The sequence below is a fragment of the Uloborus diversus genome, chromosome 1, assembly GCF_026930045.1.
Source record: "Uloborus diversus isolate 005 chromosome 1, Udiv.v.3.1, whole genome shotgun sequence".
NCBI lineage: Eukaryota > Metazoa > Arthropoda > Arachnida > Araneae > Uloboridae > Uloborus > Uloborus diversus.
In genome coordinates, this window is record NC_072731.1 from 197,818,737 (window position 1) to 198,107,094 (window position 288,358).

General features: G+C 32.3%; 6 protein-coding genes across 7 annotated transcripts in view; 4 read left to right on the forward strand and 2 right to left on the reverse strand.

Moving 5' to 3' along the window:
- The window catches only part of LOC129234109 (uncharacterized), an 8,942-nt gene extending 7,765 nt beyond the window's left edge, over positions 1 to 1,177 (forward strand). The window contains exon 5 of the mRNA XM_054868001.1: positions 269 to 1,177. Within this exon, the coding sequence (XP_054723976.1) occupies positions 269 to 518 (250 nt within the window). The 3' untranslated portion in view covers positions 519 to 1,177. The remainder of the gene's footprint in view (positions 1 to 268) is intronic.
- Positions 1,178 to 21,439: 20,262 nt separating this feature from the next.
- Positions 21,440 to 37,240, forward strand: LOC129234110 (uncharacterized). Its single transcript, XM_054868002.1, has 5 exons — positions 21,440 to 21,595; positions 31,117 to 31,255; positions 31,787 to 31,932; positions 35,771 to 35,906; positions 36,937 to 37,240. The coding sequence occupies exons 1-5, from the start codon at positions 21,559 to 21,561 to the stop codon at positions 37,184 to 37,186; spliced, it is 708 nt and encodes a 235-aa protein (XP_054723977.1). The 5' UTR covers positions 21,440 to 21,558; the 3' UTR covers positions 37,187 to 37,240.
- A 7,195-nt stretch (positions 37,241 to 44,435) lies between these two features.
- Positions 44,436 to 53,456, forward strand: LOC129224178 (uncharacterized). Its single transcript, XM_054858598.1, has 5 exons — positions 44,436 to 44,619; positions 47,693 to 47,834; positions 48,887 to 49,032; positions 51,377 to 51,512; positions 53,030 to 53,456. The coding sequence occupies exons 1-5, from the start codon at positions 44,592 to 44,594 to the stop codon at positions 53,280 to 53,282; spliced, it is 705 nt and encodes a 234-aa protein (XP_054714573.1). The 5' UTR covers positions 44,436 to 44,591; the 3' UTR covers positions 53,283 to 53,456.
- Positions 53,457 to 60,616: 7,160 nt separating this feature from the next.
- Positions 60,617 to 74,359, forward strand: LOC129224188 (uncharacterized). The gene is made up of 5 exons (XM_054858609.1): positions 60,617 to 60,776; positions 64,444 to 64,585; positions 66,463 to 66,608; positions 72,745 to 72,880; positions 74,014 to 74,359. The coding sequence occupies exons 1-5, from the start codon at positions 60,743 to 60,745 to the stop codon at positions 74,267 to 74,269; spliced, it is 714 nt and encodes a 237-aa protein (XP_054714584.1). The 5' UTR covers positions 60,617 to 60,742; the 3' UTR covers positions 74,270 to 74,359.
- Positions 74,360 to 107,343: 32,984 nt separating this feature from the next.
- Positions 107,344 to 187,788, reverse strand: LOC129224199 (cell death-inducing p53-target protein 1-like). Of its 2 annotated transcripts, none has more exons than XM_054858627.1 (3): positions 187,772 to 187,788; positions 112,300 to 112,450; positions 107,344 to 107,482 (listed from the first exon to the last, which is right to left on the reverse strand). In XM_054858627.1, the coding sequence occupies exons 1-3, from the start codon at positions 187,779 to 187,781 to the stop codon at positions 107,377 to 107,379; spliced, it is 267 nt and encodes an 88-aa protein (XP_054714602.1). In that variant the 5' UTR covers positions 187,782 to 187,788; the 3' UTR covers positions 107,344 to 107,376. The 2 variants fall into 2 exon arrangements, with proteins under 2 accessions (XP_054714602.1, XP_054714595.1); XM_054858620.1 differs by lacking the exon at positions 187,772 to 187,788 and adding an exon at positions 116,810 to 116,881.
- Positions 187,789 to 197,507: 9,719 nt separating this feature from the next.
- On the reverse strand, positions 197,508 to 228,955 carry LOC129224214 (tolloid-like protein 2). Its single transcript, XM_054858639.1, has 14 exons — positions 228,783 to 228,955; positions 224,893 to 225,101; positions 222,953 to 223,160; positions 220,597 to 220,805; positions 217,528 to 217,569; positions 215,549 to 215,732; positions 212,939 to 213,132; positions 211,709 to 211,928; positions 207,046 to 207,263; positions 205,491 to 205,658; positions 204,696 to 204,825; positions 204,485 to 204,552; positions 203,764 to 203,877; positions 197,508 to 197,704 (listed from the first exon to the last, which is right to left on the reverse strand). The coding sequence occupies exons 1-14, from the start codon at positions 228,947 to 228,949 to the stop codon at positions 197,508 to 197,510; spliced, it is 2,328 nt and encodes a 775-aa protein (XP_054714614.1). The 5' UTR covers positions 228,950 to 228,955.
- Between the last annotated feature and the right edge of the window lie 59,403 nt (positions 228,956 to 288,358).

The following is a 288,358-nucleotide window of genomic DNA, read 5'->3' on the forward strand; positions in this document are numbered from 1 at the left end:
ATTCTTGTGAAATCCAAGTTCATGTAGAAGCATTCTTATGCAAGAAGCTAAACTCTAATTTTTATTTGCTATTACATTTATTTGCTTAAAAAATAGTTCAATGCAGTTTATTTTATGGCGAAAAATAAGGCGTCAATAGTTCACTTTAAAACAACAATTTCTTTTTATTCCCTTCAAAAAAAGACTCTTCTTTTGACTGATTGGATTATCTAACATCATAATTTGGAGAAAATAATTGGATTTATTTAGAGTGATATTTTTTTTCTAGTGGTTTCCGTCGATTCCATGTTGCCATGGACGACATGACACGCAGACGATGTGGAGATGACGCAATCGAAATGACAAGGAGCATAATGAACATGATTACCACTGATTTGCCTACTACAATGTGCCAACGATATGACCCAGAAAGCGAAGAGTGTGCTGCAGTTCTACCTCCTGTTGGTACTCCCTCGAAGGGGGCTGAGAATAAGTCTCAACTTGGAAAACTTCTGGACACAGTATTTGGAAACATGTAGACAAAAAAGAAAAAGAAAGAATCTGTGATCAAGAAACCAGCCATTTTATAACTTATTTTAATTTAATTATTAGAGCTTTTATCGATTTTAGTTGGATCAGATGTAGCTGGTTAAATGCTTTATGCTAAAAATCAACAAAGTCAGGATGATATTTACTTCATTTTAAAAATATTTTTGTGACTCCTAACGTGTTAGTACATTAAAAATATTTTTGTGGCTCCTAACGTGTTAGTACATTAAAAATATTTTTTTTACGTAACTGCCATGGAGTCGAGCTATTTTTACCATAACTTATTTGAAATCCTGCATAGAATTTTTCCGTGTCTTTTTTTAACAATCGAAAAGGAAAATAGTTTTTTTTTTATAGTAAATATGTTTTAGATTTTCTCCTGTCAAAAATATTTTGCTTGTTTTAAAAACTGATAATGAAGAAATTTTAAATAGTTTAATGAAATTCAAATAGTAGAGTTAAAATACGTCAATGTTTTTTTTCTCTTTTTTGCGAAAAAAAACTTTAAAAAAAAAATTAGTCTTAGACGTTGCAAAGACGCTGTGACTCATTCACTGTTCATAAAACCAACTGTATATACACAACATAACTCATTTGAAGAAAAATCATGTAAGTTTTCCTGTGCACGAAAATAAAATTTTTGATAATATTTTGTTTGTTTTCTTATGAGACATCACAGTTATATCATCTCAAATTCATATCGTAAGAGCACGAAACTATTGCGATATGATTACCACAGAAGATTGTATTACGTAAAGACAAAGTGTTTCGGATTTAAAAAAAGTTTAGTAAATTACTGATTTGAACAATCTGTGTTTTCAAATTACGTAGACAGCAAAGGAACAAGATAAGGATCTTCACGTTTTTGATACTCGTAAGAGGTTTACAACAATCATATCTCAAAGAAGTCTTGGAAAATTGACAATAATCTTCGTTCTCTTGAATTAGAAAATTATGTTAGAATTTCCTTATTAAAGATCGAAACGGTAGACCTAAACCGCAGTGTGAATTTTGTAAAACTAACCTATAATGAAAGGTTTTACTAAGAAAAACTTTCTCTTTAGATAAAAGAAAATAATTATTATAGTAGCTTAATTTACTTTTTAAAACCTCATATCAAATCTTTAAAAAGTACGCAAAGTTTTTCCATCGGTATCAGTATTTTTTCCCATGTTGTCACACATTTGTCTGGAATGTTTACCAGTTTTCTCAGTTTAATTTGCTATTTTTAATACATACTCTATACACTACTATAAAAACAACAAGTCACTTCTAGAGCTAAATGAGTCTATATTTGCGTATACCAACATCGTTTTCTAGCATCAGAATCGTAATTCTCAATTATCTAAGATGCAAAATTTGGCACAGATAATCTTTTAAAATTTGAATCTGGTTTTAAATAACAAAATATTTCTCTTAGCATGAGAAAAATGAAGACGTAGAACTTATCAAATAGTTTTTTTTAAATTAGTTGGTATATTTATTTATTATTTTTATTTTTATTTTTATACATTTAAATCGCTAATGGATTTTGTATTTGACACACCTTTTTTTAAACAAATTTTATCGAACATTAACAAGCATAATTTTTTAGAGGATACTTGAAGAACAGAAAAGGGAAATATTTTTCTCGAAGCATAATTTCGAATTTGACTATACAAAAAATAGCAGTTAAAGAAATGAAGACACATCATCTTTTATACAATATAAAGACAAATAATGTATTATATCACTATTCGTTTTGTAAAATAAAAAAAAATCTATTTAAAAGTGCATAAAAATAAGGCGTTTTTCTTTTATCAAAAACGAAATCGTTTTCAGCCCTTTCTATTAAGTAAAAAAGTGTGTCATCTCTGGTTTCTTCGTGCCACAACTTTAATTAAAAAAAACAATGAGGAAAGAAAAGAAAAATTAATTAATTGTATTAATAAAAACACACCTAAATAAACAATTTGAACCCAAAAGAAATCCTCCGAAACTCTTTCTTTCAGGTAAAAAGTAAAGCACTAGAAACATATTCTTTCATTTTCCGATGCCAAATATTAAACAACTTTAAAATGGAGAAGAATATTTACAATCAGTTTTTTCCACTACATTTCCTATCATTTGTGTTTTGAATTCACTTGATTTTGATTAAATTACTCAATATTTAACTGTGGTCAATGTTAGATCCAGAGGATATGGTGCTTCAATTTTTATTAATAGCTTTTTTTTCCTATTTTGGAAACCAAAACTTAAGAACCTATTCAGAATCTGCACACATTTTTTTTTGGTACTCTTCTTTTAAATATTATTTTTTATCTTTTAATATATCGATGTCCTAGATCTTCTGCAGCTGTTAAATACTATTTTTTTTTATTGTTCATTTTCAACGTTTGCGTTCTAGCGTTTGTGCTTCAACGTAATATTTTTCACAGAAGGTTTCCAATTAATTTGCAAGCTAATCCGATTAAGGTCGCTATTATTTTGGGTATTAAATTAAAACGTTGGCGTTACTATTATCATTTTTGAATTGATTCACTTCGAACAATTGTTTTTAGGGTTAGTTTGAATCAAATATGTCACCAATGTGTCCACAGGCAATAAGGTTTTCTTTTTAAAATGTTTGAAATTGAACAAAACATTGTTCTTCAGTGAACAAAAAAAAGGGAAAGAAAAGGAAAGAAAAATAAACGTGATAATGAGGTGTCCTCGCCGAGACCATAAAAAAAAAGTTTGCTTGAATTGGACAAACTCGCTCAAAAGTTACTCGGGGTGAAAGACCGAATAACCAACCAAGGCGACCGAAAGACATATTTTTCTACTCTCAAAACCCTCCTCCCCAATTTTTCAATTTTCAGTACTTATTATTTTTTTAAAGTTCATTTTGCTTCTTTAAGCGATATTTTAAAAGTTAAGCCTTCTTTGGTGTTTTTTTATTATTTTAAGCCTACTCTTCTGTAATATTAAAAGGAAAGAAGAAGAAGAAGAAGAAGCGTGAAAGAAGGCTTATTGTATTGTGAAAATATCGCTAAATCAAAACAAAGTCAAAAGTTAACATAAAAGTAAAATTAAGAAAATAAATAAATATTTATAATTAGAAATATATATAAAGAAGGGTTTTAATGTGAGAAAAATGTGCTCTTCCCCCCTCTCCTCTTTAAACCTTTTGAGGGAATTGTAAGAATCGAAGAAACTTTTTTTTTTATTGAAAGGTCTTTGTGAGGACACCTTATTCCCATATTTCACGTTTTATTAGAACATATTTTTGTTCACATTTGAACAGCTCAAGACAAAAAATTACCAGTAGTGACTACGGGAAAATTTTAGGCAAACAATGGTCCCAATTAAAATTAGATTTGCTTCACACTAACTTTGTTGGAAAAGCTCTTGAGTAAGAGCTGGTACAAAAAATGTTTTTTTTTTTTTCAATTTAGTTTAGCTTAAGGAATTTCTTGAAAATCTCAAAAATTTTTAGCATTTAACGCCTACCGAAGAATGCTATGCCTTTTTGTTTAAGAATACAAATGCACAAACTAATTTTTCAGTTCAAAAAGTAGTACCGAATTGAAAAAATTGAAGACATTGTACAAATTTTGAATATATTCTGAACTTTTGGCTACAAGAAATAGTAACAGAAAAATTATTAATAGAAATCTAAGCCCCATTTCTTTACTATTACTTCGCACTGGTGAAAGTCATTGTTCAACTGAATCAAAAGGAAATTATTAACTTAATCAAAGTGAAACGCAAATGATTTTATTCAAAAACAATGATGGTTGAGGTTTTTTTTTTTTTTTTAATTTTCTTTCTGTAGTTATAATTTATATTTTGTAATTTTTTTAATGGAAACTAAAAGAAAAGTCAGATTGTTTATTTTTTACCGTAAAGAAAGATTTTTGATGAGAGTTATTTAATGAGGGGGATTTTTTATTACCTTTTTCTTTACGATGTTTATTTAATTATTTCAATATTTTATTTTTATTTTTTGTCAAATGGGGGGGGGTCTGATGAGCTTTCCTTTTTATTTAGAAGAAATAGCTTAAAAAAATACTTTGCTTTTTTTTTCAATATTCGGTTTAGCACTTTGCATACTTAACTGTAAATTTAAAAACAGTGAATTAATACATAATTAGTACCTAATGCACTGTAAACAAATCACTTATAACAAAAATAAGAGTGAGTTTTAAAAGTTTTTCATAGTATAAATGCCCAGAAAGGTTCGCTATTATTTAAGCTGAGTACCGCTGACTTTGGCAGAAAGCAGCTAGCAAAAATTACTTCAAAAACTAAATCATTCCATATCATGTGACCTCGTTGTCCCCACCCGACCATCTCCGATTTGAACGAAATTTTACAGAGGTTCACACAGACAGGCTTTTGAAACTCACCTATACAAATTTTCAGCTCCCAGACCCAAATATTGAGGATCTACGATCGATAAAAAAAATGGTTCCAAAATGGCGGATCAGCTCTGCAAAACGAAATGTCATGTTAAGCACGGTTCCTCCATTGGAGGCCTTTTTGGAGCCCACTTTTTTTTTTTCCTTTTGAGGTATCCCAAATCCCCATGATTTGCGCCTTGGAAGCTGAGAATTTGCATAGAATAGTTTCAAATGCCTGTCTGCACCTCTCTAGGAGGTCTTTTAAATCAGAGATGGTTGTATGGGGACAACCAGGTCACGTGACATGGAATGAATCTATGATGTTTAGTTTTTGTAGCTATTTTACGAACCTTTGCTACCTGCTTGCCAAAGCCAATGCGACAAGCTTAAATAATAGCGAACCTTTCTTACCTGCTGTGTTGTCCTTTCGTAAAAAAATGTTGGGCCTTTTTACTATGACGTAGGATTGGCCCTCATGGGGTCTTGGACTATAACGGGGGGATTGCTTTTTACATTTTTAAAATAGTATCTTGAGGGTGTTTCTGAAGAATTGAACAAATATTAACATTAGTGCCAAGGAGATAATTTTGAAACATTTTGTTTATAAAACAAACAAAACTAAACTCTACGTTTAAATATTTAAAAGATTGATGCGTGCTGATTCTGAATTTACTTAATTTTTGGTTTAGAAAAAAAAGAAAAAAGTTTTTAAAAAATTCAAAATGCCATTTCCTGTTGACTTAATATTGAGGAGATTTAAAGATTGAGTAAATGAAAATTAAGTGAATTTAAAGCGCAGATGATATTATAATCCTGATAATCGTGAAAAAATATTATTGGGTTTATTTATTAATTTATTTATCAATAATTCAAAAGTTTTAACTTAACAATTATTTTTGGCATAGGAAAATAAAAGGAAACTTGGAGTGATTTTTTTTTTTTTAATCCGAAAGAAAAAGCTCTAAACAATTCCTGCTTTTGATAAAAGACATTTCTTTCGATGAAATTTAAACTATGATTTTTTAAAAAAATATTATTATTATTATTATTATTACTATTGCAAGCAACTAAATAAAGGGGAAAATATAGAAAAGTTTTTGGTGACTTTATATTGCGTAAAACAATCATTTTTTGAATTTCTGTTGTGAGATTTATGAAATAGATTGCAATTACGGACTGGGATACATCGGACAGACTTGTCATTCTTTGAAATTTCGCTTAAAAGAGCAACAAAGCTATGTGAAAAAATAACAGCTGAATCACTCTTTTGATTTTAACTTTTATCAAATTGCCCAAAAATGCCCCAATTCGTTGGATCCTGATTTTGGGGAATCTTTCCAGATCCTGAGGAACCGGTTTAATTTAGTTAACGATCTTACTGCAATTCCGTACTTTTCTTCTGTGTGAACTCCATTTTTATAATTGTTTTTTTTTTTAATGCAAACGTTTGTCCATTTGTTTCTTTTATTATTTTTTTTTTCATTTTTTTTTTAATTTCGTTTTGTGATCAACTTCTTCCAATTTGTCTATTCTTCACTCTGTTTTTTCTTCCTGCTTCCGTGCATAATTTTTCCCGTCGGTAAATTTATTGCTAATTTATTCGGAGTGGTTTCATTTTCGGACAATTCCTTTTGTTATTGGGATTTCTCCAAAAGTTATTACTTAACGGTTTTCTCCTGATAGAACTATAATTAATTTCAGCTCCAAGAGCCATTTTGTCTTTTTTGGTTCTGTTGAATTCCTTTTTTTCGTATTTATACTGTCTCCTGTTCCACCAGGTTGCTTTCCTCGGATGACTTTTCATCCAAAAGCTCACACTTCTTTGTATGAAAAAAGGTGTTCCTTGTAAAACTAAAACACGTGTCTGCAATAATTTGCAAATTTTGTTCTTCAAAACGTTATTGAGTTACTTGATTGAAACTGGTTCTTTATTTGTTAATTTATTTATTTTTGCAATTTTGATCTTTAATTTGCTTCTTGTTAAGTTGTACTTAAGTGTGTGAAAAAATAACTAAATTAAAAGTATACTCGGTAGATATTATTAACGGTTGAAAATCACCAAAAAATAAGACTTAATATATTACGAAATTGTGTTTGATAGAAATTTTATAACATCAAATACAGTCTAACTCGCTTATAAGGGACCGTGATACATGCTCGTTACAACCGAGTGCTCGTAAAACACGGATTCGTGAAAAAAATCATGAAAAATTATACAGGCTTGCTTTGATGGTTTGGCATTCCTGTTCCTTCCAAAGAAGTTGGTTATTTGATTTGAACTGTCTTATTTTATCTTTGTTGTTATTGTTTTTGAGGAACGTGGAGTACGAATAACATGGTCACTTGCATCCGTGGCATCCTTTTTTCTGCACTTTAGGAGCCAAGTATGTCGAGGGCTATTTAACTTCAAATTCTTAACATTTGTTGTTATGGTGGTCGCTTTAATTTTTATTCTTTCTCTTGGCTTTTAGCTAATATATCTGGGATATGATAACATTTTCTTCAACAAAAATCTTATATAATTAAAAAATGAACGTATGTACCTATGTATCTATGTCCAAGTTTCTTTACCCGACCGACAGTAAATTGACCATCGAACCAGGTATCGTTGGATTCGTAATCTTCCCGTTTTCATGTTTGGCTATTTAACATAATCCTTGGATGATAATCAGCGGAGATATCAATTAAAAACTATTAATTAGGACACTTAGATTTCAACACAAAATACCTATTTTTCGAAGGCTTTCCTCCATTCAAATTATTATTTACATTTCAACTTTCCGCAACAATGCTTTTATTAAAAGTTATAGCGGTGAAGTAAATCATTGAGATGAAAGAACTGTTGCCATTTTTTTCTCGAATATGAACAAGTAAAATTTCTTCTTTTGCTTTAAAGGCTTTTCCTGTAATCGGGGGATTTAGAATGTTTACTTTTTGGGAATTTTTCCGCAATCTACCGTAAAATTTTATTGTTTTTTTTTTCTTTTTTGTTCAAGCCTAAGTGTTGAACACACGTCATTAGACATTACTTTTATTTTTGAGATAGACCGAGCAAAGCCGGGCGACGCAGCTAGTATAATTTTAAATGCTCCACCCATTAAAAAAAAGGCCGTGTCATCACTTGTTCTCGTAATTTATGCCTTATCTCTATCTTTCAGCTGAATTCAAAATGTGAACGGAATTCTTCCAAAAATAAATAATCTTTTTTGAAGAGGAAATCAGCAGACATTTTATAAATTACAAAAATATTGCTTGCATTAAGCGGGGTTTGCTCGTTAAAAACGAGTTTTGTTCTTATAGACTTAACATTTGTACCAACCAAACCTTTTTGATTTTCTCGCTAAATCCCAGTTATCGTTAAAACAGGGTTCGCTATAAGTGAGTTCGACTTCAGTTTGATCTTTTACATCTGCGAGGATGATTTTTCTTTTCAAAAATCAGTTTTAAAAGTTTGAAAGTTTTGTTTTACATAATCTAATACTGGGGAAAAGGTGTTAATATACGAAAATGCAGGCGAGTTTAGTTTTAAATGGGAACATTTTAATTACTTACTTATATAATCTTTGTTTTGATAATAAACTGACCCTGTAAAGGAGACGTTTTTAAACCTCAAAAGAGATGCCCCCCCCCTACGGGGGCGTAGAAGAATTTGGAGGGAGGAAAAAAAAAGAACAATGAACAGTATTGCTCAACATTGTTGGGATTCGAATCACTCTTTTGACTTTAACTCTTATCAGATTATCCAAAAATGCCCCAATTCATCAGATCTTGACTTTTGGGAATCCTTTCATATTTTGAGGAACAGTTCTAACTTAATTAACGATCTTAGTGCAGTTCCATATTTTTCCAACATTTGGCTCCCATATCTTTAATACTGTCCTTTCCCCATCCCTCCCTTTTTTCCCATTCATTTTTATCTATCTTCCTTTGTTTATTTTTACCTTTTTGTCTTGATTGACACCCCCCCCCCCCAATTTTCTTCTATTTATCTTTATTTTACCTTTTTTCGAATATTTTTTGGTTTCTGTTTATTTTATTTCATGGTTTTCCATTCAGCTTTTCCTTTCTTGCGGTTCACGGTTACTGACAATTTCTTTTCTCTTTGTTTAAGCTTCGGCTTAATCTTTGTCCAATTGAATTCTTTCTTTCTGGGTTCGTACCTAAAAGAAAGCTCTTGGCCTTTGCTTGCATTCCCATTTGTTCCTGATCGGTTTATAACTTTGTCATTGGTGTTTGGCTAATCCGCTGTTTTTATCTTTTAAGCTGCATGCTTATCTGCTCTTGGCTTTTGTCGGATGTCTTTTCATCCATAAGCTCATTATTTTTTGCATTGAAAAAGGCGTTCCCTGTAACGCCGAAACACGTGTCTGCTGTGAATTGCAAATTTGTGCTACTTCTAACGTTGTTTTGTCTTACTTATCTTACTTTAATGAACAGTGAATTGAAAATAAAAAGTGAAAAACACGTGTATGCTGTGATTTTCAAATTTTTGCTTTTTTTAACGTTTTTTTTCTTACTTTAAACAGAAATGTATTCAATTTTGTGGTCACATGTAAATATTAAAAACCGGAGTCAGCCCTCTCACAAATGTTGTGAAAGTGACCGGGTGACGGGTGAGGGGGGGGGGGTTGTACGCCAACTTCATCAAGATTAAAGACTTCCTCAAAAAAAAGTGTATTTATCCCTTTGCTTTTTGGATTTTATATGCTCAAAATGTTTAAAATGTAGTTTTTATAGTTTTGTGTAGTAATATTAATTTTTGTGCGAAACATTATGTTAATTTTTAATTTATTTAACCAGCTTTGGTTATCCTAATCACCTTAAGTTTTCTATTGCACTACTTGTATTACCACACACGGGGAGCATTCAGTGATGTAGGTTTTTCAAAAGCGGTTGTAGAGCTTGAACGGTAGAGAAACCCTGCTATAAAGGTTACTTGACTTTAAAATAATAGCTTTTACTGTCCTAGTGCTGCCATCGTTGGGACAAAATGTGAAGTAATTATTTTATCAGTTTGAATTTTTTTCCAAAATTTCATTCTTGTTCACTTAGTTTTTAAATCAGAACTTAAAAATTTTCTCTATTTCTACAGGCCAATAACATCTTGAAAATATGGCTTGAAAAGATTGGTTTGGTAAAATTTTGCTTCTCATTAGATATTCTTTCCCCGTCATTTTTTAATCCTTTCTCTTAAAACAAACTATAAGGTTTTACTCCGTGTAAACAATTGAAAAAACTTTTTTTTTTAATATAAACATGAAATTTACATATTGCGTTAAAGAAATATCGTAACTTCTATAACAATTCACTTTTCGCTTCTAACGTGTATTAAAAAAAAAAATCTCTGAAGCTTGTTTGACTTGCGGAAGGCTTTGAAGTCACAACAATAGATAAATTCAAATTTTTCCTCAAAAGACTTAACCATCTGATTCTTTGCAACAGTCAACACAAACTGGTGTTTTCCTCGTATGACTAAACCGTTTTAGAGGTCATGCAAAATTTAGAGAAACCCAACACGACAAGGTCATCAGAAGGAAAGTTTTTCTCTTGACCGGTAAGAGCTTTGTCCTAAGATCTTGTGATTTAAAACGTTATTTGCTGAGTGCTGACTCTCCACTGTTGCTAAGAAGCGCTACAACAGTTTTCCTGTTTCTTGAGACACTCAATACACCCCTGTCCTTTTGTTTCTTGTGGAGGCTTGAGTAATTGATCATTTTCCTTGTTCCTTGGTGCGGTTTTTGTTCTAGAATCGTCTCGTGATGAGTACAGAAACTGGTTCCAAACACTTGCTTTTCAAGGTTGTCTTCGTTACGTCGAGCCTGTTTTGGTCAATTCATTAGGTCCCGTGTATTTACCATGATATTTTTTGAACTTTCTCCATTGTTTTTCAAATTCTTCGTAATGAATTCGCGTGACGCATGCACGGCTGCTATTGAAATACATTAATGTACGAAAATAACTTTTTAATTATAAATTTAAAACACTTTGCGTCCATATTTTGTGACAGTATGAATGCAATAAATTGTCTTACTAGATATTACATTAAATGTGTCATAAAAATAAAATTATATTTATATATTTCATTAATTTTTAAACCTAAGAAAATGCAACTAATTTGTGATTGCACAAGTAGTTTCAAACAGTTATGGACTTTCAATCACAACGTCTGCTTAAATGTGATATTTACATTGCATTTTGCAAAATGGCTGTAAGAATACTATTTTTTGGACCCATTTAGGAATAACTTTGTTTTTATTTTAAATAAAACAAAATTTTGAAATGTTTAAAATTTTAAAAGTATTTTGTTAATTTATTTTAAAACTGCTACACCAAACAGAGCTAATCTTTGACTTAAACTTAGCGCCATTGTTGAGTATTGCAAAAATTATAGAACGAAACAGTATGGTCATAACTAATGTTGTCCTGTTTGGACCTACGTAGAGCCCCTTCGGGCATATCTCACGCACAGAACTACTGGGTACAAAAATATTCAAGATGATGTTCATGCTTAGCACATTGAACGAATTGGGACTTTGAAGATGCAAGGAACATTTGAACGTCTCAATTTTTTTTCTTAATTTATTGTTTCTTTAACATAAACAATCAAATAATTCAAATATTTAAAAGCTAACTACTACACATCTCTTCTTTCCTTGCCACCTTAAATTTCATTTGTAGGAAGTTAGTTTTTTCTGGTATTAGTCCATGTTCGAACCTTTACTGTTTACAAATATTTCACTCCTTTAAATTTAATTTTCTTCCTTTAAAACAATTCGTAAGGAGCATTTTCATGACTTGAAAGAAGTGTCATCTATATCTACTTTTGATGATATTTTCAACTGAATTAGGGAAGAAGTTTTTTTTTCTTACGCAAGAAAAAAACATAGTTCAACTACAAAACTTCTGACTTGTCCGTCTGGTAAAGTTACGAAACTTAAGTTGCACGTTTGCTTTTTTTTCCTATTCGGATTTTAATATATATATATATATATATATATATTGAAAAAAAAATCTTGTCGTAATTCATTTTGACATTTATTTTACGTTCGTACTCTCAAATATGTGAAAAAAATTGTTTGAATTTGCATTACTACTAAACAAAAATGATTTTTTTTTTAAACAGAAAGCAAAACAGTTTAAAAGATGTTTTAGATTAACTAATAGCTTTCGTTTTACGTAAAAGAGATATGTATAGTGTACTCTCGGGGGGAAAAATTAAATGACTGAAGGATAAATTGGAATATTTGCAGTCTAGGCTAAATGTGAGAAAAAGGTATCTATGGTTAGAAAATCAATTTTTTCGATATACATAAAAGTTAAGTCGTTTATCTTTAAATGAGCATCTTGCTATCATTTACAAATCTATTTTTATCTTAAAGAAATTAAAGAGCAAAGAATCTTTAACCACACAAGCAACGTAAATGGATTACCTTGGGTTTTTCCTTCCATGTTTAGATATAATTTGAAATGATCGCTTCTAAAAACAATATGTTTTTCATTAATGAAATTTCTAGAGGAGTTCTACGTCACCAGTAATTTTATTCCATTTTGTTTTTAAAAGCGTAAACAGATGGCAAAACAGGTTCTACATTTGGCTGCTGTGATTTTTTTTAAATTGAAATTCAACTGTGACTCAATTGAAGTGCAATATTTCATTTAGCAAGTGAATTAAGTAATAAGTAGAATCTTAATTATTGTTATCAGGATACATCAAGTAGTGATTTGAATTATAATTATTTTCATTGGTGGGGAACACATTCACCGCGCACTAAAAATGAAACATTTGAAAAGCAGAGAAATGAGATAAGCTGTTAAAAAAAGTAAATCTAAATTGATCCAAAATAAAGAAAGATTCCTTTTTTTCCTCTCAGAGCTTTTTTTTTATTGTGCATAGTGTTTAAAAAAATGAAGAAATTTAAGTAACTAGTCATGTATTAATAGGAAGCAAATATTTAAAATAAAATAAAATTAAAATCAAAATCTGAAGTTAGGAGTTATTTTATGCGTAGTAATTTCCAAAAGTTCGCAGAAAACATTCACGAACACATGACGAAGCATGTAGTTAAAGTACATTTATTTTACATGCCTTCTATTACTTCTAACCTCAATGTTTGGATCGTTTCACATACGGCGACTCTCAAAAGTGTCCGTGCACTTACCATTTTAAATGATACAGGCCTCTATCCATCTGTTACAATTAAAATTTCGGATTACTTACTTAATTATGAGATCTATGTTCAATTTTAACAGAAATAGATGAAAATGTTAAAAATATAATAAACTTTTATTTTCAAGAAATCAGAAATCAAAAGTGCCAGAAATTTCAATTCACAAAAGTATTCGTACCCATTAAAAAATATCTATACATTAGTAAAAAAAAGTAACTTTTCATTAAGTTAGTAATTAGTAGAGTATCATTCACATAACATCCACAACAGCTTTTAAATGTCTTTTTTTTTTGTGTGTGTGTGTGTGTGTGTGTGTGTAATTTCTGAGTAAGTGTTTAACCACACTCTGAGTCTAAATGTTTCTACATCGCTTTTCCTTTCAATGCCGTATTTTAGTATTATTACGTCCAAATATCTCAAAATATGTTGAATTAAGTTTAAATTTGGCGGTTGAGGATAAATTTTTAACGCTTTAGAACAATTTTTGAGGCACCAGACGCAGACGTTGAAAACAATGAGCTTATTATCGTTATGTTGATAAAAAACAAAGTTAACAATTTTTGAGGCACCAGACGCAGACGTTGAAAACCATGAGCTTATTATCGTTATGTTGATAAAAAAACAAAGTTGTTTCCAATAACCAAATTTTGGACCAATAGTTAAAAATGTCCTTTAAAATATTTAAATTAACAGCATGATTCAATATTTCACCAATTAAGTCCAAACTACTAAGTCCTGATACTGATAGCCATGATGCCCGCACACGAAGTTATCTTCACCGTCCTGATCAACTGTTCAAACAAAGTTCTTAAGATTAAATTCATCATTTTTTCGCCTTCTTACAATTGTACAGCATCCAAAACCAAAAATGTTTAATTTCTTTTACTCTGTAAATAAGACGTTATTCTAAAGCGTTTTGAGCTTATTTATCTTTGATTTTACCACGGAAAACGTGAGCTTTCTGCTTTTTGCACAAACAAAAAAATTTCTGAGGGAGGAGCTCCTTAAATAACTCGGGGAACATTTTTAAGTAAACTTTTAAAGGCAAAATTTTTCATTAAATTCTGCAAAAACTTTTATAGCATTCAAATGTGTATTTTTCATAAATTTTAACCGTAAATCTGAGATTACGGTTTGTTAACTTTGCCGGTGGACCTTTTTTTTTGCCTTGTTTCCGATTTGATTCTTTTCTTACAGCATTTTATCACGCACTTCCCTATAAAATGTATACATTAACTAATACAGAGATATTTCGAACCAATTTAACACTACTGTGATGAAAAAAATGAAATTTTAAGTGGTATTTGATGTTTTTTAAGAATACCTTGAAATAAGACACAAAATATATCTAGGAGTAAAAAAAAATTAATTTGAATTTTTGGCATCTTGAATTCAAATTATGTTTTTCGCAATCACGAGCGTGTTTGTGTATGAATCAGTGGTTGGAAAAACTACATTTTTTTTGTAGCGAACTACAACTACAACTACTTTATGAAAAATGTAGTTAACTACAACTGCAACTACTTTTTTCAAAATGTAGCAACTACAAACTACTTTTGAAATGTAGTCGCTACTTCGCTACTTTTTAAAAAATAAATAAATAAAAACATACACATACACACCGTTTGAGGATTGAACGAAAAGAATTCAAAACGTGGTTTAGACTAATAAATTGGCTTATCTGAACATGGAATTTTGCTAAGAATTATTTATTCTTTCTTTCCTTTAATTAGCCAATTTGTCCTTTGAAGCATTTTTTACGATTTTTACGAATACAGTGAACCCTGTGTAAGGTGGCCACTCGCGGTGCACTACTTTAGTGGTCAACTTAAACAGGTGGCCAACTTACAAAGGTGGTCAACTTCAGGTTTTACTCTATTTTCTTCAGGAAAGGATTAAAAGTTGAAAGAATTCAACCTTGAAATTTTTAATCCATTCCTAACAGTGAATATTCAATTCAAGAAGTGCAACTTGGCTACTTGAAAATGTAAATAGATGCAGTCATGATTTAATTTAAATTTTACTCATACATACACATTCATAAAATTGATTTGAGATGATGAAAAACATTTTTTAAACAAAATTTAACTATTATTATAGGAGTTAATCTTATAGAGAACTTATATTTTTTGAACTAATTAATTGGTTTTGATCATCAAGTTAGTGGTCCGAACCTGGACACTATCTCCCACCTTATGCCACTGATAAAATGAAATAAAAGCATTTTTCAATTTTACCGAAAGCCTCAAAAACTAAAATGTTTAATAACTGACTTTTATTAGGTTAATGTATCAACACACTCAATCAGTTTTTTAAAAAAAAAGAAATAGAAAAATATTTAAAAACGGTACTAGTATTTATAACCGAACATTGATAAATATCCGAAATATGAAATAAAAGCTTACTTCTCTTCAATGTACAATTTCAAACTACAGTGAACTCACGCGGCAACGCGATTCGGTTTATGCGGAGTTTTCCTCGAGTAACGAATTTCGGAACGAACGCGAATTCCTCACCCGCAACGCGGAATATTAGTTTCGTGAATAAACTTTCCCTTTAGCAATCACTGAAAGTGGAAGTTCCCCACACCGTACTAGTCGAAACATCGCTTTGTCAGTGTACAAGTCGCTCCGCTTCTTTTTCATTCTAAATATGAAGTTGATGATACATCATTTCCCATAAGTTGATCTGAAGTTCAAAAATTTAGGGAAAAATAGAAAGTTTCTGACAACTTAACAAATGTAAAGATTTTCGATATGCTAGAACAACTAAAGAGTGTGTAGAATATAATTACTGTATACACTGTACAGTACTATTGTAATGTTGCATTTCATTATAGATACATACTATATGTACCGTACTGTTTCAATTTATGTCATTCTCCTCCATTGAGTTTGTGCATCCTAATAGTGCTTTTATTCAATAACACAGCTCATTATTATTATTTATTTATATTTAATACAGTAAGATTTCAGTTCTCTATATTTAAATTCGGTAATATGAAGTTAAGAAATGGGTTGAAACAGTTTGAGGGATGTTTTTAAATGTCAAAAATTACAGGTATGTTCATGGAAAATCGTATAGATACTTTTTTGAGCCTCCTCCCCCACCCCTCTCTCAGAAAACGCAAACGCAGTACTAAATTGGCAGTTATCGCTTTTTGTTTTCTTTCTAAGCCGTGCTGTATTCAAGGCGAATATTTGGGAAATGTGAAAATTTCGATGCCAAACAAACTTACGGCGTCATAGATGGAACGAATGGCACCAAAATAATATGTCTGAGGTTAGCTCGAATTTTTCAGAGTCTTACAAATTTGATTGGTGCAAGATACTTGCGTAAAACTTGCACCCGTCAGATTCGCTTGAAACCTCTTTTTTTTTTTCCTTTTCTTTCTTTCTTTTTTTTTTTTTTTTTGAAAATTTATTTAAAAGTAGTTTCTAGAAATCGCTACAAACTACTTTTTTTTGTATCGAACTACTCGCTACTCTACTTTTTTAAGAAAGTAGTGCTCTACACTACAAACTACTAAAAAATGTAGCTACTACAGTAGCGTCGCTACTTGTAGCGCGCTACTTCCAACCACTGGTATGAATGCGCCTAAGTGTTTGTGTAGGCGCATGTGTGTGTGTTTGTGATAACTAGAGATCATGAAACTAGAATATCATTACTAGTAGATATGATGACTTTTAAAGGCTGAGGTTTTTTTTTTTTGGTTTAGGATGAAGGCTTTCTTTTTTGTGGGGAAGAGTTAAAGGTTTTCTTGGCGGGAAATTTTTACAACAGGGTTGTTTTTGCTGAGATATCACATCTTTTTGCATTGATATTATTTCTTTGTCTGTATTTTTAGGGTTGAGAATTTCAAGTCATAAATATTCAATTGAAACAATGTTGTTTTGTGTTTTTAAGGAACAATAAGGCCAAGCTTATTTTTACGTCATGTTATTTTCTCACCAGTAAGATTCTATGTTCGTTTGGTGAGAATTGGGTCGTTTAAATTTTATTGCAGTCCTTGTATCCTCTCTGTTGCAAAGAAAACTGCTTGGGTAATAAAATACTATATTTTAAATTATATTGTTTTCAAGTATTTTACAAGTTCGCAATAAATTCCATTAGAGTTTCTTTACTTGATGGATTTATTCAACATTTTTTTTATGAAGATTTTTTTAAAAAATGTTTTACAACTTGCGGTTTATATCAATCTAGCTTTTATTTAATGACCTCTTTTCTTAAATCGCGGATTATACGTTTTTGTTTTGGGGGATAATTTTAATTCTTGGGTGATTTATCTTTCTTTTGATGGAACGCTTTGTCTTGTTTATTCACTAAAAAGACAAAATAACGTATGTTATGACCAAGCAAGAAAAAAAAAAAAAAAAAAAAAAAAAAAACAGGACTAAATATATTAAATTTGAATGAGTCAGAAGATGTATGCAACTGTACTGTACGTTTAATCGTGGATATCATAAATTTGCCACAGCGACTGCGTATGCGCGTGGACTTAGCTCGTTTGAAAAGTCTTGCTTACATTAATTGCAAAAATTTTGTCTGTTAACAAATTACTGCAAAACACGGACAATCACACACATATATCATCTATTTCAATTCATAATGTGTTATGTTTGTGAAAAATGCATTAATGTAGAAAATAAGCAAACCAATAAATAATCGCTATTTTCCGCTTTCATTTATAAAGTTAGATGTATCATATACATATGCGTACATTTACATATAATGTGTCACGCAAAATATTTTCATGGTTTAACCCCAGTTACGCCGACATTTAAAATTTCTTCCCCCTTAAATATATCAAAACTGAAAAACAGGAAGAAAAGAAATTTCGTAATGGCGAAACTGGGGGGGGGGGGGGGCTGCATCTAATCTTATTCATTAATGTTTTTCTGCTTAAATATAAGCAAACTACATAGAATCTTAAAGCAGAAAGGGCAATGAGCACACGCATGCTCAGTCGTTATGGAAAATTTGTGATATCCGCTATTTAACGTCTAGTTGCAACTGTTGGATCTGTTTTATTAGTCTTGATTAAATTTCATTTCCAAAGACTTTGAATAATCGTTAGATCTTAGCTCTGTTCTAGCCTTGCAAGTGCAGTCAGAGATTAACAAACCATAAAGTTAAGAGTAAGTATATATGAATTTAGGGAAAATTAGGGGAATTGATTTTCAAACTTTAATTACTCCGGCCCATGATGTCCCTGGGGTTTGAATTTTTGTATATGTTCTCAATGCCCCCCCCCAAGAATATATATACAAAAACTCATTACCACAGCTCCCCGGGAGGCTGCTGCAGAAACCCAAGAAGGTACGATTTGTGGGGTAAAAACGAGGAGGGAAGGGGTCAAATGGCACATAAGTAGGGCACAAGGAATAGGAGTGCGAAATTTCAGCTTGATTCCTTTTTTCGTCTGGGCTGTAGCCCTGTCAAAGAAAGCGAAAACTTTTTTTGAACAGAGATTTTATAACTTAAATTCCTCCTCCCCCTGATGTTGCAGGAGTTTTTTTTTTTTTTTTTTTTACGTCCTCAGGGTTCATTAGAGATTGAGTGTACCAAAAATCAACTCCGGGGGTCTTCATGGGGCTGAGATACAGAGGGGTGAAAAATCCAGAAAACCCCAACCTGTTCTGTCGTGTAAACTGTTCTTGGTCGCTTTTATTTTCTTTCGTCTTTGGAACGGTGGATTTGCTTTACTTGGCTGCTGATGTTTGGTTTCCTTGGCGGCGGGACACTCCGGCGTCCCGTGATTTTCTTTCTTTGTCCGGAGGTATTATTAGACTTAGCAAGTTTTTCTTCTTTGAGCTCAAAGGTTTTATATGTTTTATCCTTTTTTTCATTTCATTTCAAGACTATCCAATCATCATAAGGAAAAAGTGGTATTTTGAATCTTAATTTATGCATTGATTATCACAGTATTTCAAATTACAAAATACTAATAAACAAAGAGAGTTCGTGTATTTAAACTTTAAAAACGTTCAAATTTTATTTCTTGGAATCTCTGTTATGTTTTTTCAGTCAGCAGACTGTAGTTTAGAAATAAAAATAGCATCATTTTTCTTTTTAACAGTTTTCATTTATCATGTAACGAATGTTCTTCACGAAAAAAAGTTGCACAGACAATGTTAGTGGTGGATTTAAGTTTTTGTCAAAGCATAAAAAAAAATTCTATTCCGCTAGTTTTAGTTGCGCTTAACGTAAAATATTGTATATAAATATAAATACTGTCTGTCGGCCAGTCTCTCATAGAGTTGTAAACATTCTCCATTTTTTAACGTAAAATTGAGTTTTCCTGCTATTACTACTACTAGTAATAAAAAGATCATAATTGATTTGTTATTATACTTGATTAGACTTAAAATAAAAAAGTAATGTCCAATGAAAATTAGTTAAAGCAAATTACTTCAGATCATAGAGCATATAAATGCTTGCGAATACTTTTCACCCATTAATTATATCTGATGAAGGAAAGATGCAATCAGTGTAAACCTATTAACACACTTCATGAATTGTCATTCGACCCCTTTCACTGACGTTAAAAATTTTCGAAAATCATGATTTTACAAAACTTAATAACTCAGTCAATTTTGACCGTAGGAGATTGTTTTTTTTTCGTTTAACATGTTAGGGGTTGAAGAATATTTTCCTAAGTATGTTTTCTAGCACCGAGGGGGCTATGTAAAAAAGTTTTTTTGTAAATTTTACAAAATTGGAAATGTTGGTTCAAATTTCAAAAATAGTGATTCCTCACCTAGTTTAAAATTTTCTTCGAAACGTAATTTTTTTTTCCATATCTTTAGCGATTTAGAATTTAACTGTTTCACATTAATATGGGTGGACACACTCTTTTTTTTTCTCTATATATATTTTTTTGCTTGCACTCCTTTTAGAAAACTCTCTAGGTAGCTCTCCACCGCCAAGGGGGACTGAGAAGCAGCGGACTGAGAACCGTTGGCCTAAGCTCCTAAACCCTAACCGAGCTCATTGCTGTTAACTCAAAAATTAGTACAACGGTACTGAAAAATTAGTAAACTCATCCCTGGTTAAATTATCCCTTAAAAAGCTGCTCAAGATAAAAACTTTCCGAAGTTTTTAAATGAATAAAAACAAGTTTAGTATGTTGTTCAGGTACTTTTTGAAATCTAAAACAAGGCCAGTTTAGATGTTTGGCTGCTAAAATTATAACAAGTTTAATGTGAGAAGAAAAATATTCTCTTAAAACGGCAGTACCTGAACTCGCTTTCAGTGCGTTCCAGCAACAATGCAAGCCTGGCTTTAATATGTTGAAAAGGTCGAAAGGGGATGGCTTTCTTTTGATGAGATAAACTTTGGTTTATACTTTTTTTTTTTTTTTGAAATTTCTATAAAAGGAAAAATAATTTCAATTTTCAAAAGGGACTGAATCGTTAGATTTTTGTTTGACAATTGAATTTCGACCCAGTTTTCACGCAAATCAGTAAAGCAGTGTACCTTTTAATAGGGAACGCATACAGAGAGGTTGAAACGTTAGTTTAAAACTCGTTTGTGCTGGATAAATGAAAAACAGGCATTATTGGTCTCCGTGATATACTCTTTCTGAGAGTTCGTCAATTATAGTTGCCTTTAAGTCGAGTTTGAACCTCCCAGAACAAACCAGCTTTTTTATATAGGTATGGAAGAAATGTTTTTCTGACTTTGGAACTGTTTAAACGTGCTTTCTAGTTTTTTCCCTTCATTTAGACAGTATACGACAAAAAGAAAAAAAAATGACAATTTAAGGAAAGTTAAGATTTATGACTTCAAGAAAATATTCAATATTTTTGCATCATGTGAATATTATTTCTCTTTGTAAATAAATTTCTCCGAACTATTGTTTTATTTATTTTTTTCTTTTCATAAAAGTAAAAATATTCTGATTCATGGTAGGAAACTTAAAATTGTGCATGCAATCAACAGGATACTTCATTGCACAAGGAAACCAAAACACATAACATATTAATAATTCATTCAAGAAAACAAGAGAATCCACAGTGTTTTCTTTACTTAATGTGAACCTGCAATATTTATGACGTACTTAGCGACGTAATAAACTTGGGAAAGATATGTTTACCTCAACAAGTGGCAATAGCCGTTTTGCACCAAAAACTTTTATTTAATTGGTGCTTTGGGCTGGGGTGATTACCCATTACGCGGCAAAATTTTAACAAGTTGGTCATTAACAAAAAAATATTGCGCAAGAAATTACGAAGCAGTGAGAAAAAGCCACGTGAAACAGTCGTTGGAAGGGAAAGTTTTCCGAGTAAATGGCCTGAGGGCTTTTCTCGCTTTGTATGGTCATCTGAGGATAAAAAAGAAAAATCGTCTTCCTCTTAATGAATGGGAATAATGCTTTTCTATCGCTATTTTTTATTTCTTTTTAGCTTTTAAGGCAAGTATATGTTATATAAATTTCGTTCCACTTGAACTTCGACTAGTTTTAATAAGTGTCTCTGTGATCTTACAACTGAAAGATGATATTAGTCACAGAATTATTATTTTTGGCTTTGGGTGAGTAAATAGACCGATTATTTTACATTTAACCATCTTTATCCAATGTCTTTAGATTCAATAATTGACCCCACATTTTGATGAATCAACTCTTTAATTTAACAATTTAATTTAAAGTATAATTGTTTGTTGAACCTACACAATTTAAAAACTCTAAATTACCCGTGACACCTACGTACAAGGTGTCATGTTGCATGAAATCTTTTATTCAGTTAGTGTGACAGATAAATAAACTCTGGTTTTCACGTTTTTGTAGTTTTTACAAACAAAATATGCCAAATGTTTAGCTTTGTGTTACTATTAATTGTAGCAAACTACTTATAAATTGTGATATTTAGTATATCCAAACACGCATATTGTTACGATCTTTAGAACGTTTATTCCTTTGTTTAAGGTAAAAGTCAAAAAAAAAAAAAAAAAAAAGCTAGTATTTACTTTTCTAATTGTTTTTTTAAATATTCGGATTAATTTTCATTAGTGAAGGTTTATCTGTTCCATCTCATAAAGTCATGCAGCCATTTGTTAAAATTTTGATATCATTGACATCTTGCACTATAGTACATTGTGAGCATGTACATTCTACGTTTTATTACTCCAAAAATTTTATGTAACTAGTCTATTTCTGAAGGAAAAAAAATGATTTTATGACGAAATAGGGGAGGTTAGCCAAAAGCGGGTAGGCCTTCGTATCCCCCCCCTCCATGGTGTGTAAGCGGCGATGCATACATATGTCCTGTTTACATGAACACAACCGAGTTTTAATAAGTCCCAGCGAAGCAGCAGTGAAGCAACATTTCGCAACTAGGCTTAAAATAAAAAAATAGTACATTTCTTTTAAAAAAATGAAGTTTTGTAAATTGTGGTTAGTCGAAGACCAGTTTTTTCTTTTTTTTCTTTTTTTTTAATTGTCAATAGTATTACATTATTCTGACACCATGCCTACAAACTGCGTTAGTCATTTTGTTTGTTCCTTTTTTTTAAAATTTAAGGTTATAATTATTGAAAAAAAAAAACGTGCTTTGGGCAAAGCGGGTATAGGATTTAATCATATATTTATTTATAATTTCTTGATTCATGTGCTGACTTAGATTTTCTATTTCAATCGCCTCCAACTACTTGATTCAGATTAAAAAAAAGTTTTATTTGGTTTTTAATATTTTCCATTAATAAAGGAATACAAAGTACAGTATAAAGAACCACCTGCTCATATTAACCCAATTTTGCAACAAATCACAAGTACAACTTTTGTGCTTAGCACTCAGGGGAACAAAAGAAAACGATTTTAAACATAATTAGTAAGCAAACATAACTTCACATTTTTATGACACTAACTTTTTACCCGACTGCGCGTGCGCGACGCAAAGGAGGGTACAGTCGGATCCCAACTTACGCGAGGGATGCGTTCCAAGACTCCTCGCGTAAGTCGAAATTTCGCGTTATAGGAAATTGTTGTGTGCATGTTTTCTTAATTAACATACCCAATCACTTTTGACACTTTTAAACTGTTTTAGATCATTTTTTAAGTATATATTACTATTTCTTACATTAACAGCTAATTTATTGATGTAATTTTTTAAAAAGCTGCATTATTCAACATAAAATACTGTTACGATGCACAAAACCAATGATCAATGAGAGGGAGAGAGAAATACAAAGAAAACAGTACGGTACGTACAGTAACAATAAAACACTGCACTGCAAGAGTAAATGCAATGAGTTACATTTATAACTTAAAAATAGAAGATGATGATTTTTGCTGTGCAATCAGATCATTATTCTAATATATTTTTAAATACCGTAGCTTCGCATTAACTTTTATAACATTTACATCTATGGTAACACCCCTCTTTCAGGGACTCTATAATCTACAATTCAAGAGCAGATTCCAATTTCATATTGTTTGCATTTAGCTTAAACACTGCTCTACGAGCTTCATATTAAAACTAAGGTCAGGACTTATACGGATTGCCTTCTCTTGATTTTTAATTATACGTATGAAAGATTCAATCATACATAATTGTCGTGCCACCTTCGACCCACTTTCTAGTTTTTTAAGTGTATCAAGAATTTTTTTCACTTTTTGTTTCCATCGTTAAACTTTAGATGAAACAGCATACCTGGTGCCACAATTTTTCATCACCTTTCATATTTAGAATAAATAAATGAAAAATATGAGGTGCGTGGTAACTTGCGTAGTCAATGATGCTGAAAGGATAAAAGTACATTCACGAAGTCAATGTTTAGTAGTCAATAACAAAGCCGAAACGCTTTGTTACTGGCTACTAAATATTGCATCACGACTCCTTTCCAAAAACTTTCGTGTTGAGAGCGAGAAATTAGGTTTAGCTCCAAAATTCCTTGCTCCGGAAAAACTCGCGTTATAGCCATTTCGCGTAAGTCGGATCGCGTTGTAGCGGGAGTCGACTGTAATGTGTTTATCAGTCTATGTATGTATGTCTGTTCCTATGTGGCGTTCTACAGGCTAAAAGCCTTCGCATATTTTGGTAATTCTTACGTCAATCGATTTGTCTTAACCTTTTGAGTGTCACTAAACACATGACAGTAATCAAAAGTACCATTTCAAAAACCGGCGCAAAATGGGTGTTGCACACTGTGTCGCATGCTACCTGCGTGCGACAAATGCAGGTAGTTTTCGCTGCCTGAATTTTTTTTTTTACTAAGTCTACTAATTGAAATCTCAATGGCCGAGTGGGCTAAGCGATTGCTTCTCCAACTTGAGGCGGTGGGTTAAGACACCCTTGCTCCAGATGTACTTTTCCCTCTTTCTGATGTAAATTCTTTCATGTGTTCTTCATATGTATTATGTACTGTAATAAAAAATATATATCATGCGTAACGAAGGCAAGACACTCAGATTGTAGTCCTCATCAAAATAAACCCTAGCAATAAGCACCAAAAGAAAGAAAGTCTACTAATTCGATTTTTATCTCTAATATGTTGCATTTGTTTTTGCTTTGATTCAAGGGGCTTTTTTGAGAGGCTTTTTTAGTTTTGCGAGAAAGATTTGCCTGCGGGGGGGACGTTTCCGATTTCGCGTCTTCGTGAGTTATCCAGGCTGTTTATATAGCTGTATTGTGGTTGACTTAAGTTCGCGCATTTTTGCCGAAGGTCAAGCGCATGTAGCTTTACGCCGAGTTAGGTCCCTAGAGGGACTAATTATCAGAAGTTTAGACCACCGCAAGTTACTTAATAAACCTCACGATACAAACAAACTCTCTCAATGAAATTAAAAGGTTGCGAAATGTACCGTCTTATAATCATAATAACCGAGTCAATGAAAGTTAACTAAAAAACGTAAAATAAAAAATTATTAAATAAAAACAAAAAACCCGACTGCGTGAAAACCAAAAAAACTAAAAAAGAAAATGTATAAGCACAGTAGTTTAGAACGTATTAAGTACTACTGAATAACTACCCCGTTGAAATAGTTTTATAACCGTACACAGATAAAACAAATCATGAATTCAAAAGCAGAATAGAAGGATCAACAGTCAAATTTTACGGGATTCCTTGAATCAGAAAGGAATGGACCCCAAATGTTGATCTTTCTATTCTGCTTTTGTTATTTCTACTTATCTTTTTTTTTTTTTTTTTTTAACTTTTCGTCTCATACAAAACGTTACAAAACTCATAAGAGATATTAAGGAATGTCAAAAACTGGCAGATAATTTCATTTTCATTGCCCGTATCTCTAAAAGTCTTTGCAATGCAACGCTTTCAGAAAAAGAGAAGAAAAAGGAAAAATAAATAGTTTGGTAAATTTCGTTGAACTCACTTAATTCAGGGATGGAAAGAAAGGTGCAATGAAACTTAACTTCTCAGAAACCTTGGTTATAGTAGTCATACTGTCAACGATCAACGAAAGGACTGTTATGACCAAAAGCTCCCTTGCAAGAGATTTTTCTGTGTGCTGGTGATAAAAGTTAATCATTTACTAATAAAATTTTAAGTTAGATAAACTACAATATTTTTCTTCCTAAAAAATGAGAGAATCTTTGTCTTTAATTCCTCCTTCTAATGAGTGAATTCATGAAAAAACGGTTATTAATGTTTAACGAATAAAAGAAGAAAATCGAATTTCATAGAAAATGCTTTGACATGTAAAATGACAAGTTCGAAACATACGCATGCCATATTTATTTTATGCAAAAAAATGGTATTTATATCCATAGAGTGTCAACTTCTGCAAGGACATTGGTTTGTAACTCGTATAAATAAATAAATGTGTATAGTTTAAAGCAGAAGAAAAATTACCGACATACTAACAAAGACGAAATAAAATTTTCAGTAAGGTATACTGTTTTCAGAAACATCCAAGGACATACAAATTTTCAAATTCATTTTTACTTTCTTGTAGGAAATGAAAGAAGTGTAAAGTAATCAAAAAACAATTTTCGATCAAATTGATGCCTGAATGTCCATTTTTATCTCCCTTAATAAGTTTAAACTAAGAAATAAATAAATACCTTTGTGGCGAAAATCAAAAGATGAAATCACAACGTTAATATGCGATTAAAAAAAACTGCAGAAATATGTTTTGGGATCGTAAAAAATATTTTCATTCTAAGAACTTTTTTTAATGCTTAGAAGTGTGTTTTGGAACGGTCCGCGAAGCTGTGGCTCGTTGTTTTGTTCGATGTTACAAATCGAAAAGCACGTATCTTATTGAAAACGTCAGGAATTTGGAGCCAAAGATTGGTTTCTAAAAAAACAGATGTTTTTAATAAAATAAGCATCAAGTAATGATTGCATCAAGTATTGCTTTGTAACTTTCTTTCCTTTCTCATATTTTCCCACGTTTTGCAGGAGGAACAAAATACTTTAAAATTTCTTTGGTGTTATGACCCGCAGAAATGATTTTAATATGAAATGAGGGCCCCGGAAAACATGGTAGAGCACCACTGTTCTAGAGTGTACTTCACAAACTACGCCAAATACTAACCCAATTTTTTATTCTAACCCAATAAAACAAATAGCAATTTCAAAGTAATATAATTTGCAGATGCAAGTAAATCATGACAAAGAATGTTAAACATTTATTATGGCGTGGAAAATGTTTTGTAAACAGGGTAATGGATATTTTAATGGCATTGGCAAAATTTCAAACAAGGAATTAATTTTAATGGGGTTCCCCATTTCAAAAAGATAATGGGTAGAATATTTTTCATAGAATATACTAAGGAAATGCTTACCTCTTTAACTCTGCTCATTTTTTTTTCATAAACATATGGTCACAATTAAAAATTTAAAGATAAGCAAAACTATATAACAGAGCGAAGTTTTTCAATTCGGTTAGTCGCTTAAGCGAATTCATTGAACCAAGGTATTACCTTAGAAGCGAAGATACAAAACCAGAGTAAATGATGCTTTTAAGATTATTTCCCTTATTTCTTACAGCATTTTCAGGTAAGTGGTTTTGCAGTTATTACATACAAGTGTATGTAAATAAATAAATAAATAAATAAATGAATATATATATATATATATATATATATATATATATATATATATATATATATATATATATATATATATATATATATATATATATATATATATATATATATATATATGTATATATATATATATATATATATGTATATATATATATATATATATATATATATATATATATATATATATATATATATATATATATATATATATATATATATATATATATATATATATATATATATATATATATATATATAACCTGACCTGTAAAAACACACAGGTTTTTTCAGGTCAGTTTTTATTATTTAATGCTGTTTTGTTCAATTTGTTCTTCAAGGCTTCTCGGGGAAGGTAGTATGTTTTTGGGACCTTCCTCTTGATAAATGGAAAGGACTTTGTGAACTAAGGGACTGGTCTTCTCCTTCATAACGTATCAATCCCTGGTTCACGTTTTTCATTTTGGTGTTGTCTCCATGTTCCTCCTCTTTGTTTTTTTTTTTTATATTGCTTGTTTTTTCATGAATATGTTTGCTTTGTTTTTGTTTCTAAAAGCTTTGCGCTGACATTACATTACAATTTTGTGTTTATTCTTTCAATTCTGTTTGAATTTGTATTTGGGGTTTATAAGTTTTTCGTCATTGCACTTAAAGCAGTTTTCACCATTAAGAGTAAAAATTTCTTAAATAAAAGGTAAAAATCCTCAATGTTCAAAAATGAATTTCAATTGAACTAAGGATGCGCCAATAAGCAAATTGACCGATTACCGATTAATCGGCTGTTGATAATCGGCCTATTGACGAATTAGCCGATTAATGATCACAATGCATTTTTTTGAATACTACTTTTTCTTCATCACTTTCTTTTTTCTTTCTTATTTCAATTTCAACAGTTTATTTCTGAGAGATAATTTATTTTTCTCTTCTTTCCTAATTTTCCAAAAATAATTTCAAAATGTCTTCTAATTTCCCGGAGTCAATTTTTTTTTATTATAGTTGATAAAATTTCAAATTTTAACTATGCAGGAAAATTTTAAAATATTAGGGGGGCACCGTGTGGTAAACAAGCTTTTTTAGGAGAACTTTTAATATAAAATTTATTTTTTAATTATTAACGCCATTTAATCCAATACTTTTATTCTTTATGAAAAAACATAACATTATCTAAAAGAACTATTCTAATGGGGGAAAGAAAAAGTATAAACACTGGGAAAATGTTGCAATACTGTATATATGTAATTTTTTCTAAATAGAAAATTTTAATAAGCAAAATATTGCTGAGGGACCATATACACATTTGTTTATTTCTGCTATCTAAGAAAGGTAGCAGAAATAAACAAGCAGGATCAATAGAAATAACATTAAAATCATGAAATCCAATAGTTCCCGCAAAGAAACAATGCGAAAAGAGAGTGGTGGAGGGGGGCGTTGAGCGGGTTTACGCATTCCAATTTACGCATTCCAATTTTAAGTCCTTTAATTAAATCATTGATAAAATAACCATGTGAATATCAGCTGTTAGAGTTCAGATTCTTTAATATTTCATTCAATTTTAAGCACTTTTTAAACCCTTAATTTTATTTTTACTCTGTACACTTTTATATTAATTTCTATAGTAATATTTACAGAAAAGTATTTATTTATTGCCAAAAGATGTATTCATCATAGCTTCTTGTTAAAGATAGGCTCTAAAATTTGTTTTTTAAAATTTCCGATTATGGCCAACTAATCAGTACTGCCGATCAATTTGCACATCCCAAGTTTGAACTAAAAGTAATTATCTATGCTTTGTTTTTCCAAGTTTGGTTTGTAGATACTTTACGAGTCAATATAAATTCATTAAAAAAATTAAAGATCTATTTAAAATGAAATTAGAAAAGACTAGTTGTACTTCCGCACCTTAAGAACGGTAACTTGTTCGTATCTTGAGACCGACGCTTAGGTCTCAAAATTTTTGTTTATGCCTGTTACTTTGTAACAAACTATAGTTGGGGCAAACTTAAGCTAGCAGCATTGTGAAGGCTACGTCGCTGCCAGGTTAAGTTTTTCCCAACTAAAGTTGTTCACCTTTCGTTAATGTTGCAAAAATGTTTCTCGAAATCATTAGACACGTAATTTCAAGTAACACTTTTAATACTACGCAAGATCATATCCAAACTTTTAAATTAACTTAATTGGTTTTAAACCATAGACGTCCATACGGGTGCAGAGGGGTTATCAAGCTCCCCTCCAGACATTTGTGTTTCCATTTTTATAGTAAATTTTGTGAATGAATACCAAAGCATTTAGACTAAAATCATTGCTGAATAACTCTGATATTAAAATTTTCTTCACTAAATTTTTAATTTAAGTTTATTATGCACTGAAATCACTTTCAGAGAGGTTATCGAGCTCCCCTCCAGACGTTTGTAGTTCCATTTTTATAGTAAATTTCATGAATAAATACCAAAGTATTTAGACAAAAGTCAATGTTGAATAACTCTGATATTAAAATTTTCTATACTAAATTTTTGATTTAAGTTTATTCTGCTCCGACATTACTTTCAGAATTGTATCGTATTTGTCAATATACTTTAGATTATTTGTCTTCTAATGAAACAATGAATAACCTTTACATCGAAGTTAGAAGTATCATGATCCTAAGTAACACTAGATATTATAAAAGATTACTCATATCATAATAAGGGCAGAAATGATTTAAAACTCCAGTTAGAATAAGGGTAAAATTTCAAAGGAAAAACAATAGTTAATACGCTTTCAATTTTTTATACGCATTCTACTTCAACCAGATTCGAAAAATTCAAATGCTAAAAATTTAAAACAATTATAAAAAATCTCTTAAATTTTACCTTAACTTAAAACCTTAAAGTTAGCTTATGAGCGCCCATGTTTTGCGTGCCCGTAATAACTCGTTTAAGGTCATTAAATACCATTTCAAAGGTGAAGGTGTGAAGTAAGTAAAAACCTACTCCAAAAACATAAAAAAAATCGTATCAAAAACTGAAACTATTGAAGTAAAACTTTTTATGCGTAGCTTTGAAGTTCTGATCCACTACTTTATTTTATTTTATTTTATTTTTTTGCGACGAAAATGACGCAGTTGGTTTTGCGGGCGAAAAGTTGCACATGCACCCTTCTTGCTTTCTTCTTTTTCGTTGTCCGAGCATTTTGGCGGCGTGGCGATCCATGAGTACAACAGTTGGTTATCAACAGAACATATGTTGAAACTCGTGTGTATAACTAACGCATTTCGTGTATATTTCTCGTTCTTTATAATCTATTTTCCTCATTAAAACATGTAGTTGTGTTGTGCATATGCCTGAAACATCTTGGAAAAGACCTGACTCGGAGATCGATGGATTCAAAGCTTAGCGCTTTGTCGATTTGAGCCACTGTGATTATCAACCAGATTGCACTGTGCGGCGATATTAGTGTGTCTACGAAAATTGCGTTGAAAAAATTGGTGTCTTAACTTTAGACAAGTAGTTTGAATGATGTTTGACTGTTTAAGTTTAAAAAAAGGGAAGATTTCATTCGTTTATAGTTCAAACAAGTTGCGTATGTGAAAATTGGGTTCTCAACGCAAACATTTTCCCGAGAAGCTTTTTTTTATTTTAAGAAATTAATTACCTTGTTAGATTTACTGAAAGTGCTTTTACTCAGCTTTTTTTTTACGACGTAACTTTCAGCGGCGGTTGTAAAGTGCATTTATATGTACTTGAAACAAGTCTGGATCTAAAGTGCTCTTGGAACTAAAACGTATGATAGGTCGGCCTGTGGTGGACTCTGGAGTAGTTCTAGAACGAGTCACTAGTTCATCGGTTTAGTTAAACTGAAAGCTTTCCTCCCAAAAGTCTCATTTTTATCGTGTGTATTTAAGACACACAAATAATTTGTAATACTTGTAATTGCTGAATTATTTTCAAATATTTCTTGACACTTTTTATTGTAAAATATTTGAATTTGAATAGTTGTTTTGCATTTTGATTTTAAAACATACGAACTTTTGGTTACTTCAAAAAATATTAAACTGCTGTCATTTTTCAGCCAGTGGAGCTTTAGGTGCAGCAGTAGAAAATTGCCACATGGACAGGCTAACCAAATGTGGCGATCCTCTGGCAGCGTTTAGGAAGGAAATGGGACAAAGTTTTCCCACAACTGAGGAACAAGTAAAGAAATTATGCGAGTAAGTACCAAGAACAAGTTGCATATAGCTTAAAAGTGTTCCACGAAGAGAAATACCAAGATAGTGAAGATATAAGTAGAATAAATTAACTAATCCATTCTGTTGTACTTAAACAGTAAATTTGTTAAAACTCGTTCAATTTTGGAGTAGTTTCAATGTTTTCGACGAAAGTTGAAAACCCTGTTTTTACAAACTTGCTGTTATCTAGTTGTACTCAGCTGAGATTATGTTGTATGAAAAATATTTTCCATTTTCAGCATTGAAGAAAAAATAAATTTTTTCCCTTTATCTTATCATTATTATTTTAGAATGAATCATTAGAAACATAATTTTGTTAACGTCCTTTTTCTAGTAATACAGGACAACGATTCTATTTAATACTATGATTATTTTATAGTTATTATTATTATTATTATTATTATTATAACAGTAATAATAATAATAATTATTATTATTATTGTTTTTATTATTACTATTATTGTTATTGTTGTTGTTGTTGTTGTTAATATTTTATTACTATTATTATTACAGTAACTTAAAGGAAGCTCATGATTGCGCAGAGAACTTTCAAAATAAATGTATGACTCCTCTTCAACTGGAGACATTAGGTTTCTTGGCTGAAGGATCGTTCCGTGTATTTGAAGAATTCTGCCAAGAAGGATCAGAAATGAGAAAAGGTAAGTTGGGAATATTATTATTCTTTTCATTACACATCTAGCCGTTTTGCTGCAAAATGAAACGAAAATGTTTGTGTAAAGTTTTCCGGGGTGATTTAAAAGTTTTGCAATAAATTGCAGCCTCTTTACTTTACCTATTATTTATTTAGTAACATTAGTACTGTTAATTTTACAAGTCTACCATTGTAAAATAACATTATTCCATACTACTATTGTATTCCCATTGTATGCCATGTTCTAACCAATTCTTCGATAACACAGCGATAATAATATTTTACTATGGTTTACTATGACGCTAATCGCAATCATCATAATAATTGATATTACCGAGCCATCACCTTTAGCATAATACATGTTTCCAAATGTCTTGGCTGTTTTATGGTAGTTTGGTATCTTATGGGAAGAACATATCTGAACGCTGTTCTGTAGTAAGCTAGTCTAAATATACATGTTTTTTTAAGTGTTATATCCGGTTGTTTACGCACATGTTAACACGTTAACAGTATGTTGCGAAAATTGTCTTGCGTCAAATATTGCGAAATTTATAAAGCACTATAATATAGCTAGGCACATAATGTACCGCATAAGTGATAAAAATGTATTTATTTTCAGGGATAGCGAGTAAAATATATTTGTTATTCAATTTTGCGTTGCTATTAAAATACATGAAACATTTTGAGCAGATGCTTTTTATAGTATATATTTAAAGCATAAAAACTGTTTTTAGACCTTTCAAGAAACATTTCATCATTTTTAAAATAATAACGTTCTGCACTAGAACGTGCAAATCACACGAGCAGATATTAGTTGCCTAATATATTACCAAACCTTTGTACAATGATTAAAATTATGACAGCTAACCTGCCCAGAATATGTACGCAGACGTTTGGATCTAATTGGACAGTTTTACTTTGGATAGTTACAATAAATTCGATAAAATATTTTTGTTCTTGTTCGTAATATTTCCAAAACTTATAACTTAGCTGCATTGGGAATAAAACAGAAGTTTTATTTCCAACAAAGCAAAATTTGTTAGAACTACGTAACTACGCAAATGCATGTAGTAAAGCTGCAAAATAATCGATAAAAAATCATCTACCATTGACAATCAGAAATAAAGTTTTACAAAATGCTTTTACAAATTATTGCTCAACATGAAAACCATAATGTTGTCGGATGAGTTTCCTCTAAATGCCGTTTTGTGGGAAGTACCTAAAGGTTATTCTCGTGACATAATTTGCACTTTACTAGTCGATTGAAAAACGGTAAAGGAAAATTGAGATAATTTTTAAATTAAGGAAAACAGCGTTATTCATTATACAACACTGTAAACGAAGAAAAACACGGAATATAATGATGGGTTAGTAGAAATTTATTTGACATTGATTTAAAAATAGCTGTAAAAAATCATTTGACTTGAGTTCTAGATTCAACCAGAACTTTCTGAACTGCGTCAATAATGAAAGTCAACCAAGGAAATCGATCGAATGTAACTGCAGCACTTATGTAGTCTCGAAGAAACAAACGTGTATCCACGTGTACCAAATGTAATTAAAATTACCTTTAGCAACTTTCTAAAAATTATGTTTAAATATTTTAAGGTACATATTGTGAATTTCCATTTATTTTTGGCTGACACCATTCCCGAAAGCGCTCGGTTTTTTTTCCTAATTTAGCCGGTTCGTCAATGCAAATGGTCGAGAATTGTTGATTTAAAAATATAGTACAATTTCATTACAGCGAATACTGATATGACGAAATAACGTTTTAAGTGGCATTTCATTTCTTTTAATTTCCATTGCAACAAAACTCCCCTTACAACAAAATTTGAGGTTCTTTGCAGTTTATAGTAATTGGATTTCACAGTTAGACTTTCAGTTAAGTAAATTTTTATAGCAATGATGTATATTAAAACGAGCTAATGTGTGCATCACATGACTTCCTTTTGCTCAGATTTAGTGATGATAGTGTCTCGAAGTAAGCAATGAAACACTTTAAATATTTTCACCCCAAGTTTGTTACGAACCGAAGCAAAGAAAACGTTTTATACAGATAAACGTTCCCAATATTGACAGTTTTAATGTAATTAATTATGGTCAAATTGAAACCAGATTAAAAAAAATAAATAAAACCGCCAAACTTTGTCACCAAGTTGGTAACAAAACTTAGTGACCAAAAGCTTGGCGATATGTTGCCAAATGTTTGCCAAATTATAACGACACTTGAGTATTCATTAAAATTAACAATGATTTTACCCCCAAAAAGGTGTAAAAGACCGTCTTTGGAACATCCGAGTGCAACCAAATGGGGATATGCACAATTAGACCCCACTACGTTTGGTCTACGTACCAAATTTCAACTTTCAAGAACATACCGTTTTTGATCTATGCGAGATACATACGCACATACATACATACACACATACGCACATACATACGTACGTACGGACGTCACGAGAAAACTCGTCGTAATTAACTCGGGTATCGTCAAAATGGATACTTCGGTTGTCTATACGTTCTTAGTCATACATCCACGTGTGGTCGGATTGAAAAAAAAAAAAAAAAAACCTCAATATTCCTTTGGGGGCGAGCAAAATGGAAATTAAGGCCGATTTTTGAGTCAAATTTTTTCGCGAATACAATACTTCCTTTTTTTGGAGAAAAGGAAGTAAAAAAAAAAAAAACTCAAGGAGACCAAATTTGCTGTCAGTTGCTATACGAATTCTAAGAGTTTGGATAGGATTTAGGTGAATTAAAACCTAGATTTACTTCGTAATAGCATTAAATTATAGTCGTTGCTCAAAATTTTCTTTTTAGTAGTCATATTCGTTAGTCAGTTTCTACTTGACAGCTGTTTTAAATATTAAAAAATAAAAAAAGAACTTAGCGTGGTTCCTTGAGATGCACTACGTATAGTAAAAATAAATATAGGACGATATTAAGGTTGATGTTTTAACTAGTGGTTCTTTATTGAAAAAAAAGTAATTGAAAAAGAACGCAGGTAAAAATCTCTCGTGAGAATTCATAGTTTAGCCAGAGCTAAATGATGATTTTAAAACTAAAACGCTTCAGTTGAATTTGTAGGTAGCGAGTGTAATTGTAGTATTTATTGTACAATCATCTAAAATCTTGGGACAGTATTTAACCGTAAATCTCGTGACATTATTAAAATATCCATCCATTCACAATATAAAATAACTGTTTTGTTTTAAAGGATGCATGTGGAAAAGTTGACTTAAAAGTTTCAGATAAATTTTATATTAAAGTTAGCTTTATTAGATAATAAAGTGCAGTTTATTTTCTAATTAAGTATATTCTATCTCAAACTTCTTAGTCAGTTTTTCCTCATGCTTCCTTTGGAAAAATCAGTTATAGTCTAACGTTTAATCAACTCGATTTCAGAAGAGATTATGTCAGAGAACTGCATTTATAAACGAGTAGAACATGCGATTTAGATTTCCAATTGAGAAGCTTAGATGGTAAAGCATGAACTTGGAAGTAAAATAGGAGACTTCTTTAAATGGTTATTTCCGTACTTAAAATAACTACTGGTAATGAAAGAATAGATTATTTTTATGATGTTTTTCAGCTATTTTTCAGCATTTTAGATAATTTATTTCTCTATAGTTTAGAAAATGTGATTTTCCGCGGCCTTATAAGAAATAAGAATTAATAGATCGTTGTCAAATTCGGAAGATTTTAAACATGCTTTTATTTATATACGCATGTCACTCGAAATTTCAAGTTCTGTTTTGTTCAACGTGCACTAAGTTTAATGCACTTTGCACCACATGTCTATTCATATAAAAATAAGATAAAATAATTGCTGCTTTTTTTAGAATACCTGAAACACGCTAAGTGTCTGGATGAGGCAACTAAAACTGATGAAGCTAAAGCACACTACAAATACGTTGAAGCTTCATTAGAAGATCTCGCTGAAAAAGCACCCAATAAAAGATTGCCAACTGCTTGTTGGTAAGTAAAATCATGTAAAATAATAAAATAGAAGAATAACAAGATTCATTGTTTTCTTTTCTTATGGAAACTTATTTTCTTAAAAATTTCAAATTGTTTTGTGATTATATATAAATTTTAAAAAGATAATACAGTAAAGTCTCGATAACTTAGTCATATTCTAGCAGGATGAAATATTTGCACGGGAAAATACTTGCGAACATTTTTGCCACATTTTGGTCCACACCAGGCCGAGTTTTCGGGATTCCACTGTAAAGAGAGAAATCACTACGGGCGGTATTCTACTGTAGAATGTTTATTGATAAATGTCTGTTTATACAGAAAAAGGCAATCGAAGCAAATATCAAATTGCTTGATATTTATGTCAAATAAAAGCTCTGTTTAAATTACTCAATACTGGAATTGTAACTCAAACTCTGTTATTTTCTACATTATTATTAATCTATTAAGTTTAAGTTTGTTAAATATCTATGTTAGTCCGAAATTTTGTTGCTGTTGCGAAGTTTTTTTACTGAAAGTCACTCTATCAGGATGTGTTGGATTTCTCCCCAATCATCATACGTCATCCCTCATTTTATATTACTGCGTTACTTTTGTTTTGTTTTTTCCTTTATTTATTTACTTACTCTTTTATTTATTTTTCATCTTTAGCATGCAAAACATTTTTTTTTTTTTTTTGAATATTAACCAAAATAAATTCAACAACTTTAACGGTTGCACCCTTCCTTTTTATCCTTCGAGCTGGAATTTTAACTAAACATATATTTCCTTTTACTTTACGCTAAAATAAGGAAAAATGTATTTAACATTTTAATAAGTTTATGGTTATGAAATACAGCGTATAGTATTGCGTTATGTTCTTTCCTACTTTAATGGTAAAATCTTCATGGTCTAACTGGTGTCTCTTTCTGCTAAACACCAATTTTGAAATTTTTGCACAGAGCACAATGTTTTTTTCTTTATAAAATCTTTGTAAATACCTTTAATAAAATACAGTTTTTTAACCTTCTTTTTTCTCAACAATCTTTAGTGGATACCAGTGGTTGGCTGACAAAACTGACAAAATGGGTGCAGAAAGATGCGGAGAGGACGCAATTGAATCATTCCACAAGGTTGTCGATATGGCCGTCTCATCTCTCCCCAGTGTTCTGTGCTCCGGGTTCCAGCCTGATTCCAAGGAGTGTAAGGAAGTTTTGCCTCCACTTGGTACAGAACCAAAAGGAACTCTGAAGAATTCTCATATTGCACAAGCTTTTGCTTCGATCTACCTCAAGGATTAAAGGATTGTGGTTGTCTGATGTTGTGTTTTGGAAATAAAACTGTTATTGTTTTCATTGAACTAAATAACTTATTTTGACTTTTTACATAACGCGTCGTAGACATTGTTAACAATTAGCTGACTCGTGTGAAGCATTCGCACGTGACAGAAGAAATCCCAACACCAATTTTTAAGATGTTAAAAAAAAATCCCTGATTTCAGAGGTTTTTTTTTTTTTAATCACGTCTTACTTTTGAAGAGTTTGATGAAGTTTTAAGGAAGTTAGAGCGTACCCACAAAAACAACTACGATAAATAATATATATGATGCTGCGATTTGTCATGGTTTTTTTCCCGATATCAAAGTAGCAATACAATTGTGTTTTGGAGTCCTTCCCTCAATGAGGTAACAAAATAAATTCAAGAAAATAAAATCAAGTTCAGAAATTCAGTTAATCAGAATTCAGGTAACGAAAATTTGTCATTCAAAAACAATTTTACGACTCATTGGGGATAATCGATCCTTTCACATATGTATTATAGCAGGATGCTCTTACTACCAACTGAGTTGCTCTGCTCGTATAGTGTCTGTATGTTATACGCTAAGACTATGGGTAATAAAGCGACAAAACAAAATGAAACTGATTCTTCTACTTTGTTAAAATGTTAATAAATGCTGTACTACAATTTAAAGTGTTAAAATTTAAATCTTGCTGCTGCTTGATTTTGGCAACATAAAAACTGTACCTCCAAATCCTGGAATAATTTAATTTACATATCCGTGGAAGTTTGGATTAGAGTTCTGCTGAAGAAAATAAATCATTAACACGATTTTCAGTAAGTTACCGCCCTATAGCCAGGGCTAAGGTCAGAAATACATGAAATACACCGCCAGCTCACTCATTCTAGCCGAGGACTGCAGTTTCGTGCTTATTAGAACTCATCAGCCTGTCATAGAAAGTGACTGAGCTGGAGGTGGAAAACCTCTTAAGGAAGCCAAGAATGCCAAACAAACTGGTAGCTAATATAGCATAAGCACTGACAGACGAGTGACCGAAGCAATGGTTCGGACAAGTTTGTTTGGCACTCTTGGCTTCATTAAGAGGTTAATTTTAAAACATGGTTTATTAAAGCTTTTTTATTTTATTTAGTATTTATTGTATGTTTGAAAGGTTTCGATTAATTTCAAATATTGCGATCAGACAACGCCAGAGACGGTTAAATTAACAATGACGGAGTTCGGTAAATTTATTCAGTCGATAAAAACTAGCTTAAACAATAAACTGCACGATAGATGACATTGTAACCAAAATTACATTTAGCTTGTTTTTACATTTCTATATGCAACATAAGTTCAATGCAAGCAAAATAGTTTTAATGTGGTAATAGAAACAAATATTTAAATATTTCAAACAGAACGAACTGAAAACACATACCAATTACAAAAAAAAAAAAAAAAAAAAAAAAACGAAGATCCGAAAAACATAATAAAAAACACATCTTTGTTGAAAAGTTGCAACTCAACCCAAAACTTTATTTGCATTTTCCAGCATTTACATTGAAAGTTTGCCAATTTGCATACCTTTAATTGCTATACTAGGATATTGCTTTAAAAAATTTATGCGTATTTTAATAAAAGCAATGTAACACAATAGACCAGTGCCAATAGCTTTGAAAATGGTAAAAAGTCGAAAAAATTTAGAACAGGATAAAACCAGTTAGAAAGGTAAGAAAATCTAATAACATTAATAGGAAAAATAAATTACGGGCGAGTTGAGTTCGGGAAGGGGGGTGTAGGGGGGTTTAAGGGGGGGGGGGGGAAACGGTTTATCACGATTTCCGGAAAAACTAAGAGTTCTATCGAAAAAGACTAAATTACAAAGTTGTTGGTAATAAAAAGATCTACAACTTTTGTATTTGCACTTTTTTTCTATAACCTCAAAATATATGCGACAAATTCAAAAAAACCGACTTTTTGGTTTTTTATTTTTATCTCCCACAAAAAAAAATTTTTCACTAAATTTAATGAAAAGTTACCTTATTATATCCCAAATACACTGTAATTTTTTGGATTTAAAATATTTATATTTTCTCCTTATTTTGATTCAGTAGTAAAAGCATCAGAATTTTCAATCAAAAAATCTCACGTCAAAATATTTGATTTTTTTTAAAAATCGGAGCAAGTTTTTTTCGTTGGAATCTCTGCTTTTTGATGGTATAAAAAACAATATACAATACTATAGAAATTTTTTGCAAAAAATGAAGAAAATCAAAAAACTCGAATTTGAAGAAAAAAAAAAGTCATAACTATGTAAAAATTTTAAGCTCCTTATTAAAATGTACACTTTAATTACTCGAAAAATGAAATTTTCCATGTTACATTGACACAAATTGAAAATAAAAATATACTAAAATAATTAAAAATCAAGCTACAGCATGCATTTGTTTTATACCCTTCTCATCCACCATTAGACGGTGACTGCAGTGCCCCCTATAGTTTTTTGGAATTACGAATAGCAAGCTACACTGTAGGATGGGATAAATGAGTAATTTCCGCAATTTCCAACTGTGTTACCTTGAATATTATGAAAAATAATCACTTTTCCAATTGTGTTTGCTGTTAATTATTGTGTTTGCTGTTAATTTAATAAATAGCTTAAAATTTTACATAGTGATGATTTTTTTTTTTCAAATTCGAGTTTTATTGATTTTCTACATTTTTTGCGAAAAATTTCCTTAGTATTGTATATTGTTTTTTATACCATCAAAAAGTAGAGATTCCAACGAAAAAAACTTGCTCTGATTTTTTAAAAAAATCAGATATTTTGACGTGAGAATTTTTGATTGAAAATTCTGATGCTTTTTTACTACTGAACCAAAATAAGGAGAAAAAATAAATATTTTAAATTCAAAAAATTACAGTGTATTTGGGACATAATAAGGTAACTTTTCATTAAATTTAGTGAAAAAAAATTTTTTTTGTGGGAGATAAAAATAAAAAACCAAAAAGTCGGTTTTTTGAATTTTTCGCATATATTTTGAGGTTATAGAAAAAAAGTGCAAATACAAAAGTTGTAGATCTTTTTATTACTAACAACTTTGTAATTTAGTTTTTTTCGATAGGACTCTTAGTTTTTCCGGAAATCGTGATAAACCGTTTCCCCCTTTAAACCCCCTACACCCCCCTTCCCGAACTCAGCTTGCCCGTAATTTATTTTTCCTATTAATGTTATTAGATTTTCTTACCTTTCGAGCTGGTTTTATCCTGCTCTAAATTATTTTGGTCTCAAACATTATTGGCACTGGCCTACAATGACTAAGATCAACAATGGATTTTCAATCGAAGGCTCGCCTACATTTTAGCATGAAATAAGTTGAAACAATTGTAATTTTCTCGTTCTAATTACTCGGAATATTGAAAAAAAAGATATGATGCAAAAGTAATTAAGGGTTTCTATGAATGTATGACTTAAATTTGCGAGATTATTTTATCGTCTTCATATTAGAGGAATTATGCAAAAAGGTTGATTCAAATTAGAATGAACTATTGTAAATGGTTGATTATTTAATTTGATCATAGAATTTGGTAGAAGGGGGATAGTGCGGACAAGAGTTTACAATGGACGTCTGGAATTATTTTCTTATTTTTTTTTTTTCAAAATTTCTCTGCTAATTTATGCATAATGACAACACCAACATGCACCTCCATGTACACTTGATAGTTCAGTCGCAATTTACAAAAGAACGTTTTAAAAGGGTTAAAAGAAAAAAAATGCTGCATGGGATTAGAGTGGACACATGATGATGGGCTACTGTGGACACATGCATATTGCATACACTAATCCCTTGCAGCTTTGAGTGGGAAAATAAACCGTGCTTGTGAAAATATTTTTTATGTTGTTTGCCTAATTAGAATAATTTTGAAAAGTATGCATTCAATTTCAAAGGATTATATGTCCTGTATTTTCAAATTTTAGGTTTCATTTAAAATTACTTTTAAATAAAAAAACGCCTTCAAAAAACACCTAGGAACTAAAAAGTAAAAAATAACCGATTACACTTACATACTATTTCCTACCCAAACCTAGAAATGAAATTTATTTTACAATTCCAGTAAAAAAACCAACTAAACTAAACACCCAATTATAAAATAAACACTGATTTTAATTACTGTACGATGAATAACCTTTTGAAGTCGGGGCCTCCTATAATTATTGCCTAACGTACTTGACAACCCACCGAATCATGAATTAAATACTAATTTATCTAAACACGAAATTAGTCTACGTGAACTCTGACGTATTCCGCCCGGTGACGTAAGCTGCAAAATGTATCCACAACGTGTGAAATTTCTTGGATTTCTCCGGGACCCCTTATCCAAACCAGACCAAATTACCGTGGGACTATCTGGGAAGTATACCCTTCCAAACAAAAAGAATTTTTCAAATCGGTCCAGTAGTCTTGGAATAATACGAAAACATACATAAAAAGCCGCAAGACGAAATCATAACCTAGTTTTTTGAAGTCGGTTAGTAAAATAAGATTGCTTCTTGAAAAGTAATGAATTATTTTACAAATGATTAATAAAGGTGATGATGAAGAATTTGATAATGAAGATAATAAAGGATTTGGTTTTACTGTTTACAATTGCTTCATAAAATAATGGACACATTTGGAAAGGATTCTGTGTGTTTTTGCAAAGTTTTTAGTTATATTTTCTTTTTTACTGAATAAGCTTGCTTATTGAAAGGTGATTTTCAATTTACAAGAAATTCTATCATTTTCACATATAAGTATGATTTTTTCGATTCAAATTACCAATGACATAAGCCCTAATAACTTTGTGTTGGTGAAGTTTATGGGAATGCATTGACTAAGGAACCTGATATTTAGGTTAAAATTTATTTATTTATGTTTTTAAATCCACTGTTTACTTTGATTAATTAGTAATATAGCTTGTCCATACTTGCACCATGTCATGGGGCTAGTGTGGAAAAAAAACAACCTTTTTTTCAAAAAAAAATTTTTCTAAATGACTATTATGCCAAACGTTGTAATATGTCAATTAAAACAAGTGCAAATTACAGTAAAAAAAATACCAGTGGTTAAAAAACAGTATTTAGCATATGTTTTTTCCAAAAATGTAAAATTTGTCCACACTAACTCCCTTTTCTCCCATTGCATTGTCATCGGATTTGCATATAACTTTCAAAAGTATCAAATATCAGAAAGAGGGTGAAACTTGAGTTTCCTGATTTTAAACGAACCGACATACACCAAACCAAGTTAATAAAAACATGGCAGAAAGTAGGATGCCCACACGTAAATCAGAATCATGAGCACCACTTTTAACTGATCTTAAAGTGCTCGTTGTTTAAAAAACATAATCACGAATTTATTTGCAAACGCGCTATGCTCACTATGCCACTCTTTGCGGATAATGAAAATGCCACTTACACTGATGTCGATCAAGTCATTTCTATTCTCTCACACCTTTTTCCGAATATTGTAGTTCATATTTCCAAACCCTGTATTTATTGGAAGCTAATATTATTTTTGATTTTACAAAGAAAAAGAAATCTAATATAGAGACATTTAATTTTTCTGCCACAGTTTAAAAAGATTCAGCCTAAACCTATATTTAAATGATGTTGGAAAATCGATATTTGTTAAAGATAAATAAATGCATTCGATTATTTTTATATTAAACGTCATATTTTCAATAAATATATACTTAGACTTCAATGAAAGTCTATTTTATGTTTCTTGTTAATTGTTTACTGACACAAATATATAATATTCAATGCGGTTGATATGAATTATAGAAAATACAAAAAATATTTTATGGAAAGTATTTTAAAATGTTGCTCATAAGCAAGATACAAAAACTGCGTTTCAATTCCATTTTCAGTTGAATTTGGACTACCATGAAATTCTGTAAATTGAAAAAAAAAAGTTGTTGAGAATGTAGAATTGACTCAATAAAAAGGAACTATAATTTTTAAATTAAACGTAAGGTAGATGCGGGTAATAAGGTCTGTCGGCTAATGCCTAAACAACAAAAATACAATTTAATATGTTCGTTTCTGCTCTAGGACGCACTCGTAGGTAGCTAACGCTCACACTTGTGAGAATATAAGAGATGAATAACATGAGATTAAATCTAAAATTCGGCAAGTGGTATCATAAGAAATGAGTTGGTGTGACAATCAATGTCAAAGATAATTTTGAGTTTCCTGACGGTTGTTAAACAACCATTTTTTTTTTGTTATTTTGAAGACTTGAAGCATTATTAATCCTTATAATATATATTACATTTGATATCACTAATCAGTGTTAGGAGCTTATTTTGATCATTAAAGAGTGTTAAAGTTCATTAGCTTTATTATCCTACCATAGTATAATAAGGCCTAATGACAAGGTTTAAAAAGAAATTAACTTCGTGCTTGTTTTCCAAAAAACTGGTGATTTTTTGTTAGTTTCTTGTAGTAATTGATCTGTATGGTTAATTAATATTACAATTTTTTGATCCGGATGCATAGTTTTATTTTATTTCACGTCTCCCTTAGGTAGACCATGTTTCCCACACCTACCTTAGTCATAATCAAACGAAATTTTGAACAATATCAAACTTTATGCTGTATGGGAGCATGCGTAATGTGGCAAATGCTTTGGGAAAAATAAATAAACGTGCTTTCTACCTCTTAAAAAATAGGTTGACGTAAACGAAAACTTAATCTGTGACTCAATGACATCATTAGTATTATTGCTGTTTTCAACCAATAGCAATGCAATAGAGAAATAAATATCTTTTGCTTGTTCTTTAAAAATACCCGATGCATCTTCCTACTTGGTTTGTTGCTGATGGGAAGAACTAAGTTAAAATTGGTCAAACAATTTTAACTGCAGAAAAACGGATTCTCTTTTTCGAAACAAAGAAACGCCTTAGGGAAAAAATGTTGACAAAGTGTTTTCAAGTTGAACCAAAGAAGATGTTCTCAGTACAAAGATACAGCTTCAGTAAAAATAAATTGTAAAGTATTTTTTTTTTCTTAGAGTGAGTTTCACGCAATATTTTATACGCAATTCTTACATAAGCGGAAGTAAGATTCTGAAAACATGTTACTTATTTTGTTGCGTGTAACTGATTTCTTTTTCCTCACATTCCGAACACACAATAAAATATTTCGGGACTCTTAAAGCTCAATCATTGCAAGCACAATTAATAAAAACAAATGAGCAATTTTTATGATTTGTCGTGATTTAAATAAGCAACGTACGTGAATAGGAGGAAAGAAATATTCACTGCATTTATTTCAGTTTTAAGAGTTCTCAAACATCTATAAAAAGGAGTAGAAGTTATATTAGCCGTTTAGATGACAAAGGGAATTTAAGTGAAAAGGAAAACAGCTTTATCAGTTCGTGAATATGATTTATATAATTGTGGTTGCGTCAAGTAAGTTATAGTTTTATTTTTAAAGAGTTATTTAATTTATTTTTATAAGTAGAAAATTTCTGCCATTAGACTAAAACAAGTGAAATTAATTTTTAAAGAATCATATTGTAGGTTAAAAACGTATTTTTTATTATTTAAAATATTACACCTGCATCTCCAATTTAAAGTGCTAAACTAATAAACTAGTAGACACGTGTTTCGGAGATAAGATGTATTTTTTAGACTATTCCGATTGTTACTATTGATTTTAGTTCTGTAGTTAAGATATATTTTGATGCTGTAAAAAGAAGAGCGATTTTTTTTAAGTTTTTAAAATTGTTTCCAAATAAAAATTAATAAGTGTTTAAACACTTTTTATAAAAAAAAATTATTTTTAACTTTTCTTTTGAAAAAAAAAGGATTTTTACACTGGTTTTCGATAAACTTCAAACTATATGCTTTAACGCAGGTTGATAAACTTACCTTGAGCAGAAACTGATACTGGATTTCTTAAAAACGTACTAGTTAAGTGCTTTCGGGACTTTATTAAGGCTGCTTTAATTAAATAGGGATTAAATTTCTAATTTATACGTTATCTCAAAATGGTCAAGATTGTGCAAATATAAACAGTAAACAGTATTGTAAATAGCTCAACATGTCTTCAAAGAAAATTAGAGGAATTTCGTAATAAAGTTATAATATTATAACTATTTTTTGAACTTTATCAAAAAAGAAAATGCTTTTCAAGCAATACATAAGATATTTTTACTTAGATATATGTTAGTTTTCGTTTTTACAGTTATAAAAATGGCAAATGTAATGAGAATATTTTAGATATTTCTCATCACCATAACTTTCCTTTTCGTTACTTCCTTTTTCGCTTAAAACGATACATTTTTATTACTTACATAACAAAAATATAATAACAAAAGATTTAATTACAATAGTAAAAAATTAGAATATTGTTTTTTGAAACCTTTTGTAATCAAAGATTTTTTTTCTAATGATTCCTAGTTTCCACCAATTATGTTTATCCATTTAGTACAGTTTCATGATAATATATTGTTTCGTCAACTTTTGTGCGAGTTACCTAAACCTCTTTTCATAGCATCAAAATAATTCTATATTCAGGGAAATTCAACAATAACTAATTCGGTTTGTAGATAGAAGTGTGATTTATTGAAATTAAATTTGAAAACAACGCATATGAAAAGCAATACAAAATCGGCTAGTGTAAGTTCGTGCGTGCTGCAAATATTAAGATCCACTTGGGTGAAAAAATCTTGGGCTCTCTCTCAGTCAAAATCCCAAAGGACCGACTAAAATCTTCGAGTTTTTGGTAGTCCGAGTAATGGAAACTTCCCACAGCCTTTTCAAGACTTCGGGACCCACTGAAAACTTCGAGATAAATGAGTATTCGAGTTGTAAGGCTTCGAATTACAGGTAGTTGACGTAGATACATTTTTTCTTGTGAAAAAGGTTGCGAATGAAAAATACGGAGATTGTCAAATACGATAAATTCTCCCTAAAGCGGTCTCTTTAGGCCGAATAGTAATATTTACTAGTGTAAATCTCAGTACAGATTACAGCACAAATGGGAAACTACTTTATGATAGAACTACTTTTTTCTCGTGTTTTTCGACTTTTCGAATACAATATATAGTTGTTTGAGTTAAAAGAAAAACTGACAATTAAATGCGTATCATACAAGATAATTACTTTCAATGTTAAGGATTAGATTTTTTTTTTTTTTTTTTTTGAATGAGACAGTATGCGAATGGGTATACTAATTCTTCTCGTTATAAAAAAGTAGTCAATTGAAGTGGAGACCTGAGGCTGATAAAGGTCTCAGGCCTCAATTGAATACATTTGTAATACCAATAAAGCCTTCTTAAAGGCCTTAATTGAATACTATTTGTAATCCCGGTAGCAGAAACTAAGCGACGCTGCAACCTATGTCATAGATTCTTTAGAATGGCCGCAGACTATTTCTTAGTTGAGGCGACAAAACTTAAATTTTTAAAGGAAAAATAATCTTGAATTTCGGTAAATGAAGATTTGAACTGTATTTCCTGGATCCTTGGATAAAATCCACAGATAGCAAGTGCTTTTATTCTTTTGTTTAGAATTAAATCTGTTTTGAATACTGATGAAAAAAATTCTGTTCCCGGGTTTCTAATTTTACTTACAGTTCATTGCCGTATTTTGTTATCTAGTGTTGTATTTTCGTACTTTAAACATATCGCTTCAGAACATTATTTTTTGTATCACCCGGGGCAAGTTTTGGAAAATTTTTGGCTAGCTAACGATCTTCATGATTTACTTCTTCTTTAATTCAAAATAATGATTTTGCGACTAGAATTTTATTTAGTTACATTTCTTAAAAGTTTGAAAAAAGTCGCAGATTTTTTTTTTCCTTTCTTGGGGAGGGAGAATTTATATGTGTAACTATTTCTTCAAAGATGTAAAAATTATGTCTCAGTTGTCATGAAGCAAATTTTAAAATTTGCTTCCTGACAACTGAAACCGTATTATTTCTAATCTAACTGGCACGTGTCAGCTAAAGTGCGTAAGAAATGATTTTACATAAAGGAAGTATGCCTATGAAAACAACTCGTGAGATAAATACTAGAGCTAGGTAACTAGAAGTTAGTTATTTATTTTCATGCTGCTATGAAAAAAAATACCGGAGTTTCTGGTTTTTCGTGATTTTTGGAGAATGAAACTTTTATGCAAATGTTATTAAACTATCATTTATTATTTTCACTAAATTCAAATTATTAATGTTATGTTTAAAAAATAATTTTCAACAAAAGTGAAACAGCCTCTTTTTCCGAATTCAGTGTTATCTAGTTAAAGTACTTAAACCACTAATTGATATTAGCACGACCAGCAACAGTAAGTCAATAACAGTGAATACTTTTTAAAAATAAGAGTAAAATAAAATATTAATTAAAAATTTCAATAAATCATCTATGCACATTAGGTTATAGTTATTTTGATCATTAAAAAATATTTTTATAAATGAAAAATAAACTTTTCATGCTTTTAAAACTTATTTGCTTTTCAAAGTCTCAATTTTACCTTTTTGAAGCGCTGATGACGACAGCATGGTCTGAACCCCAGTGCCATACTACAGAAATGTGGCAATGCAGTAACATAGCCATTGATTGGTTTCACACGCTGCCACCAAAATCTATTCCGGAATCCGAAGCAGAGATTGAAACTATGTGTCAGTGAGTATTGTATACGTACATATTTTTTCAATAAACAGGCACACAAAATAATGTATACTTTTCAATTTCTTACGTTTTTATTACCTTGTTGAAGTTAGTTATAATTAAAATAACACATATACTTCTAGTAAGATTTTTTTTTTTTTTCATTTATGTGTATACATTTTCAACATCATTGTCCATTAAGCAGTTAGTTATTCCCCTTTAACCAGGGCTAAGGTAGAACTTTCAATCTACCGACAACCTGGTTATCACATCCACACTGCAGTTTCGTCCTAAAAATTCTTAAAAGGACTTAATAATCCCTATAAAGACGAAATTGCAGTCTCTGAATGTGATATCCAGGCTGTCGGTATATTGCATGTAGTTCTGTCTTAACCGTGACCTAAGGACGATAACTTACTGCTAATATACAAGTTTTGCCTTCATTTTGAGAGTTGAAATGAAGACTTTCACATGTGAGAACTTTTTTTTTATTCAAAGCTTCGTCAGCAGTTTCAGCTTCAATGAGATGACATCTGGCTCCAGCGCAGTTATTTACTGTTCCAGACTGATGAGTCAACAAGGACTAAATTGCTATCTCTGGATGTAACAACAGTGGGCTGTCAGTATATTGCATATCGGTAAATTGCAACTTACTACTGGAGAAATATTTTCTGCAGGTCTTAACCAATATGAAAAATCAATTGAAAAACGTATTATTTCTTTTATCCAAATTAACTCTTAACACTCCAATCTACACTCTGAGAAGACATTGTAAATGTAATTCTAGATTCAGATGTCCTCTCTGCGGAGGTATTTGAGTTTTTAAGATATTTACCTCTTAAAAACATATTCTGTAGTTCTAACAATTATGATTTGTCAATAACAACACAAAAAATTAGAATTTCTTTAAGCAATATATCCCTTTGTACTCCAGAGACATTTAAAGTTTTATTTATTTCACCATCATTTATCTTATTATTTATATTAGTCCCTTTTTATTACTTTGAGTGAATTTTCTTGACATAACTTTGCAATATTTTTGAGGCAAATTTTAAATTTCTTTTCAGAGAAGGTAGAAATACGATCAACTGTTTTAACGGTTATGGTAAAAGGTGCATGAGTCCTCTTCAAAAAGAACTGGCAGCTTTAATCTTTGAAGGAGCTATAGAGTTGTACAACGAACTATGTACTAAAGGTTCACCTAGTCAAGATAGTAAGTGTAGAAAATATCTGCTTTATTTATTGCTGAAATCTTAATTAAACGTATGATGTATACCGAATAATTTCAAAACGACTATGTTTTGAAGTTTATTTGAAAACGAAGATTCAAAATTTTGAGCACTAGTACTTTCAGCTTGCTATGCTTCGTGTTATTATTTTTTTCTTTGCACTGCAATGCGTGTATTTACTGCATATCATTTTGCTCGTGTTGTGTTTGAATTGTATTTTAAATGCAAAAAAAAAAAAAAAAAAACAAAAAAACAAAAAAAAAGTTTGTTTTATAAATAATACTCTGTAAATAGACGCAGGAACATTAAAGAAAAGATGCTGCTAATGGGTTGATGGGGGCAAATTTCTTGCAGTTACGTATTACGTCAAAAACAGGAACATGTCTTGCTAAAAATCAGCTGCCTCCCTCAAAAGTAACGTAGAATTTGTCTGAGTAATTAGAAAAACGTTTGCAATAAAACCCAGTAACCGTTTCTAGATTTTTTTTAATATTATAATAGCCTAGTACCATTCTGTCATACCATAAAGTTTCAAATTAAAAAAAAAAAAAAACATAGAAAGAAGCAAAATGTCAAACAAATGCTAAACAGCCACTTCTTGGAAAGTTACTGCACCCAGATAGTAGGGGAGAATGTTGTACTTTGGGACATTGCTAATGTCTAAGAATCTATTTTTAGCAGCCATGTTTTTGTAATCTCCAATAGTAACCTTCACAAAAAAATAGTGCCATAGTAAAAACCAGCATCAAATGAGTAAACTTGACGATTTTGTGAGAGAAAGAAAATTTTATGACTACAAAGTAAATATTTTCTTTGTTTTTAACTCTTTTTCTGTCTTTGTATTTGTAAATTTAATCAACCGAATTTTATTTTGTTACAAAAGAGTAGTACTTTAAATATTTTGCTTATGATAAAATAATGATCTTGAAAAGTGGTCCCTGAGAAAATAGTGCATTCTGATTGACCATCATTTTGGTTTTTCTTAAACAACGCGGTGATTGTACCTTGGGACAGCCAAACAATTTGTACTTTAGGACACGTTTCAAAGTACAACATATGCATGGCTCTTAATAGAATAATAAAGATATGCTTAGGAACATAGAACACTTGTTCTATTCTTATGTAGTCTTTTAAACACATTTAATGTTAAATAATAATTCATAATTCATTATTCATAATTCATAATTAATTATTCATGATTTAATTTACTACCATGGAAAAATTGCTTTTTTTTTTTGGTGCAATTTGATTTAAAAATATGGCTGTTTCTTGAATAATAAAGACTTTCCCATACTACAACAGGATGTGTCCCAAGGTACAATAGGATGTTGTACCTTCGGACAACTAAGAAATTTTACTTTAAATGGCTGGCAATATTTTTTTTCACACTATCTGAATTTTAAAAAAAATATATTGCATAGAAGTATGTTGGGGTATTTGTGACTTTTAGATTTTAAATTTGATTCAAATATTTGACTTTAAAACTTAAAATATGAAAAGTGTCCCAAAGTACAATAATCTCGCCAACATATCTTTACACTGATATCTAAAAATATTTAGTCAACGCAGGAAGAATTTCACTTCTTTAGTACTACTCCACTTCAAAAATGAAGGTGAAACCTATGTGGTGGTAACTTGTGGTTTTTTAGAGTATTTTGATCACTGAATTTCATTTTAAAGAACCTATAAAATTGTTAATTAGTATTTTGTGTGTTACAATATTCTTGTGTAAGATAAACGCCTAAATATGCCCTCACCTAAAGCCAAGTTAATTTGTCATTTGTAATTACTGTAAGGCAGACTACATCATTAAAGTGATATTTTCAAACTTAAACTTACCGATAATAACAAATACAGTGAAATCCCGTCACAAAGACCTTCAACGTACCGCTAATTTCGTTCGTTATAACATAAAGTTTCTTTGTAAAGGAATTCAAGCTTTGTAATAGATATTAGGTCGTTACTAAAAATTATTTTCGTTGAAACGGATATTTCGTTTTATTGGTATTCGCTGTAATGGGTTTTCACTGTTACTGCAAAGAAAAACTTAATATAAAATTTTCTATGGAGTTTTGGATTAATAAAAAGTATTATTTATATTTGTCAATACTGAAGAGCCCGCTTATTGGAATATCGGTTGAAAGATAAAAGAAAGTTTCAATGTATCTAACTTCTTTAATTTTTCATTTGGATTTTTCGAAGAAAAGAATATCCCACTCACTAGAACACATTTTCTCGAAAAACCTGGCAATTCCATTAGGCGGGCTTAAATGTATAATTTAAATTGTATTCTTATTTCAAACGACATTATTACTTTTTTTTTGCTAGAGCTTCTGAAGCATGCTCCCTGCCTGAATGAGGTATTTAAAACAGAGGAAATTAAAACGCTTTTGGATCATATTTTAGTTACTTTCAAAAAGTCCCATATTGTACCATTGCAGGATGTATTGCCATTTACATGTTGGTAAGTGTATATATATTTAACATAATTATTTTATTCAACCATTAATTAAATTTTTTCACCCTCTACCGTCACAATTGGGCCGAGCAAAACTTGTAAAGTAGTACTGAGCAGTAGTATTATTGGTAGATATTCAGCAATTAAATGCGTATCGATTTGGCAAACAAATTCATATGTTGGTTACTTATAAATTTGTTAGAAATATTTTTTCCTTGAAATGTCTTTTTATGGTCATTTTCAATGTTTCAAAACCAAAATTTCCTCATACTTGAAAAACAATAAACTTTTTTTTTTTTGATAGGACAAGTAGATTTTTATAGAAGACGCCGCGCCGCGCCGTAGGGGTCCAAATATTTCATTTTTTACCGTAAATATAATACTGAAAAATTAAAATTAGTAGTAAAAATTAAAGGTGAATAAAAAAAATAAGGATTTATAAAAAAAAATGTTAAGCATTAATGGATAAACATAATAGATCTGTTACATTCTGCCTAATGTTATAAAATCAGAAAAAGTTCTGGATTTTAAAAATTTTCAAATTTTGAACTTCACGTTCTTACACATTTTGAGGAGTGATGAATCAATTTTGACCATTTTTGAAAATTTTCTGTGTGTGACCAAACATGGGATGGGAACTTAACGAGACTGAGATTTATCCTAGTGTTAAATCTTATACGAAGCCATTTTTTTGGGGGGGGGGCTTTTGAAATGCTAATTTCTGTACCTCAGAGCCAGAAAGGCGTAAGTCACATTATGGTAATTTTACAACATAGAGGAAAAATACTTTTCTTGCACATGCAAAGGACGGGACGTGCGCTCTTTTAACCCTGGTAAAAAATTTAAAAGAATTTCTTTTAAAAAAAATGTGTGCACATGGCTTGATGCTGAATAGGCTTCTTCATACAATGCACTAATAAACGGAAAATCACAATTTTTGGACTTACGTTAGTCTTTCTCTAAGGTACAGATTTATGCTTTGTAGCCAAGAGACGTGAAAGCATAAAAATGTTCGAGTACTCCATTAAATAAAAGCACACATGAAAGATAGTATTAGTAAGACTAAATACTCGTTTTGTTTTTGTTCTCTTAAGATTTAATTTTGCTCCTCTAAGTTAATGACATTATGATCACCAGAAAATTAAATGATAGAATAATGAAATTATTTGCTGTCCAAATATAAGGTTATAAAATTTAAGGTTATGAAATAAACGTGTATCACCAGAAATTGAAAATCTTTCTCCATTGTTATAAAATGTGTTAAGCAGCTAAATTAGTAATTTTCAACGTAAAGTTCACAATACATATTATCAATACAGTAAAACCTGTCTACAACGATACAATTGGGACCTAAAAAAATATAGTAATAGGTTATCATTTTAGAGTTTGATTATTTATGCTGACATTTTGCTGGGGCCAAAAAAAAAATTGTTATAGACAGGTTATCGTTATAAACCGGTTTCACTGTATAGTGCAAATTCAACATACAATAATTTATATTTTTCTCCCCCATTTTTTAACAGTGGAATCAATAAAAGCTGCCATAAGTTCTTAGGCCTTATTCGTAAAACCTGTGATGATGAAGCAGCCGATTTAGTAAAAGACCTGAAACTATTGGCTGTCGGACAGTTACCGGAGGCTCTTTGTAAGGAAGGAGATGGATCGGAGGAAATTTGTCAACAGTTGTTGCCACCGGATGATGCAAAATTGTCAGCAACCGAGGATTCACCATTTCTTAAAACTCTTAAAGACGTTCTAAAAAACTGGATGGATTAAAAATCGTTGTAACATCCGCATGTTTACCCTGATGCACGGAACAATGTTCAAGTTTTTGCAAAGATCTGTTTTTTACACCACTTAAGTCACACGTGTTTCAGTGAAAGTGATACTTAACTAACTTAAATAGATATTCACTGTATTCCAAAGAATGAACTAAAGAGAGTTAATCAATTTTGCTTTATGCGTTTCATTTGCTTTATTATTATTATCGTTTATTTGTAAACGCAAAGGCAAACGCGACAGCGGTCGACCTATAAAGCGGTGAACAGACCAGGAAGCCGGAACAGGCTGAAAGCCTAATCCATGAAGAAGAAGAAGATGATGATGATGATTTGTTTACATATCCGTTTCAGCGGTTTTGTTTTGTTTTGTTTTTGTTTCCCCTTTTTAGGTGTTTCTTTTTTTTTTTTTTTAGTTTACGCTTAACAAATTAAATATCTGTAAAAATAACATTCAAAACCAAAAAATTTTTTTCATTTTCCATGTATCTTTCTTTTTCATAACCATTTGCAGTTTTTTAACAAAATCAAAGCAGTGTCTGGAATAAAAAGGCATTGAATTGTATTTTTTTAATTTCTTTCACTATATATACATTCCAAAAACTTCTCCAATTTTTTACAATTCGGAAAAAATTGTTACAATTCGAAACTGTGACCTTGACCTACTGCTTCGGGAACTGATTTTGCATTCCATACAAAAGCATTACCTTTATAATCTTTCCATTAGCACTGTTTTGGTTTTAAAGTTGTTAAATCGTAACATTCCGCAAGCTTAAAGTAAGAAATAACAACGTGGAATAATACAAATTCCATATTACTGCAGACACGTGTGTCTGCGTTACATGGAACACCTTTCGCAACGCAAAAGAAATAAGCTGATGGATTAAAAGATATCCGACAAAAGTACAGTTCTTGTAACGCCGAAACACATGTTTGCAGTAATCTGCAATTTGTGCTTTTAAAGTTGCTATTTCTTATTTTACTTTTATGAACAAAGGTATTTGTTTAACTTATTCCGAAATATGTTTGCAACAAACTGACTGACTTTTCTTTTTTTTTTCACATTGTAAAAAACGTGGTGTGGTAGCAATTTCAAAGTGTGGTTTGTTATTATGTGTGGGTGGTATCCATTTTAAAATTAAGTGTGTTGTAAGTTTTGGTTAATTTGTTTGAAAAAGATAGAAGGTGTTGGAAATTGTTATCTACCGTATAACGGGGTTACTTTTGACTGACGAGGTAACTTTATAAAAACCTGTTTTTTATTTTTGAACCGTTCTGGCGGGCTTAATTTTACAATTGGCGACCCCCTGGTGGTCTCAGGGTTTCAAGAATAACTTTTCAGACCGCGCTGACATCGCCAATTGATTGAAACAGTAAAATGATTTTGGCAACACTGATTTATGTGTTATCCGTGATATCAGCTGTTTTCAGTTTGTTGTCCTAACCTCTTCTGGTGCCACCAACTGAGCAACCTTTTGAATTTGGGTGAGTTATTTTCTGATTACACAACTATTTAAGATGATTTTGTCTTTTTTTATTTCTGTAACTCAATTCTACGACTTACTATGAATTAAAACATAAAACAACACAAGTTGAAGGGGTAACTTGGATACATGGGGAATTCTGAACATGGCCATGGGGTTACACTGAAAATGCACTGCTTTCAGTTGACTTGAAGCCATAGATCAAAGACTGCTGTGAGTGCACCTTGGATAATGTTCACGATATGAGAAAGATCTCATGTGCTTCATTAATTTTAAAAAGTTTGTGATTTCTGTGCCTTATTCTTAATTTCTTTTCGAGCGTTTATAATTTTTGAATCTATTCTTTTCAAGTTCTTGTTCAAATTCTATTTTATTTTAATCAAGTGAAGTTACCTTGATATTTTTTTATTGTCGAAATGAAGAAAAACATTACGATGGCTGTGGTTTTACATTTAAAAAACACGCTTGAAGTGACTTCAAGCATTTTTCAACTGATTTTTATAATAAAAAAAGTTTCCTATGAATTTCTCTCTTTTTAGTTTGATTCAAATTTGATTCCTGCTAGATGAGCATGCTTAGAGTGGTAGGAACCACTCTACGTGACTTAAGAACCATTTTTTATTTAAAACCAGCTTTTTAAACCCAAAAAAATGGAAAAATTGAATTTTGTGATTAAAAAAAACTTAGGCTATCTTTTGGATGGGGTAACTTTATTAGAAACCACCGAAACAGTCGTTTTAGATGGAGAAAACACGTTGTTACAAAGTAACCCCGGATGATGGGGTAACATTAATTTAAAAAAGAAATGACCCCCCCCCCTCCCTCCCTATTCAATATATCGAAGAATTTCAAATGGCAATTTAAAGCTGAGATGTTAAGCTATCGTTTGGTTCAAGAATTATTGAAATATCTTGAAAAATGAGGGTGCTACAATACAAAATATGCGAAACCTGTATCAAAGTAACCCCGGTCTACGGTACCTATTTCTTTACATCAACTACAAATTCTAATACCCGCAAACGACTTTTACACTATAGGCAATTAGGGAAACGAGATCCTCGTGTGATTTATATCTGCAGTTGCGCTATTTACATTCAAATAATTTAAAAACACATTTTAAATTAAAAATACAACGTTCTACAGCTAAAAAGCTGATTTTTGAATTAAGTATTATTCGTAGACCTTGGAGTCAGTAGCCTAAGTAAATGCTAACCAATGAACTCTACAGTACTAATTATTTAAAAAGAGTAAACAAATGAAAAAAAATATTTCGGTTGTAATTACCGAAGTTATATATATATATATATATATATATATATATATATATATATATATATATATATATATATATATTCAGGAGAAAAGAAATAGTTACACTATCAGAATTTGAAGAGGTTAAAACTTTCTCACCTAACCCTTTTTTTCAATCTTTTTTTTTCGGTGCGTATGTGTGTGAATGTCTGTATATACATGTACATTTACAGTGGCTTCGCTACGGGGTGGGGTGGGAGGGGGGGTAAGGTCCTTATAGTGGAGGAGCCGACGCATCCGCCATTTTGGAGCAAACTTGATCCAGTGCTTCGTAGCGATGGCATTGCTGCTGATGTTTACATTTCTTTAGCATGTTTTAAATTGAGTCAAATAGGTGGTTGTTCGGCTGTTATTTGTGTAAACAGCTCCAAAAAAGGATTTCAGCTCTTCAGATAACCAGCAGATGCAGAAAGAAAAAGAAATGGATAAATAATAGCCCGCGAAGTGACTGACAGCGTGGAAACGACGCCAACTGTTTCCAAAATTCCGACAATGTTCACCTTCGCTCTCCGACTCTCTCGTTTCCTGTTTGGCGAATGATTGCCAATAAAGATAGCTTTCCCTGTTGAACGCTTGCTCCAAAATGGCGGATGCGTCGGCCTCTCCACTTATAGGGGCTCTAGGGGGTGGAGGGAGAGGTCAACCCGAGTGTCACCCGTCTGGGGGAATGACACTTAACTCCATCGTCTATGTCACAGCAGTAGTCATTAGCACATAACGATGGGCAATATTAGAGTCAAGGACGATAATTGGGCCCCACCTTACTTTTAGCCTTATCGCGGTTTTCAAAGGAGCATCATTTTAAAAAGATATATTTAAACAAATTCGGTTCCTTATTTGACTTTCTTTTTTCCCGACTGTACACTATAATTGGAGCAAACCTAACCTGACATCGTCGTAATGCTGTTATTAGGATCTGCGTTGCCTTCATAATGCTGCTAGGTTAGGTTTGACTCAAATATAGTTGCTATAATCAGTTGTTCCTTTCTCCCGGCAATTACTTAGTACTTTCGCACTTACACCATTATAGAAAAATAAATACTTATAAACATCACTAGCAAACAAATACATTAAAATATGAAGTTCAACTATCCGCTTTGTTTTGAAACAGTAAGGTTTAGAATTCTTCAAACAGAATACTATATTTTACTTTGTAAACAAATTAAAAGAGAGAAGCTGTAGTTGTATTCTAAAAATGGACGTTAATTTAGAAAAAGAGAAAAAAATGAACTGTGTGATAAAATAAATAAATTAATTAATAATTTTAAAAACCTAGTCATTTTTTTTAACAAATTAGAACTTTCACTATCAAGAGCTGATAATATCAGTTTGTGATTTCAATAGTTCGTGTATACAATTTTATTTAATGTATTTACTTACTGCTTTTTTTCTTTTAAACATTTGTTTTTTCTCTTTTCGGCTTTCCATGATATATCTCCGCTTACCCTTTGTTCCAAAAGCGTTAAGTTTTGCTTATATTTCAGGTCTACTTTGTCAGATTTTGTATCAAGAATAAATGAGACAGGAAGAAGCAAAGGGATATAAGTGGCAAAATTAAAAATTTGGAGATAACCAGCACACATGGTAGGTGAACCTCTCCTCTGTCTTGAGGCAAGAGATGGTACTAGTAACCCTGGTAGTTGCTGCTATACAGCATGATTTAGAAAAAAATTTCAATGAAAGCCTACCTAGGATGTTATCTTTAAACGCATTTTACTCAAAACTTGAAAATGCCCCCTTTTATCCCTTTGCTTCTTACTACCTCAAATTCCATGCGAAAACAATACTGACGAAACAAAACGCCTTAAAAGTTATGCCAAATAAGTATATATGATAGTTACACAATGGGTACGACAAAGTTCGGTCACCAGGTCTCCCAGAAGACTAAGAAAAGTACATTGGCGACTAATTCTTTCAGAACGTCCAGACGACGAATACAAACGAAAAAAAAATCCACGACGAGTGTTGATTTTAATTTACAGTATTTTCACTTCTTCTTTTATCTTCAAAATTCTAAGTGAAGTGATGTTTTCAAGCAAAGCAACATTAGCATACGGGAGAATGGCCCAAAGCGGGTAGGTTTTTAAAGAACGCTTGAAAATTGTAGTTTTTGGATTTTTATCGCAACAATATCGGCTTTATTTTCTCTAGCAGGGTTCTCAAAATTCAAAATAAAAAGTGTGATTTTCGTATTATTTCAAATCCAAAAATTATTCATTACATTACAAACACTTGGAAAACCCGATTTGCCCTACCCGGGGGCTTAAATCCGGTAAGTTTAACTAATTAAAAATAATTGACTAGTTGCCTGCCATTATTAAAAAATATATAACAAAGTTGTACTTATCCAATTTAAAGTCATCACATTTGTTCATAAAACATAAAGATATAATTGATTAATCTAACAGATTAATTAATTGCCATTCAGATAAATAACTTTTTAAAGTTACACTTATCCTATTGAAATAGAAACTCTAAGTCATCACATGTGTCAAAAAATTATAAATAAATATATAATTAAATTCTATACCCGCTTTGCCCGACCCCCTTTACCCGAAAGCACGTTCTTTTATTTCAATAATTATAATCCTAAATTTAAAAAATAAACAAACGAAATGACCATTGTGCTTTGTAGGTAGATGGTGTCAAAATAACAAAATATTATTGGCAGTAAAAAAATAAGCTGGTCTTCGACTAATCATAAGATACAAAACTTCAGTTCTTTTTAGAAATGTATAATTTTTTTTTAATTTTAAGCCTGGTTACGCTTTCTCGCTTCACTGCTGCTTCGCTGGGACTTCTTAATACTCAGGAGAGTTCGGGTAAACACGACATAAATATGCATCGCCGCTTACACACCATGGGGGGGGGGGGGGCATACGAGTTGCCCTACCCGCTTTGGGCCACCCTTCCCTATGTGAAAAAAAAAGAAATTTTGGTTATCAGAAAATCAAATGTTTCTTCTTAAAGAATATATTATGATCGCCTGACGCATTTGTAAACTAATGTAAATAAAGTTTAAAAGTTTAAGTTTTAAATTTAATTTAAAATTGAAGAAAGTCATTTTGTTATTGTTTATAAAGGTGTCGACTTACAATAAAACAATGACCCCCATTTCTATTTACAGCTGTAATATGTCCAACATCGTTCATGCTATACTAAACTGTATAAAAAAAACCTTGTAAGTGTTGGGATACAATATTTTCCCTTTTTTTTCAACATTTTGCCCAGCCACCTAAGGTTTTGCGATTTTGTCGGACTTTTTGTCGGTATGTAAACATTAATATAAATTTCCTAAAACGTAAGAAATGTGTACATTGTAACATTAGATAAAATACAATAAAATAAATTTGAAATATTCAAAAAGAAATCTTTAAAAGAAATAAAATAAAAAGGAAAGAAACGTACTCTTAGTGAATTCAGTAACATATATATTGGGTAAAAAGAAATTCTTAAGTAAACCCTCATAATTTATTTTCCTTCGATTTTATTTCAAATACTTCTTGAAAAAATATACGGGAATAATACTAATCGCGAATTTGATTCAATCGGAAAGAAAGTTTCCCTCAAAAGAAGGATTGTTTTAAACCTTCATTTAAAAGTTTATTTGTCAACACATGAGCAAAATGCTAACATTTAAAATTTAAATCATTAAGTAGCATTAATTCTCTATGAAAACGTATTGGCAGCTAATGAAGTGAAAATTATTTCTACTAGTGATATAGCCTTCATTTGTGTGTTTTTTTAATTATCTTTGTTTAAAAAAATGTATTGCATACATGTACATGAAAAAAAAAAAAAAAAAAAACTTTTAGAAATAAGAATTGTTTCCATTGTGAATGGCTATTTATTTTTTCTGACTAAATAAAGTAACAGGATCTCCACTGCTACTAAAACAGCTACTAGTAACTAGCTCTTCAGTTTTTTTGACTAAGTAAAGTAACTGAATATAGCTCTTCATTTTTTTTAAAGTAAATAAATAGCAAAATGTGGCGCTTTAGCTTTTCTGACTAAATAAACTAGCAGAATATAACTCTTTCGTTTTACTGACTAAATAAAATAACAGAATATCGTAAAAATATGCAATCTTAAGCATCGCTGATGACATAACTGTACATATGTATCAACGCAGGCATATTGAAATGTAAAAAGAAAAACCTTTTTGTAAAATCAAATTCTATCCCTTCCTCCTTTCTTCAGCAGAAGACGAACTGTCCTCCTACATTCAAGGTTGGAAAAATTTCAAATGATTCGTAGTATTACGACACAAAAAATTTTGATATTGAAAAGAAGCGAAAAGTTGCCAATACAATTCATTACGTTTAAACTATCAAAATGAAAAAAAAAAAAAAAAAAACGAATTCGAGCAAATAATTGCGGTTTAAAAGAAAACCCTACGTGTGTACCAATACAAAAGAAAGTGGGAAAAGGCCATCTAGTCGCACACTGGACCGTTGACGAAATGACAGCAATGAAGAGAATGGTCAAGTCCAGGTCTTAAATGCTTCAGTGATTTTGGTGAGGAAAGCTTTGTGATTTTTCCTGCCTTTGATTCCAGGAGATCTGTCGTCATTCATATAAAAGAAGTAATGATACCTCTTTAAAATCATCGGAGTCGGGACACTCGTTGTTATTTTGTCACTGATAACTTCCGCCGTGAAAGATGAAGCTCCTTTTTTGTGCGGGATTTTTACTGGGTAAGGATTTTTCTTAATTGATATTGTTGAATTTATGCAAATATATTTCAAATGCAAAGCAGTTTGGATTGAAATCTAAACATTTATTTACCTATTTAAAAACTGAAATGTTGTTTGTTGTAATTTAAGATTTTTTTCAAAGTCAAGAATTCTTTATTGTATGGTAGGGGAAAATGGGGGTAAAATGAAAGGGTGTAATATTTTCCCTGCTTTTAATGTCCCCTATCCAGTAATATTTTAACTGTGTAGTAACACACGTTGTCCATTCCAGTCAAGAAAAAAAATATATCTCTGAAGTTCAAAGAATACGATAATGCGAGCATTTTTTTAAAAATGAAACTCATAGTGTAATATTTTGATGTAAGTCAATAATTATTCTTGTTATTTTCAAATGATAAAGTTTATGTTATTAACATTTTAAATATTAATTGAGACCTAATAATACTCGGTGTAGTATTTATTTGTTTAATATCAAGCCCATTTGTATTTTAAATGCCTTGTACAGTTAGTCAAATGCATACGGGGCAAAGAGAAACTGTTCATTTCATTTACTTACTCAATAGGAAAAGGTTGAAACCTCATTAGGTTTTAACATATATTACCAAATTAAATACGGACGTTTATATACCTGTACTGTTTATACCTGGTTATACCTGGACGTTTATAGAACTGTACGACCCCACCCTCCACCCGAAATTCCAACCCCTGCGCTAAGTGTACTTTAAACCTAATGCATGGTTATACAGTAAGAAATGTAATTGAGTGTTTTTGCAAGATACGGAATCCTAGTTAATCAATATTTTAGGCATTTCTTAAAAAAATTACCCGTGTTAAAAACCAGGGCTGCGGAGTCGGAAGGAAAATAGCCGACTCCGACCCTGACTCCGACTCTTGGATTTTGAAACGCCCGACTCCGACTCCTGTTTTTTTTTTTTCTTTTTTTTTTTTTACTGTACTTTTTTATTTCCCTCTCTCCCTTTAGGGGAAGGGGGAAAACCTCTAAACATAGATTAAAATATTAATTCTTTTTATGAAAATTTCGCATTTTGTTTTTTATTGTAAACCCAAGACGCATACCAACGTTATAAATTCAATTTAAAAATCAAATTTTCCAATAGTTACGAGTTTAAAAGTGAGGTGACTTAAAAATCCCTTTAAAAAATTGAAAAGGATTAGCTGTAATTTGCCCCCCCCCCCTTTTTAATGTTTAACAAATAGATATTGATCAAATCGTGTGCTTTCAATTTTCGAAAGCTGCAACTCTTCAAAGAGCTTTTTTTCAAAGTCCAAGTTCTTGAGAGGGGGTGGTTTGGCCCGGGTGACACCCATCTGGTAGGTGACACCCAAAGTTAATTTCAGAGTTTGAAAAAATTTAAATACTTTAATTCTGAAAATTTTCACGAATATATTTTGAATTATATTTCATCAATAAAATTTCAACAAAAATAGGACACATACGTCAGGAGCTAATTTTACACGAAATGCGGCGGTATACAAATTTGTACGAATAGCTTTTACTATACCTATCTTTCTTCTTCGCTAATTTTTTTAATTTAAATTTTATTGGCTGCTTTAGAAAGATTAATATGAAGATTTTAAGATTAACTGCAAGTATTGAGTGTTGTAATCAGGTAATTATTTACACTTATTTTGTTCTATACTTTTTATTGAGAACCAAGCTTATAGAAATAGAGACAATTTAACAAAGAAAAAAAAAAGATTATTTCATCGGATCTTTTGGATTCGTGCTTTCGCGCCAGACCTTATTTGAATTTGCCGATCACCCTCAAAAGTTTCCCCCTGAGCTACGGGTCTCGACTTACTAAATTGTTACGTTCCTTTTACTATTTTATAACTGAGATCGAACAAAACACTATATTTCTATTTTTATTTGAAAGTGATTACTTGAAAATGTTAGGCAACAAAACCGTTTGCTGACAGTTGCTAGTAGTTAATTAAAAAAGCAAGCAAACTGAGGGACGGCTACAGAAAGTTCGGTAAGCACTCAAGCTAGCTGATTGCCATAATGGCAGTTATTTTCTCCTTAGTAGCTATTTATACATGTTTTGCTGCCTAACATTTCAATTGTTAGTCAGTTTTTAAAAAATGCATGGAGGGTCAGTGAAAATGAAAGAAAAAAAAGAAGCTCGGAGTCGGAGTCGGCATGCTTTCTAACGACTCCGACTCCGACTCCTTTACCCCAAAACCAGTCCGAGTCCGACTCATCGACTCCGACTCCGACTCCACAGCCTTAATTAAAACAAATCAAGCTTGAGTCTATTTCTTCACCGCGAAATGGCATGATTGGTAAAAACCATGTACCCGTGTTCTCTTCAACACATTGAACTAACGAAAAATTAGTTATATGTAAGGGACCAAAAAAGTCAGTGTAAGTTATTAATTCATCTTCATATAGCCGATGATCGAGTAACGTGCGTGTTTCAACAATGAAACTTACACCACGGCATGATAATTTGATTGTTTTGGTAATGTTTAGCATACAAGGAAACGCTTTATTGTGACAATAATGAACATGATCCGGTAGCTTAACAGTTTTACTGATAAGACTGTGTCATTTCAGGGGAATGAAAAAAGGAAAAAATGGTCAACAATGAACGTTATCCACTGGTGTTTAGGGTTAATACACTGGAGTTAGGGTTACAATTTTAACTATCAAAATGTCGCCCAACAGGCAATTGACTTCGTTCAAATGTAGAAGCAATTTTCACGGGTCATACCTTGACGGGCGATTTTCTACTTTTTCAATAAATTAATAAATATTGAAACGCATCACAAGTAATGTCCATGATTATTAACATGGTTTTTTTGTATGAGTTTTGCATATACATTTAATCAGTAATTAAAAAGAAATTCTTCCTGGAAAAAAAAAAGACTGAAGTTGAACCACGCGGGAGAAAGGGAGGGAGGGCTTATAATCTAGATGCAGCAGGTCACTTGGTTGTCAGTCATAGTGCCTGTAGTAATACTCGAGTTTTCTAAATACTATAACGACTGTTATGGATCAACCCCAACCGCAACAGGAGAAAAACTTTGTTATGTGACTCAGCCGACGATAACGATAATGATACGCAAACGCGGTCCCAGGGGGTTGATCCAGTTCCAAATCGTCAATTTTTACGAGCCAGTGTAAAAACTTAAAACAGCTGCTGCCCTTACACATCTTCTTTCAAGATTTTTTATTAAAATTCGGAAATATATATAACCCAGAAGTTGTCGCCCGGAGCAATTGCCACTGCTCCGCCCCCCCCCCCCCGTTCCGGTACTGATTGTGGGTCATTACCTCTCATAGCACGTTAACTGCCGAACTACGAGATAATACTTAGTGTAGGAGCTCAACTACAAGTTAGTTCTTAGTTCTTCGTTTCTGGATTCGGCATTTTTGAGGCTGATTCGAGCACATATACCTAGTACATGGTCATAAATAGAGATATTTGGTGTAGAAATTTCATGTCTTTACACAAAATCATTTGTATAATAATGCACATAATATGTTATTGAAATAGGGGCAAAAAAAATCACATTTAGTTTTAGCCTAGTGAAGGTAATATAAAATATTTAATGAGCAAAATGTTGAACATGTGTTTTTATAACTGGCTTTCAAGTTCTTTGGGAAATACGTGAACATTAACTGAATGTATCATTTCAGCGATATCAGCTCCCATTCTTGCCGATCCACCGTGCCATATGTCTGAATTGATGGGATGTGTACAAATTGGAATCGATTGGTTGCATTCACTCCCACCTAAGTCTATTCCAGAAACAGAACAAGATGTGGATGCTATGTGCACGTAAGTAACTCGTTGAGTTTTTATGCATACATTGAAAATTTAAAGCAGTTAACATGAATGACTCAAAATAGGAAATCATGTACGCTTTTCATTTTATTTGACACATTTCCGCATCTTAGATCCGACGATTCTAAAAGCAAGTTTCATGTATTTATTTATTTATTTGTGTGTGCACCAATGACAGCTCATAGACTAAATAATAGCACAGTCCTGTTTTTATAATATTACCTGTTTTTAAGTACATATGTACTGAATGAATAGATAGTAACGAAATGTAATAGTAAATTCTCAAATATTAATTTCAGCATTGCAAAATCATTTATTTAGTACAATACAATGTTTCGTAAAAAAAGAAAACTGAGGAGGTTTACATATTGTATGTACTTGCACTAATCAAAAACGTTGCAGCTTGTTGACAAAAAAAAAAAAAAAAAACCCGCATACATTCAAAGACAAGTCACTTCGAATAGACCACGTTCAAAAAACGATTAATTTGCTAAGAATAGGACTAATAAGTTTAATTCTCAATATGTGTTTAATAATTTTAAACAGAAATAAATTCGTCTGGAGTCATATAGCTTCGAACTTGCAATATATTTTGCCTGTTTTATGACCTTATTATTATTTTATGTTTTTTGTTTTTGTTTTTTTTACTTTACTTCGAAAGTTTATTTTTAAATGTTTCTTGTTAAAGTGTTCAATTTTTGTACAACCAATTACATGGTGTCCTGAAAAGACTGATTGTTTTCAAAAATTTATAACAGGAAAATGGTTAATGATGAAAAAATATTTTTTGCAGAAAACTCATATGGTGGGCCGTAAGTTTCGTCCTCCAGAGTCCTAAAATTTGGTTCAAGAATTTTCTAATAGATGGCGGTGCGGATTGTAAGACCGTAAATCAAGAAAAAACAGAAAATTACATCATAGTTTTTCGAAAAATGTTTCAAATAAACAAAACTACGCACAAATATTTTCAAAATACCTGCCGCCGGATGCAACCACATGTTGCAATCGGAGGAAAATCGGTGAATTCCAATTATTATTTTTTGACTTAGAAACTTACTACCTACTGCGCCATCTGTTGAAAATATTTTGAACTAAAATTTGGAGCTCTGAGGGACGAAACTTACGGCCCACCACATGAATTTAATATTCTGCATGAATTTATTTATTTATTTTTTTTATCATTAACCATTTTCCCGTTATAAATTTTTGAAAACAGTCAGTCTTTTTCAGGACACCCTGTATAAAGTTTTCATATGTTTTCGCACAAAAGTCTTATTGACATCTAATTGAGCATACTGCAGTCGTAGTACAAAAATAAATCAAAAACTAAAAAAGCAGGAACGTAGATATTGTCTATAAAATACAGAATTCAAATGTTAAATTATGTTTAAATCAAACGTCCCCCCCCCTACCTCTATTTAGTCCCATCATTGTTATTCATTGCAACAGTACTTGCCTAATCACTGTACACGTACTTTATCAGAAATGATCTGAACAGTTAACTGTTTCGGTGTTTCCAAAATGCAACTCGGTTTTTAAACAGTAGAAACATTAATAAATGTGCAGAAGTAACGAAAAGCACAGGATCGAACTTTAAAAAAATCCTTTGTCCACTATTTTGAGCATAGATATGCCTTAAATGTTGTATGAACTCATGCATTAGTATCTTTAAAATGGTTAAGGAAATTAATGTTCTTTGATGTATATAGTTCGATTAAAATTTTTATTGTTCCCCAAACATTGTGTTATTTAATCTGACACTGTTAAAAGAACTTATAAATGTGCCTTTTTTATGCTTTAAATATACGTTGGAAGTTTATTCTTGTAAGTAACATAAACAATTAGACTTATTCTGAACTTTTTAAATTTAGAGAAATTACAAAAGCTTTTGATTGTGCAATAAAGTTTAGAGAAAGTTGTATGACTCCGTTGGAAAAAGAAGTCGTCCTGTTAGTTGTCGAAGGTGCATTGGATCTTCAGAAAGACTTCTGCACGAAAGGATCTGCTTCAAGAGGAAGTAAGTTACCTATTTAAAAATCTCTATTGATAAATTTCATGGATTAACTTTTAGTCTCTGGAGTAACTTGAACATTACTAAAGGAGTCGTATGACTTTTTTTTTTTTTTTTGAAAACAAAACAACGAGTAGAACCAGCAGGGGTAAAGGAAACATACTTTCAATGTTTCAACTTTATATACAGGCAATAACTTTAATTTTCTGGAGAAATGTGAAACATTGCTGTCTTATTACACTTTGTATACAGAAAAGAGTCGCATGATTTAAAATCTTAGTAAAAGCAAAACTACAAGTTGGCTCAGCAGGGGAAATGGAGACAGAATTTCAATTTTAAACTTTAAATACAGGCAATAACTTTGATTTTCTGGAGTAATTTGAAACATCGCTGACTTAGTACACTACATGTATAGAAAAGAATCGTATGATTTAAAATCTTAGTAAAAAGAAAACTATGAATAGGTTCAACTGGGGAAAAGGGAAACAGAATTTCAGTGCTTCAACTTTAGATTCAGGCATTAATTTTGATTATCTGCAGTAGTTTGAAACATTCTTGATTAAGTACACTTCGTATACGCGGAAAAGAGTCGTTTGCTTTGAAATCTTAGTAAGAACAAAACTATGAGTAGAGTCTGCAGGAGTGAAGGAAACAGAATTTCAATGTTTTAACTTTAGACCCGTCCCTTTCCTTTGAATGAGTTGAGACATAGATATGTGCATAGTGCTCGAGACTACACTATCTGAGAGCTACTGGGTATGAAAAATATGACTAATGTTAGAGAGTGAAATAACGTTGACTTTTACACCAGCTTGTTTCCTTTGGCATGAAGGAGCGCCGTTTATTTTTCCGTGAGATGCATTTAGGCATGTAAGGGGCCATTCCTTAATTACGTAAGATTGGTTTTGGTAATTTTTGACCCCACCTCCCCCATCTAAGGGTAAGTGAAATCCCCCCCCTCCCTATCTTACGTAAGATTCCATTTTGATTTTCAAAATAATAAAATAACAATTCTTACGTCGCTGGAATCGTTATTAAATTCGCAACCCCGGAGCTCGAATACGCTACCTTGCGGTGATTAACACTACTACCGAAAAAGGTAAAACATTCCATTCCACGCGTTTTCTTTGGGGTAAATTAAAGGCTTTAGACAGTTTGTGGTGTAATATGATTTCAGAAGAAAAGAAAATAAAGCTTCCTACAAACACGATAAAAAATTACTGTTATTCACTAAGCTTCAAAGCACGTTTTAAGTTTCGGCATTTGTTTGTTTTACCATTTTCATCCACCATTAGACAGTGGCTGCAGCATCCTCTATGGTTTACTGGAGTTGTGAATTCACTACAATTAAGTTTTTTTTAAAAAAAATCATCATTGTAAAGAAATATTTACGAAAAGGGATCTAGACTGAATGTTTTTTCGACAAATATTTTTTGTATATAATGCGATACTAATTAAAAATAAGACATGCCAGTGCGATTTTATGAAAAACAAGTAAAAATAGTTCATCCTAATACGTTTTTACCTTCCTGAAGCTAATAAAATATGATCCCTAGCAGACCTCTAAACCGCGCGATTTCTAATATAGAATACTGACTTAAATATTACATAGGAAAGGGTCTGACCCCCCCCTCCCCTTCCCAAGTAAGGGTATGGAGAGATTTTTTTAACCCCCTCCCCCTCAGGTCCCTTACGTAATTAATGAATGGCCCCCTAATCGCACTCCAAACTATCATTTTAAAAGCTTAAATAGTTCTTGAAATGTTATCTGTAGTCATTTAAAAAGAAAAATCATACAAAAAAAATTATGTGCTGACAGTGGCGTAGCTAGCCCCGACTTTCGGGGGGGGTTACTTCTTTTATATATATATATATATATATATATATATATATATATATATATATATATATATATATATATATATATATATATATATATATATATATATATATATATATATATATATATATATATATATATATATATATAATCGCTTGGAATTTTTTCCTTTTCTTCTTTTTTTTTCTTTCTCTTCTCTCTTCTTTTTCTCTTTTTTTTGAGACTAACTTTTCGGGGGGGGTTTTGTCCCCAAAACCCCCCCCTTAGCTACGCCCCTGTGTGCTGATTTTATGTAAACCACTCACAAAAAGAATGATTTTCATCAAAGTTTTTAAAATATAGGATGAATCAAACTTAGCTGTTTCCATTTATCCAAAGTACAGTACTTGTGGGGTATATCTGAACGCCTAAATTGCGCATAGAAAATTGCTGGGAAACAGAAGTTTATAAATATACGTTTATAGAAACCATTCGCATGAGAAGGAAAACAATTTGTAACTCGTATTTCTGGATCTGCTTGAGAGGAAAATGTAAGTTCACCAAACATTCAGAAGCACTTTTAATCGCATACAGGGCTGTATACAAGAAGTGGGTTTTTACGGTTCAAACAACCTCCGAAATATTTCAAAACTTTTACAAAAAAATGCTTCTCATTTTTTTTCTTTTTCATTTCCACCAAAAATACTTTTGCTACTTTATTTTTTATATATTTATTTTTCAACTTGGGTTGTTTATAAATGCTGTCACAATGATTAGCATTTATAACCCCCCTTCTCGCATTGTCACAAAGTGCGACACTTCACCTCCCCCCCTCTCTCCTCTCCCTTGTCACCCGTCATGCAATTTTTGGTCAGCATATCCTTATAAAAGTTATAAGAAGTCAGACTGCAAACTCCTTTCTCTTCTTATTGCAAACTTTCACAGTTTCACTACCTTCATCCCCCCTTTAAAGCGGCACATCATTTGTGAGCAGCTCCAAAGCCAAGTATCTGCCTAAACAGAACGAATTTCGGTAAAGTAATCCACTTTTATTACATCCCCATTCGAGTCGGGGATTATGTAAATTAAACGAAAAAATGGAAAAATATTGCTAAACATATAATAGTTTATCCCATTTACCAATTTTAAGCTGTGAATCCCAGGTGGTTGTGAATTACCATTTTCGAGGATTATTTGCATAATCATCGGATTCGTCACATTTACCGTAACATATACACATTTGCTAGATTAAAACAAATAACGTCCACATATCCCTCAGACACATGCTTGTCTGATTACAGTTGAGAAAGACTAATGGGAAGAAAAGGAAATATGTTAAAATTCTTTGACGATGTCTGGGGGGAAATTCTCAATGCCAGTAGATTAAGCAACACATATATAGATGCATTTCCTTTTTATTTGACGATTCAGCTTTTTTTTTTTGATCTTCCTTTACACTCCAGATATATAATTTTAAGTGAAATTTCTGTGAACTTTCTTATTCAAAAGCCATTTTAAGGAAACACTAAATTTATCCTTCATTGTTAAATATCTTTTAGAGGAAGAAATTATCCACTTAAACCAGCTAAATTTTTATTTTTGAATTTTGACAGGTTTTACTTTTTCCTTGTTCTTACATCATAATCCAATCTGTTATACATTGTTTTCACCTTGTCATTTGAACCAGACACAACTAATCATGTAAAAGACAAAGAAAACGGTTGGAATTATTGGTTTTATTGCACTCATATTTCTACACATTAAAAACTAGTGAACCATTATGAATATTAAGTACTCAGGATAGAAAGTGGTTCTTTACATTATTACTTTGCATACATTTTCCATTAAACAGCAGCAAAAAGATGTTATTCCATAATACTTTTCCATTGTCTTGAATTTAAATTAGTCATGGAGTGAGATGGAGAGATTTATGAAACAACATAGCACACACAGGATATGAGGGACTCAAATGGCATCTTTCTTTAATCCGCTGAATTTTTGAGATTTCTTCTTCAGCAGTTACTAATTTCCGTACATAGCTAATTCATAATTGCAAAGAGATATAAATAGATATAAATTATAGTAAAAAACATGTACAACATTTCAAAATCGTTCAATATATGTACTTTAGTAGCCATTCTAAATATATTTTACATAATAGTTCAATGAACATAAAACTTTAAGCCTTATGAAAGGTAAATCAGAATTTCTCTTTCGAAGCTACGATTTAAGCAAAGCTCTTGTCTATTTCCTTAGAGCAACAGTTATGGCATTTAAGCCTTAGAATAACGGTTTGATATATCATCCCATTGTTGTATGTGATTGTTTGATATATACTCCCATAGCGGAAGTTAAGGGGTACCTTGATCTTATTTTTTCTTGTAATTTTAACCCATTAAGTGTGTACTTATAGTTAATAAAATATTAAAAATTCCATATCGATATATAAGCCTTTCATAAAAAACATTTTTTTTAAAGAATTTCAACTGAAGTATGTCAGTTCACAATTATAAAAAATCAAAAAATTATCAATGGAACAAGGTACAATACGAGGGGTGTACCTTAGTTCCGTGGGTAGTGTACATTGGACCAAGTTTAGAACATCTTAAAGCCTGTCGATATTAGTTTTCCTTTAACGCTTAAATTGATATTTGTCATCTAAAGTATAGAAAATATCACATTGTAACTGCCGTGTGCAGGTAAAGGGCAGTAACTGCAACTTTTTCACTTTTCATTCTTTTGCATTTTTGTCATATATTGTACGTTATCTTTATTGTACAAGCTCGCTTATTTGGTTTCCGTTGAAAAGAAGGCGCGAAAAAAATCGTCTAATTCCACACATTTCGTCAAATATCTCGAAAATTCATTTCTGCAGATACTGCCGTTTACCTGCACGCGGCAGTATATGGATGGGTAATGTAGCTATAATCTAAGCTAGTGTGTAAATGGTGATCAACAATGTTTTGAAGCACAAAATTAGCTGATTACTGCTAATTTTGTGCGTCAAAACGTTGTTGATCACCATTTACTTTACCGCACAAAGGTATGTATTCATTCCTTAGTGTAAGGATGTTTGATACTTAAATATTACCCGCATGCCAGTGATTAAACACTAAAACTTTTACAGTCATTTAACTTATTTTTCGAGCAATCACGATTGCTTATTGTTCTCATTTGACTGTTTTTGATGTCCTTTGATTTTATTTTCCCACCGCCACCCTCCGCACCATCACCGTCGACCGGGTCCTCACGATGCTGCTCCTATAGCGAAACCCGTCTCCAGGTTGCATCCATGTCCTACACACACGCGCATACATACACAACTACACACACACACGCACACATACACACACTCACAAACACATGCACACACATACACACACTCACAAACACATGCACACACATACGCATACATACACAACTACACACACACACGTACACATAGACACACCCACAAACACATGCACACACATACACCTACACACATACACATGCATACATACAGACACCTACACATACACACAAAAACATACGCACATACATACACATAACTACTCACACATTCATGCATACATACAGACACCTACACATACACACACATACACACAACTACCCACACATTCATGCCTGCACACAGACACAAACAGATATGCCTACACACACATATCCCCCCCCACACACATTCATACACACAACTACCCACACACGTATGCCAGCACACAGACACAAACTAACATGCCTACACACACATACACATACCCTCTACACGCAAACACACATACCCCCACACACAAACACACACGCCTACATACACACACTCGTGATTGCGAAAAACATAATTTGAATTCAAGATGTCAAAATTCAAATTAATTTTTTTCTTATTATTCTTGTTTACTACTTTCAATTTAAGTAGTTCAAATCAATTTAAATACGTACATGAATTTGGATTGCAGACTAATATAAATTAAAATTTCTCGAAAAGGTTTTACCATGCCTGATTGTAAATAGACGTAAAATAGTTTTTTAAAAAAATAGAAAATTGGACTCTAGTACTATTATTCGCGTTTACAGTACTAAATTATTCTTCCAAAGAAAAAATGATTCTAAGCAGTTTTATCTCTTCGTCATCTGAACGTCGTTCGTCTCGAATGACCAATGATCAACACTCACCACATAACCAGACAATCATCTCGATACCTAATAAAGGAAAAATTGCTCAAAATACTAATCAATATAAGTTTTTAAATGTTAGTTTGAAGTGTACACAAAGAGTAAACATCTGTTAAAACAAGCTACAAATTGGTTTATTTTCTTTTCTTTCAGAATATATGACTCACTCTGTATGTTTAAATAAAGTCTCGCATATGGAGGAAATAAAAACTCAAATTGAGTATTTGTTAGCGGTTTTGGAAAACGCAAGAAATGTTAAAGCGACAGATGCTGTTAACTATGGATGCTGGTAAGTAAAATTATTAAAAATGAATGTTTGCCAATGTGAAATTCAAATAAAATTTTAGCTGTTACTATTAGTTCAGTCATTTTTAATAATGTCTAATCCCTATATAAGTCGTTTTCTAGAAGCACATGTCGTTTCAGAAATACTTGAAAAATCGTTTAAACTATGATTTATTCAATTTTCGTTTAATTTTTGAATTTCTAGACAAAGACCAAAATGTTCTGTTCTTACGAGATTTTACTAAGAAGTCATTTTTTTTACTAACCACAAGCATTTAATCTATTTTTTTTTCACGGCTAAAAAAGATTAATGTGGAAAATTGCACAAAAAATAATTTCTTTGTGCCCTACTAACATTATATTTTGTATTTTATTTTTTTCCCCCCGCATGAACAGTAATTGAATTGTTTGAAACAAAAGTCTTGTTTAAAAATTTTACCTTGTTTAGTAATTTATTTTTAACCATTTACTAACACTTATTTTTATTCTAAAAGTTTTTTTTTTTTTTTGTAATTCATTAGCATAATTTAATTCTTCCATTTCTGCCCCCATGCATCTTGAAAATAAAAGTTCCTGAATTCCAAACGCTGAATCGAATATTGACATAGTGTTTACATTGCCTTTTTTTTCTCTTGGCTTTAAGTTGAGTCATGGTGTGCTTAAGAAAAACGTTTGAACACTTAAAAAAGATATATTTGAGTTAGTATGAAGCCTAGAATACTATTGAGAAAGAGGGATACAGCTGCCGATAGAAGATCGATGTTGACGTACGTGAAAGTAAACTCGTTTAGTTCTGGAGAAACTTGCTGTTTATGTATATTTTTCTCTTCCGTCTCGTTTTCTATCTCCCCCCCCCCTCCCCCAATCTTATTCAAGTAAACTCTACTTTCGAAACGCGAGGAATGGAACAACCAAATTTGTATGCAAGAACATAATGAAGAAATATTTTTAGCTCGACTAGTACATGTAGAAACAAGGGTCTAAAGCTGTTACATCTACTGAACAAGCAAAAAATATTTTTAAGGTAAAATCTCGACACACATCGACGACATGCATCGTTTACCCATTCCTTGCGGTTTCCCTTTATACTATATATCTATCCTTTTCTAATTTAAAGGATTTTATTTTCTCTTCCAGCGGATACCGAAAATTCTACAACTCATTCCTCAAGCTGACCACAGACACTTGCGGAAAAGAAGCTGTAGACGCAACCCAAGAGCTTATCAGTGCTGCTGTCGCTCAACTGCCAGACGTTGCATGCAGTGGGTACACGGGAGAGGAGGATAAATGCAAGGCCATCTTGCCCCCAGAAGGATCTAAACCATCTAGTGATGCCAACGGAACACAGTTTTATAAGTTCATAAGAGATATTCTCAAAAACTGGCTCGACTAGAAGTCAAGATAAGGAAAATGTATTTCTCACGGATATGTAGCATGTTAAAATTGTTAAAGTTTAAATGAATAAAATGTTTATGTTTTTGTTTTCAAATGGTTTTCCCGCATTTAGTGTATAGAAAGTGCGAAAGACTTTTTGCAATTTATCCCAACAATTAAGAAAAAAAAGGGAAAAACTCTGCAGAAACACTTTGAGTTTAAACTAGTTCCAACAGTTTTATATGTATACTAAATATTTTTACTCGTTTTTGCAGGAATTTTTATTTCTTATAAAACCCTTAAGATAGAAATGTTGACTAGGCCTTTTATTAAGAAGCATAGATAAGCAAATAAAAAAAGTGACGGTTACAAGACAGCAGAGAACACAATTACTTTAAGATAAGGGACTTTCTTTATTATAGTAAAAATATGTGCTTTGACAAATTTTTCATATTATTGCTGATCTTATTATAGCCTGCAGGTGGCATTATAAAGCCCCTGTAACTGAGAAATAATATCGCGGTGATTTTTTTTCTTTTTCCTTCAAAGAAATGCATTTTTGTTAAATTTATATTTTAAATCCATGATGTAATATATTTGTTATTAACAATTTTTTGCTATCTAGACAATTTTGAATCGATAAAAATCATTTGGTTTAAATGAATATATCTGGACACAGCGTTATGGATATTATTCAATTATTTAAGTTATTTTTCACATAGCGATTAACTTTAAGGGAAATCAGATGGCGCCAGGTCGGGAGAGTACAGTGGGTGAAAATCAAATTTTCGATCTCACATTCCCGAACCTCATTCATATTTTTCAGGGTTCGTTTTCAGCAGTGAGGTCCTGCATAGACATGTTTCAAAAATATTGCTTTTTCTGCTTCAATCGCTGGAATGAACTCGACCGAAACTGCATCATTTGATTTCCCTTTATTCCGATCGCTATCGCAATGCGACAAATAACTTGAAAATTAGTCTAACATCTCAAATGGCAATTTTCAGATATTTTTCCCAAAATCAATTCATTTTTATCGATCTGGGGCTAAAAATTTGCTGTGACCAAATGGCGAAATACTGTTGAAAACAATATTTATTGCAATACTGAATAAATATGAAACTTTAAAGTATATGGGTTGAAAATTTATAGAGATTATTTTCCGGTTCCTCTAACATGATAGAGAAAGATTATAATGGTTATTATTATTATAATTTGTGAGAAGTTGACATTGATTAGGTATCTGAGGCAATTATATCTTTCGAAACATTTATATTTAAAATATGATCACCCAAAAATGTAAATAGAAATATTAATACAGAAATATCATTTGTAGGTTTGTAGCAAAGTATGCAGTCTATGATTACGTGTTATGTGACTAATTACTGTTACGATGACAAAATATGACACAGTGCACGTGTCGTTGAAAAAATGTACAGAAACAGAATTTTAAATAGACAGAAGACAAACTTGGAAATTATACATAGGAAGACAGAGCTTCCTCTCTTATAATGCAGTCTGCGATAGTTTAAGAAATATAGTAAATAGATTTTGCAATACATGAGAATATGACTCGAATAAGTTCAACTTTTTAACTAAAGTTTATTAACTTAAAATAGTCAAACATATGACTTGACAGGTTTAAAGTGTTTATTTTCAGCTTGAAATTCTTATGTCTAAGAAGCATCATTTCACTGCAGTGGCGCCTCGTGTCTTGAAAAAGTGAGGGAGCCAGATCATAGGTGCACCCCCTCCCGGTTTCTTCTAGGGAAACAAATATAATGTTTTTAATAAAATTTCAATATCTAAACTTTCTTAAAATGACTATTGGTGTTCTATAAATAAAATTAAATTCATTTAAAACATAGAACTAGCTACAAAACACTTAGTATACTAAGTAAATCACGAAAGACATTAATCTCATGTCAATGTCAATGGTTGCCGGCAGGGTGCTGCACTTTCACCCCCTAAGTTTCAAAAAGAAAATTTATTAATCAAATAGGGAAAAGCTACAAAATACAACACAAAAATTATTAATCTCACGTTTGCCCAGTACACTTTCCGGCGCTGCAGTACTGGTATGGGGCTGCAAGAAAGCACTTTTACCTGCTGAATTTTCAAAATAAATACAAAAACATTCCAAAAAGCAATATTAATTAAATAGTTCTAATAGTAACATTATTTTTATTCTTTTAATAACTAACTATTTTGAATGAGTGAAATTACTTTTATTTTAAGCAAGGTCAAATTACAAAAGTGCAAAAATATTGTGATTAGAGAAATATATAAAAAATATGCATTAGTTTAGTTTAACGAAGATGAGTATACAGATCAGTATTCGCTTTAAAATAAACAAAATAGAAATAGATAAACCAAATTTAAAAAAAAAAACTAAAGTCAAAAAAATTAAAAAAACTAGTTAAAACATCTCGTCAATTTGATTCATTTGATTTGCTCATTAAATCTCTCAATTTTGAAAATTGTAGTTTTGAAAACGCAATTTTATACTGTCTTTGGTGATGTTAGGGGGGAAAACGGTACAGGAGGCTCCGCGGTAATTTCTAGAAATTGAAGCCATAAAATGCGGTTATAGGCCCTATTTATTGAAGTTAGGGTAAGGGATGGAGCTCCGGGACTTTCCCCGATCGTTTTTCTTTTTTCTTTTCTTTTTTTTTTAATAAATAGAAATCAATTCCTTCTCCCCTCTACAATTTTTCGAAATTGCAGTTCCAAAAACGCAATTGTAGGCAAACTATGAAGATTTTTACGGGAAGGGCTTCTGGAGCTCTCCCCTGGAGTTTTTTCAAAATTGAAGTCCTAAAAGCTTAAGCACAATATTCTATGATATTATGGCTAGGGGTTCAGAGACTATTCCACTCCAAGTTTTCATAAGTGGCTGTTTAAAAAGACCTATTTTTCGATGATGACGCCGGTTCGGGAACTCTTGCCCGAATATTGTCTGAAAATGAAGTCTTGAAAACGTGATTGTAGGACCATATTTGTAACATTAGGGACAGCAATCTTTCGAAATTTAAGCTCCGAAAACGCAATTTTAAGCGATTTTCGAAAGCAATTTTAAGCGATGTTTTTAGGTATTCGGAGACTTTCCCTGGAAATTTTGCGGAATTCAAGATCTGGAAATGAAAGTTGAAATATTCTGAAAGGTTCTTGCCGGGAGGGGGGATGGAATTCGAAAGAGAGACTCTTTTATTTTCAGAAGAACTTGGAAAAAAATGAAAAAAAAAAAAATAAATAAATAAGAAAGAAACAGGACGGGGTGGGCAGGGGTGGGGGGTACTAGCTGGCCAATTAGCCGATTGAAAATTTTTAATTCAAAGATTTCTTTTTAAAAGAAATTAAGATTTACCCTAACATCATTATTTCTTTTTTCTTTTTCGTCTTTTTTTTTTTTTTTTTAATTAAGATCTCTTCTGCACCATTGTGTTTCTCAGACACGTTTTTAGAAGTTTCAAAGAGCAAAATGCTCTTTCGCTAGAAGCAGATGTTACAGAATGCATAAAAAGACCTCGAAATGCTCGGAAAGAAGAAACCTGCCGAATGTTCTTGTTGTTGAAATAAGACAAGACGATTTTCCAGACTAGGTTTTTTTTTTTTTTTTTTTTGACTCTTATCGAACTTCAAAGGTTCTTTTCCATGATTTGTTTGGAGTTTTAAAAGTGGATAGTTTTTTTTTAATCCACTTATATATACCGAGTAAAACTCCTTATACGCAAATGGAAAGAGTAGTTTTTAATCCGAGTTGAAAGGCTCAAACACGGCAACGAACAAGACTTTTTGCGTTAATCTTTATAACTGGAAAAAAAAAAAATAAGGAACGGAAAAAACACACACACTTTTTTTTTTCTTTTTCTTGGAGGAAGAAGTTCTAAAGAACCTAAAACAATACTGCTGTTGAAAACAATATCGTCTCCGCCCTACCAAGGAAGTTCTGTTGGATGAATAGTTCTTACTAATGCTGTGGAGAAAAAGGGGAAAACGGAAACGGACAGGCCCTGAGACAAATGTCTTGTGTTAGTGATCGGCAGGGTTCGCGCCGATCTTTCTTGAAGGAAAAGATGAGAAAATTAGGATACATATTTCGGGGGAAAAATGCAATAAAGTTTTTTTTTTTAATATTCCTGACCCCCCCCCCCATCCCCCAAGTTCGCACATATACAATCCGGTTTTTTTCCAATTTGAAGCAAGTACGCACAAAAAAAGGAAGATAAATGAAAAGTATTAATTTTTTTGGGGGGGAGGGGCCTCTCCCACGAGCCGTCACTGGATCACCGTAATGTAAGATAGATGCAGGTATTAAGGCATACCTATGGGAGATTTAAAATAAAATAAAAACTATGTAACCGAATCAACACATTGTAATATTAATTAAACATACAGATCAATTATTACAGGAAACTAACATAAAAATCACCAGTTTTGAAGAAAACTGGCATGAAATAAAGCATTTTTTTAAACCTTGGCACTAAGCCTTACAATACTATGGTAGGATAACAAGGCCTAAGAACTTTAACACTTTTAAATAATCAAAATAAGCTTCTAACATTGATAACTGAGATCAATCGTAATATATTTGCATTAATCATGCTTAAAGTCTTCAAAATAACAAAAAATAAAAACTCTTTGTTAAACATCCGTTAGGTTACTCAAAGTTGTCTTTGTCATAGACTGTCACACCGACGCATTTTAGATATTGTCTCGTGTCATTCATCTTATCATCTAACAAGTGTGTGACAGTAGAAAATAGCATCGTTTTCTTTAGTATCATTTCCTTCATTGAGGGTTTACGTCTTTTCTATTTTCTTCTCCTTCTTGTTTCTGTCAAACAAGTCTTTGATGACTGGAGTTCTCTGATAACACTGATAAACAAAAGAAAAGTTTCGGTGGATATCTTGGTATCTGACGATTGTTTTAAGTCAATTTAGACATGCTGATTGAAGATATGCAAACCGTTTGTCTCTATCACCCTCCATTTTGAGATATGTGACTTTAACCATTTACATTGTATCGAGTCAAACAATTCGCAGAGACGTTACAGTAAAGCACATACTGCTGACAATAGAGTACAAACTAACCTAAACTATGTAGCATCATCTAGTTTAAGGTGTAATACACATACAAAATACAAAGGTTTAACATAAATTCCCTTTAATTGAAGTTTCTTTTGTTTGATATTAATGGCTGTAGACTTGTGTTTGTGCTAAGTATTTGGCATATTGCTCTGAAGCATCCAGCAGTAGTCAGCCAACATTGCTGCCTTCCATCGACCCTGATAGCGTGACTCCATCACTTAGATGTCCTGATGAAACTTTTACAGGCCCGGATTTTTAAATTTTGGGTCTCCTGTAACAAAATCTGTAGGCCCTTCTCCAGAGGCTAGTAGTGCCTATTTGTAACGGTAATAAGTCTTGGAGCTAACTTTATTTTTAATTTCTTGGATCGTTGGGTCCCTTAAGGTCGGGCTCCCGCCCTGCACAGCAGGGTCTGCGGGCAGGCAGATGCGACCTGAAGTTTTGACACGTTCATCACTGACAAAACCTAGGTTCTCAGGAAAGAAGTCGAGATGTAAGTCGAGGAGATAAATCTTGAGCGACATGTTGCAATCCATCAAGCTGTATGCACTAATGCATTTTTGCACAATATTTACATATTCAGGAGATTTATTTTTTCCACCGAAATTGACTACAATAGACTTGAATGTCAACCATGCATCCTTTTTCAGTATTGCTAAGTCTTCAAAGTGATTGTCTGCAATGATTTTCCTTATTTGTGAACCTATGAACACACCTTCTTTTCCTCTGGCATAACTCATTTCTGGAAACTTGCTGGATAGGTGCCGAAAAACATCTGTGTTGTTGTATAGTGCTTTCACTTCCCGAGCCCCAGTTTTATATGAAGTGGATGCATAATAGTGGAAATGTGAAGGGGGACTGGGTATTTTTAAATAACATTGTAGCTTAGAGATTTCCATCGGGGTATTAAAATTTCAGGGGAGGGATGCCTGAACTACTCACAATCCAGGTAAAAATGAAAAAAAAATCAACCAAAGGGGATTAAAAAAATTATGTTTTTGTTGATATCTTGAAAACCTGACGTGATAGAGCAAAATAGTTTTCAGATTTGTAATCAGCATGAAAAACTGCCTTAGAAAAAGTAAACATCATGCGAAATATGTATGGCTCTTATATCAGTGTAATTAATGGCTTTTCTTCTAACACAATTGGTGTTTTTCTTTTTTTTTTTTTTCATAATTTTATCTAGTGTATGCATAAGCTTCTGAAATGCTGTACTTTTTTAATGGAGCGAGCCGCACATTGTCTTTTTCATCGTTCAAACTGGAACCGTAAACCGTGTGGTAAAACTTTTCAGAAGGTAGGCTTGGGGTACTACTATAAAACACTGAACTATTTAGTAAATAGTCGTAACTACTTATAAATGTCCATAATATATTAATAAAGATTTAAAATAATATGTAAAACTGACAATATTGTTGCAAAAACAGAGGAGTATAATAAGGCCTGCGATCAATTGGTAGGCCTTATTAACCGCTAACATCGTGTACAAAGAAGTACATAAAAGTACAATATTTGGTTTATGTGCATAATTCAAACATCAAAGATGGATAGAAGCATTGTTAACCAAAAACTGGTGCGCAAAACTATACCTCTAAAAGTGTAATATTTCAAAAATTAATTAACATTCAGTCGAACGATTTTTTTATTATTCGTGTTGCACAACCGCTCCGCTTAAACGCATCGCGTCGCACTGGTCGCAACAAGTGAGCAACATGTCGCGACCAGTATTAAGTGCCTACTATAAGTGTTTGCTACCTACGAGTGTGTCTTTGAGTGGATACGAACATTTTAAATTGCATTATTGCACTAATAGAAGTAGTAAATCTACAGTTATCTGAATTCCAACTAACGGTGCAGCACAATTATCCGAACAGCATTTACATAATTCTCTCTCTCTCTCTCGCTCTTTTACATTAATCACACGACATCGAAATCATTCCTGGAGTAAACAGCGTCATCGCACCTTTGTCCAAAGTCCCTTTGTGACTCCCTCGTCCTTTGATGAAATGTGAGATCCGTTTTCGTATAGAGTAGTTGGTAACGTTGACGAATGATATGAAGAGGAGTAAGTTTGGGGGCTCTGCGATGCTACTTTATTAAAAACCACCATGCATAAAAATCTGGGTAATGTTGGAACACATTTTGATGTAATGTTCTCTATTAAACGTTTCCAAAATGGGGTTTTGAAAAGAAGTGGAATCAAAGCGAAGACAAGCGAATTCTTATCAATAACCATTTAATAAATATCCCTCCATTTTACCCTTGTCGAAAACATCAGAGTAATTCCATACAGGAGTCCCGAAAATGCGGTATAAGCAAAAGCATTGGCTGAATTGCTACACAAATTATACATCAGTAAAAAATTTTACCAAAAAGTTGAACTGGAGTGGCATTTATGGGAAATGTATTGTAATATAGCTCAGTTTGATAAATAAAATTGTAACATGTTTCAGTATTACAGCTGCTTAATGTTTTCTATAACTGAAAATTACATACGATGAAAAACAACGTGCGCAGAGTTTAAAAGCACTTCAGAGGGTATAACTAACATATGATGGCGTATAGCTTCTTTAAACTGGGTTAAAGAAATAGGCGTGTCCTTATACTAGGCTTGCCAGACATCCCGGTTTTACCGGGACAATCCTGGTTTTCATGCAAAATCCCGATGTCCCGGCTGGTTTGCTTTACATCCAGGTAAAAGATAAATTTGATTACAGATGACCAAAAAAGTCCAATAATAGTTAACTGAAGGGTTAGTTAGGGAAACTACTGCGTCATTTGTACCAGTGACATGTAAAATTAATATCGGATTAGCTTGTGAAGATTTTTACAACAAGATTAAAACCCCAATAGACCTTCTACCATAAGTCCTAGCCTAGCCAATGAAAAGTACACACAAATACTGATCAAACTTAACTCGTCATTCAAAGTGCTTCTTCTTACTTAAGTACCTTATAAATATTCACATGTAGGAAATAAAATGTTCACATCTTTCTGCTTGTGTTATTTGTTGTTACTTTCGGTTTTGGTTCATAATAAGTACTAGTCATTCACAGCATTGAGAATGAGCTACTCTTTAAAACTCTTTAAAACCAGCAAAGAGTGTGTACCATTTTGAACATCCGCGACACGGGGGGGCGGGTGAATTCCGGTCTTCGGTTGAACATTTCAGAAATCTGGCAAGCCTCTTAAACACATGTGCCTTTATTAGCGTTCCTATCATAAGTCATAAAATGTAAGATCCAGAGATTTTTCAGAGACTTTCCCGTAGTTTTCTTCATTTTAGTAAAAGATTTATCATGCCTCTATAACATGTCTAAACACAGAATTTAAAAATTAAATTGCATCGAAATTCATTTAAAATTTATTTTTTTGAATCTTTAAAAATTGGTTGTTCAAAAGCTTTCCTCCTGAGAGTCTAGATAATATAAAATTAATTCGTTTGCTCTTTTCACGCATGATAACAACGTATTCTACTAAAAACCCTCTTTAGTCAGAAATGTACATGGCATAAAATATTTATTTATGTTTTACAACAAAAAAAAAGAAAAAAAAAATCCCCCGCGCTTGTGAGCATTCCTATGCATACCAATTATAAAGTTTCAGACCAATTATAAAGTAACGGACTACTGACTTTTGGATCCTCCTCATTGTGCAAAATTATTAAACAACTTTTAAAATAGTTAATTTTTTAAATTATCAAAAATATATTCCTGCTTTGTCTGTCCCACCATCAGCGAAACAAAGAGCAAAAACATTTCAATAGTCCGTCAACTTTCGATGATACTGTAAACAACAGCTCTTGGGACGAGTGCCGCCACACTGCCCGGGTAACCATGGAAACAGCCGGGTAAGAGGCAACCTCCTGCTCCCCTGACAAAAGAGAGAGACGGACTAAAAAGCGGGCCTGAGACACACAACTTCACCACCAATGATTCTTCCAAGTGGGGCACCGAAAAATCTTCCGCAACGAGACTGAATCTACAATGGATAAAGATCTATATAGTAAGTTGAATGTTTGCATGTTTTTCTTTATTGATATTCGTATCTAGTGATATAACAGCAGAGGTTGGCGCCTCGTTGGCGAAAGATCATTAGCCAATGACACAGCTACACTGTTATCGAGCGCGTTTCGTCACGGTATCATGCAGTTAACAGACTATTGTCACTAAATAAGAGCTTGGAAGTACAATTCTTTGAATAGAGATAACAAAAAATATAAATTTTCAGGAAAAGTAATGAATTATTTGAAATTTTTACAACTGTTGCTAAAATTCAGAAGTAAGCAACTGCATTTGCAATTAATGATATCATTTGGCATTAAAGATGATTATCAAATAAATGATGCAAAGCAATGTAAAAACTAAGTGTAGTTAATTTTAAACTCTTAAATTACCTAAAAACGCGATGCATGGCTTTTTTTTTCCTTTTTAACTAGATTACGATCATCAATGTCGGTTCAAAACTTCTTAAAATGTCAACCTTTCCGAAATAAGCGATACCTTGCTGTTTGAATAATAAATATCTTCCTTTGATTGGTTGATTTTTTACCAGGGAATAAATATGGTATAACCGCGATTTAACGATTCTCAAGGGATCTATTAAAAGTTATCGTTAAAAATAGGCTATCGTTAAATTGATGAGCATATACATTCAATGCAGTTAAATCCGGACCAGTGAAATGTAACAAATTGTGAAAATCTTTAAATCGGGTATCGTTAAATCCAGGTTATACTGTAGTTAAAAAATGAATATAAATGGTAAGAACAGTATTCCTCGGTTTAGCACTGGAAAAATGTATACTGGTTGAGTGTAATGTATACTTTCTCGAATGGTTCAGATAATTTACACAAATTGCATTACTACCATATTTGTCAAAAGTCCCGGATCTTAAGGGAGTGTCCTTTATTTTTAAAAACTGTCCCGCGTTCAGGGGAAACTTTGATATGGGACGGCAAAAGTCCCGTATTCTAACCATGAGCAATACTTAATAATACGAAACAGTGAATGATACTTTTAAGAAAAAAAATAAATAAATGAAAGTAAAGCATAAAATATGAAATTAAGAAGGATAAGAAAATCATGAGTGGTAACAAATTCAAAAACTATTTAAAGCATAGGGGAGACTGGGGATACTTAAATCCCCGTTTTAGTTTTCTTTTTTTTTTCTCTCTGCTGCAAAATATCAGTTTTTCAAAAAAAAAAAATAAAATTGAACAATGGTAACTTTTTCCTCTGTCCCACCGTATTTTTTAAGTTGAAATGAAGCAGATAACTTTGGTAAACTAATTTTATTCAATGTTTTTATAAAGGGATCATGTATCTCCACATCAAGTGAATGGAACGACCATATGTTGTTGTTTTTTTTTTTTTCCTTCCTTTCCTTTTTTTTTTTTTTTTTGTGCACAAAAATGTTTACACTTTTTGTCATTATCAGTTCTAAAATTTTAACCATCCCCTTTTTTTTCTTTTAGCAAAAAAAAAAAGAGGAAACTCTTTGTGCTTTAATTTTACACAAAAGAAAGCGCTATAAGTGATCAATTTAAAAGAAAATAATTTAGTATGTAGATGGACTATAATGTACTTTTTTATTTATTTGTTTTTAATATTTTCATTCTAAAGAAATAAGATTAACAAACAAAATTAAAAGAAAGAGACGAAATTCATAGAACATTAAATTATAAACGAAATAAAGAACGGGAAATGATTTTTTTTTTCATAAAATAAATAATAATAATGCTATTTTCCTCTACAAACGGTTCTAGACCTTTTTTTATACTAGGAAACCTGCTTGAAAAGCCTTAGCTTCCTTAACTTTGTATGAAACTCTTGCGTATTTTGTATTAATTCATTTTTGCATACTCCTATTTAAAATTTCATATTGGCCGAAAAGTTTTTTTTTTTATTAATGTTCTTTGATTTGTCTGTCTTGAAATGCCTAACAAATTGAAAAAAAATAATTTGATATAAATTTTGTATCATAAACCACGTTTTCCTTCATCCCTTGTGGGTATGAACTCATCAGTCTGGAATAGACAGTGACCGACTGGCAGAAAGACATCATTTCATTGAATCAGAGCGTATCAAAAAATTGGGAGCAAAAGTAAATTTAGCTCACCAAAATAGTGCAAAAATGAACTAAATTTACCTTCATGCAAAATATCAATACAGTTTTACCATCCAAAAACCTATATATAAACACTCTCAAGGAAGTCATCCATCCTTCTCATGGTTCAAGTAAGGAAGCGTATTTACTTTTAATTACCTTGTCAATAAATGAGTTTTTATCAAATGGAATGGAAAAATAGTCATCCAAGAAAATATTCAAATTTGAATAATTGGGTGTTAGGTTTTAAACTTTAAATTATTTCAAAACGTTTCATGACGTTTTTATCAGAATTTTAGTTCGGCAACACTCTTTGAGTTTTTGATGTGCCGTGTGTTGTTTTTACGTAATATGTATAACATGCTGTTTATTTGCCATTTTTACTTTTAGTCAAAATATAATTGTTTTTTTTTATGAGAATATTGCTGAACTCTGTTGAATAATTTATCAGTGAGAACTTGCAGTTTATGATTCTATCTTTGTGATTTGTATTTGCAACTCAACAACAACAGTAAAGCAAGCATGGCAAGCAATAAGTTTCCCACATTCTCGGCCGATTTATCATCAGCATTTAACAAGTTTCCAAGATTCACAGAAGGAGTGTTTAATTTCACATCCGTCATTAGATCACGAGCTCTCATTTTATCGGTTTAAGGATGCAATGGTCTAGCTTATTGCTTAAAAAACTTGAAAATGCAATTTTTATTTTTAGTTTTGAGCTTCCAATGTATATTTTGTGTTTTAGTTCCGAGTTACAGAAAAATACTTAAAAATTTACTGATGAACTACTGTTAATTGAAGAATCCCAACTAAACTATATTTAGGGCAAACCTCTGGCTGATATTAATATACAAATTGAGACATACGGGCTGAGTTTTCTTTTTTTTACATTCTGAGCTATTTTGGTTCTGTATAAATATCCACTGTTTATTTCAACAATAATAGAAATAATATATTTTTTAATCTAAATAACAACTATTATAATTTTTTGTCTCTTTTTAAAAAAATGATAAGCTTCATCAATTTCTATTTCAATATCAGTATCATCATGAAATTTCATGCTTTCTTTCAGAGAAACAGATCATTGCTGACTCAGGAATGGCCTTTTTACTTCGGGCATCTTACGTACGTCGCGTTCACTTCGGGCGAGACCCAGCACAATTGATATGTCGAAATTGTGGACAATTCATTGTCACCGAAACTTCCAGACACAATGGTGTCTGCTCATTCTTTACCGTCCTGGTAGCCCCTCTTCCTTTGGTAAGTATTGCTTACTATGCTCATTATATTACTTCAAATTTAATTCAATATATAGCATTGATAAAGTCTTCCCATATTACATTTAGTTTGACGTAAAGCAAATTGAACGTCATTAACTATTGTAAAATGTAACTTTTACCAAAAACTCGATTCGGCAAGTTATCTATTGTCTGAATCAGTTACGAATAATGTAAGAACGTCAAAAAAACACGAATTGCATATTACTGCAAGCAGGTGTTTCGGCGTTAAAAGGAACGACTCTTGCAATGTAAAACAAGCGAGCTTATGGGATTAAAAGACATTCGACAGAAACTTTGTCTGCAGTAATCTGAAATTTGTGTTTTTTTAAGTTATTTCATATTTTACTTTTTATGCACAAAGGTATTTATTTTACCAATATTTTACTTGTGTTGAATCCCCTCTTCTTGAACGCGCTAGCTTATTTAATAGGCTGTCGCTTTTGAACTGCGTTTTTAGTTTTGTAATGTTTAAAGAGAAATGAAAGTAATCAACAAATTTAACTTTTGCTAATTATTCATGTATATGAATAACATTGTAATAAAAATACAGTTCAAATACCCTTGTCAATACATACAAATTATTTCGTTAATCTTATTTTTATTGAGGCGAAAAAGCAATTATCAACAGAGAAATTTTTTTTTACAGTTTTAGTTAAAATTGCATTAAACATGTGTGTATGTAGGGAAAACCGGAGCAACGTGAATACCTTAAGCTTTTCTTGATTATTGTAGATTATTGCTAACTGGGGATATTGAAACAAATGTTTGTAATCAGTCTTCATTTAATGAACTTACGTAATGCAATACAGTTGTTCTTAATATTAATTAAACTATTAGATATAAGGCCAGTTTACAATAATGTCATGAATATCCACTTTGCCCAACACCCCGGGTAAAGTGAATTCGGTACTAGGGTAAAGCGAACAACAAACATTATTTGTCATGGAAACTAGACATTAAAAATAAAATAACCATCGAAAATTAAATGAACATATGCATGTTTTTTCTTTTTTTCTTTTTTTTGCTACAATGCTAATTATTGTAGCTATTACAAACAAATAAATTAAACTTAAAAATAAAAAAAGCATTGAAAATTAAAGGAACCTATTAAAAACATTTTTGCTACGATACTAATTATTGCAGTTACAGTTAACCCTCGTTTATCAAGTTTAATTCGTTCCAGACTTTACCGCGATAACTGAATTTCCGCGAAGTAGGATTCTGTATTTATAAACCGAATATTTTCCTAATTAAAGCGCGTAAAACTAACTTAGGACAAATCAGATTCTTCTCAGTCTTTGTATGATCTAAAAACTCAAACGTAACCTGAATATCTGTGGAAAATAGGGAAAGGAAGCTAAATTTCGTCGGTTAATGTTTTGCTTGATTTGGTTAATTCTAGCTAGAAAAGTTATAGTTATGGTTTTATTACTTTCTTTTATAAAAAAGGAAGTATTGCATTCGCGAAAAAAGTTTTACTCCAAAACCGACCTTAATTTCCATTTTACTCACCCCCGAATAAATGTTGAGTTTTTTTTTCGACTCGACCACACGTGGATAAGTGCCTAAGAACGTATAGGCACGCGAAATATCCATAATGATGATTCCCGAATTAATTATAACGAATTATCTCGTGACGTCTGTATGTATGTATGTATGTTCGTATGTGCGGATGTGCAGATGTGCATATGTGCGTATGTGCATATGTATGTCGCCTAACTCAAAAACGGTAAGTCCTAGAAAGTTGAAATTTGGTACGTAGACTCCGGGTGGGTTCTAGTTGTGCGCCTTCTCTTTTGGTTGCATTCGGGTGTTTTTAAAGGGGTCTTTTGGCCCCTTTTTTGGGGGGAAACCATTGTTAATTTCGGTGTAAACTCAAGTGGTGTTATAATTTGGCGGACACTTGGCGATATATCGCCAGTCTTTTGGTCGTCAAGTTTTGTCACCAACTTGGTGACACATTTGGCGATTTTTTTTTCTAAATCTGGTTTCAATTTGGCCACTGCTGGTGATATTTAGAGTGCAAACTATTGAATCACATTAAAATTGCAAGTAATGGGGAAATGGCATTAAAGGAAAGGAGTAAAAGAAAGTCATGTGATGCACACATCATATCGTTTTTTTTTAAATAAAAATCCACTTGAGTGTGCGAACGAATTAATAGATGATGTACTAAGAAATATCAGTGGTTCTTATAACTTGGGGACAGGAGCGGTAGACAGGGCCACTTTAAGAAAGCGTCTAAAACTAAGACAAATGATTATAGATCCGCAAGTGTAACTTCAGCAGTAAGTGAAATTTTTGAAGTTCTGATCAAAATAAAGATAATACATTTTTGAAGATTACAGGAAGCTGCCTATGCTACACTGTTATAACCAGGGGTTCCATACGAGTGAAAATATTCCCTCTAAGGTGAAAGCATAGTGCCTGAAGGTGCAATGCAAGCTAGAAAATAGAGCAGAGGAGCCGAAACAGCATGCAATCACAAAAAAGACTCATTGCGCATGCGCTTTTGCCTTAGACATGCATTCAACCACCTCAATATGGCGGACAAATGATAATTGCGTTTGTGTGTCTTTCACATTGAATGAAGTACACTATTGGATTGAAACACAATTTTTCTTGGATTAATTATCCGAAATTACAAGTAAGTACAGCTTTTGATCACTCTGTAGCTTTTAGGGCTTTCAAACATAGTTAAGTGGTTAAAAGCGCATTTATTACTTTTCAGTTACCGTTACTGTCTTTTAGTTTCCGTTAACTGTTACTATCGTGAAATTTCCATCATTCAAAACGCTACTAAAAATATCTGTCATTATTTTCGTGAGTACTCGAAAAGCAGCTTTTATTAATCACCAAAAAAAAAAAAAAAAAAAAAGCTATAAGATATCAATAATCAACAAGTGAGAATCTTAATAAAAATGATTCTTGTGCTACGTAGATTATAACAGAAAGCTAGCGGAAAAAAAAATCTCTCAGTCTAGCTTTTTTTTTTTTTTGGCTTTTTCATTCAAGTGTTAGAATCATTTCCTGTTAGCGGTTAATGTCTGGATAGCGTTATAAATTTCTTTTGGTTTTTTTAACTATCGAAAAACTTCATGTGCATTTTATTTTGTTACTCTTGATTAACGTTTATAAAACGATTTTGTTTTTCCGTAACTGTAATATCCCTGAATATTTTTGGTTCTTCATGTAAATAATCCATAAGTACAGTTATGCTTCATTTTCGGAATGCGTCAAGGTTTTAGTAAATGTATAATTTCTCACATTATTTAAATAATTACTCGTCTTTAAATTATAACTATTTGTGACAGATCTGTGATACCAAGTAAAGGGGTAGATATTTATTGTTTTATTAATTCTTAACATTACTTTTTGTAAAAAAACTCGTCAGTACTCTGAATTTTTCACATGTTTTTAACGGCCCCAGAGTTATTATTAATATTATTTATTTTATGAATTTTTAAGAAAACGATAGATAAAGATTTCACTGGTTCGCAAAGTTTTTCATTTGCTTTTACCGCGCCCGTGAGTCAAAAGAGGTTGAGAAACACTGAGTTAGAGCAATGAGCACTTCTTAACTATGTTGAAAACTCTGAAATATGATCAAATGCTGTAATTACATGTTTTAATCATTTCCAGTATCGAGTTCAATGTGAAAAATGTCCAAAACGAAGAATATCATAAATCAAAACAAAACTTTAAAAAAAAAAACCACAACTGTATTCAAAAACGCACACAATACGGGGGAGGGGGGGGGGGAGGAGGATCTATAGTAAGGGTGCCATTTCTCTCTCCAAAGGTTCCTTTTTTTCACTCCAGCTGTCTATTTTTTAAAAGGTGCCTGTTTTTCACCTTATTTAGAGGTGCGATTTCGGCTCCTTATTGGATGTCGCTGGTGAACAAGTGTTTCTCCCCTGAAAGGTGCCGAATGCATCCTGTAGTTTTAACAGTGTATAGAATAATGGTATTATGCCTGGTTTGCGGTATGTTTTCAGGAAGGGTGGACATGTGAAAGTTTTTTATTGCATTCGCATAATAAAGATAGAATTTTAGACTTATAAAATAAAACTTAGACCCATTTGCTTTTTACTGCTTCATATAACAACACAGGCGCTTTTCAAAAATTGATCCGTGTTATTGTAATATTTGTTGGAAGTCAAACATTATTTTGGTATTATAAAACTAGAAAGTTCTCGTTATTAACATTTTAAATACGAAATGAGACCTTTCAGTATTCGGTGAAGTATTTTTTTAGTTAATGTTACAAAATTAACTAAATTGCTTATTTGTATTTTAAATATTTTGTGCAATTAGTTTAGTACATCCGGTTCAAAGTGAAATAGTAGATCATTTCGTTTACTCACGCTATCATTTACTAAACCACGGACGTATTCATTTATTGATTAATTCATTTACATTCCTTCATTTAATAAGTCACTTATTCATTCATTCATTCGTTCATTCACTCATTTTCTTATCCATTCACTCTTTTGCTCACTCATTTGTTTTTCTTCCTACATAAACGAATTTATTTATTAAATTATTCACTTTTTGTTTCATTATCTTTTCATTTATTCATTCAAACCTTTTTTGCTGATTCATTTGATTTGAAAAATTTTTTATAATCGAATCGATAATATTTCATTGGAAAAACATTTTCCTCTTTCACTTTGCCCCATGCAAAAAAAAAAAAAAAAAAAAAATCCACTCACCTTTTTTTTAAGGTGCAAATTTACTGCCAAAAATAAAAAATAATGTTTCAGTATAAATTTTATTGTAAAATACAATTTTCTTTCTTTGTGCACTGTAATTTACAAAAAAAAAATCCGTTTTTCCCCCTCATTTTGAAAACGTTTTGCTATCTCAACTATTTCACTTTGTCCTCATTCCCCTATTTGAGGAAAATGCTAGGAATCCCATTGTTTATACAGGTGTCTCATAAATCTAAGGTAAGTGATGGTCAATATCAATTTAATAATAATTTTGAACATCATTTCTTTGCAAGAGTTGATCTACTATGAATCAGCAATGCTTATACGAGTTACTTTCTTAAAGATATGGATTACATACTTTTAAAATCTTTTGTAATGACCAACTCAACATCCAATTTAAGAGAAAAAAAAAGTTTTAAATACACGATTGTAAGAAAAATGATTGAATAATGATTGCATTAAATTAAAATGTCATTAATATTTCAGTACACCATGTGCCTGGCTTCCCCTTGTAACACCCACTTGCAAAGACACACTACACACCTGTCCCAACTGTGGAGCTGCCATCGGCATTCACAGGTACTTCAAGTGAGATACGATTACTAAGATGGATTAATAGCAAATTCTACTCGTGGATTCCTTTTATAAGATTTTCTTCCAGTATATGTCCAAACGCATAAATTTCTAATGGTGCAGTACAGTGTAAAAATTTGTTTGTATGTTTTTCAATCAATTCAAGTCTTCAACAATGTGCATTCTGAATAATTGCAAATCGAAATAAGACGTAGCATAATTTCAGGCCTATAATTCAAAGGTTATATGATTAAGCAAACGGGCAATTCCAATGAACTAGGGACATCACAGTAAGAAAAAAAAACTTCATTGTATCAGTGTTTTTTTTTTTTAATATATTAGATAAAAAAAAAACACTGCATTTTTATAAAACTATGTGAAAAAAGTTATAAACACATTTTTGGTAAGATTTATAGGAAAATTTTGACAACACTATTTAGTGTCCATTTGTCACTGTATTAGCGATGCTAAAAGATATTATTATTATTATTTTTCATTTAGGAAATTAATTGTTGTGTCTACAATCTTTTCGTTTATTGAAATTTAGTTTACATAGGAAAAGATTAGAAAAACAAAAAAACTTTAAACTGCTATAATTGTCTTGTAACATTTTTTAAAACTAATCCTCATACACATCATCGATACAGAAACATTTCTAAATATCACGACTTCATGCAAACTTCCGACTTATCACCACCCGATTTGCAGTCATGTTATAAAAAGTTATATTTAAGTAATACTTTTTTCTAATTCAGAAACTGTAGCAGGTGTTTAGCAGCAACACTTTTTTACAGTAAAGGAGGTAATCACTACCAACAGAAAATGTTCTAAAATTGTTGGCTGCAATTGGAGAAGGGATTCTTGAAGAATATGACAAATAATTGTATTACGAGAAGTTAGAGGCAATGAAATTCAAAACTAGGAGAATTTAGTAAGGGTCAAGATTCAAGCAGAAAAACATTGGAAGTAGCCTGACAATATGGATGAAATTTATTATTTACATGAGAAAGTAATAAAATATTTAGCGCACTAGATGTAGCAAATGCTAGAGAACTTTTTATTTCATGATAAACATTAGAAATATGTTTCCTTAAATTTTATAAATGTACTTGTCATGTAATTTAAATACATTTTAACAATTTTAAACAACACATATGCGAATTTTATTTTTAAAAAGAAATAATTTATAATTGCAGCAATTTTTTCTAAATGTAACGTTAGTCACAAAATCTTTATATCATCTCATCTCTAAGTCACGGACTTTTATACTTTCAATTTTTAAGTTTTTTCAATCAAACAGAGTGTTGTCATAAAGTCTAAAATCCTTATTTTAAGGGAAGATATTTGTTTAGATTTTACGTTATTAGTTTGAAGAGAATTTCAAATTATCTATAAGTCACTTTTTTCAATGCAACTTCTGCGTAACGTCAGTCACATTCTTTTATTTCCCTTAATTTCATACAAAAAAAAAAAAAAAAAAATCCTCGAGTCTGAAAACAAGTGTGGGGTAGTGCAATATAGGAGAGAGTGTTGCACCCTGGGACTCTGCTAATTTCTAAGAATCTATTTTTAGCAGGCATGTTTTTGTAATGTCCAATAATAACCATCACCACTAAATGATTCCATAGTGAAAATTAGCCTCAAATGAGTAAAATTTTCGATTCTGTGAGAGAAAGAAAATTGTATTACAAAGTAAATATTTTCTTCATGCTTATTGCATTTTCTGTCTTTGTATTTGCGAAACTAATCAAATGAATTTTATTTTGAAATAAAAAGAGAAGTACTTTAAATATTTTGTTTATGAGAAAATAATGATAGTGCATCTAGATTGATCACAATTTGGTTTTTCTTATACCACGTTGAGATTGTACCTTGGGACAGCCAAACATATTGCACCTTAGGACACGTTCCAAGGAACAACATATGAATGGTTCTTAATAATTAAGATATGTTTAGGAACAAGAAACAATGTTATAATCTTCCGTAATCTTTCAAACAGATTTAATGTTAGATAATTCATTATTCATAATTTAATTAATTACAATGAAAAAGATTTTTTTTTTTTTTTGGTTTTTTGGTGCAAAATATGTTCAATAATCTGGCTGTTTCTTCAATCATGAAGACTTTCCCATAGTAAAACAGGATGTTTCCCAATGTACAATAAGGTGTTGTACCTTGGGAGAGCTTGGAACTCTTGCTTTAAGTGGCTGGCAATATTTTATTTTCAAACTATCTAAATTTAATATATATATATATATATATATATATATATATATATATATATATATATATATATATATATATATATATATATATATATATATATATATATATATATATATATATATATATATATATATATATATTGATTTATGGTATTTCAATATGTCTTTTAGATTTTAAATTTGATTCAAATAATTGACGTTAAAAATTAAAATATGAAAAGTGTCCGAAGGTACAACACTCTCCCCTAATATGCAGTTTTGCATGTGAAATTCGATTGTGATATTAAAGAATTGGGTTTTGGGCTAGGAAGTTTTGCTACGTTACATTTAAATAGTTAGTGTTGATCTAAGTATTGTGTGATTAGTATTAGTTTTTTTTATAAAATCTCCGTCACAAAATGTATTTACTGAAATCCATATTTTTATCAAACAACTTTCTCGTGAAATGTTATAGCTGTGGCTGAAAGCATAGCATCTATTAGAACTTCTTTAAACTTATTTAACTAGAATGTGAAGCAACATTACCACATTTTTTTTCATGTAAATATTGTAAATAACGATTTGTGCGTAAATCTATTTTATACTCATTTATTTCCCCTCAGTATAGTTAAATAATTTATAATTCATGCATAAATCAATTCAGTGTGTTTTGTATAATATCAATGATGATGTTTAAATAATCCGTTTCAGTTACTTAATCACACATGTTTCTACATCATTCATCTCATACAAAGCAAATTCAAAATTTTATCACTTTACAGTTTTTACAAAGTATGATTTTATTTATTTTTTAATTTTTTAAACTACTTAACAATTAATGATCTTACGTACAACTGCAGCAAACAATAACACAATAATATAACTAAAATAAAGTTTAATTTTGACAGTAACAAACGACATACGTATTGTTAGCCTAAATATGTATTACAGTGGAACCTCAATAACTCGACACCCCAATAGAACATGAAAACATATCGACTTAAGCAGATGTCAACTCAATGAGTATCCATTATTTTAATTTCTAAAGAGTTTCTGTATCACTTTCTTACTAATCCTTAACATTCACATTGTAAAAATTCATTCCAGTACATAAATAAATCTTCTTATCGTTTTCTTATTCCGAAAAGTACATTATAAAATCACTAATATTATTTAAATGAATCATGAAGAATAAATCCATTATTTTTTAATAGAGATGTAAAAACTTCTAGTCTGTCAGGTTTATTAAAGATGAAAAGTCCTGCTTACACTTATTTGAAAAACATGTCATGGTGCCTTCTTTCCCTTGAGGAGTCCCGAGTATATTTATCCTATTATTTACTAGCCTTTTAGAGTTGCACTAACAGCACAGAGGCTGACTCCCCAGGTTAAAAGATAGAACTCTCTAAAAGAACTTTCCCTAAAAGGATTAGTTGACCAAGAAACCATAACGTACAATTTTGAGAAACGGTCAATATAAAAGAGTGTTGGTGGCAAAAATTGGACTAGAATAGCAATTGGATGTAGACTTAGAAGGCTTCCTACAAAGGTGTGCCAAGATAGAGAAGTTTTCTACCACTGAAATTAGCATTAGACCAAACATAAGAAATATAAATGTCGAGCTACCGGGGTAGTCGAGTTACCGAAGTTCCACTGTTGTAACAACGCTTTTCTTCAGCGCTTTTTATTCTTTACCAACTTAAAATAAATTCAAATTCTCTCACTGTGTTTTTTATTTTAAATTATTTTTTAAGTTAATCGGTGAATGTTAACTTGTAAAGCAACCACATGAAAATTTTAAATCTTCTTACTTGGAGGGTTCCTCAGGTGCATCACTGATGTAGCAGAGATTACGGTGGTACTCTTGCCTTCGGTAGAGAGAGAGTACTATGTAAACCACCCTCTCCATACTTGTTGCTAGCCACTTGAACTAGGTATAAAATGGGTTGCAAATTGTTCACCAACTGTACTAAATGCAACACCTACCACATGCAAGCTGAAAATCTCCCGACTAGGAGGATTCCTCCGGTACATTATTGGTTTAGTAGAGACTACCATGGTTGTGGTGATCTTACATTCGGTAGAGAAAGAATTCTCTGTTGTACTCTCCCAGCCATGTTCTGGTTTATCTATGTCTAGATGAGGAGTACCTTTTTAACAGTACTCAACTTGATTTTCTGAAGAATTCGGGGCTCATGGATGCGGAGCTCTGGTCTCAAACCTAGAGCTAGTCCAGATATGATTAGGAAGACAGCAACAACACGAATTTTAGCCGCAGAAAAACAGCTTGTGCTTTTTATCATCCAAATAAAGTTTTCAGAAAAAAAAAAACTACTGGGAATTCATTAATTTTGCTCCTTTTCGCTTTTCTAAACAAACTTTTTCTGTTTTTCATGAAACATCAAAGTAGTTTTTTTTTTTGTTCTCTATTTTGATGTTATATCTTAAATTTTCTTTAGAACTTATTATTGTTTCAATTAGAATGTAATCATCTAAATCGAAATGATGTTTTTTAAATTCACATAAAATATTAAATATCCATAAACTTGTTATTAAAAGAAAAGTCGAACATATAGAAAATACCAAAATTATACAACTACTTTTTAAATGCTATTCATAGCCAATTCAATGGGTAAAACATTTACGTATGAATTTATTACGCCATTGTATTATTATTGGACCAGTGCATCATTATTCTGTACATTTTTCATTCATGGATTGTCAAGCAGTTTAAATGCATCTGCTTTTATATTTCTAGAAACTTTAATTTTAAAAAATGAATTCATGACCACTACTTTATTTTTAAGTTTTAAAAGAGTAAGTTGCCATGGTCCTGTGTATATTGTACGTCCTTTTAAATAGTTTTCATGCACACGTTACAAAACTTTTGCTAAATATTTATTGCAATTTTCTTGTACTGGTCATTTATGGAAGTTGAATTTCCTCCATGCCTTATCTATATTTCAGTTATAAGTGTAAAATGCTGTAAATAAAAATTTTATTTCATTACACTGATGTTATTTATTTGAACACTTAAAACATTTTGTTTTCTTTTTCAGTACTCTGTAATTAATTGTATCATGAAACTGATGAATAATTTGTAATATATGTTAAGCCTCAAACTGTCAAGTAATTAGTAATAGCCCTCTTTCAAATTAGAAAATGGTGAGATATCGCTTCGTATTGACATCATAACGACTCCTTCAAACTAAGTCTTTTTATAGACTTTCTATGCAGATACGGTTTAAGAAAGAAGCTATGACGCCAAGCCGAAGGGAAGTGCTACCGGTTTTCTTTTCTTTTTTTTTTTTTTTTTTTTTTGGATAGGGCCAGTATTTGACCTTACTTTACGTAGCTAAAGCAACTTATACAGATTGATCATTTCAAGCAGTCAATTGGTTGATATTCTACAAAAATTCCTTAGTATTGTGGCATTAACTGTGAGTATTTCTTATTACAAAACAGTGCGCGCAGAAACTAGATTAATTTCAAACAACGTATAGCAAACAACACCATACGAGTACGTTTCTTTCTCGCATCAAGTATTTTAATGAAGGGAATAAGCATGAGCTTCTAGCATCTAGCCGTGCGGTGGATGTTTGATCAAGAGGCGAAATTGCACAAAAAAGTAAATAAAATCAAATTGTAAAAATTACTACAAAATTTCTTCTCACAGCAGTCAAAAATTATAAACAAAATCGGATATTTATCATTAAGATTAATTTTAAACCAGTAATAAGATTAATGGATGAAAAACAAATCTTTTCTTTTAAGAGGATTATTCGTTATGATTATTAGAAGCTCGGTGGAAATCTTTTATTTCCACCGGCAGAGTGTAGCAGAGAACTTTACTCTAGATTTTAGAACGCCCTCTCATTACTGCTACTCTTCCTTAATAGCGGCAGTCCTGTTTCTATTCCATAGCTGCAATGTTATTTTGACGTGCATCAGAATGTCCAAACTGAAAGTTTCCAGTATAACGTCGTTCATTTCAATTTAACGTCCAAAAACTAACTTTTAGCTATTTCTCAAGACTATTTGTTTGAAAATTAATATGTTGTTCAGAAAAACACGAAGAAGTGCAAAGATCCTACAGTGTGTAAAAAAAACTAATGTTTTCAAAAAAAAAAAAAATATATATATATATATATATATATATATATATATATATATATATATATATATATATATATATATATATATATATATATATATATATATATATATATATATATACACTTAAGCGAAGTAGAAATTAATTATTATCTTTAGTAAAAATTTAAAAAAAAATTAAAATATTTCTGCTAGTTGTTTTTAGCGGGTGTTATCGTAAAATGTATTATTTTAAAGTAAGGTGTAATTTATGTGATAACATTCATTATTTTGCACCTGAAAATATGTATTGCGTTACTAACTTCTCGATTAGTTTTTAAAATGAATCAGTGCCTGAGCTAGGGAGGAGCAAGTTGATCCCGTCACCTCGGGTGCAAGGGGACCAACTTCACCCTATTTTTGTGCTTTTTCGCTAAAACTCGATACAAAACTTGAAGAAAGATTGGCAAGGCACGGGTGGCTGTTTCAATAATGTACCCCGGTTCGGACACTTCATAAATCCGGCACTGAAATGAAGTACAATTTATGAAGATTTTTCCATTATTTTAAAGCACAACTAAGCAAAAAATCATGCAATATCTTGTATATATACATCATAGTGACCTCTAGTTTTAGGGTTTTAGTGGCTTTTTTTTTTTTTTTTGGACGACATGGGTCGTTATCACGAACGTCGATTTTTTACTTGAAAAGCAGCTCCCCTACCCCTCCCAAAAAAGGAAATACCGAGACTTTTCCAGTCGTATTAAAAACTGGAAAAATTTCAGTGTTTAAATGTTTGGGAGAGAGAGATTAAAGACCATCGAGAGAAATGAGGAAGCTGAAGGTCGGGAGTAAGATTAAAGAAGAATGTGTCTAGCAACTTCCTAATGTCTAGTCATCGCTTCTATTATTAACTGTTTTGTTAAGGAAATGTGAGTGGATTTTAAAATACGAACAAAAACGACTTTACATTGCTACTCGGTAAGTTAAAAATTCTTCCGCCGTTTTAAGCTAAAAAGGCATTGGGAAAAGAATCGTGAATAATTAAGCATTTCAACTTCCTTTGAAATAAATGAAAGGCGTCCTTCCTATCATTAATTCAGGAGGCCGACCATTTCTTATCAAGAGAATGTGTACACTTAAGCAATTTTTAACCAGACAGAATTATGCATTTTTTCCTCATAGATTGCGACATGGGGAAAAAGATATAATTTAACCTTTTCTTTTGTTGGTTTTCCATTTTAAATGTAGTTCATAAGGATTTTTTTTTGTTTTTGAATTCTGTTCTTCTCAAGATTCTTTTTATATTGAGCTACTTAAACAAAAGTGTAATTTAACTTTCTGTACTTTAGATTTAGATGCTCATTGTGAGTAGATTTTTTTCAGCTGAATCACGTTGATACTATTGTAGTAGTTATAGTAAAACCACATCGTCAAAAATTGGAAATATATTTCGAGAATAAAAATCTCTCTAATGCCATCAAATTGAAATTCAGTGCTATCACAATATGTGTGAGTTGGAATCCTCCATTGTAAGTAATAACTTCAGGGTTTTTTACCACCTCGTTTTGGAAGATAAACCTAGATTTATTAAAATTCCTTAAAATAAACTTTTTCTTTCTCTAAAATGAGCATTCAGGAATCTCAACGTGTTTGTTAAGTGCATTTGATGAAATAAATTTACAAGCAATGTATGTTTCAGAGGTTTTTTTTTTGGGGGGGGGGGAATTATTACACACATTTCACACTCCTTATTTTGTGAATGAACATTAAACTGTTAACACAATTATGATGTTAAAAATTATGCTCGTTAGATTTATTAAAAATTTTACATTGTAACTTTATTTAGAATGTAAAAACGAACATAGATATATCAAAATATTTTATCTTTTCAGTCTTGCTTTGTATAATTGAATCCTGAGCTTCAAGTAAGGTCTGATTTTTTTGAAACTAAATAATGATTGATCAAGTATTCGTTAGTTCAATAAGATTTTTGAACCATTTTTTTAAACAACTGAATAAATTAAATTTAACGGTTATCTGTGTTTAAAAACCATGCTGTTTGTTTTTGAAATGAATAAATAGTTAATCATGACAGAATAAATTTTAAGTTTAAAAAATTGGAATTCCGAATCTAGAAAAAAAATTAAAAGAACTTTACATTTCCAGTCAGTCAGCGGATCCAGAGGAGGGAAAGGAGGAGCTGTCCCCTCCCAAAAAGAGAACCTCTGACTCTCACGCTCTTTCCAAATGTCATCAAAGATAATTTAAAGAAGCATTTTTAGGACTTCAATTTCGAAAACTTTCCGGGGGAGAGTCACATGACCGCTTTTTTTTTGCCCTCATCTGACCAAAAGCATAAAATGTTTTTTTTTTTTTTTTTTTTTTGAGGAGAGGTGGACTATAGTTTCAAGCAATTTCTGAAGTCCGCAATAAGGGGGGGGGGGTTTAAAAACCCCTAACTTGTTCCGGCTATGCTTGCTCCTTCCTAACGGGAATCTTGGCTACGCCCATGGTTCCAGTACTACTACTATTAATCTTCCTGAGTACAAAAACATGAATAAATTAACTAAAATAAACCAAGAACAAATCATCATGACATAAATCTGAAGTAATACTAACACACAAAAATTCAGCCGAAATGTAGAAGAAAACATTTTTTTATTAGAAAAGAGTAAATAAGTTAATAGATCAGATTGAACATGTTGCTGTAAACCAACGTAATGATTAAGGTATTTATATTTACAAGATCCGTAATGCTTTCAGAACTTACAAGCAACCTGAATACCAAAAATGACAAAGATCCTTTAAAACACATAAAACATAACAAATTCAAATAGTGAGAGCATAGACAAATATGACGATTAAAACAAACAAAATTGTTATCTAAAACTATTTTTTTTTATAAAACGGACATATATACACAATATTTAAATTTCAACGTAACTTCATGCATCATATATTTTACCATTTACTACTGTTGAAAAACAAACGTTTTAAGACTAGCCAGTATATTTGTTTTTTAAAATTTTACTGGTTATTCTTAAAACTAGATCAACTCGATGAGGATATAGATAATAGCTAAAGAGGTTGTTTTTTTAGTTTTCCTTGAATAATTCTCCATTTGCAGGTATAGTGCTCAAGTTTTAGTAATTTCAATTCCGTCTTTCTTATGAACTAAATCTAAAATCTAGCTAATTGAAACAAACCTGAAAATAAATTTAAAAAATATCGAATCTGCAATAAAATGGCAGTCTTGAAAACGTTAACTAAAAACTAACAAACAATTTTACAGGACTTCAGTGCTAAGCACTTTTGCGCATGATTAGAAAATGTAAAATTGAAAAATGAAAAAATGTAATGTACCTTAAAAACTCATCCATAAGCAGAAATATTGCATGAATTAGAATAAATTACTACATTACATTTGTTAAACTTAAAATATATATATATATATATATATATATATATATATATATATATATATATATATATATATATATATATATATATATATATATATATATATTTGCTACTGCATTTCATCCTTTCAGTGGCTGAACCACGTCCACTCAATATCAAACTCCATAGACCAGCTCGAGTCTACTTGAGCTCGCTACCAGGAGAGTTAAAAATAGTGATACTCTGTGAGAAAAAACAACTCTCATCTATTCTCACGCAAAAAAAAAAAATCTCTTTCAAAATTCAATTTTATGGAAAATAAAGTTTTTTTGAGAACTCATTTCTGTTAGTGTGGCATTGATAATACTCTTTACAAAGTTTAACGTACGGTCCTAATATTAGAAATTTGCAAGTTTAACATACGGTTCTACTATTCGAAAAAAAATTGCTTCACGGGTACATCTAAGATCACAAAATTCATGAAGATAGCAAACCAATGCTTTTTATATAATATTTCTCATATTTTAAAGATGTTTTGAAGAACACACACATACAGTGTAGGTATTAAAATAGTTTATGTACACATTCAATAGGTGCTAGGAAAAATAGAAATATGAGAGAGAAAATACTTCAAGTGAGGCATCTGCGGTGAAAAACACGGCCATTTAGGGAAGACCGTCTGTGATAGATATATGTCGCAGGGAGATGATACAAACGGAGGGTTGATCAAACCTCAAAGATCAATTAGAAAAAAAATGAAAAAAAAAATATGTACTGTTAGAATTACAAATCGGTGGAGGGAAGGGGATCGCTGAATCCACATTTCTGCATTTTTTGGAGAACCCTAAATAAATCAAGTACCCTTAACTGTTTCGGTAAAAAGATGAAGCAAACGTCAAGGCTCTGTGTTTCAATTGTTACCACTCCACTTTATCACAACAGCGCCTACAAAGAAAGGTTTTACGATCACCATTGCTTTCCGAGCCAAATCTGTGAAAATTCTTTTCAATAAAACTACCCTTTTTGTTTTTGAAAATATAATTTTAAATACTTTTTTTTTATTTTTAATTAACATCAATGGAAAAACTGTGTGTTTCAATACAATTTCGTATTACTTACTGAACATTTAACATTGCTTAGTTTACTAAATAAATACTTTTAATATCCAAGCAATATCGTTTCATTTCTTTATTGACACAATTAAGAGATTTAATTAAATCAGTTAGTTTCTTGACGTAAATTGTCCCAATAGAGCAGTAATTTTAATATCGTGAATTGAGGGACCATAGGAATTTGATCAACTCTCCGTTTTTATCATTTTCCTACAACCTATATATAATCGAATGTACTGTACAAATACATACATAGTGACTAAGACAGGGCATTACATTGTTATAAAGCAGAATATCGATCTAAAACTGATATTGCCCATTCAATCTGTATAGGGATTGCAATACCGGACCAAAAATGCAATACCGGTATTCGATATTTTTAAAACGTGATACCGGAATACCGGTATTAATACCGGGATTAGTAATTACTTAAAAAATTATCATAAATATTTTGTTTCGTTGACCTATTTCATTATTTTGGGCTAAAATTGTATTACATACTTATAAAAGCAAATTACATTGTTATAAAGCAGAATATCGATCTAAAGCTAACATTGCCCATTCATTCTGTAAAGGGATTGCAATACCGGACCAAAAATGCAATGCCGGATTCGGTATTTTTAAAACGTGATACCGGAATAGTGGGATTAATACCGGGATTAGAAATTTCTTAAAAAGTTATCATAAACATTTTGTTTCGTTTACCTATTTCATTATTTTGTGCAAAAATTGTATTGCATACTTATGGAAACAAATTACGAACAATTGTAAAGTGAAGGAACAAATGCAATAAAAATCAATATTTGCAAGAAGCTTAATGCATCTATTGAATTGTCTCTAAGCCTAGAACTCAAATTAGTGCACAAAATTCCTGCAGTTGGAAAAACTCTCTGAATTCACGCAGGTCACACATACTGTTAACAATGCGATAGATCTCCTCTAATTACCTCGAAATCTTTCATCTTCAACTAATTCAGTTTCTTGCGCATTATTTTTGGATAAATCCTTTTTCGTGTGTGTGTGTTTCTTTTGTAATGTGTGCATTATTCTTATTATTGTTATTATTATTTGAATTTATAGCTAGTCGTACTTTCTCTTCAAAAAAAAAAAAAAAATACTTTTCCAATACTAACGTCATCTTCAGCAATTTCCTCTAGATTAGAATAAGTTTAGTGTTATCTTTTTATTAGCCCGGTTTCAAATGTATGATGAACTAAACTATATTTGATCTTGTTAGTTTCTTTAAATCCTTTTTGTTTTCCTTTCAAACATCTTTAAAATTATAATATGTAATTGTCTAAAAATATGTTCCAATTGATTATGCCTTACTTCTATGCAAATTTTCAAGGATAGATATAATTTCTAAGTGTTATCTTGCCAAGTATACAGCTAAGTAGCGAGACAGAGTTTTACACCAATACCGGGGACTTTAAACTATCTTTTGTGACAAGAAACAAGAAAAATAGTCAATATTTAGTACGGTTGCGAAAAATATTGAAAAAACATAAAGTATTACTGCAATGGATGGTTGAATTAAACTATTTTTAGGATAAATACATACCATTCTTAATTACACTTTTAAAATTAACTTTTACAAAAGAGAAAGTGAGTGATCAGGGAAAGAATAAAAACATGGTGAGCGAAATTTCGATTCATCTCACCATCTAGTAATGAAAATATCGTTTTGAAATATTTCCGATACTATTATTCAATGATATTCTATTAACTCGTGCTTTTGAAGCCAAATTTGTACACCACTAGATTGATTTTGGTACTGCATCATGGAAAAAGATAGTTATATAAAAGATAGTTTAATAAGTTAAATTGAAAACTGTTTAATTAAATCTTTTATTATTTTCAGTTAATCCGAAAATACCGGTATTTCACCTCAGCAAATACCGGTATTACGAAATCGCAAAATAGCTACAAATACCGATATTCGTTACCGGTATCCCGGTATTGCAATCACCAATTCTGTAATGAAACATTGAAATTTCAACAATGAAGTTTGCTATAATGAATCAGATTTAACGATCTGATTGAAAACGTAATCTTTAACCAGACATTTAAACATCAATCAGGGAGGGGCAAATGTTAAGGGGAAAGGAGCCAAAAATGGATCTCTTAAGGTTTGAAGAACTTTATAAAATCATGTTTTATTCTACATGCTACAAGCTATGTAGAGATGTTTTCATACACTGAGCTTGTACAAGCTGCATAAATTACAATATTTACTTTCATCAATGTTTAAATGTAAAATTAAACAATTACTGGACTTATTGTCTATAAGCTAAAGAAAACAAAATCGCAGAGTTTTATAAAAACTAATTAAAGACACAAGTGAAAATTGTGAGTACACTTAAGCATTGAAAAGGGCCTTCAAAGACAAAATTATGGATTTCAGATCTTAGTATTATAGACAGTGCTTGGTTTGCATGGGAGCTCATTGGAGCTCAGTTCCTACACTTCGTTTCAATTTCTCATAATTTTTAAATTTTACATTAAAAGAAGATCTCTAGAGTATAACACACTTATTTTGTTATTAACTAAACACTGTACAAAATATCGCAAGGCAATTTACTCATTTTTACTCGGACTGAGAAAAATTTAAGAATCGATCTGAATTTTCCGTCGATTTGCTTTTCCGAAGAAGCACAAAGGTTGAGAATCTCTGGTCAACATTGCAAGCATTCTTTATTGGCTGTCGCCATCTATTGTATTTTATTTGAACTAAATACACATTCAATAATTTTCGAAAGATTTCCTCGCTTAACTAATGTATCAAAATGTTCTTAAAATAAGGTAACGTATTAAAAAAAATTATCAGATTTTGTAAATATTTTTTTAAATATCAAACATTTGGATGTGTGATCATAAGCTGACATAATTCTAACAAACTATATGATTTTTATATGATTATGCAGACTATTTCTACTGCTAAATTCACGAAAATATCATTAAAACTTGAAATAGCTCTGTGACGCTTACGTACTTTTTTTCTTTTTTTAAAGAAGATTTTTAGTTGAGCAAAAGTGTGCTTGTTCAGTTGTAAAAAGTGCTTTGAGCAGAATCCAAAACTGTACACTTATTTACATCTCGTAAATTTCTGTATATACAAATTTAGTAATGCAGAATGAGAATATAAAATTCTTGCAATAAATAATGCTCTACCTTTAAAAAGAATTTGTTTTTTTTTTTAATTCACTGAGAAAGGATCCAAAATTCAAAGAGTACATTACCATTTTTTTTTTTTTTTTTTTTTTTTTTGTAATTTTTTGTAACATAATGTTCATCTGATAAAAATTTAACAGATGAATTAATATAATTTGGAATACAATGCATTCATATAAATTAAAAGTGTCCCCAGTTCAAATGTTAATCACATAGCATAATATGTCAAAGAAAATAACACATTGAAATGTAGGTACACTTTGAAAAAATAACGCATACATTCAAGTAATAATTTGTCCATCTTTATTAGCAAGATTTAAAAAATGAACCTTTTAGCTATATGACAGATGTAGAAACTTTTTAAAAAATTTATTACTTTAAAATATATATATAAATTTAATCCAAGAATTTTAACACATGCCTTTTAAGAAAATAAAATATGAAGCTAGTTTTAAATGATGTGATTCATTAGTCACTCTGGGAAACTTTGATCTGGAAACGTTTCGTTTAAGTGCGGGTCTAAAAGACTGACTTCCTTAAATGAACGGTGCGGTAGGATCTGCTAAAAAATGAACGGCCGTTCTTTTTATTGGAAACCGATCCGGAACATGATATTAAAGCTCACTAATAATAATACCTCTTGCCACACTTAACTCATTTGATTCATTTCAACGGTGAACGGTTCATAAAAGGGAGTTGGAAGTACACTTGTTTCAGATCATTCTTCTGTTCATTTTAGTTTTTAATAACCCTTAAGCTATAACACATAACTAAATATATATATATATATATACATATATATATATATATATATATATATATATATATATATATATATATTTTTTTTTTTTTTTTTTGCATGTAATAACAAAGCAATCGGCATCTCTTGCTGTTCAGCTTTACGCGTGCAAAAAAAAAAAAAAAAAAAAAAAAATGATTCATGGATTTTATATTAGAGCTTGTTTAACATTAATTTAATATTTCTCCTGTTTAATACCAAGCAAAATTAAAACGTGTAAGGTTTTTCCAATAGAGAAATTTCGGCTCAAAGTCACCCTGAACTTCTATTACTCAAAAATATATTTTGATTAAGGTATTTAAGGCTTCTAACTTTGTCATTTAACATTTTGTAAACATTTTTCTTTAAAAAAATAATTAGACACATAACCTAACGACGTTAATGATGAATTTATTTGATTCTTACCTGAATACATACGTTATCTTGTACACATATACTGTCAAATCACGTCAAAATAGTCATGAGAGCTGTAATGTGAACAATAAAGGTAAAAAGTAGCAAAACGGAATTTGCTGGTCAAGAGAGCATTCTCTTTGCTTTGTTCGTTTTAGAATGAAAGTTGATTAAAAGACTTTTTTGCTAGTTGAATCTGGAGTAAATGCCCATTGTTTCTTTGCAGTTCGGGCAGCTATGGATGGTGTCCATAAACCACGGGCAAACAAGCGGTATCCAAAAGCAAGGAAAGCTGCAAGAATATAAGCAATTAACGATATGGTATTCTACTGAGTAATTAGATAAAATAAATAAATAAAAAATCCCTAAATTTCTCAAGGTTTTTTTTTTTTTTTTTTTTTTTTTTTTTGAGCAATCATAAATGTTTATAGTTCTCCATTTGACTGTTTTGAATTCTTATCATTTTATTTTTTCACCAGCACCCTCTGCCAGCACCACCGTCGCGTCAACCGGCCTCACGATGCTGTTCTTCTCACAAAAATCGTCTCCAGGTTTCGTCCATATCTTACACACACACGCATACACACACACACATAGACACACACACACACACACACACACACACACACACAACACTCATGCCTCCACACAGACACAAACACATATGCCTATATATACACACACACACACACGAACGCCTACATACACACGCGCGCGCGTACACACACAAGACTGCATACACAACACGGCACACACATGCATACATACACACACGCACCCACACACATGCGCCTACACAAACACACACGCGCATTCATACACACACACGCTCGTGATTGAGAAAAACATAATTTGAATTCAAGATGCCAAAAATTAAAATTAATAATTTTTTTTCTTTTTTTTAAAGCAATATTACAAATTGTTTTTCATTTTACTAAATTTTACGGCTTATGGTCGAGCTGAAAACTAAAGGAATGTAACTAATTTGAGAGATGTATGACAAGAGTGTTAAATGGAAGCGTTTGAATGGTATTAGAAAAAAAATCAAAATACAGGGTATGCGAAAAGTCCTTGACACATTAAAAAAATTCATAAAAAATCAACAAATTGTCGTATGAATTTGCGGTTTGCACCATAATTATTCACAGGTTCAAAAGTTTTTATGACATCGTAAAAAAGAGGGGGGATGGAGAAGAAGAAAAAAAGGTATTTTGCAGTCCCTGTATCAGTATATGCTATGCTTGTAATTCTTCGTTTAGTAATTTTCATTCCTTTTTATGCGTTTTCCCATGTCAACATAAACGATAAAAAAGTAACTTTTAAATCGTTTTTGCTCGCCTTTTTTTTTCTTTTTTCCCCTTTATTTATTTATTTATTTATTTATTTTTTACGGTGTCATAAAAACTTTTGAACCTGTGAATTATTATGGTGCAAACCACAAATTCATACGACAATTTGTTGGTTTTCTATGAAATCTTTAAATGTGTCACGGACGTTTCGGACACCCTGTATTTGTATATTCAAAAAAAATTTTGCCGTTCATAAAAACTTTGACCATTTTTTACCTGTTTTTCTAACTTTGAAGCTCTTTGAAAATATCCTTTCATCGGCCCACCCCAATGGTTAAGGTTTTCTTTAAATTCGGATTGTTGTTAAGCTGTGATGTTACAGTTATATTTCATGGAAACATTTAGTGAAAGAACTTAGTGAAATTTCAGTTTTATAGCCGTGAAAATTTCCTTAATTTTCAATTAGGATTTACACATTTTTTTAAAATGAATTGGAATACACCGCTTTGATCAGTTATGGTTACACTCGCTTAGTTATGGGAATACTAAAAACTGAGACTGGTCATGCTAGTTAAATCTAATTATTTTCAGGAAATACATAAGAAAGTATTCAATAATATTAAAACATTTTTCTTTCTCACAATATATAACTAAATTTAAGGTATCTTTGCTAAGTCAAGGCACACTAAAATTAGAAAATAAAAAACCGACAAATTGCTTTCGAAAGGTTCATCTGCACAACAGCAGAAAAATAAATAAATAAATAAATATAATAAAATGAAACGGAACAATGCTACTGCTGGTTTTTAGCATGAAACCTAGATAACAATTTTGAGAAAGAATGGTCAGAAAATTAGTCACGGTCGTATGTGATCATAACTAAAATACTTATCTTTAACTGACTAGTTATGGGCACATTTGCTAGAGTTATCTTAAATATCTCCATCAATGGCAAACTTAAGATAGAAATTAAACTGCAATAAAACTGCAAATATTAAGATACCCGTCAATATTAGGTCCTTAAAAAAGAAACCCATTGAAAATTTAAGTGCGAAGAAAATTCACAATCGGAAAAACATTACAAAAACTTAAGTTTGGAAAAACGTGTGAGTGTGGATGTCTATATATATTTATATTTGTATGTTCCTGGAAAAGAAGCTATTTTGAGATTCTACTAATAGTGTTCCTGGAATATCGATATCAAACTTGATATTGCACATACAAGACCATTGCTCAGTACGTTTTGGGTACCCATAACGAGTCGTTTTCCCTATGTACATAGATTTGCCAACTACAGAGACAGATGGATACAGAAATAGATGGATTAGATAGATTTAAACAGATAGCTCAGTGCACAGAGACATAGATTATGGTTAAAAAAAAAATAGGGGAGGGTGGGGGCACAGTGAGACGTGAGGTACAGTGAGACAAAGCTATTTTTAAAACTTTTTAATTATTATCTGAAAATGATGCTAGGTATCCATAAATCTGCAGCAATCGACCTTGTGGATCCTGGGATATGGAGTTGTTGTTTGTGTTTGCAATCAAATGATCGTTATTTTCTGATTCCACGAAAGCAAAGTTTGTTTCTTGACTCTCGCCTGAATCGATTTATAACATTTTCTTTAATGAATAAAAATTAGCAATTTGGTCACTTTCAATGCAGCTAATTATCATTCAAAACATTTAGGAAAGGCCATGAACGAATAACTTAAAATGTTGAATTAAAAGAAAAAGGTGGAGTGGGGGTACAGTGAGACAGTCGTAGTTGGGGCAGAGTTAGACAGTCTCACTGGGTCCCATCCTGAATTCTAATCCGAAAGGCATGCTTTTTAAATTTAATTTATGATCTCAGAGTTTTCAACTTGCTGTTTATTTGCTTTAGAGGTAGTTTTACCTCATCAAGTAAGCGAATTAAATCACATAGGACGAAAATAGGGACATATTCTGAAGATTGCATGAGAAATTCATTTGTATCTTACCTTCTGATTCCGAGGAACATTTTAGATAAAGTAAGTCATAATAATCCGTAAATTATAAATGAAACTGATGCAAAAGAACCCTCTTGCTGTAATGTAACAATGAGTGATTTCTTAGATTCTTAGAGTTTCCGAAAGTATCCAAAAAACGAAGAGAGAAAAGGTTAAAGATTAAAGAAAGAGCATAAAAAGGATAAAAGTATCATTTCTAGTGATGAGCCTGAAAACAAATTTTAGAAGAAGAAAACACAGAAACAATAGAAATGAAAAAAAAATGCCAAAAAATAGAAAAATGTAGTTTTATTTGACACAACTGAGGAAGTAGAAAAATTAAAAGGCGGATCTGATATTTTATCAGACTATGTTAAAATGTGCGAAAATCTATCTTCTGAGTTTAAAGAGTTGGGATAGTGAGACATTTGATGCAGACTTTGAACTGATAGAATTTGCCGTCAAGCAGAAATACTTTTATGCTGGAAGAGTTCTAATGGCAGCTGATAACAATTGAGACTTGTGCAGTTGTTTTTGGCGCAAAAGTAAAACTATTTTGACTATTTTCATTTGACCATCTGTATCAGATGTTGCATTCGCACCGAATAACAGAATTAAATTGTTCATAACAGCTCCTATGAAAAGAAATAATGCAAAAGGAAATCATTATTTTTTGTGGTTTAAAAATTAAATATTTATTTGGATGTACTATGAAATTAATTTTTTTTTCCAGAATGATTTAATTTTGATTTTAAACGTTGATCATATTATGTGTAACCATATATGTTGACTCTCTGCCTTGTATGCTGTCTCACTGTGTCCCGTATGTTGGCTCACTGTACCCCGTGCGTCGTGCACAGTGAGACAAAATTTTCTGTTTCCTTTTTACTTTCTTTTACAAAAAAGGAAGTATTGTATTCGCGAACAAATTTTCACTAAAAAATCGACCTTATTCCATTTTGCTCACCCCCGATTGAATGTTGAGGGTTTTTTCGACTCGACCACACGTGGATAAGTGCCTAAGAACGTATAGACAAGCGACATATCAATATTGACGATTCCCGAGTTAATTACAACGAGTTTTCTCGTGACGTCTGTATGTACGTATGTATGTACGTATGTATGTCGCATAACTCAAGAACGGCATGTCCTAGAAAGTTGAAATTTGATACGTAGACTCCTAGTGGGGTCTAGGTGTGCACCTCCCTTTTTGGTTGCATTCAGGTGTTTCTAAAGGGGTCTTTTGCTCCTTTTTGAGGGGGAAATCATTGTTAATTTCGATGTAAACTCAAATAATGTTATAATTTGTCGGACACTTGGCGATATATCGCCAGTCTTCTAATTGCCAAGTTTTGTCGCCAACTTGGCGATTTTTTTTTTATTTTTAAATCTGTTTCAATTTGACCACTCTTGGTGATATTTAGAGAGTAAACTATTGAATCACAGTTAAATTGCCAGTAATGGGAAAATAACATTAAGTTGGAGTAAAAGGAAGTCATTTGATGCACACACATCAGCTCGTTTTATATTATCTCAAAAACTTTAAATAGTAGTGAAGTTTCTTGTGTCTCAAAATTTAGTGCACTTAAGCTCCATTACGAATCCACCTTTAAAATTTTCCGATTGACGCAAAGTTTCCAAATATCTGGAATTTTATAGTTTTCGTCTCACTGCGCCCCGCCCTCCCTTATATACTTCAGAGGAAATTATTTAAGCAGCCGAAGGCGGCCTTCAAGGCTTAGAAAATCTAAAGAAAATTTAAAAAAAAAAAAAAAAAAAAGAGAATGCCGGGAGCGATTCGTTGATAAATATAGAATTATTGTGGAGAGAAAAAAATGAATAAATGTTACCATACGAAGATGCTGAGAATGCATGATATGTATGAACAGGCTGAGGCGTGCCGGCTAATATCTGTCGTTACTTCTTTACTACAATTGCTGCATGTTGTCACTACTGGTTCTGGGCCAAATAGAGGGTGTTGCACCAGCGTCACTGGCCTCACTGAAATAACACAAAGATGTAAATGTTTGGTAAAAGCATTATGTGAAGAGTAAAAACGCTAAATATTAACAGGCCAAACGAATATTTTAGGAACCCCATGGATTTTTTTTTTTTTTTTTTTTTTTTTTTTTTTAATGTTGGTGTGATGTTTTTTGTTTTCATTTTGCGTCGAACAACTTACCTTTTCACTTTAAGAGAGAAAATGAAGTTAAAATTAAAAAAATAATAATAATAAATAAATATATTAAAATTAATTTAAAAAAAATAGTCCCGTAGGTTTTTTATTTACCCATTATCATGTATTTTTGAACTTCTTGAGTTTATATCTTGAATTCGTAGAAAAAGTGAATTTGAAACAAATGTTGTGCTGAAAAATATAGTTCTTATTTCACAATCTCAAAAACAAAAATCCGCATCTTTTTTTAAAGCACTAAATGATTTGTTTCTTAAAAACAATATGTAAAACCTGTGTAAAAACAATGCTGTCTATAAAAATAGACCTATCAATAATAAAGTTTTCCATGCTCCCGAAAAATTTCTCACTTATCAAATGTATTATCAGCCTGCCTATAGCGATAATTTCATTTCAGTTGCATTTGTAACGATAATTTATACCTTTTCTACAAAAAGCAAATCTAGTTTGTTTAGTTACTGCTCCTTTTTCCAGCTTAAGAACTACGTTCCGAACACGAGATAACGAAAAATGGAAGAATAGAGCTAAGAATAGATTTCAGGGCAATTGGAGGAAGAGCTAAACTGTACTAGCATTTAAGTGATAAAGGGTTAAATTAACGGAACATAGGGAATTTCATTTTCAGCCACAGCTGTTTTTATGCATTTATTTATTTATTTATTTCAATTTTATTTATTTTTTTACAAACGGAAAATATATTGAAAATGTTGTTAGAAAAATTAAAGAGACACAAAACAAAAACGACTGATAGGTTGCGCAACATTTTTACTGCATAAATATGTCCCAACGCTGATAATAACTAAAATGTCCTTTTGTAAAGGGTGTTTTTTTAGAGGTATGGAACTTTAGGTTCAAATAAAACACCGTTAAATGATATAAATCGCCATGAATTTGGCTTTATTCGAAAGATGATTCTTTGCCATTTTTATTTAAATGTTATTTCTGGTATATAGCCACTTCGGCTGGCTTGGAGAACTTGTAGTCCAATTTTCTATCACTTTTTGCAGCAATGGGGGCCGTGTGTGAGTAATATGTGGCGAATGTTCTTGTCCAAGGCGTCAATCGTCTGTGGCTTATCGGTGTAGATCTGAGACTTCACACAGCTCCACAAAAAATAGTCCAGCGTAGTTAAATGGTATGATCTCGCAGGCCAATTCACGGGTCCATTAAGCGAAATTATTCGTTCACCGAAAGTTTCTTTCAATAAATCAATTGTGACACGCGCTGTGTGGCGTGTTGCACCGTCCTGTTGTCTATTCATGATGAAATGGCAAACCAAACTAAACACAAAACAAGTAACAACTATCAAAATGGCACACAGATCAAACAGTGTTCCCGACTTAAAGTTCTATACCTCTAAAAAAAAAAAAAAAAAAAAAAAAAAAAAAAAAAAAAAAAAAAAAACACCCTTTAGTATGTTGCATGCTTTCAATTTTTATTTTTATTCACTCGAAATGCTTAAATACAGTTCAATTTTAAATTACAGGAATCAAGCTAGGTTTTTCTTAAAATTAAAACGCAATATGCATTATGCATAACAAACTGTAAGAGAAAAAGTGTCTGCATGAATGTGTTCAAACCCTCTATGTCGATAACCAGTCAAGTACAACAGTTTTTTAGGCCCCAGAAATATCGTTATAGACAGGTTTCACTGTTATTTGAGTTCTGGTTTGTAAGATGATTAACAGAGTTCAACACTAGGTTGAAAAAAAAAAAACTTTATCACAGAGAGTGCACTACTTTATTGACTTATCATTTTCACTGTTCTTCAGTTTGTTTTCAAAAAAATATTACCAGTTTTACCAATGTGATTTCTCATGTCTGTGTAATTCGTAGAAAAATAAATCAACCAGGGAGATAACGTATCCACAATTTTCAATTTGTCACTTTCTGTCTGAACTATATAGAAAATAATTGTTGCAATAAAAATGTCCCAAAATTGGTTTTTAGAAAAAATGCTTTACAGAATTTTAACTGCTTACAAATAAGGGTTATTGAGTTAAGCTGTAATAATGATAAAACTTGTAGCCATTCGAAGAAATATTCATAGAAATAGGAAGAAGATTTACAAAATTAGAATCTTTCTATCAACATCAGTCATTTCCTATTTGAATACTTCTGCTGAACACACACTGCATTTTTGTTTGCTTAGGCAAAAAAATTGGTTTATGGGAGGAAAATGATCTTAGTCTAGGACTTTGTTGTAAAAATAAAGAAAAAAAGAGCAGAGTAAATTTAAGGTGAAATAAAACAAACAAGCAAACTAAAACTAGCAGATCAAGTATTAAGAACTTACATAAAAATATAATAATACTTAGTTTAAAACGAAACTGGTATGTAAAGACGGGGGAAAATACGTCACTTAATCATCTTCCTGTCTTCTTAGTTTTAGAGAGAATAATTCGAATGGAAAATATATTTTTTTTCTTTAAGCACATATTTGTTTTATAATTTTGTAAAATTTTATTTTAGGACTTCAACGGTACAAAAATTCATATTCCGTTTTACGTCTTAATTTCATTGCTTAACGAAACTTATAACCAAGCAAAGGTCTGCTTTGAGCAGTGGTGCCCAACAATTTTTTCCCCTAGGGACGGACCTCATATTAAAGTCACTCTCTCGGGCAAGAACACATTTAGAATTTTAAAAAATTTCATTATTTTCTGAAAAACATGGGAAAATGCGGAAAATGATAGAAAATTGCAAATAAATAATTGTTGTTGTCAATTATTTGATGCTTATTTTATCAAATGCATGCCTTTCAGAATCCAATTTCTGCATATTTGGCTTCAAATTAGTGTCATTGTCACCAACCGAGGTTTTCGATTTATTAAATTGAACAAAACAACCGGCCATACGGGTAAGTTTCGCTAGCCGGATGTGGCCCGCTGTCCGTAGGTTGGGCACCACTGGCCTTATCTGTTTAAACTTTCGATCTTAAATGTGAAAATAAAAAGACGTCGTCAATCTGTGGTTGGTGTTTCAAATTTATCATCTGGTGGTGACCATGGTCGTGCACAGAAATTTTGGGGCCCGTCACAAATGACCTTCACTGCTCCCTCCAAATAGTTTTCCCATACGTCCCTATATATATTTCACCCCTCATTTTAAAAACCTCAGGCCCTCTTCAGGCTCGGACCCGGGCAAACAGGTGTCCCTTTTCGCCCTCCCCGTTCACGCCCCTGCTGGTGACCAGAGAATTTCATAAAATATATCATTACTATTTTTAATTTCTAATTTATTTAATTCTAGTGGTACCCGCACGGCTTTGCCCGTAGTAGAAAATTAAAAGGTCTTTAGGTTCGCCTGTATATTTACAAACAAATAATATATGGTGAATTTCTCGCCAATTAGCTAGCCCTTGTCACGGTACCACGTTATGATGATTTCGTAATTTACTCATCCATCTTATGATAATTTTGCTCGAGAAAATGTTCTTAAAATTGGAATTGAAAAAGAACAAAATCGAATTTTTGAAAAATCGCTTCGAGGTGCACACTTAGATGCTAAAAACTAACTTTGAGCCAAATTTCGTGAAAATCGGCTGAACGATCCAGGCGCTATGTGCGTCACAGAGATCCAGACAGAGAAACATCCAGACAGAGAGACTTTCCGCTTTATTATTAGTAAAGATGTACAACGTAGGAGAAAAAAATCATCATTGTTATCAATCAGAAAGAGTCTCGCAACAAGCTTTAGAATATTACCGACTTTAACGAAAACTGCTTATATAATTTCTTTTTATCCTTTCTCAACCATCTATGTCCAAATTATTACTTCCGGGAGAAAAAAAAAGCATTTTCACAGAATGTTAAAGAATAATGTATTTAACGCATGAAGGTGGATTATTATTTTTTTAATTTTCAAAATATATTTGTGACTCTCTGACTGAAATAATAAATTGTGTTAATACCAACAACCTAATTGTAAAACAGATTTAATGCACCACTCAAGCCACACAGAGCCACGTTTGGCAATAGTAAGCTCGAAAAGGGCGAAAATGACATAACGTTATGCAGTAATTCTTCCAGGTCTCACTCATAAAAAAATTAAAAGCAAACAAATCTACTCATGTAAACGGAGCTTTGTTCTTATTTCATTCTTTTGATTGACTTGAAATGTAGTGGTATATACAAGAAAAAAAAAATACAAGAAACGTAAATTACCTGACGTATCTTTCTCCATACCAGACAAAAATCGTCTGTGGTGGAACAGAACATTTTGTGACATCTCCAAAATTCTCAAAGCCTTAGCTGAACCCATCGTTGCTAAGGAGACACTCGCTTGGAAACGCAACCAAAACAATAAGTGCAAAAGCCGTTGCTTTGATGTTGACAAAATTTTTGGCGTTACTTTGTTGATATTGCATTTTTTCTTGAGTAACATGCATTGTTTGTGTAGTCTCGTTTCATTAAATTAATAGAAATGTCGGAGTTGTGCAAGACTGGTAGTTCTATGTAGGTAATGCAATGTTGTAGTTAGTGGGGGAAAATAAAACAGAAAAGTTGTGCTCAGTGACATAACTCAATTGTAAAATGATGAATGGTATTTTTGACAATGTTTTAACTCCGTTTTTTATTTGCTTTCTTTGCTTTTTCATTTTTGGAAAGGTGTGCGCGTATTAATGATTTTTGTTACATTTTAAGCACCTGCAGGTTTTTAGATCACAAAGTTTAACGAATAAAATTCTTGATTTTGGGTGTGTTTCTAATTTCTAATTTTCGAATGCCTGACTCGTACCAAATTTTGAACAACATTAAGGTATCACTGTCGTTACGAGTAGTGTTGAGAATCTTAAATCACTGAAGGTGGAGCAGTTCTTTTCCTTCAGAGTTCTAGAAAGAGGGGGGAGAGTGATTATAGAGGGGGAGAGCGATTATAGATTACTCGAAGTTGATAAGATTAATTGCTGTTTGGAAATTGTGTTTTTAACCCCTCACGTAACAAGGAAGATACTTATAAGTTTAAAGTGTCTGTGTTTATGTAAACGTATATTTGTCAGTGGGTCCTACGAGGACCTGCAAGTGACCTGCGGAGAACAGACCATTTAAGTGATTTTTTGTTTTTCATGTGGAGAAAGATTTTTTTTATTGTTCATTTGTGACAAAAAAAAGTATCTAATGCCCAGCAATGATTAAAATAAACAAACATATGCAGTTGCGTATGGACATATGCATTTGCATATAATTAGAGCTATAATTATCAATTGTACATATATAATATATTTATTAACAAATCATAAATTTAAACTTTAATTACGTCTCTACGATTTTCACTAGATTTTCGTCACGTACGAGGGTGCTTGTACACGTACGTGCCTTTGAAAGACTGAAAAATTTATCACCGATTCCATTTTAAAGAGTTTTGTTCTGATGTCGTAATCAAAATTTGCGTGCTGTGAAGGTAGTAATTCCGTCTATAGGGTATCAATATCGTATAGTTATGAAAATATATCTTAATTTGCAATCAAATCCTTTTGGGGGGATTGGGAGCTCAGCTGAAATTTTAAGAAACATCAGGACATTTCTCATCGGACATTTTCTTCGTATCAACGCGCAGTTCATCCCCATTCAGGCCCGACGAAAAGCCATGTCAGCTAGGTCGGAAACTAGGTTCTGGACCTCAAGGGGGCTGACACTGACGGGAAAAAAAAGGAGAGAAAAGAAGGGAAAAAATGATAGGAACAAAGAAAAAGGGGGGGGGGACTCCAAATAAGAGAAAACAAGATTAAGTATTTTTTTTTTTTTTTTGGTATTTGCTGTTGGGGTACTTAAAATAGAGCTAATTTAAGAGAGTATATATAATCTAGATATTCTTGCATAAATTATTATCAATGATTTCAATTAATCATACTACATACAGTTAAAAAACCCAAATAAAAGTTATAACTTTTTCTTAGAATGAGTCTGCAGTTCTTGAATGAATAGCTTCAGAAAAAAAAACCAACATATATATGTATTTACGTTTAAGGCCATTTTCTACGCCTTGACTGCATACATTAATCAGACTGTGCAAAATCATTTTTTTCTCTAAGTTTCACTATTTTTTTTTTGGAAGGTACATGAACCTTTTCTTTTGCCTCTAATTGTTATGCATCTCAACAAGAATTTCCCATTTCTTTATGAATTTTGTATTTAGTACTATGACAAATCATGATAAAACGGAACTCTTTCCTTGGTAATGCATGCATAATTTGTTGCTTTGGAAATTGCAGTACCTTAATTAGCCTTAAAACTCTTATTATAAAGTCAATGCTTTAAGATGATCTTTCTTATGTCAGTATCTTTTTGTTTGCGAGAAAAACCTCTTTCAACTGATGCTACATATTATGAAAGGTGCTAAACACTTTCACTGGAAAAAACCTAAGTATTTGCATCTAGAAAGCTGATCAATTTTTATCATTATGAAGTATTTTTCCAAAATAAATTAATTTACATCCAAGTAAAATCCAATCCCCATTCCTCAAAATTTTTAACAAGATGGTGACGTATCAATGGAAGGATCCTGTAAAAATTTATTTCTTTTTTTTTTTAAATTTCTCAAAGCTTTTTTTTCAATAACAAATGCTGCTAAAAATATAGTGTTCAAATAATGTAAAATTCTGATTTTTCAAGAAGTTCAAATTTTGAATCCAGGCTGGGTTAATTTATCTTTTTTTTTTTTTTTTTGCATTATTACCTACATTTAAATATTTCAAATAGAACTTTTTTTTTAAACATTAATAGCGGCTGAATCTTTCCACATTTTGTTAGTGAAAATTCACTGGCAAAGTGCTTCGTCAATAGTTTGAAGAGCTTGTCATAAAATATAGATCATTGAAGCTTTCTCTTAAGACAAATTGAAACTTTTGTCAAAAATACTCTACAAAATTTAAAGAGACAGGTGCTGGCAGAGATTCCAAAAAAAAAAAAAAAAATTTTTTTTTTTTATAAACAAGCATTTTGTTTTTAAGCAGTCTTGAATTGTCAAGTCGTGAAAGAAAGTGCGAATCAAGTGACTAAACGACTTTTCAATGGTAATTTTCTACAATTTTTTATAACAAACTATAAGAATATAGGAAATATAGGACACGTTTGAAGCTTTTTTTGAAAATATAGGAAATATAGGATATATAGGACTACTTCTACCCCTGTAAAAACTATAAAAAACATCATTTACTTTTTTTGTGGAGGGGGGTGGAGGGATTCTTTACGCTGTAGTTCAAAAGGGGTGCAATTTTGTACTTTGGCACAGCTTAAAAGCTAAAGCCGGCTCTGAAACTGAAACTAAACTACACATAACTCTTGATATCGTCACCAAAAATCTTTAATACTTGAATTGAAAATCTTAAGGCAAAAGCTCAAATTATGCTGGCGCCATCTCTTATCAGAAAAACACAAGAAAAAGGATTCTATCTAATTTGGGGCAGTTTTAACAGTGTTAACTGTGCATTAAAGCTTATTGTTACAATTTTTAATTAAAATGATGAATTGGATTAAAAAGTAATAGTGCTGTTAAAATAAATGTAAACGAGTTGATGTGTGCATCACATGGCTTCATTTTACTCCAATTCAATGTCATTTTCCCATTACTGGCAATTTTAATGTGATTCAATAGTGTACTCTCTAAATATCACCAACAGTGGTCAAATAAAAACATATTTAAAAAAAAAGCCAAATTTGTCGCCAAGTTGGCGACAAAACTTTGCGACCAAAGAAACCTTTGCGACCCAAATTGTAACACTATTTGAGCTTACATCGAAATTAACAATGATTTCCTCCCAAAAAAGGGGCAAAAGACCTCTTTAGAAACTTCCGAATGCAACCAGAGTGGTGCACAACTAGACCCCACTAGGAGTCTACGTACCAAATTTCAACTTTCTAGGACATGCCGTTTTTGAGTTATGCGACATACATACACATACACACATACGCACATACGCACATACATACGTACATACAGAAGTCACGAGGAAACTCGTTGTAATTAACATCGGGAATCATCATTATGTACATTTCGCGTGTCTATACGTTCTTAGGCACTTATCTACGTGGTCGAGTCGAAAAAAAATCTCAATATTCATTCGGGGTGAGTAAAATGGAAATGAAGGTCGATTTTTGAGTGAAAATTTTTTCGCGAATACAATACTTCCTTTTTTTGTAAAAGGAAGTAAAAATCTACATTTGGGCACCTAACACAGGCGTCGTATGAGTTTTTTTGAAAAATATAAACAACATTCATTTTTCTGTTTTTTATTATTCTATATAGAGATAAAACAGCTTATTTGTTTGTATGTGTTGTGAAGTAAATCTACAGATTACCCGTAATTTTTATTAAATTTTTACTTTTAATGTAACGCGAATTGAAAAGGGTTTTAGACGTTAATAGAGTCCCTAATTATTTGAGACTTAATACCAGCATCAAAGAAATTGTTTAAATTTATTCTTTGGAAAAAATACTGTAATGAAATTGCCATAAAAAATCTCCCATGATACAATATGCGCTTCTGGTTGAAGTTTGATCAGGAGTTTATATTTTTTTTTTTATGATTAGAACTTCATTTATTTAATAAACGCTTAGATCGGGTGTTTCTTTTTTTTTTTTTTTCATCACGTCATGAACACTAACGAAGGGAATGATGAATAAATTTGAAGAGTATCAACATTTGAAGTTTTCTCCTTCTCCCCTGCTCCCCCCAACCTCTATTTTTCATAGAATTACACATTTAGTAAATAATTTAAATATACTGCAACTGTTAAGCGTTATTGTATTTTGAGAATTTACTTTTTTCTTAGATCGCAATTCTTCTTTAATTTTAGAAATAATTTGAGATACTTATATTAAATTTTGGGAAAATGTTATTAAATGCGATTTATGTTCCTTATAATTTTCTTTTAGATGGGGGGGGACGCCCACTTGACCTTATTTGTCAAACTCAACGGTCCATCTCTTAATCACGTCAAATGACAACACTAAATGTTGACACTGATTGATGTAAAACTTCAGTATAGACCAGCTGCCCCCGTCATACTAGTTAGCATTACAGGGGCAGCAATTCAAAGCGATTTCAGTGCCCTATACACATTTGATATTTTTTCGAGCTTAGGTTTAATTTGATGCAGAATGTCGAGTGGCGCTCTTTTAACCAACAGTAAATGTTCTTATCTAATTAGTCCAGTCATTTAAGCTTAAATTAGGTAAGAATCTCGGAATTCGAGATACCCAGCTGTAAGTCTGTAAATACTTGTATATTGATACCCTAAAAGTTGTCTAAAAACCTACATATGGTAGGGTGTACGCAACTATTAAATTTCAAGGTCAAAGGTCGTAAAAATCGGTTTTTTTGCTTTTTTGTAAATATCTCATTCTTTTGGGTTTTTTGCTATTCCCATTTAGTATCGATATTGTAGAATACGAAATTCTCTAATTATTTTGTTTTAAAAAAATTTTCATACGGTGAACCGTTTTCGAGATAGAGGGCGGAGAGCGCGCGGTCACAGGATCACTTCAGGTCAACCGGTGCCACCGTCGAAAACGCGCCATATATAGTTGATGAACTATCGATAAATCAATGATTATAAATATTTGGCAATTTTTATTAACTGTTATATTATATTTTATAATTTTCTTCATGCATTAAATCTATATCTGTTCAATAATACTGATAATTTTCTTTAAAAAAGTTGGGAATGGAAATGTAAAAACGGAGATATACTCGCCTAAAAGTTTTGATAATTATAATCATTCCAAAGCACATAGTTTATTTCTGCACGCATTAAGTGGCTGTGACACAACTTCTGCGCTTTTTAAAAAGGGAAAAAATCATTTAAAAAAGTTTTTGAGAAACTGACAAATTATGATGAACTAGCTGCAGCATTTAAGGAGGAAAATTGTTCGGCCCAGAGATTATTAGAGAGTGGAACTCAAACTTTATTGGCAATCTATAATACTCCGAAATCTGTGAAGTCTCGATCATCTTTGTTATATGCATTACGTCAAGTCTACAAAACTTAATAAACCTGTGCAGCTTTCAAATTTTCCACCATCAAGTGCAGCTGCTCATCAACATTTCAAATGCGTGTATATTATCAAGTTCAAACTTCGTTAGGGTATGATTTGGAACCCCAGGTATGGGGTTGGGCAATGCGAAACGATTTTCTGGAGCCTATCATGAAAATTTTACCATCTGCTCCAGAAGATTTGCTAAATACAATTTTCTGTAACTGCAAGAGTGGTTGTGGTTCGCGATGCGAATACAGGAAAGCGGGCTTGCAATGCTCTTTAGCTTGTGGTCAATGTAATGGGCAAGCTTGTCTCAATGCTCTACCATATCAAAGCGACATTAACGAAGATGGAACCTTTGACCCCGAAATCATGGAAGAACTTGAGACAAATGTCGTTGAAGACGATAATGAAGACCAGTTTGAAATTTACCAGCAGCCGGAAGACGACGATGAAGAGGAAGAAGATGGTTAAAATTATAAATTGTAGTTTTTGTACCCTTTATTCCGGTTTATTACTTTTAATAAAAATAAATGTATTGAATGATATTTTTAATAAAAAGATTAATTCATAGTTTATTTGTTTTTTTTTCATCATGTAAGAAGTTATTAATATTAATTAGGTTAAAATTCAAATATAATTCCTATATTTTCATTAACAATTCTGCAATTACATGGGCAGGTAAGTGTTGTTAAATAAATTAATACTGAATAAAAAGTGGATAGGTTAGGAAAAAAATTTTAAAATATAATACAATAGTAAATGAAAATTGACAAATATTTTTAATCATTGATTTATCGATAGTTCATCAACTATGTATGGCGCGTTTTCGACCGGAGATACCGGTTGACCTGATGTGATCCTGTAACCGCGCGCTCTTCGCCCTCTATCTCGAAAACGGTTCACCGTATAATTTTTTTTTTTTTCAACAAAATTTGTAGAGAATTTTGTATTCTACAATATTGATAAGAAATACAAGTCCCAAAAAACCCATAGGAAATGAGATATTTACAAAAAAAAAAAAAAAACGCAAAAAAAAAAACATTTTTGTGACTTTTGACCTTGGAATTTAATAGTTGCGTACACCCTACCATATGTAGGTTTTGAGACAACTTTTAGGGTGTCAATATACAAGTATTTACAGACTTACAGCTGAGTATCTCGAATTCCGAGGTGAACTTACTATAATGACTGAACTAAATATATTTTGAAGCTTTTGACTATAGCGGGACTATATATTTGACTATATCACTCACTTGGAAAAAGAATGCCACAATACGAAAAAATGAAATTTTACAGGAAAATCGTTTGAACGCTTCAGGCAATTTGCATTAAAAAAATTAGATTGCTGAACTCTCCAGTGATTAATATTAGAAAAAAAATGTCAGTATTTTCCAAAGAAGATAACGTCCTTTGAAGGCCTTTAAGCGAGAAAAAAAAATAAATAAAATGAAAATTTCGTATTGTGGCACTCTTCTTCCAAGCGAGCGATGTATTGAATTGAGAACTCTTTATTTTGGCGAGTTAGTTACAAGGAAGATACAGTAAAACCTGTAAAATTGACCACCTGACTAAGTGAACCGCTATTTTCAGACACTTTATTAGATCTATAATTCAACCTCTGTATGTTGAGAACCTGTTTAAGTTCACCACTAAAGTAGGTCAACTAACTACAGTGCTTCTCAACCTTTTTTACTTTGCGGCACACTTAAGAAATTTCTTGATCAACAGGGCACACTGAACTTAATTTCGCAATGGTAATAAGAAATGTTTTTATCATGCACTGGTAAAAAGACTCGGGGGTGGGGGGAATGGATTTTTTCATATGAATAAAACAATCCTAACTAATGTAGTGTATTTAAATTTATTTAGAAAGTAGAAATATTTCGAATGTATTGAGGTTGATAATGAACAACAAAATGAAAAAGTAGGGATTGGTAATCTGCCCCCATTTCTTCACAAAGTACGGAGAAGAGGTGAGAATTAAGCGAATTCGATTTTAAGAAATTCATGGTTTTCTCGACTTTATCCAAAGCTGACTTCAGCTCATCTGGTAAGTTCTTTGCCATGAGAGCTTCACGATGGTGGAAACAGTGTATGTTTTGAACACTTGGGTTACGACTTTTCACATTCAACAGGAACCCTATGATAGGTCCTGTCATTGCAGCAGCTCGTCGGTGCAAACACTTGTGCAATTTTGCCACTGGATCCCGTTGCTTTTCAGATATCCATCTGTAGCGAAATATCTCATCACCGGTTGCGCTTTGAGGAAGTTCTTCACAGAAAAGATAATTATCTTTAATGCGTATCTCATCAACAATGCGCACAATGGATATGAGCTGTGCACAGCTTCCGATGTCTGTTGATTCATCAACTTGAAATGGGAATTTTCCAGCTACTCGTAATTTCTCTACCAATGTTGCTTCTATGTCACCCGAAATGTCATCAATTCGTCTCCTGATAGTGTCGTCACAAAGTGGCACTCGGACCACCTCCTTCTCTGCTCCAGGTCCTAGCTTTCCCCGTACAATTTCTTTGCACGCTGGTGAAATAAGTATTTCACCGACAATATGTGGATTTTTCGCTTTGGCAGTTAACCGTAAAACATTATAACTAACCTCTTGAGCCCATTCAGGAGCTTTTGTGTTGGCTTTCATGAGTGAACTTTGCTTCGAATTATCTTATTGCAATCGCTTGAACTAACCGATGTCTTTGCCTAGGTAAGAAAGGTGTTTAATAGACAGTTGAAATTTTAATTTGCTAGGGACCATCGCTTCATTTGAAAGTTTCTCCCTGCAAATGAGACACTCAGGTCTTGGTGATTTTACATCTCCGATCCACGAAAAACCGAACGCCATGTATCCTTCGCTGCACTGCTTTACTCATCGACTTACCCTTTTTACTTGAAGGTCTATCTGTATCAGTACATTCAGTCGCAGACTTAGCAGCTGATGAGCCTTCTCTAACCAAGAATTTTTCCATACCACATTCGTAATTAAAGCAGATGTTTTGCGGCAATCCAAATAATACACTGAGCGTATGCAGACAAGTCAGAATCTCATTTCTGGTGAATTCAGCGTGAATAATTTGTGTCTAAAATGAGGCCAATAAATAATAATTATAGTAAAGTCAATAGCAAAACCTAAGTCTGAAAAAAAAAACATTTTTTTTTTCTTTTTTTCCAAATTTGCTTTTTAACAAAAAAGCAATACATATCTGATCGTTGGCGTCAACGTATGCAACAGGTAAAAGTAAAGATAGCTGCAATCTTAATTACTCTCAGAACTGTTCAAACAGCAATAACCGAAAATATTCATTCGTTTTAGATTTTGTTTTTGCACTTTGATTTTTTTTTCTTTTAATTTCTACTTTGCTGAGTCTCAGAATCCAGCTTTGGGAAACTACGATGAAATAAAATTAGGATCGGAACTGGAAAAAAAGAAACCAAAAGTTAAAGCTAGGGCTAAAACTCTGGGAGGGAGTGCACGATCCCTGTCTGGGGGAGGAGGCAATGCTCCCGTTTGCAAAAGATTTAGAAAAAATTCTTTATAGTAAGCTGAATGTTCATATCGTGAAAATTATAACCCGTTTTCAAAAACTGAAAGTGATAGGATCACAAGAAGGTTTAAAAGGGGTGGGGTAGCAAATCCCACTTCTCTCCTTGTTGGGTATGTCTTATTGCACATGATCGACAGGGTGAATTGAGAAGTTACAGAACGATACAAACGCTATTCGATCGTAACTTTGAAATAAAATACATCAAGGCTCTTTCTTTTTGCAACTACGAAAATACCGCGGCACACCGGTTGCGAAGCCCTGATACTAACACATCTTTTCGGACGCTTGAAAGCGAAACACGTAGAGGCACATGTAAACATTGAGAAGGAATACTAATGGAGGGAGCCATAGCAAATGTCTCAGCGAAATAAGCTTGGGACCCAATGTTTCCCAGGTCAGGTGACTTGTTTGGCTGGGAAGTTGTCGCGTTTTGGCATGCAATCGCTCTTTTGGCATTAAATATTTTTCAGACGACGCGACGGCGCTTATTATGAAGTCGGGGCTACAAATCAGAGCAACTCTCGCTCCAATTCCTTTACCGCATAATAATAAATAAATAAGGGATACAAATACAGGCCTATCATTCAAATTCCCTCTCCCCACTTCTTTCCGGATTTTAAAATATAATGTAATTGCATTTTTCATGTATTTTGATGTTTATTCCCTAAAATGACGGGCAAGTACAAATAGTTTAAAGTGTTCTGTTATTGACTGAAAATTTATGGATTCATATGTATTGTAATCAATGTTTTGAAATGATTTCATACGCAGGCATACTAGTATTTAAATTGAAGCATAAAAATAGCAAATCTTTATTCTTGCGCATCTGCTGTTCACAGGAGCTTGACGAGAAGATACTCGCCAACAAACAAATGTACACAAAATTCTTAAGAGCCGTTAAAATAATTACTAGTTAAGTAAAAAGTGTTTTTATGGAACTAAAATGTTATTTGCACTCAGGATATACAATGTTTTATAACTTTTATAGGTAAAATAAGTACAAAAATTAAAAAATTATAAGCAAATGTGGAATATGTACTCGTTGAATGTCTATAAATGTTATTTTTTTCTTTATTTAGAAGTAAAAAAATTTTCGTACATGCACTGTAAAAAAAAATCCGGAAACGTTTCTGAGTATATCGTGCAGCTGCGGTTCATGAAATTTTCAAAAACGTTTCTGAGTATTTCTTAATTCTCTTTCTGTAATGTCCAGAAACGTGTCTGAGTATTTCGGAATCCTCTTTCTGTAATTTTCAGAAACGTTTCTGAGTATTCTGTGCAGCTGTGATTCATGAAAGTTTCGAAAACGTTTCCGAGTATTTCGGAACTCTCCAAACAATTTTCAAAAACGTTTCCGAGAATTTCAGAATCTTTTTTCCGTGATTGTTTCTAAAATATAATTCTTTACTATAGTATTGCATACCATATCAGTTTCAGTTCTTTCATATCTAACAACAATAAAACAAGCAATTTTAGAATCATTCGTGGTTTTTTTTTTTTTTTTTTTTTTTTCGGAATTTCTAATGACAAATAGCATGGTTAACAACATAACATATGCACAGTTTTAAATTTTTGAAAATTTATGAAATAATATACTAGTTTCATTCCTAATCACAAAATCGTCAGGGGAGGGGAGGGGGGGTACTTTCTCAAAAGTGGGATTGTTTGTTAAACAATCTTAGACTTCAGTTTTCTCTCAATATTTTCAAGACAAAATTATCAACATATTGTATTTTTAATGCAGAACTTAAAAACATATCTTGTATCAAACTTGATAGCTTTTATTTTCGGATAAAATTTGACAGAACTTACCTTCCCTTCGCGTCAAGTCTATTTCTCTGACGAACAAAGTGTACCGAAAAGTGCAACAGAGAAATTGGTGAATTTAAATATGACACCAAGTCGTCCTGTTGGAACCATTCGGGTTGATTCTTCTGTTCTTGCCCTTTTCCAGTTCATCACAAATATAAATACTTAATCAAAATAGGTTACTGATTTTATTTTTGCAATGTGCGCAAAATGCATTATATATTTTATTTATTAAAACATTGAATTCTATTGCATGATTACTCCATTTCATATATACGAGATTCCCCCTCCCACACCATAAGAGTGATGGTGAACCCATAAAATGCTATAAAGCGTCCCCCTTTAAAAAAAAAAAAAAAGCAATCCCTGAAAATGTCAATGGCAGTCTGCGTGGTGAACGCCCCTCTTTTTCTCCCCATATGTACATTGTATATTAATAACATAGTATTTAAAAAGTGATCACTTTTAAAACAATGACATGAAATAATATTTCTTTTTATTTTGGCTTGTAAATGTAACTGTTCCATTTTTGCCACTGACTCATTCTTCCTGACTATTAGGGCTCGACCGATGGCATTTTTTGGCCGATGGGCCGATGCTGATTGTTGGCCGATTGTTCAAAGATGGCCGATGGCCGATTGTTTTCCTTCAAATGGCCGATTGCCGATGGCCGATGGCCGATGCTGTTGGCCGATGGCAAAAAAAAAAAAATGAACAGAAATAAATTGATAAGATTGTCAGGGATTTAAAGGATCATTGATTCATTTCACTTTACTTCCTTTCTACAAATAAGGAATTGTAATCACAAAAAAAAAAAAAAAATCAGATTTCGACTTAAATTTCTATTTTACGATTATCCAATTTATACTTCAAGTTTTTTCGCCACATCTGTACATGCATATGTACCAAAGAACATATAGATGACCGAAATATCCATTTTGAACCCTCCTCAGCTAATTATCGCAAATTCTCTTGTGATGTCTTCATGCGCATAAAATTGCGTCACTCAAAAACGTTATGAAATAGTAAATTGAAAACTCATAATACGTATGATCTAAAAGTTCGAGGATAAGTTTTATAAATCCTTACCCTGAATAGTTCACATTACCGAAGCACATCTATCTACAAAATAGTCAGCTTGAACGACTATGCACTTCTGCCAACGTTCATTTAGCTTTTTTAAGCACTCCTGGAAGACATTTTTCGCAACCTCCTGTAAGGCCTCTTGCGCTGCTGCTTTAACTTCATCGTGGGAAAGAAGGCGATTTTCATGGTGAGAATGCACGGTTTGATTGGTCAATACTCTGATATGACAAACAAATGAAATAACGTTTCGTCGGAGTTAGCTCCATGTGACTTTTACCAGCAAAAAAACATTTGCATGGACGCCGCTTTCTTCCGCCAGGAGAAGATAAAGCTGCATCATAGAAGGTAGCAAAAAATGGCTTCCAGGCGTGTTCCCAAAAGTTATATGAACACTGGCAGAAGTACATAGTCTTTCAAGGTGACCTTTTGAAGGTGGATGTGCATCGGTAATGTAAACTATTCTGGGTAAGGTTTTATACAGCTTGTCCCTGAACTTTCGGATCGTACTACGTACAATTTGTATAGAGTGTAGTTATGCTTCTCCTTTTTTTTGACTGGTGTATGATGAAAGAGAAGGAACAACAGCCAAAAAAAAAAGAAAGAAAAAAGAAGGATGAAAAACAAAGAGACTGTTTAATAACCAATTGATTTGTTTTTTTTTGTTTTTTTAAATTGAACATTCAAGTAAGATTTCAGTAATATTGTAATAATGTATGGATTTAGGTACATTAAACATAGTTAAAAAACGTTAAATTATGTTGTTTAATCATTAAAAAAAACAATAAAACTTTGAAACCGTCAACAAATTACGCAATTAAAGTGGGAAAATTGAACGTAGAAATTTTTTAGTCATCAAATTAAAAAAAAAAAAAAATGTTACAGATAAATTACAATATTATATCAAAATAGGAATATTTTTATACTTATTTAAAATTTATGAATAGAAAAGTTTGCATTTTTCATGAAAGCTATAACTGTGGCATAAATTTTGCTGAAAAAAGAAATAGCCATGAAAAGAGCGAGGTTCTTTAAACGTCGCTACAATAAACAAACTCAATATTTACACCAAGTTAATAACTGAATACATATACTACTTGGTCTGATGTTTGCACACGTAATATTGAACAATTTGATTGTTTAATCTTTTATGAAGCTTTTCAAACAAGTTCAAATTAAATGTTTCTATAAAAAACGAAACTATCTTATTCATTGATTTTATATAAATACATAAAAATAGCTACTTACAACAGAAAAAAAATCGATCGCTATTATTGATGCAAAAAACATGGCGCATTAAGAAATATAGGCGAAACAAGTATGAGAAATACGGCAAAATGACATTTCTTGACTAAAATAAATAATCGCTAAATATTTAAGAAATGCTTGAAACGACGAGGGAGGGTTAGGGGGAGTCACCCTCTGATTTTGGAGTAACTCACACTTCGGCCTCATTTTTACTTCCTTTTACAAAAAAAGGAAGTATTTGCGAAAGAAATTTCACTCAAAAATCAGCCTTAATTTCCATTTTGCTCACCCCTAAATGAATGTTGACTGTTTTTTTTTTTTTTTTTTTTTTTTGAACCCGACCACCCGCGGATAAGTGCCTAAGAACGTATAGACCCCGAAATATCCATTTTGACAATCCCCTAGTTAATTACAACGAATTTTCTCATGACGTCCGTATGTATGTATATCGTATAACTCAAGAACAGTATGTCCTAGAAAGTTGAAATGTGGTACGTAGACTCCTGGTGGGGTCTAGTTGTGCACCTCCTCTTTTGGTTGCAATCGGGTGTTTTTAGAGGGGTCTTTTGCCTCTTTTTTGGGGGAGGGGAATCATTGTTAATTTCGATGCAAACTCAAGTGGTGTTATAATTTGGCGGACACTTGACGATAATTCGCCAGTCTTTTGGTCGCCAAGTTTTGTTACCAACTTGGCGACAAATTTGGCGATTTAAAAAATATATTTATTATTTTTTTTAATCTGGTTTCAATTTGGCCACTGTTGGTGATATTTAAAGAGTTTTAACTATTGAATCACATTAAAATTGCTAATAATGGGGAAATAACATTAAGTTGGGGTAAAAAGAATTCATGTGATGCACACTTTAGCTCGTTTTAGTACAGAACTGCTACCACCAACGCCTCGGAAGAGTTTCTGAATCTACTTCAGCACTTCCGAAAAAAAAATTCAAGTCCCTTTGATTTCCGAATTATGTCACTATTCAAAACGTCTTTAATCAATTTCTTACATTAATGCTCTAATGTCTTCCTAAACAATAGATGAAATTTGAAAAAAAAATCTATAGTTTTATGAATGGTATTAGTTTTAAACAACTCAGAAGTACAACTAGAGTTTAATTTCAGAAATTGAGGGAGTGGGAGGAGGGGCACGCAAGTGTTCTCGGAAATTAAAAAAATAGTCATAAAAAATAGAGTTCAAAATAATCATAAACATTGAGCAGAAAAACCCTTTCAAAACTTGCACCCGAGTTTGTTTTGACGTGTAGTGGCGGATTTAAAATATAGCAAATGTTGCAATTGCGCGAGAGGCCTCATAACCACAGGGACACCGTAGGAGTTACAAAAATTCTTCTGATAAATGTTTTACAACTTCTATGATAGAGAAATAGGGCCCCAAAATGTATTTCGACGGGCCTCAAACTTGTAACTCCGTCGAAGCGATACAGAAAAGATTGCATTACTATGATTCATATTACAAATATCGAAAAATTAAAAATTATCTTCGGTTCAACTGGAATCTAATAAAATGACACAAAAATCGGTTTTGCCATCTCATATTTGTTTCCATAGTCTCTAAATCGGCAATATATCACCAAATGATCGTCAGTCTGAGACGCCATATTAGTTTTGCATTGAAATAAGTAATTAATAGCCACAAAAAATGAGTAAACAGGCTTTTCAGAACACGCGATCGAAAACAAAAAGGGAAGTGCACAACTGGAACGTACGCACACCCCACATGCGAAAATTTATCCTTCTACAGCTTACCATTTTTGAGTTATAACATATGGGAGATACATACGTACATCCAGCTGCAAGAAACAAAGCAATAATTAACTTGTTTGGTACCTAAGAATGCAGTATTAAAAACTCTTTCAGGGGTGACTGATAGGGGTGTCATACTGAAATTTAAGTAAACAATTTTGTATGAAAACAGTAACTCCCTTTACTTTGCATTAAAAAGTAAAACAGCAAAGGTCATTTTTTTTTTCAAAAACATCGGCCAATTCCATCGGCTTTTCGATGTTTTTAAGGCCGATGGGCCGATGTTTCCTGCAAGTTAGCATCGGCCGCCGATGCAGATGCCGATGGCTAAATTGTTGAACCATCGGCGCCGATGCATCGGCCAGGCCGATGCATCGGTCGAGTCCTACTAACTATCCTATATTAAACTAGTATATCCACGAAGAAAATGTTATTTAACGAACAACTAATGTCAAGGAATTTTTTATTGTCAACCACATTTAGCAAAATGAATAAGCACATGAATTAATTGCATAACTATGTTGCTTACTAATAGATAACTGGGCCATTTTCTAATGGTATAAATATTTTAAAATAAATGAATAAATTATAATAAAAAAAGATAAATAATAGTGGCACATTTTTTGTGAAGCATATTGCAATACCAGAAAACATTTGCATTACCATATTTTTAATAAATTAAACAATTGATTTTTTTTTTTTTTTTTTTTTTTTTGAACCAATGTATGTATATCCAAGTATTTCGAAATAACTTTTCTGTGATTGCTTTTCAAATATAAATCTTATTTTTTTTTTGCGTAATTAATCAATTTTAATTGGTTACAACAAATAGTACACTGCGCTATAGTGCCTCTTTCTAGGCACTATAACTGCGCACATTGGTATGTAGGATAACTTTAAATTAATTCGATAAACCCAAAAACAGTTACAATTGGAGCCTCATCAAATGCAAATCAACAAAAATATAAATGTATATAACAACATGTTTTAAAATATTCATTAAAACTTACAAGTGAACATGAGCGGAAGAAAATCTAAGTACCTCCATTACAACTGGATAAGTAATCCAAAGGGTTTCGTTTCATTAAATATAAAAACGGGTGTTAAAACTATTCACGCTTGAACAAACAATATATATGTAATCATGGTCACACCGGAAATTGTAAAGAAGCTAATCGTTATTAACTAACTTAATAGCTGCATACATCGTCTAAAAAATCAAGGGCAGCTCAAAATGCAAAGGCATAAAATTAGTTTCGACACAATTTACTACTCTCTAGACATGAAATAACAAGTAATCCAATGCTAAACAATTGCTGACTGCAGCAACCATAGATAAGGAAAAAAATAAGCTCTCGTTATTTCCGACTCACTGGCGCCAGTGTTGGAGGGATAAAATACATTTCGAAGCATTGCGCCTCACTTCCGCTTCTAGATTTTTTGAAATAACGGAACGCTTTCTGAATAATGAGGAATTCGCTATTGGATGAAGGATTCTTATTATTTCGGAAACGTATCCGATATACCCAGAAACGTTTCCGAAATTTGTTACAGTGTGCTAGGGAAAAGTTACTATACCTCCTGGTGTGGCTTTTTCCTCACAGTTTACAATGCTAGAATACTGCATTATTACAATAAATCTAATTTTTCCCTTCTACAGTTAAAGGTTGCTATCATGCATGGCTTCAGCTAATGAAAACTTCTTCAGCGGTTATGGTCAACTCGAAATTGCTCCCCAGGTCACATGGTAACTGTTGCCGTATCGGGATAGTAGGGTTGCACTCTCTCCATCTATTCCTTCTCAATGCATGCAAACGAAATCTCAAATATTAAAATAAAAAAAATCGTGAAAACGCATTTTACACTTACCAATTGTTAAACAAACATTTCATTTTTTCAAAACTTTCAATGAAACATTATTTTTTATTTTTGGCAAAAGTTTTAAGCCATAAAAAATAGTGGAAATATTTTTCTAATGAAGTATTTTCATTTTGATTATAAAAAGTATTTTTGATCAAATAAATATGTACATAAAATTTTTAATGAATAAATTAAAATAAAATGGAACACTGAACGAGTAACTTAATTAATCCATTAATTAGAATAGGAAGAAAAATAAATGAGTGAGAATAGTGAATGAATAAAAAAATAAGTGAATAAATGAATAAATAAATGATTTACAAACTGAAGTAATGTAAATGAGTTCATTAATAAATGAATACGTAAGTGTTCTAGTAAATGATTGAGTGAGTAAACGAAACAAGCTATTTCACTGTTAACCATCCACTTTACCTTGCATGTACGACTACTTGAGCAAAATATTTAAAATACAAATAAGCTTGATATTAACTAAATATTAACTAAATAAATATTGCACGGCATATTGGAATGTCTCAATTAATATTTTTACTGTTAATAACAAGACTTTTATAATATTAAAAATAATTTTTGACTTCTAACAAATATTACAATAAGAGTATCAATTTTTGAAAATTTCCTGTATTATTAAATGCTTTTATCTTCGGCGGTTTTTTTTTCCTGACTTTGATAGACTACAATCTACATTACTAAACCATTACTAAACGCAGAGTAGATATTCCACCTTTTCACTTTGCCCCGCTATTCACTTTGCCCCACATTCCCCTACTTAAATTCCAAATGTCATGCAAAAGAAAAAAATAATAATATGCAACTGAATGAATTGCATTCGTTTATGCAAATACTTTCTAAATCCAACTTATATTTTATTTTTATTTATTTATTTATTTATTTTGTTGCTGTAAAACATTTAAAGCCATGTCACGCAAATCCAGGTGCATATTTTCTTTCGTTAACCAATGATTTTTAAAACGTAAAATATTAAGAACAGTTTCGTGACATCGTGGTTTTAACTTCAGCTTGCGGTGAAAACTGACTAATAAATACATTTCAGACAAAGACAATGGCTATGCATTTACAGGCCGTTAATTTTCGAGGGGGAGTCTATATCAACCATCATTAGCAGCACCTTTATCACACCATCCGTTAGCAACGGCGGCAGAAATCGATATAGCTTCTGACATCGATTACCGGAAAATCGCAACCTTTTCATTACACGAGCTGTTCCACACGTTTTTACGGCTCATCGACTACCTACCTATGTTTGATTTTTTTTTTTTTTTTTAAATAAACCCCGCCGGAAATGTTTCGGATTTCGTGACGAAATACACGCAACTTAAACATCAGCATATCGAGAAGTCGCGTTCCCACGCTATAATGTGAATTTTTGTAGCTTCCGAAGTGTTTTATTGTTTCTTTTTCCTGTTCGGTCGATCTTTAAAAAGGAAAATTCGAAGGTTTGAATGAGATATGTAGAATTCACATTCATTCACATAAAATTTTTTAGAAAATGGAATTAACATAGAGTGAATGAGGTGAGATGTATAAGGGGGAGAAAGGTGCAAACTATCCAGGTTTTCTGATTTTTTAACTGTCTTGAAATTGACTTAACGATAGTAAAATTACTTGTTATAACAGCTTTAACCATACATGCACATCGCTCACTTAGACTGAAACCAGCTAACGTTACATATTGACTCCCCCCCCCCTCCCTCGCTAATAGCTGAGCTTAAAACCCGCTAACTGCACAACGAGCTGTAAATGTAATAGTTAAAAAAAATCCAATTTAGGTTGATCTCCCTTTATCGAAATAAAACTAGAGTGAACTTAACAAAATGAATATTTAAAAATGTACAAGTGAAAATTAAACAAAACGTGTGCAAGGGTTTTCTTCCCGTACTCCTGAATAGCTACTATTAGTTTAAGGTTATGTAAGTCATTTCTTTTTCGATATTCTTATGCAGTTTACGAAAAATTGTATCTCAAATCAAGAGTAAAAGATGGAAATAAAACGCTTAAGTAAGGTTGTTTACCTTTAACCAAGCAATAATAAAGTTTGTCAAGTAATAAAAGAAGAGTATGTGTTAGTATATAATTTACCCTTAGTAAGTTTCTTCATAAGTTGTAGGAAACGAGCTCACATGACTTCCTTTTACTCCAATTTAATGTCATTTCCCCATTACTGGCAATTTTAATGTGATTCAATAGTTTACTCTCTAAATATCACCGACAGTGGCCGAATTGAAACAGATTAAAAGAAAAAAAAATCACCAAATTTGTCGCCAAGTTGGCGACAAAAGTTGGCGACCAAAAGACTGGTGATATATTACCAAGTGTCCGCCAATTTATAACACCACTTGAGTTTACATCGAAATTAACAATGATTTCCCCCCAATAAAGGGGAAAAGACCACTTTAGAAGTACCCGAATGCAACCAAAAAGGGAGGTGCACAACTAGACCCCACTAGGAATCTACGTACCAAATTTCAGTTTTCTAGGACTTACCGTTCTTGAGTTATGCAACATACATACGTACATACAGACGTCAAGAGAAAATTCGTTGTAATCAACTCGGGAATCATTATGGATATTTCGCGTGTCTATACGTTCTTAGGCACTTATCCACGTGTGGTCGAGTCAAAAGAAAATCTCAATATTCATTCGGGGGTGAGTAAAATTTAAATTAAGGTCGATTTTTGAGTGAAAATATTTTCGCAAATACAATACTTTTTTGTAAAAGGAAGTAAAAACGTAGATAAAATACTACAAACACGACAATATGCACTTGCTTTAGTAAAAGCAAGTAAATCATTTTCGCTACCTGAAACTTCGATGATTGAGTAATTCTTCAGAAATTCTGCTGATTTTTTACAAATATCTTTAAACAAAAGAATTAATTTGCGGATGTTTCTGCACAATTTTTGCAGATTTAACAAGACAAAAAGTTGAGTTTGAATCCCTACAAATGACACTTATCCGTTTGAAAACTCTACATTTTCGACTGAAAAAGATTTTGTGATGCTTTTACAAAATCGGTTCAAGTTTCGAAAAATAGGGATCTTATATAACCATTACGCCTTTTTTTTTTTCTTTTGTGCCTGAATGTCTGACTTTAAATAAGCTTCATTCTTTATTACCGTAAAATGGAGAGCATCAGAACAGCAAATTGAAAAGAACCGAAATTTCCGAATATAATACAAAAAAAAAAAAAAAAAAGAAAAAGAAAAAGAAAGAAAAACCATAAATGGTTTTAGCCTTTATTGATAACTTTTAAATGTTAGCTAGTATGCATGCATTGGAAAGCGGTTTTTTTTTTTAAAAATATATATTTAATGTGCCACATGATAGTAGCAACAGTCGATCGTATTAGAGTTTACGAATAGTTTTCTCATTGTGTCAAAAAAAGTGGAGAATTTCTCACTACGTCATAGGTTTAAGATTTATGGAGTGTATCGGAGCACACGCATTTTTGTTATTCTGATTCCACTTCACAGATTGCTGCGTTGGTTAATTCGACCACACAGTAAAACTTTGGAATCATATTCAAAAATGTATGAATGTAAACGCACAATCAGGAGAGAAGGACTCGAAATAAAACCTACAGAATCTTTTGTTTTTAAGCCATATTCCTACTTTTTGTGCCTGAGATTATATGCATATATAAGACATATACTGGCTTGACTGATGGTATGTGAATAGCAAACTAAAGTCTTTAAAAATTTTAAAAGGGGGAAAAGAGGGGAAAAAAAAGAAACTATTCACAGAATCATCATCTAAAGATTACTGTCATAGTTATTCTATTTAAGATCTTGGCAAAAAGTATATTGACAACTTCTAAAGGGGACACAGATTTTGGAACTTCAGAAAATTCACAACTTCTAAGCAAATTTGCTCCAAACGACTTCCTTATTAAATTTTTTGGGTAAAAAATCATGCAGACTCTCATACCGAAAAGATCTTGTACACAAACGAGGACGAATGTGCGGAAAAAATTACAAAAAGCTGTTCCACACCTGGATATATTGAAAAACGGAGAAGGAGGCAACGCGTCTTCCAGAATATGAGATAAAGGAACATCAGCCAAAGGAAAACATTTAAATATCTGCTCGTTTCAAGGGCATGATAGCTTTTAATCACTACATTAAGCATGGGATTGGCACTAAATATTTATATTTCTGAATTCAAACACATTTTTTCCTGATAAATTTAAATATTGAGTTCTATGTTTTTTTTTTTTTTTCTTTTTTTAATTTTTGACAAACCATACAGTAAATTCAGTAAGTTACCACCCTATAGCTAAGGCAGAAATACATGAAATACACCTCCAGCTCAGTCATTCCAGCCAAGGTCTGAAGTTCTTATTAGCACTCACCAACCCGGCATAGGAAGTGACTGAGCTGGAGGTGGAAAACCTCTTAAGGAAACCAAGAGTTGCGAAACAAACTGGTAGCTATTATAGAATAAGCACAGACCAGACGAGAGACCGATGTATTTCATGTATTTCTGCCTTAGCTCTGGCTATAGGGCCAGTAACTTACTGAATATACCATGCCTTGCCTTCAGTCTTTGAGTTGAACAGAACCATTGCTTCAGTCACTCGTCTGGGCTAAGCTAATTCCATGCTATCAGTTTGTTTGGCACTCTTGACTTCCTTAAAAGGTTTTCCACCTATAGCTCAGTCACTTCCTATGCCGGGCTGATGAGTGCTAATCAGCACGAAACTGCAGTCCTTCGCTGGAACGACTGGGCTGTCGGTGTATTGCATGCATGCAGTTCATAGTATAACAAATAAATTTTTAATTTGAAAGCAATTACCCGTTCCTTTTCACTAACTCCCTATCATTATTTCTAGTTTCTATTAACTCCATTAAAAGTTGTATCGTTACAAATCAAGATTCTTAACCTGTGTTCCGACTACCGCAAAAAAGTTGTTTATGCATATACAAACACAAACTGTTCAAAACGTTTTGGTTTTGCTTCATTTTGCAGGAACAAAACAAGACCAACGTTTCTAGCCAGAAAACAGATTAAAAAATGCGTCAAAGTTACTTTTTTGTTATGTTCAAAGTTGAAAAGTGTCTCGATTCATCCAGTTTTTCGGTACTTTCGAAATTACTCCTCTAATGCATATCGCAAAATTACTCCTTTAACGTAAATAACATTATGCGCATTTAACGATATTTTTGGAGCTATTTTGATGGGGGGGGGGGGTGGAGGGAGTTGGGATTTGTTGACGTAAGTTTTCTTCATTCAAAAAGTGTTTTTTCAACCAAATTTTCGTGTTTGGGGCCATTCCAGCGTTGCGTGTGTGACTTTTTGACACCATTTCTTTGCAAAAAAAAATAAAAACCAATATGATATTTTTAAAATATTTCTTAATAGTTTCTATTCGAGTAACAGAACATCGGAGTTAGAGTTTTTAGGTGGTTGTTTTTTTTATAAGATAATTCTAATATTTTTAATAAAATTTTAAATGCAGCGTTACGTGTGTGACTCGGAAAATCTGAAAATAAGCTGTACCTCATATTATTTTCTTATTTCCTGTAAAGTTTTAAAAGGTAAATGAACAGTATTTTTTGTGCATGTGTCTAAGTATGCCAGGTAAGCATTCCATAAATATTTTTTTCTAAAGATCGTACAAGAGCAATAAAAAATATTTTATTAGCGTTACGTGTGTGACAGCTTGCAGCAGTTGAAGGGGATTTCCCTCTTAAAAATGTAGTTTACGTTGGATCTTTGCCACATTGCGCACAGAGGTTCTTTGGTGCTCAGGAACTTACAAAGAGGTTTTTGTCCCCAGGGGGGGGGGCTTTGATCCCCCCGAATTTTCCTTAATCAAATTTAGTTTACATCGGATCTTTACCAAATTTGGCAATGATAATATTTTTTGAAAAAAAAAAACTTAAGACGTCTGAATTTAAATTTTGAGGCGTAAAACTGCTCTTTTCTACACATTGAGGGAAAACTGTACACTATTTTTTAAAATTTATTTAAGCTTGATTGTTGAAAATGTGTCTCTTGACATAAGTTTTATTTTCGAGGTTGACCGTGCATTGCCGGGGAATACAGTCAGTAAATACTTAAACTAAAAGGAAATATTCACAAATAAGGAATATAAGGAATGAAGATGAAATTAATTTTTATTTGTATACGAATTAAATAGTAATGACAAGCTTATAAACTATCACGAACATCTAACACTTACTTATGTGGTTAAAAACTATTTGGAATGTTTTAAATCATCTGTAGAATTTATTCACTTCTCTTCTCAAAAACCAAAAATTATCAAAAAATATTAATGCAATTTAAGGTAAATAGAACATTGTACTTTTGATGAGTATGCAGATTGCGAATATTTTAAGTTGCTCTCTTGGTACGAGATAAACAATTCTTACCTATTTATTTATTTATTATTTTTATTATTAATGTCAATTTTTTAACACTCATTGAGTCTTGGTTTCAGTGCCACCTCACAATATTCTTAGTTGAATTACGTAAAGTACTTATTACCGTAAAAATATTGCGTAAAAATGGTTTTATAATGAAAACAATTCAGGAACGTTACGTGTGTGACATCTTTAAAAAAGGGTTGTTAAATTTTTTTTGCCGAATGTTTGAAGATGAAAGTGATATTACAGGTAATATGTATCAAGTTATTTTATGATATAAGATATTTTTCTTCTAATCCCTAAATTCGACCTCGGAAGAAACTTTTGCTCCTTTTGCGTTACGTGTGTGACCAATAAAAGTCACCTGCATATTTTGGGGGGTTAAAAACTTATCAAAAGTCTTTATTTAAAAAAACTGAGACATAAATATAGTAAAGCATCTGTGTTCATGATATTTGATAGTTTTCCCGAAAAAATTTGATGTTTAAGTACAAAAATGCTCTTACATTTATTTCACTGTTTTTTTTTTTTTTTTTTTTTTTTGACTTCGTCTAAATGTTACTGAATAAGGCTAAAATCTGATATAAAAATATTTCAGACTCAAAATTGATGCTGGAATTGAAAAGTGTAGATATTTTTTTGTCAAAAAATAAGGTTTGTTTCTAGTTTATGTGAAAAAAAAATCTTCGTATGTCAGGACCACTTTTCGTGGAATTGCCCTTTGAAAGAAAATTGTATTGGTGCAGTTGACATCACTTGAACACTGTTAACTCATTTTATCATGTTTTTTTCAAGGAGTGATAGCTTTATTCTAAATTTAATTTTTGAGAATGTATTCTTTTTCCTTATAAAGATTCATCAGAAGCATTTGTCTTTATTATGAAGCCCAGTGGCTCATTGCACTACAAAAAATAATTTTTGTTTTTATAGTAATAAACTGTTTTTTCTAACAGTTTTAATACTGCTCTGCTAAATAACTAAGAAAAACTGTAGAACTGTTTTAGGTTGCGAAAAACGAAGCGCAAAAGGTGTTTCTTTTTGAACGGGAAGTTGCAAAGACAAACTCAGGAATTCAACATATCGACAGCCATGTTCGTTGATTTTTCATTTACTGGAGCTGGACACTGGACAGCTTAGCAAGAATGGAAATTAAAGGTAAGTACTAGTTATATTTATTCATTCCCGTTTCCTTAAAAAGTAGCTTTTTTCTTGATCTGTAATGTGTAAAATAACGGTGTTTATTTTGACATCGTAATTCGTATCCCAATACTCGTTGATGTTGACTTTGCAATTTTAATTGCGAAGTTGTATCGATTGCTTTATAGCAAAAATTCGAGTATTTGTTGTGATCTTGAACATTTTATTGTGCCTATGATAATTTTGAAACATTTTCTTAAATTCTAATTCGATTTAGAAAAGCAGTCAACTCCTTCCTTGATTGTGTTTAAAGTTATTAAAACATTAGACTTTGTTTGTGATTATATTTTGTGTCATATACAATGTTAGTACTTAACATTTAAATCCTTATGTTTTCTAGTAACTTTTTAACGTATCGAGATTCCTTTTTCTTTCTGTTTTTTTCTTCTTATGTTCAGTTTTAAATTCTTTAATAATTTGCATTTGATCATTTTAATGATAAACTTTACATTAACAAGCTTCAGACAGCGTCAGTAACTTTCATCTACTGTACCTAATACGATTACTAAAAAATAAATAAAATAAAAACGTGACCGAGAGACAAACAACAATACCATGTTTACTTATATTGCTTGCATGTGTTCTGCTGAATAATTTGCTCAGCAGGACACTTAGGAAATATAATGCTGTAAAGGCTGAAAAACTAAAAATACTCTGAACTCTGGAGCTAGCCTTCGTACTTATCCGTCAAAATTTAAATAATAAAAAAAATCATCAATAAATCTCCAAAAAATAGTAAAAAATATGCATCTAAAGATGCAAACACGAAAATCTTGTCTGTTAAAAGTTTCATAATTGCGTCAGTAGGAAATCAAAGTTTTAGTTCAGGTTTTATCCACTAGTACTATTGAAACTTCTGAACATAAAAATTATTTTAGATGCTATATTCAGTGGCATCCGATAGGAGGTTACGGGAGGTCCTTATGAGCTCTCAAAAATTCCCATATTAGGTAAATTATTTTTCGGCAAGTTTGGGGACAGTTTTTGAATGCTCGAATGTCCCATTTAATTATATTTAATGCGTGCACATCCCCGTATTTTATTAGTCGGCAAATATGCGAGTTCCATTCGACAAATTGAGATTTTCCGCTTTCAAAAAATTTGGGCGCGCGCGCCTATATTTTAGAATTTTGTTCCTGATCTGACAGTGTGGCGTTCTTGTCCCTATTACAGCTTTTTAATTTGAAGTAGATTCTTTATATTATTATGCATTGTTTGTAACATTTTATTCGCCTTGAAGGACGTGCTTTTTTTTTTCTTTTTTTTTTTTAAGAAAAGTTGATGCTTTTTGAACTACAGTAGAACCTCAACTATTCGAAACTCTTTTAACCTTGAGTTGAGGATCGCGTCTGAGTAAACTGACGTCAATTTCCTTACAGTTTAACTTTTAAACTACTGATGCAGAATGACGACTAGAGATGAGCAGATTCGTATTCGTAAATCCGAATCCGAATTTGATTCACAGCACCTTAACGTGTCAATCCGAATACGAATACATTCGTATTCACAAGTGTGAATTCGAATAGGTTCACATTTGCAAGTGTAAATCCGAATACTAAATTCGGATTCATACCCATGAATCCGAATCCGAATCTATTCGGATTCAGATTTATGAATCCAAATCATTTCTGATTCACATCTATGAATACGAATCCATTTGGATTCACACTTGGATTTACTGAAAAATTCAATTTAAAAGGCCAATATAAATAAATAAATGTTTGTTTTTACTTCGCTACAGCTCGAGTTTTGGGTGTTAGCGAGTTTTTGGATGCATATTTATTGGCGTCAAACTAAGTAATTGACCCGAAAATGAACTTCCTACTATTTGGAGCCCCAAGTCAAATACGACTGGACCCAGGTTTTAGAAGTCCATAAAAAGTTAAAAATCATGATTTTATGGTCATAAACGCTAAAAATTTCAGCTAATTTTTTGTACTGTCAAGTGCCCAAACTTAGGAGTTTTGAACTTTTACCTTTAGTAGCATATTAATCATACGTTTTCCATTCGAACGAAGTATTCTATTTTCAGGATGTGCCTTACTACGTCCCTTCAAGACAGGGCATAAGTAGTGTGTAGATTTTTCCCTTTAAAAATAAAACAAAAAAATGTTCATTGTCCCAAGTTAGGAACTTCCCTCCCTAACTTGGGACACTTTTTATTTTGATCTTTCTTTCATGTATTCAGCAAAAGATAATAGTTTGGGACACCGACTGTCATTTTAAAGAAGTTTATTTTACAACCCAATAAAGAAAAAAATATCATTAGATATAAATAATATTATCTTGTAAACTTTTAACGATGATCAGAATATAAACTTGCCTCTGAAAACATTGAAGGTCCAACCTGCCTTCTTAATTCTTTTGAATTTAATATTTCTGATTTTCCCCTCTTGGAATGATAAAAGCAATTGATAAACACAAATAATTATTAGTACAGCTTATTTTTAGCTTTTAATGTTCCTTATTTCACATCATTTCACATTCCTTCTCATTCCTTCATAGTAACGTTAAATTCACTTCAAATGAATTAGCCAGATCTATACTTAGACTCTTTTTCATTTGTAGAAGTTACAAATGTATAGTTTTGACAAAACGTCTTTTGTTCATGAATAATTTAAATTTTTTTACCAATGACAACTGTTCTGTCTTGTTATGGTATAATACATTTATTGTCATCAAAATATCACTGAATTTATAAAATTTTGTATCCATACGCTTTTATTAATACAATTATACAGTTTTTTCCTCAATATTATTTATAGACACTATGGCTTAATGCCTTAACTTGGAACAGTGTCCCGAGTGTGGAACATATTTGCAATTTCTCAAATTAATGAATAAATAAGTTCAACTGAATTAGTTGGGTGCGAATGAATTTGTCCAAAAGAGACACAGCTACATAGTCGAGATGAATTGTGAAACGAATTCAAACTAATGCTGCAGTTAGGGTAGGTAACCAAAGTTATGTCCATACTTAAAAAAATAAAAAAAAAATAACCCATAAAACTGATACATCAAAGTTCAACTCACATAGCATCACAAGAAAACTATTAATTTATTCTGTAACACAGCGTTTCTTAAATTGTGTTCCGTGCAACACCAGGGTTCCACGGAGCTCTCTCAGGGGTTCCATGAGACTTGAATGTTATCTTTTCACACATTTCAAGCTTTTAACTTAAAAATAGATAAAAATGCCTTTTCAAACTTAAAAATAAATTCCTTTTTCCTTTCGTATACTAATCTGAGCATTATTACTCAGCATTTCTCACCTCATGGCTTCAAAAGTAACCTAAAAGTGCGTTTTAAAAACTTAAGTTTTGAGAAAAAATACCGGATGAAGCTGTTGACTCCCGAACATCACGACAGTTTAACAGTGACTTCAATGTTAAAAAAGTTTCGGGAGGGCATTCCAAATTCCCTTCCCTACAACATTACAAAATATTGCCTAAAATTACGATTTTTACGTCAGTTTCAAATTTTCTGCTTTTCATGCTAGCTATACTCTCTCAGTATTTGTGACGGCAGTTTAAAGGACAATTTCAATATTTAACGAGTAAGGATCAGTTTAAGAAGCAGTACTCTGTCGTGATAAGCACAAAAGTCATATCTGTACTTTTTATCAAAACTGAGTTATTGTCACGACGTGGTTCGCAACCTATTTTACCTACGTACAATGCTTTGGGATTATTTGTGGATGAGGAATGCTTTTTAAAAAGTCCTGGAAAAGCGGAACTTTAATCAAATGTTCGTAAAACTTTGAAAAGCAGTTGCTTATTTTGAGCTCGGCTGCAGATACGACTTTTGTGCTTAGCACGGCAGTTCTAGTCAAGAGCGTCTAAATGTTCTAGCTCTGTGTGATTCTAATATCAACACACAGTGAAAACAAAGTCTGATTTATAATTAACTAAAAAATCTAAAACTTTTTCGGTGTATATTTATGTGAATTATTAACACAATTGTTGGTAAAACACATTACTTATTCTTTTCCTAATAAGAAAAATGAATCGTGTAACTCATGCATAAATTCTGAGATCATTTATTTTTTTAAAAAATACTCAGAATCACAAATAGGAGTGTGTTGGTATTTTATAATAACAAATAATAATTAACAGGTATCAATAATTAAGCTGCTTTATAATGAATTCTATTTAATTAGCAATTTAATGACAAATACAGTAAACTCCCGATTATCGGCGGTCGTTTTATCCGCAATTCGAACTATCCGCGGGTCTTTTCACTATTTTTTTAGAACGGTCATTAAATGTTTTTTAAACCTATGATTGTGTTACTGTTCGTTTTTAGCTTTTACATATACCTGTGGTAAAATTATATAAACAAATCAAAGTTTCAATTTACATTACTTTGGTAGAATTCCACTTTTAAAATTTTTGGACCCATAACAATATCGTCATTTTTCTTCAGAAATTCACTAGCACCCAAAACTCGACCTGTACAGACAGACATTTCTTTATTTATATTGAGCTTTTGAATTGAATTTTTCACTGAATCCAAGTGTCAATCCAAATGGATTCGTATTCACAGATGTGAATCAGAAATGATTTGGATTCATAGGTCTGAATCTGAATAGATTCGGATTCGGATTCATAGGTATGAATCCGAATTTCGTATTCGGATTCACACTTGCAAATATGAATCTATTCGAATTCACACTTGTGAATACGAATGTATTCGTATTCGGATTGACACATTAAGGTACTGTGAATCAAATTCGGATTCGGATTTACGAATACGAATCTGCCCATCTCTGATGACGACTAGTTAGTTTAATGTGCATCGGTCTGTATTTCCGACCATCGTTCTTCCTAACCCTCGGCCCGCGGGTTGGGTGGGGGTGCACCAAGAGGGGCCGGTGCACCCTCCCTCCTGTGCACCCTTGAACTTTTGCGCCTTTGTTTTTTATTTTTATATTGATTTATATTTTTATCTTTATTTTAGTTTTTAAATTGTATTTATTTATTTTAATTTTGCTCTTCACCTTTTTTTTCCACCGTCTAGCCTTCTGAGGCAGATCCAGTCCGCCACTGCCCCTGGGTCATATGAGAACCGTAGTTACTGTTTGAATGAGATTCTTTTTAGTTATTGAGGTCTAACCTCCAGTCCGTGGTCGTATAAGATCCGCGAAACTGATGTTTTTGGCTTGTTGTCATATTCAGCGTTGCGAATTGAAAACAAATGAACGGATCCTGATTTTTATTATTTTTGATGGAAATGGGGCTTGATCGATAGTGTTAGCTGGTGGTAGGATAGCTCAGTTTATAGAAGAATTCTCAACATAAAGAAACACAACTCATTTTCTTTAGTGGACTGTATTTTTTATTTGCGGCTTCTCTAAGCGGACACTCCTCACAGTCTCTTGTAACATACTAACATCAACTCAAACTCTCTCAATGTAGGTGGCGCGGTGGTACGCGCGCAGGCGCAACAGCTGGTTTAATCCAATCTATGACCCGCGGGCAATATGTGACCCGTGAAGTTGATCTATGAGGTCGCATTTTTATTACTTTAAAAGTGAGTTGATTGAGAGTGTTCTTAGGTGTGAACGACCAACCTACGGTTCGCCGGCCATATGGGACTTGCGAAGCCAATCCTTATACCCCGCTGTTATGTTAAATTATACGAATCAAAAACTATGTAATGCTTGACCACGAGCTTCCTCATAGTTTCTGAAAATTCCACACTGTTTTCAGAAAATTTTACTTTAGTCTACCGTCACCCCTGGAGGGAAACTTGATCGAGAGTGTTAGCCGATTTTACCCAACCTAAGAACTGCGAGTCATATGTGACTCATGAAGCTTTTCTATTTTGAGGCTCAAAGAAGTTGAGCTCTGACTCTAACAATGTTTACCTCTGTTCCGGAAAATAGGGAGGGGTAATTGGCGCTAAGTTGAGTTGAGAAACTTTTATTAATAGTTTTTCAAAAATATTCCAGCTAAAATCCGAGTTAATAACACGTCTATTTTTCACTAAACTCCCCTAAAACAGGTAAACATAGTCAAGGTCACAGCTGAACTAATCAGAGCTGGTGGTTCATTGTTACTGTTTATTGACTTGAACGTGAGTGTTCTTTGCCACTTACGCCCAGTCTTACGAATAAAAAATTATTCACCGATGAACCGATCTTGATAATGCTTTTTCGTTTGAAGCCGTACTTCATCGATAATATTACCCAGCCTACCACCCGCTGGTCATAAGGAACCCATATAACTAGTCTGTGTGTCCCGTTGTTATTGCTCGAAAAAAAAAACTTGATCAGCAATGTTCTCAGCAATTAATACCCAACTTGCGGCATGCATGCGATATGGGGAGCGCTTTCCTGTTTTATGCTGTCTATTGTTATGTTCAATATTAAGAAACTGAAAATATATACGGAAACAGTTATGCACCGATTTTGATTTCTTTTGTTCGAAAGATTTTGATCGAGAGTTCTTAGCACCACCCCAGCTTATTCCACTATACTGCTGTACGGCCACATGGGACCCACGAAAATGATCCATGTGGCCTGTTATTTTTTTTAAAGGATGACTTTATTTAGAGCGTTCTAAGCCACTGAAGCCTATCCTACGGCCTGCTTGCCATATTGGGTCCTAGAAGCTTATTTTTGCTGTTCTAGTTACGTTCAATGTTAGAATCAAAAACTATATGTATTGAAACAAGATAAGCAAAATTTAAAGTTTTGTTTTGTTTCAAATGTGACCGATCATACGATTCATTTCAGTATGGGTTTTTTGAATTTTTAGTTTAATATTAGTTTTTACGAGAAGATAAATATTATCACTTCAAGGTCACCGGAAAACACAAATTTCTGCTGTTGTAACTAAATTATAGGTACACTTTCTTCATTTAAGTTTTTCTTTTTTTTAAATTTTATCAGTAAATTATTGGAACACTGATTCTTTGTTCATAAATGTTATCAAATTTGAATTAGTCAAAACAGAATGCGAAGTATTTTATTGTTCATTGTACATATTTGTGTGAAAATTAAGGAACAAAATTTAAAACCAACTTCATAATGGGAACAACAGTTTAAAGTTTGCTGCATGGAGTATTTCAGCGTATGAAACTATCTTCGCATATTCAGACTTGTGTGACACGTATTAAACGAAATTTTAGAATTTTTTTTATTGTAATAAAAATTAAAAGCTGTTGCTTTGCAAATTTGTACATGTTTAAATCTATAGTTCAAGTTGCTGCGGTCTTCTGGATCAGCTATTTTCAAGAAGGGTAGAATTGTTTAAAACGAGGACGGCGGGTCAAATGTGAACATTCAGTTTCTTAGTGATTAGTGCTGCCACTATCATTACTAGATATGTATACCATTTCTTATCAACTGTTAACCAGATTTGATCTATTTGTTGACATGTTTGACGATTTATTCTTTTGTTAAAAAATTCAACTTTTCTGTCCGATTTTCATTTTTTACTGATCTGACTTTATCTAAGCCATCTTGATTTTGGATGCATAAAACTAACCGTTTTCTTCCAGGTTTCAGGTAAATTCTGAATACTTCGAGATAAATACTATAAATCCTCTCAAAAGAGGTGGAGAAATGACGCCGTCCCCGTTTTGAACGCCATGAAATATTACTGAAATGTCTTAAATTATGCTTCAATACTAGGACAAGTATGTGATAAAAAAATTATTAAGGTATCATTCATGTGATACATTAGTATTTACGAAAAAAGCTACTACAAATAAAATTTTAACAATATAATAGCACAAATATGGAATAAAATATGTGAAAAAAAAATTAAAGCACTGAAAAGTAAAATATTTCAAATATTATAAATTTTATTAAGAAGAAACAAATTTTTAAATAGTTATTTTATGTCACACATAATTTTACATTCAGATTTCTGATAATGAGGTGCTATCAAAGAAACACTGATGAGCCATTCCATTTCAGATCAGGCAGGGTCTGTCACATGACCATCACCGATTTTTTTGAAAAAATTACAGTAGTTACAACTAAGGGACATATGAAATATCCCAAAAGGATTTTGCAAGAAAAATTTTTTTTCTTCAGTTACAGCCTATTAAAATTCTGCACAAAATCCGCCATTTTGGAAAAAACCGGCAAAACACTCCATTTGAAATGGACACTATTTCAAAAGTATTTAACCTATTCGAATAATTCTTTTTTCTAAAAATAAATAAGGACCCGTATATCCTCTAGACATCATTCTTGAAAGTTTAGTTAGATTTTTGATAAAGAAAAAAATTCATTTTTGCCGCGAAAAAACTGCATTTTTACCGATTTCATGATTTTTTTTCTCCATGAAAAAAAAGTTTTTTTTACTAAACGGAGATGGCAGTCTAAAGCCCTTATATGATAGTTTCATAACATATTTTATTAGAATCCTTGGATGCATACAGCCTCGGAAATAAAATTTAAAATTTTGAAAATTTTCAAAAATTAGCGATTTTTGAAGTGATTTTACTCAAAAAACCCATTTTTTAAAAATCTAAAAATTGGCTCATTTGAACCCCATATAATGCTTAACAAGTGGATAGACACCGCATCCAGTATTTTTTCCCATAAAATGTTTTATGATTTTTTGAAAGTGACCTTATCGCCCATGGCATGCATGTAAAATAAAAATTTCTAATAATTTCAGTCACTGAAAATCTGATCATATTAATGGATTAATGCCTAATAGCTACAATGATGGTGCACTTTATCAGCAACAAATAAGATTTTACTGACTTTTAATAATATAGCAATATCAAACCGCTTTTGATGAACCAGTCAATTCGTCTTTTTGTAAGACTCTGTGTGTAGCCTTTAGATAGAAGAGCCTTTGGTGATTATATTAATGACTAATTCAGTGGCTCCCAAAAGCGTTCATACACCTTGAAATTTTGTAGTAAAACCAAAATAACGCAAAACTGAATTCGAATATGAAGTCCAATTTTTTTTCACATCATTCCTATGCCATTCTGAATAAAACCCAGCAGTTTTTTTTCTTCAAAATATCTGATGACTCAGTCAATTCGCCTTTTTGTACTTCGTTATATAAATATATTTTTCTGTAGATCAGCGCCTAATTGTTATGGGAGCTGAGCTCTCATACTTCCTTATTTGTTTTACTCGAATTTTTGTATTTTTGACCGAATTCAGGCCACTTAAGCATTAAAACAAGTTCTGAAGACTATAGGGATCCTGCACTTCTTTTGTTAGAAATTGGATCCCTGGCTATAATAGTCACCTTTAGTGAGATCTGTTTGATTACCTCAACTTACAACCATGTTCAATTGATTACTTCTCTCATAAAACAGGTGGGCTTTTTAAATTCTTAAACTACAAGTGAGTTTTACGGTTTGAATTTAGTATAAATATTCTTACGTATAAAAGTAATCATACGAGGTAGGATCCAAAAATTATGTGACAACATTCGCCAATGACAACCAAAGAACGAAATTAAAATTAATCGTTTTAAATGCATTGTATTGTTCTTCCCTTTGATGATTTTCCCTGTCGTGTAATTGAGTTGAAGAGAATGACTATTGAAAGAGTAAAAATATGATTTGTTGCTGCATATGAAAGTAACGGTGAATGCATAGCTTTGGAGACGAAATAAACTAATATTTATTTTAAAAAAAGGAAAGATTTTAACTGTTACTGATAAAGTACATCATTATCATAGCTAGTCATTAATATAATCACCAAAGGCTCTTCTATCTATAAACTACACACAGAGTCTTAAAAAAAGACGAATTGACTGGATCATCAAAAGCAGTTTGTTACTGATATATTATTAAAAGTCAGTAAGATTTTAGTTGTTCCTGATAAAGTGCACCATTTTTGTAGCTATTAGGCATTAATATAATCAGATTTTCAGTGACTGAAATTATTTAACATTTTTATTTTACATGCATGCCATGGGCGATAAGGTCACTTTCAAAAAATCATAAAACATTTTATGGGAAAAAATACCGGATGCGGTGTCTATCCACTAGTTAAGCATTATATGGGGTTCAAATGAGCCAATTTTTAGATTTTTAAAAAATGGGTTTTTTGAGTAAAATCACTTCAAAAATCTCTAATTTTTGAAAATTTTCAAAACTTCAAATTTTATTTACAAGGCTGTATGCACTCAAGGATTCTAATAAAATATGTTATGAAACTATCATATAAGGGCTTTAGACTGCCATCTCCGTTTAGTAAAAAAAACTTTTTTTCATGGAGAAAAAAAATCATAAAATTGGTAAAAATGCAGTTTTTTGGCGGCAAAAATGAATTTTTTTCTTTATCAAAAAACCTAACTAAACTTTCAAAAACGATGTCTAGAGGATATATGGGTCCTTATTTATTTTTAGAAAAAAGAATTATTCGAATAGGTTAAATACTTTTGAAATAATGTCCATTTCAAATAGAGTGTTTTGCCGGTTTTTTCCAAAACGGCAGATTTTGTGCAGAATTTTAATAGGCTGTAACTGAAGAAAAAAAATTTTTCTTGCAAAATCCTTTTGGGATAGTTCATATGTACCTTAGTTGTAACTACTGTATTTTTTTCAAAAAAATCAGTGATGGTCATATGACACTTTTCATACCTGCCTGCCTGATTTGAAATGGAATGACTCTGATAGATGAAAGTGGTATCAGGAGAAAGATTTCTGATAATGAGGTGTGATCAAAGAAACACTGATTGATGAAACTGGTATCAGGAGAACAAAACTCGAGCTGTTTAATAAGTGTTAGAAAGGAATATGCGTTAAAAAAAAAACACATCTAAGGCCTTTAGTGTTACTTTAACATCTCTGGGGGGATAGCTGAAAGAGGCTAGATAGAATATTCATTGTTTTAAATGGACACTCCATTTTTCCCAACCGGTTATCCTAAACGTGAACCTTGCTGATTTTCTATAAAAAAAAATATTTCTCTACCTCATCCCAATGGGGTTGCTTCCTAAATTTTAAAAGTATTTTTTTCTGAAAGAGCATGCTTTAAAACATAGGATCTGACCATTTTTTAAATAATTTGACCAAAAAAATTATTTTAATCGGTGCGCTTTCATTGTTTACGCTTCTGCCGATGACATCACAAATAATGAAATGCCATTCATTGATGCCATTCGCAGAGCTAAAAGGGAAACGTGGTAGACAGATGCGCCAAAGTACATCATTTGTGACGTCATAAAGAACACGCCTTACTTTCAAAAATACGGACATTCTAAAAAATATTAAAAATTAAGCGTTATAAAAATAAAAGTTTTTCTCACTCCGTGTTATTTTCTTTGCTTATTCTATCAATTTCAGTGAATAAAAGTATCACTTTTGACTGAAGGAAACAACCCCATTATTTTTTTTTTTTTTTGAAATAATCTAAAGCCTAGTCTAATAAGAAAGTAGTTTGAAGTTTCTATCTTTAAAACGGATTTTTCCCCCCGGGGGGGGGGTAGGTAAAAATATATTAGCTTCTCTATTTTGGACAACTTTCCGGTGCTCCCCCCCCCTCCAGAATTTTGACTAATCGAAAGAGCTATTCTCTCGATCATTTCAGTTATCCAATCTAAAAAAGTAAACATTGTTCTTAATCAACAGCCTAATACGTAACGAAGAAATACTTTTGTGCTTGAAAATCAATGAATGAATTGCCAAAGTTTTAATGCACAAAAAGTGCAAAATACTTCAGACACGTATTTCGGTGTTACAAAGAATCCATTTTTCAATAAAACAAAATGTGAGCTTTTGGATGAGAAGTCATCCAAGAAGTCATCCGTCTTTCCTCGGATGACTTCTCATCCAAAAGTTCACACTTGTTTGCATTGAAAAAGGGGTTCCTTGTAACACCGAAATACGTGTCTGAAGTATTTTGCACTTTTTGTGCATTAAAACTTTGGCAATTCATTCATTTAAGTATCATATGATTGCAAAGTCCTTCAAAATACCTAAAATGACAAGGATAAAAAAAAATTAGAATTCAAAAACCAGCATAAGTGCATTTCTTTCCATAGAAGGTAAAACGTAAGATAATATTCTTTTCTTTTTTGGAGTTCTTATGTAATGTATTTAAGTAAGGTCTACTATGATTTTGCAGTTTGCTGCTGAACAGTTTTCTTTAACTTGAAAACAACAAATTAAGCGTTTAAATGGATCCCTAAATAAACGAACCAATTATACGATTTATATAGATATTAAATGGGGTTTCAAAATAAAAACAACTCCCTAGTCAACGTTAATTTCAGATCATACAGAGTCATAATTTTACTTTTTATCTCTTTAGGGAGTATTTCTATCTTGATGCCTATGAATTTTTGTTCCCCAGTGTATGTTTTTTTTTTTTTTTTTGCTATTAGTGGTGTTTACAAGTGTTAGGTGATTCCAACAATTTTTATTTTGGCAAATGCTTTCATAATATAAGCCCTAATGCTGGCGTCAAAGTCAGTAAAGTTATGACAAAGCAGAATCAAGTTCTCAATGTAAAAATTTTCACTTAGATGAAAATAGCAGTCGATTGCAAATGAATTTCTGTAATTTCACTGTAAAAACTTCGGATATATAATTATAGGCATTAAAAAATAATTTGGTGATTTTCAATGGTGGGAATGTTTCGTTCTTTCTTTTGAAAATAGTATAACATGATTTCAAGTTATATATAACTTTTGGAGTGAAAAAAGACATTTTTTTCACTTTATTACCCGTATAACCTGACAGATTTTATTATACCAAGTGTTTTTTTTTTCAGTAGCTCTGGAATTTGGAACCAACACATATTTATTGTTTTCATCTACTTCAACTTTAAAAGTTTAGTAGAATCAATTTTTTTCAAATTTATAATAATATTCAGTTGAAAATAAAATCCCTTATGTGCTATCTAAATGTTGAATATTGCACATATGGTATAAAATACAAAGTTAGTTTGTCTGTAGTATGTCTCAAATACGACAGGACAAGTACGACTCATAACATTAAAAATATATCTATAAGAAAACTACTAAAATAATCTCAGCTCGACCAAAAAAGGAAAATAAATACACAGAATGGCATATATAAAATTATAATAAACTCAAAAATATAATGGATTGCTTACTGCAAAAAATTTTAAACGTTATGCTACACATTCTAGCCGAACAATAATGCAGAAAAGGAAAGAAATACTTTTAGTGAAGTTATGATAGTATTTTCAATTTTATATAATGAAACCCAGAACCGGATTTAGTTCCACGCTGCCCCTAGGCAGATTCGAAACCTGTGACCTCACCCCCCTTTAAAAAAGTAGCAACATCTCCGAGATTAAAATTTAAATAAAACAAACAAACAATAGTGTTCCCAAAATTTAAACTGTCAAGTTTATCAAGAAATACCGGCGTTTAACATCCAGGAGTGCCCGATGGGTGGTCACTGTGATCTCCTGAAAAATTCCTCATACAATGAGTTTTTTCTCTTTTAAGGTTTTTAAAATTGTTTTTAATGATGCCTAATGATTCTGATTGGGTGTTATATACAGATGGGGGACAAAATAATATGAACACCTATGAAAAAAGTATGCCGTATTTCACATCTATAGTTCAGCCACGCCACCTGCAACAGAAGTCTACCACCTGGTGAGCGTGAAGAGGAACCTATCAGTGTCTCAACAGTAGTCACAAATGTTGCGTGCTTGGTTCTAAATTTCTGTAATAAGTTGAGATGTCAGACCTTACAGAGTTCCAAAGAGGAATGATTGTTGGGACGCGTTTAAGTGGAGCATCGGTTACGGAAACAGCAAAGCTTTTGGGGTGTGCAAGAGGTACGATGTCAGAGGTTATGACGGCATACACGAAAGAAGGTAAGACGACGTCTTCAAAGCACCACAGTGGTCGAAAGTCAAAGCTTGCTGATAGGGATAGAAGAGCTTTGAAGTGCATAGTAGCCCTAAAGCGCAAGCAATCCTTATCCGAAATAACATCTGAAATGAACAGCCATCTCCAGGACCCCGTTTCAACAAAAACTGTCAAAAAGAAACTTCATGCTGCGAACATTTATACAGAGTGGCAATTCGAAAACCCTTGGTGACAGCAACTAATGCTTTCAAGCGACGCCAATGGTGCAGAGACCACAAAGTTTGGTTCCCACAGATGTGGCAACAGGTAATATGGTCAGATGAATCATCATTTACCCTACTTCAGACTACCGGGCGCGTTTATGTCTGGCGAACGCCCTCAGAAGCCTTTAATCCTGAATGCCTCTTGCCAACTGTGAAGCATGGAGGTGGCTCAATTATTGTATGGGGCGCGATTTCTTGGCGTGGTCTTGAGTCTCTTGTTATACTGCATGGGCGTGTCAAATCTAATCACTATCTGAGCATTCTAGAAGATCATGTCCATCCGTTTGCCCAGACTGTGTTCCCTGGAGAGCGACCACTCTTTCAAGACGACAACGCCCCCATACACACTGCCAGATGTGTCCAAGAATGGTTCGAAGAGCATGACAGTGAAGTTGAACATCTCGCCTGGCCCCCTCAGTCTCCGGACTTAAATATTATTGAACATTTATGGGGATATTTAGAGTCCAAACTTCGTTCCCGATTTCCACCTCCATCCGGACTTTCGGAATTAAAGACCATTCTGCAGGAGGAATGATTTAATATTCCTTTAAATGTTGTCCATAACCTTTATGCATCTATCCTCCGTCGCATTCAATCTGTTCTTCAATCAAAGGGTGGTCCAACCCCCTATTAATAAAGATTTTTCCTTATTTCACAGGTGTTCATATTATTTTGTCCCCCATCTGTATGTATGATATTATAGAGCACGCTAACATTTTATCATTCGGTAAAATGTGAACTTCATTCGGCAAGTTGAGAATTGTTTTCATCCTTGAAACAATGATTTGAATAATTTTCTCCGTGTTTTGGATTACCTTCCAAAAAATCGAAATATTCTACTTTAGAAAACTGCCCACATTAAAAATATGTATCACATTTTAAAAACTTTTTGAAAACTCCTTTTTTGTTCTTCGATTTTTAATTTATCGTGCTTCCTTCATTTGAAATCATTCAGCCTTTTTCGCTCGTTACTGAATTTCATTTGCAGACAAGACTTAATATAAACAGTCAAGTTTTTAAAAATTAATAATGTGGAGGAAAAAGTACACTCCAATCACTGAAGAAACCACAACGGAATAAACTTTAGTTTATGGCACTAAAAATCGTAATCAAACTTCAATCTTGTTGGGGCCTTTGATCAAACACAATGACACTTTATTTTCTTTAACCGACCCCAATTTTCGTCTTCACACTTATTGTTTTACATACATCTATTACCATGCTTGAAAATTATTTAATTTTTATAAGGTGTGTGAAAGTAAACATTAAACTACAAAAAAAAAAAAAAAAAGACGTCGCTATGGAAAATGAAAGAATGCTAGTAGTTCACTATCCAGAATAACAATAATTTTAAAACAGTATATTTGAAACAAAATTTGCCGCCCCTGAGAAATTTGCCGCCCTAGGCAGCTGCCTACTCTGCCTATTGGGAAATTGGGCCCTGATGAAACCTTCTCCTTTTTACAATGTTTATAGATCAAAAGTCTTGTTTTATGCAAAGGCAATAATTGTTCTTAAAATATAGCGCTACTTTTTTTCCTCTAACATGTGTTATAAAATATAGAGACAGCATTGATTTAATTTGTGTACAATGAAGTTAATATCAATAAAATAAATGTTTATCAGTAGTTTATGATTTTTATGTAAACGTCTTTTATATTTCGTTCATTGTCGCTTTTTATAGCCTAAATCATTATTTTTAGTATTTAAAAACTTAAATGAAGTACAGATTTTGTATGTAGGCTAATTTCTACTACCTAGATACAGAATATTTGCCTTACTTTTCGATATTGTTTTTTAGCTGTAAAAGCAATGATTTCGGCTATAAAGAGAGACAATGACAGGAAAAAAACCCCTTTTCTTAAAAAAAATATTGATAACTGTTAAATTTATGGATTACTGCTGTTAATTTTGCTGTACAAATCATTTATGACACCGTATGCTACTTCAACTTTTATGGTCAAATGCAGCTGACTTCACAGTAGATTACTGCTAATTTAACAATTTGTAATTGCTAAATTCACAGGGCAATTCCATTAAAAATATAATATTACTGTTAATTTTACAGTTTATCCTTGTTAATATCACAGGGAAAATCCATCTAAAGACAGTATATTACTGCTAATTTTACAGTTTATTGCTGTAAATTTCACGGGTAATTTTTGTTATAAGTCTGTATAATACTGTGAATTTGACAGTTTAGAATTGTTAATGGTACAGTTTTAGTTTGGAACCTCAGCTGCCAGTATTATACTGCAAAAACAAGTTTTTTTTTTTTGCAACCCGGGTTCCATTTCTGGAGTGGGCATGACTTGACTCAGTCGTTCAACCTAAAGTGGGTCGATAAAATGAGTACCAAGCGCATTCAGTAACCAAACACTGGGGGGTTCCGCGTCAGGCTGACGATCTAACCGGAACCTTGCACCCCCTGGTCAGGAAAACTGAGTTGAGCACAGTAGGCCTTGGCCCTCACGGGCTGTCGTGCCACAGCGTTTGTTTGTTTTTTTTTTAATTGTCCTTATTATAATGGATTTTTAGAAACGACTATATCTCTGTTAATGGTTTTTTTTTTTGAACTGTTGTCCTTTTTATAATGAATAGTTTTCGGGACGAATGTGGTTTTGACAAACGAAGATTGTCGAGCGCATCTACATAGCACATTTTATACGTTCGGTACCAAAATCAGAGGGACCCATGAATATTCAAAAGTGTATTCTTTCATAATTTGATACTTCTTGGTCGATACTATTATACACGGGAGCAACTCCCCCCCAATGAGATCGCTAATCGCTGCCAAAAACCGGTTTTATTTCAAAACCAGATGAGTTTCACGCTTCTACTGAACGGTCACTCTGACATCAACAATTGATCTAAATACCTAACGTCTCAATTGGTAAAACAAAAAATGTATTGAGAGGTACTAAGAGGGTACAGTAAAACCTGTAAAGTTGACCACCTTTGTAAGTTGACCACCTGTCTATGTTGACCGCTTTTGTCAGGAACGGAATTAGTCCTATCTTATATAATGAAGGAAAACCTCTGTAACTTGACCACCTCTCTATCTTGACCACCTGTCTATCTTGACCACTAATAAACACCAAATTTGGTTTCGAGTATTGTAAAAAACCCTTTGTAAGTTGACCACTTGGTTTATTTTTTTAAATTTTATTTAGCAAGTTATTTTTTTTATTATTTTTTTATAGCTTCCCAAGAATATTTTTGGTACCAGACCAGCATTTTACCAACTAAATGAAACAACAGCATAACTAAACCTCCTCTTGAGTTTAAGTAGATCATCATGGGGTTTTAAATGTATATGAGAAAAAAATAAAGCGAAATATTTGTAATTTTTGATTAGCTATGAATTTTTAGGAACTATTAATATCAAATGAGTAACTTTTCATAAACAATAAGACTTTTTTTTTGATCAGTTTACTGAAATTTTAAATTTGCATGACACATTATATGTCATTCTGGGAAAATAATCCCAAAAAATATTTGAATAACATTTTAAATTATTGTTTAAATTATTGTATCAAATCAAAGCAATGCTAAACAATGAAAGTAAGTTGAACAGAAAGAATAAGTGTCAATTAGCCAAAAAATGAATACATGTTGCAAGAAATGACAAAAAAAAAAAAAAAAAAAAATCATTATTACCCCCTTTATAAGTTGACCACCTGTCTAAGTTGACCACCAAAGTACTGCACCGCAAGTGGTCAACTTACACAGGTTTCACTGTAATATAAAACGTTAATGTGTGTTTTTTTTTAATATGATGTATTAACCAGTTCATTGTTTTTTTAATATAATGCAGAATACATACACCCGTTCAGTAAATTAAAAAAAAAAGGTAAATTAATAGAATATGGAAAAACAGGCTTGTCAAACAAAATTTCCAACTGTTTCATATTTAAAATCATGTGTTACATTGTAAATACTGTGTAATATGTAAATAAAACATTGTCTTAAAATGCATTTTTCTTCGTGGTGTATGAGATGTCTTATCAGCATTCATATCACTTTAATGCAAAATAAAAGACAAAAAAAAAAAAAAAAACACGAAAAGCCTTCATACAAAATAACCATCTTCAGCTCAAAAATAAGAAATAAAGAAAAATAGATATATCACCACAAAGTCATCTTAAAACGGGCTAGAAGGTTGGATTTATAAACCACGCAAACTCAAAATGCGCAACTTTGTGTGCAACTTAATTTATTTTATGTTCTGTAAAACGGCCTTGAATTTGGAAAAATAATACATGCCTGTTATCTAGCTACGAACAAAAGGGACATCATTAAATTCTCACCGCTCTTGGTCGCGCATGCCTGTTTTATCACGCAATGGAATCGCTGTCTCTCTCAGAGTCGCTTGCAGAATACTAATGAAGCGCTTAATGTCATCTAAAGCTAACCTTCAAAAATTTCTGAGCAAGGTACGCGGTAGAAGTGATAATGTTAGGAAGGAATGTTGGGACATCTCGGATTTTTTTAACCGTGTTTTTTGCTGTTATATAAAAAATATGAAGAATGGTGTCGTTTCCAAAATTTTAAAAGTATTTTTTTCTGAAAGAGCATGCCTAAAAACACAGGATCTGACCATTTTTTAAATAATTTATTTTTAAGTTTAGCATTAAAAAAAATACTTAAATCGGTATGTTTCCATTGTTCATACTTCTGCGGATGACATCACAAATTATGAAATGCCATTTTCACAAAACAAAATATTTAATTCACATCTTTACTCACGTGTATTGGCAACGATATGATTGATAGCAAGCGTAGAGCGCAATTTTAATTCGCTTCTTGATTATCATGATGTGGAAACGCGATAGAAAGATGCGCCAAGAGCATCATTTGTGACGTCATCAGGACCACGCATTGTTTGAAAAATCGGAAATTTAAAAAAGTTAATTAAAAACTAACTGTTGGGAAAATAAAAGTATTTTCTGGGTCCATGTTTTTTTTTCCCTTATTCTATCAATTTCAGTGACAAAAAGTACTACTTTTGACTGAAGGAAACATCCTCATTTTCAGTGAATTTTCAAAAAGTTCAAGAGTAGTAAGAATAAAAAATATTAGGAGAAATACTTCAACATTAATACATTAAATTTATATATTTTATAAGCAGCTACAAGAGGTACTTTTTTTTTTAGTTTTTAATTCAATTGGTAGAACTGGATAGTTGATTTATTGTGCTTCGTAAGAAAGTAAGAGTGCTGGAAGATTTATGTGTGAGAAAGAAACCTGGACTTGTTTTTCAAGCTCTAGGTAGAGAATGTGTTTCAAACATAATTTTAAAATAATTATAGACTGCAGCAGTGATCCATCCCCTACAAATATCAGAAATAGGCCCCAAAAGAGTGGAAAATACCAGTACCCCCCCCCTCCCAAAAATATCAATTGCACACTTTGCACCGTCCCCGTTGGGCACCCATGGACTGCAGTAATATATATTAAAAAAGCAGTTCAAGTTCCATCCTCAACCTAATGATTGAAAACTTATCCATGTACAAAATTGCTGTTAAAATTAAAATTTGATGTTTAAAAAATATTTATGAATATAGTAAAAAGTATAAAGGGGTGTAGTGATGAAAATATCTTATCATTTAAATTATAAATGTATACAAGTTTTCCTCTTACACAAATGCATACAGAATTCAAAACGCAACAAATGACATAGCATCCTTATTTTTGAAAAACTAACATGCCAAAATCTAGTTTTTAAGCAACACTATAAAATCTTTCTCTTGAAATGTCAATGACTTACCTCGTAAAATAACTTACGACACATTGATAAAATAAGTATAATTCCGCCGTCATACGCATAGAATACTATTTTTCTGTTTGATAAAAGAACTATATTTTGTTTTAAGATTATTTTTTTTAACATTTAAGATTAAACATTCTAAACGAATTCTAGTCCAAGTAAAATGACAGACAGCACATGATGCTCTTAGCTATTGCTAAAAAAAACGATGTTCCTATATACACTGGTGTGCAAAAATTAAGGACGAGACGGTTTTTTAACACGCTTTTATTAGCTTCACCTGTATGTATGTATGTATGTATGTATCTTGTAATGAATCTTGCGGCTCAAATTTCGCCCACTTCCTGCGATCGGATACTTTTGAAATTTGGCACACGACCTCAGACCCGATGACAATGCAATATTCTATAATCAAATTAATTAATTAACTCTTTTAATTGTTAGTTTCCTCCAATTTTAATCAATATTTTGGCATAAATCCAACAATGTGAAAAAGGAAAATTTTAAAAATATGTATTAAAAAATGCTCGCAAAAATTATTTAAAAATATCTACAAAAACCTTTAATTTTTCTGCATCAGAAAAAATTTGTTCCAATGTTCCAAGGTAATTAGAACATGAAATATAATTGTTTTTAACTAATTTCATGCCAAAATTTAGGTGAGCTTCCAATTGGAAATTCATTGCTGATCAGACCATTGTTGAGCAAAACTCTTATTCAAACGCATCTCAAATTTTCAAAGTAATATAAATATGATTTCCGCAAACATACATCGATGAATCACAGTAGCTTCCCATCGGGGTGCCTTTGTCCTAACTTTAAGATATTACCTCGCACTCGTTTTGTAAATAATTTCGTCACCTGATAATTCTTCAACATAAGACTAAAAAACAGAAAAATAAAATAATAGTTTAAAAACTAAAAAAACGCGCTTTCGTAGCAAAATGAACTAAAAATTGAAAAATAATCTTTGGATGATAGGAGTTGACCAATCACTTAATTTTAATATAATACAAAAAAGCGTGGGCGGCTTCTTATCAGTTTTCTTGAATTTCTTCCATTTGTTGTCCAAGCAAAAATGTAAAGAAACAGCACCCCACGCTTTTTTGTATTACATTAAAATTAAGTGATTGGTCAACTACTATCATCCAAAGATTATTTTTCACTTTTTCGTTCATTTTGCTACGAAAGCGTGTTTTTTTAGTTTTTAAACTATTATTTTTTCAATATAAATTTGTACAAAAGCTTTCCAAATCACCACATTTAATACCGTAAGATCCCCAATACGTAAGGACATGTGTAATGTAAGCAACACGTACTAAAAGAGAAATCGGAGGGATAAAAAGAAGCTTTATTGAAAAAGTAGCATGGAGCGCAATGCGACTGAAGACCGAAACATCCCTGTGATGGGTGTCCAGCAAGAAACATCCGGTCTTTAGTAGGGGATATGATCTCCCCCGACTGCTAGGCAGGTTTCACAGCGTCTGCCCATGCTGAGAATGAGGGTGTCAATGAGTTGTTGAGGCATTGCTGCCCATTCGTCTTGCAGCGCCAATCGAAGCTCCCGAATCGTTACTGGTGGTAAGGTACGAGCTGCCAAGCGTCTGCCTAGAAAATCCCATACATGCTCGATGGGATTGAGATCCGGAGATCGTGCCGGCCAATCCATTCGTTCAATATCCTCACTCTCTAAGAGCTGTTCGGCAGCTACTGTGCGATGACATGGTGCATTGTCGTCCATGAAAAGGAACTGTGGACCCATAGCGCCTCTAAAAAGACGCACATATGGAAGTAGAATCTTGTTACAATAACGAGTCCCGTTGACTGAACCTGCGTCGAAGATGCGAAGGTCTGTACGACTACCAAGCATGATGCCTCCCCAAACGAGAACACCGCGACCTCCATACCTGTCCCTTTCAATGATGTTCGAGGGATGATTGCAGCTTCCCCGCTCTCTCCAGATGAGTATGCGATGAGAATCGCTACTCGGACTGAATCTGCTCTCATCTGTAAAGAGTACTCGTCCCCATTCATTGTCTCTCCAATTCCGCTGTTCCCGGCACCACAGAGAACGCCTTCTCAGATGGGCAGGCGTTAGAGGTACACACCGTATAGGGCGTCGTGCAAACAGACCACCACCGTGCAGTCTTCTGGTCACGGTAAAACGCGATATCGGTCGTCCAGTCGCCTGTGTCGTGTGTCTGGCGATTTTTCCCGCTGTCTGCCGCCTGTTTCTTCTGACCTGTAAGAAAATATACCGGTCATCTGCGGGTGTGGTTCCTCGTGGACGACCACTACTGAACCCCCGGATAGCTGTTTCTGTAGTTTGAAATTGTCTCCAAAGTCGTGAAACGATGCTATGAGCAATTCCGAACTCTGCAGCCACACTTGTCACAATGCGGTCTTCCTCCAACTTCCCAATGATTCGACCTCGGGTAAAAGCATCCAGATGTCGTCTAACAGATTGATTATTCGCCATTTCTCGCTGAGGCAGCAACTCAGTGTGAATTTAACTGTTATACGGCGTGCAATCTCTTTGCCAGAAATACTGATCTTACACCGACAACATGCTTTATACTACTCAGACGCTCCCCCATTACGTCTGCCTGCATATTTGCGCATGTGCTACCGTACATCACCTTACTTAATCTCCTGATTGGTCTTTCTGTCCGCTCTGCCTCTTCGTTCAGCTGATGTGCTAATTTTTCGACTTCGTCCTTAATTTTTGCACACCAGTGTATGTAACGCATCGAAGAATCTGCACAACACTTCAAAGTCCAAGTACACATTGGAAACACGCGAGGAACTCTTTAGTTCAGAAAATGAGTTCCTGTTGCCTGGAAGTGCGCGAAAATATGTTCTGAATATGCTCCTTTAAAAGAAAAAAAATCTATTGCAATGTTTTCCGAAGGTGTCCCGCTCAGGTTATTTGTCGAATTCGAAATTGAGAGCACATTTTAGAACAGACTGGGAACACATTAAGGCACACTGGTAAAATTATTTCTTTCTTTCGCACTAAAAACTTCAGCATCTTTCTCTAACTATTATTTAACAGAAACTCTCAATATGATACTACTAGAAATTTTGTTCCAATGAATCCCTATTCACACTGTTGTTGCGAATGCCTGTAAAAAGGACGGCCATGCCTGGTATAAGATTTGGCAATGTAGTGTTCCTAGAGGGTCTCTAGGTAAAGAACTGTCTGGCTGCTGATGTCTGCTCCATAAAACTGCTGTAAAAATAGCAGAAAAAACTAATTAAAAAATGTATCACGTTTGGAGAAAGATGATTTCTCAAAATGTTCCGAAATGTGAGCTAGAAACAGTGTCTTAAAATCGAGGACACGTTTCAGTGTTCAAAAAATTTTTTCACAAAAGTTGCAAAAAAGTGTGGATTTAATTATACGTTATGAAAAGTGTTTTCAAAAACGTGTTTTGAACACTTCAAAAAAGTGCGCTTCAAAGTGTTCTAAAAGCAGGGACAGGTGCCTTGCTTGATAATCTCACTTTATGATAATATTAGGAATTTCAAAATTACTGTTCTCAAACTAAGCAACCATAGGTGCCTTGCTTGAAAATCTCACTTTATGATACTATTGGGAATTTCAAAATTACTGTTCTCAAACTAAGCAATCATAGGTGCCTTGCTTGGAAATCTCACTTTATGATACTATTAGGAATTTCAGAATTACTGTTCTCAAACTAAGCAACCATCGGTATTGCAGACTTTTGATTTAATAAACAAAATCATTATCATCAATGCAAAGCACTCAAAGAAGTACATTCCTTTCTTTCAAACTTTTTAAATAAATAGGCTTAAGTGGTTCAATTCAAACGCTTTCACTTACATATTTTTGTTTATTTATTTATTTATTTGGCATCACATAAGTATTCAGCATATTTAATTTTTATTGCACTTAAAATTTTAATTTTAGCAGCTTCTTTTGACTAAAAAAAGTCCTGCAAACCCAAGTAAAGATAATAAGTTAAAATTTTGTGACATTGTAAACTCTTCCCAATAGTGTAAATTTCTGTACCATTCAGCTACATCAAAGTATATTTGTAAACGATTATTAAAATGCCATATCACAAAAAAGCCAATTTTCTAACTGTGTCTTCTTTCCTTGTTCCGGAAACGAACTGTTTATTTTTTAAATAATTATACACTTTGAAGTTTTTTCCAACTCATTAAAATCTATAAATCATAGCATTTAGTACCAAGATTTCATCTTAAAAATTATTGTTGCTAATAGTGACTTTTATGCATGTAATTTACTAAAATATCCACCTTATATTTTGTCCAGAAGTTAAAGTATCAAAATAAATTTCATACAACACTAGAAAGACTGAGGGGCCCGTGTGACCTCTCGCGTAGTTTTTTGTTCAATAACTCGATTAATATCTAACGGAGCTTAATGGAACTTTCTGACTTTTCATTATATGTCACTATCTGAAAGATTGTTTAATCATTTAATGATTCGCCTCATAGTACTGTAAATACTTATCCTTATACCTAGACGGACGGAAAGGGCCTCAGAGGGCCCTAAGCTATTTTACAATTTAAAAAAAAAAGTTTTTTTTTCCTTTCCTCTAATTGTTGTAGCATAAAACAAATGCTATTCACTCTAGTTTAATCTGTGACTTTCTCTTCAGGCAACCGGTTGGATATCTAAATGCTATATACAGTACCAATTGTTTACTAGCCATACCGCAGCCATTGCTCTTGGAAAGATAAACTAGTTTTACTTTTTGGGCATGTAAAGACAAGAAAGCTGAAAATACTAACGTACTAAGTTTGCATTCAGTCATATACGAAAGTGCAACAGGCATGTGGATTTACTTAGGAAGAATTTTTGAAAGAATTCAACCACAAAATGGGTAGGGGCCACACTGGCCCCTTTAGTCTTTGTATTTACGCAGAAAATTTCAGTCTTTCTAGTGTTAAGTCTTTTATTTTCGAGCAATCCCGATTGCTTATTATTCACATTTGACTGTTTTGATGTTCCTATGATTTTATTTTCCCACCGCCTCCCTCTGCAGCACCATTGTCGACCGGCCTCACGTTGCTGCTCCTCTAATGAAAACCGTCTCCAGGTTACGTCCATATCCAACATACACACGCATACATACACACAGACACAAATACAATTGCACACACATACACACACACTCATGCCGACACACACACACACACTCATGCCGACACACACACACACACTCATGCCGACACACACACACACACTCATGCCGACACACACGCACACACTCATGCCTACACACAGACAAACACCCACGCATACATACACACACACATACCCACACACTCATGCCTCGACAGAAACACACACGCCTACATACACACACACTCGTGATTGCGGAAAACATAATTTGAATTCAAAATGCCATAACTCAAATAACTTATCTTTTTTTTTTCATATTTAACGTTTTTTAGCTGAAAAAAAAAAGAAATAACAATTTGAAAAAAATCCTGATAACGCTTAGTCAATATTATCACGAAAATGGATCAAAACTAATGCGGTTATGAGTCTTTTATGCATAAATGTGCATTCTAAAACGCAGGTACAATTCATCTCATGTTATTATCACAATTAGTTTCTCCAACAACCCTCAACAATAAATCACAAGCGGGTGAACACCTCTTCCATAATCATCGCCTCCTCTTTCCTGAGTTACGAAACCAAATTCGAAAATCAATGCGAAAACTTCAGGAACAAGCAGTTCAAAATATTAAGGTCCCTGTTACGGTTCCCCTTAACGAACTACAATGGTCTTCCACTAATAAGTATGGTGGAGGGGTGATGAAGGAGGGACGGAGAAGGTTCGATCGGTTCTTTAGAAGAGAAATTGGCTGGTTCGGAGAATGTGGGTCATTTTCAGGTGTAGGAGAAAGATGCTACAGAGAACGGAATTGGATAAGTAAGTTTAAGTTGAGGTTGGCTGAATAAAGTAGCCTTGATAAATGTGAGCACAAATTAACTTAACTGAGATTAAATTAATTTACTTTAAAGGGAGAAAAGTAAGGTTTAGTTTATGTAGTGTTGTTCATCAAATTATTAATTTCGTATTAAATAAATATTGCTGCATGTATATTGTATATGCAAAACTTGTATTGCACACGTAATCATTTTTTTGAAACAAATAAACACTGATTTATGTTATTGATTTACTTCTAGTAGCAGAGATATTTTTAACAACCTTGCGAGGGTATTTATATGAAAAATTAGAAATGCGCATCAAAATTTTACTGAAGCGTATTTTTGTGCTTTTGTATTTGCAATAAAAGTTTAGTTTAGTGGAGAATACAGCCGAACGCGAGCGCTAAGAGACTGCGATATTTGCTCGAAACAACCGAGTATTCGTAAAAACGGGTTAAAGAAAAAGAATCATAAACATGCTTTGTTATTTTTATATCGCTGCACAGTACCAAAGACGTTGGGTATTTGATTTAAAATGTCTTATTGAATCTTTTTTGTTATTGTTTTTGAGGAACGTAGGGTCGAAAAACATCATCATTTGCATCCATGGCTTCAAAACAGTTAGAAGTTTTTCTGCACTTTAGAAACCTAGTACGACGAGGACTTTTTAACTTCAATTTCTTCACATTTGTCGTTATGGTGGTTGCTTTAATTTTTTTGTTCTCTCCTTGACTTTCAGTTACAATATCCTGGGGAATATATCTCGGAATTGATAACATTCTCTTAAACAAGTAAGTAATCTTTAAATGCTCCTCCACCTTCCCGAATTTCAAAAAAAGGGCCATGACTTGTTCTCATGATTTATGACTTATCTATTACTTTCGGTTGAATTCAAAACGTAAATGAAATTTTTCAAAAAATAGAATAATCTTTTCTGAGGAGAAAATCAACAGCCATTTTATGAACAAAAAATAAATTACTTTTAAATAAAAAAAAAACCGCCTTCAAAAAATACCCAGGAACTAAAAAGCAAAAAATAACTGATAACACTTACATTCTATTTCCTACCCAAACATAGAAATGAAATTTATTTTACAATTCCAGTACAAAAATCAACTAAACTAAACACCAAATTATAAAAATAAACACTGATTTAAATTACTATACGATGAATTATTTTAAATACCTAACTAATTATATACGATCTCTTAATTTTTAATAAACTTTTGAAGTCGGGGCCTCCTATAAACAAATACATAACGTAACTGACAACCCACCGAATCCTGAATTAAACACTAATTTAACTATATGCGAAATTAGTCTTTAAAACTAAACCTACTCAGTTACGTTAGGAGGCCCCGACTTCAAAAGGTTATTAAAAATTAAGAGATCGTATACTATTAGTTAGGTATTTAAAATAATTCATCGTATAATAATTTAAATTAGTGTTTATTTTTATAATTCGGTGTTTAGTTTAGTTGATTTTTGTACTGGAATTGTAAAATAAATTTCATTTCTATGTTTGGGTAGGAAATAGAATGCAAGTGTAATCAGTTATTTTTTGCTTTTTAGTTCCTGGGTATTTTTTGAAGGCGGTTTTTTTTTTATTTAAAAGTAATTTATTTTTTGCTTTTTAGTGGTGTAAATAACACGATGAGCGTCTCGGAGACTTCCGACGACTGTGAAGAAAGGCTTTTTCAAATGCGTAACTAATGTACAAAAAAAAATTGTCTTCATCATTTGTTCAACTTTATCAAAATTTGCTTTCCGAAAGCAAATGCACGAGTCACTAATTTAAAAAAAAAATTCGCTTTAAGTTTAAATTTGTAAAATTGTAAATTTTAGAATTGTAATATTGTAAATTGTAATTTATGTTTCGCAATTAGTGTCATGTACTCGGGATAAAAGTCGCATGTTTCTTCACATGGCCCCACTATAGATGAAGATTAAAAATTCCACTAGAATGAATTTTATGTTTGCTTCAGAGAATCCCTAATTCAAAATTTTCATTATCATTATTCTTAATAATATATATTTTTAGTACTTTCTTTAACTATAGGTAAAGAAAATGAAAACCTTTTTTTTATGGTCTTTGTTTAGCAATGGGTTTTATATTTAATCGTTTGTGAGGGAAATTGCATGAAATTTATTGTTTTACCCTTAGCTTTTCTCAAAAGAACAAATGGGGTAAATCAAGGATTTGGAACCTAAGTTAGACCACCCCTAAACAAAACCACCATTAAACAAAAAAAAAAAAAAAGCATAAAAACCGGTTCACTAAGTGAGACGATATACAAAGTTAATAAAGTACAAATCGATTTAAATATGAGTATGATATTTGAAGAGTTCCCTCAATTTCATCAAACCTGAACTTGATTAACATTAGACCGCCTAGGAACTATGCTGTTTCAAACAAAAAAATACTTTTCCTTATCGGTACAGGCAGGGACGTGCACAGAAATTTTGGAGCCCATGACAAATGATTTTTCCGGGCTCCTCTCCATATTGTTTACCCCTATATTTCACAACCGTTAGTTACAAAAATATTGGGCCCCCTCCAGGCTCGGACCCGGGCCAACAGGTTTCCCTCCTCCCTCCCTGTGCACTCCCCTGGGTACAGGTGTCTTCGAGTATTTATGGAACATTGTACAAAGGAAAAACAAATCCGACGAATTCAGAACCTCCTCCTTTTCTTGAAGAATGCTAATTAATATAACCCTAATTTCAAATTGAACTGGCGGCATCATGAAATAGTAAATCCAGAATATTGGTCAAACTTCAGGAATCATACACAGTTATAATGTATACTATTAAGAAATATAAATTAAATCGTGGGGGAGGGGTGTTCTGTATTCAATTCCCCCTCAATTGAACACTAAATATATTTAAAAATTAGAATATTAAATAAAGAACTTTATATTTTAGTGCCTAAATAAAGTTATTTATTAGTAAATAAAATATTAAGGTAATTGATTCAACTATTACAGTAGCAAAATATATTTAATTTACTGCTTTGCTACGCAGTAATAAATACATTAGTAACACCTATGATAAAAAATTACCATTCGGCACAGCGTTGAGAAAATTAATCATCCATGTGTCGCGAGAATTAAACATCGTTCAAGAGAAAGCCAAAAGCTTAGGTGTGAAAATACACCGATCACAGCAACAACACGTGACCATGACGTATGAAATTTAAAGTTTCTTGGATTTCTCCGGGACCCCTTATTAGATCCAGACCAAATTACAATGAGACCATCTGGGAAGTATACCCTTTAAAAAAAAAAAAGATTTTTCAAATCGGTCCAGTAGTGTTGGAGTAATTCGAAAACACACATAAAAAGCCGCAATACGAAATCATAACCTGCTTTTTTGAAGTCGGTTAATAACAAAAATATTCTTCGTATTAAACGGGGTTTGCTTGTTAAAAGCGGGTTTGTTTCCACAGGCATAGCACTGTACCAACCAAATAATTTTGATTTCCCCGCGAAATCCGAGTTCTCGTTGAAACAGGGCTCGATATAAGCAAGTTCGACTGTAGTAAAAAAGTTATGGGAATTTTTTAAATGTTACAATGCAATGTTCTGTTGATTTAAAAAAATGCTAATTATTTTCTTGATGTTAAAAATTGAAAAAGTACGCATCTCTTTTTCCTTTGCCTTCCATTGAATTTGACGAATGTTACTTTTTTGCATTGAACTCATTACTATTGTTGTCGTTCATGCAGTGGCGTAGCTAGAAACTACTCAAGGGTGTTCCGTCTAAAATAAGCCAACTCTGATACTTGGAAACGTTTATTAAAGCAGAGATAATTTGATGTTAATTTTATGTATCCATTATTACATACGTACATTAAATTGATTAGATGATGAAAAAAGTATTCTAAGTAGGATCGAATAGATATAATTTCAATTATTGCAGCTTAACTTTGAGCTTCAAAGGAAGAGGCCCGTTCTACACCACTGCTTCCATGTTTTCGCATTATTTATTCCTACAAAATAAATTTAACTCCTCTAAAAAAAAATCAAGGAGTATTTTTACACATTGGAAAAAAAAAACCTCTATCCATGACGAGCATGTTAAATGAAGAAGAAAGTGTTAAAATTAAAAGTAAAATTTTATTGGATCAATATTATTTGTGAGTTAGACTTCTCAAAAAAAGCGTTTCTTTATATACGCATACGTACGTCGATTTACTTAAGAAAATTAAATAAATAAAAATAAACGAGTGTAAACCGCTTAAATAGTCTAGTTTCTAATGAGGTCGTTTCCGAAATAGAGTATTGTTTAATTTACATTTTTACTCACATGTACTGACAACGATACGCTTCATAGCAAGCATAGAGCCCAAAATTTACTTCGCTTCTTGATTATCATAACGTGGAAACGCGGTAGACAGCAAGCGTAAACATTCAGCGTGCCGAAGTGCATCATTTGTGACGTCATAAAAAACATGCCTTACTTGAAAAATCGGACATTTTAAAAAATTAATTAAGAATTAAACGTTTTGAAAATAAAAAAATTTCCTCGCAACAAGTTTTTTTTTTTTTTGCTTTTTGTTCATTCTATCAAAATCAGTGACTAAAAGTAGTTTTTTTTGACTGATAGTAACAACCCTTTAACACGAATTTTGAAATTGTAGAAAAAAAAAGATGAGATTTAGTTTAAAACAAGGATATATTGGCGCAAACCTCACCTGGCAGTGTATACGATAAGACTGGAATAACAAACCTCCACAGCACGAAGAAAGTTCCTTGGTAAATCATGAACAGTAGGGGAGACTGGGGCAAGATGACTATGTTAACAATTTTCGTTATTTATTAGTTTATTTTTAAGGATAGTGAAATTATTTTTACATGACTTGTTAGAGCAGTCCTTTGTAGTATAAAATTCATTATCATTTAATTTTTGAAATAAAAAAAATGAAGGATATTTTTATTTTTTCATAACCTTACCAAATCGTCATCTTGCCCCAGTACTGGGCAAGATGACTTTCACGTTGGGGCAAGATGACAGCACTGAAAAAGGTTGAACATATTTTATGTTTTGAGTATGTTACCTAGTTTAACAAATGATAACTGTTTTTATATCTTACAAAGTATCAAAATAAACGTAATACATTATAGCGTAATGTTGAAGTATTGAGTTGTGCAGCTAACAATAGACAAATAAAAATTCCATTTCCATACTTGGAACATTGCTCATGCCACCACTCTTGGCATTTACAGCACTGGATCCAGTCTTCTGTTGGATGGTCACAATATTCCTCTGGACAAGCAGGGCATACTATAACACCATCCTTTAAAGTTGCTGCAACTGGATTGCTTGACAGGATTTGTATAGATTTGGACGTACAGAAACTTAGATTGAGTTTTCGTTTACTCCCGTTTTAGCTTCATAAGCTTATTTTCCGTGTTTTAATACTCTCTTTTTTCCCTTCCGCTTTGCTCCTTGTTCTGACATTTTGTTGATAGGTGTGTTTGTGAGAATGCTTGCTCTAAGTTTTCTGCTTTTTCCTTTTTTTTCTCTCACATTGTGTTGCTTTAGGCAATGCATTGAAACCAGAAACACTAACAGGCTTCTTTGGTGCATCGGAATCAGCATTTTCCATAAGTTCTGCTTCGTCTGGATGATTTATATGTTGATTTTCTACTCCCAAAGTCTGAGGATTAGCACTATTATTCTCAGTTTCATCACCAACAAGCTCGTTATGTTGCCCCTCGTTTCGGCTCGTCATCGTGCCCCGGACTGCCTGTTTGAACGGATTCTTCTCCATTGCCATGAAGGAAGGCGATTAATTGACATTTATTGATGGTAATAGGTGGTATTTAAACTAAGTTACTCAAAATTACTAAAGAGACACGAGAAATCTTATCTGTATCTGTAGCAGAGTTTATTTACATATGCATAAAAGTTACAACGTGGCAACGGTAAATAATCACAGCTTCAGAACTAACACAAATATGGCGATTTCAGCGTTTCTATACTATTTCTAAGCGAACAGCGGATAGGAGAGCCAGTAGTATCCAGCTGATGCTTTTACCTACACTGTAACAAATTTCGGAAACGTTTCTAGGTATATCGGAAACGTTTCCGAAATAGTAGGAATCCTTCATCCAATAGCGAACTCCTCAATATTCAGAAAGCTTTTTGTTATTTCAAGATATCTAGAAGCGGAAGTGATGACGCAACGCTTCGAAACCTATTTCATCCTTCCAACACAGGCGCCAATGAGTCGGAAATAACGAGAACTTCTTTTTTTCTTATCTATGGTTGCTGCAGTCAGCAACTGTGTAGCATTGGATTGCTTGGTATTTCATGTCTAGAGAGTAGTAAAATGTGTCGAAACTAATTTTACGCCTTTGCATTTTGGACTGCCCTTGATTTTTTAGACGATGTACGCAGCTATTAAGTTAGTTAATAACCATTTGCTTCTTTACAATTTCCAATGCGACCATAATTAGATATATATTGTGTGTTCAAGCGTGAATAGTTTTAACACCCGTGTTTATACTTAATGAAACGAAACCCTTTGGATTACTTATTCAGTTGTAATGGAGGTACTTAGATTTTCTTCCGCTCATGTTCACTTGTAAGTATTAATGAATATTTTAAAACATGTTGTTACATACATTTATATTTTTGTTGATTTGCATTTGATGAGGCTCCAATTGTAACTGTTTTTGGGTTTATCGAATTAATTTAAAGTTATCCTACATACCTATGTGCGCGGTGTACTATTTGTTGTAACTAACTGAAACTGATTAATTACGCAAAAGAAGTAAGATTTATATTTGAGAAGCAATCACAGAAAAGTTATTTCGAAATACTTGGATGTACATACATTTTGGTTCAAAAAGAAAAAAATATCAATTGTTTAATTCATTAGAAATATGGTAATGCAAATATTTTCTAGTATTGTAATATGCTTCACAAAAAATGTGCCGGTATAATTTATCTTTTTTTATTATAATTTATTCATTCATTTAAAAATATTTATACCATTAGAAAATGACCATGTTATCTATTAGTAAGAACGTAGTTATGAAATTAATTCATCTGCTTATTCATTTTGTTAAATGTGGTTAACAATTAAAAAATTCCTTGACATTAGTTCCGAAAATAACATTTCCTTCGTGGATATACTAGTTTAATGTAGGACAGTCAGGAGGAATGAGTCAGTGGCAAAAATGGAACAGCTGCATTTACATGCTAAAATAAAAAGTAATATTATTTCATGTCATCGTTTTAAAAGTGATCAGTTTTTAGCCTACTTTCCCAGTAAAAATCAGAGAAAGAAGAAAAAAGCATGAAAGAAGGCTTAATACATCTTAAAAATATCCCGAAAAACAAAAAAAAAGTCAAAAATAAATAAAATAGTTAGATAAATATTGAAAAATTAAAAATTGGAAAGTAGGGTATTGAGATGGGGAAAAATGTCTGTCGGTCTGTCTGTCTGTCTGTCTGTCGGTCTGTCTGTCTGTCTGTCGGTCTGTCTGTCGGTCTGTCTGTCTGTCCCCCCCTAATAACTTTTGAATGAATAGTCCGATTTGAACAAATTTTTTTTTGTTAGAAAGATCTCCGCGAGGACATCTCATTCCCATAATTCATTTTTTGATTTGAACAATTTTTCGTTCAATTTTGAACAGTTCAAAAAACTTAACATTAGAGCCTACGGGGAAATTCAAATCAAAAATAAATCTTGAACTTAGAAGCGAAGTGGCTTCAAACAAACTTTGTAGGGAAAAACTTTTGATAAAAAACATGTATCGAAAATATCTTTTTGATTTGAACAAGTTTTCGTTCAATTTTGAACAGTTCAAATCTCTTAACATTAGCGCCTAAGGGGAAACTGAAAGTCAATATAGATTCCGAACTTAAAGGCGGATTTACTTCAAACAAACTTTGTTGGAAATAGCTCTTGACGACCTACTCCCGACTCCGACTCCGAGAATTTAGGGGCACCTGACACCGACTCTGACTCCTGTTCCCGACAATTAATCGGACTCCGACTCCCCGACTTCGACTCTGGCTTCGTAGCTTTGGCAAACATTTATACACGGATTACAAATGACTGACTCCGAATCTTGGGTATTCGACTCCGACTCTTTTATCCCAAAATGAGATTGACTCCGACTCCGACTCCGCTGCTGTGGTTTTAACTGTGAAATAATTATTGTTGATATGATTTGTTTTTATTTTCACGCTAAAGTTTTAATTTAGGTATTTAGTTTTCGGTGAATAAACTCGAAAAATATGCGCAGACGATTTTTTTTTTTTTTTGACAATGAAAATTATTTCTTTAAGTTGACATTTTATTGTTTTTTTTATTTTCGTAAGTGCATTAATTCGTTTAAAAAATTATTTTTGTCAACAGGGGAAAAAGAAACGATTTTTTTTTATATGATGTATTTATTTTAATGAACTTATTATTATTATTTTTTCGCTTTGAAAGCTGTTAAAAAATTTTTTTAATGGAAAGAAGTGTATTAGCTGCTTTGTTTAAAAGGTTCTGCTATTTTATTTGTTCGTTTTTTTTTGAAGAAAAGTAAGGAATATTTTATTCCTAGAAATCAGCTTAAAATATTAAAAAAAATATGTTTGAAAAAATTTGCGATTTTAGCTATTTTTGAGAATATTGATCAGGTACTAGAAAGTAGTATGGGTATACGGGAAAGTAGGCTCGTCTAGTTCTAGACGGAACTTCTTGTTAAATACTATGTTATTAATATGCAATGCACATATGGTGAGAAGACGAGGGGCGTTCACCACGCAGACTGTGCCATTGACATTTTCAAGAGGTTGCTTTTTTTAAGGTGGGGGGCGCTTTATATCATTTTATGGGTGCACCATCACTCTTATGGTGTGGGGGGGGAGGGAACTCTCGTATATATGAAATGGAATAAGCATGTAATAGGGTTCAATGTTTTAATAAATAAAATATATAATGCATTTTGCGCACACTCTAAATCAGTAACCTATTTTGATTAAGTATCTATATTTGTGATAAACTGGAAAAGGGCAAGAACAGAGGAATAAACCCGAATGGTTCCAGCAGGGGGACTTTGGTGTCATATTTAAATTCATCAATTTCTCTGTTGGTACTTTTCGGTACACTTTGTTCGTCAAAAAAATTGACTTGACGTGAACGAATTTCGGAACGAAAAGTGTAGGTAAGTTCTGTCAAATTTTATCCGAAAATAAAAGCTATCAAGTTTGATACAAGATATTTTTTTTAAGTTCTGCATTAAAAATACAATATGTTGATAATTTTGTCTTGAAAATATTGAGAGAAAAACTGAAGTTTAATATTGTTTAACAAACAATCCCACTTCTGAGAAAGTACTCCCCTTCCCTCCCCCGACGATTTTGTGATTATGAATGAAACTACTATATTATTTCATAAATTTTCAAAAATTTATAACTGTGCATATGTTATGCTGTTAACCATGCTATTTGTCATTAGAAATTCAGAAAAAAAAATCCACGAATGATTCTAAAATTGCTTGTTTCATTGCTCTTAGATATGAAAGAATTGAAACTGATATGGCATGCAATACTATTAAAAAAGAATTATTTTTTGGAAAAAATCACGGAAAAAGGATTCCGAAATTCTCAGAAACGTTTTTGAAAATTGTTTGGAGAGTTCCGAAATACTCGGAAACGTTTTCGAAACTTTCATGAACCACAGCTGCACAGAATACTCAGAAACATTTCTGGAAATTACGGAAAGAGGATTCCGAAATACTCAGAAACGTTTCTGAAAATTACAGAAAGAGGATTCCAAAATACTCAGAAACATTTCTGGAAATTATAGAAAGAGGATTCCGAAATACTCAGACACGTTTCCGACATTACAGAAAGAGGATTCCGAAATACTCAGACACGTTTCCGGACATTACAGAAAGAGAATTCCGAAATACTCAGAAACGTTTTTGAAAATTTCATGAACCGCAGCTGCACGATATACTCAGAAACGTTTCCGAATTTTTTTTACAGTGTAGTGGTAAACGGAAAAACTAAGGCATTCGCCATCTTGCTCCGGTCTCCCCTACTTTTCACAGCTTCATTTCCGTACAAAAAGTTACAAATATATTTTAAAATTGAGAAACCCAAGTCATGAATGCTAAATTAAACCATCATATTTTGTGTTTTTAAGGAACAATAATAACAAGCTTAATTTCACGTCATGTTATCTTCTTCTGTCCAGTATGATTCTATGTCCGCTTGGCGGGAATTCTGCCGTTTACATTTTACTGCAGCTCCCCTTGCCACCCTATCTTTGCCGTGAAAGAAATCTGCTTGGATAATAAAAAACATTATTCGCAACTCCAACGATCTATAGGGGGCACTGTAGTCACTGTCTAATGGCGGACGAAAAAACTAAAACGAACGTGGTAACGAAGAAAATGCTAAAAGTGTTGTGATTTTTGTTCGTATGTATGATTTTTTTGTTTTAACCTTTTTAAATTAATTTTCAAAGTCTTGTTGATATTCTAGCCCACGTAGAAAGAAATGAGAATTCAAGAAGCATCTCTAAACGTCAGAAATTAATGCAAACTACGTAGTTCGTAGTTCTAAGCAACCATTTCCACGATGATGAATTCGATATTTATCAATTCTTGATAAAACTAAATAATAATTGTGGCCTGACAAGAATAACAATTAATGCTAGAAAATTTAATATGACATTACGAATTATTGTCAAAAGAAGATGACACTTCTTTGCCTTGCTTGGCTAGTGCTTACTGTTTTGCTTTTGTAGCTGAGTTATTTTCTCTCAAATTCCCGAATCGGTTAATTTAAAATTTTTCTGTTTCGATGTTTCTAATTCCTGAGTTATGATTTAATGTATGTCATGTTATGCAAATCATCAGCAAAATTCTCACGGATATATGGTGGTAGTTTTCTTTTTAGTTGATCTACCATAATTTCTTTTTACTTATCGAATTATGTAATCTTTCTACCATTTTATTCCACTCATGATAAAAATTAAAAATGGTTTAACCGCAACATGCGGAATTTCGCCAAGGCTACTTTACTCGCACAATACCAAAACTATAACCCTAAACAAATTTGGCGAGACTTTTCAACTGAGAATAAAAGCAATAAAGTAAATTCTTTTTCGGTTAAACATTTTTCATTTTGTTCTACGATAATATATTCAAGAAAATATTTTGCATACTGTCCATTCCAACTAAATGCTGCTGTAAAATATGGTTAGTTAAATTAATTTAAGATTAAAAATAAAAACCCCATATTCTTACAAATTCACACAAAACAATAAAAAAATTTACCTGGTATAACGTTATCCAAGTTTGTTAATCCAGAGTAATCTTGTTTTAGCGCTATCACCATTTCTCAATCAATTTACGTTTTAGAAGGAAATAAGGAAAACTAACATTATTTTGAGAAGTTCGAGAATACTACTAAGGGACGAAACAATTTCTGTAGCTGAAAGACACATCGATTGCGTTAATAAATACTCAGAACAAACTGCCTGTGTTTACGTCAACAGACATACGTGGAACGCAATGTGGCAATGTTTTAGTTTTCCCGGCAGTTTTATAAATCACCGCAAGGTAGCGTATTCGAGCGCTTGAGTTGCGAATTTTACGATAATTTGTTCGCAAAGTTTTACAATTTGGCTATAAAGTCCAATTTAATTTGTTTGGAAATTTTTATTTGACGAATTATTCAACATTTTAAAACATGTTAAAAGATAAATTATTCCGCCTTCTGGCAGATATCTTTTTATCCATAAGCTTATTTTTTTGCATTGAAAAGGAAAACCTTCTAACGCCGAAACAGCAGTAATCTGTAATTTGTGCTTTTTGACGTTGTTATTTCTTATTTTACTTATTTTATTTTAAAGCATGTTAAATATTTTGCTTGGCTCGTATTTTAATCAAGCTTTATTACTTTACATTTTACCGGCTTATTTTAACTGTTTAGCGATTTTTTTTTTAAGGATCTCTTAGTTTAGTCTTTATAACAGTCTCTCTTGCTTCGTTTAAAAGTGCATTAAAAAGACAACGTAACGTATGATATTCCCAAACAAGTAATGGTGGAAATAAATAAAATAAAAAGTAATCGCCAAGTTAAAAAATGCGCCATATCACGTACCTGTAACGGAAAAGTACCAAAGTAGTCTTTATGTACAAATTTTTATTTTTTCTTAAAAAATTCATGAATTTGGAGACAATCTTCAAATTTTTGTTCATGTCTGAAAGGCAAAAGTTTTTAAATTTATCTCGTGTGGGAAGCAAGCAAATGTTTTATGTTTCTCGCTTCATGTAAATTTTCACAAGGTTCAGTGGACAATTGCCAATTATGGCATTCAGAGAAATAGAGGAGAAATGGTACATTGGAAATGGTGTGATAAGGATCTTCGTGGCTTCCACAGCCATTTTGGAAAAGACCGGCAAAACACTCCATTTGAAATGGACATATTTCAAAAGTATTTAACCTATTGGAATAATTCTTTTTTTGAAAAATAAATAAAGACCCATATACCTTCTAGACATCGTTTTTGAAAGTTTACATAGGTTTTTTGATAAACAAAAAAATTCATTTTTTCGGCGAAAAAACTGCATTTTTACCGATTTTATGATTTTTTTCTCCATGGAAATTTTTTTTTTACTAAACGGAGATGGCAGTCTAAAGCTTTTACATGATAGTTTCATAACATATTTTATTATAATCCTTTGTAGCATACAGCCTCGGAAATAAAATTTGAAATTTTGAAAATTTTCAAAAATTAGCGATTTTTGAAGTGATTTTACTCAAAAAACCCATTTTTTAAAAATCTAAAAATTGGCTCATTCGAACCCCATATAATGCTTAACAAGTGGATAGACATCGCATCCCGTACTTTTTCCCATAAAATGTTTTATGATTTTTTGAAAGTGACCTTATCTCCCATGGCATGCATGTAAAATAAAAATTTCTAATAATTTCAGTCCCTCAAATTCTGATTATATAATGCCTAATAGCTACAATATGGTATATACTGGGTCATCAAAAGCGGTTTGTTACTGGTATATTATTAAAAGTCAGTAAGATTTCAGTTGTTCCTGATAAAGTGCACCATTATTGTAGCTATTAGGCATTAATATAAAGAGAATTTCAGTGAATGAAATCATTAGACATTTTTATTTTACATGCATACCATGGGCGATAAGGTCACTTTCAAAAAATCATGAAACATTTTATTGGAAAAAATACGGGATGCGGTGTCTATCTACTTGTTAAGCATTATATGGGGTTCAAATGAGCCAATTTTTAGATTTAAAAAAAAAAATGGGTTTTTTGAGTAAAATCACTTCAAAAATCGCTAATTTTTGAAAATTTTCAAAATTTTAAATTTTATTTCCGAGGCTGTATGCTACAAAGGATTATAATAAAATATGTTATGAAACTATCATGTAAGGGCTTTAGACTGCCATCTCCGTTTAGTAAAAAAAAAAAAATTTCCATTAAGAAAAAAATCAAAAATTCGGTAAAAATGCAGTTTTTTCGCCGAAAAAATGAATTTTTTTCCTTATCAAAAAACCTAACTTAACTTTCAAAAACGATGTCTAGAGGATATATGGGTCCTTATCTATTTTTAGAAAAAAGAGTTATTCAAATAGGTTAAATACTTTTGAAATAGTGTCCATTTCAAATGGAGTGTTTTGCCGGTTTTTTCCAAAATGGCGGAATTTGTGCAGAATTTTAATAGACTGTAACTGAAGAAAAATATTTTTTCTTGCAAAATCCTTTTGGGATATTTCATATGTTCCTTAGTTGTAACTACTGTAATTTAAAAAAAAAAAAATGATGGTCATATGACACTTTTCATACCTGCCTGCCTGATTTGAAATGAAATGACTCAGAAGTATTAATTTCAGTAAAATTAAATAATTGGAAAGTGAAGTATTTTAATCAAATTTCGTTAGCAAATGTTAAGTAAAAATATTTTTAAACGGTAAAAATATAACTGAAGACAAATTTAAACCAATACTGAATGAAAACAGCCTCTTTAATTAGATTTGATGCAAACACGAACAACATTCTTTTATGTATGAACTAGTAATTGCAAAAGTAAATGCACAACGAACGTCTACTCTGAATAACAATTCACATCTAAATGTTAATATAGACATTAAGTAGAAATGAAGATAGCAACGGCAAAACAAAGTAGAAGAGTCGGCCCCATGCGTTTTGAGAAGGAAATAAAATATTCCCATTTCCAAACCAACAGCTAAAGGAAATTAATTAAGTGAAAAGGTGCCTCTCTTGAATAACATTTCTCACTTTATCTTCAAAGAGCGATTTTGTTACTTAATCTAATGATAAACCGCAATCTTAATTAATTGTTAAATAAAATTATGTTAATGCCTCGTGAGTTTTGAGAAAGAAAATAATCTTCATTATTACTTTTGTGATTTACTTGAACAAAATTAATTATAACAAATGCAATTTGTGTTAACGAATAATTCTTATCTAATTACACATAAAGAAGTATTTAAGCAGTAGAAAAGTAATGCAGAGTAAGGGAAAAACTAGATGTGATGTACATTGTAAGTTTCGTTAATTATGGGAACAAATTAAGGGCTGAAAGCAATTCAAATGATTCATTTAAAGAAAAAAAGGAGTGAAGAAAAAACATCATAATTTTAGATCTTACATAATTTTAGATGGATCCGAGAAAATCACCAATATACCTTCTGATTTATTCCAATCAAATTATCATACTTTATAGAAATTAAATTCTCAACCGGATACAAAACGAAAATCATTTTTTTTTTTAAATTAGGTTTTGCGAAGTACAATTATTCAACCTAAAATGCATTTTTAAAAATGATTTCTATCACTTAGCTTTTTAAAAGGCTTGCAAGGGTTTTTACGAATGTACCTAACTTTTCTTTCTTCATCGTAAAATGTGTGTTTGATGCTTATAGAAATAAATACGCTCATTGATATCGGAAACTGTTTCCTTAAAGATTTAGTTTATAAATCGAGGTAAGGCAGGCCAACAAAACATTTAATCGAACCTCTTTTATCGTTAATGAATATTTCTTTTTGTTTAGTTTACTTTTTAAAAATTTTAGTCCTTATTAATTAAGTTAAAGACTTTGTACTGCAAAGGGAAATAAAAAATCCGAATTTTAACAATTACTCATTTAATAACTCTTTTAGTAATGGCTTAAGAAATGCACGTTTTTTTTTTTTTTTTTTTTGATTATAGAACTAATATTTCAATTTATTTGTCTGATTAGTAAAAAAGACAATAAAATTAATCGAAGTGTAAGAAACTCTTAATTTCATTCATCTTTCTTGTAGCTAGAAATTTCAGGTATTTTTATTCAACTTATGCAATGATTTAGCAATGCGAACCTTGGATTTGTAATTGGTTAAACCAAATTTGACTAATATTTTGCGAGTCATCCGAAATCGATACTTTTTTTTCGTTTTAGTTTCTTTTTCATCTTTTAAGCGATGCAGTGTGTAAGAAGACTTCTAAATGTGTTAATATTTTTTAAAAAAATGTTTAATAGTACTTTTAAAACTTTACACAAAGCAATATAAGAAAAAGATACAAAACTAGATGCTATGCAGATTTTACATTCAAAATTTCAAATCTCGGCGAATAATTGTAGATGGGCTGTTTTAATACATACATTCATTATACCTGTATTTAAATACAAGCGCATTTGCGTAAGTACTTTGAGGTATCATAACACAAGTAGCTAAGGTAGATGGACACCCTAAATATTTTATCTTCAATATTCTTGCACCATTCTAAAACTTTATACGATTATTAAATATGACATAAATAACACATCAATAAAAAATGGGTAGGGCCTTCGTATGCCCCCGCATATTGTATCAGGGGTGATACCTACATATGTTGTGCTAACCTGAACACCCTCGAGTTTTAATCAGTCCAAAAAAAAAAAAAAAAACATATTTTTTGCAAAAAAAAAAAAATCTTTTTGCAAAAAAAAAAAAAAAAAAAACGTTTCCTTAACACTTTCAGTGCTTTCACCTTAACATAATTTTTAAAAATTTTAGTTTCTATCTCTCCGTTAGATACTATACAATTATGTGACTCTCCAATTAGGAAATAATAAACTAAAAACAGGTTTTACGGATAATGTTTGAAAAATTTTCCCATAAAACGTGCTTTTTGGCCCCCAAGTGTAATTAATCATTATTTCAAAGCCAAATACTGCATGTACATTAACTTATCGAGGATTATATCACAGTAATATGTTTAATTAGCATTTTTGGGAAGTTTCAAATATTTACTTTTTCCATAGAGCTGTTATCATAAATAAAAATTTTGAAAACGTGGTTATGAGAAAATCAAGAAAGAAATAAAGTAAACTTCAGTTATAAGCAGTGCATTTGAATTAAGTAAATTTCTTCTAGTTTTTTCAATAATTCATCGATTTAAAAAAACCAACGTAGATTTAAAAAGAAGACTGGGGTTCTCTAAATTTTTTAAAATCGATTTTTTTTTTGTTGAAAATTAGGCTGTTTGTCTACCTTAAAATGATACATTTCTTTTAAAAAAATGAAGTTTTGTAACTTATGATTAGTCAAAGATCTGCTTTTTTTGTTTGATTGTCGATAATATTACGATATTCTGACACCATCCACCTACAAACTACGATGGTCATTTCTTTTGCTTCTTTTTTTTAATTTAAGGTTATCATTATTGAAATAAAAAGCGTGCTTTCGTGCAAAGCGGACATAGGATTTAATCATATATTTATTTACAATTTCTTGACACATATGTTGACTTAGATTTTCTACTTCAATACGATAAGTATAACTTTAAAAATTTATTTTTTAGGATTTGTCTAATAATTTTATCAGTTATTTCTTTATGTTTAATTATAAATAAATGTGCTGACTTTAAATTGGATAAGTATTTTCAAATTTTTTTTCTTATAATAGCAGTTAGCTAGTCAATTATTTTAATCATTTATAACTTCATATTTGATTGGAAAATGTACCAAATCATAATTAGTTAAGCCTACCCGCTTTGGGCCCCCTGGTAGAGCAAAGCGGGTATTACAAGTGTTTGTAATGTTTGACAATAAATAAATATTGGGTTTGAAATAATACAAAAATCACTTTTTATTTTGAAGTTCAGGAACCCTGCTAGAAAATAAATTCGAAATTGTTGCGATAAAAATCCCAAAACTCCACTTTTTGAGCGTTCTTCAAAAACCTACCTGCTTTGGGCCACCCTCTCCTACGCACTTTATAATGTACAAAAACATAAAAATTTATAACGAGAATATCAAAATCAATTTTAAAAAAAAAATCCACGATATTTTTGAAAAGAACATAAACCGTATCTTTAAGTAGGCTGTATTTTTCAGTATTTATTTGTTTTTTGCATTATTTTACAAAAAGCTAGTAAAGCATCCTTTCCTTGTGGCGAAAACTCTAATTCTTGTTTTTAATTTCTCTGAGTGAACAAACCGCCGACCTCTTTCTGTTTCATAACCGTCAAGCGACATATAAATGAATAATGGACATTGTGCTGAATTATGGACGTACTTTTGTAAATGCTGTTGAATTATCTGCCTAATGGTTCATCTACTGTCCTACATAGTAAAATATGTATTTTCGCTCTAATTCAGAATGAAATGAAACATGAAGCTTATTTTGATTTCAACTGCAAGATGCAGTTTTGAAAAGCAGAGAAGCATGGACAATATCCACTTACATCCTTAGTTTGATGCATGTTATATTCAAAGTATAAAATCTATGGATTTTGAAATTTCATAAACTAAAAATCTTTAAAAAAATATTGTAAACGTAGGTACGTAACCCTGGTAAGATGAAAATAGGGAATTTCATAAAATATCAATTATAAAACGAGCATGAAAAGTGTTACAAAAGTAATACAAATCACTGGAAGGAAAAAAACACACTTGATGAGCAAAAAAGCGATTGCCCATGTTTAAGTACAAATAGAGGGGACTTTTTCATTCCAAATAACTTCTACACTTTATTTTTTTATTTAGTCAAATAAAGAAAAGATTAACATTATTACGGGGGAAAAAATCTTCACAGCTTGTAATGTAAGAGGCGAACTTTTGACGGTAAAGCGTGTATGATAAGCCTGTACTCACTGATGTATGTATAATGTATACACGAAGTTTGTTTTATTATATCAAGAATAGTTTTGATCATTTCAAAATAATTTAAAAAAGTCGGTATGCAAAGCAATCTTTTAAGCCTATAAAATATGAATAAAAAAAGTAATGCTAGAAGTCTGATAAAAATGCATGATTTCTGAGCAATTTTTAATTTTTGGTTTTGCAAAAAAAAAAAAAAAAAACACACACAAGAAATTTTCGCAGACTTTATTAAACTTTTCGATGTTTGGCTTGATGGTTTAATTGACTGACGAAACTCTACTTAAAAATGGGAAGATATTTAAACTATTTTTTTCTTGTCAAAGAAAAAAAAAATACAAATGCATTTTTTAAATCACAACTGGTCGTTGAATTAGAAATGTTTGCTTTCATCCCGAGTATATAGAGTAAAAACAAAAGTTTTTCATTTATTTCTTAACGAATAATCTCATCATGCTGCAATTATTTTTCCTTCAATTATGCTAATGTGAGTTTACAAAAACGTCTCACCCAACAGTTTGAGGGAAAGACATTTTTTATATGCATGTTTTTACAATATTTTTTTATTTTTTGGGCAATACGTATATGCATTAATTTGACAGCATTTAAATCTTCTTGAGATAAGTTTTTTGTTTAATTAAACGCCTTTCTTTACAAAGTATTATCTTTTAAAAACTAGGTACATATTTTGGAGAAGCAGCGTTGGAATAGCAACTATTGCAAAAGCGATGCAGTTATGAGGAAAAATATGTTTGAAGTTCAGCAGAAATTTTAAAAGCTTTAAATTGCTTTTCCAACAGACTACAAAAGATTGCTCAGTGAAGAATTTTAGGATAAAACTTCAATCATCATTTTAAAAGTTGTAGTTCCCGTCAACAACTTTTTCGTCAATGTCGCAGTCCTCGGTTTTACGTTTAACTTTCATGCAGATGGAAAGTACAGATTTTATAAACATTACTAAGCAAGAGCATTTAAAGAAAAGGATTATTTTAATAATCTGTAAATATATATATATATTTACTCGTATATTTATTAGTACTGGCAAAACAAGTGTCTTAAGCTGCCGAGCAGAATTATTTAAATTATTCGTAACAGTTAAGCATATTTTGGGTGAATCGGTATTGTTACACATTAATAGTTAACTATTTATCTTCCTATCATAATTTGTTATAGAAATATTGATAGTGTATTACAAGAATTTGCTTATTTTATCATATTCATACACATTATATTGTTACATTAAAACATTATTATTGTTACATTATTGTTAATTATATTGTTACACATTAATAGTTAACTATTTATCTTCCTATCATAATTTGTTATAGAAATATTGATAGTGTATTACAAGAATTTGCTTATTTTATCATATTCATATTTTAGAAAATACATGTTCACTGTGTTTTAAAAAATATTTAAGCACCTTTCTAATCTAAACCTTGACGAATATTATTGATAAGTTAGTAAAAGTAAAAAAGTAATCAAATCAAAAGTTGTTTAAAACCTGTTACTCACACTACTAATAGAAATAGACTAAATCTTTTGAAGTTATAAATTGTTACACATGACCTTAAAAGTAGTAATTTGAGAGAAAGCGTGCGAAACTTCCTTAACGTATGACGTGCCAACTATTTAACTTTTTTCATAGCATTCAAGGTACTGTTCTGCTGTAGAAATGAGTTTCCGAGAAATTTGAAGAAACACGTTTTGGATTAGATACTGGCAATAGGGAAACGTTGGAATTAGACTCCTTTTTCCTTACTTTTCTTCAGAGGAAACCAAGTAGGAAACAATAAAACTAACGTACAATAGATGATAAAAATGAAAAATAAATAAATAAATAAAAAATGTGCAGTTACTGCCATTTATCTGCTCATGGCAGTGTCATATAATACCATTTAAGTGACGCGTCACAACTTACAGGGTGACTCAAAACTATCTTAATTTGCCCACGAGAAAAATTTTTTTTCTATTCGAATGCTATTTGACTAACTTAAACATAGCTTTCAGTACACAATAACTTCAGACTTTATTTATTTTATATTTTCCCTTGCGGTTAGCAACAAATAGCTCCATGATTCATATTTCGGTTCTTTTACTTCAATCAATCTTTTGAAAACAACAAGAAACTATTTTAAAGGAATGCTTAGAGTTTCTTGCTACATTCAGGAACATAAAACTCACGTAACTAAAGTCAATGGAAGTTAATGCGGAATTTAATGGACATGGTAAAAGAAGTAAAAAGGATTTTCTTTTCCAACTGGAAACTGCCAAGAAAAAAGTTCATACATCATTCAGAAAAAAGAAGATACGTATTTACCTGTGGCCATTGTTGTCTTTCGCTTTGTTGGCTCTGCGGAATTCTGGCAAAAGAAGCGGGAAAAATGCATGGTGGTCTTCCATTTCCATGACAACAGTCCACCAAAACAAGCTGCCGTTGACCCATGCTATTCGTTGAAGCCAGTGTCAAGGAAACGGAATGCCGACACTTCCTACTTTGAGACAGTTCATGGTTACTTTTTATGTTTTCCCCTCCCTCTCCCGTATTTATATATACATACATGAGGTTTCCATATCGATTTTGCATGCTAAATTTTTGAAGAATGGCTATATTCCATGTGGCAATTACTGAGCCTTTTTTTACTGGAAGCGTTTGCAGCAGTCAATGATTCCCTTGGCAATAAGAATGTCTGATCTGATTTGACTTTGGGTAAAATAGCAGACATATTAATTTCTTTATCACCTTTCGTTCATTTTCTATCTCAGTTTTAATTTCCTTTTTCTACTCCCATGTGAGACAGTGAGAAGCAAATGGTTGTGAGTGGATATTTTCAAGTTATGAGTAAAACGCGTTTAATTGTTGCGGGACTCGGTAGGCTTTCATTGATATTTGTTTCTAAATAAAGATGTATAGCAGCATCTACCAGGGCTATTAGTACTATATCTTACCCCAAAACAGAGAAGGGGCTACCTTCCATTTGTAATGGTTATCACCAAATTTTTAATTTTGTCAATTGCATTCCTCTGCTTCTCACCGCCTCATATTATGGAATGTTTTCCCCCCGCTGACGAAAATTTCTACGAGTCAGAATTTTCGCAAAGCTTTATAGAAGTTGTTGAGTTAGTTAAATGTGTATGACGAACAATTGGTTGCAAAATTTTACAAAAGAAAATTACACTTGTTTTGAATTTTACAAAATTTGATGCTCTGTAATAATTAAGAAATTATTTAGTTCAAAATTCTTCGAAAAATGAGAACTTTTTAAAAACTTTAGCAAATAATGCACTAGCTGAATTCTTCATCTTGATAATTATGTGTGTACTAGTTACGGGTGTCAGGAAATAGACTGAATGTTTTTAAAATTTTATAGCAGGAAAAGAGTTAATGATAAGAAACAAATTCTTGCAGAATATTCATGTGGAAGGCAGTACAATTTTCCTCTCAAAGTTCGAAATTTCAGTTTAAAATTTTTTCCATAGGTGGCGCTGCACAAGCCTGTAAATCAAGAAAGAAGAATTAAAACTCACCTATTTTCCCTCCGATTGTGACATGTGTTTTCAGTAGACGGTTGCAATTTTAAAAACATTGTTAAAAACTTTTGTTCATTAAAAACGTTAAAAAAGTGTAATTTTTATCTTTTTTTTAATTTGCGAGCTTACTATCTGCAACGCTTGGAAAAAATTTTTGAACTAAAATTTGGAACTCTGGGAAAAAAAATACGTCCCACCACATGACTTTTCTGCAAGAATATTCTTTTTCTCATTTACCGTTTTCCTGTTTTAAATTTTTGAAAACAGTCAATTTCAGGACACCCAGGATCTATGAAGTTTTCTGTTTAAGTAAAATAAGATAAGCTAAAACGGCACGAACTTGAGGGTCACAGATCTGGGTGAAATTCTGGATTTAGGTTGATTTCCACTAGGTATGAACCCAGGTAAATCGGTTTTACTGCATTGGCCCTAGTTCGGCTACAACTAGGGTTACATAGTTGTTGTTCGGCTACATAGTTGTTTGAGTCTAGAAAAGCAATTGTTTTTTCCTTTGAAATTAAACTTGTTTTTAACCATTTTCTGGCATTTGCATTGCAGTAAGAGCCAATTAAATGGATTCACAACACCAGAGTAAATATCCTCCCACCTTCTCCTTTCTACTGACAAGAGACGCCGAATTCCTTGGAAGGGCTGATATTGTCCCAAAGTTTCTAATTCCAAACTCCTCCAAATCAGTGTGTTTCAGACGGCAAAACTTAAAGGTCACGAATCTGAACAAACTTCCAGATTTAGGTCAATTTGTACTAGATATGAGCCCAGATAAAATAGTTTGAGTGCATTGGTTTTAGTTCGGCACCAAGGGGGGGTACTAAATTTGCTTGTTTGGCTTCGGAACTGCAATATAGCTTTTGGGGGCGGGGGGGGGGGGTTTGAAACTCTCCTAACATCTGTCGCATCTTTTGTTAGTACAACGTAGGTGCAGTGAAATTTGCTCTATACTCTGAATGCATTTAGTTGGCCGATACTGCAATGCAATATCAAGAAAAGTGTGAAAAAAGGTTTATTTCAAAGGAAAACCATTGCTTTTCTAAAGCCAAACCAGAAAATTTGGTCCCCCATTACGACCGAACTAGGACCTATGCAGTCAAACCTCTTTACCTGCGTTCATATGTAGTGGGAATTATCCTAAACCCAGAATTTTTTCCGGATCCGTGACCCTCAAGGTCGTGCCGTTTCGTAGTTAGTAAGCTTTCAAATTAAATAATAAGCTATGGTAGAGCTTCTGTGAAGGCATGCGCATGGTAAATGTTTGACTTAGAATTCACCGCAGTGACTCAAAATAGCTTTATTCAATGTACGCAAATGGACAAAATGTCACAAACTGTAGTTAAAGATTAAAAAAAAAATCATTGAAAACGGTTTCTATTGAAACAGGTGTCTAAACTTTGTCAATGACGACAGTTCTTTAATAGTTTTGTTGCATTTAGCTTTAAAATGTTTAGGATAAGAACTAAGATTCATATGACTTAAAACCGAGTATGTCCTTAAACATATTCTTACAGACTTTAACAAAACATAGTTCTGTAAATTCTACAATATATTTTTTCTCTTTTATTCTGTCGCTCTCGTAAATTTAAAAAATAAAATGCACGCAAAAATGAGGTTTGAAGCGCACAGTATTGGGAAGGTGGCCCAAAGCATGTAGGTTAGCGAAGAACGCACGAATGTTGTAGCTTTTGAATTTTTATCGCAACAAATTCGGTTTTATTTCCAAGAAGGGTTCTTGAACTTCAAAATAAAAAGCGATTCTTGCATTATTTTTCATCCAATATTTATTTATTAAAAAACATTACAAACACTTGAAAAACCCGCTTTGTCCTACTAGGGGGCCTAATGCGGGTAAGTTAAATTAATTATGATTTGGTAAATTTGCCAATCAAATGGTGAAGTAATAAATAATTGAATTAACTAACTGCCATTATAAGAAATATATTAAAAAGTTAACCAATTTAAATCGAAAATCTAAGTCAGCACATTTGTTTATAAATCATGAAGAAATAACTGATTAAATTAATAGACTAACTAATTGCCACCATCAAAAAATAACTTTTTGAAGTTATGCATTTCCTATTGAAATGGAAAATCTAAGTCAGCATATGTGTCAAGAAATTTTGAATAAATACATGATTACATCTTATACCCGCTTTGCCTTACCCGTTTTCCCCGAAAGCAAGTTTTTGTTTTTAATAATTACGACCTAAAATTTAGTTTTAAAAAATAAAAAAACGAAATGACTATCGTAGTTTGTAGGTGGATGGTATCAGAATAACGTAATGTTATTGAAATTAAAAAAAAAATGTCTTCGACTAATCACAAGTTACATACCTTTATTTTTTTTTTTTTAAGATAAGCATCATTTTTCTTATTTTAAGTCCGGTTATTCCATGCCGTTTCACTGCAGCCGAGCTTTTACTGATTGAAACTCAGGGGTATTTGAATAAACACGACATACTCATAAATTGCAGATTGCAAACCATGCGGTGGCATACAAATGCCTACCCGCTTTGGGTCACCCTCCCCTATAGATTTCTTTTAGTAAGACTTTTTATTGCTTAATTGTCTGGTAAAAATATATATGTCATTTTTGTTCCTAAAATAAGAAATTGCTGAATATATTTTTATATAGGGACTATCAATGTGCAACTTGAAACTTCTTTTTAGAAAAAAAAACAGTGGGGATGGGGGAAAGACAAAAATGCAAAATGTAAAATATTATTAATGTAACATGTTTCTTTTTTCCTTCCTTCTTTCTTTCTTTCTTTATGTTTTTTGAGGGGGGGGGGAGATTCAGCGCGAAAAGGAATAATAATGAAAACGATATGAGTGATTTAAAAAAAATACTTTGTCAGACCATTTTGAAAAAATTATGCCAATAAAAGTGAAACCATTATGAAAACAGAATTATTTATTTTTCTAAACATTACATTTCTTTACATAAAGGAAACGTTCCATAAAAAGAGACCGTGGTAATTCCATAACAAATACCCGTTGTAAATATACAGCGGAAATGGAATATTATATAATAATATAGTTTAATTTTATTAAACACTTGTTAGAAAATGAATTCACCAACAATAATGTACAACACACGAAACTCTGAAACACGAACGAACATCGTCACAAAAATTTAGATATAGAAGAACGAGACATTTTTTTTTTTCTCACTGTTAAACTCGATTTGTGCATAGATATTAAAAATGTTCTTTGTTTCAAGGCAGTCTTGTCGATATATCGTCATAACATCAGACTCTAACATACCCATAAATGCAAGTTAATCATTTCATTATTTTCATGTTCAATGTAATTTCTTGTGGAATAAGCAGTTGATTATTATTTAAATATTTTTATGTTTAAAAACTGAACGATATTTAAGGGCTTCTAATTCAAGACGTTGATAAATATAGTCCCAAGGCGCCCTAACTCAAATCAGTTTCGCAAAGCAACTTAACTTTGTTAGATGGATATTTTTGCAGAAATTTTGAGCTAAAATATTCTGTTAAATTTCACAAGCAAACATACATCTTTTAAACCTATTTAACACGCGAGCTGCCACACATATTTATGAGAAAATCCGGGTCTGGGAACTCGCGCAATGCTAAGGTATTGAAATATTTCCGATAATATTTAAAAAAAAAACTGTTTCAACAAAATTCATGTAACCTTTTAAACTTCATATTATTTTTTTATATTTCATACCGTACATTACATTCATTGTAGGCCTCCAATAAACAAGGCAAGTTACTTGAATCAACTCTTTGAAAAACTTGCCTGTCAACTAGTTGACTGTCATTTTTTGTGTGTTCACACGAGGAAACTTCAATGAATCAACCTTTCTACTAATAAATTTAATTTAATTGAACAGCTTCTCTACAACGCTGTTAAACTTGAACAGAGTTTGACTGACCATGATTCCATGTGTAGAGTGAACGCTTGAAAATGTTCCGATGAGTTAAATCAAAGAAAATGTTGATTCAACTTAAGGGGGTGAGAATGGTAGCGCACATGTGTCTGATGAGTTGACTCTCATGTGAAGGATGCAGGGATCAAAGAAAAAACTGGTAAAATTACGCTAGGTGATTCCTTCACTTTTTTACACATCTGATAATATCCCGTTAGAAAGTTGAATCAACTGAGTTTCTTCGTGTGTTGGAGGCCTTATACGGTAAGTATCCAAAGAAAGTTGTGGGCTTAACTGAAACCTCAGTTTCAGTCACTGCTAAGTAACGTGGTAGCTAACGTGCTAGGTTCCCATAAAGACAGATATCACGCGGCAGCATATATATCAGGTTCCTATAGAGACATATATAAACGTTGTAGGTCACGTGCTAGGTTCCCATAAAAAAAATGGGCATAAATATAGAGTCGAAGAGGAAGCCTGCATTTATAGTTCTATCAGACACTGATGAATGTTTCTTCATAGCGTAGGTATTTGTTAAAAACGTTTTCGCTCTTTTTTTTCCTTTCCTTTTTTTTTTTTTTTACATTTTGTTGACGGAACATTTTCACTTCAACAATGATACTTTGTGATTTACGAATTTCTGAATCTCAGTTTATAAAGTTTAAGAGAAATAATGTAAATTTTAACACAAAAATTGCTCTAACAGGAAAGGTTCTGCATGAAAAATGTTAACGATTAGTCAAAAATTATATAAGATACTTTACATTAATTTTACAAAAGCACACATAACCAGAACACAAACTCTGAGCTGTTAAAAAGTTTAGGCAGTTTGTATGAGAATGATGTAGACTAAATTTTTCTTACTTATTTCTTTTTGATTTCAAAGTTTACTAAAAATTGCTTTTTCAATGGACCTAGCCTGTGATCTAACGATAATAAATTACATCGCAATTTTAAGGATCTTAATATTGCATTTAAAAAGGCGATAAAGACACCTCAATTTTGATGACACGTTTAAAATACAAGTAGCATTTTAAGTCGCTTTTTAAGGGCTGTCTCTAAAAATCTTAGAAATCAGTAGATGAATAATCTATGAACGTAAAAGGCATTTTTGCAAATTTTAGGCAGGGTTCTGTGTTTTTCAGCAAATTATTCAATTGCAAATGTTTTAATTGTATTAAATTAAACATTCTGACTTTTATTGTGTGTGTAGGATCAGTTGTTTATCTGTGTTAAATCTAATGAAAGTAACTTAACTATTTCAAAATGAATAAAGAAATAAATAAAACGATAATATTGAGTAATTTTAAGAACAGTTCCATAGCTGTTTTAAGAACAACATTTTTCAGTTTTCTTTTCATGCAATGAATTTATGGCAAACCCCTAGATTTTTTTTTCGCTTTTTAAAAGTAATAGTAATGTTTTAAATCATTTCTATTTATCATCTTAAAACTTAGAACTGTCAATAATATGGTTTGTGAATGAAATAAGATAGCTAAATGAAAACGCATTTTATGTTGTCCGAAACTTTATTCAAGTTTAAATGTTCATAAATGTGTCTCTAGAAACTATTATTAATAAAATGTCTCATCTTTTTTTCTGCACCAGTAACAAAACCTAAAATACAGCAATTAAATGTAAAATTTCAATTTTTTACTATGGGGAGCATTGAACAAAAGTATAAGTTTCACTACTAATTTTACAAGACTTCATAAGAAATGATTCTTGATCGTTTTCAAGTGTCATTTACGCAGCCAATATTTCACTTTAGAAAAGTGAGAAGTAGGACTATTTTTGGCAGAGGAATAGGTTTTTTTTCCAGCTCTACGCGCCCACAGAAACTACTCGATTCACGAAAAAACAAAATCAATATTTTGAAACAGATCATCATAAGTTCATAAATACTTTCACATATGAAACAAAAGTTATATATTTTCCTAACATAGTATTACGTACTGAACCAACTTCACAACTTTCACTGAAAGCTCTTAATTCATGAAATTGCGGTAAAATTTGAGCGACAATTATTTGTATCCATAAATATTTTGATATCCTCTAATTAGAATTGCAGTTATCCTAAGTAAGTTTTAGAAAATGTGATAAATAAGATAGCTTACTGCACAACTTCAAAATTAGTTTTTTTACCCTAGCTGAAAGAAAAAAAAATGAGAGTAAAACATTAACTTTTATTTAGACCTAATAAACAAGAAAAGTAATGTTCGTAACAGCACGAATGAAAAAAAAAAAAACATTGCTGATGACTGTCGCCTTTAGAGGGATCTCATTGAAAATGCAGAAAGTGGAAAGCATTGATTATGAAAGCAGTCAGAAATATTGCAAAAAAAAAAAAAAAAAAAAAAACGGTATTACACATATCGTTTGATGACCATCAAGCCGATAATGATTTTTATTCTTAATGACAAAAATTTTTGTTGATAAATGTCGACAGCACATGTCATCAATGCATAAGTATTGAAGCATCGAATATATAAACACTCGGAAGTATTGCAAAAAAGAAAAAAAAAACAATGGTAGCATATCGTTAGATGGTCTTCAAGCAGAAAAGGATTTTTATCCTTAATGAAAAAAACATTGCTGATAAATGTCGCTTGTACAAGAGTCTCACCATCAATGAATAAAGCTGTAAGCATCGATTATGTAAATAGTCATAAATAATACAAAAAAGCAATCATCACAAATACATCGTTTGTTAGCCATCAAGCCGATAAGTCTTTATCTGCTAATTTTGGGGAGAAGCAAATTTGAGAAAACATTAAAAAATCCTCCAGAGCGGGGCGACACGTGATAAACTAAGAGACTCGGTGGAAAGGAAACTTGTAATTCTGAGAAAAAAATTTGGGTTTTGGCAAGAGCTTATTCTTACTGTAAAAAAAAGTCAGAATTATTCTGACAAATGGCAGGTGTGTACGGTCATTGTTTATGTTCTTTATTATAGACAGATGGTTTTCTTATTAGATAGTAATCATATTTCAATAGAAAGTTTTTAGCACCCTTAATTATTTTCAGAGATACTGAACTAATATTTGTTCTTTGTAGCAATTGTAACCTTTTTTTTTTATCAGAAAACATCTGTACGTGTAATAAAAGATGGAAGACAAGGCGTTTTATGCAAATACAAACGAATAGGAAAGCAAGAAATGGTGGGTGTTGGAGCAATCATAATAAACCAACCAGGAAGGCGGGAAAAGTCCTAAATTCATTCATAGAAACGTAAATCAGATGAAATAATATTCTAAGTGTTTTAATCATAATCAGAAGGAAGCAATCACGCAATTTAAAAGCTGAAAAACAAAATAAAAACAGAAAACGAAGAAGAAAACTGAAAAACTTACCACTAAGCGAGAAAAATTAAGTTTATGCAAGCATTAAATATTAGAGATATTAACACAGAAAATATAAAAATTAAAAAAATAAAAAAATTAGCAGTTAATGTGTGAATATACACTCATGCAGGATGTTCAAAAAGTAACTTTCCCTATATCCAAAACCCCAGCGGTCTATCCGCTAAACCAATCAAGCCAAAATTTTAAACATAGCTACTATGCTCTCGAGATTACGATGAATTTAAACAACGCAGCTCTCACGATTGCGGGTGCATAAACGAATTTGGAAAGTTTCGAATGGCTGGACCCAGTTTTTATTTACGCAAACTAATCAGCCTATTGGAAAATCTAAGATGACTTTGAAATGATTGCAAAGTGACGAAAATATTCCGTTTTAAAGCATTTGTTTAGATCAGCATTTTGAGGACAAATTACAGCACATAAGAGGAGGGTTTTTAAAACATTTGCACAATTCACCGGGTCAGCTCAGATACTAGTTGAAGCATCAACCACAAAACACCTCTTGCAAAGGATTGCTAGTGGTAAAACCTATAATGTGCAATGTGGAAAGACTTTCTTCAGTCAGGTGCTCAAACGAAATAGCAATTTTCGCCACAGGCCAATAGCTCCAAATCTATTAGTGGTTCTCCAATTCCCTGATCAATTTGCGTGAGGGAACAATGGGTGTTCTTATTTGAAAAACTTAAATTTCGTTTACTGTAACCGTTAGTATTGAGTTATTTATAATGCTAGCAATCTCGAGAGCATGCCTTCAAATACCCGTATCTGAAATTTTAGTTTACTTGGATCAGACTGTTAGCTACTTTTGAACCACCCTGTGTGTGTATATATATATATATATATATATATATATATATATATATATATATATATATATATAGAAAGTGCTAAAGAGTAGATATAATAGTTTTAATAACATAATAAAGCAATGCTTAAAGTAATAAATATTTCATTATTTTGTTAAAAAAGTAAAGTTTCCAAAAAAAAGTGAGACGCTTTGCTGTGAGGATTAAACGTTGAGTATGTTTTTGAAAAAGGTTAACTCATAGTAGTCATAGTATGAGCTTATTCCGTGTACGAAATAATAAGCGAACATATTTTTCGGTCATTTGGATATACAGTTCACCACTTTTCAGAATTTCGAGTGAAAGCCATGAAGTTTGAACACCTAGCTGCTCCAGAAGGTACGATTTCCGTTGTGAGACATCACATCCGAATGTGCAAATGACGACGCGCATCCTTTAGACGCGCTCTTGAATGGCGATGTGTGGTGTAGGTGCCATTTTGGGCTGATTCCGATGATGTTGGGAAGCTAGAGGACTCCGCCGTCGCTTGCACTTCCGGTGAAAAATGGCACACATGGTGATGACCGTCACAATGGCACCACCAAAAGCCAGTCCTATGACCAAGTGAACATCGATCCCGCTTATTGCTGTGCCTGAAAGCGATAATAACGCATTAGTTAAATGCAATAATTTCTGCCAAAATAAAACATGCAACCCAGATAGCAAAACTTTTGACACAACGAAGTTGCAATGACGTCACTGAGAGTCACAATGTTACCTCAGGATTCCCCGTACCTATTACTTAATGGCTTACCAGTTTAATGGAACCCAGGACAGTCCTTCCATTTGACTCCATACACAAACAGACAAACAGTACTCATACAGCAAAACAATATACAAATACAACTGGAAAATGTAGAATGCCAACAGCGTAAGAATTATACAAAGAAGGGAGTGAGAAGCAAAGGGATGTAAGTGGATGATCTCAAGTTTTGAGTAAAACGTGTTTTAAGTTCCGGTCCTACATAGGCTTTCATTAAAAAGTTTTCTAAATCTGTACTAATAACGTAAAGCAGTAGAGTTTGTTTGTTAGAACGCGCTAATCTCAAGAACTACTGGTTCGAACTGAAAAATTTCTTTTTGTGTTGAACAGTCCATTCACTGAAGAAGGCTATAGGCTATATAACATCACGTTATGACTAATAGGAGAGGAGCAACAATAAAAAATGCATAGAAACGGGAAAATTGATATTATAATATAAAATGGTAGGAATGCAGGATATGCGTAGCCACTGTGGCTCCACCTGAAACTGCGGGATTTGTGATCCAGGGGGCGTAGGTTCAAGTCAGCAATGAAGCAAATCTCGAGGGTACTTTTCAGAGAAACTCCTAAACGATGCTAAAAATGATCGCGCTAATCTCAGAAACTACTGGTTCGAATTGAAAATGTCGTTTTGTGTTAAATCGTGCATTTAATGAGGAAGGTTATAGGCTATAATTTACATTGATATTTTAATTAGAAAAAAAGTTATTCAATATTTTATGTGATTTTTAGTTTTTAGTATTTTTTACAACACAGATCCCGAACAAATTGCGTAAGAAAAATATTTTATGAACTAAAATGTAGGATATTTATTCTTCAGTATGATGAAAAAAAAAGTTTTCTCAGATAGATCGATTTTTGTATTTGTTTTATGCATTTTTGAAAAAAAAAAAAAGAAATAATTCGCATTTTTTCCTGGGATGCATTTTTTCTAAACCGCAAAATGTATAAAGGCCTCTTTTCTGAACTCTAACTATACAATAGTAAAGCCATTTCCCCTTCTTCAGAAAAAAAAAAGTTTTAAAAAATATGCAATACTTATTTTTTTACATTATTTTTTGATGAGCAGCACGGCACGACTGCCAAGCATAGCCGAAGTTTTGTCATTCTTTAATTTAGGATGGTCTTCACGTCATGGAAATGACGTCATGGATACGTGATCCAACTGCAGAGCTTGCTTTTTTTTTTTTTAAATTTTCATTTGGGAATTTTATTTATTTCTCTCCTCCCCCCTCCCGACGTTTTACTGCTGTTATTTAACGTCACATATTTCTGTGCATTTGATTTAATAAATGCAATGAGTTTTCTTTAATTTTTTGCACACTATGGGGAACAGAGACTTTTTTTGTGCTACTATAATTAAATAAATAAAGCACGTGGTTTTTTGCATGATCTTAGTGTCATATACATGGATAAAGATTGTAAATTATCATCCGAGGTAGATAGGCATAGATGGTATCTATAGATCGATAGATAAAATTACGTCGATATAAGGTATATGGTCAGTAAGAGACAGGTAGGCTCGTATTTGCGGAACTTCAACGGGTGATCAATGCACCCCCCCCCCGACTTCAAAAAAATAAAGCTTTTACATAAAAGTGGACGTGCTTTTTGTTATTTTTCCACAAAATGGGCATTGAGAGTACTCCCCCCCCCCCCTCCTTTGGGGCTGCTTGCATAGAAAGGTGAATCAGCTGGTCGCCGCAGGCGGCTATCTTTTTATGTGTTTTTGCGAATGTAGTTTTAAATTCCAAAGAGACTTTAATAAGTTTTTTTTTTTTTTTTGAAAAGGTGGGTAAGAAATTATCATTTCACGTCAGGGGGGGCATGGATTTTCTTATTCAACGGACTTTCTTTAAATTTTTAGCACGAGCAACGCCGTGCAACTACCGTTGGTTCCCTAAAACATAGGAAAGGTTTCCTACCCTTTGTACTGTTTATCTCCAAATTTTTACTTTTGTCACTTTCATCTCTTTGCCTTGCACTCACATTGACATAGGCTTTGAACTCGTCTAATAACTCAATTTTTACTGAGTATAAAAATAAACGCATTAAGATATTTTTTTGTAGAAAACAGTTCATATAAAATAATTCGCAACTCCAGAGCTCGAATACGCTCACTTGCGGTGATTAACAATACTGCAGAAAAAAGTAAAACATTCCACTCCAGTTTGGGGTGTAAAGTAATTTCAGGAGAGTAGAAAAGAAAGCTTCCCACAAACATGATGAAAAATTACTGTCATTCAGTAAACGTCAAAGCAAATTATAATTTTATGGCATTTGTTTGTTTTACCTTTTTCATCCGCCATTAGACAGCGGCTGCAGCTGCCCCTAAAGTTCATTGGAGTTACGAATAGCATAAAGGTATTGTATTACAAGTAAACGCATGATATAAAAATTTTGTTCGTATAAATTAGTCATGTTTGCTATTTTCCGCATGTCCAAACCTTAACTTCAGTTTTTTTCATTGTTCAGTATTTATTTAATTTTATTCTACTTCCTCTTTTGATATATATAACGAAAAATAATTGGAAAAGAAAAAGAAAAGCTAAAATCTTACGTAACGATGAGAGGGAAATGTTTAAAGGAAATGAAAAGTATAGATCTATCTCATAGAAAATCTGCTTTTGCTTGTTAATATTTTTGCAGAATTTCAAACAATGCTCCAGTCAAATATACCTAAGCTTCTAAAAAAGAAGTTTTTACCTTACTGTTTATTAGTTTCTTAATATTAAAATATTCCAAAAAACGGCAGGACGATACTCTGAGAGCTTATACCTATTTTAATTATATTTTCTCTTTCATAAGTACTTTCTATGCTTCTTCTCTTCTAAGCTGTTTTTAATAAGAGTGCTTTGAAAAACATTGAAATGACTTCGTATCAAAATAATTACGCTCTTGAAACACAATGTGCGATTTCTTTTTACTGGATGAGTGAAATAGTTTTATGCTTCATCAACTTCAGCGTAAATAAAATATGCAATTGAAACATTTTGGCTAATTTACTTTTGAAATGTTAGAGTACACAATTGGTGTAACTCCTGACCTACATTATATTTTACAGTGCTAAACTTATATTTTTTTTTTCAAAACGTTTACAATGTTCCTACGCAAATGTTACTACTAATCTATTTAACGTGCATAATCTATACTAATGTTTTTTCGTATGTTTATATGTTCGAGGTAATCTTCGGAACTACAGCACCTATTTGAAAAAAATCCTTCACTATATGAAAGGTGTATTCTTACTGAGTGATATAGGCTATAAATTATGCATATATGTCTTTATGCCATTTTTTAAAACTAATAAGTTCTCTGCGCTACCAGTTTATGTTTCGTACTGTTTTGTTCTTATATACGTAAAAGCGAACACCGACTGTCCCATAACCGCAACGACAGAATGGTTGAAGGTTCTCCTTCAAACTGAATGCTGAATGCTGAGCACATTTAAAAGATAAAAATATCACGTAACGATGAGGCAGGATAACCGCCAAATTTATATATATATATATATTTGAGGCTGCAGAAGATAGAATCTATAGCATTCTATTGGCCTAGGACATTGAAAACCATTTAGAGTCACATAACGTTTACGCTTCAAAATTTAATTAACTGAATTAAAACTGCGATTCGTTTTAGGAAAAATAGTTTTTGAATTCAAGTAGTGTAGATAGACGATAATAATTCGTGTTTCTGAATAAATTTTGCATTCATTGCAACTAATACATTTGTTTCAGAAAATTCTTAGCTGAAAGAGTAATTGCACAGTTACCGTACTTTCAAAGTTAAGAGTTAAAACTACAACGAACAAAATTTGACAAAGAGGAAAAAATAGATAAAAATTATTTGCAGAATTATTCTCATGATGACCGTATATAAGCATTTAAAAACGATAAAATAAAGTAATATAGCTCACAAGCGTCCTATCAGAAGGAAATCGCAAAAAATAAAAAAATAAAAATAAAAGAATAAAAAATGGTGGCATATGAAAGAAGAAAGTTTTCTGAAGAAAACGAGAACAACACTTTAAAAGGCATCCTGGGATTGAAAAAGACTCACATCTTAGTAGAAAATACAATATTCATTCTAATAGCTAATCTGAATTCAGTCACATAAGAATTAATTTGGAACATTTTCGTAGTCCTATGTATTTACAAAGTCGATTAACGGTTAAAGATCCGGAAAACCTGTCAAGCAGCACAACAAAACTCAGCTTTATAGACGACGACAAATCTTGGAAACTAACCTTAGTTTATAAATTTAACTTACCACTCCAAAACTCAGAGAATCGTATTCAACTATTTTAACTTTTGTGTCGCATCTTTTAGACCCTATTGCTTCATGGCAAGCAATTAAAAAATGACGACATATTGCAAGAAGAGCGTCAGCAAAAATACTAGGATTGTCATTCAATGTCAAACGATATAAAAATTAAAGGTAAAATTTGTAAATGAAATGGACATTCATAGTAGGACTTTTGTTTGCCACCATCGCAGAGAATCAACGAAAAAAAACTATTAAAACACGATTTGTACATGAAAACCAAGAACGTAAATTAATGTTGATCGGTATATCCGGCTGAACTAGAAAAAAAAGATAAATAAAATTAACGCTATCAAAAATCAATCAACAGGCTTTTGCAATGTTTTTTTACAGAACTGCCCGACTTAACTTAGAGGCATAAAAATTTACCATTCCACATTCAAACTACTTTTAATATCTCTTCCAGAAAGACTCCGTATGTTTAACAAAAAAAGAGGGCGGGAGAGTTTGTTCAATAAGGTACTTCCTCAGGACTTCTCTTTATGCTTCTAAAATTAAAGGCGATGTCCCAATAATTTTATTGCGCAACTTGAATTTGCCTAATTTATGCAATGGAATTGGACCCCAATTAAAATGTTATGATTTAGAGTATTGTTCTTACAGCACCAGCAACATATCAGCTGACTCACAATCCTTGCATCCCCATAGTCCCTGTACATTTCCTTTACCCCAATTTAATTAATCATAATATCCAATGAAAGTTTCTTATGACATCACCATTTTTGAACGAAAAACTATACGATACGTAGTGCAATGTTACATACGGGAAGTTTGAATTGTTCAGTTGGATTTATATGTTGGTCTCTCTTGATCAAGAAATGAGGTAAATCAATTTGTTTCAAATCTCATAAAAATTAAACAAAAAAGTGTGGCTTACTGTTAATTTTCTAATTAAAAATCACTTTTATAATATTCATTTAAGGTAGATAGTTTTTTTAACCTGAACTAGGTCGGGACGGGCCTCTAGTCAATTATAACTGCTTAGTTAACTTGGATTTATTTCATTAAAAGCGCGTAAATACGTAGCAGTTTTCCGTTATAACTTACAAAAATAGTTCAGTGGGGACTTGTGCTTAATTTTTAAGTAGTAGATACAGGACCTGAAATAGCTCATTTCACTAAACTAGATAGAGTAAATGTGATAATATTATCTTATTACATCATCACGTACACTAAAGATAAAATTAAAATTTAGCTTTCTTCATAAGTTTTTATGTTTCTGGTTGATTACGGATAAATATTTCTGCAGTTAATGCAGTAAAATCATTGCAGAGTCATACATTTTGCTAAAAAAACTGCACATACTGACTAAATGCGCTAACAAATGTGTAACAAATCTATTTTTCAATTAAATGCAAATAAGGTAAACCAAAGACAAAATCTAATAAACCCTCTTCAACTAATTACCTAAATTTTTTTCTAAGACAGAAAAAAAAAACATAGGTTCAAGAAATAATGTTATGTCTGTTCCAACAATTTATATGATTAGGGATATGGAGTCATTTGCTGATCTATATGTGAAACAAAGAATGTATCATATACAGTTTTTTGGCTTCATCAACTTACAATCTTCCTCGTCGGATTCATCTTCTAGGCCACAATTTGAAAGTCCATTACACTTGGAACTCTCAGATATGCAGTACTTGCTTAGGCCACATTGGAACTGGTCACATTTTGTACCTGAAAAAAAAAGGGAACTTTAATTCCATTACTGTACAAACATGCAATAATGATGAGTAATGATAAGTAATGTATTACAAAATATCATAACAGTTTCTGTTGCGGTTTCGTCTTTAAAATTGTCCCTTTTTATGTGTTTTTTTAAATTAATAAAAATTTGTTAGTACAGGATCCCGCATTCATCCTCCGTAAAGTTAAGGTGGAGAAACAGTGAAATGGTATTGGTATATGGCTTATTTGCTGTAGTAACACAGGCATAGAGCATTGATCATCATCATATGTTACGGAAGAGTATGTTCTTCGTAAAGGTGGTTTCCTGATTACTAATAAACAAGAATTTTGCACACGGTTCTAACTTGGCCATCTTAATTCCGTTCAGCTAGAAAAACTGTTAACTTTCAAAAGATCACTGTGCAGGCTATTTTTTTAAATTTCTTATAAGCTTTAAACGTCATATAAAGTTAAAATTATAATCCTTAAAATGTGTAGAAGAAAATCTGATCTCGATTTTCAAGTTACAATTCTCTTTTTTCTTTTTTTAAACATTTATTCACTCATCTTCATTCTTTTTACATTTGTTTTCCTATGCTATGCATTTGTTTAGTACCTTCTTTGACTTCTGTCCAAGTGGCTTGGAAGCCTTTGGCACCAACTGCTTTATCGGCAGTAACAAATCTGAAACAAATCAAAAAAAGACATAAATGTAAAACTGTAAGTATATCCGTGGATATGTTATCTTCACATTTGAGTTAGAAACTTGGTGTTTTACTTTATAACTAATTAGTACAATGACGAGAGAATACAAGAACTAGACTCACGATATTTTCATAATGTTAGACGAGGATAAAATCTCTCGGGTGTGATTAGCCAAGGATTCACCGCACAACTCCATGGGAGGTTCACTAAGTTCTGGATAGACTCGTACTACAGCGCCTGGACAGCCACGACCTAAAGTTAAAATATCATGTGTAATATATATTCTTTAACAGAACAAAGAATTTTCTAACAAAACAAAACAGCAATATTAAGTTACATTTAAGAAACTATTGTTCGTAACAGATTGCAAAACTCTCACAAATTGATTCTGATACAGGTGAGGTTAACACATAAATGAAAAATTTTATCCTCGGATACTTGGAACTAGCTCCCAAACTGCATTTTTCACAGTAAATATTTTTATTTCCGCGTACACTATTTTTATTTGTCAACCACATAGCTCTTTGAGCACGAACCAAACTGTTGGGTTATCACTTTTGAATCTAGAATAAATATGAAAATCATCGATGTATTGCCCCCTTTTTTAAATTTTTCGTCTTCTGCTGAGTGGTCAATAAAATCATTTGCTTAAGGGAATTGCAAAAAACTCACAATAGAATAGATAGCATGCTCTTAGCTCCATCAACAGTTTGCTTTTCTTGCAGTTTGATTTCTTGACTGACTTCTGCAGTTTAAATTATGTATTGATGAATAACATTAGGAATATATTTTGACAGTGTACACTTTTAAGCGCTTAACAGCATGATAACATGATATGCAAAGCCAGACTTTTATAGGTTTCAAATCTTCTGCACTAATTAAAAATAATGAAACTGAAGAGAACGTGCAGTACTCACGTTCGGGGTCGCCTTCGATGAGGAAGAAAACGAATGAAAGGAGTATCCTGTGATGGGGTCGGACGGTGATGAACCAGTTGCATACCTGCAGGGTCGAGTGGTAGGATCCCGGGAATCCCGGACTGGCCAGGATGCCTTCGGTAAGCTCGGAGATGTTACGACCACAATCTGTGGAAAAAACCGTCAAGGCACATAAATAATGGATAAAAATATGTCTGTAAAAAATAAAAAGTCAGCCCTTCAATAGACGGTGAGACATAAATGAATACCGTATTACCCTGCATTATACGGCATGCCGGAAAAAATCGAGGTTGAACAGCATGACAGGGAAATTCGAATTTTCCGGCATGCCGGATAATTTCAGGTTTAATTTGCAATAAAACAAAAGTAAATTTCCTCATTCAGCTCCAATCAGAAAGCAAACCACTGTGAGGAAAAATATAAATAAATCCCCGAAAGTAACCTTCTTTCAAAAAAAAGTGTATTGCTTATAATATGAGCTTGTTATTTATAGTTGGTCATTATTAATAGATTTAAATATATGCTAAAAAAAGAAATCAATTTAGAAACAATCATCGTTACTGCGATTTGTTCATATTTTTTTTAATAAAAAATTTTGGGTTCTTTTTAGAGAGGTAAGTTTAATTTTTATTTATTGAATAACTATGGTAAATGTTTTAGCACTGGTTTACGGGCGGTAACTTACTGCTTAAATGTTTGCTCACTTAGTTTTAATTTCACTTTTATAAAATTATTCGTTATTAAACAATATTTTTCTTGTTAAAATAATAAATGACATTGTTAGTAAATATCTTTACATAATTAAACTGTTTATTAATACTAATAAGATACATAACTTATATTCATTTTTAAGCTGAACATATACTTTTTATAGTATTATTTTTCCTGACTTCGATTTTTCCGACATGCCGGAAAGGACCAGGCAAGCGTTATTGAAAATCTTTTGACCCCCGAATTTTTCGGCATGCCGGATAATTCGGTGTAATAAGGTAATTATTTTTAACGAATGCAGTAAACGCATCGCAAAACCGACTCTGGGCTAATTTTTATTTTCATAAGTTTATATCGATGTTTCATTGTTTTGACCCCAGCATTAATGTTTGCAATTTCATTGATGCTACATTTAGTAAAAAAATGGTTTGACTCAGCTTTGTCTTACCGTGCATTGAAGGGTTAATTCACAAAAATAAATTTCAAAAGTTAAAAAGTAGTTGCTATGCTGAAAAATTGTAATAACTATTTCTTATGAAGAAATAATATAACTGAACTAGACATAAGATTAGCTGTATAGCAAGGTTGCACCAGAGTGGAAGGGAGAGTTAACTGCCCAAAACTATTGAAGAAACTTCAGAATTCGAGTGCAGCGAAGAAAGGGAAAAATAATTTTTGAACATTTATTTTTTTAAAAAGAAAGTAGAAATTTTGCATTCACACGTCCTACTATTATCGTCACAACAGTTGGAGCAAACCTAACCAGGCAGCAATGTTAAAGCTAAGCAATTGAGAATTGCTTTTTAAGCACGTATGTCCTTACCAACGTATCTGGCTGCAGCAGGGAAGAACTCATAGGTGGCTGTAAATCCGGAGGCAACCCCTTTGTCGTCTGTGTGTAGAATAACCTTCATGGCGTCGACCCCCAGCTCTGACATTATTGGGCCAGGAGCTGTTCGGCCGCAATATCTGCCCAATAACCGCTCCCGTCCAGAAGGGTACACTTCATAAATTTCCAGCCAGTCCTCATCGCAAATTTCACTGCAAAATGAGCATTTTATAGAAGCATTCTATATTAACAGCAACTAAGCAGAAATTAAAAGAAACAGTTGAAGATGAATAAGAGTCCATAATTCAAAGTGTACAGGGTGTTCCGTTTTCACCTGCAAGGTCTCTACTTTTGCAACCGTTAGTCCTAGATGCATACTTCCAATTACAAAAATGATTACACAACTTCGTGAAGCAGAGTCTTACGAACAGGGATAGCCAAACCAATACAAATAAAAGTTTTTGTTATAGTGATCGTACAATACGTTCGGGTTTTAACTATTGATGTAGCAAGGATATAATAAGAAGTTTAAATACAAATGTAGAAATAATGTGAAACACTTCCGAAATAATTTTTGAGATGAAAAGCTAGAAGTAATGCTTCTATCTCTCTGCCATTGATTTAAAAGACTAATGTGTACTGATTAATATCTTAAATTGCTAAATTTAAAACATACTTTTGCCCTTTTTATTGAAAAAGTTTTCAAAGTTTTTTGTCATGGACTCACTGTGTATTTCTTTATTCTATCTGATTAATTTTGTTGAATTCTCTTATTTAAAATTGTACCAGCAAAAAGTAGTTAGAAAGTGACTAAGACATTTAATCCCAAAAATACCTCTAAGATATCCTACTGTTGCTCTGACGTTATGTTTCGCATGGATTCACTGGAAATCTGGCTAAATATTGTCAATTCGACTCTGTAGTCGGCATCTCATTTTTAACAACAAAAGGTTTAGAAACTAGCAAGTGATCACCCATTGATAACATTACTTCGATCCGCAAAGAGATAATTGCCAGGAAAAAAGGTACTTGTGGTATATACAGTCAAAAAGAAGGGTGCGCAACTAAATCTCATTAAGATGTAGTGTACGAAATTCCTACATACGATCCTTCTACGGTCAAACGTTAAGGGTTATCAGGTTTACGCACGTAAGTATACTTACATCCGATACATAAACTTTGCACAAAACGTTTGAAAATGAACTCGGGAAAAGTCACAATTGATATTTCGATTGTTCATTCCTTTGTAAATAAACTAAGAGGTGTGCCAAAAAGCTAGTTGAAATTCCTCCAAGGTGATTGAAAAGGAAAGGCTGGGAATTGGAAGAGTTCTTTTTTTTTTTTTTTTGTGATTATATTACATTTACTTGGTACAAAAAACTGAAAACCTGAGCAGTTGATCTAAATATATGAATGTAATGTGGTAACTAAGCTCATTATATTGCACAGTTTTCTTCGTGAAAATTCCTTAACCAAATAATAATAATAACATAACGGAATTTATTCGAAGCATTTAAACTGATTATACCCTGATTATGTCCGGTACTATTGATATCAAGATAACGGAGAAATTTATCCAGTCCTAGTTGAAGACTACTTGAGAGAGAATATCTCGAGTGGCCTCCAAGTAGGACTTAATGCATCCGGTTCAGTTGCTATTAAGATAAGCGAGAGCTTCCTCCTTGCCTACACGCAGATTACGCAACAGAAAATTTCAGTATACATTTTTTTTTTTGCTATATTATGACAGACAGGAATATTGCTAGAGTTTTTTTTTTTTTTTGTAATGAAAACACTCCTTGACATTTTTTGATAGAGTGAAATACATTTTGAAGAAATGAAATGTTTTCAAACAATAAAACCATAGCACAGTAATTTATCCAACAAAAAAAATAAAAAATAATGATATAAAAAATAAAATAAGAACTTTCTGAGAACGAGATGGAAGAATTAGAATGAGAGGGAAATGAAACTTATGCAATGTTTTTATTTCTAGCCTTAAGAATATGTGATATTTTGAATTTATAAATGTGCAAACGCGTAATTTAAATTGCGCTTTTCCCATTTTAAGTGAGACTACATTTTTGGTTAAAATAGAAAGCGTGAGAATACGCTTCTAGATTCATAAAAATATCTTTGCATATTGTAGTAACATAGAACGTAAAGTATGGTTGTTTAACAGTGTAAATTTACATTGTATCACAGATAATTTCTGGACAAAGTTCCTAGATTTCACAGGTTTCTGTATTTTTTTTTTTTTTTTTTTGAAAACGAGTATATTTTCAAAAATGTTTCCTGAAATAAAATATTCATGAATTCAGACTTTTCGCTACCGTGAAAAACAAATAAGCTGCCCGTGTGCAAATACAATTTGATCATTTTTTAAATGATTTGACTTCAGCTCAATTACGGTCTTTTCAGATCGTCTGATACCCAAACAAAGGCAAAATGCAGGCTCTGCATATTGTAGATATGCAAGAACAGTAGCAAAAGAAGCTTTTTGCAATTTAGACGATGCCAATCTATTACTATAAACTTATCTTTCTATGATGGTTAACCCATACTTCATAAATGTGACCTGTTTTTATTGGGAAGGTTACTCAATTCTGCAGAAAGATTCCAGGTTGAAGGTGACTGACTTTTTTCAGGAAATTCTCCTACTTCTTGGCAGAAATTAGTCACATTAGCTGCCCGTTATTTTCCCGTAGCGTTTCGTTATTTTTTTTCTTTCTTTTTAGTTAGCAAGAAGTTGCACTTTTGCTGATGACTCGATGAAGTGCACTTAGATGATCCCTTACTTTTAAGACAGGATCTTTTAACCGATCTCAAAGTAGAACTTTGTACTGGTACTATTGACATAAACATAACAGAGTGCTTCATTCAATCCTACTTGGACATTACGCAAGAAAAATCTCAATTTATGCTGTTTTTTTTTTTTTTTTTTTTTTTTTTGCGTATTAGGACAGTTATCTGCACGTATAATTCACTGTAGTAACATGTATATTTGTACGATTATTTCGAACATCGGTGCCCAACCTGCTGCAGCTCACAGGTCATATGTGGCCCCCAAATCGTAGCTATGTGTCAATTTGTTAAGTTTGATGTTACGAAATAAAACCCACGCTCTGAAAACTTTCACTACAGCCTATCAACTGTAGTCGGTTTTAAGAATACATTTTAAAAACTTGGAATTAAACAGTCAAAAATTGATTTCTAAAAATAATTAATTATAGCAATAATAAAATAAGTATCAAGAAATAATAACAAATATTCTTGGTTTCTATGTTTCTTTAATTTTCCCCCCATCTTTTTTTTTAAGAAAAACATTAAGCACAGTAAAACCTCTCCCCTTACGCGGACAGTTTTTAATTCCCCAACATTAAGTCATTGAGCCTAATGTATTAGAAATCTCTTTCGTACGGACAACTCAAATACGGACACGGACACTATATTAGTTATTTGCATGGTTCTTTCCTTTTTTGCGGATAACTGAATTCAGGAATAAAAAATTAAATTTTAAGAATAAAATAATTAAATAATGTTAAGTTTGTGACATTTATAAAGTTGATGAAACCCAGTTGTTTTAAGGAGTTCGGCAGGATATAACTCTATCTTAATGGACAAAAAGGTGCTCTTGTAAGAAATTTTCTAAAGGCATTTCACAATTTTTTTCGGAGCACCATGGATGACATGAAATTTAAACCTAATGTCATCCGGAAAGCAGCAAGACTCCAGTGCTTTAAAGGTTTGGATTTAATGAATGCTAGATTTAATGCAATTGAGCAATGGGACGAAAAATGCTAAAACTAGTAGTAAATTGCTTAGAACTGTTAATGTGTGTAAAGTACGTTTGGAGGGGGCTGAAGCAATAGCAAGTTGCTTTCATCGCCTTGGATTCAAAAAAGGATGTGTCAGAATAGAAAATTTTGTGACAATGATGAATCTGAAAGCTTGTGCATCCAGTAAGGTTCAGAAATGCAACTTCATGCAACGTAACCTGATAAAATAGCGTTGATTATTATATTACTAAATATTTCAAACAGTAGAAAGTTATAAGTTATGGAGAGTTAAAGTGCGTACAGTGAAATCTGTGTATAACAATACTGTCTGTAACAATAAACCTGTCTATAACGATATTTTCCGTGGACCCACCAGCAAAATGTCAGCATTATTAATCAAACTGTCTATAGCGATAACCTGTCTATAACAGTACTTTTTTTTTACTTCCCAACAGTATCGTTGTAGACAGGTTTCACTGTATTATAAATATATTTAAGTTGAGAGTTAAAAACGAATAATGTAAAATAAACAAATAAAAATGTAAAACGTATCTCTTGCAGACACCCCTCTGTTACGGACAAAAAAGTTTGTCCCGTTAGTGTCCGCTTTAGAGGGGTTTTAGTGTATATTTAAGCCGTACATGTGCTTTGGCCGGCGGGTAATAAAAAGATGAGCACTATTGACTTTGCCGAATCATAACAATGTCCGAATTTTTATAAACTAAGTGTGGAAGAACTATATTTTTAAATGATCGAAGCAAAGTCATGCATTTCTGCTTTCTATGTATAACTTTTTGAATTTTAAAACAGTACGCTTACATTTTTCAAGCACTGTTTAAAGAAAAGTGAATAGTGTCTCTAACAAAACTTATGCTCACTTATAACCATAGGTCTCCACATCCATTTTGGTTTTGAAATAATTAAATACCAAATTAACTTGCTCGCCCTGAAGTCCCAAGAAAAAATATTCACAAGTCATGGAAGAAGGATAATTAGCGGGATAATGTGGCGAGTTAAAGTCCCCATCTTTTTGGCTCTCGCTGCGATAGTAGAACTGGCATGACCCATTTGGCGATGCAGTCCCAGGAACCTGATAATCTGCAAGAAAAAAATATTACTTAGATTATTGAAGAACTTAAATACATTTTAAAATACAGTGTTTTTAAAACCAAATTCTTTATTAATTACATAACTATAGACGCATTAACGAACTGTGAAATAACTATTTAATATTTAGTATGCGTTCTCTTGTTCTTGATGAGTATTTTTAGTCTTTTTGGCATACTTTTCACAAGGTTAACACCATTTCTTAACTTTTAAAAAAAAGACGTAAAGAACTGTTTGTACTCTTTATTATATATACTCACAATACACATACTCACTAATTACCTAAAACAAACTTTAAATATAATAGAACGCACAAATAAAAAGAACTAGTGAACTGTTTAAGCTGATTGAGGTTATGTTCCTGGTAGGTAGATAAACGAAGAACGTAAACAAAGCAGACAGTGCTGCCACCTGCAAACATTAAATTATACTAAAATAACGTAATAATAAGTGTACAGTATATACTGTACTTTAACAGCAAAATAGTATTTTAGTACAAATAGTGCACAAAAAAAACCTCTTTAGTCTAATAATTTAGCTAGCACTGTAATATTATAATGCTAACAACAAGCCAAATCCGTACAAACATTATTTCGTCTTATATCTGTACCTCAGAGGCAGACTAGCGTAATTCCAAAAATGTCAATTTTCAGGTTATTATGGCTTTATATGTAGAATAATATTCCACATCGAGTCATCACAACGCAATTCTATAAAAGAAATAACATTATAATTATTCACTTGCATAAGAGAGCACGACCCCATCTATAGTATGAACCAGACGAAATTTTTTTCACTCTCCTGTAAAATAGCAATACATTGGTCTGGTTCTGATTTACAGTTATTAGCTTTACAGTTTCAAGGTTAACAGAACAGTCCATTTTCAAATTCACTTTAGTAATTTCTACTGCAGAAAGTAATAATATTACTTAGAACTGTTGTATTGTGTGAAAAATTAAAGGTATGTAATTACAAACTAAAACTTATAAGTGCTTTTGTACCTGCTTCGAAAAAATATCGAGCCTTGAAACCTTGTCCCTGTGTTGAACCACTCTTGAAGATCATGACGAGACGTGGACCATCAGATTTCAGAATTGGAGGAAGATTTTGTCCACATAAATTGTGATCGAACTCATCTAAAGCATAGCGTTCTTCTTGCCCTTGAAGATAAATTCGTAAAAATCCATCTGTGCACCTAAAAGTAGAAATATAATATTTTTTAAATGCCATTCTTTCTGTATTTTTTCCACTTAAGATTTGGATATTTGGGCATTCCTTACAATTCCTTTAAATTCCAGGCTTTGCAATATTGAACTTTTAAACCTATTCAAATTTTATAGGATAAATTGCATATTTTTGACAAATTGCATGATAAAATCTGATGATTTCAAACCGTAAAGATTACAGTTGTATGCGGAGTGTATCAGTTACGGATAAAGTAAGAATAACGGGTAAACCTAGCTTTAACCAGTTAAGCGGGGATTAGCAGCGCCTTGCGGCTAAAGGCCGAAGAGCCCCTAGCCCTAGTAGAGTTTTAGCCTTAAAACTGGGTTTAACCAACCCCAGTCGGTTAAAGTCTGAAGTTACGTTGTAAATTTTTATGAAGCCATTTTTTTATAGGTGTAAGTATAGGTAGTACTCAAATAAAAGTAAACCGTAAATAAAGACATTAAGTTATGAATAAAAATGAAATTTAAAAGTAATCAATGAAAAATGACATTAAGTTATTAATAAACATAAAAATTAAAATAATCAGAGGTATTTTTAAATTCTATTTGTTATTGCAAGATAAACTTGAATGGCATTTAGAGTTACATCAAATAATTGCCCTTTACCAAGACATTGTTTCGTTCCACATTTTGTTTTACAGTGGCATTTTTCGAATCCTTGACCACCGAAAGTTGATTGTAGATATGCAAGTTTCCGTAAAGACTTGTCACTTGTTGTCGATCTTTTACACCTACGGAGCATTTCTTTCAAAAATACAAATTTTATTTGACGGTTTTCGGCTCATAACACAAAGAGTTTTTAGTCAAACGTTACTCAGAATATTTGAAAGCGTACAAGAGAAACATCATAATCAAATTTAAAGTTGAAAGATTGAAAATTTAATGAAATATTAACGCTTAAAGCAATTGAATGCCCATTGCGCATGCACGAAAGATAGAAATGTATAACCTTTATAATTCTAAGCGCAAGTAAATCCTGCAACTCATAATGAAATTCCAGCTTGATATCTTAAAAAAGTTATTAGCGACCTAATGAGCCGAATTTCAATAATTATTGGATACGCCATGAATCGTAAGGGGTCGTTCGCAAACTCACAAAATTTTTCTGTTATCGTGCAGAGTGCTTCATAGATAAAACGAATTATTTGCGAACGATCCCTCACGGTTCGTCGCCTATCCAGGAATTATTGAAATTCGGCTCATTAGATAGCTGATAACATTTAAATTTTAAAGATATCCAGCTGGATTTTCTTATGAGTTGTAGGACCTGTATAGTCTTTGGATTATGAAGGTTATAAATTGCTATCTTTCGCTCATGCGCAGTGAAAAATTAATTACTTTAAACGTTCATATTTCAAAAAAAAATTTTCAACCTTTTTAATTCAAATTTCATTATGATGTGTCTCTTGTATGCTCTCAAGTATTTTAACATTTTATTAACGTTTGACATAAAACTCTTTGTGTTATGAGCCGAAAACCGTCAAATAAAATTTGTATTTTTGAAAGGAATGCGCATATATCCGTGGGTATAAGAGATACATTCACGAAAATATAAATTCAACATAGTTTAACTTATTTCTGAAAGTTATAGTAATATTTCCAGCTTTTTTATAATGAAAAATGAACAAGAGCCTTTTTTTCTCTCAATTTGTTGCTGCTCCCCCAAATGAATAGTAGATTCAACTTTTTTTTGGAAAATGACAGCTTGAGTATAATTTTTATGTGTATGTACAGAATATTTGGTCTCTTATTTCTCGAGAAATCCATAAAAAAGTTAATTTTTTAAAGTTTACCAATACTTTTGATCATATTGCGTGTACTTAAGAATATTTCAACTTTAACATGTCACGATTGACTCACTTCCCATAAGGTGATTCTTTGGTACATCAGTTAAAGAAAATTGAACTTGGTTATGAAAAAATTGTTAACAATAAAATTTTACCTAGAAGGAGAAAGTTCAACCTTAACCTATATTACAATTCGGTACGTACGGCTTTGTTGGAAATTGTGATACGGAAATGCAGTTTGTCTATAAGTATACATCAGAAAGAATAAGCTATTTAATGTATTTTGCAATACGTTCACAATCTAATATAATGCGAAATATGCTCTTCAGTTCATTCCTAAAGAAAAAACAAATCACGGAGTTTGTGGAAAAATTTTGCAGGAAATAAGATCTTTTTGCAAAAGTTAATGCATATGCATCATTGACACTATGCCACTAAGTAGTATTTCGTTCAATTTCATAGTTATTTGGTTTTCCCTATTTGTTGCTTTGTACTTGATAACTTTATGATTGAAAATCAATAATTTACATTGGAAGTAATCACTAAAACTCTTATTTAAAAATAAATTAATAACTTTAGATTAAAAGCGACTTACGCATTGTTTGCAGATGGGATTTCGAACTTGTCGAACTGCATTCTTACTCGTTCCAGTCTTTGAAGATCTTGCATTCCGTACACATAATAACGACACACAACATTTGGATGGTATGGGTAAGGATAATTTGGCGAGAACACCATACCGCTAGATCCTCGCTTGCTAAGAATCTTTTGATCACACTCTGAAAAAAAAAATACAAAAATTATTTATCATTTTAGATAGGCATAGAATTTGCCATGGAGAGTAATACAGGGTGTCCGAAAAAGCCCTCATATATTTTAAAAAATTATAGAAAAGTCATAAAGTGTCATACGAATCTACGATTTGAGCCATAATACTTTACAGGTTCGAGATTTTTTAATGATATAGTAAAAAAAAAAGAAGGTAGTTTTAAGTAATTGCTGTTTTGTCACAGCAAGAAAAACAAACGTTATGTGAGGTTTTTAATCGACTTCAAAAAGGAGGCGGTTTATCAGTTCATACCGTATGTATGTTTTTTTTTTTTTTTTTTTTTTTTGTTTGTCCACTCATAGCGTCTCACCTAGTGAACCGATTTTGATGATTATATTTTTAATGGATAGGGGATGGCTCAACTTAGATCCCTTTACTTTGTTTGACCATATTTGTTCTTTAGAAAAAAAAATTATGGGCGAAAAACAGTAAATTTTATGCAATTTCCCTATTAAATGATTAAAATGATGTGAAACCCATTGCTATAAAAGTTTGGTGCCATATAACAGTAACATTAATAGTAATAGTAATGATAATTTTGAATAAAGGCTTCTCTGAAGCAAACATCAAGTTTCTTTAGTGTCATTGCTCCATAGTGGTGGTAAAGCTAACTTGGAAGCGAGGTGATTCAGTGATCAGGATCTGCTTAGCCTTCACAATACTACCAGGTTATGTTTGCCTCAACTATACAGGATTGCATCACAAGCAACTGGTATGCTGTGAAATTAAAATTAGTTAGGGATATTTATATGGTTATAATTAAATTAACACACAAATGAATTCCAGAGAGGAACAAATATAAATTTTTAATGCAATTGCTTTAAAGTTCAAGGCGTGCTTACATTTTTTTTTTTTTTTTAGTATGGAGCATTTTTATGAAAAAAAATTTTTGAAAAAAGAATAGAACCGACTTCAAAGATGCTTTAAAAAGTGAAAAATAATTTTATTCTTTAAACACCATCGATAATACTTTTAAACATAATTTTTGAAGTTGGCGCAAAAACAAAAAGTAAAATCCAGTGTAACGATGCTTCGTTCATTTTTTTTCAGAAAATCATCCAAAGTTAGGAACGAAACATTTATATCGTTACTCAAATATGCTTTTATCAATGCATAATGTATGTGGTAGTCAAGAAACTAAAATTTATAGTTGTAGTTGAGTTATGGCTGTGAATGATCTTATCTATCGTTTTTGCGCCAACTTCAAAAATTATGTTTAAAAGTATTATCGATGGTGTTTAAAGAATAAAATTATTTTCCACTTTTTAGAGCATCTTTGAAGTCGGTTCTATTTTTATTTCAAATTTTTTTTTATCAGTTTATTGAACAGAAAGCGAAACCCTTTATTACCAAACGTCAATGTGTCTTACGCATGCTGTTTGAAACACATCTAAGCGGTATTTAAGTTCATAACATACTTACAAACTGCACACAGATTGAACTCCAGTAACGAAAGGTATTGCTTTATGTTTAACGCAATGATTTAACACTTACATGAGGTTTGTTTTTCTTACTGTGAAGATACAGCAATTTCTTACTATTATACATTCTCTTTTTTCTTTTATTTTTTTCCCTTTCTTTACGAAGTCATAAAAAAATTCTGAACCTGTGAATTATCATGGCGCAAACCGCATATGCGTACGATAGTTCGTTGTTTTCCAATGAATTTTTAAAATGTGTTAAAATTAAAACTTAGTTCGAATTCAACTTCAACCGGCATGCATAGACAAATTATATCGACTCACGAGTGCCTCTGATGTGCTCACCATCCGTTTTGCTGATGAAATCTGTAAAATTAAAGAGAATATCTGTAAACAAGAAAATCTGTATGAAAAAGAAAAGAAAAATTATCCTATTCATTTTTTCTTTTTTCTTTTTTTTTAACATACAATAAGAGCGTACTGTACTGCACTAATTGCTACTCAGCCGAGGGAAAATAAAAGTGTATGTAAATTTTTAATTTTCCATTGTTTTGCATTTTTGTCGTCTAATGTATTTAAACTTTATTCTAATAGTTTTCTGATTTATTTCACGCTGAAAATATTGCGCGAAAGAACCGTACATTTCCCATTTGTTAGTATAAAATCCAAAATACTCTTGGTCAAATAAACAAAAACTCATTTCCGAAGATACGGTCTTTTACTTTTCCACGGCAGTGCTATTATCATAATGTATTAGAAAAATTGTGACAATGTTTTGTGACTGCAAAATCAAATAAAACAATATCAGGACGAAATCATTAGGGTTACAATATAATTTCATTAAACCCTAACTAAAAAGTAAATATTTTTGCAGCATATATTATACTTCTAGTATTTTCTTGACATGTTCTCATTCGATCTATGACACATACACTCCTGTTTGTGGAAATTGCAACACCATGAAGGAAGCATCATAGTTGAATGAAATTTAATACACAGTTGAGTGGTAATGGACAAATAAATGATTACATTTTCAAACCAAACAAAAAATAAAAAGAGATAGTAATTAGTATTTTGTGTGGCCACCACGCGCCGCGATAAGAGCTGCTACACGACTCGGCATGGAGTGAAACAAAATTTGAATATCTGCCTGCGGAAGAGTATTCCATATTGTTTGTATGCGCAACCAAAGTTTGTCTACCGAAGCAACAGGACGAGGATCACGAGCGAGACGCCGCCCAACGAAATCCCACACATGTTCAATCGCTGACATATCCGGGGAACATGCAGGCTAAAGAAGAAGCTGTACCGGCTGCGAATCAAGGTAGGATTTGACAGTCCTGGTGAAATGTGCACGGGCTGCGTTCCTGCTGGAATACAGCCACTGGCAATCCTTGCAGGAAAGGAAAAGCTTGGGGCTGTAAAACTTCGTTTATGTATCGGGTGCTGTTCAAATTGCCCAAAATTCGTAGCAATTGTGATTGTCCATGATATGCTATGCCACCCCAGACCATAACTCCGGGTGTTCGTCCACTGTGGCGTTCGATAATGCACTCTGGAATGTGCTGATCACCGGCATAGCATCTGACACGAATTCGGCCATCATGGTGCCACAAATTGAAGCGGGATTCGTCAGAAACGACGACCTGCTGCCAATCAACACGCCAGCTTCTATGCACATTGACCCATTGTAGCTGCAGGCGACGATGGTTTTGCGTGAGAGGAATCCTGTATAAAGGAATCTTTGCGTTCAGCCCACGCTGCAGCAGACGTCTCCGAATTGATGAAGCACACAATGAAACACCTCTGTGCTGCCAATTGTCTAGAAGAAGCTGTGCGATTCGTCAGTGGCATACGCACCAGGTGTCTGTCATCGCGAGCTGACGTCACATTTCGGGGTCCACTCCCGGATTTCCCAGTTGTCCGACCCTCGTCCGTCCACTGCTTCTAAACACGCATGATTGTGCTGCTGTTACGCTGCACACGAGCGGCTACTGCACGATAAGACAATCCAGCTTCACGAACGCCGACAATTCTGCCCCGTTCAAACTCCGAAATTTGCTCAAACTTCGCTTTCTTTCGTCGAAGAGGCTTAGTAAAGATTCAGTTAACGTTTATTCTAGCATATAACCACCGATAATCATACACGCCTCGCTACATCTGTTTATTTATATTCGGTTCGATCCGCCGTTCACAGGGCGCTGCTCAGCATACGCATGCGCTACCGGTCTGCAATTCTAATCATTTGCATATCATGCCCTACTTTACATTTTTTTGCCATTTTCAGCTCACTCGCGTAAGTCCTTCATGGTGTTCAAATTTTCACAAACAGGAGTGTATAATTTTCACGTCCGTCCAATGAAAGATATTTTTAAAAAAAATCATTCCAAAGTGTTTTTCTGAAATAATATGCCCCCCCCCCCCCCCAATAATACTACAGTAAAACCTGTCTACAACGATACTGTTGGGACCTAAAAAACGATCGTAATAGACAGGTTATCGTTATAGACAGTTTGATTATTCATGTTGACATTCTGCTGGGGTCAAAAAAAAAAAAAAATCGTTTTAGACAGTATCGTTATACACAGGTTTCACTGTAATTACTTTTACTTCTATACAAATATTTGCTTCTGTACAAATAGAAAGAACATGATTTTTTTTTTCTAAAATTCCTGAAAATAATCACTCCACCTGAAGTCTGAAGATTTTACATTGGCGACAAAATATAATACTCAACCGGCTAGTTTTTAAAAAGAATACCGGTTAAAGGTAATTAGCATTCATCTTTTTATTTATTTATTTTTTTCTTTTCCCAACAAGTCATTTCTATTTAATCGCACTAAGTTGGTGACATGATGTAAAAAACAACCAAACATTTTCACATGGCATTCCATATCGCCAACAGTTAATACAGACATACAACCACTTACATTATCTGGAAAAAATTAATGTTGAAAGCAATATTATTCCTGAAATCACAATTACTCCATTTTTTTAAATTAATTTTCATTTGGATAACGTTGCAGTCTGGTCTCATACTCTATTTTCTTAATTGAAAAAAATCCAGGATAAAGCTGTTACGGCATAAATAAACGGCTACTAAATGTATAAAACATCTACCGGCCACTGGCGAGTAACTACAAATTTAAATGTTCAGGTCTAACGTTAACTTTATACTGCTAGAAAATCAATATTTTTTATTGTTCATGTATTTAACGTATTCTAGTTTAAAGGTTTTCTCAGCGTTAAGGGTCTTACCCAAATATAGATAAAAAGATATAAATGGAATCAAGTTCTATTTCTCATTTATATGAATATCTGATTTCATATTTATCGTAAATTTATGATCGATTCTAAAAGTACATCGGAGACAGCACAAGGTCAACTTCTTACCTAGGCTGACGAATCTTTCACTGAATTCATAGGCTGCTTTGAATCCCCGGTTAGACGTGTCAGCATTTCGTTGTAATGTGACAAATTTCACGTAGAGATTCTCCGACGAAGAAAACACCACGAGGTTCCTCTGTTGCCCACAATAAGTATTGATAAGATTATACTCTTCAGATTCGCCGTCGTAGATCTTCACATAATCATAAGGACAACTGAAAAGAAAACATTCAAAATGGTTAAAGTATTGTTACAAATCCTGTAAATAGTAATTATTGTAGGAACGTAACCTGTAAATAGTTTCCCGTAATGAATATACAACCCCTTTTTCATTCGGCTAAATTATACGACCCCTATTTTCTTTCTTTTCATTGATAACGGTCTACTACTTTACAGAAGCGTGTGGAATATTGGAGAAATTTCTTTTCGGTGTATTTAAGCCGTTGGCGATGGATAAACAGTTAGTTTCGATTCAGATTTCGAACTGAGTGTGTGTATTAGCTCTGTTTATAGCGAGGCATTTCGCTGTGTTGTTTTCGTATTTGGAAGTAAATACGTGTGTAAACGTTGAGTTTACGGTGTTGCGTGATAATTGCTTAATTGCTGATGAATAATTTTGCAGTTGTTGACGATCTTTCCTGTACATAGTGTAAATAAATTTCCTGTGCTTTTATCAAGAACTGTGTCTTCATTTCAAGAAAGTGGAAGTCGCACCGAATCCGTTACAGTATTTTTCAATTGTGTATTTCAAAATAGTCGGTAACAGGCAACTTTATCACATAAACTTGTTTCTATACTTTGTACTATGCTTCTTAAACATGACGTCGAAAGTTTTACACATAATTTAGCATACTTCAAAAGATATATTTTTATCTCATTTAATATCATAAGGTAGGCATTTAGAGCAGGAATTTTTTTAATTGTATTTGTTTATTCTTATTTTTATTATTTAATTCAGGGACTCTTACCCCGGGTGGGGGGATGATGCTTCAGCTGTAGGGAGCGTAGAAGAAGGAGTTGTGCTCGGTTTGTTTTGTGGGCAAGATCCCTTGCCCATAACACAAAATGAGCTGACTGGAGTTTAATTTAGTCACTGAAATCATAACTACGGATATACTTTGCTCTGCTTGGCAGAAAATCGACAACAGCATCAGATTTCATTCATGTGACAACGAAATCTCACCCAACAGAGATTTTACGTCCTGCGGATAGTATGAAGTAATTTACTATACCTCCCGTACGGCTCAGGGGTAGGTTGTGTGTTATAACATTTTTAGAAATTGAATGAAACATTACGGTCAGAGACAAAATGTGATAACTCTTTGAAAATTTATACAAAGAATCAATCAATTTTAGCATGGCCGAAGTTACATTTTGATCCAGATCTATTGAAAACAGGATTATTATTAAACGTCACGTTTCATGGATTTTTAGAATCTCTCTAATGCGATAGAAAAGGACAGAAAGTCTCCTAATGCTAAAAAAAGAGGAGGAATTTTAATACTAGTTTTTTTCTCTCTTTTTCATTGTTTGCCATTCGAAATCTCATCTTGCCCCTTTTACCTATGCATTTTATATTTTTTTAAGTACGTCTCTTTTTGTACTAATTTATTTCATTTCAATTATACACTTTCTTAGTTTTCTAATGGAGTAAACAGAGGGGAAGTGAGTTATCTCTGTTTTTTTTTGGGGGGGAGGGGTAAATTTATGAAAAAAGAAAGTTTCTGGGAACTACTAAAGCCTGTTTAGGCTTTGAGGTAAACATAAGCATTTGAGTCCAACGTCATTTAAAATAGGGTCTTGCTATAGCTTGTCTTTTTCTGTGAATGTTTTCTATCTTTGATCTATTTTTAAATATTTTTTTTTTATCATTTAATAGATGCATCTTGCAACAGATTCGTTCAAACTAAGACAGCAAAGGGAGCTGTGTATGCTCCTAGAAAATTCCATACGAAGTCCCCATCTGCTTAAGTTTAATTGTTTACACTAAACCTGGATTCAGAAATATAGTCATATTTCACTCAATAAGCAACAAACAGGAAAGAAAAATGGAAGTGAGCACACTCGGTTCTACCTTTACCCATTTTCTGGTTGCTTGAAATCATATTATGATTCTTCTGGAGAAGGTTCTGAATTGTTTGAGACCCCTACCTTTATCTTCCTGCAACTTTCCCGGCGACCTCCTATATTTTTAAAGTTTCTATAGAACTATCTTGCAACATGCACCAGATACTAACATTTAGCTTTTGAACAATGTTTTTATCAATTAAACTGCTCAAGTATTTGGAATACTATATACATTCGTCAAAAAAATATTAGAACAAATTGCGTAACAGAGAATGGTAATAGAAACTTCACTGACTGTGGTCCGCCATAAAGTAGATCGAAATCCATGAATTCCAGCCTCAGTCTTTGTCCTCGCTTTCCAAAGAAATGATATTCACAACGCAGGTTCTTGGGATAGACTCCTGGGTAAGTTGGGGACATCATTTCACCTTCCCGCTTTCTGTCACTGTATACTGTGTAACTGCAGACACTATTTGGCTTTGGAGTTCCCATCACGTACTGCGCTGCAGGAAAACAATCAACTGTGAATGAAATATTCTCCTTATATGCGATGCACCGACAGCTTAGCTATCACCTCCAAAGACTGCAGTCTGTCCTTGTTAGGGACACATCAGTCAGGTATAGTGATAACCGAACTGGATGCAGATGTCATCTATATTTTGATAAGGGTAGAGGTACGAATTATTAAGCGATTAAAATGGCCAATACTATAATACGATTACGCAAAAAATAAATAAATAAATAAATATAACTAAAAATGATTTTGACATGTTTGAAATCAAATTATGTTTTTTTCAACGAAGAGTTTCGATAGGACCCTACTCGTTGTGTTTCTTCTTTCAACATATGGTTCCTTTTCCCTTAATCAAGCTTAATTATACCCGACTTTACACAATCCTCTTGAGACCAAAAAAGCATATAGCACACAACAAACCACCGTAAGCATGTCGCTTCTTCTGGGCAATGTCGTCCATGTCCTCTGGTCCGGGAGCCTTAAGCATAACCCTCATATTGGGCGGTGGCGTGTGTGTATGTTACCGTATGCATGTATGTGTATGCATGCGCACGTTTGTGTGGGAGTAGGACATGGACGCCACCGCTCTGAAAGGGCAAATGACGGTGGATAGTGCTGCTCGCGTAGGATGGGAACCAGAGGTGTACTGCCGTGCTAAGCACAAAAATTGTATCTGCACTTTTTGTCAAAATTGAGTTTTTTTCACCAGGTGGTTGTTTGTCACGTATTTTACTCAAAATACAATGTTTTATCATCATTTGCCAGGGGGAAATCTTTAAAAAAAATGAAAAAGTTTCATCTAAATCAAATACTTGGATGCACACAACTTTAAACGGGAATTTCTCATTCCGAACTCGGCTGCAGATACCCCTTTTGCTCTTAGCACGGCAGATTAGTCCCGCACCTGCAGAGGCCAATGGAAATACGGTGGGCTGGGATTCAAAAATCAAAGAAACACCAACTGCGGTTTAGTGAGAGATATAAGCAACTCATTAATTGCTCAAAAAAGGTTTTTACAATTGTACTTTATTGAAAGAGCGTTCATATGCAATGAAAATAGAATTTATTTAAACATCAATAACTCAATAGTTTATATACATGTTTGTGTATGTGTGTGTTTGTGTTTTGCATTGGCTGGTTTAGATTATTTTCTCAAGTGCTTTTTGATACATAGCGTTTTAATTTTTTAATTTTAACCTTTTTCTTTATTCTCAAAAATAAGCCGTCGATGGTGGCTAGTTTTAAAGAAATATAAATAATCCCTCTGTGGCTATCTATAACATTCCCTTTTTGTTGCCGCCTTCGGAACTGATTAGATAAATTTTGAAACGGTGTAAAATCTTTGATTTAGAAACAAATTCCACTATTAACCATAACTAAATAATAAAGTAGCTCTTTGCACACCCTTATGATCGAAAGAAAAAAAAACAACCAAAAATGAAAATATTGTGACTCAAACTCAATCTTGACGTAGCATGACAGGTCTTTTAAGTTACTTAAAATTTGTAAAACGCTATGCCCTTCGGTATGCAAGCAATTCGACTTTGTCTCACATTTTGCTTTCATGAATACGTTCCACGTAACCCCGAAATACACGCGCAGTTAATTTCAAAATTTTAGGTTGTCACAACTATGTTTGCTTACAATATTATCCAGCGTGTTAATGTATTTAAACGAAATCCAGAAAAATGAAGAGTTAAAGCATAAGACATGATTGAGACCTGCGTCGATGAACTCGTAGGTTCCACCAAAGAGCTCTGGAGTTACTCTGGTCCGATCTGTGTAGAAAGCGAGGACAAGTGTTTCATACATGGATATCCGGGATACTGGAATGTTCCGGCCACAAATCCTGCCTCCGAACGGAGTCCGGATCAGTTCCACACCAGGGTCTTCAATTTCCATATACAGATCTATGTATTCATGATTACACCTGCGCAAAGAGAAAAGTATAGAAGAATAGCAAATTAACACTAAGACCTTCACACTAACAACTTTTAAACCCAAATTCGAGTGATCTCGGACATATGCTATTTAAAAAAATGTACTGATAATAGCAGCTTAGAAAACATTATTGTTTACTGCTTATTGTATACTTTTGAAATATATCAATTACACTAAATGTATGAAAAACAAAACAAATAGTCGGGTAAGTTTTTAAAGTTTCAAATGCTTTCAAATAATTTCTCTAAACTGAAATGAAATAAGCATTAAAAATATCACAGCAAATGCTAGATCATTTTAATTAAATCAGAAATAAACTAGAGCCTCATAAAATAACCATATTTAATTTTGAAGTTCAAGTTCCTGATGCAGTGCAGTTCAAAGTTTAATAACAAATACTTATTTCGAGGAAATGATGTGATTTTATTTTAAAAACACTTTCATGTTAAATCAAACTCTCCGATTTACTGAATTCCAGTCCATTTCTCATTCGAAGCTAAATGCAAAGTATGTGGATCGATAATTCCCGAGCAGTGCATGCATTAGCATCTTTATTCCGCAAAATCAACATTTCTGGGAACATTGAAGTGCTCTTTAAGGTCAAAATTCCTCACCAAGCAACGAACATTTCTCACGATTACGAAAATGTAACGTGGCTCTTTTCATTTCTAACTTCTTATCTTGAAAGGAAGATTTAAGAATGGTATTCAATGGTTATTAATTTCTTTCAAAGTGATTCCCTTCAACCACTATTTTATTCAAAAAATCTCAAAGTATTTTTATTATTTTTTTAGATTGCCATTTTTAATTGTGTCTGTTAACAAAAATCTTTTTAATGCCTCTACAAGAGTATTTCATGCATTGAAATTCGGAAATACACCTCAAAATTTAAGTAAGCGTATTTTCACTCTCTATTTCACATAGAAACTTAGTATCCTGGAAGATAATGAAGGAATACCATTCAAAAAATGTCAAACATTTGTGCGTGTATAAAACCAAAGTAGTATATATTTCTTCTCTACGTGCCATTTTCCATTTCATTCTGTGGAAAATATTGTTTTGGCCAATTAATAATGATTATGATTTTTACTGCTTTCGTATATTTCACTTCCTTTCACTTTTTTCACTCCCCCCCCCCCCCTTCGTCTTTGAAAGCCTCCTCCAAAAGTTAATAAATAATCCGCTTGAAATATCTATTCTGTATGTATCACTATTTTTAAAATGGAAAGAAAACAAACCACTTTAAAAATGTACAGGTGATAACTTTACTTATCCATTCACATTTCAAATATACAGTGTATTGCGCAATTTAAAAATACCATCATACTGAAAGTCTATATCATGTAGCACATGGGCGCCCATACGCAAAGTTTCAAGGGGGAGCTCAAATATTTCCCCCGTGGTTTAGTTGGATATTTTCCCCGTGGAAACTGATTTCAGGACAGATTAGAGTCATTAAAATTTGACATTTTTAATAACTTATTCATTAATGACTGGAGAAGAAATGTTTTTACATTTTTGCAAAGAAAAAAGTAATAAAAGCAAGGAAGTTCTAATTTCAATCCCCCCCCCCTTAACCACCTGTATGGGCGCCCTTGATGTAGCATAACATCTCGGCAAATACATTAATCAATGAGCAGTAAATTAATTTTCAGCTGCGCAATTGCGGAATTATTTCATTCCCATACCAAAGCGTGCTTTTGTATAAATAACTCAATTTCTTCCGTTTTAAGCACAAAAAAAAGAGAGAAAATATAAGAGCAGTAAGAGAGGCCCTTATTTTGCAAAGGCGAAAAAACGATGGCTTTGGGAAAGAAGTTCTCACAAACGGAAATAGCAGGCTGCCATCCAGGCTTTGCTCCGAACTAGAAAAACGTCCTTAAAAATTGACGTTAAAATTAATATGTCCTCTAGTTGAAGTCGTAGAGAAACGAAATCTTCCACAACATGATGTCCGAAAAATTAGGAATCTACCGATATCTGGTTTGATCGTCAATTACACTGTGCGGCAAAAAAAAAAAAAGAAAAGAAAGAAAGAAAAAACCCTTCTAAATGCTTCTTACATTCTATCGGCTGATTCTTATGTAAAATGACCCCCTGAATCCGAATGTGACCTCCGTTTTCCCTTTATACGTACATTTTTTTTAAAGCACTCCAAGTTTTTTCAATTTTTCTTAGTTTCAGAATTTTTTTTTTTTTTTTTTTTTTTTGAGGTTAAAGGAGCTTTATATATTAACTGCTAACACAGTTTTGGAGGGCAAGAGAGGCTCAAAGTTCATGATCATGGACACCGCTAGCAAAAGGGGTGACTTGCGGGGATATATCCCCCCCCCCCCAAATATTTGAAAAATCACGAAAAACGATCTTTTTATTCTGCTTTTTTTAAAAAGATGTTTTTAAAAACAAATTCGGTGCAGAAAGAGAGTATAAGACTCGCTTCTCTGACTCTTGTGTTCAAAAAAAATTTCGCGATGTAAAAGAAATTAAAAAAAAAAAAATCTTGTGAATGTCGCACGTTGCATACGAAATGAATCGCAGGTCTTCATTCAAAAGAACATAATAATATTTTTCTGAAACAAAGGAAAAATGAAAAAAAAAAAAACTTGGAGTGAGGGGCCTTTAAAAAAAATTGGCACGCATAGGGGAAAACGAAGGTCACATTCGGATTCAAGGGGGTCATTTTACATAAGAATCAGCCAACGAAATGTCAGAAGCATTTTGAAGGTGTTTTTTTGCCGCAGTGTTATCTGGCGTTCTATGGGCATATTTTTTGATAAAAACATCTTTGTTAAATACAATAATGAAAGAAAATATGTATCTAAAAAGCTTCCGAAAGTGCAAGCTATTCCATTCAATTGTAGCCTAAAAGTTGAGGTCTGCAATATTCAAGTTCGAGTGTAGCTTCTTGTTCCGCATTATGAGAAAGGATGGGCATAAGTGTATTAATTGGACACAAAAAGGAGGGTATGAAGCAATGTTTTTAAAGTATATCTCCAAATGCAGCTTTAGGCAATATTTGTTTACTTGAAGGTGGGTGCGGGGGGCATTTCCTCCATTCTATACTATCTGGTCTTAATCACCACGCAAATAAAAAAATGAAAAGGTTGGATTATAATGGGCATAAAGCATGTAGGTGATTCTGGATTTAATGCTAAGAGAAAATAAAAAATAGGTTAAATCAAGAACCGCTGTGAGTATCATTAGTTGATGTTCGCATTTTAGGTACTTTCCAAAAAACTGAATCAAAACGTAAATTTTGTTTCTTATTTTTTATTTAAAAGTAGTTTTAACAATTTTTAGCATCACCATCATTAAGATGCTTTTGAAACTTTTAAGGTTATTGATTAACTCATTCATCAATATTACTAATTTTTATCATCATTATCATCTTTCATAAAGTTATTATCGTAATTATAATTATTATTGCTGCTATTATTATTATTGTTATTTCTAATAATAATAGTATTAACACTATTATTTTTATTAGTGTTATTGCCGTTATTATTATTTTTACTAATATTATTATTGGCATTGTTGCTGTTGTTATTGTTATCACTAATATTATTATTATTGTGATCCATATTATTTATTACTATTATTATTATTTATTACTATTATTGTTGCTGTTGTAACCATCATTATCATTATTATTGTCAAATATTTTACTCACATTGGCTTTGCTCCTCTGAGAGTGAAATGCGTGAAAGAAATGAGGACCCGCTCGTCTTCCGTTGCGATGAAGGTGTAAATGCACTGTCGGGAATAGTTTTGGGTGTTTTCTAGGTAGGGGGCGCTAAACGTGCCGTTCTTCAGTCCTTCCGAGTTACTAACAAACATCCGATCACATTCTGAAAAGAAAAAAATATTCTCTAGAATCTCTTTTTGTACCAGCACTACAAGTTATATAGTTTTAAATCATGCATATCGTTTGATGGATTCACCATAGAGAATGTGTTGCAATGTTTATGCAGTTTGTAGAGTTCTAAATAAGAGCGAAACTGAGATTTCATTACAAATTATGTATAATCATGTGATTGAACTTCACTTTATGTTTTATGTTACGTTTTATATTTCAAAAATCCTCTTCCATTAAACAGGTTAAAATAGCGAAATTGTATGAAAGAAGTTGGATGATTTACTTTGAACTATCGAATAGTCTTTTGTGTGCCTTTTGTGTCTCATGGCCCGAAAAAAAAAAAACCCTCATTTGCATCCCTGGTTTCGAAAAATGTTTGAATATTCTACACATCAAAAGTCACAGAGTATGTTGAAAATACACTGGTTATCATAAATTAAGGAAAAATCACAAAAATGACGATTACTCAAAAGTTACATGTAGAATTTTATGAAACTTACTCACAACATGCAACACATAGTAAGGTATAAAACAACATGAAAAGAAAATATCAGACAATTATGGCAGTATAAAATTAACACATCCCTGAAATGAAAAATAAGAAAGTGTCATTTTGCTATAGAAAAAGGACCTCAAATATGGAATATGTTCCCCTCTAGAAGAAATACAGCACATACAGCGATGTGTGATGCTGTCAATTATGCGGTCTATCAGTTCCACTGGAAGCGGGAGCCATTGCTTTTGCAAAGCAGTATTAAGTGCGACAAGGGTCGGAAGGGGCTGGTTGAGAGCAGCTAGACGTCTCCCTAAAGTATCCCAAACGTGCTCGATGGGAGTCAAATCCAGGGATCGAGCTGGCCATTTGAAGATAATCATCTACGATGCGAGCTCTGTATGGTCTTGCGATATCGTCCTGTAAGAGGAAAGCATCACCTATTGCCCCGCCATATGGGCGCACATGAGCATCAAGGATGTCATCTCTATAAACCTGAGCGTTCACGGTTCCCCTTGGAAATACATGGAGGTATGTACGTCTACGTAAAGAGAAGCCATCACAAACACAGACATTGCCTCTTTCGTACCCATTTTTTTCGCGGATGTTTGAGGGATGATAACGGGTTCCAGGTTATCTCCATATCAAATAACGCCTACTATCTCTTTGTAGAATAAATCTAGACTCATCCGTAAAGAGAAAAGCCCCCCATTGAAAAGGTGTACATTCGACATCTAGGCAATCCCACTGTAAACGGTCCCTTCTATGGCGAGGTGAGAGTGGCACACGAATGGCTGGTCCCCTCGCATACAGACCACCTTTGTTAAGCTTTCTACGTACAGTTGACGTTGACACCAATATTTCGGTGGCTGCAGCAAGGAAGGATCTGATGAGTCTGAGTAGCGGCTCTATTTCTGCGTGCACATTACCTCAAAAATCGGTCATCGGTGATCCTCGTAGCCGTTGGCCGTCCTTGGCTGAACCGCCTGGATGCCGAATCTGTCGTTTGAAATTGGCTCCAAAATCTATGAACCACAAAATTACTCACATTTAGCCATCTGGCAACTTCTTTGCCCTGCCTCTAGTCTCTCAATGGCTCTCCATCGTAGTTCTACCGGCAAATGATGCCTGAAAGTCATTGTTACAAAATGGCTATCTCGGATTTCTTATGACAGTATCACAGCGGAGTTTATAGGCTTGATCTCAAACATGGACTTTTTATGCCTCACAGATAACGCACTTCAATCTCAGCGCCATTAATTTGCATATTGCACTTTTATTGAGCAATTTTTACTCGGCAACATATTCAAATTTTACACGTTTTGGCTTATTTTTCAGAGAGTTTTCGCTATTTTTGTGATTTTTCCTTAATTTATGATAACCAGTGTATTCCAATTTCCCATTTCTTTATCGTAATCCCCCCCCTTTTTTTTCCATCTGCATCATGACTAATTCCAGACAAAATATCCAAAGAAATTAGTCGGAAGTGTTAACATTGGCTTCAACAAATATATAAATTTCAAAAGCTTTCTTAATACACATTTTTTTTTTTTTTTTGAAAAATGACTGTTAAATCACTTATTTTCAATGTATATTACTCAGCACTAACTTAGTTCCGATTTCCGAACGTTAACAGGAAATGTTTCAGGAAAGTATAAGCTGAGCTGAAAATCAAAAGAAATTTTATAAATCATAAAAACTTACCCGCTCACCTTAAGCAGGGTTTGTTCGTTAATAGCGAGTTATGCTCCTATAAACTTAACAGTGTACCAACCAAATACAGAACTGCCGTGGGCAGGTAAAGGACAGCAACTGCAAAATTTTCAATTTACATTTTTGAACAACAACGTTGCTTTTTGTTCTTATTTGACTGTTTTGAATTCCTATGATTTTATCCCCCCATCTCGCCTTCCTCTGCAGCACCACCGTCGACCGGCTCCTCTTGATGCTGCTCCTCTAGCAAAAATCCATCTCCAGGTTGCGTCCATATCCTAGATACACACACGCATACATACAAACACCTACACGCACACACATACACACACTCAGTTTTGCTCACAGACACAAACACACACGCCTACACACTCGTGATAGTGAAAAGCATAATTTGAATACAAAATGTCAAAATTCATATTATTTTATTTATTTATTTATTTGGCATTTTTGTCATCTATTGTATTTTAGCTTTAGTGTAAAAGCTTGCTTATTTGGCTTTCGCTGAAAAAAAGGCTCCGTAAAAACGTCTAACTTTAACATTTCCCTATTGTTAGTATTGAATCCAAAACGCGTTTCCCAGAATATCTCGAAAGGTCATTTCTGCAGATACTGCCGTTTACTTCCCCACGGCAGAGAATTTCTCGATATGTTGGGGGGGGGGGTCTTGTTTAATCAGGAATCGTTATGAAACGTCTCGACTGTATTTCCAAAATCATTCAGTTTAAAGATGGGTTTTTTTTTTGTCGTTTAATCTTTCTGCAGCATTCTAGTAAACCGACGTCCATCATTCGCTTGAAATTGCTGTATCTTAAATTAGTTGTCATTATTCTTAATACAAAATTCAGAGGTACTATTAGCCATGGATGATCTAGCACGCTGTTGTGCAAACTGTCCCACAATTTAATATGTCATATCTGTTGCTATGGTCATGCAATAACGCTTAAGTGCTTTCACTGAACAGTTTAGGATTTTGAAGCTTTGCTGATTTCGATACTGATCTGATGAAAAGCAATAAACACGCAAGCGGACTCTAATTTTGCAAACCATTGTGCATGAAATGATGCTTTTCAGATATTGATTTAAAATATGTTGTCGGTATGCAATACTTGTATAGTCAACACTTTTTTAGATATTTTTACTCATATTTATGTAATACATATACTGCTTTTAGTCTTGAAGAATCTCGTGAACATTTGTATTTTCTTTTTTTTTTAAAGTCCTTAATAATATGTAAACTTGTTGACACTGTATTGATACTGTCAATTGCATTAAACTTTCTGTTTTAAATAAGACTCTTATAAGTCACTTTTTTATAAATCATTTTTCTCAATTTGATTATGTTGCTCATTCTTTTCTATTTAAATTTTACAGACTTTTTAACACTTATTATTACGATTAAGATATGTTAAATATAAGCAGTGCATGAAGCTTAGACATTTAAACTTTATAAACGTATAATTTGTTTTAATTGCTCCAGTTATATTTCTTCTTTTATTTTATTTGCCACTGTGGCTGTTTCTTTTTTCTTCTGTAGTGTGCAATCTTTTCAAATACATAGATAAATTAAAATAGCTACAAAAACGTAACTCAATCGGATCCTATAAGCAATATAAATCCATACCAGCATTAAACAAATCATTCTACTTCTAGCTTAAAAAACTACAAAACAACTTTGAAGTTTAAACAGTAAATTATGCTCCAAATTAACAGTTCCTTGATTTATGGGGCGATATTTTAACACAAAAGAAAAAAAATTTCAAAAAAATATTTCAGAGGGACTGATTCAAAGTCTTTAAAAAACGTAGAGTTAAAAATATTACTGCATTGATATTCCCTAGATGTCAGGTCATAAATAAATCTCGCAAAGGGCAGTGTCTACATCAACGAGCATTAATAATACTGTTGCAGTTTTTTCTGGCAAGAAGCAAATAATGCTACGTTGAGACCGTGTGCAAATATGCTTTGTTTCTGAAATTTGTAGTTTGAACAAATAGTACTAAAACCTACAGTTTTCTCGAAACTTCACATCGAAAAAGAATGTATATATATATATATATATATATATATATATATATATATAAATTCAAAGACATTGAAAAAAATGAAAGAAGAAATGCTAAAATGTACTGTAATGCCAGCGCAAAGTTGCTAGAAACAAAAACAGTACAAACATATTCATGAATAAACAATCTAAATGAAATTGAAGATGCAAAACACAAGAACATACAAATGAAAAAGGTGAACCAGGGACTAGCACTTTCACAAGGGGAGGATTGGTCCCTAAGTTCACAAGGCCCTTTCTGTTTAGCAAGAGGGAAGGTCCCAATTGGGACCTTCCCTCTTGCTGATAAAAAGGTAAATGATGGACTAAAAAAATTCTTTATACATTTTCAAGCAGAGGGCAATTTGTAGCCTCAGACAACAAAAGACCAGGTCAAGTTTTCAATATGTTTTCTAAGTTAAAATAAGGTGGCCCATAGTTATACCCCGTAGGGGCACAACTATGGGCCACGTCATTATGGGCCACCCCGTAGGGGTACAACTACGGGCTTCAGGGAGAAAAACTCATCTTCCTTTTCTTTCCAACTGAGAATTATTTTAAAAATTTTATTTGAAAGACGAGATGTATAGCTATCATTGCTAAAGTCCTCAAACTTCTAAATCAAAGATGTACACGGAATTTTCAATGAAAACTTCAAAAAATGGCCCATAGTAGGACCATTTTACGGGATATTTTAAATGAAAATGTCAAGAAATTGAGAAGTTTTCTAAGATGAGTATGCTAACATTTAAAGCAGAGAATAAGAAGTATATCCTTTTCACTAACCTTTCAATCAAAGTCATTTTCATCGATGGGTTAGAAAACATTCTACCATTACAACAGACCGCAGAAAAATCCAATTGAATGAAGTAGAGAAGATATACAGCTTAAAATCTTCAAGCTCTGAAAAGCTGTTATTTTATTATTAATTCCTTAAATTTATCACCCGGAAAATTCTCTAAACTATGACAAGATTCAATGACCAGATCAATTGTTTTTTTTATTTTTTTTATTTTTACAAGATGAGAGAAAATAATTTGAATTGCTTTATTATAAAATTATTTTTATCTAATGCGTTTGCTGAGAGTTATGAACAAATTTTGATTAACTTAATATGTTTTGATTGACAAATGTGTAATCCCCTTGTACTAAAGAGGTCAAATGAAAGCATATTTTAGCATCGTAATTATGAGGGATGACTCTGTCTTTGTATGCGGTGACATTAAAAAATGATCCACTGAAATTTAAGTCATAATAACTAGATCAAACTATGTTGACTGTCTGCTAAAACTGATTGTCAAGCAATAACAGAAGACATTGTAAACAAAAAAAAATGTCCTTCCTAGTAGACACGTGTAGAGCTTCAGAACATTCCATTTATTATGTAATTCCGGGTAATTCTCCGGATCCAAATCTAGCTTTGTCCTGAAGTTTCCCACATTTTTTCATTAAACATAATCTGTACTCTCTATGTAAATACGCAAAAAGGAATCTTTAAAATGTTCAGAATAGTTTGAGAGAAAAATCGTCTCTTTTTTTTTTCCCAAGAAGCAAAAATGAGTGCAATCGAAATTTTTAATTCAAAATTTTTGTTATATTATAGTTTAAAACCAAAACGCTCTATTCTATATCATGTTGTAGACAGAGTATCCTTCAATGTTAGTCTTGACTAACATCTAAAGGTCTATGTTTAGGTATTATTTAAACAACAAATATTGCTACTGTACAAATTTGCACATAGTTAGTTAAACTTCTCAGGCATTGATCAAATTTTCAATAACAAAATTTTCTACAATAGCAAAATGATTTTCCTATTCGGAGAACTTGACATCAAAACAAACTAACTGAAGCTCAAATTAAACTTGACGAAGCTACTAATAAGGATGAAATATCCAATCGATGACAAACTAGTTGCGTCAACAGTTATAGTCGATTTTAATGTCTCATCATCTCTTCTGACGTGAAGCATATGATATAGGCAAAAGTGATTTTAATCATGAAGGATTGAAAGCCTCTTCACGTTGATGGAATTCAAAGCCACGTCGGAAAGTGGAGATCCTTATCTTTGTTTCCACTCATCTATAATGGTTATCATTAAATAGGCTTGATCAATTTATTTCGTAATTTCAAAGAGGAACAGGCAAAAGCATCATGGGACAATGTGTTATATACAGTAATTCTAGTTGTGTTCTTTACTAATAATGCGTTCTTTACTAATAGAAAGCCTGAATATTTGTCGGGGATCTCTGTCTGGATGTCTGTTACGCACATTGCTCGTAGAGCGTTCGGCCGTTTTTCTATGAAATTTGGTGCAAAAAATAGTTCGTTGCATAAGAATGAGATCATTGAAACGATTTTTCGAAAATTCGATTTTGTTCGTTTTCAATTCCAACTTAAAGCTCATTTTTCACATAAATTTGATAATATGGGGGGGGGGAGTGTTTGATTCACATTTTTAAGTTTTAGGTGCATTCAAAAGCGGAATTTTCTGTGTAGGAAGTTTGTTCGAAGTTTCTACGAATAATAGGAGAACTGTAGGAATGGTTTAGAGAAAACCACAGTCCATGGCTTATCTTCAGCAAGCCAAACGATTCTAAATGATTAAGCTCGAGAATAAAAAGAGAAATTAAGAACAAATGGAAAATATTTTCCAAACGGAAATTAACATTTGTATGTTACCATGATTACGTCTTTTACTCGCATTGTTTTGTTTAATACCTTTTTTAATTTTTTGTACATCGTTTCAAACAATTTTAAAAACGCAGTTATTTTTGTTATCAAAATTCTTTTCTTTTATTGAAAAAGGTTTGAATTCAAATATTTGAACGGTAAATAAAAGTACTTCTGCTTTCAATTTCTTAGTTTTTATGGAGTTCAGTAAATTATTAAAATATTGCCATTACTACACATTCCGTCTTTTAGAGAGGGAATAGAAACCTTTTTTTTTCTCTTATGTATAAGGCCACTTTTGGTTTCTGTTAAGCTACATGCTTAAAGTTTTCAAACCTGCAACAAATATGAAGATATCTTGAAAAAAAAAAAAACCCATAGTATACGTTAACTGTAAGTAATGGATGAATCAAATGACCTTTCAATATTCTACTACGGGTAAAGCCGTGCGGATACCGCTAATAATTTCATAAAAGTCGTTTTTTCAGCCAATAAGTTACACTTTTTACTTACATATTCGTTTTAAAACTATTTTAAAGAATACGTATGAAGCAGAATGTGATTACGTAAAAATGTAAGAATAGTAGTTGTTTATTACAGACAGATTTTGAAAACTTTTTGCAGACATTTGGGAATAAAATGTTTCCAGAGTGTCAAATAGACCAGATAACAGTGTATTTAATATCGTGGTTTCTAAATATGGACATTTTTTTTAATTTCATTTTTTTTTCAATAAATAATGTTTGAAGTTGCTGAGCTAGAAGCTCATGTTTAAGGAACACATTTCAAACAGGTTTTTACTGCAGACAAAAATAATTTATGCTTTAAATATTTGATTTTTATAATTTTAACTGTTCTGTGAACATCGCACAACAATGAAGCTAATAAAAATATGGAGTACAACTTGTTCAAAAGGTAGAATGAACTACTTCCGATGTTTTGAAGTACGACAGTACAAATTCCGATTTTTAACTTCTTTTTATTTTGAGGAGCGATATCGTTGAAACGACATTAATAATATACTCAACAATGCTATTCCATAGTATATCGTATTGAGAAAAAAAATCGATGTTATGACCCAACGATATTTTATGTAATCTACCTATCTGTAGAGCAACATTTAAGGAATACGCTGAAGGTGCATAACTTCAGGTCATGGGCAGAGCAGTGAATTGGACTAAACTGAGAATCAGAGAGTTCAGATATCTTTGTTGCTAAATACTCAAGACATGCGGAATAACTGCTCGGAATATCTGTGAGTTTGAAAGTTCTGTAGTCAGTCGGTAGCTGTTACCATCAGTGCAGGATAATCTCCCTTTCAGTATCATGCCGATATTGCGGACGTAATCAGTGACTAACATGCTATGCGTGAAATACACCGCCAACTCAGTCATTTCCAGCCGAGGACTGCAGTTTCGTGCTTATTAGCACTCATCAGCCCGGCATAGGAAAGTGACTGAGCTGGAGATGGAAAACCTCTTAAGGAAGCCAGGAGTGCGAAACAAACTGGTAGCTAATATAGAATTGGCAGACCAGACGAGTGACCGAAGCAATGGTTCGGTTCAACTCGAAGATTGAACGCGAGGCAAGGTATATTCAGTAAATTACCAGCCATTAGCCAGGGCTAAAGCAGAAATACGTGAAATACACCGCCAACTCAGTCATTTCCAGCCGAGGACTGCTGTTTCGTGCTTATTAGCACTCATCAGCCCGGCATAGGAAAGTGACTGAGCTGGAGATGGAAAACCTCTTAAGGAAGCCAGGAGTGCGAAACAAACTGGTAGCTAATATAGAATTAGCAGACCAGACGAGTGACCGAAGCAATAGTTCGGTTCAACTCGAAGATTGAACGCGAGGCAAGGTATATCCAGTAAACCATGCTATGGTTTGTTGTAGTATTTAAACGTGATAAATCATTTAAGGAGGAAACCAGTTTAGACGGGTCGAAAAATTAACTTTTTTTTAGTCATAAAATGTTGGTAAACCTATTCAAGAATGTACATAAAATTCACCACCAGCTCAATTATTCCTGTATTTTATGTATTTCTGCCTTAGCCCTGGCTTAGGGCGGTAACTGCAAAATATTTAAGAATATGTTTCCAAATTTTCAGTGAAAGATAACAATTAGTTAAGATGCTTTGAGTACTTACGTGACTGTGGAGACTTGAAAACGTTCACAGTTAGTTTTTTTTTTTTTTTTTTTCAAGCGCGCTTTTCCGAAACAACTTTTTTTTTTTTAAATTGATAGGCATTCTACTTCAAAGAATTATTGAGCAATCGTTCTGAAAATTTGTGTGAATATTCTTTGTTCAGTTATACTCTATATAAAAATAACTCTGGGTTGATATTATTAGTAAAAATATTTTTTTAAGGCAAGACATGCGAAAAAAAAGAGGGAGCAAAATATGAAATTGTAATAAAACACCTCAAAAACATGCAATTTTCAACTTTTTTGATCACAACTAGGTTAATATTCTTAGGAAATATGTTATTAATGAGGGGAAAAATGCAATGATTACAGATAAAAATTGTAGCTTCCGTAATCCCCACCAGCAACGAGTTCTGATGGCGACCACCCATGGACAGCTGCTTTTAACTCCACTATTTCTGGATAGAAATGATTTCAGAAAATTACAAGGTGTATTTCAAAAGATGAATAAAAAATCCTCCGAGTTTAACACTATAACGACTGACATTTTATGTATACCTAGAAAGACTGAAGGGGCCAGTGTGGCCCCTACCCATTTTTGGAGTGAATTCTTTTAAAAATTCTTCCTGAGGGAGTCCACATGCCTGATACACCTTCTTTCATGACTAAATAAAAAACTTAGTACTTAATTATTTTTAGTTTTCTCTCTATACTGGGCAAAAGGTTGAATTAGTTTTCCTTTCGAAGAGCAATGGCCACCGTTAGGATGGTAAGCAGTCTGTACTGTTTATAGCATTTAGATATCCAATCGGCTGCATAAAGAGGAAGTTAGTGAATGGCATTTTTTTATGCTACAACAATTAGAAGAAAGGAAAAAAATAAATTTTTTAATTGTCGAAATGCTTAGGGGCCACTGTGTCCCCTCCCGTCTTTCTAGGTATAAGGATCAATATTAACAGTACCATGAGGCGAATGATTAAATGATTAAACAAGCATTCAAATAGTGTCATATAATGAAAAGTCAGAAAATTCCATTAAGTTCCGTTAGATATTATCCGAGTTATTAAACAACAAACTACGAGAGGGGCCACACAGGCCCCTCCGTCTTTCTTGTGTTAAAGAAGTTCTGATTATTTCATTCCTGTTTTAAAAAAAAAATCCCAAAAAGCACTAAAATTTCGGTCTTTTAAAGTGGTTTCTTCCCTTAAATCAGCAGGTGTAGGGTTCTCTAGGGAGAAAAGTGAAGTATTTAGCTCAAAATTTCGGGACTGTGTTTCTTAACTTATCACTAAACCGTTTCAAACAGTTAAAAAATGCACGAAAGTTAATAAGAAATATACAAATTCAAAAAAACAATCTTACTAAGTGAAAGTGGCTAATACGCACTTATCACATCCCATACACATACGTGTGAAAGATCAAAGTATTTGAAAAGCAAATTTCTGGATTTTAGACCCAAGAAATATGAAAAATCTAATTTTAAATTGAATGTAACACAATGGAAACCTGCAAACATTTAAAATTTTAAATACATTGAAAAATTTAAAAAATGGTTCAGCTGTTTCTAAATACAAACCACTGCAATTGTAAAGTTTGCTAAAACGTTTACTACAGCATTAGTGATACAGTTTTGTTTTGTTGCTCTTGTTTAGAAATACAATGGCCTCAAAAAGTTAAGGTACAACCGGTTTTTTTGCGTCTAATTTACAAATGAATGAATGTAGAAACAAAAAATTTGGAGGATATGTGCAATAAATTGATTTTTATTGAATGCGTTACAGAAAATTGCATAAGTGTATTGAAAAAACGATGTATAGCAAAAAAAAGCAATATTTGCATATAAGTCCATTCTTGCAGAAAACAGAACGTCACAGTGTTATGTAGTAAAATGCCATAGAAACAATACAAAAATGAGTTTTAATAAAGAATGTGTCCCCTTCTAACTTAAATGCATAAGCAGCATCGGTTTTCGATGATGTTTATTAAGTTTTCGGACACTGGAAAGCGATAGGAAGCGAAGACCAGACACAGAGTAAACCTTGTTCCAGCTCATGTAACGACTTCGGAGGAGGATTTGAAAAAGCAACCTATCTGCCCAGATAGTCCCAAAGATGTTCTATTGTATTCAGGTCTAGAGATCGAGCTGGCCATTCCATTCGTTCCAAACCGTGGTCCTCAAGATACTCCTCAACAATCCGAGATCGGAGAGTTGGTGCATTACTATCCATCAGAATGAATTCATTACCAATAGCCCCAGCATATGGGCGAACATATGAACCAAGGATTTCATCTCGATATTTCAGACCAGTCGGAGTTCCTCCAAGGAGACATGCAGGTCAGTGTGACCACAGATCGAGCTCCCTGCACAAACCATGATTCCAACATCTCTATAACTGTGCCTCTCAACATGTTGGATTGAAGGTATCTAGTGCGCTTTTCCCTGTAGACAGTAGGCGTCCTGAATCACTCTCAAATATAAATCTGGACTCGTCTGTAAATAGCACAGAAGCCCATTGCTGCTGGGTCCAGGAAACATGTTCTTTTGCCCAGCATAAGCGGATCCTTCGCTGTAGTCCGTTGTGCGGAACACACACTATTAGTCGTCTTGCATAGAGACCTGCATTGTGAAGCCAATTTCGCACCTTAATAGCAGAGGTTCTTCTTCCTGATGCTACAAAGTGGTCTGCAATGAGCTGCAGCACACTAGTGGTTCTACTCCTTCGGACCGGAAGAACGTGAAAACGCTCTTCTTCAGGTGTTGTAGCTCGTGGTCGGCCTGGAATAGGTCTTTTGGGTAGGTCATCTTCGTATTGGTATTGAGCCCAAAGTCGCTGAACAACACCACGAGACACATTGAAACGTCTAGCAGTATCAGCCTGCGAAAATTCGATTTCCATCCATCCAACGGCCCGCCACCTTAAGGAATCGGGTAAACGACTTCTCTGAGACATTTTCTAATTTCTATTCATTATTGTCACCGAAACTGCCAACAACAGTTGAAAATTAACACATTTTACACACAAAAGTACGAAAAGTGGATATTTGCATATTTTGTTCTTACTCATAAAGATATGTTATTTTCTATAAAATAAAAGTGGTAGCTATCGTTTATTTATGAATGGTTTTAAAGTTCGTTGTTATCATTCATGCAAACAATGCATTTTATTGTTACTGACATTTTTTTATGGTGAGCTTCAAAAAACATAGTGTACCTTAACTTTTTGAGGCCAGTATAAGTAGATAAACTTGATTAGCTAAATAAAATTGAAAAAAAAAAACAAAGCATCAAGAGCTTAAAAATATTAGGCACAATACATTGATGAAAGCAAATATAAACTCAAATAGGAAAAACATAATAATGAAAGCAAAAAAAAAAAAAAAAAAAAAAGAACAATATTTCAAAAACCTTGACAATAATAATGGTTTAAAACATATATCTGTTAAACTGAAGAGATGATACGGAATCAAGAATGCCTAGGATGAATGAATTACATTCAATATATTCATACGCTGACAAAATATTGGATGTTTAAAAGCGATTATTAAGCGCAAAATGTGTCCGCAATACCTATGTCAACACCCTTCAAAATAGATTTAGGGATCCATTTGCCATAAATTCATTTCCCATTCCATGCTCAGTAGTTGTCACTGCGAAGCAATTGGATCTTCAATTAAGCATGTCGAAGCTTAAAACTGTGACGTCAAATCAAAGATCTAATAAACTGCTGTATAAATAATGAAATGATTTAATCTGTATTCACTATTATGTCTCGGCAGACGTAATGATTGCACAGATTTTCGTTCTTAAGTCGAAGAATATTTGGACAGTTTGGAAAATAATAAAATAATAGTTTTAAAAACTTTAAAAACAAGCTTTTGTAGCAAAATGAACTAAAAAGTAAAAAATAATCTTTGAATGATAGTAATTGACCAAACACTTAACTTTAATGCAATAAAAAAACCGTGGGGTGCTGTCTATTTCTATTTTTGCACGAATAACAAATGGCAAATATTCAAGACAACTGATAAGAAGCCCCCACACTTTTTTGTATTACATAAAATTCAATGTTTGGTCAATTACTATCATCCAAAGAGTATTTTTTACTTTTTAGTTCATTTTGCTACAAAAGCGTGATTTTTTTTAAATATTTTAAACTAAAATTTTATATTCTTGTTTTTAGTTTAACGTTTTTTACGAAAAAATATTCATTTCAACATAATTCAAAAATTGTTCAACATATTCATAAAATTTGTCCAAAAAAAAAATGTGGCTATAAGTCTCGAGCAGCATTCGAAACGTGGTCTCTCGAACCCCAAAAAGAATAACTATACCCTTTAAAGTGCAATTGCCGAGCTCTAAAAACATTCAACTGCGCTAATAAATTGCATGTCGAGTAATTGCCTAATCCAGCTAATCCATCTCAGTCATCGATGTATGTGTGCGGAAATCATATTTACGTTACTTTGAAAATTTGAGATACATTTTATTAAAAGTATTATTCAACAATGGCCTGATCAGCAATGAATTTCTAATTGAAGGCTCACCTAAATTTTGGCATGAAATCAGTTAAAAACAGTAATAATTCAAATTACTTTGGAACAATGGAACAAATTTTGTCTGATGCAGAAAAATCAAAGGCTTTTATAGATATTTTTAAATATGTTTTGCGAACATTTTTTAATGTTTTTTTTCCAAATTTTTCTTTTTTACATAGTTGGAATCTATGCCAAAATATTGATTAAAATTGGAATAAACCAACAATTAATCGTTAATTAATTTGATTATAGAATATTGCACTGTCATCGGGTCTGAGGTCGCGTGCCAAATTTCAAAAGAATCTGATAGCAGGAAGTGGGCGAAGTGATTTGAGTTGCAAGATTCCGCTCCAAGATACATACGTACATACATAGGGGAGACTGGGGATACTTGATCGCCACTTTGGTTTTCAATTTTTTTTTTCGACTGCAAATTATCAGGGTTTTTTTTTTTTTTTTCAAAAAAAGTACGTGACGAAAGATAATTTTTATTTCTATCTGACAGTATTTTTTTAGTTGAAATTAAACAGATAGTTTTGGTAAAATAGTTTTTTGAATAACTTTATAAAGGGATATATGATCCCTTCATAGGGATACTTGATTCCACTGAGAAAATAGAGAGTATTTTTGAAAATACCATGCCTTCGGTCGCTCGTCTCGTCAGGGCTAATTCAATATTAGCTACCAGTTTTTTTTGCACTCTTGATACCTTAAGAGGTTTTCCCACCTCCACCTCAGTCACTTCCCAAGCCGGGATGATGAGTGCTGATAAGCACGAAACTGCAGTCCTCGGCTGGAATGACTGGGCTGGTGGTGTATTTCATGTATTAACAGAAATGTTCACTTGTTAACTTAAATATTTCAGGTATGATTACGAGTGTAAATAGCGTTGACAGTGAGATGCTTAACTATATCCAATTTCAGAACTAATTCTGACAATGAACTCAAAAGCTTTCGCTGCTCAAACTTAATAAATGAAAGTTTTCTTAAACAAGCCAAATTAATATTCAACTTGAAAACTTAAGAGTTTGTTTACAGGGGTGCCCACAAGGGGGGATTATGGCGCAAGTTGCGCCATCAATATTTTTGGGGGGGATTTTTTTTCCAGAAGGTTTTTTTTTTCTTTAGAACATGAAATTTTTAAATTTTGGAAAGAAAAAATATTTAAACTCATTCAACAAAAAATAGATGCATTAATAATACTTTTTCCACGTACTCTTCAGGGCAATCGCCGTAGCAACCCCCCCCCCCCTTCCCATTTTTCAGAAGTGCGGCCGACAATTTCATTTTAGCGATGCAATTAACGAAGAAAAAGGAAAATTCTTCGTTGTTTAAAAAAAAAATTTAAATAGTAATTATAAATGAACAAGTGAAATAATAGTGAAAAAAGGTATTTTTTCTGTAAAATTTGAACAGAAAATGTAATTTTAAAATACAATTTAGGAACATCCATCATTCTCTTTTATTAAGAGTATCTAAGTAAGAGCCGCGGAAAAGTACACTTCAAATATTTTTATTAACGCAAGAAAAAGTATTCATCAGTACAGTACACTCTTCACTAGGCCGCAGAGTGCGTATGTCTGCCTAGTCGGAAACTATGGGCTCCGGCTCGAATTAAAGTATTGTGCATAGAGTAAAATTTGAATAATGGGAGGGGGGAAAGACGACCAAACTAACGTGTTGCACGCTTTGTTTCTCAGCGGCCCTGGTTATACAAAATCCTGCTTCATGGTTCTGCAGTTTAAAAAAAAATAATAATAAAAATACATAAATAAATAGGATAGAGGTCGCCCATAGGATAGGGGTTGCCAAAATATTTTTATATATATATATTTTTTTTTTTTGATGAAAAATGTTGTCCTGAAAATCATTGCTAAGTGGAGAACAATGTATGGATCGTCGAAATAAATTTGAAATAGCGAGATAGAGGGGGAAAAAACAGTTAAATGCAAAGAGAGATTCAAAGTATTATATAATGAATACTCACACCAAAAGGTGTAAATGTTTGAATGTAAAAATCGTAAGTAAATCAAAGTTTGATCAAGAGATGCAGGTGGCATAGTTAAAATAAAATGGGTATAGAGACCTAAGGTATCGCAGAAAATTACCACACCCGTTCAAAATGTTAAAAGTCCTTTTTCTAAGGCCGCAAACGCTTGTATTGCAAGAAAACAAAAATATTATGCGGGAAATTGAAAACTTGATTATGGAAAATCCAAGCAAATAATCGTGTTTGGCAAAGGAAAATTGGAAAAAAATATTACCACAATATGTTTATCAATTATTGAAATTTACAATGAAGATAGGAGGGACGTAGCCAAACTGAAAAGAAGAGTGGGGAACTCCAAACCCTTCTTTTTACGTCCCCAAAGCTGGCCTGGAAGTGAGTTTTTAAAACTTAGGTTTTGAAAAATCCCGGGAAAACATTCTCAAATCCCTTCCTTACCCTAAGGTCATTAAAGATGGCCTACACCTAAGTATTTAGGACTGCAATTTCGAAAAACCGTGAGAGTGCTCCCAACGTAACCTCCGAGAAACGTCCTCTCAATTAATCATTCATCATCATTCAAGGTCGAATAAATTTCGTCTTTTGGACTTTAATTTAACAAAAAACTCTCCCCCTCCGAAACTGTCGTTCTCCAAATATTACCGAAGATCCTCAAAAATTTCATTGTTAAGGCTTCAATTCAGATAATTTTTCGGGGGAGATCTCCAATACCTTCTACTCTTCTAACAGTATTTAAAATCGTCTACGATTGCGTGAATTGAATTTCAATTTTGAAAATTTCCCAGGGGAGGACTCCGAATCTCTCCACCCATTAACATTACCAAAAATCTTCTATAACTGCGGTTTCAACAGATCGGAATTTTTTCGAGAAAATGCCTCTCTCTCGCCGACATCAACGAAAAATGTCTTACATCTTGCTTTTAGTGCTTCAATTACGAAACATTTCTGGTCTCGAGTCCCTTCAAAACTCCGCCTTCCCCCTTTCTTCGAAGGTTGGCTTAAATTACGGTTTCGGAGCTTTAATTTCAAGAATCTGGCGGTGCACTAAATTTTAAGTCTATAATCGCATTTTTAAGGCTTCAAAATTTCCAAAAATTTCGGGGGGGGGGGACGCATCTCTCTTTCCTTTAATATCACTATCAGTGGCTTAGCTAGGGTGGGGCGGTTTAAAAAAAAAACTATTTTTTGAGGAAAGTTACAACAAGAGTAAGAAAAGTAAAAAGAGAGAGGTCTGAAATGGTGGGCAATTAATTGCTCATCGGGGGGTAGCATAGCATATTCGGGGTAGCATTATCTGTTGCAAAAACTGCTTTAATTGGTCACTTATTACAAAACTCTTATTCAGACCTGAATGAATTTTATATTTATTTTATAAAAGTACTTACTCACAACTCAAATAATAACTACGTCTAATCTTACTGCTTTATATCAGCAAAATTCCTATAAACAGTGAGTTTCAAACTGCGACATTCATTTAAGCGGCAGGTCTTTGATTAGTGAATTGATGTCTAAGTATACCTTTCACATTCACATGGAAAGTAATGATTTTTGATGCACAACTTTTCCTTCTCATGAATCAGTATGGTTAATCGAACTTATAGGGCTTATTAATCTTATCACCCTGTATCAGTGAAAAAGAAAACCATCCAAATTCTGTAATATAGCAGTATCGGATCTAGGAAAGCGGCGACTTCCGAGTTTTTAAACATTAAGGGAGGTACCCAAGCACGGATCCAAAAGGTAGTCATTATCCCCTTTGACAAGACCACAAAGAAACCATAAAATTTGCTTTTCTAGATCTTAAAAATTAGGAAAATTTCCTGCGCAGAGCACCGGCCTCTAAGCTCCTGCCTGGTGTCACCAAAGTTTAAAATGCATTTTTAGGACTAATTTTGAAATTTTTTCTGAATAGAGCATATTCTTTATTTTTCTTCGTAATTTAAGTTCTTATTTTTCCTTTAAATACTTTTGACTGTTTCTTAACCAAAGAGCGGCAAATTGAGGAATCGCCCCGGGCGGCAGAAAGTATAGCTACGCCACTGATCACCATAGATCATCTAAAACTGCATTTTTCAAACTACAATTTTCATATTTTTCCCGGGAGAGAGCCCCCAGACCCTCTTTTACATGTCATAATCACAAATAATTCACAATTGGGAATGCGTACTTGAAGTTTGCATTTTGAAAAATTATAGAACGATGACCCCGAGTCTCTTCCTCCCTTAACATCACCATAGGTCTTCTAAAACTGTGTTTTTCGAATAACAATCTTTAAAATTCCCGGGGGGTGAGCCCCGGATCCCCTCTTCTGAACGTAATTAAATATAACGTACGATTGTGTTGAGAAATTAAATTTGGAAAAATTATCGGGAGAGGCTATCCTGGACCTCCTCTCCCCCTTCCTCCCAAACTTAAAATATAATCTAAAACTGCGTTTCTGTGTCTTCAATTTCAACATAATGCAAGGAGGTAGCCCTCCGACACCCCCTAATTCTGACTGAATATTATCCTTACCATTTAATTTACATTGCCAGTACTAAGGTCTAGTAATATGACTATCCCTGCTAAACCAGAAGCCAAATCTTCTCTCTCTCTCTGCATATTGGAACATGCGTTTGAAACAATTAATGGGCCGCCAAAAGCGTACCCCCCCCCCCTCCCCAGTTTCTTGACCTAGCGACGGTCCTGGTACTCTTTCCAAAATTTAATGACGTGCCTCTTTTTCAATGAAGGGAACATCATACACAGCATGGAGTTGGTGTCCGTTTCAAAGCTGGATCAGACGATTTGATTTCTTTTCAATTTTTTATAAATTTTCTGGAAGTAGCACAATTTTGCATGATGAATGAGTGTTAAAAATGATGAGAGGGAGAGAGGTCAAAAATGTTTTATTCTTTGTAATAATTCTGACTAGTATGCTGTAGTCTTCCATTGATTCATTTGCACTCGACAATAGTTAAGAACTAGTTTTGAAGTTTGCGAATAACATATTTTTTATCCCTCCAATTGACAATTAATATATTTCTTTCATTAACGAGCTTAAGCTTGTGAATAATTTTTCATTTCACTTTACTCCCATCTTCTCTACCATTTTTAAACTGATTCTTTAAATTTGTCATTAGATGATTTTTATTAAAACTTTCAGTGATGTTGGTTTTCGCTGATGGAAGTAGAACAGTCTGTTCTTAAGGTGTTTAAATTATTTTTCGTTAATCATATTTACTTGCTTCTATATCTAACATGTATTGAAGGATATTTGATTCATTCGAGTTCTGATTTTCAATGTGTGCTGAATAGCTGAATCAGTTTTTGAGAATTTCCGAAGCATATCTGTCATGATGTGTCTGATCCATCTTTTTTGGATATGCAACTTCAATTTTCGAAAACTTCCAGGAGAGCGCTCTTCCCCCCCCCCCCCAACTGTAGCGCCAGAATAACACCCTCTTTATCATCAAGTGTCATCTAAAACTGCGTTTGTAGTACTGCAATTTTGAAAAATTTGTAGGAGAGAGCCCCTGATTCTCCCCTCTTTCCTTAACAAGATCAAAGACAAGCCTAGAATTGAGTTTTTGGAGTATCAATTTCAAACAATTGCCGGGGGAATGGGACCGAAATTCAATTTAACTAACATTATCAAGATCTATCAAAACTGCGTTTTTAAAGCTACAATTTCGAAAGTTTAAGTAGAGCGCCCCTTTCCAATCCCCTCCCCCCCCCCCCATTCTCATCAACATTATTAAAAAATCGTGTTAAATTTGGGTTTCATGGCTTCAATTTCGAGAAAATTCCGGGAGAGCTTCCGAAAACTCTCTTTCTAAACGTCACAAAGGTCGGCTACAATTGCGATTTTAGAGCTTCTATTTCAGAAAACTGCTTTCCCCCCCCAACCATAAATAATATTTTTAAGACTTTAATTTTGAAAATTTTCCTGGGGTGAGCACTAGGATCTCTTCTTTCTCTAACATTATCACAGATAGTCTAAAACTGCGTTGTTGGAACTACAATTTGAAGACAAAGGAAAGCCCTTTTTCACACAACGTTAGACTATCTACAATTGCGCTTTTAAAGTTTCACTATTGAAACATTACCGGGAAGGGCACACCAAACCTTTTATCCCCCTTACATCACCAGAGATCGTCTAAAACTGTGGTCTTAAAACTACAATTTCGAAAATTTTCTGGGGGAGAAACCCCCGGACCCCCTATCTAAGGGATATTAAAATAAGATTCATATTGTGTACATCTAGTAATGACTCCATCCCAAGCCAGAAAGATGAATCCACTCTTCCTGTAATTGTGTTCATGCGTTTAAAAAAAAAAAAAAAGGTAGCAAAATTCAGGGGTACCAAAAACTTGTTTACTCAAGGTGCACGTTGCAAAATTTGGGAAGGCAAGGCGGGTCAACAATCCAACAATATTTCAGTTCAAAATGCTATTTGATAGCGCTACCAGCGATTCCTCCCCCCATGAATTTGACTGGAAATTAAACACTACTATAATCGGATTAAAGTATATTTAACCCGATTCGAAAGCGAGAAGACTTTGGGGGGGGGGGGGGAATTTGCGCCATTGAGCTTGGGGGGAATGGGCACCCCTGTTTGTTTACAAGCGAAGTTTCATAAGGAAAGTCGTTTTGATACCCCTAAGGCAAAGTATCAGAAACTTATTCTGCGTTACAAATGCAAATTGATCAATCTGATCTTGGAAAACATTCTAACTCTCTGTATTTAATCACAATAAGAAGCGTAATTAGAATAATTAGAAATATGAATGTAAAATTACTAATTCACTTTCAATAATTGCAATTGCTTTACGGGGTAACAGCATCAAAACTTTTAAAATAACCAAACTAGAAAAAGCAATGACTTTTTATGCTTGGGATATCCCGAAAAATGTACGTAAGAAAGTAGGGGGTAAAAATTTATTTTTTCTCTTTGTTCTTTTTTTTTTTCGCATCAAACTTTTGATATCTTATCTCTGCATATTATGTAGACCGTTTCTTCAGCTGAAAATATGCCCCTAGGACTGACAAGTTCGACAATAGCGATTATTGAAACTGAACGTGGGCACTCTGCTCATACAAAAGAACCCAATTATAATGTCAACCAAAAACCCAAAATATTTATATTGCTGTAGTCAAATAGGCGATTATCATTTGGGTAAAAGCACTGAACATGAGGTACCTTTTGCCACATGTAACTCACATTATTAAGGAAAAGGTAAAAAAAAATTCCAATGGGACTGTACAGAAGACCCACCTCAAGAGGCGTCTGGGCCAAAACCAGACCTAGTGCACTCCCCAACAATGCATCAGTCTTTTATGTGTCACCACTAACGCGCTGATGCATGACACAGTAGTGTTTTTGATGCTCAGTTTCCACCAGATGGAGGCACCTGGGCTCTCATTTGATGCGAAATTGCACTAGGAATTTAATTTAGCCAAGGGATATTTTAAGCCAAACGACTACACAAGGGATCTTTTACATGCCGCAAAATCATACGATATGGGCGCTGAAGATTTTCTGCATCTCGAAAATCCATCGACTGGCCACCTAGGTCAGAATCTGGGTCCACAGGCGTAGAAGGCCAGCGCCTAACCATCACGCCACAAGCCGGCTGGAAAAAGCAATACTATGAAGGATAAAATGAAATTCTTGAATTTGAGGAAAGGTTTTTCTCAGTTTAAAAACTTAAACCGAAAATTATACGTTTGCATTTCAATTAATTGCACAGTTCAAACTTCTAGACCTAATGAGGTTTCCAGAACCGTGTATCATACATTTAGCTTTATGTTGTACCCAAATGAACATATGAAGTACAAAGTGATTAAATCATTGGCCTGAGAGGCGATTTACGAATATAGATACTGAGTTCTAATGACAACATATTTATTCCTCTCTCTCTCTCTCTCTCCCCCATTTCATGTTTAACAGCTACCAACTGGAAACTGCTGAATCTTAAATTACGTATCTCGAGGAGGATATTGTAACGTATGCAAATTTGTCAGGTGAACTCTCTATTAATTTGCCTCAATAGTCGGTGGATTCAATGATCCTCAATTCCTTCATCTAAGACATAATAAACAGGCAAGTTCCTATCTAAATGTTCTTGCAGCGCTAGGAGTTGTAGGGATAACTATGGTAGAGGGAAATACTTTTGCTAATGGCTTTTGTCGGATGTCATTTCATCCATAAACTCGCTTCTTTTGCACTGCAAAAAGCGTTCCTTCTAGCGCCGAAGCACGTCTCTACAATAATCCGCAATTTTGTACTATTGAACGCTTTCCTTTCCTATTTTACCTTTTAAGCACAAAGTTATTTATTCAGTTCTCACTATGGTTGTGTTTTCTAATCTGTGAGACACGTATCACTAGGGAGTCAGATAAAGGGGAGAACACAGCTGTTATTAACATATTGTTTTTCATACACACAATCGCGAAAGAAGCAAAACAACACTTTGAGGGTTGGCGGTCCGCGCCACAAAACCACCAATTGATGTTTTTTTTTTTTTTTTTTTTCAATTTTTCGAATTTTTGAATCAAAATTACTTGTTTTTTTTCTCCTTTTAAGTAGATGGCAGTACAATAAAAAAATCGTTTGCCGTCAAGTTTTTTGTTCAAAAGGTTTTTGTTCTAAGTTTTAAACTCAAAAGATAATGTTTTTTAGTTTTAAATTTTTTATTAGCACTAAAACATTCTACAGTTGTTCTTCATTTTCACATACAAATTTTTATTCAATAATATTGTTCTTAACAAAATAGAACACCATGCCCTTCGAAAGAAATTCATAAAACAAAATTTTTCGCTGTATGTCTAGACGATCAAGTAAACGGACTCATATTGTTTTTTCATTAGATTTCTAAATATGTATTACTCGCCCTTAAAAGAGTTGAAAAGTTAAAACAGTGTCAGAAATTATTTTTCTAATTCATTGAATAATTTGTTACTTCAGGATAACAATAATGAAATCTTATACGAAAACTGAATGGTGAGGGGTAAAATAATTTGTGGAAAAAAAATTGCTTAAGTAAAATAGTTTGGAAACCACTGCATTATGGTGTACTTAAATTGAAATGCATGAAACAGACAACTAAACTGTTTTCAACTTTTTGAACAAAACTAGTAGGTAGAAAAATCATTTGTCTTCAGAATGCCTGAAATTTAGTTAAATAAGGTAGTATTAAGTTTAGTTGAACTATCTTCGTAATGCACTTTGAATTGTATTTGTAGATTACTCAAAAATAAAGACCATGAAACTGAAGTTTTACCTTACGTCAAGGGATAACTCATTTTTTGGAAATGTGTTTAACTACAGCTGCCATCTTGACATGAAGTTTATACATTACGATAATCTTTTGGAGAATGAACGGTAAAGAAAAAAAAAATTCTTTAAAAGTATTTATACAAAGAAAAGTCATGCTATTGGCAATACTTTATCCTGGTAACCACGACATGTAGATTTTTTAAGGGTTCTTCACATTTTTTCCCTTACCTATTAAATGTTTTATTTTTAATTAACACATTTTAATTTCATAGTAATTATTTTTTATGTAATACAAATTAAACTTTTTCAAAAAGAGTATTCACGCAATAATAATTAAAGAATAATAATAGTAACAAAAACACTAGTAAAAACAACAATAATAATAATTACTATTATTACAATAAATAATAATTATAATTATAATTATAATAATTTTAATATGTAAAAAAGTTTCGTATAGTTTAAGAAACTCAAACTCAGTTTCGCAAATAAAACTTCAAAATTTGCAAACACAAGAAAGCAAATAAAAAATTAAATTGTATAAAAATTGACTAAAACGAGTAATTTTTAGCAATTTGGGTCTAAAAAAGTGTTCGAAGAACATCTGAAAACATTAGAATTGGGCAAATTAAAATTTAGTATTTTCTAAGTTTTCAATTGACTATTAGAAAAGTTTGAGTTTTCTAAGCTTTAAGAGAATAGAAATATCAAGTAGGTAATAGGTGAAAAAGTTGGCGTAATTACATTTTTAAATTACAAAATTAAATAATTTTTGATATATCTATTTTTTTTATTTCATTCTGTCAATTTGATAGAACTTCTAATTTTCTAAGATAAAGTGCATCTCCTCCTTAGCAATGAAGTCATATTTAAAAAGCATACAAGTATTTTTCTAATTTAAAGAACACTTTATTTTTATCATCTTAGAAGTTAAAGTAAGCTTTTATGGTCTTTTCCAGTCATGTTGCCAAGACACATAACAATATAATACAATGTGGAAATTACCCTTTTTACTACCCTGCGATAATTGAATTCTATATGTATTACTGTCGTAAAACTGACTCCTAGAATTAAGTATCAACGTCTTGCGAAGCGTAACATATGCTGTACATATGGAAAGAATTAAGTTTCTGCATAGTTTTCAAAATATTCTGGTATTATTGCTTTAAATAATTGTAAGTAATATTTTATAACATAAAGAAATATATATATTTTTTTAAATTTACGAAACATTTGGGATACTCATTTCAAATCTTATTATGAAATTATGGAAAATGATTTCTAAATTTTTAGTTTATTAAAAATCAATTTTTCCACCAAAAAGGCTTGAAATATGAACTTTTCAAAATAAAAATTACCATATACTAAGCTTTTAAGCATGAATAAACAGATTTAAATCCCAAATTCTCATGGTATCACATTCTTTTCGAATTTATGATTTTTAAAATACAGGGTGTCCGAAAAGTCCTTGACACATTTAAAAAATTCATAGAAACCCAACACATTGTCATATGAATTTGCGGTTTACACCATAATACTTCACAGGTTCAAGAGTTTTTATGACATCGAAAAAAAAATGAAAAGGGAAAAAAAGAAGAAAAAAATTATTTCGCAGCCAGGGTGTCAGTATATGTTATGCTTGTAATTCTTCGTTTAGCTATTTTCATTCCTTTTTGCGTTTTCCCATGTCAACAAAAACCATTTTAAAGTAATCGCAAGTAAGCGAACCGCGAATTCATACCACAATTTGTTGGTTTCCTATGAATTTTTTAAATGTGTCAAGGACTTTTCGGACACCCTGTATTATTGTTAAAATAATTTCATCATAAAAGATTTTGTTCTCCTTTGTATACCACGACAGCTTACAAAAGCAGGGATAAAATTGGTACTTTTCCGTTATAGGTATGTCACGGCTTATATTATACACTAGTGGTACCCGCACGGCTTTGCCCGTAATAGAAAAATTAAAAGGTCTTTTGGTTCGCCTGTATATTTGCAAATAATGTATGGTGAATTTTCTCGCCAATTGGCTTGTACCCATGTTACGGTTCCACGTTATGATAATTTCGTAATTTACTCGTCCATCTTATGATAGTTTGGTTCTTAAAATTGGAATAGAAAAAGAACCATATCGAATTTTTGAAAAATCGCTTCGAATTGCACACCCCCATGCTACAAACTAACTTTGTGCCAAATTTCATGAAAATCGGCCGTACGGTCTTGGCGTTATGCGCGTCACAGAGATCCGGACATCCAGACATCCTCCTGACATCCAGACAGAAAGACTTTCAGCTTTATTATTAGTAAAGAAGGTTTTACGCCAAACTGGACAAAACCAATGCCATCTTAATGCTAAACGCCTAATGCATTTGCCCCAAGAAGTGTACTTCAGCCAAATACCCGCATTAACTTCCGGTACATATTACCTGGCGAGCTACCTGGCGAGAATACGAGAATAACGCTGCTATGGCTTTTGATCAGAATAATTCAAATCAAAGTGTTAGTTTGTTAATTTCAAAATTGATACAGTGAAACCTGTGTAAGTTGACCACTTGCGGTGCAATACTTTGGTGGTCAACTTAGACAGGTGGTCAACTTATAAAGGGGGTAATGATTATTATTATTATTATTTTTTTTTTTTTTTGTAAGTCTTGCAGCATGCATTCATTTTTTTGCCTAATTGACACTTACTCTTTCTGTTCAACTCACTTTCATTGTTTAGCATTACTTTGAATCAATAATATTAAATGTTATTCGAATATTTTTAGAGGTTATTTTCCCAGAATGATGTATAGTATGTTATGAAAATTTAAAATTTCAGTAAATTGATCAAAAAAAAAAAAAGTCTTATTGTTTATGAAAAGTTAATCATTTTATATTAATAGTTCCTAAAAAATTATAGTTAATCAAAAAATAATTTTTTTTCGTTTAACAACAAAAGAAAAACAAGTTTGGAGAATAAAAGGGTTCTTAGTAGTTTTCCCATGTGGTTAAACTCAAAAGGAGGTTTAGTTATGCTGCTGTTTCATTAGTTGGTAAAATGCTGGTCTGGCATCAAAAATATTCTTGGAAAGCTATAAAAAATAATAAAAATAATAATTTGTTGAATAAAATTTTTAAAAATAAACCAAGTGGTCAACTTACAAAGAGTTTTTTACAATACTCCAAACCAAACTTGGGGTTCATTAGTGGTCAAGATAGACAGGTGGTCAAGATAGAGAGGTGGTCAAGTTACAGAGGTTTTCTTTCATTATATAAGATAGGACTAATTCCGTTCCTGACAAAAGCGGTCAACATAGACGGGTGGTCAACTTACAAAGGTGGTCAACTTTACAGGTTTTACTGTATTTAGAAATTAACTAATTGTGTTCTTCGCTACCAATTTCTAATATCTTCCAAACGGTTTCAGTGGAAGGTGTACCAAAATTTATTTATCCACGTTCCCTTGATTGCGATCACTTTTGCTTAGTGTTAAAAGCGAGAAAGCGACAGGTAGCTCGTCAAAACAAATCGCTTAGAGGCAAATCAATTAGCAAAACTTTAAAATCTTACATAATTAAAAACTAAGCGATGTATCTATGTATCTATATCCAAGTTACCCTCCCGAACGCAGGAGAACTGACCGTCGAACCTGGTTTCGATAGATTCGTAATTCTCCTACCTTTATGTTTCGCTATTTAACGTAATCCTCCGATAATAATTAGCGGAGATATCAATTAAAAATTGTTAATTAGGATACTTAGATTTCGACATAAATTCCCTATTTTTCAAAGTTTTTCCTCCATTCAAACTAATATTCAGTGCTTCATCGCAACTTTCCGTAAAGATAATTTTATTAAAATTTGTATCGTGAAGAAAATCATTCAGAAGAAAAATCTGTTGCCATTTTTTTTTCTCGAGTATGAACAAATAAAATTCTAGGTTTTGTTTTGAGACTTTTTCTGTAATCGCGGGATTTAAAATGTTTCCCTTTAGGTTATTTTTTTCACAATCTGCCCCACAATTTTACTGATTATTATTTTTATTATTTTTGTTCAAGCCTGATTGTTGAAGACGCGTCATTTGACATAACTTTTATCTTCGGGGTGGACGGTGCAAAGCCGGGCGACACAGCAAGATAATTGTTGAACTTTGAAACTATGCAATCCATTTAATAATGCGAACAGTTATATTAAACTGAAAAGAAAAATAATACATTAAATATATTAAATTTAAACGCGTAAGAAGGTCTATGTAACTCTTGGATTTTTACTCTTACTTTATTTTTATTATTTATCTCTGTTTTATTTTACCTCAAACTGTAACATTTGCTTTAGCATTGCAATTTCAGTATAACATTCCAAAGCATTATGATCAGAGAGTAACCATATAAGAATGTGAAGAAAACGGGACGTTGTAGTTTTGTTGTTTGACATTCAATCACATTTTTTTTTTAAATCAATGTGCTGCTAAAAGTTTACTCATCTACCATTTGTTGCTAACTTTGCTTTAATTGGCTTCAAAACAAAAAATCGAGGATAACAAATGTGCATAGTGCTAACATATAAAAAAAAACTTCAGTTGTGTTTAATTTGAAATGAACAAACTCTTCCAAACGCCTCCCGCTTATTTTTAATGTGATAAAATTGTCGATTGTAACAATTACAGTAACAATATACTAAGTAACAATACTCACTAGCGGACTTAATTCTGAATACTATTTCAAATTTTTAAAGGTTTAATCATTTAACATGGCATAATGAAGTATTAGATTCATTTATTTCTCCTAAATCATTTATTTATAACTTTTCAAATATTTATTTATTCATTTCATGTAAATATTACGTTTATTTCATTTTATTTTTGTTTTTAATGCGAAATATAAAAGAATCGTTTTCAAACGGAATTTAATTTATTTAGATAATTAGCTTTGGCACCGATCAATATTCTGAAAAATGCTAATAATCATTATAATTATTATCATTAATTATTATTGATTATTAAATACGGATTTACTATTGTGAAATTAAAATATATACAGTCGACTCCCGCTACAGCGTGATTCGACTTTCACGAAATGGCTATAACACAAGTTTTTCACGAGTAACGAATGTTAAACTTTTTTACTTTGCTTAGTTTATTTTTCTTTTTTTTTTACTTTGGTCCTCTCGCAGCACGAAAATATTTGAAAATAGATCGTGATGTTAAGTGTCGGCTTCGTTATTGACTACTAAATCTTGGTTTCGTAAACTCCGAGTCCCCACACCGATGAAATATTTTGTCACTTAAGCACGCTGCTTCATCTAAAAATTGTGAAGATGGAAAGAAAAAAAAAGAAAGTTTGCAACAATTCAGGAAAGAGTAAAGATTCTTGAACGCTAAACAACTAAAAAGTCAAGAAAAGGCAATCCGTAAAAAAACTTAGTTTTTAATATGAAGCTCGCAGAATAGTGCAATATGCAAATATTATGAATTTGGAAGCTGTTCTTCTACTGTGGACGTGAATTATAAAGACTCTGGAAGAGGGATGTTACCACAGGTGAAAACGATATAAAAGTAAAGGCGAAGCAGCTGTACTATTTAAAAATATATTATAATAATGATCTGATAGCGCAGCATAAATCATCTTCGATTTTTAAGTTATTAATAAGTATTGTATCAAAAGTACAGTTTACATTACTATTATAGTACATCACTTTATTATTAATACATACTACTGTTTTATTTTATGTCTTTCTCTCCCATTGATGGTCATTATTTTTGTGCATCATAATAATATTTTATGTTGAATAATGCGGCTTTTTTAAAAATAGGTACAGTAAAAATTCTGATTTTCCTGTAAGAAATTGTAATGTATAGTTACTAAATGGTCTAAAATAGTTTGAGGGGTGCTTAAAATGGTCTAAAATAATTGGGTATGTAAATAAAAAATTCGTACACACACCCTTTTCCCAAAACGCGAAATGTCAACTTACGCGATGAGTCTTGAATTGCATCCCTCGCCAAACTTGACTGTAATTGTTATTATAATATTTGCTATTGTTTAATAATAAAAATATAAATATATAAGATATTCACATAATATGAACACATACAAATTAGAGAAAAAATAAATAAATAAAATAAACGAAATAAATAGATCTTATAATTCATTACACAATGCTAACTTATGAAATCTTTAAAAAAAAAAACCGAGCTGATGTGTGCATCAGATGACTTCTCTTTACTCCAATTTAATGTCATTTCCCCATTACTGGCCATTTTAATGTGAATTAATAGTTTACTCTCTAAATATCACCAACAATGAAATAATTAAAATCAGATTTTAAAAAAAAATCGCCAATTTTGCAGCCAAGTTGGCGACAAAACTAGGCGACCAAAAGACAGGCCAATTGTCCGCCAATTGTCCGCCAAAGTACAACACCACTTGAGAACACACCGAAATTAACAATGATTTCCCCCCAAAAAGGAGCAAAAGACCCCTTTAGAAACACCTAAATGCAACCAAAAGGGGAGATGCACAACTAGACTCCACTAGCAGTCTACGTACCAAATTTCAACTTTCTAGGACTTACCGTTCTTGAGTTATGCGACATACATACGCACATCCGCACATACAGACGTCACGAAAAAACTCGATGTAATAAACTCGGGATCGTCAAAATGGATATTTCGCGTGTTTATACGTTCTTAGGCACTAATCCACGTGTGATCGAGTCGAAAAAAAAAAAAAACTCAACATTCATTCGGAGGTGAGAAAAATGAAAATTAAGGTCGATTTTTGAGTGAAAATTTTTTCGCGAATACAATACTTCCTTTTTTCTAATAGGAAGTAATAATAAGTGTCCAGAATTAAGTTCACTAGTGTATGTATAAAATGATTGCTTAAAAATCCTTATTTTTTTCTTAACATTATATTAGGTAACTTATTAAACATTAAAATGTTTATAAGTTTTGATCAAAAGTATGCTATTTAGTTTTATTTTAAGACAAATATAACAAAACACTGTTTCATCATTCTGGGAAAATTTAGGCCTTTAAGATCTAAGCCGGCGCCACCATTCAACTAAGTCTTTGTAAGAAAACTTTTTGCAGCTGACAAATCCGTGTCTTTGAGAGATCTGGAATATCGATCCATTATACGCATTGGCTTCGCGTCGGTGAATCAAGGAGTGTGTTTGGCTCTACCTGCGTCTCGTATTGGCTGACACTCTAATTCATCTTCCTTTCTTTTTACAGTGTCTAGCAAACAAAATTTAACAGTGGAAAAACAATGAATGATAAAAGATTTTGATTGTTTTTTTTATCTTTTTGAAAAGGAAATGGAATCATATTGCCTCCTTTTGGTCGTCTTATAATCTAGGTATAAATTAACGTGGTATGAAACAATAGCTTATTCACTGAAATTAATCAAACCGTTATCGTATCAGAAACGAAACTAATAAAGAGTTTATGTCTCATAAGTAGAGTCATCAATAACCAGACGTAACGTGTTCAGAATGTGCTTGGGTGTGTCCCGAATTCCTTTTTATCTTAAAAATGTATTTATCTTTTATAATTTCTAGTTGCGGTTATAATACATCTTATGTACTTTAAAGTTTTGCTATTTTTAATACATAACAACGTTTATTAAAACTACATAAAAGTATTTTTCATCAAATTGCTACATAAATCTTTTTTTTCTTTTTGAAGGAAAACAAATATAAATAAACAAAATAAGGAAAGACGTAAAATTCGTACTTTATTAGCTAATCTAACTTCTAAAGGTATTTTATTAAACCTTTTAAAACTGTTGTAAACGTTATTTTTCAATGAACTAGTTTAAATCCTCTGAAAATAGGGCTCATTATATGACAACCTTTCAAAATAGATTACTAAACAAACATACAGCAGATAAAAATAAGCTAGTAAAAAGCAACCTACTTGAAGCATCTTCCTCCACTGGAATTAGGGTGGCCACTGAAGTTGTACTTGCCACTACAAGGGGAGAAAGCGAAATTGTCACATGCATTTCAGAAGCAACTAAAATTGCACATTAAAGTACGAAATGCAAATAATAAACAAGCATAGTTAAGAGATATTTAAGCAAAGGATATTTGTGCAGGGCGTGAAAAGTGCTCATAAATAAGTAAGTGCTTCAATCTCACTTCTCATGACAGATTTTAGGCCCTTTCGTGAATCGGGGGGTTTCCTAAAGATTCTGTCATTCATATAACCCTATAAGAGTCATCGCACCGATTTGGTCAGAACTGTAAGGGGATCCCTCTATCCCGTGCCCATTGAATTTCACAGCATCTAATGTCATCAAATGCTCTCCAAACGTCGATTCAAGTCACGTGAAGTCATCAGCAGTTCTCTGGGGACGAGCCCCATCCTGCATGAACTAGTAGCATGCCGTGTTGAGATGGTCCACCTCAGAGTGAACGTGGAGCTTTAGCAACTCTCAATAATTAATTCTTCTGACCATATCGTCAAAGAATATCGCACTGTAAATAAATTACGAAACGTCACTGATTACTTCGTGTAACGTTTCTGCATTTCAAGGGTTTACATCAGCTCCTTGCAAGGTTGGTTAAAAAAAAACAGGTTTTTTTTATTTAAACCAGGTTTATTTGGTTTAAATACTATTTGTAAGAAAAACAATTTTTATTTACGAAAATCATGAAGATTTTATCAATTAATTGTTAAGAGTGTGTAATATTCATGTTTGTACCTAATTTCTTCGTAGTTAATTAAATAACTAAGAGTAAAATCTCGTAATTTTATTTCCTCATACATACAGATTTCTATAGGAGAATATTGTTTGAAAACCTTTAACTGTTATAAAAAATACGATACGCAAATGGGACTTGGTATACATAATAAAAGAAATAATTAAGTGTGATAGTTCCGACATTATTAATTACAAATAATCAAGAATAAATTCTTGTCAATTAATTTCCTCATAATCACAACTATATACAAGAAATAACAAGAAGTTCTGTCTAGAACTAAACGAGCCTACTTTCCCGTATACCTATACTACTTTCTAGTACCTGATCAATATTCTCAAAAATAGCTAAAATCGCAAATTATTTCAAACATATTTTTTAAATATTTTAAGCTGATTTCTAGAAATAAAATATTCCTTACTCATCTAAAAAAATTAGATGCTTAAAAAAAGAACAAATGAAAAAGCAGCACATTTTAAACAAACAGCTAATGCACTTTTTTTCCATTAAAAAATAATTCTTTAATTACAGCTTTCAAAACGAAAAAATAATATTTAAAATTAATAACATCATTAAAATTAGTACATTATATAAAAAAAAATCGTTTCTTTTTCCCCGGTTGCCAAAAATTTTTTTTTAATGAATTAATGCACTTACCTTAACACTCAACTTAAAAAAATAATTTTCATTGTCAAAAAAAAAAAAAAAATCGTCTGCGCATATATTTATGTAGAAACGCATATATTTATGTATGTAAATGTCTTCGACTTTATTCGCCGAAAACTGAATACCTAAATTAAAACTTTAACATGAAAATAAAAACAATTCATATCAACAATAATTATTTCACAGTTAAAACCATAGCTGCGGAGTCGGAGTCAATCCCATTTTGAGATAAAGGAGTCGGAGTCGAATATCCAAGAATCGGAGTCAGTCATTTGTTCTTCGTGTATAAATTTTTGCCAAAGTTACGAAGTCAGAGTCGAAGTCGGGGAGTTGGAGTCCGATTAATTGTCTGGTACAGGAGTCGAAGTCGGAGTCACGTGTCCCTAAACTCTCGGAGTCGGAGTCTGGAGTTTGGCGTCAAGAGCTATTCCCAACAAAATTTGTTTGAAGTAAATCCGCCTTCAAGTACGGAATCTACATTGATTTTCAGTTTCCCCGTAGGCGCTAATGTTAAGGGGTTTGAACTGTTCAAAATTGAACGGAAAATTGTTCAAATCAAAAATATATTTTATATACAAGTTTTTCATCAAAAGATTTTTTCCTACAAAGTTTGTTTGACACAAATTCGCCTCACAGTTCGGAATTGCCTTGAATTTCCCCGTAGGCCTAATGTAAAGTTTTTTTGAACTGTTCAAAATTGAACAAAAAATAGTTCAAATCAAAAAGTGAAATATGGGAATAAGGTGTCCTCGCCGAGATCTTTCGAACAAAAAAAGTTGGTTCGAATCGGACAATTCATTCAAAAGTTATTAGGGGGGGGGGACAGACAGACAGACAGACCGACAAACATTTTTCCCCATCTCAATGCCCTACTTTCCAATATTTAATTTTTCGATATTCATTTAATTATTTAATTTATTTTTGACTTTTTCTTTTTGTTTTTCGCGATATTTTTAAGATGCATTAAGCCTTCTTTCATGCTTTTTTCTTCTTTTTCTGACTTTTACTGGGAAAGTAGGCTAAAAAAGTAAAAATAAAATCGCGCATTCTTAAACATAGAAAGTATTTTGCAGTATCTTCAGATAAATCACAAGTCTGATATACATTACACAACTTTAAAAATCAAAGGATCAACGCATATTTTGTTTGAAGATTTAAAAAAAGTTACAAATCATGTAATTTAATTACATAATGTATCAGTGACAACAATTATAGAAACCGGACAAGTAGGTTTTAAGAAAATCATTATGTTTTCCATTGTAGACATTATTTCTCCTGGTTTAATGTATTTAGGAATATAATTTTTTGATTGGAGGAAAAAAAAATTAAATGCTTCAGTATGAAAATACTTTTTTAAGATCTTTTAATAATGAAGTCTGCCATAAAAATTATTATTTATTGATTCTTCCTCCATTCATACACGAGTCTTCTTTCATCATATTGGGATTTAAAAAAATTCTTTTAAAGGTGAAAATTCGGCTTTTTTTTTTTTTTTTTTTTTTGTATATAAAAGTACTGTGTTACATGGATATTTTCTCTTTTCACTATTGTATTTATTCTTTCAGTTTTTTAATGTCGTTGATTTTTTCAATTTCTTTGAATTTCTATTTTAAAATTGTCTTAAATTGTATCTCTTGTTTTATATGTATATATATATATATATATATTGTTATATATATATATATATATATATATATATATATATATATATATATATATATATATATATATATATATATATATATATATATATATATATATATATATATATATATATATATTCTTGTTCTGATTGCATTCTCTATCAAAAAGTGTGCAAGTATAAGCACAATTTTATGCCTACTCTAAGTGTTCTTAGACTTCTTTAGTTTTTTTTTCTCTTGTCATTTAAATATTGTAACGTTAAAATTTGTATACAATATGCATCGCTTCAATGGTGCATAATCTATCTCAATAAATCTTGAAATATGCTTTTTGGACTATTTTGGAATGCAAAAGACTGAAAAAAATGATAATTGAAAAATGAAAAAAGAGCTACTTGGATTTTTTCCCGAGTTAATTTAGAAAAACTTGGTTGGTCTGCCTTGTGTATTTATGTACCTAATAGAAAAGCTGCATTGGTTTAAAAAAAGAAAGAAAAAACAAAAGAAAACTATGTAGCAAACTTGCATTACCTTGAAAATATAAGTTTCTAAATTTATTAAATTTGTAATTTATCTATAAAGCTTTTTTAAGCTTTTTTAGTCACTTTGCATCAATAAGATTTCACTCTTTGCAATAATATGTAAAAATTAAAAACATATTTTGGAAAACAATGAAGTTTTTGAAGAAAACCACTTGATTTAAACCAAACAACCCTGCCACCCTGTATATATATATATATATATATATATATATATATATATATATATATATATATATATATATATATATATATATATATATATATATATATACACACACAGAGTGTTCTGTTTTAACCTGCAAGACCTGTTCAAAACCAGATGCAGAGTTAATATAGTGTAAGTTTGAAGCAAAATTAAAAATTAGTTAAAAAATACAAAATTAAACTTTTTATACGGGCCCCAGGTTCTCTAACTTATATTTAGGGAAATAATCTCCATTAAAAACTATTACTGACTCAAAAACTTGACATTTGTGCGACCAAAAATTCCATTTCGAAGTTCTAAAGGACCATACAGAAGATGAGATTCAACTTATCGCCCTTTCAGAAGAATGACAGGTTGTCAAAGTAAGAAAAACTAGGTACTTATATTTTTCATTGCTATTTAAAATTAAATGCAAATGTTGTGCCGTGATATACGCAAAAATACACTACAAAAACTGGGAAAAATTTGAAAAACTACACACTATGCACACATATAATTTAAAACACTTGTTAACAGCAAAATTTTGTGAAAAGTGGTGTAAGTCGCAAAACGCTGCGTTTCATATATCGGTGAATTACAAATTTCAAACTTTTTGTGTTGGAATTACTTTTAAATGGATAGTATTTCCCTAAACGTAACTTAGGGGACCTGAGGAACGTATAAAAAGTTAAATTTTGTATTTTTTGACTTTTTTTTTTTTGCTTCAAACTTTCAATATCTTAACTCTGCATCTGATTTTGAACATTTTTGCAACTGGAAGTACACATCTAGGGCTAACGGTTCCGAAAATAAAGATCTTGCAGTTTAAATCGGAACATTTTGTACATGTATGTATACATACATATTGGAGAAAAAGTGCGAATTTAAAATGGGAAGACGAATGGACTAAAATAAACGCACTCAAAAAAAATTAAAAACTCTAAATATAGGTCGATGACTTAACTGAAATTTCTATTTCCCTTTCAAACGACTGATATTATTTGTCAAAAATAACTTTGATTCAATTAAATATTGACACGCCATTATTACGATAAATTAGTTAATTAGTTTCATTAATTTTTGTCGCTTGATGCATAGGTAAATACATTTCAGTTATAAAAACAAAATCATCAACTTATTTCTACAAGGAGTAGAACAATTAAAATTTAATTACGTTAGAATGGTAATATTGAATACATAGTGAACTTGATTCTAAGGAAGTTTAACTGATCATCTGCTAAATAAAGGGAAGAAAAGACAGTTGAATAGACTAAATAAGTCCAAAACATTTCCGAGAAGATCCGAAACTTGCCCAACATCTAATATTATCAAAGATTTTCTAAAGTGATTCTCTAACTATCTTCAGTGATTTTTGAACTTAAATATCGAAAAATACCGGCGATAAGCGCAATCACCGTATCGAAAAAATAATAATAGTAATAATAGCAACAATAATAGTAATAACAATAAGTAATATAGTAGTGATGATGATGGTCATGATGATAATAACAATAATAGAAGAGTAAGAAGAAAAATAGAAAAGACGCTTTTTTTACTTACAGCACTAATAATAACTTCTTTTCCGCTTAAAATTAAAAAATGAAAAAAAAAACATTTGCGTTACTTTTAATAGTTACGGAAAGCAGTATGAATATTATGCTCCAAAAAATCAATAAAAAATGTTAATGAATGTATCGGTGTGCAGACATTACCATTTCAGATAAAATGGAGTTATAGGAACTTAGCATAGATAAGCCAGACGTGGGAATACTCCTTCCTTCAGCTAAGTTTGACTTTTTAACAATCTTTTAGTACTTGATTCTCAAAAAAAAAAAAAACATAATTAAGAGATCGTGGATGAAAGTGGTTAAAAAAGCGAAAACCGTTAACGCACTTTTCATTGCAAATATTATAAACTGTTCTCGTATGAAATGTTTAAAAAATGTTGTTTAACATACAAAAAAAATATTAATAAACGTTTGCGTAGAACATAATGTTTTTTAGGGGTATGAAACCAATTTAATTATGAGGCTGAAAATAGTATTTTTTGCCATTCAGAAACATAGACAAAATGAAAAGCAGAAACAAGTTTTTTTTTTACCTATCGCATTACTTGCATTACTTCTTTTTGTTTTTTAATAAATCACCGTCGCATAAAAAAGTTTCCAGGAGGAGTAAATTATTCATGGTTCAGACAAATTACGAGAAAAAGAGATACTGACGAACTGATCGGGTTTGTGCATCATTGTTTTTTTTTTTTTTTATTATTATTATTAATCGGGAAAAGTTAGCTTTTTATTATCTAACAAAAAGTTTCTTCAAAACTCAGCAAGCTCGCTTACGAGCAAACTTTCCTGCACATCAAGTTTCAAATAGCAACCATATATCTTGATTGTATCAGGATCCGCCACATATTTACCCAAATGTTAATGCTTAAGAGAAAAGCAAATTTTAAAACAGAATACATCCAATATGAAAGGAAAACAATTATATTAACAAAGAAAGAACCGAATATCAAATTACTTCTCTCACATTTTAGGTATCAATAAATGTTTTCAATAAATTTTAAATTCATTTTTTTTTAATCAGGAATGTCACGAATTATAGAACATTATTTTAAATAGAAGTTGGACAAACAAATTATGCAAATGAATAACAATTAAAAACATCCTCTAAAATATACTTTTAGTTCGAATAAGAAAGGAAAATAATCTAATGATGCAGGAACAATTGATTTTTGCACAATGCTTCACAAAGAAAAATAATTTTAATCAGATATTTTTTTTTCTCATCAAGATCGGTTTTTTCTTTACTGTTGAAAAATAAAATGTATTATTGTAACATCAAAGCTTTATTCTAAATGTATTTTTGGTTTGACTGATATGTGTGATTAAAACTTTTGCAGCTATAGCTTACTTAAAGAGAGCTTCTGTTTCCTTTTTGCAAAACAATTGGTTTGTTTCCAATTTTTCTTTTTCCTTTGAGAGAGAGAGAGAGACCCCGGTAGAAAATATGGAGTGAGTTATTTTTTTTCCTAATGTTGACTTATTTTCTCTCTTAAAAAATAACCTCAAAAGATGTTCCGTCGCTGTTTTCTGAATATTGCTAAATTTTACTAAATAAATATTTTATTTAATTATCTATTTTTGTTCTGCAAATAATTGCTCTCACTGAAAAATCACCAAAGGTGATATTTTTCCAGAAAAGACAACCTCGCGCTCCGATTCATGGTGACTTTCTTCACTTGTGACGTCACACGATGAAAGATTTTGTTTTTGTAATCTGGCATTTTTAAAAATTAATCAAAATTTAAATGTTGGGAAAATAAAGTTATTTTCAGGCTGAATGTTATTTTTATTTATGTATTATTTTTATTAATTTATTTTTGCTCTTTCTATCAATTTCAGTGACTATAAGTAACTTTGCTGACTGAAGAAATCTTTCCATTCTACATTAAAATGGCCATGATGCATGGACATTATCATTATTCAACATTACAAGTTAAATGTTGAAGGAAAAAAAACCTCAAAAATGTTTTAATAGAAGCAGACAATGTTTCTATTAAAACAAAAATGTCCCTTACACTGCGAAAATTAATGCACGCTTAAATTTATCACCGAACTCTTTCAATTAGAAGTGCTTCACCAACCTCAATAGGGTCTTAGATCTTGTAACAATTCATAATGAAAGGGAACAACGCCTTTTGAATTTTCTTTATCAGAATAAACTGCTGCATCGAAAACTTATGAACACATTTAAAAAGGGTTGGAGAGAACCCGGAAGTAGAATTGGCCGCCCATAAGATGTACCGTAACTTACTTTCTGAACACCCTCTACGTCGATAAAGATAAGAAGCTAATAGAGAGACGCTATCTCAGTTCTTTTCAATTTTCTTCGTATCATGTGAAGGGAAATAGACTACGAAATATTATTGTTTTCCACAGAATTGTTGTGTTTTATAGAACAGAAAAAATTTTAGGAAGTATCATAATTTCTCTAAAAACAAATATCATGTCGACTTTTTTTTATTTAATTACTACGCCGGAGAGAATGAAATAGCCAAAATAAGGGTAAATCGAATGCTGTAATTTAGTCTTAAATCATACTATCATAACTAAATCATCATCATAACGAAAAGATACCTTGGTTTTTTTTCTTTGTTGTTTGTGCATCTTTTAGAATCACGAGAAGAAATATTATGTAAATTTTCGAACCTTATGCAGGGTGAAAATTTTACTAGCAGTTTAAATGCCATTAGTGAAAGGAGATAGCTCATTCTAACCGCTAGATGGCGGCATTCGGCTAATAGTTAGTCTTTTTATCATTTGGCAACAAATTGAAAAAAATTTATAGTTTTTTTTTGACATTCTAAAGATTTCACGGAAGAACTATGTAGTTAAAATGACGTAGCAATAGATATATCCGTCATAAAAAAAATAAAACCGCAAATATAAGTTTAAGAATAAATGTCCTGTTCGTTTATAGATAGCATTGGAATTGGATATGATTTTCTTGTGTTGGTCATTTAGACCTCAGAAAATTGCAAGAAATAATTCCCTGAGGCAGCCGAGGCACCCGCGTCCGGGAAGGTATGTTATATTAAATAATGATTAGATGGCTCAAAAATAATAAATCAGATATAACAATATGCATTAATATGCTTCTTTGTTGCAGAAATTCCAACCATCAGTAAGTCTTATCCTTCAGAGTCATGTATTTGTTCGTAAATCTTAATATTTTAATGTGTCTTTATCCTCGTTTATAAGTAGCCACCTATGCAATAACTTACCAAATGTTTCATCAAATTTTTAAAATGTCCTTAATATTAGGATCAAACTTTTTACTAAAAACTTTCGCAACACATCCTAAGCAGCGACGAAACGATAGCTTCTTTATATGACATGAAAAAAGAGCATATCATAGGACAAAGAATGCTACAATATTCTTATTATTTTGTAAAACACTAGGGTGCTTATACCCTGGCTCGTTCACACTCACCCACCCACAAAGACATCACCCCCGAGGGCCCCTTGTTCCTATCATTGCAATGAGACAGTGGAACAATCTACTTTGTTTGGCTAACATTTAAATAGTCAGCTATGAAGAATCAGTTTGAAACCTGCTTTACTATTAGAGTGAAATAAAAATCCCGCCAGCACTCCCATTAAAAATAAAATTTAATTAAAGAACTCATTAAAATTTGGAAAATATGAAAATCCCGCGACTACCTGAAGAAAAAAAAGAACTTGATTAAAATGCAAAAAAAGAAAATTGTTTTAAAAAAATATATATTGGGCAACGATTTTAGCTAAATTAGAGACCCTCGTATCTCATGTTCTAATAAATAAAGAATAAGAAGAAAAATGTGCAGAAAAAAAAAAGTTTGTTCGAAGGAGCGTGAAAAATCTTTCATCTCTTAATGAGTGGTTGATGTGAAAATTAAGCTTACAAAATTGATTACAAAAAGAACAAATCCAAAATTTAAAAAAAAAAAACGAAAAGTATCGAAGGAAAAGACGCCGTATTTTAATTAATTTTGTACAAAATTTCAAGGATGTTAGCTTTCGTAGAGTCTCCAGGATGTTTGATAGCCGTTATACAAAATTTCACAATTTCTTTTACAAAACTTTTTTTTTTAATACAGTGGCCGCCGGCTAATTGAATCAGTGGTTATTTGAAACAGCCACTTTAATGAATCAAATAGTCAAAAACCGAATAAAATCCAGCTTTATTGAATTAGCCGCTTTATAGAAATAAAACTGTTTAGAACAAATGTGATTCATATAAGCGGCGACCACTGTACATAGAGACTCTTCGCAAAGAGAAACATCACGACAGTAAAATCATGTGCAGTTTTACACGTTTTCTTTTTCTAATTAAAAAAAACTTTTTTGAGCTCACTTCAGACCAAGTCACAGATTTTTTTTTTCAATTTGCAACAAAAATAACACCAATAACATTAAAAATTATTATTTTATTATTACTGTTATTATTAATACAAATATGAAAAGAAATAAAGAAAAACACGCTTGAAAATGCAAAACTTTTCTTAATTTTTTTTTTTAATTATAATTCTTCTTCTTCATCAGCACAACAGCCTGGTGCAGGCCACCGCTTTCTCCGTCTGCTTCCTCCAGGCGGTACGACACATTGCCAGGCTTCTCACCTGTTCACTCCCATAATTTCTACGTCCTTCTCAACACTATCCAGCCACCTTGTTGCTGGTCTTTCCCTTCTCCTTGTACCCTCAATCTTCGAAAAAATTAGCTTTTTAACCGGGTCCAGATCTGCACGCCTAAATACGTGCCCCATCCATCTGATTCTGTTGGCTTTAATTACTCTTAAGATGTTGGGTTGTCTGTATTTATGGTATACTTCAAAGTTATATAAACTTCTCCAAGCACCATTTTCCTTTACTGCTCCAAAAATTGACCGAAGGATCTTTCTTTCAAAAATGAGAAGTCTGTTTACCTCTGTTTTATTAATTGCCCATGTCTCACTACCCGTATAAAATGATCGGTCTTGTATAGGTTTGTTTTTGTATTAATGGAAAGGAGCTTAGAATTTAACTGACTCTTTAAGCCAAAGTCGCATCTATTTGCCATCAAAATTCGATTTCCAATTTCAACTTTAAACTCATTCTTACTGGGCATAACTGATTTCAACAGAAAAATATTTTAGCTTACACCGTTCTTGCATTCAATGGCGGAGAAGTACTTATTAATTTGCTGACACATCCGGCATCATTATAGCAGTTAATTACTTTCATTTTAAATACAAGAACGCATTGTTAAATGAACAAATCTCTTTCAAAGAGTTTGCTCATTATCAGCTTACATTTTATAACGAATTTCCTAATTATAAGACCATATCATTGCGATGTACATTAAATAAGGCAAATAGAGTTCACGTTATGTTCTAAAATATGCTTGTAATGACTATGATAAGTTATTAAGCTTGGTTTTTCTTTAAACTGCAATCGTTTTCGAAGCCATGATTATATCGATCAGAATGCGGTTTTTTCCTTCAGTCAAAAGAATAACTTTTAGTCACTTAAATTGATAGAATAAGCAAAAAAATAACGTAGAAACAGATAAAGCTTTTATTTTCCCAATAGTTATTGATTCATTTAATTTTTGTTTATAATCTGATTTTAGAAACAAGGCGTGGTCTTTATGACGACGTACTTTGGCGCACTACTGCATTGGCGCGATGAATGTTTACGCATTCTTAAAAAGAAAAGGTTACCATTAAACAGTAATATTAATATCAATCATAATGAAAATCTTGAAGAAATGCTTTTCTTAAGCAAACATGAAGTATATTAGTATTATTACGCTATAGTATTTTTATCTTTATTTAATGCCCAAATATATAACGCTATGCGCTGATGAGATCAGTGAATGGCATTTCATCTCTTGTGATGTCATGAGCAGAATTGAAAACATAGAATTGAATCTGCGCACTGATCAAAAAAAAATTTTTTTTTAATTTTAAACTTTGTCAAATTGTTTAAAAAATGGTTTGAACCACTGTTTTAAAACGTGCTCTTTCTGAAAAAAATACTTTCAAACTTTCAGAAACAACCCACTTTGTGAATTTACTTTACATAACTTTTCTAAGGAATCATTTGGATACATAAACTGGGAATGGGACATCGCTGAAGTGTTATTAAGTCTAACGGTCATCAAATGTTAAAAAAAGTAAGAGCAACATCTTGCAACACCAGGGATAGCCAGAAAGGGGAGAGGGAGATCAAATGCCCCTCCGCAGATTACAGTACGTTTGATTCGTTGTTTTCAGGGGTACCCGCAGGAGAGGATTATGGCGCAAGTTACGACATCCAAATTTGTAGAGGGGAATTTTTGAATTATTATTACTTATTTATTTAATTTTATTTATTGCTTCATTTTTAATTTGGTTGGAAAATGAATATTTATATATTAATTTATAATACTTATAAATTAAAAATTAATACCTAATTACCAATATAATTAAATGTAATTAAATTAATATTTTCTATATTAATTTGTGTGTGTGTTTGTGGTATGTCATAGGCGTAGCACGTAACTTAATAAATAAAATGTAATAAAAATAATAATAATTAGAAATATATAAGTAAATACGTAAATAAAAATGTTTAAAAAAATAGAATAAAAAATGAGAGCTAAAAATAAAAAAGGGAAAGAAGGTCGATATTTTTCTTTTGGGAAGGGGGAAATTGCGCCATTGAACTTGGGGAGGGGGATGGGCACCCCTGGTTGTCTTTATGCTAGTTGTCTTTTGTAAACTAGTATAAAGAAAAACACAGAGCTGCCTTCAGGTCCCATCCCCCCATCCAAACGGTCAAACCACGTGTAATGGTAGTTACGGGGGACCCTGGAGTATAAAGTAAAGTTACTACTTGTCTTAGTCTAATTGCTTTTGCAAACATTTCTGTAGAGCTTTGAACATATTCCACGTCTATATTTTAAAACTAGAAAATCGCTCGTCAAGGTATGACGGGTGAAATTTGTCTCTACATTTGAACGAAGCAATTGCCTGTTTGCTGATATTTTGATAGTTGAAATTGTAACCCTAACTCCCGTGGATTAACCCTAAACTCCAGTGAATAGTGCCCACTGTTGTTCCCTTTTTTGTTTCTTTATTCCCCTGAAATATTCCCCAGTTTTATCAGTAAAACAGTTAAGTTACCGGATCGAGTTCATTTTTGTCAAAATAAAGCATGTCCCTGCATGTCAAACATTACCAAAAAATATTATAAAATTATCATGCTATAGCGCTGGTTTCATTATTGATAACGTCAGAGCGTTATTTGATCAGCGAATTCGCTATTTCATATATATATATATATATAATGATAAAGTTAATAAAGCAATAAAGTTTTTATATCCTTTTATTAAAAAAATGGAAATTAGGTTCTTTATTTCCTTTTTTTTTTCGATAATTTACGTAATTAACACAATGTTTTATTTTTCTTATTATGCATCATTCGTTTTATTATTTAAAAGAACTTCAATGGGTATAACTGAATACAATATTGTATTTTGGTTTTAATGCGTTCCTTCATATTTGTCCGAAATAAGATTTCACTCAATTTTTCTCTACAAAGATTTACGTGTATGTTTTTGGCATTTTGAACGTATCGCAATTTTAAGCCAAATGTTAGCCTAACAGAAGTAAACTTATGCCTCAAAGTATATTCAGAGTTGTTTTCTAGAAGGGTCTTACCTACTTCATAAAAATTGTTATAGGTCTGTATGTCGCGATACTATGGTTAGTACCATAGGCGTAGAGTGTGTACAGTGAAACACAAAAAAAAATCAGTTACATTTTCTATTATTAAGAAACACCGAAATTAAATTCCTTCAAATAGTACAATATTTGTTAGTGTATGTATTATAAAAGTGGATCTAGAAAAATCATCAATTTACACAAACGAGAGGAAAAATATAAACGGAATTCAATTTTGTCTTACTATTCCCCTTAGAATAATAAGTGGGAGTCAAGTATATAAAGGGTGTTTTTTTTTAGAGGTATAAAACTTTAAGTCGGGAACACTGTTTGATCTGTGGGTCATTTTGATAGTTGTCACTTGTTTTGTGTTTGGTTTGCCATTTCATCATAAATAGACAACAGGCAACACGCAACACAGCGCGTGTCACAATTGATTTATTGAAAGAAACTTTCGGTGAAGGAATAATTTCGCTTAATGGAGCCATGAATAGGCCTGCGAGATCATGCGATTTAACTACGCTGGACTATTTTTTGTGGGGCTGTGTGAAGTCTCAGGTCTACACCGATAAGCCACAGAGGGTTGACGCCTTGGACAAGAACATTCGCCACTCTCTTAAAAAATTCCAGCGATTTTAACTCAAACTGAGTAAATTTTCACTCCTTTCCAGTATCGAAAACGCACTTTCCTTACAGGAGTGAATTTCATTCCTTTTGCGGAGCGGTTATTTTCACTCCTTCTGGATAAGCTAATTTCACTCCCTTTCGATAAGTGTTTTCCACTCTTTTTTAAGACTAAATTAATATCCTAAATGAGTGGCTGCTTTCCGTTTTGGAAAGCCGCTATTTCACTCTTTTTGAGAATAAAATAGGTAAAATCATTTCACTCTCATTTGGTGAAATTGTTTTTTAAACGTGTTTTCATGTGCTTATGCTGTGTATTTGAATATAAAACTGTTATTTCATTTTTAAAAAAAAATTAGTTTTTAAGTTAAAAAAATGAAAAGAAAAAAAAAACTGTTTTTAGTGATTTCGAAGAGGATGCACAAAAACTGTATTTTAAATAGTACGAAGAATTTTCTTTTTTATTAAAACTTTAACTGGTAATATTTCTTGAACTACTCGTATATCGTTACAAATCACCCACGTGCAATATTACGCACATTTCCGAATCTAAAAATTGAAATAAAATTTAAAAACCCACATAGTTCCAAATAAATAGATTAAAAATTTTGAAACTCTATATTGATATTCTCGGTGTGCCTTTTAACATTAATAATGTTTTAAAAGTTACATCAATCCAAATTAATATAAAAAGTCACTTATAAATTGGGACAAGATACGTTTGAATTCAATTTTGTTTCTTCGGGGCCATTCATTAATTACGTAAGGACAATTTTGGCAATTTTTGACCATCCTTTCCCCCTATGTAAGGGTATGTAACACTCCCCCACCCCCATCTTACGTAAGATTCTCTTTTTCTTCACAATAATAAAATAACAAATATTACATCACTGGGATCGTTCTTAAATTAACTATCATTATTTTTTTTTTTTTTTTTAACATTTTTGAGGAAAGAAATGTTTTACTGTAAGGAATTTAGACCGAATGTTTTTCCGACAAATAATTTTTGTATATGATGCAATAATAATTAAAAATGAGACATGCAAAACACAGTGCAATTCTTTTATTATATTTTACACGTTTCATTCTTTGAAACACAAGTAAAAAACAGATCATCTTATAATACATACTTTTACCTTCCTGAAGCAAATGAAATATAATATTTGCCAAACCACTTGACCGCGGATTTCTAATATAAATCATCGGCTTGGAAAATATTACGTAAGAATGGATCTAACCCCCCCCCCCTCTCCAAGCAAGGGTATGTAGAGAATTTTCCACCCCCTCCCCCTCAGGACCCTTAATTAATGAATGGCCCGTTACACATATGAATGAGTGTATTATACAAAGTTTATGATACTCTTTTAAGTTTATTATACACAAAAACAATATTTGATTAATTTAAAATATAAGCATTGGTTGGAGCTCCGACCATCGGGAGCGGATTTGGTATCCGACCTATAGATTTGAGCATTGTCGAGTCTGTAACACCTGCCTAAAATATATATACAGTACACACACACCAAAGATGGTAACGACTTTTTCAAATGTCATATTTTTGATTCGATGACCGAAACAAAATTGTTGATGAAAGTTTCATTAATTTGGAAGAAAGAGTTACAAAAAGTTCGCCGTAACATTGCACGTGGATAATTTGTAACGATATACGAGCAGTTCAAGAAATATTAACAATTACAAGTTTTAATAAAAAAGAAAATTCTTCGCACTTACCATGCAGTTTTTGTGCATTTCCTTCAGAAACCTCATTCAGCAACGAATATTGTTATAATTCATTGAATGAAGACATTTAGATAGCAACATCCACTTGGTATTCGCGACCAGCGTTAGTTAAGCCGAACGTGGAGGTATAGAAGATTCTCCCTAAACAAAATCACGTGACAGAATCGAACTAATGAAAATGTTTTTGAGTGCTTCTTTTAAAGAATGTTTTTATTTTTCGCTCATCAAAAGGAGTGTTTCCGAATTTCACGCCAATAAGGAAATGTTTTAGTCTTGGTTTTTCGTAAAGCGTCTTTTTTCGATAAAGCTAGCACTCAGAAAGAATGAATGCACCCGCAATAGTTTTCACTCTTTTTAAGAGTTATTTTTTCGTTCTTTTGAATTAAGAGTGCATATATCACTCACATACGGCCCCATTGCTGCAAAAAGTAATAGAAAATTGGACTTCCCGATTAGACGTTCTCCAAGCCAGCCTAATGGCCATATACCAGAAATCACATTTAAATAAAAATGGCAAAGAATCATCTTTCGAATAAAGCCAAATTCATGGCGATTTATATCATTTAACGGTGTTTTATTTGACCCTAAAGTTCTATACCTCTAAAAAAACACCTTTTACTTTTTAAATTAGCTTTGAAATAATCCAAATTCAACTTACAAAACATAAATGATTATTGTCGATGGGTTTTGGTATGAGCTATTGCCTTTGTCAAGGTGAATTTCAAGTCGTCTTGGCCCACTACTTCTAGTGATATCTACCACATATTTGTTTGGGATTGAGATAAAAGGATTTAGATGATTCTGAATTAGAAAATTGACTTTAAGTGTCATCTTGTGATATAGCATTAGAAAAGATGGGATGCGTTCTCTGTAGCTTTTGTTTATATTACTAGTACAACAGCTTCTTAACAGTTCAAAAAATCTCCAAAACAGCTTATCTGGCTTCCCTTTTTCCAGGCAAGTTGGATTTTTTAATGTGGAAAATAATTTTAAGTGGAAAAATATTATTGCATTTACATATTGTAATAAAACAACACAAAAAATGTCTATAGAATAAGTACGAAATGGAAATATTTATGTGATATGATATAGCTATAAAAGTCATAATTCTTTCAAGCGTCCTTATTTTGTTGATGCAATGCTTTTAAAGTTATTTTATCATTATTTGCATCAACAGGCTAGTTGTAATTGAATTTAACTCAATTATAAAAGTTTAATTCAATTATAAGAGTGAGCAATGAATTAATGGTGTTCCTTCATTGCATATAATAAACTCAATAGCCGCCATTTTTGGACAGTTGAAACTGACAGCGTCATTTTACTGCTAAAATGAACGTTAGTTAGTAGGCTAATAACACCAGTCTGTAAAGTTAACCTACATCTCCATTAACAGTTTAGATATTTCACTTCGATGAGTTCAAACAATTATGACATATTATTTTTCTCATAAGATACTTGAACCTTTAACATTTTTTTTTCAGAAAACAATTGCAGTTGTCTCGATATTCTGTCTCACAGTACCCACTTCTCTCCTAACTCATGATAAGAGACTTGGAGAGAGTTATAACTGTTATCTCATATAATAGTTTAAATTTACTTTTACATTGATTGATGCCAAATTTAGCTTAAATTTATGACTATCGGAATACGGAAATAACATTTCATTCGATAGAAATTTAAAATTTAAATTAGATTATTTTACCAAAAATATCTTCAAAGTCTTAACGCATTTTTAAAAAACTCAAAATATTGAATACTCAAGTTGGACTTATATAGACACATTTCATTTAAATTTTCTCCAACAGACTTGTATAGGCCTTATTCGGTTTAAAAAAAAAGCATTTAGCTTTTAGGTAAACCATTAATAAGTAATGCAATCATAATTTATTTCAACCGTAAAAACCTTCTTTATATTTGAACTATTTCGAAAAATCCATATTTAATTAAGTATAATTTCCATTTCAGTGAAGGATTGAAACATGCTAATATTATTTCATTACCGAATTTTAATTTTTTTTAAAAGTTGGATGTTTTTTTTAAGTGGAAAAGAATATTAGTTTTTTTTTTCTTTTGGAATTAGAAAGGCATTTTTTATGTATGAGAAAAACTGAAAATTTTAATTAAATGCAAGTTAAAAGCGCAATTAGGATGATAATTGCATTTATTTTCTTTGAAAGAGTAGGAGGAAAAATTAATAAGAAAGAGCATTTACTCTCTGTAATGTTCAGGTAGTTCTTAAAAAATGATGATTTTGATGGTTAGTTTTTAGTCACTACTTTAGTTTGGAAACTAATAGTAGAGGACTCTGGGAAAGAACTTTCAAAGTTTATTTATATTCAAATCGAAAGCAATAAACATTTATAAGATTAGATGTCAAAAGGCTTCTTTTTATTTGAAATATTTCAAAATTCATATTTAATTAAGTATAATTTTCAATTCAAGTAGGGATTTAAAGCGTGCTAATGTTATTTGATTAGCGAATTTTAATACATTTTTTTAAAGTTGACTGGTTTTTTGAAGTGTAACAGAATATATATATTTTTTGGACTTAAAAACACATTTTTGTGCTAGAGGAAACCTAAAAATCTTAATAATTTTAATATTTTTAAGTTATCGTGAAGTTTTCTCGTGATTCTAAAAGAGAATAGTCAGTGTACTGTCCGTTCGCAAAAGCAAAGACTAGCACTCGGAATAGATACAGTTTTGAAAAGGGGCGATGGGTTGAGTATGAGCACTTTCCGCTCGGACTCACCATTTCTGTCGTTTTCGACGCTACTTTGGAGGAATTGCTAGCACGTTATTTTGTACCTTTCACTTTCGGGTTTCACTTCCTATTTTGACAAAACGCAGACCTGTCGCTTGCGCAAATTGGTGGAGTTCTCAGTTAATTAAAACAAACAGTAGTGGTCTACTTACTACCGAGTTTGTCGGTGCGCACCATTTTGTGAGAAAGTTTGCGAACACTGATTTGATTACATGAAATACACCGCCAGCTCAGTCAATTCCAGCCGAGGACTGCAGTTTCGTGCTTATTAGCACTCATCAGCCCGGCATAGGAGTGACTGAGCTGGAGGTGGAAAACCTCTTAAGGAAGCCTATAGGGCAGTGACTTACTGAATATACCTGCCTTGCCTTCAATATTCGAGCTAAACCGAACCATTGTTTCGGTCACTCGTCTGGTCAGTGCTAATTCTGTATTAGCTACCAGTTTGTTTGGCACTCTAGGCTTCCTTAGGAGGTTTTCTACATCCAGCTCAGTCACTCCTATGCCGGGCTGATGAGTGCTAATAAGCACGAAACTGCAGTCCTCGGCTGGAATTGAGTGAGCTGGCGGTGTATTTCATGTATTTCTGCCTTAGCCCTGGCTATAGTGCGGTAACTTACTGAATACTGATTGGATTGTTTGAAAAAAAATTCATGTTTTCATGATGTTGCTTTATTTTTAGAGTTGCCAGCTGTGTTTCCGAGAAAATTTATCAATCGAATTAAATTGGAATATATATGGCTGCTCTCCCTCATGCCTGAAAGCAGATGACTTTAAAAAGTTATGGATTTTAAGGTGAGTTTTTTTTTTTAATACTGTCCAGCACTCTACATGACTTTAAGAAAGCGTTCTTTTGGCTAGATTGAACTTTTTCACTGTTTCGTGACTTGCAAATGATTTGCCAACTCCAGTACTTACTTTCTTCTTTGTGTCATCAAGTAACACTTGCATTTTAGTTCCGTAGGCACATTATCTAATTCGCTGGTTTGAAGAGTAGTTGGAATTCTTGCGTAGTGTGTTTAATTCTTGATACAATCGACTCTCAATGACTCGAATAGTCCTTTATCTGGATGTTTTCATTTGGTCCCAAAACATTTTCAATACAAAGTTGTCTCTATATCTCGGATGTACTTAATTTTAAGTCGCAGTTTTTACTCGAGTTTTGTTTCTATTTTATGCGTAAAAATGCAATCAAAATATGAAAGAAAGTGTTTTTGTTATCCTTTAATATTTTATTTTTCTTATTAGCTTGAATGAGGGGGATAATTTATTTACAATTCCTTAATGCACAGAAATGCTGCAAGATGACTTGAAAAGTAGTTTCCGTGACTGACGACCGTAAATTTTATTACCGGTTAATCTTCAAGAGATTTAAAAAATGTTGGTAAAAATCCGAAAAAGTTGCCTTCATTTTTTGGATGACTCAAATAATTTGCTTTTAGGAAATAAAGGTGTTTAAAAGCAATACGGACTGAAATGAAGTGAAATAAACTAGGCCTACGATATACAAACTTAATGACTTCTTAAGGTTTGATAAAAAAATTTGAGCCGTCAAAAATAACTTCCTTTTCGAAATATCTTAGCAAATATTATTCTCTGTAAAGATATTTTTACGTAGTACTAAAAATTTGCTTTTTCAAACTATAAGTGTTATAATCTATCTAATATGAACTGTTCATGAAAAAGAAAATAAAATCCACTCCTCAAAAGGCTGGGCAAAGGAAATTCCGATATTTCGAACAAACGATTGCTCGAAGGTTTTAACCGGTTTTTTGGAACTTCTTGTTATGGACAGTTGATTGTACTTTCTTTCGCTTTTTTTTTTAAGTTTGTCCTTATTATTTTCCCGGCACTTACCATTACACCTAATGTTTTCTGGCTATGATATTATATTACAAATAATGATATTACAAAAAAATCTGTCGAGGAACAAGATTCGACTAAAATTGCACACCAATTGATTTGGAATTATGTTACTCGAATACATTTATTCTGAATTTGGTTCAGAACCTCATAGCAAAAACACAAAAAGAAAAATTATGAATATTAAACATATCACTCTTTTCTTAAATTAACTCAAATTCAATTTTAAACATAAGAATTAATTGATTTTTTGCATGTACTTCATTACAAAAACTTGCTTCAGACCGGCAAATGCTAGTATGTTCTAAAACTTTATTCTACAACCTCAAAGAAACCTCTGAGAAGAATTATCTTTTTCTCAAACATCTCACATATAAGTTGAAGAGGCTATTTAGATTTCTTAATCATAAAATGCCCTAAAATATATATTCTGCTTGCACAAGAAATTAATTTGGGAAAGCAATTCAAACGCTGTCACCTACACGTTATGTCGTGCTTAAATTCATCGTCAACATCAAGCGCAACCCTTTTCCTATAACACAAGTTTATGACTCCCAGCTATGGATCAAGATGCAGACCTGCCCTCCATAAACCTGACCAATCCAATAATCAAGTAGCATTCCACATGAGTGCACCATCCACCTATCAAGAGGCAGGAAATCAATTTTCCTTTCCAATCTACGACCGGTGTTGTACAAGGGGCGATGCCACATTACTTGTTTGTTATTAGGGATACCTTTATTTTTGATTAATTTTTCTTTTTGAAATTGTTGATTTGGTTCAGGATATTGATGCTTTTAACGTAAATATTAAAACTGTTTTCTGAACGGCGTTTGATAAATAACATTTTTTATCCACCGATAACCTATCTCTCTCCGTCTACATGATGGTTTGGATCTATTTGATTATGAGTTTGCCCTCGTCAATGCAATTTATATAAAATTGCAGCTTAAAAAATCAATTTAAGAAACTTTTGAAATTCTACTGGTTTTTGAAATTATTTTTGCGTTAAATTAAAATGCAGTAGGTACAAAGAGGGCTTTTGGTCATTTTTTGTCATACCAAAATGATTGAAGAATCTGTTTCAAGTTAATGGTCTCCAAAGACGGCTAATAATATTTTCCCTGTAGCTCAGCACTTGAATTAAATTATACCTTTAAACACTCAATTTTTACAAAATTAGAAACGTTCAAAACTCTTGTTATAGCTCGTTGAGAAAACTGGAACAAACTTCATCTTTGTGAGAAAAAAAAGTTATTTTTAATGATATAAAATGGTAAATGGTGCGATAATTTTGTCGCCTACTTTTTAAGCAGTGTATGCGAATTTTTAGCATGAAAAACTGATCATATTGAAGTTGAAAAGAAAAAAAACCTGCTTTGATGTGGTGCTGCATCGCCGGTTTCCGAACTTATTTCGTACCATACTTTGAGGTCGTAGGTGCTGTGGGTCTCTTAGGCTTCGCGAACGGACGGAATGGCAAACAAACAAACATCATTTGCTTTATACAGGGTGTAACAGTCAGGCCCGGCTCTTGGGGAAGGCAACCTAGGCGGCCGGCTAGGTCGGCAGATTTTAGGGGCGGAAAATTTCGAAATTGAATTTTTTTTTAAGTATGAATATCTGTTTTAACATCCTAAGATTCAATGCTTTACAATGCTAAAAAAAATAAGAACAATAGCAATAATTTAGAGAGTGTACCAGTGCTTGGATATGCAAAACATAGTTCGGAATTAAACTAGAATTCAATTTACTTTTAGAGGCGGCAAATTACGTGATTTAAAAATCATTTGAAAGTATTAATATCTGTTTCAGCGCCATAAGATGCACCATTTCAATGTTAATAAAAATATAATTTAAAGAGTGTACCAGTGCTTGGATATGCAAAACCCAGTTTGGAATGTAACTAGAATCTCCCTTTAATTGTAAACACTTTATTAGTGTTTTTATTTCATTAAAATATCATTATTTTTTTAGTATTATTATTACTCAATTGGGGGAGGGGGGCACTTGTCAATATCGCCTAGGGCGGCAGAACTACTAGAGTCGGCCCTGGTAACAGTACAGCGTTTAAAGACTTTCAGGGCAGATAGAGTACACCTAGATGATAGGAAATCACATAGCATTGCATGGTCGGAAACGTTTTCCTGGCGCGGTAGTGACGACACAAATCACCAAAAAGAAAAGACACGAAGAAGATAAGAAAACTATATTTATTATATTTAGTACAGCAAATAACTTAGAAAAAAGAACATGAAAGAGCCAACGATCGTCATCAAAGTAGGTGTTCGAAATTTCGATCCCGGAGCGTGATGCATGCCTCACATCTCCGGCGCATTGAAGATCGAACGTAAAAGCGAGTGCGGCAACAAAAACCGCGTTGGCGCATGCACCGTTATCTGATGCTTCGGTTTACATAACGACGTCTATCGTGTACACCAGACAAAAACTTACCAGCATTTTTTCCTGTATTAGAAATAACAAACATGCCTTTTTCTCTTATTTTTATCCTGTCTTTCTTTTACTTTTTGTTGTCACTATCGCGTCAGGAAAGCGTTTCCAACCATGCATTGCTGCGTGATTTCCCATCGTCCTGTTGTACTCTATCTTCCCTAAATGTCTGTAAGCGCTGTACCGCTACACCCTGTATACTACGTAGATATTGTTATACAGTGGCTTTTTCATTCCTTTTGTCTGTTTCTAAGCCCTGAATAACATACAAATAGAGTTATAGGACCAAAACACCAAAATCTCCATCTCTACATACTGAAGAAAAGGTTCCCTGTTGCTTTGAAATACAAAAAGGTTCCGTTATTACAACTAGAGCATTGTTACGCCTTCCTCTTCATGTAATACGATGCATAAAACTACTTTTTTTTTTTTTTTTTGTATAATGCGTATATTGGCTCGTTACCTATTGAATTTAGTTATAATGGTTAGTTATTTATTGAACAACATTGTTGCTTAAAATCAATACCAAACGAAGGAGAAAAATTACACGTGCTGAATTTACGCCAATATATCGAATCTATTTCAACACCTATTTCTATCCTGCGTAAAAATGTCTAAAGATTTTCAGAGACAAAAAAAAAAAAAACTTAAACAATGCATTTTATCTGATGTGTCTGAAAAAATAGCACAGGTTTAAAACCTAAACGAAGTTTTCAGGCTTGTTCAAATAAATCGATTTCTTGTCAAGGTTCTCGGAAAAACGTCAGGTTTTCAATTCACTGGTGAATATATATTTAAATGCAGGAATGTTTCTTTCAATCCTATTTTGCATTTGAAATAAACTGCTTCGGATATCAAGTTTTTATTGAAGACCAATTACATGCACTGGTGAGTATTTTATTCAATTGTCACATGCAAGTTTTTACATCATTTAAGCTTTGCATTTTCATTTTCATTTTACTTAAGGGGAGGAGAGGGGTAGTTTAGGATAAAAAGGAAAGTAGGAGTTGAAAAAAAGGAAGCACTCTTTTAGCTCTATGTAAGATTCACTGCCAAAGTTTTCAGTTCATATTTATTCCTAAACGATGACACTGGTACTTTTATAACAAATTTTATATTCTTATATGTTTTTTGCCTTTTTGATATTAGTATTGTATCTACAGCTGCTTGAAAATTATTTTATTTTTAATTTTAGTTTACTACAGTATTTTATAGTTATTAATACACTGTTAAAAATTTTCCCGAAAATTTACGGTAATTGTTACTGGCATCCATGTTGCCAGTAACTATTACAGTAAAAATCAAATGTTACTGTAAAATTTTACAATTTCCTCGGTTGGCCACAGCAACCAATTGGCGCTAGGATCGCTTATTTCTCCGGTATAAATTACCGTAAAAATCAGCGATACTGTAAGTCCGCCATTTTACAGTAACAATTACCAGAGAATCGTCCTGAATTTTTAACAGTGTATTTAGTAACAGCTTTTAACGTGAAAAATTGCTTGGTGAGACTAAAAACAAAGAATCGTTTCTGAGAATTTTTTGTGCAGCAACGGTGTGTGTAAATTTAAAACAAAAATTTGATCAATTTCCGAAATGCTCCGGAAGTTGCTGAAACATACGAAAAAGGTTTCCAAAATATTTGGAAACGTTTTTAAAATTACATAAAATGTTTTTTACTCATTCAGAAACATTTCTGAAAATTACAAAAAATGGTTTCCGGAACACTGAAAAAAGGTTTTTGTAAATTATTTGCACCATAACTGTCCTATATATTCAGAAGCGTTTTCGATTTTTTTTAACAGTACAAAGCAAGCCTAATAAAATTATAATTCAAGCTTAACTAGTTGATTAATTCTTTTCAGCATTTCAAGTTAAATACCAACTAAATTATTACAAATATTTTAGTAAAAATTGTAGGAAAATGTTAGTACTTTAACCAAAATAAGCAGGGAAAACGTGCTGCTTATTCGGGTTGTGTATTAGAGAAACAGTTTATCTTCCTATAATTGGCAAATGCTAGGTTTAACACAAAGCTAGGCATGTGACTAAATCCGTTTTAAACGGGTACTTCCCCATACTTTATCCTGAATTCAAGTTCAAATTTTTTTCCCACATTTTTATCTTCTGCGAATACTTAGCTCATTTGTATGTTCTCAGCCAGTCACGTTGTTAGCTCGCCAATAACAGCTTTAAAAATTTCCCAATAACTGAACCTAGTCGGGATTTTTTCTCTTATTGCATGAAAACCTGAATATTTAAAAATGATTAGTTAGAATCAGCAGCGTAGTGATAAGATTTTCATAGGGAGGGGAGGGGCAGAGTTCACGCGAAATTTTTCAAAATTAAATATTGAAAAGTTGTTCCCAGTTATAATTTTGTTTCTTCATGGAGGGGGGGCACCTATCTCGACCTTGGCTTCGCCAGAGGTTAGAATAGTAACAAACTTTAAATAACAAGACAATGCTAATGCGCTTTGCATAAGAATTGAAACATCTTTTCAAGGAAAGCTACCCTTGAGAAATCGATCTACATTTATTTAGTTCTTTTTTTCCTAGTAGCTTGTTATTTCACTGAGAACCAACCCTCTTCAGAAAGAGAAAAATGGTATTCTCGTTCTGTTCTGGTGTTCTTTCGATCGAGATTCTTTTCTCTGCCACAACTTTTCCGGTGATCTCTCTACAATGATTAGATAGTAATAAAAATGTTCAGCTCAGAACGAGATACTTCCTCGAAAGTTGAAACCGAAGTCGAATTTTTTTATCTACATAAAAAAAAATTTAGTTCAGGAAAAGTGGAGGCGGAATGGATAATTCAATATTTTTTGTGCTTCTGAATAAGAATGTATAGAGTTTGAATTTTGCTTTAAATTACTGTAGCAAGAAATGATGCATTACATAAGCTTTAAAAGTCAAGCATTTTGACTAGTTTTAAAAGACATAACGCTACTCGAGATGACCTTTAAAAGGTAAAAAATATCTTTAATAGGAATTGAAATAAAAAGTTTACATGTTACCGTTAAAGTGTATAATTTAGTTATTTAATAGAATAACTAGGGTACTTCATGATATAACTAGACAGGTCAGTAAAAATATATAATAGATGCAAAATTTCATACCAATAGTTGGAGCAAACCAAACTGGCAGCATTGTGAACGCTACGCAGATCCTAATCACAGCATTACGACGTTCCAGGTTAGGTTTCCCCCAAGTATTTGTATTGTGTGAAATAAGTAATGATAGACCGTTAAAGTGGAAAACAATTTCAAAGTTATCTTATAAATTAATTGAGCATAAATATCTAAAATCTCTCAAAAATACATTTATGTCTATTGTGGACGAGCAATTCATAAATAACAAGAAAACGCAGATGACATAATTTGTAATAACAATTTATTACCATAAATATACCGTCTAAATTCTAACTCTGAAAGCAACAGTATGGAGCGTACACGCGCATTAGGGTGAGCTGAAAAAACTTTTTTTTTTTATTTCGAAGTTGTAATAATGCGAAAAAGTTGCGAATTAAAAAAACAAAAAAAAAAGGAAAAAAAGAAATATGGAAATTGAATGACATCTTCCGGTCGCGTATGAGCCCTAAAGTTTGACAAAATATGAAAAAAAAACATCATTTTTGATATTTAAAAAATAATAACAATTAGATGTTTTCTTAATGTAATTTTTTGTAACGTCTTTAAACAAAGCCTCAAAATATTGTGTATAAATTTGGTTTTAATTAGCTAATATTTTCTAGTCGCACATAAACCCCAAAGTTTCTCAAAATATGAAAAAGTTACATTTTTATGGGTTTTTTGGTATTTGATAAATAATCAGTATTTAAATGTAATAGGCGAAGTATTTTTTATTTTTATTTATTTTATTTTTTGAGCAATCACGATTGCTTATTGTTCTCACTTGACTGTCCTTGATGTTCCGGTTCCTTTTTCAGCTTGAACCAGGGCCTTCTGCAGCACCACCGCCCGCCGTCCTCCAGGCGCGGCTGTCCCCCTGTCCTGAGCTATCGGCTTCTCCTGGTCGGAGGCGTCCATGTCCTACACACACGCACGCTCACACACATACAAACACACGACTTCACACACTCCTACACACACACATGCACACACTCATGCCTGCACACAGACACAAACACACATGCCAACATACACACACACGAACGCCTACACACACACACACGAACGCCTACACACACACACACGAACGCCTACACACACACACACGAACGCCTACACGCACACGCGCGTACACAACACTGACTCACACACATGCATACATACACTTACACACATGCATACATACACACACACACACACATACACACATGCGCCTACCCAAACACACACATGCGCCTACATAAACACACACGCGCATACACATGCTCGTGATTACGAAACACATAATTTGAATTCAAGATGCCAAAAATTCAAATTAACATTTTTTTTTTTTTTTTGGTCAAACTAAAAATGAGACAGAAAAATCACCGTCAGGGGGGATAAACCGAAATCTCCAATAATGAGACGGGCAATGATGCAATTCTGGACCCTCTAAATCAGTGGGGGGTTCTCGTTTGCAAACACCAAGCTGACACTCTTTTAAGCACATGGTTATGTGAATTATGCTAAATGTGCGCAGTTGCAACACTGTCTGAAACTTTTGAGTTCATTATGCGATAAAAAAATTGGATAAAGGTGTGACATCAGGCTGCCCAACGATTCAACACAGTCACAAATTTCGGTGGTTCAGAACCTGTAGTGATTCAATGATAGAACAAGTCTTGATGAGGGCAATGAGCATTACAACAGTACAATGCTAAATATTTACACTTTTTTGTCTCTCAGTTTGGAGATCGCAATCCGTTTCTAAAGCCACCAGAAGTTTCTTTACTATCTACATGTATTGACTCAAGTTGGTAGTGGTTTTACTCGTTGAAACTAGTCACTCGCTGATAAGATAAGTTGTGATGAGAATTTTAACGTTGGAGTAGTAACATAAAAGGATATTGAAGGCAAAAAAGTAAATGCATTTCTTTGTAAAGGAAGTATGCAGTTAAATCTCTAGCTTCTCTTACGAGAGTAGTTACTATCTCCATCAGAATTAGATAAATCTGGTTTAATAAGGAATGAAATCCTGTATCATTAAAGTGTTATAACCTGAAGCAAAAGATCCATCCACCATCACAAAACAAAGCAGCTCGTGCCATCTATGATATAGATGGAAGATACCTTCTTCATCATGTCTTTTTTTTTTCGGTAATGATCTTCAAACTTCAAGGAAATATGCCAGCAATGCAGCGTATATGTCACTTGTGAATATGGGAAAAAGCTAGTGTCTTTTTTGATGTCTCCCTCAGCCGATACGCGAGATTTTCATTGGTACCACGAGTCCGCAAACTTGGCCATTGTAATTTTATAGCCACCAAAGAAGCGGTGTTTAATTTCTTCTGCCCCACTGCTTTTTGAAGTACATTTCACAATATAAAAATGTTAATGCATATGTTAATATTATTAATGTAAAATTTATAGGTATAAATGGTTCATTAATTTTTTAGTACGCAACAACTACTTTGAAAACATAGCCTATTTCTCGTTAGGATGTTGCCCAACTTTATTGCAACCAGGACATCACTATAGATTTATAGTGAGGTCCTGGCCTATACATACCCGAGCTATGCCGATATAAAACAGCCTGGAGCAAAGGAGAGCAAGAAGGTACATGATTCAGTTGTTTAAATTTATCAAAATGAAAGATGTTAATGGGATAAGCTTTTGCACGGAAAGTAGGACGAGGCTTCATATCATTAAGCTATTAAAATCTCATACTAACCTGGATATTTGGAAAAACTACTACTTTAGTAGGGTTGTGGGCATTTGGAACAGCTTACCGGAAGAGATAGTAATGAGCAAGGGGGTTGATGGCTTTAAGAGGGCCATCGATCTTTATTGGGGACTAATAAATTGACTAGAAACAGCCTGGCTGGGCATATTGCCTATTGCTGCTCGTCGCATTTGTATTTATCGGTTTATGCCCATGAGTGCTTACTGCTGTTCTATTTGTGTAACAAACGCATCCTTTATTTTCAACAAATAAACCGTTACTAT

What these genes read in the sequence shown, in the direction of transcription:
- LOC129224178 (XM_054858598.1), top strand. Translation starts at nt 44,592, where the DNA reads ATGATTTATATAATTGTGGTTGCGTCAA. An exon ending in GAGATTGAAACTATGTGTCA is followed by an intron (nt 47,835 to 48,886) that starts GTGAGTATTGTA and finishes ATTTCTTTTCAG; the next exon opens with AGAAGGTAGAAATACGATCA. An exon ending in GTATTGCCATTTACATGTTG is followed by an intron (nt 51,513 to 53,029) that starts GTAAGTGTATAT and finishes ATTTTTTAACAG; the next exon opens with TGGAATCAATAAAAGCTGCC.
- LOC129224214 (XM_054858639.1), bottom strand. Translation starts at nt 228,949, where the DNA reads ATGTTTGTTAGTAACTCGGAAGGACTGAAGAACGGCACGTTTAGCGCC. An exon ending in TGAGCACATCAGAGGCACTC is followed by an intron (nt 215,733 to 217,527) that starts GTGAGTCGATAT and finishes TTTTTTTTTCAG; the next exon opens with AGTGTGATCAAAAGATTCTT. An exon ending in TTGGACAGAAGTCAAAGAAG is followed by an intron (nt 203,878 to 204,484) that starts GTACTAAACAAA and finishes TTTTTTTTTCAG; the next exon opens with GTACAAAATGTGACCAGTTC.
- LOC129234110 (XM_054868002.1), top strand. Translation starts at nt 21,559, where the DNA reads ATGATATTAGTCACAGAATTATTATTTTTGGCTTTGG. An exon ending in ATTATTATTTTTGGCTTTGG is followed by an intron (nt 21,596 to 31,116) that starts GTGAGTAAATAG and finishes GTCATTTTTCAG; the next exon opens with CCAGTGGAGCTTTAGGTGCA. An exon ending in AGGATCAGAAATGAGAAAAG is followed by an intron (nt 31,933 to 35,770) that starts GTAAGTTGGGAA and finishes TGCTTTTTTTAG; the next exon opens with AATACCTGAAACACGCTAAG.
- LOC129224188 (XM_054858609.1), top strand. Translation starts at nt 60,743, where the DNA reads ATGAAGCTCCTTTTTTGTGCGGGATTTTTACTGG. An exon ending in GATGTGGATGCTATGTGCAC is followed by an intron (nt 64,586 to 66,462) that starts GTAAGTAACTCG and finishes TTTTAAATTTAG; the next exon opens with AGAAATTACAAAAGCTTTTG. An exon ending in AGGATCTGCTTCAAGAGGAA is followed by an intron (nt 66,609 to 72,744) that starts GTAAGTTACCTA and finishes CTTTTCTTTCAG; the next exon opens with AATATATGACTCACTCTGTA.
- LOC129224199 (XM_054858620.1), bottom strand. Translation starts at nt 116,873, where the DNA reads ATGTCACAAAATGTTCTGTTCCACCACAGACGATTTTTGTCTGGTATG. An exon ending in TATGGAGAAAGATACGTCAG is followed by an intron (nt 112,451 to 116,809) that starts GTAATTTACGTT and finishes GTGTTATTTCAG; the next exon opens with TGAGGCCAGTGACGCTGGTG. An exon ending in ATTCTCAGCATCTTCGTATG is followed by an intron (nt 107,483 to 112,299) that starts GTAACATTTATT and finishes ATATTCTTGCAG; the next exon opens with CTTTCCTTGCTTTTGGATAC.